The sequence below is a fragment of the Gobio gobio genome (assembly GCF_949357685.1).
Source record: "Gobio gobio genome assembly, chromosome: 19".
Taxonomy (NCBI): Eukaryota; Metazoa; Chordata; class Actinopteri; order Cypriniformes; family Gobionidae; genus Gobio; species Gobio gobio.
The window spans coordinates 30923850-31212207 of NC_137112.1; the positions used below are offsets into that span (position 1 = coordinate 30923850).

Genomic DNA, 288358 nt, shown 5'->3' on the forward strand with positions numbered 1-288358 from the left:
CTAATATAGTTGTCTTTATCTAGTCCCAGACTAAAACGCATATTTGTTTTAACAAAGCAGCTAGCACTGGTTTCATATCTTAAAGGGCCCCTATTATGCTATTTTAAAGTTTCCTAATTTTGTTTTGGAGGTCTCCTACAACATGTTTGCATGCATCAAAGGTCAAAAAACACTTTCATTATCTCATAATATACATTGCACATCACCTCTCGTTGGATGAATCAGTCTCTCGAAATCCCTCCTTTCAACAAGCTACTCTGCTCTGATTGTCCAGATGGCCCATTCTGTTACGATTGGTCTACCACTTACAGCACGTGTAGGAAGCTAAACGCCCATCACCATAACTGAACTTCAGCCCCAGAGGCTTCCTCATGGTGCGTTCACACCAGACACGAATTAAGCGCGAGTGATTTACATGTTAAGTCAATGCAAAGACGCAAATAGACATTCGGCGGCACGAATGGCTCGGTTGGAATCGCTCAAGTTGAAAAATCGGAACTTTGGCGGATATTCGCGGCACGTTAACCAATCAGGACCTTGCTCTAATAGTGACAACAATGAGAACAAAATCATATGTGGATACCCAGAGCTGTACGATACATCTTCGTACTTTATAGAAACAGGAATAAAAAGGATCTTGCTTGGAAGAAAGTGAGGTCGGACAATCTGGTAAATTGTAAAAAAAACGCTCTTTACTCAATTTGATATACACCTATACATAGGGTGATTTCAGGGTGATTTGGGCACTTTTTGCCATTGAGATGACTTGGAAAAACTGTCCCAATCACCCTGAATTCACCCTATTGATTCACCAAATTGAGCTTATTCGCCGTATTTTAAAGCAACGAGACGAGCCAGCTGGCAGAAGCCCCTCCCATGACGCGAATTTGCATCTGTTGTGAAGTGAATGTCACGTGCAAAGGAAGCGAGTAAACTCAAAATGTTCAAGCGTCCAACTACACGTCTGGTGTGAACGCACAGTCAGTCCTCAGCGATTGTACACACTATAAAGATAGTAACAATGACGTCAATTTTACCATATCAATCCGAGCGAACTAGAACTAGTTATTCAACCCAAACCTCCATCGTAAGGACGACATGAGCAGGACGTTTCTCAGTGATGCGCTACTCATTTTGAGGAACATTATGAGAAGTTGCAACTGTAATTCCTCACCATCAGAATTAACAAGAGTATGTCCATCAACAAAACAACCAATGTGTATATTTCTAATTTATTGCAGTGCACATGCAGAAACTGTATCAATAACGCATACGTTAGCCCAGCACTAATGGGAATGACTGATGTAAAATTAAAGTTTGCAAAACAAACCTTGCTTCAACCTTTATCTTTACTTAAAGTCCCTGTAAAGTCAAAACTAAACATGTTTTCTGAGTTCCTCACACCACAGATAAATGTGTTATTAACCACCCAGCCATAGTGGCCGACAGCTGCTTAGCAGAAGTATTTCAGTAAGACAGTACTAACTTGAGTTAGCTGGTTAGCAAGAAACGTACACAATATAAAACACTAAACTACGTATTTTGAACACCCGGCAGAAAATATATAAAATCAATAATTATTCATACTTACAGGTTGTGATTCTGAGGAGCAAGCTGGTCCAAATAAATTGGGTACTGACCCATCTTTCAAGAGCAAGCATTTTGTTAATCCCGCGTTGAACTGCTAGATTTGAGAAGCAGTCGTCAGTAAAATTACGTGTTTGTGGGACAATGTACAACATAGGCGGGCATTATGCAAATATCTAGTGGCGTAGAACCGTCAAGCCGTGGGATTCGAAACACAAACGAGCAGATTCTTTCTTTTGGGAGACAATAACTTTATTTATTGTGCACTTTCGACTTTACAACTCCATGGAGTGGACTTGTTCAGCACATCCCACAAGCGCTCGATTGGATTGAGATCTGGGGAATTCAACACCTCAAACTCCTGAACCATTGCTTTGTGGCAGGGCGCATTATCCTGCTGAAAGAGGCCACAGCCACCAGGGAATACCGTTTCAATGAAAGGGTGTTCATGGTCTGCAACAATGCTTAGGTAGGTGGTTACGTGTCAAAGTAACATCCACACGGATGGCAGGACCCAAGGTTTCCCAGCAGAACATTGCCCAAAGCATCACACTGCCTCTGCCGGCTTGCCTTCTTCCCATAGTGCAGAGGTAAGTGATGCACACGCACTCTGCCATCCACGTGAAGAATAAACCATGATTCATCAGACCAGGCCACCTTCTTCCATTGCTCCGTGGTCCAGTTCTGATGCTCACAGGGGTCTGCGGCTATGCAGCCCCATACGCAACAAACTGTGATGCACTGTGTATTCTGACACCTTTCTATCAGAATCAGCATTAACTTCTTGAGCAATTTTAGCTACAGTAGCTTGTCTGTTTGAACGGATCACACGGGCCAGCCTTCGCTCCCCACGTGCATCAATGAGCCTTGGCCGCATGACCCTGTCGCCGGTTCATCACTGTTTCTTCCTTGGACCACTTTTGATAGATACTGACCACTGCAGACCAGGAACACCACACAAGAGCTGCAGTTTTGGAGATGCTCTGACCCAGTCATCTAGCCATCACAATTTGGCCCTTGTCAAACTCGCTCAAATCCTTACACTTGCCCATTTTTCTTGCTTCTAACACATCAACTTTGAGGACAAAATGTTCACTTGCTGCCTGATATATCCCACCCTCTAACAGGTGCCGTGATGAAGAGATAAGTGTTATTTTCTTCAGTGTAAATGTCCTAATTGAACTTAGGCCTAAGCCTGGCTTAATCTAAGCCCTGTTCGTGAAATCAGTGGCCAGTTGCATGCTGCTTAGACTAGTCTTAAAAGTTAGTCATCCCGTTTATTTCTTCTAGACTGCTCATAACTTTTTTAAGTCATTTACCCCAAAAGGTAGATTGGTTTAATTTGACTTGGAACGGTAAGACTGATTACCCCTTGGTTGACTGCTAGTTGGTCAAACTAGTTCTTAAAGGTAGGGTAGGCAATTTTCGAAGAGGCTAGCTATAGCGAGCTAGCTTTGAAAGCATAAGATCCCACCCTCCCTTCAGAGCATCTCCAAACCACACCTCCTTCAAAACACATGACAGCAGGGAGCAAACAAAAGCGTTAAACTACCTCATGTCTTAAAGCACATAACATTACAATAATAATGAACATAAACAACCTAAAGAGCACTGACCTGTACCACCTGACTGCTGCAGATTCACTTCGCAGATGATAGTGTTGACATTGAAACTCATAAATTCGAGTCACAAACAGCTCAGAGTACGTCACAGGTTTCCATCTCTTCTAAATTACAGTAGTTATGGTGTGAGCGCAGCATAAACTCTTTGTTTTGGTTCAGGAGGAACTGTAAAAGGTGGCTGCCGTTTCATTTGCGGTGCTTGGTGACTGACGACTAACTAACTCTGCATAGTATGAAACGCGCTGATGATGTGTGATGTATGCGCAAAGGTATTAGAAATACATCCGTTGACATGCAGGTAGGACATTGTATCACTGCTTTAGGACCGAATGCAATGATTGGACGAACATTTATGGTCCTATGCCTTGCACAGACAATATATATAAATATAAATACATTTAGATCACTTAACTTAGTGATTGCTATCAGGATGTGAAGAGACTTTCAACCAGCATAACAAAAATGTTTCTGGAACAAATCGCCTACCCTTCCTTTAAGACACAGACTTAACTAGTGGCTAAGTTTATGCACTTTACACAGGCCATCTTCGTAGTGGGCTCTTTTGTTTTTGCCAATAAGGAGCCAACTTGCAACCCACCAGCCAATGCCCTAGTAGCCACAGCAACGTTAAACAGTGTGGCGGCAACTTTCTCACTCACATCTTCAGAAAACATGTAGTTTGATTTAATACCCAAAAAGCAACTTTATTATGGTCCATAACTTACGCTATTATCCACATTGCTGAGTCCAGTATTAAAAGGAATGGTATTAGCATCTATATTCCATCACTCCTCTCTAAAATAACCGGAGCGTTTCCTCTTTAATTGAGCAAATACAGGTGAAAGCAAATACGGGCGAGAGAGAGCAGCTGCTGAGGTGGGTCTCATAAATTGAAACTGACGTAGCTCAAATAAACACATGCACAAAGAGAATGGAACATAATCGCGCTCAGCACGTCTAACAGTGACTCCAAAGCAAGCTGCTGACACAAGCAATCTTACATCACAGAGCCGACTACAACATTCATACTGAACACAAGGCTGGACCCGGATATGATAAAACGATGCTGTGCTGACCCCGGTTTGTACACCAATTAATTGACAACTTCGATTTTTATGGCATCGAGATGTCTGTAGCGCATACGATCATATGTCGGATGAAATGCCACAGCAGGGGTCTTTGTAACAGTAAGATTTGGGCTTCCTAACAGCGTCGGGATAATAGTCGGGTTACAACTGCTCCACCCAATCAAACCCAAAGTCTGTGTGATTTTTCGTCTGCCAGCCGCTGTTTACACAGAACATTCTGTGAGAAGTAGCTAGGCAACCAGTCAGCCTCTGCCATCTCTCTTTCTTTCTCTTGAGAGGGAGCTTATGTGGGCTTAGCTCTAGAGGAACAGTGGCCCTTTGCAGCGAAGAAGGGAATTACCATGGAAAACACTGGATTGCGCCCGCACACAAAGGGCAAAAAAGGGAGGCTGACATGGCAGAGTGATTCTGCAGTGCGGGATAGACCGGCATCATTACGCGTAGTCAATTCTGTCATGAGTCGTTAAATCTACAGGATAAAGTACAAAGTGGTTCGGCATACGCAAGCGAGCCATCAGGGCAGACTTTTGACCTTTGCTTGAACGTGCATAGCTTTAGATTTCCAACATTTTTGCAGTCTTATTATGTGATCACTGATCATTCTTTCTTTGGAAGGTGCTAGGCGACAGAATGAGCTACTTGCAGCCTAGAAGCATTAACTCAACCAAAGCCGTCTTGCCTTGCCAACTGCCGTGAGTTTAACTCTTAAACCTATGTATATCCAGGAGGGATAACAGTGACTGTAACTGGCAGAGTTTGAAAACCTAAGCCTAACTCTGAAGTGTTTAATCTATCCCTAGTGCTCAGAACGACAGGAAAGAAAACGAGTCCAAAATGTAGCTTCTCCAAACAGCTCATAAACAGAGACTGAAAAGCCAGTAACTGGCTAGAGTCATATTAAACAAGTCAAAAAACGCCCCTTTAAATGCAGGAACGCCTGAATTGTCTTTTATGTGTAATTATATTAGATTTTCAGCAACAAACTATCATTTATTTCTAGCAGCATGCTACTGTTTAAATCAACGTCACAATGAACACAGGTCTACAGTGCCATCTAGTGTACAACAAGGGAACAACAATTTGATTTGCTCTTTACTAACAAACGGTTCTTTTGAACCGGTTCATTTAATCACTTGTTTGAACCGATTCGGAAAGCGTTTGTAAATCACTCGCCTTTGAGGTAGGTTGACCACGATATATATAATCAAACAGAAAACCCGTTTTGAGTGATAAACGTTATATCTGAATTAAACTTTCACTACAACACATAAAATGGTGAGCAAGGGAACATTGTATGAGCGATGATGCAAACAAATCAGGAGTCATGTATCTGAATCCTATATTAGTAAACGGTCTAAATGAACCCGTTTGCTTTAAATGAATATAGCAATTAGGAATTCTTATAGCATTACTTGTTATAATATAAAACCACACCACCAAAGATTTTATAGAAACTTTGTCCACTTTTATTTCTTAAAACATCTTTATAAAAACACAAATATAAAATGAATGGGTAGTTCCACTGTGAATTCTTTTTTTACATAGGTAATTTGCACATTACAAAGCCACCTTCTATGAAAAACATATGATATATAATTGCAATTTTCTTTTAACACAATTTAAAGAGTAAAATCCAAAAGGGGCAGAGAGCTAAAAACAAGGCAAAATAAAAGATTTAAAAGAAAACAGAGAATGAAACAGAAGAGCACAAATCAGCTCAAGAAAGCAAAGGAAAATGTATCACTGTATGTGTGAGTATGTGAGACAGTGACAGAAAGCGAGAAAAAGAAAGACGAAAAGGGAATGACAAAGAGAATGATAATAACAGTAAAAAAGACAGAAAGAATGAGGGTGCGAGCCCTAAAGACTGAAATGAGGAAAGGGCGTGGGCTATCTGCTATTTGAGAAGGGCTCGGTAGAGCAGTTGCGAGTGGCTGGTGCTTCTCTCGTTCTCTAGACAGAAGAGCAGATCCCTGAGGTTTACACGCGTGATGCGCTGGCGAGTGAACTGCCTCGACGCTCCTGCATTTAAGCCCCCGGATGCACTTGTGCACAAACCTGAGCCCTGTCAACATACACACAAACTTTGACACCAGTGCTAAACTGTTTGAACCAACATCTTTTTAAACTGATATTGATAAATAAATAAAAAATAATACGAGTAATTCAATAGTTACAGTTCTACAAAAAATATTTTTCTGTGAATAATATATGGTAATATAATTTAAATGCAATATAAAATAAACATAAATAAACAAATAAAAATACAGAATTCAATTTTTCAAGTATTTTTAAAATTGTGAATTTTTCTCTTTAATTTTTTTTTTAATTAAATATCATAAAAATATAATATAATTACTATAACACTATAATATAATATTCTGAGGAAAAATATTCAGAATATTCAGAATTCTGACGTTTTGAGGAAAAAAAGAGAAGTTTAGGTGAGAATGAAATGTACAAAAAAATTACAAAATATATTCCATACATCAAAACTAGTCAAATGTGACTTAGAATATAGAGTAATAAATATTAAACAAATATTGATAAACTAAAATCAAATAAAAATAACATGACACAGAATTCTATTTTTAAAATTGTGATTTGTTTTCTCTGAAAAATGTAATTAATGTAATATAAGTAGCATGATACAGGAATATATTTTTTTTAATTGAGTAAAAATTAGCTGAAAATGACTGTTACTATGCCTTTAGACTGTCCCATCTGCCATTTGTGACAATCTGAGACCCTTGAAGCACAACCTGACACCTCAAACCTGCCCAACAGGAGCTAAATGATTTAAAGAGGGCACAGAGGGGGACAGAAGGAGAAGAAGGAGCAGACTGCCGTGGTGAGGGAGAGATATTTCGTACCTCTGCATCAGTCCCAAATGAAGGAGAATCCAGTTTTCTTTTCTTTCTGGGTCCGATAGCCGCCAACGCCGTTAAGTTGGCGTCTCTCTGTCGAATCTGAGCCAATTCCTGCTGCTGCATCTGTAGCCACACGCACACATACATCAGCTCTGACCCATAATCAAACACAATGGTCCTCTGACAAGATAAACATTTCAAGTGTGCCATCTTACCTCTTTGGCCTTCTGTTTCAGCCGCAGCTGCTCGGGGTCCTCTTGTCGCGAGCGTGACTGCAAAATATAAATAGCAATTAGAGGATCAACAGTCAAAACACACAGACACATCTGCTGGGATCAAATGAATATGTAAAAAATTAAGGCTGTCAATCAATTCAAATATGTAATTGTGAATAATCTCCGAAATTTTTCACTGTCAATGCATTAATGCATACAGTTCCTGTCTACGGAATAAAAAGATTATGCAATTTGTGTGGAAGAAATATATAAATAACCGCATGTCTATATAAATACAGTGGACAAAGGTAAAGTTATGCAACAGCATCTAGTATGCTGATTTGGAGTTCAAGAAATATGTCTTATTATTATCAATGTTGAACACAGTTGTGCTGCTTAACATTTTGTGAAAACATATACATTATATAGGATAGGATTCTTTGATGAATAGAACATTTTTTTTGAAATAGAAATCTTTTGTAAGTATTAATTTCTCAAAAAAAAAATCTTACTGACCACAAACATTTAATGGTAGTGTACATGTATAAAGATGTTGTTTTTTCAGTTAGTCTGCATTCCTCTGCATTAAAATGTTTATGTTTACATTAACTTTTCTATTAATGGGTGGTATTATAGATGTGGGTGATATTTACTGCGAGTATGATTTTTAAATTTGTAATGAAAACAGTTATTTTACTTCTGTCTACTTGTCTAATGATACAGCTTTAATACTCCAGGTATCAGTTTTGTTTTGTTTTATTATGCGTGTTCATTCATATAATTTCATACATTCAAGTTCATAAAGAAGCAGAGCGTATAAATCAGCATCAACTCTGAAACTCAGTGCACCCAGAGAAGCTTCTGGACAAAAGTGAAGTGAAACACAGAGTCTTTCTCACGTTTTGCACACAATGTCATATTGGAATCCATATATTATACTGTGATGCATTGAATCAGTACAGTGCATCCGGAAAGTATTCACAGGGAATTTTTTCCTCAATTCTACAAACAATACCCCATAATGACAACGTGAAAGAAGTGTGTTTGAAATCTTTGCAAGTGTATTAAAAATAACAAAGGGGGGGGGGGGGGCATGTACATGTACAGTACAGTACATGTTTGTAGAATTTAGGAAAAAAAATACGATTTTAATCCATTTTGGTTTATGGCTGTGACATAAAATGTGGGAAAAGTGAAGCGTTGTGAATACATTCTGGATGCACTGTATCTTGTTTGAAAATAAAAGAATGCCATTAATCATAGATAATGAATCGCAAGCATCAACAAAATCAAATCCATTGTGGTGTGAGAAAAAAAAATTACCACTGAGTTTTGGAAGACTGCGTGTGTGTGTGTGTGTGCGTGTGTGAGTGAGTTAGTATGCTGGAGGTGCTTTACTAACCTTAGCTGCCTTCATTAAAATTTCTCTCTCCTGTTCCTCTTTCTTTTGTTTCTCCAACTGGTCAAGTTGCTCAAAGAACTTCAGCTGAGAGCGAACATCCTCCACCTGCTCATACCGACTATCCTCCTGCACACACACACATCATTAACATTACACACAGCCTTGAGGCTCAAAACGAAAGCTGTCACCCAAAGGATGGAGTGTCTCGCTTTTGAGACCAAAATCCACAACGGCCCCTGGATTCCAAGCCTGACATAAAAGAGACCTATCCAGGGCTCAACAAAGTGTTTCTGGTAAAGAAATATAAAAATGTTACTAAAAATACAAGCTAAAATATTGCAAAAGCAAGTACAATCCCCACTACTAGCACAACTGGGTCTGCAGACTTACCTTGTAAGTCATGTTCTTTTGCTGGGCGATCAATGAGACTTTCTCTAGAAGGTTTTGCAGTCTCTGTTGAGTGGCATGAGAGACGATGTTCACAACCTCGGGACCCAGCTCTGTCACTCCAAACCTTTGGCCTGACAACATACAGGGCAACAACTATCAGCTATGGTAAAACAGCAAATACAAGATTTTGACATAACTAGAAATCTCACCTATCTCTAGTATCTTGTGCTGTAGCATACTGGCGGAGAGGAAAGCTTCATCCTTACAAGACCGCGTGACCGCGCCGACCAGCTCAGAGTTGGTGGCCAGGATACGGGCACTCTCCTCCGAAAGATTAACGCCAGCCATTGAGGCCACGTCATTAATGTCGTCATCATCCCTGTACAGATTTAGGCAGTTTTTGTTGAGTTGAGTTTGTTTCTCCAATTGTACAAATGCTACAAAACTATGACTTCAAAATACTTGTAATAAACATGCCCTTGCTAAAATCTGACATCGCATAACTGCTCTGATGCCAAAGATTAACGCTGATTCTTGGAGACCCTACACACACTAAGGGCCCTATCATACACCCGGCGCAAAGCAAGTGTTTTTAGCCCGATGCAGTTATCATTTTCACATCCAGCACCACATTATTTAAATATCAAATGCACTCGTGCCCATCTGTACATTCTGCTTATTACACACACAGGGACGAGCAGCACACAAACATTTTTAAATATTAAAAATAAAAGGATTGCTCTCTGGAGAAGCATTCAGTCTTTCCGACAAACACAGACAATATTTCAGGCATGTTGATAATATACTTGTAAAAACAAATGTGACCCGTGCTGGCAAAATGAGACGAAATGCACATGGGCTAATTACGAGCTAAAGGCAAAACAAGTGAAAAATGTCACAGAATGTTTCACAAAAATTAGTTCATAAAGCCCTTGCACAGCGATCCCAATGCTCCAAATAGTAATTAAACATCTAAAATTATATTTATTTGTAAATTTTCTGAGAGGAATCCCTTTCCTTTGTTTTGATAATTATGGAAAAATTGCTGTTTTTCTCTACTCGCTTCTCGACGACTAGTGCTTCCCCTCAGCACAAGTATCGTTGTAAAGCACAGCTTTGTGAATATTCTTTGTGAGTCTGAACCAGTGAAATGTGATTTTCACACTCATGCTGATGTAAGCGATCTTACCCGAGCTGACTGACACATCCGAAGCGTGCGCATAAAGACGCCTCTCAGACAGCGCGTAACCCGGATATACACGGAATTACAGTATTTCAAAATATCTGTTCTGGAGAGTATTCACACAAACATCATCTATCAACTTCAAATAGATGTAGTCTTTTTTGTCTCTATATACACACACATATACAGTCAAACCAAAAATTATTCAGACACCAGATATCATTTTTTACTGGTGGGTGGAAGCCACTATAGTTCATTTATGTAAGTGAGGATAGCAAAATAAAGTAAACATTATACCCAAAAATTCTTCATACAGTGGACTAACAGAAAAATGTATAAAAATGTGGGATGTATAAAAGTGTTTGAAAATTATTCAGACACTTTGACCTGACCATGTTTTGCTTAAGTTTTTTTTTTTTACTTGCTAATGCGACATTTTACACCACAGACTGAACAAAATTAAGCATTGCTTGGTAATTGGTTGACCTAAATTGGTATTATCTAATTGTGTACTTAAAGAGCACCTATCATGGCATTTAAAATGTTCCAAATATTGTTTTAGAAGTCCCCAACAACAGTTTTGCATGCATGCAATGACAAAAAAGACTTTAGTTTTCTTATAATATGCATTTATTTTTACCTGTTTTGACAGCGATTCTCAAATGATTCCTTTAGTGATTCACTTTTCAAAACCCCGCCTTTACGTGATGCTAATCTGCGGTGATTGGTCCGATGACCCAGTCAGTTGTGATTGGTATAGTCTGTGCAGATATTTTCGGAAACGGAACGCCCATCAAAGTCTTATAGTGACAGTAATTTGTTAATATGTGTCAGGAGTTATGATTGTGAAAACCGCGTCTGTACCGTTTGATTGTAATATGAGCCTCAGCTGATCTCATTCATAAAAAAACTCCTCTATTCTCCTCACGAAGACTCGCGACAAATCAACATCCCTCAGGGCTTTTAGTTCAAAAGTGTGCAGATGAGGAGACATATTGATAGATTATCATATGTCTGTGTCAAATTTCTAAACAGAGGAGTATTTTTTATTCAATACTTTCTCAAAATGCGCAGATATAGCCTACCGGTAATCATGAGCGATTGAGTCTCTTATGTGTTGTTTTCAATTCATCCTGGCAGCCGGAGGGCGCTCTGTGCACATGTAGTCCATATATGGTACAGACAGACGAAGAAGATACCATGTGCCATAATAAAAGTCCATAATAAAAGCTTCCTGAGATCGCGAAACATACATTTGACGACTTATAAACACTCAATCGCGACGATGTATGGTTTTTCTTCAAGCCACTTAGTCTTCAAATGCTCATCCTTGGGCAGATGAAAAAAGTTGCTTTTGAGTAGCACTTCAGAACACAGCGTCTCGTCGCCATGATGTTTTCTAGTTTTCACTGGCGTCTTGGAGCGCAATAAGTGGGCGTATCGTATTCAAATAACTTGACAAGTTGACGTCATCTAGTCAGAGAAAAAGCTTCGGTCTTCTAACGATTCTTAAAAATGACTCGGAGTCGACTCTTACTTTTGAAAGAAAATAACTATATATACGGTGCCCTGTCATATTTCAAACTATGCAGGATGTTTTCGTTCACTTAGATCTATGTTACACACTACATGAAAGGTACATTTCAAAATTCCATGATAGGTGCTCTTTAAATGTAACAGCTGATTGGTTGATTGTAATCCATTACATACCTTTCTATCAAAGTTATCTGACATTTATCAATATGAATTTGTCCTGACACAGTTTAACTTGAGTTCTTGTCATATTTTATTATCATTTTCTAAACTATAGCAAATGAACTGTGATAATGTGAGAAAATGTTGAAGGTATCTGAATACATTTTGGTTTGACTGTATAATGTTCAGTACAGAGTTGTTATTGTTAGCTAAAACTATTATAATAAGTTCTTGTCAATGGAAATAAAGCTAAAATATAAATATTAGATGAAAAAACTTAAATGAAAACGTTGCCTTGAAAACTAAATGACATAAGTTAGTTGTTAAGACAACATTTTTCAAGACAACATGAAGTAATAAAATTACAAAAACTGAAATAAAATAAAGCTAAATAGAGATATTAAAAACTAATAAAACTGACAAAAGCACTGCAAAATTACTAAAACCTGAAATGAATAGCGAAAATACACAAATAAAAGCTCATTCAAAATATTAAAAGGTTAGTTCACCCAAAAATTAAAATTCTGTCATTAATAACTTACCCTCATGTCGTTCGACACCAGTAAGACCTCCGTTCATCTTCGGAACAGAAATTAAGATATTTTAGTTGAAATCTGATGGCTCTGAAAGGCCTCCATTGGCACAATGCACGGTCCACTCTCAAGACCCTTAAAAGGTACTAAAGACGTCGTTACAAAGTCCATCTCACTACAGTGGTTCTAAAATAACTTTATGAATCGGCGAGAATAGTTTTTGTGCGCAAAAAAACCCTAAATAACGACTTACATAGTGATGACGATTTCAAAACACGGCCTCATGAAGCTTCGAAGCGTTATGAATCAGTGAGTCGAATCATGATTCGGATCGCGTGTCAAACCGGCAAACTGCTGAAATTTGGCGATCCAAACTGCTGATTCGACTCGCTGATTCATAAAGCTTCGAATCTTCATGTGGCCGTGTTTTGAAATCGTCATCACTATACAAGTCGTTATTTAGGGGTTTTTTGCGCACAAAAACTATTCTCGCCGATTCATAAAGTTATTTTAGAACCACTGTAGTGAGATGGACTTTGTAACGACGTCTTTTGTACCTTTTAAGGGTCTTGAGAGTGGACCGTGCATTGTGCCAATGGAAGCCTTTCAGAGCCATCAGATTTCAACTAAAATATCTTCATTTCTGTTCCGAAGATGAACGGAGGTCTTACGGGTGTCGAACAACATGAGATTAAGTAATTAATGACAGAATTTTCATTTTTGGGGGAACTAACCCTTTAATAAATACTATAATTGTACATAATATATGTATAAAAATGTATATTACACACTATGTGACCTGTGGTCTTGATAATGGCACTTTCATATTTCATGCAGAAACTACTTTCTGAGATGAGTTAAATCAAATGAAAACGCACTTATCACTTTTAACACACGTTGTGTAGTACTCATGTTTTGCACAATGCCTCGTGGGTACTCTATTCTCTACTTCCTGTTAAGTTTGATGCACAACTGTTGCATATATGCTGTTAGCAGTGCCATTCGGACCAAACTAATATGCCCTCTGTGATTTGAAATCTCACTTAAGATGGCCATGACCCTATGTAAACCACTATTGGGCTGCTGGAACTTGCATACTTGCATTTCACATTGTCTCATACAAGATCATTCAAAAGTTGAATAAACAACAATACAAACCTGAAAGTTCCTCCAACACCATCCTTGGCTTTATGCTTCTGAGCTATCGCTACAGACACAGAGCCGGGACCCAGTTTAGTGCCGCTCACCACACCCTGCTTCATTGCCACTGAAAGAGAGAAAGGTTACATTTTCTGTCACTGTATTATGAAAAACGAATCAGACAGTGATGGATCTGACAGACACCCTCACCTGTCTGGATCTGTTTGAGCTGCACCTGAGGCTGACCCACCACTATGTGGCTGTGGGGCTGACCCCTGAGCGTTACCATAGGAGTGGTTGTCAGGGTAACCTGAGGGGGCTTCACTATTGCCCCCTGCTGTGGAGGCTGCAACACCTAAACAAAGACATTGAATGTAATTCTATAATTACAAACATATGGAGAAGATTTTACTGGTGCGGCTCAACAATAAAGATGGATTGCAGAGAGTTTTGGGACAGCTGATAGAACCGTCATTTGCCCTGTTGGGCCAATGCTGCATAATATATACATCTCATATTTATTGATCATGTACATTTGTTTTTAAATACTTTTTTAATGTATAAATAATTATTTATTCATTATTATTGATCATGTATAGATTTAACTATTTGTTTATATATAAATAATAATAACAATAATAATAGTTATAATTGTTATGCTTTAATATGAGAAAAGGGACTCTAATTTAAACTGTTTTTACAAATACCACTTTTACTACTGATACTTTTCATAAAATATTTTAATGTTTTTATTAACGCATTCAACCGTAAATCACTTGCATATGCGACCAAATTTCACACTAGGTGACTAAAAATATCTTTAATTAGCCAATGGCAAGCAAATTGTACGATTTTCACTTGCCTGTGATTGAGTTAGAGGGGAAAAATAAGATATAGCCATAATCTCACTGTCTGTTGAGCTTCGCGCACCGCCTATGGCTGAGACACTCAACGTGAGAAAGGAGAGGCTTTTACACATGCCATGTAAAGAGAATTTACTGTCACTGTCCCGGTCAGGCCAGTGCTGTATCGTCATAAAAGTTCACCATTTGCATTTTTTTAGCCTTGCCTATTTAAAAATTCAAGCACAAGAAGATGAGAAAGATAGCTCTTGCACGTCTGACAGAAAGCCTAGAAAGTATACTGAATTGCAGTCTTTCACATCTTCTTGCGCTTGAACGGACAATTTCATTCAAAATTGTCAAAATGCCCATCTTGGAAAGTATCCTAGTAAACATAGTCAGTTATATTGAAACATGTGTACAGTTTCTGTATATTGCATCGGTGTATTGTGTCTTAAACTGACAGCAGACTAATATTCCTGTTGCTGTTGTCTCTGTTTTTAATGTTAATCAAACAAAAAAACTCACAGCAACAGCAAAAAAAAAATCACTCACTGCTCTTGACTGAATAACTTTAATTAGGATTCATCTATATTTAATTGATAAACTTTTTTCTATTGTGCTTATTTGTGCTATTTCTTGTAGTTTGATATTATTTTTATATAGAACTTTTTCATTTGCATCTTGCACTGCATGTAAAAAGACTGGCGAGTAAAATAAAATGTACTAGCCAATGGTGACTTTCAGTGTCTGTAGAGGGTTGATCTACTTCAACAAAACTCAGTCCTGAATGTGTATATAAAAATTGTTATATGAACAAGAATGTTATACTGATTTAAGTCTCATCATTCTTAAGTACACATAAACCATAAACAAGTGATTCAAAACTGTGTTGTAGCATTTTCGAATGATGTTCAGCCCACTTTGGTTAACAATGCAGACATTCAAAAAACATTAACAAATCCATGTCATAAAATCATTTAGTCCCTTTTTTTAATGGAACCGTTTCTGAATAAGAACCAGTTCACAATCTCAACCCTCATCCATTGTCAGGTCCAGAAATTTACTGCCAACAGTCAATATTCTGCACCAGTGTGTAAGAAACACCAGCTAATTATAATGATATGCATATGATGTTTACCTTTGTATTAAATGACACAGCTCAGAATGATTTTATACTTTGCCACAAGGCAAATACAGGCAGGCATTACCCTTCAACATCATTTAAACTATGTACTAAAGCAATTAAAACTCCAATCATTAAGCCCAGTGTAAATTAAGACTAAACACCTAATTTTACCTGCAATATGCTGTTAGTATTAATTATCCCAATAGTGTCCTTGCCCTCACTAAAAAACACATGAGGTGAATTATGCATGTAGATGTCTTTACCAGAGAGGCGGTCTGGCTGGAGTTGCTGAGGGCAGGTTGGATGAGCGTGCGAGGGGCTGTGGCGGTGGCTCCAGCAGTGTTGGGGCTGGTAAGCACCACAGCGGATGCCTGGAGGGCCTGGCTCTGCTGGATGAAGGCTGTGGAGTCAGGAGTAAGCTGTCGCAGAGCTGGAAGACTCCTCTGAGGAAATGCATTGAAGAGGAAAGATTAATTGTGGGCAATAGGACTGTCCCAATTATGAAGTTTTTATACAATCATACAAGCAATTGCAAATAATGATTTAATGCAACTCCATATCCTCCTACGCTTCAGCTAAGTAATATGCGGCTTGTGCAGGCAGCGTGAATGCTGCAACGTGTTAAAACCACCTCCCAAATAAACATGCTGTTTACATGTGCATTGTGAAAAAGGCCTCACTAAAAATGATTTTTCCCTCCAATTAGTGGACTTTAAACCACTTAGGATAATTGTCTATTTGATAAAAGGTAATTATGGTTCCTGTATCTGTAATACAACTATTCATTCAAACTGAATTGAGTTACAGTTTCTAAGTAATTTACCTTAAGGAAAGGCACTAGATAAGGCTGAGGAGACGAGTTGAGCTCTTTGTAGAGCCTGCTGGTGAACTCCTCTGCTTCAATCGCCCCTTCCTGAGGGGAAAAAAAGCAAAAACAACTCACATATAGGGACATTTTAGTATATTTAGAGGTTCATGTGCCCCAGGACCAATACAGGGGGGTCCAGAGAGCACATAAAAATAGAGTTCATTTAAAATAAACATTTTATCATTTTTTTATATGTTAAACAAAGAAATGTTATGATGTAAAATGAATAAGAAATATATAAGATTTGTTACTATTTCTATATAACTAAGCACATTTTTGAACATACAGTACGGTATGTGAACACCTTTGTACAAAAAGTCATGATCATCAGGTTTTAAACAAAACTCAAGAGTTGGTGTCATTGAAAGTCAAATCATATACTAAAACATTCAAGATGTTAAATTCATTTTTCAATTAAACTTGAAAATATGCTGATAATATAATTTGCAATGACCAATTTTCAATCCAATTGTATATAGTAGTTGCCAAATGTGATGTCCAGATGAGGACTGGTTTAGGAATTTGTTTTAATGACACTACAAGTTCGATTAAACCATCAAAATATGAGGTTTAATAAAACCATTTTATATTTTAAATATGAGGAAAGAACAAAACAGTAAACATGGTTAAGGTCTTTATCCGACAAAATTATTTGGCAAAGTACAGGTTTTATTTTACTATGCAAAAAGCTCACAGAAGAAATCATATATTATTGACTATAACCAAATCAGTTACTAATATTTTATTGGTTCTCTTTTGTTTTGCATGTGTTCAAAATTTCTTTGTATGAAAGCCTGACCAAAAACAGATTTTTATTAATATTTGAATAAAGGGTGAAGATGTAAAATGTCCTAAGCCGGACATGACTTTTGGACACTACTGTATATATATAATTAAATTCTTACAATTATATCAGGTCAGTACTTTTTTTTATCTTCAAAGAAATTAATACTTTTATTCAGTATTGTATTGATCAAAAGTGACAGTAAAGCTGTTTACATTGTTACAAGATTTTTTTTTTTTAAACCTTCTATTCATTAAAAAATCATGAATAATAATAATAATAATATTAAACAGTTTTCAATAATAATAAATAATGTTTCTTGAGCACCAAATCAGCATTTTATTATAAATTTACCATCACATGAATAAATTACATTTTAAAATAGAAAAGTTTTTCAATTGTAATCATATTTTACAATACTACTAATTTTACTGCATTTTGATCTAATAAACCTCAAAAATGGTCACTAAAAGAGAATCAGTTCAATTCAGCTTTTACGTATTGTCATTTTAAAATCTAAAAAAAAAATCTTTAATAATGACTCACAAAATGTCAATGTTTTTTCCACAGAATCAAAAACATGCAAACATACTCAACCTCTGAGACTCACCAGCAGGTTCCTGACCAGCTCTTTAACATTGGCGACAGTCTCTGATGACTGCTTACCGCTAGTGGCCAGCTTTATCAGCGTGGACAAGAAGTTCCTACATTTCTTTACATTCTCCATTGTCTCCTATAAAAAAGAAAAGCGATTGCATTAGCACAAAGCAGTTTTACTCCTCCTGCAGTAGCTTAAGGTTATCTTGCAACTGTCCCTTTGACGCATATAAATGTTCAGGTTCAGATTTAACAGCATGAGCCTTGCGTCAAATTGGGATATCAGGGGATTCCCACTCTGAGAAAACAGTTTCTCATTTAGGTTTACACTTGGAAATTTTTTAACAACTCTTAAAACATATATGATCGGGTCAGTTTACAGACCCTTCAAGAAGCCTTTAAGCATGAAGCTAAATGTTCAGCACCGTGTCTTCATTTGTGAACCAGCGTGTCTTTGTGTGACTGCAAAGTTAACGCAGCCTCTCACCGTTGCCGAGGAGACGGTGGTCCCCGTGGCAGCAGTCACAGTCCTCTGGGCAGTTCCTGCCTGCACTGACAACACTGCACCCACAGAGGAGGCCTGCTGACACACGAGAGAGAGTGAGTATGAAGAGAGAAGATGATAGCCAACTGAAAAATACAATTCACAGTGCAGACTGAATCTGTCATTTCTAATGGGCTGTTTCGTCATAATGTGCCTTCTGTACCTGTACAGGTGGTCTCTGGAGTGTGGTAGTGGCCGTACTGCTGGGTGTAGGAGAGCCCTGCTTTATGATGGTGGTAGGGGTAACCTGTCGGGCCATTAGAGGAGTTCCAGGTGCCTGCAGAAATCAGACAGACATCAATGAGGAGAGAGTCCTTCAAATACCAACTAGTTCTCAAACATCATCTCAGGGTTCAACAATAGAGATGGCCTGATGTCCCAGAGCCAGCGTGAGAGATTTCTGGGCTAGTTGGGAAAAACTGCCACTTACCCTATTGGACCTGTGCTGTGTTGTCACAAAATGATCTAATGAACACAGGTGTCAAATCATGCTGATGTAATCTCAAAGTTACACTATCTGGCCTAGATGAGCCACAAAACTACATGCTATAGCCTTGGAAGCATAAGTTAGAAAGGGTAGAATTTATAATAAGTAATATTTCACATTATATGCTATAGTTTCCTATAAAAGTGTGTTTATGAGTTACACTACTGTTCAAAAGCTTGGGTTCTGCACATTTTTTATGGTTATGAAAGAAGTTTATATTATGCTCACCAAGACTGCATTTATTTGACCAAAAATATAATACTGTTAAATATTATTACAATTTAAAATAGCCGTTTTATTTTAAAATATTAGAAATTTTATTTGAACAATTGTATGCATCCTTGCATAATAAAAGTTTATTTTATTTATTTTTTTTTATGTTACTGGCCCCAAACTTTTGAACGGTAGTGTATATTATTGACATTTTTGTTAAATAGACGCATGTTCAACAAAAGATATATACATATTTATGTAGCTTAAAACAGCTGTTTATCATATTTGTGGTGGGGTGAGAACTACTGGCTAAGTAGTTCAGTTTTTTACCTGCCTTGCCTAAATTGTCACTGGCCCCACCACAAATATGATAAATAACTATTCAGCACAGCAGAACATTCTCAGCCGATACCGATAGCTGAGTATTCAGAATGATATCTGTCGATATGCTTTGATTTTCTTAATTAAAAAAAATCTCTCCCAACTAATGCTGAGAAACCTCTTTTTTTGGTACATTGCAATAATATTAGAGGTTAAAATTAAAAACAGAGCCCAAACTATATTTTCAGATATAATAATTACACTTAAATAAAAACTGAAATGCTTGTATACCACTCAGTTGCACATAAGGTAGATTTCATAAGCACTTGTTTACATGTAAACAAACTCCAGCTGGTCCAAAACGCAGCAGCTCGAGTTTTTAGAACCAGGAAGTATGACCATATTAGCCCGGTTCTGTCAACACTGCACTGGCTTACTATTAAACATGATTGCATACATTTTAAAATCTTGCTTATTACTTACAAAGCACTAAATGGTTTAGCTCCCCAGTACTTGAGCGAGCTCTTAACGCATTATACTCCACCACGTCTATTGCGGTCTCAATTCTGGCCAGTTGATAATACCTAGAATATCAAAATCAACTGCAGGCGGTCGATCCTTTTCCTATTTAGCACCTAAACTCTGGAACAGGCTTCCTAGCATTGTTTGGGAAGCAAACACACTCTGTCAGTTTAAATCTAGACTAAAAACACATCTCTTTACAATGGCATACACATAAAACATTTTTTTTTCTTCAATTAAATGATTGTTAGGCTGCATTAACTAGGTCAGCCAGAACCGGGAACACTTCCCATAACACCTGATGTACTCGTTACATCATAAAAAGAATGGCATCTACACTAATGTTAGTCTCTTTGTTTATCCCGAGGTTTACTGCAGTCAGCCGGATCCAGGTCGTATGTCAGATGGTGGACCTGCGCCCAGACATGACCAACGCAATCCTGAAGTGTCTGCAGAGACCGTGTCAATTAGACTCCCCCTGAAAATGCCTCATCGATGCGGCATCCTCAATAAACCCATCTCCGGCATGATGACTCCGATCTTTTGAATATTCCTATTTAATAATTGTTTAATCGACACGTCATCCTTAATAAACCTGTCTCCGGTGTGAAGCCTCCGATCTTTCGAATATTTCAATCTAATATGACCTCTGACCTGTAAAGTTGCCAGATTATACACTGTTTGTTAATTGGCCAGAGGAGAACTGGCACCCCGACTGAGCCTTGTTTCTCCCTTTCTTTTTCTCCATTAGGACACCTGATGAAGTTTTGGTTCCTTGCCACTGTCGCCTTTGGCTTGGCTTGCTCAGTTGGCGACACTAAATTTTCAACTAAATATCCAAATAAATTTAAATACTAAACTAAATTAAATACATCAACTAAATTACTGATCTGCCCACATTGTCACTGTATGATAATTGAAAGGATCACCATTTTCTCCAGAGCGGCTGTACAGCCAAATCAAACTCTGTTGCATTATTTTCCTGTTTAACTCTGTGAAGCTGCTTTGAAACAATCTGCATTGTAAAAAGCACTATATAAATAAAGTTGACTTAAAAAAATGTAAACATGCATATATAATTAACCCTCTGGGGTGACGTTTGAGGGGGGTTTTAGGACCTGGAGATGTTTTGACATGCCCTGAAATTTGTGTTTATTCCTGTTACTTATATCCCCGGTTTCACAGACAAGGCTTAACCTAGTCCAAGACTAAAATGTATGTTTGAGCTGTTTTAACTGAAAGCGACTTGCACTGATATATCTTAAAATACGTCAGTGTCATTGTTTTGTCTCAAGATGCACACCAGTAATGTTTTTTCTAAGGCATGCTCATAAATCTACTTAAATGCCCTGATTGAACTAAGGCCTAATCCTGGCTTAGTCTAAGATCGCTCTTCACTTCACTTCAGCATGTGTGTGTAGTAGTCTGTCTTTTTGAGAAAATGACATTTTAACCTGGTTAGTGAAAAAAAACACATGGACGATTACTGTATGAATAGCCTGTGCTGCGCATAGGTGTAGTCACATTACAGATAATGAGCTCAGATGCGAAAGATTGCACCTCTCGATGGTTTAATACAGATTACATAATCAGAGAATATTTGTTTTTGATTTTAATTTGTTAATTTAAAAGTAGACATTCCAAGCGTTCTATAGATTTCATAACGACATTCACAGAGACTGAGACGGTAGAAAGCACACCCTGTTTGCTTTCTTTATTTTACAAAAGCAAGGCGTTTTGTTGTTATTATGACTGTACACAAATAAAAAAAGACAATGTCTTACTCTTATCTGTATGACCAATAATGAGTATTAAATTTATTTTTTATTAATAATATATTAATTTTATTAATAAAGTTCTTTTCGCTGTAATCAGGAAAAAATGCCCCAGAAAGCGCTGACATTGGATGGCTTTGTGCACAAATAATGTTTAGTGTTAGGAATAACCGTGAACCTGCCAACCCTGGCATGAACTACGGGTGATTCATAGGGTCAAATAGAGCCTGCTTTAAAGGGATAATTCACCCAAAAATTATGTGGCTGAAAAATGATGGGCCCCACTGACTTCCATTTTATGGAAAACAAATACTATGGAAGTCATTGGGGGCCATCAATTGTTTGGTTACCAATATTCTTCAAAATATCTTGTTTTGTGTTCAGTAGAAGAAAGAAATTCATACCGGTTTGGAATAGTTTGAGGGCGAGTAAATGCTGACAGAATTTTTATTTTTGGGTGAACTATCCTTTGAACATCGCTATTTTCTTAACTGTTATTATTGTCATGTTAAATTCAACACAAATGTATCCTTAAAATGAAAACAAAATACATTTTATTTAGCAGTCTAAAAGTTTTTCTGCAAGAGATGCACAATATATGAGCCACCATATAATGTCACCATTGGCCACCATCTCAATATAATGAGAACATTATTTTAATAAAACGTTGTGAATTCTTTGTGTTTAGTTGCCACAAAGTTGTTTAGTTATTTTAGTTGTTTAACTGTGTTTGTGTTAGCGTTGTTATGGGAAGAGCGCAAACCACGACAAAGGTTACACATGCTGACTAGCACATTAATCTCATATAGGATGTGTTTGGTTGAGTTAATTAACCCGCTAACAAAGTGCTTCAGTTTCCCGGTGTTCATTAAACTCTTCAGGTTCTGCTCATGCAGCTCAAACAGCAATGCTGTAATTTGAAACAGTAATAATAATTTTAGATTAAAAAAAATTATAATTGTCGTCCATGCAGAGGCTATTCCATTTTGTTTATCAATGGCACATACATTTTGATTCTTTATACACAAATAATGTTGTCCACTGACTTGTTTGCATTATTTAGGCATTGTTTTATTTATTTGTAAGGCAATCGATTTTTATATATATATATATATATATATATAAATAAAGAAAGCTGGCCATAGGAGTGTAAAAATAATTTTAAAACTTACACTGGTTCAAACTAAACTACTGTACTGTACAGTGCTTGGGACTAGTGTTGTCAAAAGTATCGACCGCGATACCAAGTAGGTACTGACATTTTAAAAATGTGACGCTTTGAGCACTGTAGAGCTGGAATCATAAACACCTCTGACTGGCCATTGTGCTCATGCGCTCATCGGATGTGTCTGTGATAGGCTACAATGATCAACGCACGTAGGCTGATTAGGTAGCAGCTTACGGGCTAACATTCACTGAGCAGTTATAGCACGTAGGCTGGTAGGCTGATAGGCGCCTGCATTCAAACGTTCCCGTGTGTATCTGTGAAAAACGTCATTGATGTATATTTACAACATGTTTTTGAAGAGCTGGTCATTGTAGCCAATCACAGACATATTTGATGAGCGCGTGAGCACAATGGCCAGTCAGAGGTATTTACGATTCTGCTCAACAGTGCTCAAAGAACATTTTTTAAATTTCAGTATCGACTTGTTATCGCGGTCGTTACTTTTGACAACACTACTTGGGACATGGCTTTTAATGGTGAGACTTTTGTTTTTTGTAATCAGGCTCATCCAAATTTTTATATAATTTTACAGGGTTCCCACTCTTTTCCAGCAACCATTTTCCAGTACTTTTCCAGGACATTTTCAATTTTACTACGGCGGGAATAAAAGACAAGGATCATGCCAAATATTGCTTTCTAAGGGCGCTTTCACACACACCTAGTTTGGTCTGGATTTTCGGACTTTTCAGTTTGGTCTGAATCAAAATGACAGGTGTGAAACCTCCCCTGACCACGGTCCAGACCAAACAGACGAAATTTGGTCCAACGAAAAGAGGTTGTCTCGGTCCAGATCAAACTGAACAAAGGTTCGGTTCGTTTCTAGAGTGAAAGAATTTTCTGTATGGTTCAGACTCTCAGAGCATTTACAGGAAGTTCCTGTTTATGTTTAAAAATGATAATGTTATTTTTAAATTTCATCTAGACTACATGGATTATGACAAGTGAAAAGATGCGCAATATGTCAGAAGACAGAAGGTCAGAAATGATTTTGAAAGAAATTTTGTATGATTTTGCTTAGAAAGCCTTTCTTTAATGTGAATTTCGTTTTGTATAAATTGTATCTTACTTTTAATCAACGTTTAATCAGATAATTGCCTGGATTTATTAAATAAGAAGCAAATAGTCTATAGCAGACAATAATCGCGGGAGCGATCACATGCTTTGCACATGAACTGGAGTCTCAAATAAACCCAAACTCAGGAACTACTCGTCTCATAAACATGAGAAATATATGTATATAAAGCTTGAAATGTCCACTTTTAAACGTAACGAAAAGAAAATAGTCCAGCAATGCCAGTGTTCAATAGTGGCAACGATATGCATCCGTTCATTCACTCTTGTCAAAGACACACGTCCGTTTACAAACCAATCAATGTCCAGATGCCGCCCACATAGATGACGACGAGTGGACGCAAGCGTGTCATGTGCAGTTGTTTAGTGCGCTCGCATGATTGCAATTTGAAACCAAACCAAAACTAACCGATTGTATAAAATGTATCAAAACATGAACTTCGGTTCGGACCTTGGTGCGGACTTTCAGGTGTGAAAACACCCTAAGTCTTTAAAAGCCGTACAGTTTATTGCCATGACTTAACAATCCAGCATTTTTCAACATGAGCTCTTAATCATACATTATGACTATGGAAGCTTGTTTACACCACAGAATAGAAAGAAAAGGTAATTGGGACTTTTCATCTCGCTATTCTGACTTTCTCGCAATTGCGAGTTTACATATTTGTGATATAAACGCGAAAATTGTCGCAGTTCTTTTTTCCTCAGAATTGGACTTTATAACTTGCAATTGCAGTTTAGATCTCACAATTCTGAGAAAAGAAGTCAGAATTGCAAGATATAAACTCACGGGTGCGCAAAAAAGTCAATTGTGAAGAAAAGACTTGCGAGTTTATATCACGCAATTCTGACTATATCTTGCAATTCTGACTTTATAACACACAAATTTGACTTTATATCAAAATGATGTGATTAGGTAGCAGCTTACGGGCTAACATTCACTGAGCAGTTATAGCATTAGCTAACGGCTGAGAGTGGCAACACAAGACTAAACATCATTATTCAAAAATACTACTCACACGCATCAAACTCAGCATTCCTGAACATGTGCTTTCTGCAACTAGCGCTAATTGTTTGGGCCAGCGATAAACTCTTTATACTCGGCTAAAGAAATTACTTTTTTAAAAAGAATTTTCCCAGACAACAACAAGATTTTCCAGGACATTTTACATTTTCTCCAATTTTTCATCTGTTTTCCAGGACTGGAAAATTTGTCATAAATTTTCCAAGTTTTCCAGGACGAGTGGGAACCCTGTTTTATATTAGATTTATCAGCCAAAATATTGGTTATCGGCTTTCAAAGATAAAATCATATCGGTGCATCCCTAATCTAATAACATATTAGAACACAAGAAATCTACATAACTACAAATGTATTTCATAGCCCCATTCATTATGAAATGTGTACTGTTGATGTTAAATCAATTGAGGGTGGTCAGGTGGCATTACCTGTGCAGAGGCGATCTGCCCAGGGGTGGTGCTGGTGGGGGCAGCAGGGCGGGCGGCCTGAGACTGGGCCTGCATCTGTGCCAACATCTGCTGAGGGATCATCAGCAACTGACCACTGTCACTACGCACCAACACCATACCTGGAAACACAAACAGACACATATAGAATGGCTGACATCACTTCCCATGTAAATTGTTATTCATTAGTGAGCTTTTCCTATTGATCTGACTGGAGTCAAGTCTGGCAACCGTGCTCTGCTTAGAGGCATGAAGAATAAAGCACACAGTTGGTGGCCTATATTTGCACAGCACACTGAGAACCCTACACAGTCCATCTCCCGTTACCGTGTGAACCAACGGATGTGCTCTGAACAGAAACTGTTGGTTGGAAAATCCAGATGGCCTCTTGTAGAAAAATCTGTCAAGGATTCTGTCCAGCCAGACAACAGGCTTGTCAGAATGACCAGAGCATACAGTCAAAAAGAAAATCATTAGGAAGAGAATAACCAGATTTGCATTTTCTGAAGAAAATACCAGTGCTTGTGGGAAAGTAAAAGACAGGACGTCTCACTACACTATTCATTCCATCTATATGCATGTGAATGATTAAAACCGGAAACGCAAGCTTATACAATGAAGTTTTGCATTTTGCTAGTTTGGTAAACTCTGACCTGTGAATTCGTATCACGCGAAGACGTGTGACCAATAGAAGATTGTTTCATCACAGCGTGACCTCTTGAATGAAAAGAACACAAACTTTAAAAGTGCAGGTTTGTAGCATTGCAGGAAGGTGGAGTAAATCATGTATTTTTACATTTTGGTATTTTTACATCATGCTGCAGAGCATGGCATCATATCACGACCGTTGCAGTGTCCAAAGAAATTGTGTGTGCTCAAAGTCATGTGTAACTGCCTCTTAAAAGAGAAGGTAGAGGAATGAGAGAGGATGGAAACAAGTATATTAGCACATTATTAATATGAAAAGAGTTAGATTTCAAAACTTTTAGCAATAAAAAAGTGAATGGGAGGATCTAATCTCAAAGAATCTCAAATCAAAGGAACTGAATTGAATTGAAAGGAAAAAACTAAATTAGAAGATGCATAATAATTTGACATCATGCAAGGTTAAAGAATGTATACCCAAAGATCCCCCAACCAAAAATAAATAAATACAATTCTGCCATCATATACTCATCCTCATGTTGGTCCAAACCTGTAAAAACTTTCTTCTGAACACAAAAGCAAATGTTTAGCGGAATGATTTTCTTTTTCCCATACAATGAAAGTGAAGGTTGACTGAACCAGTCATTCCGTCTGACAAGAATGAAAGTTATGCATATCTAAAGGATGTATAAACAATAATTGACTATAATTGAATGATTGAAACTATAATTGCTTTTGTTATTGTATGCACTTTTACTGTGTTTCCAGTTTAGGGCGCGCAATCACAACAAACTTCACACGAGATCATAGATGGGTGTTAAAACAATCTCTTCAACTTCCTCTATTGAACAGATTTACATAATTAGACACACATTTAAGAGCTACTGTGAGTTACGGTACCTGGAGGTAGCTGGATGTTTTGGATGTTCTGGCCCGGGTTACTCTGAGGGAGTCGGGGCGCTAACACCTGTGGCGCAATGGCCCTGATGGCAGGGCTGGATGCTGCTGCTGCTGCTGCAACAGTTGCCGGAGCTGCTGTTCTCGCAACCCCCTGCAAAACAGCCCCCTTGGCCACTCCAGGACCGAGCGTCATGCCGCCGGCGGACTGGATGATAGTTTTAGGGGACTCGGACTTGTTCGCGGAGACAGAGGCAGGAGTCTGGTTCATTAAAAGAGGTGTCGTTGTAGTAGAAGTTGTAGTAGTAGAAGTAATCATCCCCGGGGTCGCTACATTGGCTACAGTCGCCAAAACGGTGGTATTATTATTACTCCCGTTAATAGTTAAACCTGTTCCAGCAGTTTGCATAGATGGCCTGACAACCGTCACTGAGGGTCCTGCACTGGATGCTGCGGATGCTGGAGGATTCCCGTAAGAAGACTGTATCACTGTGTTTGGGCTTGGGGCGACAGTGACGTTTCCGTGTCCTTTCGCCACCCCGGGCCCGTTATTAACAACTGGTACAGAAGTTGAAGCCTCGTCTGGTGGTGATGATGATGATGATGATGGGCCACTGGACACTGGAGTGCCGCTTTCAGTGTGCGAATCCATTGCATTGCCTCCGTTCAAAGTTTGCACTGTGGACGTCCCGATCAAAGTAGTTACCATAGCATTAAGAAACGCCGGATCGCCTTAGCTGTCTTCCATATGTGCCTCTGGCACACATCAGTTCAGGAAGTTTGGGTTTTCATCCGCTTTTCCCTCCAGTTGCTGCTTTTCGAAGGAACAAGCGTGAGTGAAGGGGAGTCTCGTGTCACAATGTCAATTTGACAAGTGCCCGTGTCACCTTAAGTCCACTAGTAACAATGCTCTTGGGAGAAATAATAATCTAACACACTTGAAGAGTAGCTGCTTTCATTATGTTCATATGTACAAGAGCTCGCAGAATGTCAACATTAGCTAGTTGAATTGCCTCTTTTCCCGGAGTCAGCGGGGTGATTTTCCGGCTGCCTGGGCGCTTACCTCAAACTTATTGTGACAAGATGTGGAAACTTCTAATCTAATACAACCTGAAGTGTCGGTAAAAAGTTTCTTTCCCACTCTTTTAATACAGAAATCCTTATATAGCAGGTCAAAGCCTGCCGCCATCTTCGATGTGAACAGTGAGGAGCTTTGGACAAAATGACATTGCGCATGCGCGCAGAAGCGGAAACGTCATTACGCTAGAGTTTTACGGAATCCTCATTGGTTGTCTCCCTGCGTGGAGGCGGGACATGAGAAACGTCAGTTGATTCTGGCGGAGCGCGGTCAGAGTCGGTCTGTCATCGAGAAAAGGGCCCTGTGAAGTTGAAAAACAGCCGTTGATTTATACGCGTATTGCTCTTGGGTATATCTAGAGGCACTCTTAGCTTGTTATGTGTTGATTATAAAGCGTGTAGCGACTATTCTGTGAACTTCACAGCGGGCTGTCTTCCCCCAAGATGGCCCCGTGTTTTGAAGCGTCTGTGTTGAAAGCGTGAAAAGGCGCCACACCTCTGCCAGCGTGACTGGCCATAGAGGGCACGCGTGCTACTGCATCTTACTGCACAGGGTCCCTGCTTAAACCTCATTTGACTTACAGTATCCTCACGTTTACTTCGTTCATTTGCATGCTATAGTGTTGATATTTGTTTATTTGGATGCTCATTAGCCACTAAGTTACCTAGGGGCAGCGGCTACTTTTCCTGAGTTTGATATCGAGTTTAATTCTTCAAGTTTGATATCGAGTTTAAATATTTATTGCACAAACGTTACCTCAGGGTAAAAACTATTTTGCAAGCACATTATGCATATAATATAGCAATACGATAGTCAATGAAGGGATGACTTTGAATGAACCAATAAAAAGCTTTTTCTTAGAGACTGTCTAGTGGTCATCATTTTAGTATATAGTAGCATTTTTTCTTAATTGGCATAAGAGGCTGTAGCCTACATTTGTCCTTAAAAGTTCTCCCCAAAGCTTTATTCATCAAAAAAATTGTTGGTGAGGAAATTTGTTTAATGTTGTATATAAGTTACGTGTAGTCTATGGTATTATAACACATTTCTTAAATTAAAAAAATAATAATAATGTAAACTTCTTGATTACTTTTAGATTACTTTTGACCTAATGTTTACCACATTGATTATTGTACCATATTGATATAAAAATACAAAGAGAAAGAAAATACATTCCATTATTTGTTATCAAAAACATGAAGTAGGCTACATTAAATATAATATTACATTACTTCAGGGTTTCCCAGAAACGGGTTTAATGATAATCTATTAAGTAGGCTAATTAAATCATAAAAATAAAAAACATAATCCACATTAAAAAAAGTTGGTTTTTTTTTTTTTTTTTTACCTACATGCAACAATTAACCAACATCAGAGAACCATGAATTTTATTTTATTAATATTTGTTATTATTATTGACTGAATTCTATATTTACATTAATCTCATGGGATACTTCAAGTAAATATATTAGGTCGAAGAGGTTCAGCTGACAACAAAGTTGAAAATATGAAAAGACATTTACCCTTTAATGTGTTTGAAAGACAAAAGCCTTCAAAAGACAGTAACATGTTAAATGACCCACTGCGTGACAATTCAAATATTAGTGATAAATCAGATAATTAGATATGCAATGTTTGAGAAAACACTTGTTAAAAGTTAAATGATTTTTGCAAAACCAGTGATCAAAAACTGTGGGTATCAGTTTTCAGATAGGCACATGACTAGTGGCCGGTCTGTGTGTGCAATTCCACAAACCCGGAAGACCTTTACACATATATATAAGCAGTAGTCTTTTTTTTAACAAAGCAAAACTTAAAAGATAAGTTACGAGAATCAATTACTGCCATTGTGAGAATAACATGGAATCAACTGTCTGATTTCGAGTATTTTAAAATGTATAATCTAATTACAAGTAGTTATGTTTTGGAATCTGTTTACATAATCTAGATTGCATATAATCAGTAACTACCCAGCACTGTGTGGGTGTATTCTTTTCCTTTCATTTCTGGTTTGAAAAGGGTATGCAAACTTGTTTGAATGGTAACATCACCAGAGGTATGTCAAGATTAAATTAAAAGAATTAGTGCTCGTTCTGGAAAAGTCTGCTCTTTTTCTAACTGAGGAGGAAAATGTATACAATATACTAACTGTATACAATATACTAACTGTATTCATTCCTGCTTGGTTGAGATTAAAATATGAAGATGAGGAAAAGCATGTATGGTGCTATAAATGTCTCCAATGACTATGCAAACAGTCATATAATGACAGAGTATAAACAGCTGGTTATAATGTTGTGAAAACAAATACAGTGTTGAATTTCATCATAAGATCCTTAGCTGTTTATAAGCACCAATTAATGAGCACATTGCTCTTCAAATCTGATGTATCTTAAGGAACTCCAGCAGGGAGGAGAAGCACATGATTATTTGAATGACAATGAGGTCCACTTTGAAATGGCGAGCACATTTAAAGATGGAAATGAAGAAACTGAAAGTGAATGTATACACAACAAAATGACTGATTACAACAGCAGTAGTTGCATCAGGCAATGCAAACAAGGTATGACACTTTATTTGTATAATGTGGATATATTCTTCAAAAGTTTTTTTTACTTAAAAATTAGTAAATTATAATATTATTAGACATTATATATTATAATCTATAACATTGTCCTTCAAGTAAATATGCCTGCCATCTTTTGCTGTAAAAAAAATATTTAAATGTGGCAAAATATTAACTGTAACATTAATAGACTTACAATGGAAAAAGATCAGATTATAATATTGAATTTAACAAGTGTGAGGGTTACAATCACCCCCTAAATGAATGGTTGGGACTATAGATGCACTGATACTAAATTTCTAAACCAAAACAGATAGCCGATTATTCAGAATGATATCTGCCGATACCGATAACGATAGTTTGATTTTCTTAAGAAAAAAAATCTTTACCAACTAATGCTATAAACTATACAGGGAACCCTCTTGTTTGGTATTACTATAATATATTAGAGGTTAAACTATTTATTTAACTGCAATTTATTATTACACTGCGAATTTGTGCGCAGGCGATGAGGATGAAGATGATGATGAGAATGAGTGATAATATTTGGATTTGGACAACTCTTGCCTGCTGTCTGAACGTAAGTTGTACAGCATCTTTCAATATACCTTCTGATGTTCATGCATGTTTTTTTTCATGCTATACTTGTATTAAAGAGAAAAAAAGACACACACTCCGCGCTGCCGCTTTAACTGAGGCGCTACAGCTTTGTTTGAATTTGAATGCTGAGACTGTTTCTTATCAGAAGTAACAAAGCACAAAGCTTTTTGTGATTATTGGATTGGGGGTGCGCTACAAATAATTTTTGGTAAAAAATGCGGACCTGGCAACCCTGGCTTGAACTGCTGGTGATTCATAAGGTCAAATAGAACCTGCCTTGACGTCACACACAGTATGAGTTGCAGTCTGACACATTTTCTTCCCCCTTTTGATTGACAGGATATAATCGGCCCTGATCATCATAGTGAAAATTGCTTTTATCAGCCGATATCGTTTTTTGGCCGATACATCCCTAGTTGTAACACTTGAAAAACAAGTTTTAGTCAGCAGAAAAACAACTGAAATTCAAAGGTGTCAGTCACACCTTTAATCACACCTTTTCTCTACTGTGTTATCCACATTTACATTTACATTTAGTCATTTAGCAGACGCTTTTATCCAAAGCGACTTACAAATGAGAAAGCGACTTACAAATGAGTTTGAGTCCACATGCTTGTTGATATATTAAACTGGTATTACTATCATATTCTTTTAATGCCTTACCCTAAACCTAGCGGCTATGAATCGGAAATCTCACATCCACGGACAACAATAGCTTACTTCCGCATTGCAAAAAAAGGTGGATAATTGCCCCCGATTTTCACTACTCATTTAATCACAGTTGTGCTTTGACAAGTTGTTAATAAAATAGATTTAAATGATTGTTTTTGCATCACAGGTGTTGCTCTCCTTCTGCATGTGCAGCTCCGTGAGTTCCAGATTCAAATTTCTGATTCAAAGTTCAGTATTGATAGGCTACTCTATCAGTGCTTTTTTATTTACATTCAGTGTTAATAATACAAGGAAGGGCAACTATTTATTATTATTTTGTACTGTTCTCACACAGGAAAAAAAAAATGTTTGCTGCTTGTTCAAATGTGCACTATGTAAAAATTTTTCAGTAAAATATCAAAAAACCACTAGGCCAGTGTTATATATTTTGTTCAGTTAAGTACTTACAATATTCCAAATGTTCCCAACTATTTGTAAATCGTGAGAAAATTCCTATTTTAACCAAGGAACCAGGACTTGTTAGGGAGTCGCCTGTCGATGGCGTCATATCTGCGTTACCCTCGGTTTCCTTTTATTTTGCAGAAACGCTTTACTCTTACTGCAGTGTGCAACAAGTGTCATAGCAGCCGCCGAGTGAACGCACAGTAACGTCATAACATAATTTTCAACACACTCAGATGTATCTATATGATAAACAGAGCTGCGTTACCTCATACTCATGGCCGGAAAAGCGGAAATGGCGCCGGCGACTGTGGCATAATAAAAGTCCCACCGGCGACTATGTCATAATAAAGGTCCCGCTGCTCGTGAGGCTTGTGTTGCGCTCTTCTTATTAACAATCGCTGCTGCTTGTGCTTCATTCTACAGTAAAGTTAATAATCGCATCCATGAACATGATTTCTGCCCGAGTCCTATCCCGATTCTTTTCCACCGGCTGTGAGGTGGAGACCACATGTCCCAAGATTCTGCGCTCAAACTTGGCGTCATCAAACTGCGCCTTTGTTTTGAATAGGCGGCCTCTAGTGGACGGAAAAGTTACATAGTGCACCTTTAATTAAAATGAGCTAAAGCAACACAATTGCTATACATTTTGTCTTAACTTAATTTGATTGTGTTCAATCCACTTAAATATATGTAAAAATCAAAGTTTACTTAATCCGTTTGGGTTGGGGTTACATTACAATGATTTGTGTTGCATTAGTTGAAACTGGGTGGTGCTTGTTAGTTCCCAGCATGCTTTGCATATGGCTGAATCAAGAGAGAGTAAATGTTGAAATTAAGTGTTATTTTATGTGTTTTTGAGCAAGATGAGAAAAGGGGGAGACTTGATAGTGTGTAATAGTGTTTACTGTTCAATTATGTTGGAATTAGAACCATTTAAATTACAGTGGGTTACCAGAGAAGAGTGGAGCATTTGCTTAGGCTGTGGACTGATACAGCTAATCCCGTAACTGCTGTCCTGAAGGAGCATTTAATGCTTAGCATTTAAAATGCTAATGTGTGTTATCGCTAGTTAAAAGTTTGTTAACTAGCTAGTACAGTTGTTTGACATTAACATATATGACATTGAACTGGATGAATGAATTTATGAAATTGGGCAATTTGACTTAATTGGGTCACTTAAAATGACTTCATTCCATGATGTTGAAGTTACGTGAACAAATTATGTTTGTTTAACTTAATTGATTCATGTGGGACCGATGTACAAGATGAATTCATATAAATCCAACACACTTGTTTTTCAGTGGATATATGATGCCTGTTTTTTTCTTCAAAATAAACAGCAGTCTGAAGACCCTTCTGGCATTTGATGGATTATATTGTACCCACCAAACACTTTAGAAAACAAATGACACTTTTGTTCTCTCGTTGACGTCTTATGCAACAGAATATTTGACAAAATAAATGAAGAATGTTTTATGACAATGTACTTTAGGTCAGGCTACCTCATATCTGTTGCTTCCTGACAATCGGAGCGACTCAGGCATGGGATTCTTCACAGATGGTTCCCTGTGCAAACAACAGCCAGAGTGTTTGGGTTGGCTATGACAACATCAAGACCTTCCTGGGCACGTAAAGCACCATCACTCTAATAGCTTCCATTATATACTTTCATTAGCTAATAAAATATCAGTAAATGCTGCTTTCAGAGGTACAGTAGTCATCCGTTTTCCTGCTGTCGGTACTTTCTGTGTACAAACAAATCAGTAGATACGAGAGGTTAGGTCCTTCAGGTCTTGGACAGAGAGGTAAATCTGTTTTTCTGGAAACTTTACGTATTCAGTGGGTGATAAAATGTAATTTTGGAGGTGCTATGGCATGGACAGTGGACATTGATGATGGGCTGGGATAATAGACCTTTATATAAAAATGCTGGAAAGAACAAGCAAAATGCAGAATCTGTATTGTCTGAGTGTAATGTCAAAAATGATTGTTCTATTTCACATAGATGGTAATATTTCCTGGAGAAAAAAAATATGGATGTGAACATTTGGCAATATACTGTTTCCTGAGAATATATCACTTATTTGGAAAAACTCTGATCTAGAAAATGATTATTAAATCATAATGTTCTGCATTATGCAAGTACTTCTAACAACAGAGAGTACCTGAAACCCATAATTGAGTAAAAGTACAGATACCTTATAGCGAAAATGACTCCATAACAAGTTACAAATCATCATTTCCAATAGAACTCAAATAGAGTATCTGGTTTTACTTATGTATTTGACTCATACTCAATGCAGGCTCAAAGATGCACACTCCTCAACACCCAAGAGACATGCCAGTGAAAAACAAGAAACAGTTGATTTGTGAAGAGAGCAATCACGTTTATTTTCTAAAATTGAAATAAAACTGAACACCTCAGTATTGCAATGAATCGAGGTCACCACAACAGCCTTTTAAACATCTACAAACACTCAAGTCTCAGTTAAGCTCAAGTGCTCAAAAAGGGCACAAGTAAACCAATAACCTTCATAACCTATGAAACACCTGTGATTCACAACTACCTGCTAATGCACTTGCATTCGTATAAAGCAGCCTTGTTGACAAGTTTGGGTGAGAAAGGGCAAAAAGCACAAGATAAAGGCTGAATCTGAAATCGCCCCCTAAACCCTCAATCAATATTCCCAAGTCCATTAATACAGTTCACAGATTGAATGAAAACAAGGGAGTGAATTCAGACAGCTGTTGAGCGTATATCGGCTGTACACTCGTAATTGCGGTGCAATATGGGATAGAATGAGTGCACTCAACGTACACTATGTTTCAGGCACCACTACATATGGCTGTCCCTTCAAATAATGCTCTATTTGAGTGTATAGGGGGAGATCTTGGACAAAGCCATCAAATATCACTTCTTTTGTATCAGAAATAAAGTGCTGCAGAAAAAGTTAGGTGCCATGCAAAATGTAACAAGTACAAGTAGCCTACTTATTCAAAACTATAGTCAAGTAGAGAGTAAAAGATGCTAATATTTTTGATATACACAAAGTAGCCAATAAATATATTTACTGTAATACTTTACACCACTGATTAACAATATGCATCATATGTACTTCATACATTTTCTTACCCCCTTTTTGTGATAGAAATGTTTGCAATATAAGATGTAGGATCTTTCAGTTTATTGTTTGGTAATTACACCCATATTGATTTGTTTATATATATATATATATATATATATATATATATATATATATATATATATATATATATATATATATATATATATATATATATATATATATATATATATATATATATATATAAATGTATTAAATATGAATATTTATTTCATTGATATTAATAAATATGAATATTACCTTTCAATTTGGACATTAAAAACATAAATATTATATTTTCCAATAAGAGCACCTAAAAAGATAAATGTAAACATACAAACTTCTCATAAAGAAAAAAAAAAGAAAAAACTTCTCATAAAAAATAAAATCCTAAAATACAATTCAATCAAACAAAGGGATTCAAATTATACAAATTAAAACATTGAATTGTTCATTAAACTATGGAGAATAGTGTTACATATGTATATATGTACAACCGTTATGCTTATGTTAAACATTTTTTACAACCTAGTAGTGAAATTATTTGAGATTACAAATATATTTGGATCAGGTCCGTCTCTCGTACCGTAGCGCTCTCCTCTGTGACACTCCAAGTAAGGACCCCAGTCCTCTGTGGGTGAACAGGCTGTTTTGATACGCTGTATGACAAAAATCCAAAAGATCATAATGAATAGGGCATAACTAAAGAATAAAATGCACCACTGATGTACTATGCAAATGTGAGCATTCTGCTTTACCTGCCAGGGGCCTCCGCTAGCTTTGTACACTTTCCAGATTGCAAGAATAGGGATCCAAATGAGGCAAAATGCAGTCATACACCATCCCAGGGAAATGCCCCAATCTGGGTATGCAACCGAGCCATATGTGGGTGATGTAAAAGTATACAAAGACCATATAAGAATAATCTGCATAAAAAAAACATCATCATTAGGTACAATTTATATAAAGATTTGTATGTTTAAAAATCTTATACATACAGAAAGAACCACTGGGGTGATAAAAAACCAGCACGCTCTCCACCATAACCAGAAGAGGGAGCTCTTGCCCCCGATCATCATTTCAATGTCCTTGATGAAACGATTTCCACCTGGAATTGTACATCATGCATTTTAAAAAAGAACAGAACAATAATTGAAGATAGCATATCATTATCACATATTGCTAATATATACTAACCGTAAAGTATGGATAAACCTAAAACCTCCAGTAATCCAGCAACCAGGAGAATCCATCCAGCACAAAATGTGTCAATTAAATTCACCCAGTATATTCCTGCCTTTCGAAACATAATCGAAAACATTTCAAATGTACAATTGGGTTCATTTTGTAATGGTGAGAATTGGTCTCTCTGAAAAAAAATGTGAACCTATATTACTAATCAGCACTATTCAGAATGGTTTGCCTACCCGAGTGACACACGGCAAGCCGAGCAGAAAGAGAACAATGCAGACCGCTGTCGTAACAAGTCCCCGTTTGGACTTCAGAATTTTGGGATAGGCATCCTGAAGGCAAGTGGTGATAACCTCTGTAGACAGATCATGTTTCAAAATCAAATCAAATATTTGAGTACTGATTTTCTTGTAATTATTTATTATAAATCTTTTCTTTACCTATTCCTGCAAACTGGGAGTCCAAGCCAAGGGTAATAAGCATAATGAAGAACAGGATTGACCACAGGGGTGATATGGGCAGCTTAGAGAGAGCATCAGGGTATGCTATGAAGGCCAATCCAAAACCTAAAACACAAATTGCAGCTTAGCTTCTTGCTAATAAGGTAAATTAATCTTTCATCCAAAGATGATGATAATTTTTACTCTTTCTCATGCATGTTATTCTAAACCTGTACACTCCTAAAAATAAAGGTTCCGAAAGGGGGTTTTCACAGCGATGCTGACTATCTTTGGTTCCGTAAAGAACCTTTCTATGGGAACTTGTTTCCGCCAAGGAATAAAAAATTTAAAAGGTAATTGCGACTTTTTTGCTTATAATACAGAGTTTTTTTTCTCGCAATTGCAAGATATAAACTTGCAATTGTGAGAAAATATCAGAATTGTGAGCTGACTTTTTTTTTCTCAGAATTGGACTTTATGACTAACAAAAGCAAGTTTATATCTCACATGACTTTATAGTTTGCAATTATGCATTTATATCTCTCAATTTTGACTTTTTCTCACAATTGCCACTTTATTTCTCACAATTGCAAGTTTATGGGCCATATCATACACCTGGCACAATGCGACGGCAGGCGAGACGCAAGTGTTTTTTGCTAGTTTCAGCCCAACGCAGTTATCATTTTCACGTCCCATGGGCGTGCTGGTCTGAAAACGAGGTGTGTTCAGGCGCATTGTTGGCGTGTTGCTATTTTGAGGTAACTGAAAACGACTGCACCTTTGACCAAGTATTGAAGTATATTTTGTATTATTTAAAGGGTGCGTTAGTAATATGCGCCTATTCCTCTCTGGAGAAGCGTTCAGTCCTTCTGTTCGCAAATTCCGCCATGTAAATAACGAATACACTATGGTGTAAGCGCAACTGGGAATGGGAGAGGAGACTTTGATTGACTTTGAGACACAATTCTAACTTTATAACTCACAATTGTCAGTTTATATGTAAACACGCAACTGCAAAAGAAAAAGTCAGAATTGTGAGATAAAGTCGCAATTACCTTTTGTATTTTTTATTGATTATTATATTAATCTTTCAGTCAACAGTTCTTAAGAGAACCATTTTTTTAGTGTGTAGAACATTTTATAAGCTAAAGAAACTTTTTGTAACCTATAAAGAACATTTTGTGCATTGAAAATGTTCCATGGATGTTAATGATTCTTAACGGAACCATAGATGCCAATAAAGAAACTTTATTTTTAAGAGGTGATGTTTTTTAACTGTTGTTGTTTAACTGTTGTTATTTTTTTCTGTGAAACAACATGAGTAAATCATGCTAGAATTTTAGAAAGAAAAATTGCTTAAACTATGGCTTTCATGACCACATTACTAATTTTATTATTTGCTTTGTATTAAAATAATTAAATTGTTTAGCAAATACACACTTTTGATTACTTGTTTTTGATTTCTGAAAAATGTAAAGCAACACATTTCAAATCTTACCTGCTTTTGCGACTTCTGACACTGGTCTTTGATAGACATGCGCCATGTGTCCGAGGATAGAAAAGATGGCGAAGCCGGCAAAGACACTGGTGCCACAGTTTGTAACGCACACAATAATGGAGTCTTTGTAGCAGTTGTTGTAAAACTTGTTGTAAGAGGACAGAGCCATCAAACCACCCCAGGCGATTGAGAGAGAAAAGAAGATCTGAGTAGCTGCATCCTTCCAAACCTACGATAAAAACATGCTACATTAGCTGTCTGATTTACAGTATGTGTATTCTGGTACGGTTAGACCATTGTGTTTAGATCTTTACAGACCTCAGCATCAGCCAGTTTGGTGAGGTTGGACTTCGAACCGATGTAGAACTCAATGCCGTCTTTCGCTCCCTCCAGAGTTGCACCACGAATTAGCAAGATAAAAAGGACGAGGTAAGGGAAAGTAGCTGTGAAATACACCACCTGAAACATATTAGTTATGTTAAATTGATTCCAAAATGCTCATGCCATCTCAATACGATTTATTGTACAGAAACAACTTAATGTTTCTGGGGTGAAGCACTAACCTTCCCAGAGGACTTGATTCCTTTGAAGAGAGCTGCTCCGACTAGTATCCAGGCGAGCAGCAGGCAGAGGGCCAGTTGCCATACCACCGGCCCGGTCTCATTCATACTGCTAGTGCGCTGAAGAGCAACCTCACTGAAGACAAATTATTCAGTCAGAAAATGTTCAATACAAAAACATAAAAGGAAAAACACAAAAAACATAAATAAAAAAAAAGCAGAGAAAAAAACCCAGTTGCATACAATGCATGAATGAGCACTGAATGTACTGTGTCTTGTACTCAGAGATCAGGGTTGTTTGGCACGGGGTTATTTTCTACATGTAACATCTGAAAGTTTGCCCTTGTGACATGAACCCATTGAATCATTCAAGACTGATGATTAAAACATGGTGCAGATATATATATATATATATATATATATATATATATATATATATATATATATATATATATATATATATATATATATATATATATATATATATATATATATATATATATATATATATATATATATCTCTTTTTAATCTGAATAGTTTTTTTTAAACGTACTGTATATTTGAGTTATTTCAATGTTAGTTACTAGATATCTTTATGGTCTGTAAAATGTTTAAAAAAATTGAAAGAAGTCTCTCATGCTCACCAAGGATGCATTTATTTGTATTAAACAGTAGTATTGTGAAATATTTTTCAACAAAAACTTAAATTAAAATACTAAAATATCTCTTTCCCACTTGAATACATTTTAAAATGTATTTTTAAAGTTAAATTTTCAGCAGCGGTCACTCCAGTCTTCACATGATCCTCCAGAAATCATTCTGATTTGGTGCTCAGGAAACATTTCTTATTATTATCAAAGTTATCAAAACAGCTGTGCTGTTTTTTTTGTGGAAACAATGGGCTTCTTTGAAAAAAATTTTTTTTTTATAGAAATCTTTCGTAATGTTATAAATGTCTTCACTGCATCCTTGCTGAAAAAAAGTATTACTATCTTTAACATTTGAACAGTGGCTTAAAAAGGTAAGTTATCATTATACAATTATTAAAATACTATAAATGATTTTAAGATCTGTTGAGTGGGTTTAAAACAAACATTTTACACATTTTTATGTTTTGTGTTTGTTGCTTCCATCTTAAAGCCACTGCCTTGTAAACATCAAAAGGCAAGATAAAACACCTAAACTTCCCGTTTTAACAGTAAATACTTCTTACTTCCTAAGAACAGGAAACAACAAGAAAAACCTCCTTCTCCCCCAAAACCTGACACAATCCAAAACAATAATTTAGTCACAAACTTAGAATATACTTTGCGATAGTAAACATGTCTGTGTTTTATCCAAGAACTTGGGAAGAACTGAAAACCGTGCCAACAAACTCTGGTTTCACTGACAAGCAGGTATTGTATAAAAACAAAAGTCAACTTACTCCCAGAATTTCTCGCTGAGGCTCTGGCCTGCTGAGAAATCACTCTGGCAGGTTTGATTCTCAGCAGTCCCATTCAGTGCTGCAACAGAAACATTGTACGCTGCTGAAATTACATAATGTCTAAACATCAATTTACTGCACTATTATTCTTTTGTACAGTATCTTGATAAATAGATACTTTGAATATGCAAAACAGGAGTTAGATTTAAGTAGTTATAGTTATAAACTCTTATCATTAAAGGCGTAGTTCACTTTAAAAGGAAAATTACCGCATGATTTGCTCACCTTCAAGGTGTATACACTCTAAAAAAAAAAAAGGTTCTATATTGCACCAAAAGTGGTTCTTGGCTCGTAATCATAGGGGAACCTTTTTTAGTGCTATATAGCACCAATTTTGGTGCTTCAGTGGTTCTTCAGCGGTTCTTCAGAGGTTCTTTAGCGGTTCTTCAGAGGTTCTTCACCGGTTCTTTGACTAAGGTGCTATATAGCACCTCTGAAGAACCGCTGAAGAACCACTGAAGCACCAAAATTGATGCTATATAGCACTAAAAAAGGTTCCCCTATGATTACGAGCCTTTTTTTTTTTTGAGTGTATGACTCTTTATAATGGCAGTGATGGGGTCCATTGAGTTTGAAGCTCAAAAAAGTACATCCATCCATCCACCCACCGGGGGCTTAATAAAGGCCTTCTGAAGCGAATCGATGGGGTTTTGTAAAAAAAAAAAAATTATAAAACTTCATAAAGTAAATTATCTAGCTTCTGCCAGTCCGCCTTCTGTATTCAACTTAAGACGAAAGTGTAACGCCCCTCGCAGTTTAAATCTCTTACGCTACGTTCTAGAGATACGTCATGCCAGTTATGCTTTTTCCGTAAGTTGAATACGGAAGGTGATCTGGTGGAAGCTAGATATTTTACTTTATAAAGTTTTAAATATGGATCATTTACTTACAAAACCCCATCGGGTGGAGTAAGTTTGGATGATGATCGATGCACTTTTTTGAGCTTCAAACTCAATGGACCCCATCACATTATAAAGCTGGGAAGCATCAGGATATTTATTCATATAACTCTAATTGTGTTATAAAGAAAGTCATATACACCTAGGATGGCTTGAGGGTGAGTAAATCATGGGGTAATTTTCATTTTAAAGGGAACTAATCCTTTAAGCACAGAGCTGTAGGGAAGTTCCCATCAGAGAAATGTGTGTGAAAAGAAAATTTTCCTCAAAAAGCCAGTTCATCTGGAAAAATCCAAATACTTGCATTATCTGAGCAAAAAGTCTTGGTATGTCTGACACAGCAACATGGGTCTCTTTAGAAGAGAAGCAGTCTACACAACAGACCTGTTGAGCTGCAGCTCCCGACACTCCAGGGGAGAGGATTTTGAAAAGATGAAAAAAGGTAGTAGATACTGTATGCAATGATCACATTATAGTAGATTGCCACAAAAGTGCTAACCAGCATCATTGTGATCCCAACACCTACAAAAGATAACATAATAAGATACATTTAAGGTATTAATGACACAATTGAATCCATTTGTTTAAATAAGCATGAACTTGATTTGCACAACCTCCTTAAACATTAATATAAAGGTTCTGAGGGTATATGTAAGTATGCAATCTGCATGTTAACTGTGTCTGCAAAGTATTTGTCCTTTGCATGTCTCAAGGTTGGTTTAATACATGTACAAATTAGCCTTGAGGCATTTACCACATTAGTGGACCTAAAATATGGTAAAAGTCAACCTGAATCCTTGGTGTATTTCTAAGAAACCACCTCTGCAGCTTCTGGATCTTCCAACTTTAAAGGGATAGTTCACCCAAAAATGAAAGTTCTGTCATCATTTAGAAGATATTTTGAAGAATATGGGTAACAATTGATGACACCATTGACTTCCATAGTATGGGGAACAAATATTACTGACATTCTTCTAAATATCTTCTTTTGTGTTCAGCATAAGAAAGAAACTCATACAGATTTGGAACACCTTGAGAGTGAGTAAATGATGACAGAATTTTCATTTTTGGGTGAACTATCCCTTTATGTTTGAATTTAAAATGCTCATATGTTACCTTGCAGTATAGGCACAGCTTTCCACACATTGATGGGTCCTTGGCTGCAGAATTGTCCAAAAGAGCTCTCCATGAAGAACAAGGGAATGCCAGCAACAGCTAACATGATGGTGTATGGGATGAGGAAAGCCCCTAGAAATGTAAAGGAGATGCAGTATTCAAAACAGAGAGAAATGTTCTTAAAAATTATTTTGTGCTCATGTAATAAATGCTCCTGGGCAGGTAGATTTGTAGTAGTCTGTGAGTTATGAAGGAAATGTAAAATATACAATTATCTTGCTTAGTTTTACATTTTGCCCCTCTATTATGCAGTACTTAAGACATTTAATTTAATTTATCATGCACTGATTATGAAAAATCATCTCAAAAGTCATCTTTACCTCCCCCATGTTTGTAAGCCAAGTAGGGAAATCTCCATACATTTCCAAGACCGACTGCATAGCCGATCATAGACAGCATGTACTCCCGTTTGCTACTCCAATTACCCCTGTCAGTGTTCTCATCTTCCTGCCCAACATGAGGATCTGAGTTGTCGGATCCATCTTTATCCTGCAAATAAATAAATAAAAACTCATTACTCAAAAATCTTCAGTTGGTCTTGCTTTAGAATTTTTGTCTAAAAAACCCTTTTTACAATTTGTAATCGTTATCAAAACATGCCAATAAATACGTGAATAACTTGTTTGCTTCTTACCTTCTCAACTGCAACTGAGTTTTTGAAAAGTGCTCCTGTAATGTTGTTCAAGCCGTATTTCCTCATTCTTCAGCACAGTCTCAAGAGCGAAAGTGATGGATACACCTGACCGAGTGAACTTGAGGAAAAACTGTACATGGTAGTCTTATATAGGTGACATACACCCCTCCCCAATCCCTTTTTACATGACAAAACATCACATTTGGTGTGTTCAGCACAGTTCAGTACACATTACTGATTATAATCTCATCTGATGGAAACATTGAACTTTAAATCAATATTTTACATTTTACCTTGATTTATTCATAGAAAGTTGTTTGGAAGAGTTAAATATGCTTGAGTGTGTAAATATAGAGTAATATTATACAGTGTGGTTTTTTTTCATAGGAAGAACTGGACTAATTTTAGTGATGACTAGGTATCAGTCATTTGATAAATTTCCAAGTGTTAAGCAAGTGTCAGAATAAACTACTATTCACTGTAAACCAAGGCCCCTGGTAAACTACACTTACTCCCTCAGAAAGGGTGTTTCACAGTCCCCCTCTGTCATAACAGCATGAATGTCACCTGTTCATGATTCAACAAGAAAATAAAAAACCCACAAGGTTTAGATACGCATGACATTCATATTTATTCAGCGAGTATCCCTTTTCAATGAAATTTTATTGGTAAACATTTAGGCGAGGCTGAGCTATTCAGGGAATGTCAGGGAAGCAAAATTGTCGTTATTAATATAAAACATGTTTTATATGAAGTTCAGATTTTGCTGTGGTTTTACACAGCAATAGTTATTATATATTTCAACACCACAGACAAATACAGCCATCAAAGTTTGATTGTGTTTTGATTGTTTCCCAATCCTTAAATTTATAATAAGGAAATGTATCATAAGAAGGCACAAGAAAAGATTCCAGGAATTAAATGAATCCACTTCCCTGTTTTTTTGTCTCCCAAAGCATGTTAAAGCGCAGATTCTAAAACCATTATTGACATTCCACAGACCCTCAATGGCTGGACAACTGAGGGATGGAGAGCAAACATAAGATCTTTGTATCAAGCACAGCCCTGAAATAATCAGGCAACTTATTAACTCGAAACCCTCAACATTTACAGGTTTGAACATCTCACCACCTGCATTTAACCAACTGTCATTTTGTTAAGCGTCAGATTATAGTATGATTTGTGAGATAGGTCATGCGTTGTCTGCCGCAGCCTGATGTTATTGCCCAGAAGTGTTTTGACTGCCATTAAAGTGCTTATCAGGTAATTACAGGTAAAAGAAACAAACACCCCCTTAAAGACTGTGCCTGTTTCAGAGGAACCATGTTATTAAGAGTTCAAATAAAGTGACTGGAATAAGAGTGAGCACCTACAAAAAGTGCTTGTGGTCAGAAGGGCATTTAGTATTAAAAATCAGTTCATTTGACAAAAGTGTTTAGTGAGCCATGGAAGGTATATCTTCATGTTTTTTTGAGTTTACTATATGTCATTGGTTGTCAAAGTTAGACAGTATCTTGCTGGTGAGTTTCTAATGCGAAGAGACTTTGATAAAAAAAGAAAGTAAGCTGTACTCTAAAAATAGTTTGCATTCAGGGTGTTTTGATCATGGTCTTGGGATCACAAAATATTACAAATAGATTGTAATGGACTACTCCCTATTACACTTACTAAAGTCACAATATGATGTCATTGTCCTATTGTCACAAACACATGGTGACTCAAACGAAACAACATCATTAACCTCAAAACATTCTCAAATCTGTGTAATGTGACAATAATTCCCAATGACCTGCAGGCTAGTAACACAGGACTTGCAAATTGAATGACATTAATAGGTAACACTTTACAATAACAGTACATGAATAATCATGTAGCCTATTAATACATGAATTAATAGTTAATTAAACATTAACTCATGATTAGTGAAGATATGAACTAATCATGAACAAATGAGGAGCTATCATGAACTAAGACAGGAGTCATAAGGATTCATGCATGAATAACAGCAGCATTAATACATGTTAGTACATGTTTGATAATTAATGCATTAATTAACATGTATGGGTAAACTAAATCAAACAGGCTCCTTAAGAATAAATAAGAAGTACTCTGACTTTGAATTAAACATGTGATTTAATACTGTCATAATTTAAACTGTAATAGCCTATTATAATCTGCCATCTGCAGCTTTGTGATTTTTAGCCATTTTTGTGAGCCATTAATTACACACATTTATCTAATCAAACGTGGAAAATAGACTAATAACTATCACTAATCATTTTAATTTGATATAAACCGTTTTTAGATTTTTTATAGTTCAATTAGGCTACGTTTAGTCAAAGCTAGTTTTCTTCCCGGAACTACAGTATGTAGGGTTTGTTTCTGGTGGGACACTCATTAGTGGCGCTCTCGGTGCTCCCAGCGCGTTAATGGGCTCTAAAATAAATGCTTTTTATCTTTGTTTTTGTACCAAGGGTGTAAAGGAATAAGGATTCTTAGTGTATATGTTTATTCATTTTGTAATGAATGAATTGTTAGTCCATCATTGTGTCATGACTTTACTTCAGGGGGCACAGCATTACAATCTCATGGTTAACTTACCATACACTAACATCAATGGCTTGTTACTGTATGACTATGTCATGACTTTACTTGAGGGGGCACATCATGATTAATTCACTGTTAACTACTTATCAAATTCAGCTCATGATTTATCATAAACTTACTATCGAATACACATGTAACTAACTAGTATAACTAGTATTCAGCCCAGTTAAGAGAATGGAGGTACAGTATCATCACAGCCTGTGTCTGGGTGGAGAGAGAACTGTACAGATCCCAGCAGACGATCCCTCACTTCCTGACTTTACTGCATGTTTCCTGTTTGGTTATTTTTTGGGAACTGATTTCTCAGGAACTGTTATAAGTCACAGTAGGTTTAGTTTGATGGGAAAGAGAATATCACAAAACAGACTGAGACCTTTTGAGATAAAATATAGCAGATTAAGAATTTTCTATGTTTGATAAGGGTGATCAGTGAAAGTAATGAAAAACTATTCCTGTGGCTTTCAGTAATATTTATGATGAAGCTTCTGATAAATTTTTTTTTTAATTATTACAATAATACATTTTAAAATGTATTTCAAAGTCAAAATATTTGTTATTCATTCTTAGAAAGCCTGTTTGATTTAGTTTACCCATACATGTTAATTAATGCATTAATTATCAAACATGTACTAACATGTATTAATGCTGCTGTTATTCATGCATGAATCCTTATGACGCCTGCCTCATTTGTTCATGATTAGTTCATATCTTCACTAATCATGAGTTCATGTTGAATTAATCATTAATTCATGTATTAATACACGATTATTCATGTACTGTTATTGTAAAGTGTTACCCATTAATATGTGACTGATTCATGGCATAAAGCACAAAAGCCACATTCTCCTAACTGTCAGTTTTCTTTGAAGGTTACTTCCTTGATTCGGGCCTAAATCTGTCTAAATGTTCAGCATGCAGGAATACTTCATCAACATTTCAAAGATGTGTCAATATACAATTAAGTTTAATAGCAATAAATTGACATTTAAAAATTAATAAGTATAAAATCTACTAAAGGGTTAGTACACCCAAAAATGAAAATTAGCCCATGATTTACTCACCCTCAAGTCATCCTAGGTGTGTGTATGACATTCTTTTTTCAGACGAATAAAATCAGAGTTATATTAAAAAAGTCCTGGCTAATCCAAGCATTATAATAGAAGTAATAGTTGCTCTGTTGTTGAAGTCCATAAAAAATGCTGTCCGTCAAATAACGTGCTCCACGCTCTGGGGTGTTAAAGGTCCCATGGCATGGCATTTTTCTATTATTTTATAGTGTTTTCTGAGGTGTACTTATATTATTAGTATGATTTTTACATCATAAAATGTCATAATTTAGAAATAAAAGGCATTTTTTCTATACTGCTGTTTGCCCTGTGGCTGAATGCCCTGCTTCAAGAGGCGTGTCTGCTGTGAGACTTCAGTAAAAACGCCCACTGTTGTGATTGGCTGACATCTTTGCATTTTAAATGAGCGGAGGGGGCGTGGTTTAACGAGGCACGAGCAGGCACGAGTCTGCCAGAGAGACGGATGGACCTGAGTTCACTTCTCATCAGTTCTCAGCACGTCTCAGTTCAGGGTGAACTGTTACAGCATATACTTCAGGTTATTAGTTTATTTCTAGTCGGAGGGGCTGTCACTCATGTCAGAAAGTTAGTAACTTTAGTAAATTATGGATCAGCGCTGACTCGAGACGCGAACCGTTTAGAACGATTCAGTCCGATTTGGTGAACTGGTTCGGTTCACTAAAAAGAACCGATTCAAAAGAATGATTCGTTCGTGAACCGGACATCACCGAGACGAAGCGATTGCTAACAAAGTTATTTATAGTAACTTACTGAATTATGAGAGCGCTGTCAGTCAGCGCGAGTTTATTGTGTTTGTATCTGAGAGTTCTGAATAAACACGAGTCCCAGTCACACCGAGTCCTCTTCATCATTATTCTACCAACTTTGTAACACATGCAATGTACCATTACAGCGAGATGAACGAGTTAGTAAGTGTTGAGTATAGCATTATTTCTAGATATGTTCCAATCATATAAATAGCGTCAGTGACGCGCATTGAGTAACGTTACACAGCGCAAACAAAGACACAACAGCAGTAATCGAATGTTATCCAGTTTATTGTGGGGAAAGCTGGCTAGCCTAGCCCAGATATGCTCACGCTTACCCTCCTTCTGCTTAATCTCACGCCGCGTTTGGTGCCTCCGCTGTGGGCCAGATGCAGTACTGGGGGTCGGGGATGTTGGAGGCCGAGCTTCGGCGTGTGTGAAGTTTATCTCTAAAGATGTGACTGCTGATGTTAAACAGAAAAGACTGTATGCACATTTTAGAACAGATAGATGCGACAAGGACGTACAAAAACACTGACTCACAAGATAGAAAACACGAAAACACTGTTCTGTCGGGAGAGAGAGAAGCCGCTGCCTGTCCACAAATAATAAATAATGAGCTACACATAAGAAATCAATGATCACAGATCAGAAGGAACTGAAGAAAGACTTCTGTTTTCATTTGTACATCCAAACACTGAGAAACTGCCTGTGTTCACTCGTTCACAAATAACGTTAATGATCTCGAGTGTTTGCATGGGCGTGCCAGATTCTCTGGGCGGAGGAAAGGGTGGTAACCGTTCCTGCTTGGACGTCAAACCAGGAGACTTCAGGATTGGCTCGTCTGGCCTGTCATTTTCTCAAAGGCAGAGAAAGACAGCCAGAACTCGGTTTTACACCGATCAACATTTCTATCCACTTGGGGACAATATTCAGGCTAGGGGAACTCATATTAATGTTGAAATACCTCATAAAATGAAAATTTCATGCCATGGGACCTTTAATAAAGGCCTTCTGAAGCGAATCTAAGTAAAAAGTGCGATAAAGTAAAGTTTCGGCCGACCGCCTTACGTATTCAATTTACGGAAAAAGTGTTGAAAGTGCCTCTGCCGATCAAAGGCTTATGTTACCAGTTACGCTCGTCAGACGTCACGTACGCACCTTGAATTGCAAGAAGGCACTTTCAACACTTTTCCACGGAAGGCGATCGGCTGGAACTGTACTTTATAAAGTTTTAACTATGGATATTTTTCTTACACAAACGCTTCAGAAGGCCTTTATTAACCCCCCGGAGCCGTGTGGAGCATGTTATTCGATGGACAGGTGCAGAATTTTTATATTTATTCGTCTGAAAGAAAAATGGCATATAGGCTACACCTAGGATGACTTGAGGGTGAGTAAATCATGGGCTGATTTTCATTTTTGGGTGATCTATCTCTTTAAATGAGTGTTGAACTTGAATGGTGTCTTAAGGATAACATAATACTAAGGGCCCTATTTTAACGTTCTAAGTGCATGGTCTGAAGCCCATGGCGCAAGTTCAATTAAGGCATGTCCAAATCCACATTTGCTAGATTAATGACGGAAAAAACAGTCGGCGTGTCAGGCACATGGTCTAAAAGGGTTGTACCTAGTCTCTTAATGAGTCATGGGTGTGTTTTGGGCATAACGTAAACCAATCTCAAATAGTCCCATTCCCTTTAAAAGCCAATTGTGCTTGCACCATGGCATATTTGTTATTTGGAATTTGCGAACGGAAAGACTGAATGCTTCTCCAAAGAGGATTCTTTTTATTTTTAATATTTAAAAATGTGTGTGTGCTGCTGCCCTGTGTGTGTAATAAGCAGAGTGTAAACGCGTTGTGCACCCGGCTATAGGTGCATATTACTAACGCGCCCTTTAAATAACACAAAAAATACTACGGCATTGACTTTCGACCAGGTTTTTGTTGGTCAATGGCGCAGTCGTTTTCAGTTGCCTCAAAATAGCAACACGCCAACAGTGCGCCTCGTTTTCAGACCAGCACGCCCATGGCCGAACAGATGGGCGTGAGTGCATTTGCTATTTAACCAACGTGCTGCAGGATGTGAAAATGAAAACTGCGTCAGGCTGTAGCTAGCAAAAAACACTTGCCTGGTGTCGCATTGCGTCGGGTGTATGATAGGGCCCTATGAGTGCTATAGTCTATGACATCAGTATCAGACTAAGTAAATTAGCAGTTTGTGTGCCGCGATTTATTCAACAGAAATGTGGTTTTACATTCATTTCAGGTTTGGACAGAGCATATTAGGCCAATATAGATATTAAGATATGAAAGTTGGTACAGAGAACTAATGAAATACGATTTGTTTGCATATGTATAATACTCACATAAAAGCATATAAAACATCATAATATGTTTTATTGAGTCACACGAAAGGTCTACAAGCATGTTTAAACACCAGGACCTCAGTCATTTTTTCATTTCACATGCAATATATTTAACAACAATTAAAGTTTTTTCTTTCCCCTCGTTCAGATGTGAACAGGGGAGAGATGAATGATTTAAAATGTTTTACTTTTCTTATGATTATATCATATCAGATAACACATTATAGAACAAGTTCGATGGATGTAGTCAAGTAAGATGTTTCTGTTCTCAGATCTGTTCTTCTGTCTCACATGTAGAATAAATACTCACAGCATTGTTCAAACTCCTTTCCTGAAGAGTGAATGAATCCAGGTTGCACAAACCTACATTAAATCAAATGCGCATCAAACAAAACAGCAAACTGTAATGTTGGTTTTGTGTCATCTAACCAACAGAAAAGCATATTCGAATGGCTATGTGGCTTTTGGCGTCACATACCTTTACAGAGGATCTCCATTTCCTATCTAAATCTCTCAATTTCCCTTTTTTTTCCCATCTGTATTTGTACTTCTCTCTAAAGACCACAGGAAATTAGATTCCTCTACAAAATCCCAAGGCACTATAAATTTCCCTATTATAAAAATGTACATCAATGCAAAGTTATGCCACTTTGAAATGATAATGTTGGAGGGGAACAAAAGAGCCCCCTGCTGATTGGTCAGTGCTATTACACGGCGATATCAGAGGCCAGGCGAAGGCACAGGGCAGCTTCAGAGGGCATGTCTCCAGCACTGATCTCATTTCCTTCCAGCCTCAGGACTCTCAGCTTGGAGAAGTTCATAACATCCACCACAGTGCAGAAACTGCCCAACGTAAACTCTGAAATGAATGGAAAAACACTCACGTTTTATATACAATTTCAACATTTCTGATATGGGAACAATGAAAAGCAATAGATGCTATGTACACCAAGTGCAAGTAGCAATAGACACAATATTTACACAAGTTAGATTATATTCATACTTATAAATAGTGGCAAATCCTATTTGCACCTCAGTGTTGTTGTACATTAAACAGTATGCAATAATAATAGTGTAATTGATTATGTTTGTAAAAATTATTAAATGAATGACGCCTTATTGGGATAATAAAGCACTCACTAAACCTACCTCTAACCGATAAACACACGTTAGACACTTTATTTCCACTTTTCGAATATTTTTTACATTTTTATTAAAACAAATGCCATTCCAAACTGAAATGTGATGGGAAAAAAAGATTATAGAGAGTTCGGCAAAAGGCGGATTCGAACCTCAGGTCTATTTGCTTCAAAATTTTCTGCCACATGTTTTACCCCTACACTACTACAACTGTACACAACCTTGTGTCTTCGTCGGTGGGTGGAGCAAGGCGGGCTATTTGCACTTCTGTTTCTCTGTCTTGCTTAGTTGTAGTTTAGTTTTCATAGTCTGTTTTGCATTGTAGGGTATGTTTTAGTTTATAAAGTTAGTAATATGGATATTTTTCTTACAAAAACCCACACTTTGCTTCAGAGGGCCTTTATTAACCCCCTGGATTTTGGATTATTTTTATGATGGGTGGATGCACTTTTTTGGACTTCAAATTCAGGAGCACCATTCACTACCATTATAAAGCTTGGAAGAGCAATGATATTTTTTAATATAACTCTCTGATTGTGTTCGGCTAAAGATAACCATATACACCTGGGATGGCTTGAGGGTGAGGAAATCATGGGATAATTTTCATTTTGGGGTGAACTATCCCATTAGCGTTACATGGATTATAGTGTTTTAGTTCCCAGTGTTGATTAAAAAATTATATCTCACGCATAACCTTTGGATTATCTACACAAAGGTTAGTCCAGTCATGAAATATGATCTAATTATATTTCACTAAAAAAATCTCAATATTAATTTGAACAAATAAGCCTGAAATAATTGCTTCTTATCAAGTATATTCACAAAAATCTCATGAAAGTGTTTACAGTTGATACCAATTTTTTGTTGAAAATAGTAGAAGGGCTGTACCTTTGATCTGATTGGCCTGAAGATAGAGATGTTGCAGACTGCTACTAACAACTGGAATTCTCTCCAACTTGTTGAAGGACAAATCCAGCTCCACCAGACCGCTGTTGTTAAAGGTGTTTTGGGGGATGCCTTTGTTTGTGAGCTCATTGTGAGCAATACGGACATACTGCAGGTTGGTAAACTGGCTGAAGAAGTTCGCTGGTACTGCTTCGATGGAGTTGGACTCTAGGTAGAGCTGGTGGAGCATCTCTGGAAGACCATCTGGAACCTTCTTGAGCTGGTTACTGCTCACATCCAGCAGAGTTAACGACTTCAGACCTTTCAGGCCACCACCAATATCCTGGATGTCATTGTTATGGAGCAAAAGTATGGTCAAATTCTCCATGCCCTCAAAAGCGTTGGGGGGCAACTTGGCAATTTTATTGTGATTAAGACGAAGGTCACGTAGTGAGCGAGGTAAGTTGGATGGGACCTCGGTTAGGTTGTTGCTGTTCAGGTACAGACGATCCAAGTTCGCCAGTTTAGCAAACGCTTGCTTGCCCACTGAGGTAATATGGTTCTCGTGCAACATAACCCACACGAGGTTGGTGGCATTTCCAAAAGCATTATCTGGGACAGAGGTGATCTGATTGTGCTGTAGGTAAACATACTTCATCCTGGATGGGATGTAAGGCATTTGTTTCATGTTGCGGTTGTCGCAGTACATGGCAATTGGGAAGGTTGGAGGACAGTCGCATTCCTCAGGACACTCTCCCCCAGTGTTGTCGGCCTGCAGAGAGGCATAACCACGGCTGTGCAGAGAAGAAAGCCACTGAAAGGGATCTCTCCCCTCAGACAATGTGAACTTCAGGAGTCCCAACAGCAAGAGAGCAACCAACCGCATTGTCACAGAAACAAGAGACTCGACAGCTGCAGAGAGAAAGAACATAATTTAACATTAATTAAAATGATTATATACTAAATTACTGGCAACCCTGTTGTAAAACCAGCCTCGGATGGATTGCTGGTCTTTGCTGGTTTTAGCTGGTCCGGCTGGCCACCCAGCCCAGATAAGATGATAGTCAGTCAGAGCTGGTCTTCAGCATATAGCCTGGCTAGTTTTAAAGGAGTTTTGGGCATTGTCTGACCAGCTAAACCAGCAAATAGACCAGCTGAATGCCATTTTGGACAGGATGAGTAACCAGTTTAAAATGGTTAAGACCATCTTAAACTGATTTAAGCCTTTTTTTTTCTCCAGCAGGGTGACTAGCTTGGCTTCCGGATTGTCAAGCTGACAAATGCAAAAAATCTAAAACCAGAAAAACAGATCAGGCTGGATGACCAAAACCCCTATAGCAGAAAATCAGTTTAAGCTTTAAAACTGTTTTGCAGCATGGAAAAAAAGTTCTAAGGTCAAAAAAGAACATGTAGATAAAAAGAAGATTATTGCACACCAGGCAAAATGGTTTCTTGTGCATGATAAACCTGAACAATAGTGGCTATACTATAGAAATTGTGGCAAAATAGTGTAGTCTGTAGTGAAGGGGGGGAAATGAAAACCCTAAGAACAACAAACTTGTAACCCTATTCCTGCAAAGAAAACTTTCAAGAACAAACAGCAACACACAACCTGCATTCAGCTACTGTGAACTTATTCCACTCATTACCAAATCCAAAGAGGAACATTTCAACAAGTCTCCATTGATGCAGAAATGCAAAATAAGACAAGAAAATAAATAAATCTTCCACTAACATGTTGGCAATAGCAAACGGCATCACACCTACCTGATCAACAAAGGCACTGCCTTCTCTTTGTCTCACTGTGAGTCCCTGTAGCAATATGGAGTGACTTTGGCAAAGATTGCAAATACCCCTTCTCCCCTACAAGCTTTTTTTGCCTCCACCCTCCGAAGCCCCCTCTCAAACCCTGTCCAATTACAGAAGACTAGCCTTTCTCCATCCCAAGTCTATTTTTTTCACCAGTTTTGAGTGGCTGATCTCGATCACTCCCAGCTGTGGAACATGTTAGCGACATCTGCTTCTGCATACATCAAGCTTTTCTCATTAAGGAGAATGCGGCCCTCACGGCAATACTGACCAAACTATCAACAATGCATGAGGGAGCTGTATACAACTCTACAGACTTTTCCTACCTCTGAGCCGCCCAAGAGGCACAACATACATTTTTGCTTCAGATTCAAAAAAAGAAACATATTCATCACATTTTCCTCAGATGCAGATTTACTGACTCAAGTCATTTACCAGACAAGAAGTGTCAATGCTAAAATTGCGGCGAATATTAAGTATCCGTCTGCCATTCGATCTCTTGTGTGTTTCATATCTTTTTGTTTCTCATATCTCCAGGCACTCATCTTGAGGAATGTCAGGTCCTCCATCTCCTGAGAGGCCTCTCTTTTTGTGGTCTTTGATGGTTGGTTGCTGCCAGCTGGTTTTTGGCAAGTAGATCTGTGGCGTGCTAGAGGTGCCTTGCTTTGGACCCAATGCAAGACACAAAGCCAGACAGCTTCATGTTCTGACAGCTCCAGGCCTGAATATACCATCACAACCACAGGTCTTGAGGGAGTCTACACTTTTATTTATTGTTTGGGATGGAGAACATGAAAAACCTTAGGTGTGAAAGTGTAGTAGTGGGAATTGTTAATGTTTTGGCTAGTTCAGAGATGGCTAGTTTGGTTTAATGTACCAATAAGTCAAAACATTTTCAGAATCATCGTCAACCTTCCAAATGCAGTATTAAAGTTGCTGGAGTAAGTGGTTGTAACTTAAGTTTATTTAATACTAATAAGCCATGATATTAATGTAACACTTTATGGTAACACTCTATTTGAAAGTGTCCTTGTTACAAGTTACATGTACTTACCATAGTAATAACAGTAAATTATGCATAATTACATGCAACTAACCCTCAACCAAACCCTAATCCTACCCTAACCCTATAGTAAGTACATGTACTTAATTTATATTAATCAGTACTTAAATATATAATTACACTGTAACAATGACACGTTAAAATAAAGTGTAACCCACTTTATTTGAACGTCGCTGTTACACATCTCACATGTACTAAAAATACTATAGTAATAACAGTAAATTATGCATAATTACAAGCAACCAACACTAAACCAAATCCCAACCCTAAATATATGAGTACATTGTTAATCAAAATGTACTTATTTGTATAATTATTAAAAATTCAGGTCTCCAATTGAACATTTTCTAGTGACCGATCACATCTACATTTTTCAGTAGGCCAAATTGAATTTCTGTGAATTGATGCAATTTAATTCAATTAAAATTCAAGAAATTAAATTTGGCCAACTGAAAATTTTAGATGTGATCGGTCACTAGAACATTTTCAATTGGAGCCCTGATTTGTTTTACAGTGTAACAAAGGCACCTTAAAATAGGGTAACCAGTGATTATTACTAAATTCATCATTCAATTAAATACATCTGTATACATGACATACCAGATTAAATTAGAGTATATGACATTAAAGTATATTTCATTTTCCATAATACTTGCCAATTCATTCAGCAGTGGACTTTTACAATATTTCAAAAGCTATAGAAGTAATTATACAATTACATATAAATAATACTTAAGTCCTACTTAGTGTGTCAAAAACAAATCCTTCAAAAACAATAATTGCATTTAATCTGGATTTATTTAATTGCAATTAACATACAAGTGCCCAAAAACATTACATTAGTTAGCCCTCAAGTATTATTTGTCTAAAAAGTACCCTTTTTTTAAGTATGCTAAAGTGTACTTCTTTTTCACAAGGATGGCAGTCTATTTCTGTAAATTTCTTAACTTAGGTCTGTTTAGTAAGTAGATCATCGAGCTAATCACCTATCAAACAACTTTAGCTAGCCAGTTTTAATATGAATTGCAACAGACAATTCACATTCTATACAATGAAACAGCAAGGGGTTCCTTACCCCCCCAAGTACACCTTCAGTCTGAACACTTGTTTGGATGCATGTACAGATGATTCGATCACTATAGCCCTCCATATAGTAATATATTATTCATACTTTAGCAGCACATAGCCTGATTGTCTCTAAAAAGCCTCAGGTCCAGAATGCACAGGGTCTGATCCCAGAGGGAGGTGAACTCAGCATCAGGAAACACTTTACATTCCTGCCATCCCTGTCCCTGCTCCTGCTGATCTCTCTCCAGCCGTGACTTAGCCTCTTTGAACTTTAAGCTGATATGTGATTTGTGTTTCAGCACAAAGAGGTCAGACTACAGAGGTGACCTGAATCACTCGGAGACGTGCTTTCTCGCATTATCTTGAGTGATGACCTCTGTGTGTAAATGAAGACTGAAACTATGGTCACACTTTATTTTGGGGAAGACATATTCACTAGGGATGAAACAATACACTATATTGACAAAAGTTTTGGGACGCCTGACTTTACATGCACATGAACTGTAATGACATCCCATTCTTAATCCATAGGGTTTAATATGGAGTTGGCCCACCCTTTGCAGCTATAACAGTTTCAACTTAGGAGTGTGTTTATGGGAATTTTAGACCATTCTTCTAGAAGCACATTTGTGAGGTCAGGCACTGATGTTGGACAAGAAAGCCTGCATTCTAATTCATCCCAAAGGTGTTCTGTCAGGTTGAGGTCAGTACTATGCAGGCCGGTCAAGTTCCTCCACACCAAACTCGCTCATCCATGTCTTTATGGACCTTACTTTGTGCACTGGTACGCAGTCATGTTGAAACAGGAAGGGGCCATCCCCAAACTGTTCCCACAAAGTTGGGAGCATGAGATTGTCCAAAATGTCTTGGTATGCTGAAGTATTAAGAGTTCCTTTCACTGGAACTAAGGGGCCAAGCCCAACCCCTGAAAAACAACCTCCCCCTCCACTAAACTTTACACTTGGCACTTTACACTTACACTTGGCAAGTACCGTTCTCCTGGCAACTGTCAAACCCAGACTCATCTATTGGATTGCCAGACAGAGAAGTGTGATTTGACACTCCGGAGAAGACGTTTCCACCAGTTGAGGAGCCAGGATTTTTTCATAGGGATGGCCGGGCAGGGGCCAGCAACCAGTCTGGGTGGCACAGAAATCTTCATTATTTCAACAACAAATTGTTTGACTATAATGTACTGGACTGGATAGTAGTGAATTAGATCAAGGAATACTGAGTGAATTTGACCTCACCTCCAGGCATATTTATAAAGGGGCTCACATTATAGCTAAAGTTCAACTTGCTCAGTCAGCTTGGTTCTGGTTCTTAAAAACCAATTAGTTTGTTCTTCATTGTTCCATCTTCAGGGATGAGACATGCAGACAACTAGGCTACATAGCCTTAATTATTCAATCTTCATTGAATTTTATATAATCAATGAACTCTTCAACAATTCTGAGTTAAACTGTAAGGACTGTTTCCAAAACTTGCAACCGAAAAAGTAAACACTGAATGTTTAACTTTCTATATAAATTGTCAAAACAAATAATTGCAACAGTTATGTCATAAATTAAACTATCATAAATTAAACCAGAGGTACAGTATGTGGCATCAAAAAACAGTGAATTAAGTTTGTCACTCACTCAAAACGGTCTTGCAACCCACCAGTTGAGAAACATTGACGTAGGCTATATGTTCGCCATTCACTGTTGTTCTGCTGAAGCTCATTCGGCACCTGTACATTTTCCGCAGTCATTTGACTTGCGCTTGATGTTTACATTTGTTGGAGTGCGCGTCTGAAAAGTCTCCCGTATTTGGTGGTCTTAAAGAGACGGCCACCCCTCTGCCCCTGGTCTCCACTGCTCTAGAGTCCAGTGGCTGCATTCGACGCTTTGCATTGCACTTGGTGATGTAAGGCTTGGATGCAGCTGCTTGGCCATGGAAACCCATTCCATGAAGCTCTCTATGCACTGTTCTTGAGCTAATCAGAGGTGGCCACCTATCACAACACCACAGTACCAATTCCCTGAGCTCCTGAGAGCAACCCATTCTTTCACAAATGTTTGTTGAAACAGTTTGCGTGCCTAGGTGTTTGATTTTATACACCTGTGGCCATGGAAGTGATTTGAACACCTGAATTCAATGATTTGGATGGATGTCCCAATACTTTTGGCAATATAGTGTATATCGTGTCACAATGTATCGCAATACAAAACTGCAACAATATGTATCATCGATATGTGACAATCTGTATTGTGTATAGTTCACCCAAAATGAAAATTACTGAGAATTTTTTTTTTTTTTAGTTTTAGTGTCACTACTACATTATATAATACTACCAACTATATATAATTGTATAATATAATGTATAATATTGCAATGGAGGAATTTTTGTGGGTTCTGATAATGGCAAATGTCTTGTAAAAAGTGGCCTACATTATTTTAAATGTATCTAATCAGTGAAAGAGTGCAAACATATTTGTCTAAAATAATTCTGTATTTTCAGGTTCAGAATCATGAATATTTTTATTCTGGTGTCACCGTTGTCTAATGTGTTACCAGCAACAAGTCCAAGCCTATTTAGCATTTTAATCAACAGTACATTTTTTGTTGACCTTTCACCATATGTTTTGGAGTATCGCAAAAATATTGTCTCGTGAGTTCATGGTATCGTATGAGGGTATCGTTACACCCCTAATATTCACTATTAACTACAACTTTTGCTTAAAAAAATCTACTAATTTACTGCTGATTTATAGTTAGTGAGGTAAGGTTGTGTCATCATTTAACCGTTCAACCATTTGTTGTTCCAAAACTGTATGACTGACTTTTTCCTGTGGAACATAAAGATGTTAAGACGCAAGTAAAAAATTTTCCTGTGTGTTTTTTTGTTTGTTTGTGTCCAGAGTTAAGCAAAGAAAGTAACGCATACAGGTTTGAAATCACATGAAGGAGATGACTTTTTCTTTATTTGGTCGACTCATTTTTGTTTTTTGATCATCATTTTTCCACCACATTTCAAATGATATAACGTGTTTACCAGCATTTTATGGCAGAAATGAACATTGGAAATTACATTTAAAACATTCATGGAATAAAATGGCCCTTTTTTTTTTGCTAAGGCAGATTTTTAGCAATTACAAATATTTTGAAAAAACAGCTGAATAGTAATGATGCACCATAAAATATTCTTCTCACAAACAATATGTACTGTGATTTGTCTTTGTTTTCTTCACAGGTCATATCTCACAGTCTTTGTGATCATTGTGACCTTCATTGGGGCAAAATTGTTCATTGTGATTTAAATTGCATCACATAATTAGTGTAAAAATGCATATTTTTACAGTATTTGTTTTACAAATACTTCATTACCTTCAGTAGAAATTTGGGTATCTATACTTTACTGGAGTAATTCTTTTTCAGCCGACTTTTTACTTCTACTCCTTACATTTTCATGCAATTATCTGTACTTTCTACTCATTACATTTTAAAAATAGCCTTGTTACGCCTATTTCATTTCGGCTTGTTTTTATTCCAGCTTGTCATCGTTCCCCAAAAAAAACCTATCCAGATAAATCGCACCATCCAGATAGAATGAATTTGATTCTGGTTGGATGAGAAGTATAAACATATACCATTCCAACACCCTGGTTTGTACGTGATCCATCGCAACTGCACATGACACAAAACACGTAATGCTCAGTAGTACACATTGGCCTATATGGTTCTTTAATGTATTTGCGTTGTACTAAAATGCGTTCATTTTCAATGGGCATATATGCGGCTGAAACAGGCAGCCTAGTGCATCCCAAATTTTTCACGATTAACATTTTAATATAACATTATAGTCATTATGGCGTGGAGTAGTGCACTATAGGGCCCTGTGGCACTGCCTGCTTCTGTCCTTATATCACTTCCTTACATTACTACATTACTTCCTTATATTACTTTTACACTTTAAGTAGTTTTGAAACCAGTACTTTTACTCTTTTACTTGAGTAAAAAGCTTGAGTTGATACTTCAACTTCTACAGAAGTCTTTTTAAACCCTAGCATCTATACTTCTACCCGAGTAATGAATGTGAATACTTTTGACACCTTTGAATAGCAACGATAAAGAATGACAGCTGTTTTAATGTTTTAAGCAGTTTTGATGTGAACTTTTCAGTTTTACTGCCACACAAATTTACACCTAAAGCTGTACTTTGGCATTGCTTTTATCAGAACTCACATTTGTATTATTAATTTTTAACAATTAAAGAAAAAATGATCATTCTGATGACCTTTGTGTAGTGATGATGCGTAGTTTGAGATATAGCACCCTCTAGCCATCACTTAAGGGAAAAGCATGTGATTCTGCAGCCAAGATATGAGTCATACTCTCAGGCAGATGATCTCAATAGGAAATAACTGAACATATCCATTCATATAGACTGGAATGAATCAACAGGCATGATCAAAGCTTTCAAAGTAACATATGAAACAAAGCTTAAATGAAAAACAGACTTCTTTACCATAGGCAGTACTCAAGCCTGGAAACCGCTTGTAAGGCATTTGTACTTGAATGCATTAGCTCTGAAATACAAAACAGAAATATCTTGTCCTGTGAACTGGTCGTCATACCCGCTCTGTGACATCTCCTCCAGCTTGCCTATCCTGTGCCCATGACTTTTCTGTGGCATGACTTTGCCACAGCAGTCTGCTAACCACAAAACAGTCACAAGGACCTCAGTCATAACGTGCCAAGAGAAAAACAGCACACACGACTGGAGCATGCTCATGAAAATGCAAACACAAATCGCAATGTGCACATGCAAGCAGTGTTTTGACGGGATGTAAGTATACACAGAATTTATGCTGACTGGAAGTTGTAATTAAACATGACGGATGGAAGATAGTACTAGAGATGACAGAGAACATGAGTATAAAGAATTATGGATGTATACTCTAAATATTGAAATAAGCACTTATAAGAAATTATAAGAAATGTGATAGCAAAACTATTTTGCTGTATCATGGATGCAAAGCATTTTTTTTTTCTTCTTGTGGTCAGGTTGCACTGCCTGCTGGGTTACAAAGTACAATTCCAAAAGGCATTGGAAGCTTCTTCATTTCCTTCTGTTTAAATGGAAAAGAAATTTGGCAGCCACTGGCAGACTACAGTGTTTCAAAGAACAGAATAACATTAACGCCCCCTTCAAAAACACTCCAGCTCAGGCTCAGAGCAATACTTACACAGTTAAGTCAGTGTTTTTCAAAAACTACCTGTCTAGCCTTTAAAGAGATTTCAAGGACCTTTTTACATAAGGGTCAGCGACACACCATCTTCATTTGGTTTCCTAAAAAAACTAGATAATAATTCAAAAAGATTTATTGAGAAATTTCAATTTATAAACTTTTCGGTCTTGTAACAGATCAGCCAAGTTTGATTGGAAACATTTTGTGAAACTGCAGAATAAACTAAACTATTACTAGCTTCCACCAGACCGTCTTCTGTATTCAACGCTTTTTTCGTAAGTTGAATACGGAATATAGCTAGATATTTTACTTTATAATGTGTTATATGGATATTTTTCTTACACAAACCCTTCAATTCACTTCAAGGCCTTTATTAATCCCCCGGAGCCGTGTGGATTACTTTTAAAATGGATGGATGCACTTTTTTGGTCTTCAAATTTTGAGCTGCCATTCACTGCCATTAAGCTTAAGAGCCAGGACATTTTTTTATATAACTCCGATTGTGTTCGTCTGAAAGAAGAATGTCATATACACCTGGGATAGCTGGGATGGGAGTGAATTATTTGATAATTTTCATTTTTGTGTGAACTATCCCTTTAAGCAGTTTATTAATTACATTTTTGTGAATGTCCATACAACATTTTTCATGACCTCGATTTTCATGATACTCGATAAATCATAAGTGAAATGTTTCAAAATATATATATTTTTTTTTAACAAATTTTAAAATATTCTACAGAATGTAACATTTGTTATATTGTGCTTTTAATATTTGTTTTTGCGCTTTAAATAAAAAGAGAGCTTTTAAAAATGTATTAAACCATGTTAAATGTTAACATTTTGGGGGGGTTGGGGGTTACAGTTAAAATTATATTTGAAAACCATAAAGAACAATAATAATATGATGTAATTAAAATATTAATCTAAAGCAATAAGTATAAATTAACAATAATCATAAGTATAAAATATCAAATAATAATATATCATAATAGTATCATGCAGAAGTCTTCCATTATATTTCTATAGGACAGGAGGTCATGCACAACCTTGCTTTTGTGATTGTCATGGTTGATTTGAGTGCTAGGGGGCACTCTGACTTTTCAGACGTTCATAAACCAAAACATTGTCTCATCCCTATGGAAGGGCTTTAAAGTGTTGGACTAAAGCTATCTTAACTAAACCACACTTTCTCTCCCTCTTTTCTTCTCTCCTGCTCTCTCATAGACGAACAGGGTCTGTTTGGCTCCCCAGGCCCCATCCAGCTGTCTGACTATAACCATTGCTCTCTGTGCTAGATGTTCCAGAGCTGACTGCTGTGCAGGGCATGTCTGCAAAGAGAAAATATACTGCCTTCAGACATACTCCTTTTTCTCACAGGCTCAATGACGTGATATTACAGTTCATCAGTCAGCGGGCTGAGGCTGTTTATGTAACAGTATATGGTTTGCATAAGCATTAACATATGATTCAACATCAGTTGTGCATTATACATCATCAAGCTTTGAAGAAATAAGTCACAATAAATCAACAACAGGATGTCCATCCACACATTATTGTGATATGTTAAGTCCAAAAGATTTTAAATCACAACAGCATTGTCTGTAAAGATTGCCCTTTCTATGCTGCCAGCACACATGTTTCTAACAAATGTTGTGCAGTGGTTAGACTCCAACCATAGGCTTCCGAGACAGGTTGGAAAAAAAGGAGTGAGAATAAGCTGTATGGAAGAAAAGGCCATCGCTGAGTGAAGAATGTTTCAGTAGCCGGGTAAAACTCTCCAGGTTGCCATTCAGTGTCCAGCGTAAACGTCTACAGGGATAGTCTCGACAAATCTACCTTTTCAGAGGCTTTCCTAACTAAAATTGGCTGGGGAAGAGAGGCGAAAGGTATGCACATTCCTCTCACATATGTAGATGCATGTGTTTGCAATGTGATGAAAGAGATTCTTTGGGAAGTAGCATTTTTAACCAGTTTAGTAACTTGCATATATTCAGTGAAACTCTTGAAAGTAGTTTATTAACTGTAGCTGATAATGAAATAGAGATTGTATAGACATTAAGTTAAACTCAACACATTATTATTATTAAGCAAGACTGCAATAAAGCTCTGCTGGGAATGGAATTGCTGCTGTAACTTACTCGAAAAGCTATTTTCTAGAGCTATCTGTCTCGAAACAGTATGTGTGTAAGCTTTTATTTATTGCTGCAAGGAGAAAAGAAGCTTCCTGGTTTGTTTGAATAATAAATTCTGTTAAGGGTTATTATAGACTGTTTGTGTTTCATCTAGGCAGGCGGAAAAATGGATATCAGATCAATTTTTTTGTTACTCTCTTTGGGTGGGCCGACTTGGGCCTTCACGCTGGACTTTGACTATGGAGGTGTACCACTCTGGATCAACCGTTTTTTGGGAGAGCCGAGTGTTTTGACTTTGAAAGATCGGATGGATCCGGGCTGGTTTCGTGCTGTGAACGGACAAAGTTGTCCTTTGGAGTGTGACTGCCCCATCCAGTGGCCAACAGCCCTTTATTGTGACCACAGGGGCCTTGACCAGCTTCCCTCTGGCCTTCCGTCCCGCACACAGTACCTGTTCATCCAAGGGAATAATATTACTTTCCTTAGATCCGGAGCATTCGCCAATGCCACCAACTTGCGCTGGTTAATCTTGGATCACAATCAACTACTGAGTGAGCAACCCGATAATGCGTTGTTCTCCAATCTGACCCACTTGGTAAATCTTTTCATAAACAATAATAACCTGACAAAGATACCATCCGGACTGCCAAGCGGACTCAAGCAACTGCGACTCGCATATAATCATATCGAAACGGTTTCTGCAGGTGTATTCCAAAATCTGGGCAATTTAACGGTACTTCTGTTACAAGGCAACCGTCTGAAGATAATTGAAGAGAGCAACTTAAAAGGTATGTACTGGCTTTTAAATATTATTTTAACACATCTTTCAAATGCTTAATGTAGAGATGCACTGTTTGCCTGGTACAAATAAGCTGATATTTATTTTAATATTATGGTCGATAAATGGCCGTTAAATTAAAATGGTATAAAACGGGTAGTTTCAGTCCTTGATTCTGATTGGTCAATAGCTGTGTTTTATTACGATAAAACATGGCTATGACCTCTTCACCCAATGGTTCTGTGTATCACTACACAACACCCTAAGGGCCCTATCATACACACGGGGCAATGTGGTGCCAGGCACGACGCAAGTGTTTTTGCTAGTTTCAGCCTGAAACAGGCTGTTTTCATTTTCACGTCCAGCTCACATTGTTGAAATAGCAAATGCCTTTGCGCCCATCTGTTCGGCCATGGGCGTGTTGGTCTGAAAATGAGGTGTGTTCAGGTGCATTGTTGGCCCGTTGCTATTTTGAGGCAACTGTAAACAACTGCGCCATTGACAAACAAAAACTAAACGCAACAAAAATGCAATTAATGGCGCAATATATATATATTTGTTATTTAAAGAGTGCGTAAGTAATATGAGCCTATAGGCGGGTGCAAAACTGGCATACACTGCTTATTACACACACAGGGACGTGCAGCAGCACACACATTTTTAAATAGGAAAAATTAAAGGATTAAAATGTAAAATATTACAGTGTACATAAATATAAAAATGTTTACATGCCATAATGGATAGTCATTGCATGTATCAGAATTAGCCTAACTATTTGCAGTAATGATGAGCAAGCAGGCATCATTGGAAGAGCAGATCCGTTTCTTCACTAGAGAAACATTTATCCGCTTGCAAATTCCGCCATGTAAATAGCGAATCCACCATAGTGCGAGCACAACTGGATTTTAAAGGGAATGGGAGATGAGACTGATTGTTTTATTGCACGTTACGCCCAAAACACACCCATGACTCATTAAGAGACTAGGTACAACCCTTTAGACCATTTTTTCCATCGTTTGCACCAGTGCCATGTGCTTCAGACCATGTACCACTCTTAGCAACGTAAACATATGTTTGTTCTCACTGATATTGTTCATTGAAGCTTGCTGTATTATGTAGAGTATTGTGAGAAAGAGATCGAGTGTGCGAGTGTATATAGCATTTTCCTTCAGGTCGGTCCGATGTTCATAATAAAAAAATCCTCAAAAAAAAATGTCCTCTATGATATCTTGTCCTTAAAGGGTTAGTTCACCCAAAAATAAAAATTATATCATTAATTACTTACCCTCATGTCGTTCGACACCTGTAAGACCTTCGGAACACAAATGAAGATATTTTAGTTGAAATCCGATGGCTCAGAAAGGCCTCCATTGGCACAATGCACTGTACACTCTCAGACCCATAAAATGTACTAAAGACGTCGTTACAAAGTCCATCTCACTACAGTGGTTCTACAATAACTTTATGAAGCGACGAGAATAGTTTTTGTGCGCAAAAAAAACCTAAATAACGACTTATATAGTGATGACCGATTTCAAAACACTGCATCATGAAGCTTCGAAGCGAGTCGAATCAGTAGGCCGATTCAGCGGTTTGGACCGCCAAAGTCACGTGATTTCACGTGATTAATGGGTTTCCCATAACCTGACACTGACAGCACTAATCAAAGCATTTGTCAGTTGCGTCTTTCTGCTCCGTGTGCACAACAAGATTCAGTCCTTTCAATATAAAAGTCTTTGCTACTGACTGACTCACCCAAGACAGTTTTGCCACCATCTAATGTTCTAATAATGTAACTACTTGCCGTTAACGGTCAGTAACTATTTTTTACAGTAACTAATGATTTTCCTTCATGAAAGTTGCATTGATACATACATTTTTTGCCTTTAATATTTGTATTGTGGTTACGTTTAGTGCTGTATCGTGAATATGATTTGCGACGTGCCCAACAACACCCTTCAGCTGTGATTTATTCATGATACAGCACAGCCTCTCTAAAAGCTGTCTAAATACTTTTTTTTTTTACTGAACACTTAAAAGAATTCTAAATACCACAAGTGAATGTAGGCATCACAACATCATAAATGTACAGAATAAAATGGATATTCATTTCAAAATTTGCTAAAGATTAAATTTAACATTAATTATATTTAAATTTTAAAGTTTTTGAGTGTTTGATGGCAAATGTAATCTAAATGTAAAAAATAGAGGAAATGACAATAATAAATAATAATAAAATACTTAATATACAACTCCAGATACTGATACAAAATGAATGAATTAATAAATTAAATAAATCTCTAATATCTGATATGAGACAAATAAATTGTGCATCCCCATAAATCATCAGGAAACATTGTATTAAAGTGAATCATTCTGTAAACTCAGCATTAACTCTATCTGTTATGTTCTTCATCAGGTCTTGGAGGCCTCAACCTCTTGGATCTCAGTCACAACCTCCTGGATACTTTCCCCAAACATCTGCCTCCATCCGTCCAGCAACTTTACCTCTCCAACAACTCTCTGACTGGCCTGACCGAAAACAGCCTTCATGGTTTTAATGGACTCCGTTACCTACGGCTCGGACACAACAAATTGAAGAATGAAGGGCTTGACCCTAGGGCCTTTAACCTTACATCTCTGGTAGAGCTGGACCTTTCGTATAACCAGCTGACAAAAATCCCAACAGTTCCCACCACCCTTCAGTACCTCTACCTTGAGGTTAACCATATCCAAGGTGAGTTGATGTAAGGCTCTTGTTATACACAAACAAAAACACTGAGGTTTATTCTTTAGCACTCCATTGAGAAAAATCACCTCTGCTGAATTTCAAAGTGACAAAGGAAATTTCTCAGCCCAAAAGAGTGTTTCATGCCAAGTGTATTGACAGGATAATTGTGAGACAAGACAGAGAACCTTATTTTTTAAGATATTGTCTTGCTAATGTTACATTGAAAAAGACTCAATAAATTGCTTTACCAGAAGAGAGAGCACAACACTTAAATCTTACAGCAGATTTTCAAGAGACAAGATGTTTATAGTGGAAATAAAGCAGTGCTGACAGACTTTAGGAAACAATGGATTGGTTTTAGTCTACAAAATTATTTCAATGTGGCAAACTACACAATTTCTGTCTCACTTGGGAATGTGTATTTGAATTGAATTGGCCACACTGGAATTTTGGAATTTGAAGTTTTAGTAAAGGAAGTTTGTAATTTACTGGATTATGAGAAATTCAACAGTAAAGGGTATTCTGGGAAATGAAGGGCCCTATTTTAACATCTGAGAGCATGGTCTGAAGAGCATGGCGCAGATGCATTTAGATACGAATCCACTTTTGCTAGTTTAACGACGGAAAAAAACGGTCGGCGGGTTTCGTCCAAAAGGGTTGTCCCTAGTCTCTGAATGAGCCATGTTTTGGCCGTAATATCTAATAAACCAATCAGAGTGTCATCTCCCATTCCCTTTAAAAGCCAGTTGTGCTTGCACCATATTTGCTATTTACATGATGGAATTTGCGAGCAGAAAGACTGAACGCTTTTATTTTTAATATTTAAAAATGTTTGTGTGCTGTAGGGATGGCTCGATACCACAATTTTGTCTTCGGTACGATACCACAATCTAATACTGAAGTACCGATATTAAATCTATACCATACAGGGTCTGAATTTTGATGCGGTATTGCGCATAATTTTACTCACTCTCGCAAGTTTTGGGTTTATTAAGTGGGAAATTACAGCAAATGTTTATTATTAAATTAATCAACAAAGATTGTCACATCAATCAGTCATTTGGAAACTTTTTTGTAAGTAATTTCAACATCAGCATTACTGCGCGTCTCCATTGCTTCTAGCTTGAAAAGACATCGCACCTGCACTATAAAAGCAATTTGCGCGCTCAGATTCAACACTTTCGCTTCCGTTGCGGGACAGCTGACGGAAATCACTGCCCACGTCTTTTTAAACCTCGCCAATTTGAACATGCAAGCGATTTTATAGCATTTCGTAATACATATGGGATGAGAGAGAGTTTTCTTTGCGCTCATGCCAACAACAAACACACACACACACACACACACACACACACACACACACACACACACACACACACACACACAAGCCTAAAGAGAGCTTGCGCATTCCAAATTAAGTTGTTTTTCCTCAGTCAAATACACACAAAATTATGTCAAAATTGTCAATCTTTAGTGAGTAGTTACATAAACACAGTTGGTTATGTCTTTCGCGGATGTAAATAGTGCAATAGTATGTGTGCAAATATTATGAGGTCTAAACGTCACTGGTTGAAACGAACGCTGGAGATTTCTTTATATTTAAACGATACGATCTTATGTATGTGCGTTAATCAGTGTTAAAAGAAAAATGTCTAAATTAGATCGTTAGAATTATGCACTCACCTGTCGATCTCTTAATGTCTTACAAGTCAGGAATTAAGTGACTGATGCTTGGCAAGGTTTGATGGTTCTTCAGCAGTTTTATAAGCAAAGTAATTCCAAATTTCACGTCTACTCTCTTTATTAATGAGTTTTGTGCGTGTTGAGTGTTGAGTGAGATTTAACTGCTGTATTCATTTTGTTCTGTTGCCACATTTGCCGGTTTCACGTCAGTTTGGGTAGCGCGCTGTCACCTAGCGGTAAACTTTGGAACAGCAGCATATACCGAAATGAGCAAAATCATGATATCGTACCGTTTGAAATAAAATATATACCGGTATTTTTCCATCCCTTTTTTCCATCCCTCTGTGTAAAATAATAAGAAGAGTGTACGCACGTTGTGCCTTTAAATAACACAAAAAATACTGCGCTATTGACTTTAGACAAGGTTTTTCTTGGTCAATGGCACAGTCGTTTTCAGTTTCAGTGCCTGAATACACCTCGTTTTCAGACCAGCACGCCCATGGGCGAACAGATGGGCGCAAGTGCATTTGCTATTTAAACAACGTGGCGCAGGACGTGAAATTGAGAAACTGCATTGGGCTGAAACTAGCAAAAAAACTGTGTATGTTCTTCTATGTTTACCCATACATTTATTGAATATAAATAAGTATTTACCTATGATTTTTTTTCTAAACTTAAAGCTTTGTCAAACTTTCAGTTCATTAAGAATACTTCAATTCTGCATGCTACAGTATTTTCAAAATCAAATTTAAGTCACATTCTAGAACTGTTGTGGAATTTGAAAAGCATTCTAAGTTCAATTTTGTACACAAATCTGTCGGGAAGGCTGTCCCTGACTTTGTAATGCCTGGCCTTGTAAACCCAGCTTCTATGTCGCTACAGTCTTAGTGCAGCCAAGTGCAGAAATTATTCTAAACACAAATCTGTATGCTTGACTGCTCAAATGTTTGTCCTGATCAACAGTCTTATGCAATGAGGCTATGTTCTAAGGCCTGATGAAATAATTTCTGGCACGAGAGAATCAACATTCAGAATCAGGCAGGCCATGGGAAAAAGACGGAAAATGTGACAGGATTTCAGAAGAGAAATAACAAACTTTCCCTCCTCTCTTGGTTTACTTTTCCCCCTTTCTCATTTGTCTAATGCGCTTTTCACAACGTGTTTGCAGACGGACACATCCTGGAGAGACACAAGGTGACTAGAAAAAGTAGGTTAGCTGCAAGAGAAGGAGGGAGAAAGGAAAAAAGGAAGGTTTGGGAACATCTGTGAATACTCCAAAAGGAATCCACATGTGCTAAAAGCACGGTCTGTTCTCTCCCCCTCCTCCTCAGAAGCACGCCGAGCTCAGTTACAAGAGCTGTGCCACTGGCGAAGGCAAAGACTTCAGCAGACCTTTTTTTTCAGGCATTGGCCATGATTCACTGTTTTGAACCAACAAAATATCATGCCATTAGTAGCAGTTTACCAGCTTGAAGTAAAGTATTCTATAATTCTATAATATTCTAATTACTACCAAGCCACTATTGTCAATTGATATATTATAATCTAGAAGTGCAGGTAAGGAAAAGGTTAAACAACCCATCAACCTGTCAGATTTATCCTTTAGAAAACAAATGGAAAGAATACAATAGAAAATGTATTGACAAGCCCAGTTTAAAAGGCTAAAGAATGAGGATGGAGACACTGTGAGCCTGTTTTTCACATATATATTTCCAGAAAATATGATCATAATATTATTATTATTGCTGGATTGATGGGTAGAGGTGTGGAAAAACAGAGATACAAAATATTTACACACAATGGGCCTTATCATACACTCGGCATGGGTAGAGGTGTGGAAAAACAGATACAAAATATTTACACACAATGGGCCCTATCATACACCCGGCGCAATGCGACACCAGGGGTGAAGCAAGTATCTTTTGTTAATTTCAGCCCGATGCACTTATCATTTTCATGTCCAGCCGCGTTGTTTAAATAGCAAATGCAGTCGCGCCCATCTGTTCGCCCATGTGTATTCAGGCGCATTGTTGGCATGTTGCTATTTTGAGGCAACTGAAAACGACTGCGCCATTGACCAACAAAAACCTGGTCTAAAGTCAATAGCACAGTATTTTCTGTGTTATTTAAAGGGCACGTTAGTAATATGCGCCAATAGACGGGTGCACAACGCGCATACACTCTGCTTATTACACACACAGGGACACGCAGCAGCACACAAATATTTTTAAATAATAAAAAAATAAAAGGATTAATCTCTGGAGAAGCGAGGCCATGTAAATAGCGAATCGCCATGGTTTAAGCTCAACTGGCTTTTAAAGGGAATGGGAGATTAGACTCTGATTGGTTTATTGCACGTTACGCCCAAAACACGCCCATGACTCATTAAGAGACTAGGTACAACCCCTTTAGACCATGTGCCTGACACACCGGCCAACTTTTCTGACGTTAAACTAGCAAAAGTGGATTCAGACATGCCCTAAGTGCACCTGCTCCATGCGCTCAGATCGTTAAAATAGGGCCCCTTAAGTGCTTTGTAAACGTATATTGATTCTCTGTACTGAGAATAGTCTCAATGCCACCAGAGATACCTCATGGTCTTTCAGTTCATGGATTTTCACTAAACTCCTAAACTACAAGCTAAGTATTAGCAGCTTGAGCTTAAATACATAACCATTATTCTACAATTACAATCAGTATCTAAAACAGGATGAAACAGATCATTGAAGAGGTGCCAATGCCAGCGCACCTGTAACTTATTTACACAGGAAGCATTGGGAAGCAGCTCCTGTTTACGAGGGCTGTAGTTTGACTGGTGTGTGATCTAGTGAAGGATTGATGTCTACTTCGAATTCTCTGAAACGGCACGTCACATTAATCGCTGAATATGTTGACCTCATTGTCTTGCTATTTCTGTCTACAGTAAACAGTGGAAGAGGTAATGCCGTACCATTTTTTTTTAAACAAACAGAAATATGAACAGTCTTAGCCTGCTAGATAAAGTAGTTACTATGAAAGTTAAGTGGGACAAATGTGAAAATATGTACAAATAAATTAATCAATAAATAAATACCCTTCTGGTAGTGATTATAATGCTGCCATACTGGTTAAGATAATAAATATCCTTTACAAATAATATCAAACAAATCTATTTTTATGTTTGATCATGTGGCATGAACATTAAAAAACACTACATGCCAACTAAATTACAACAACTAATCTGTTCTGCTATAACTTTCCTCTTGTGTTGTCCAGAGTTCAACGTGGGCAGTTTCTGCAGGACAGTAGGACCCACATCATATTCACGTATGAAGATCCTAAGGCTGGACGGTAATAAACTGGAGTATCACAAGCTGCCTCCTGATTGGGTGTTCTGCCTACGTGTCCTCCATAACATTTATATTTGATCTAATAGAAGTCATTGCCTTAAGTAGCTCTACATTTTAAAGACTTTAAAATAGCATGCAATAATATTTTATATTATAACATAATATGTATATTTAGTCTGCACTAGAAAGCATGACAGCAGAATTAATTGCTCAGTGTTCAAGGTGCTAATGTTTTTAATAAGCATGTTGTAAATGGTCTTATAATGTTTTAATATGATTTTACTCTGGATGTACTGTATATGGGCAGCCATATTTTGTTTTGATGTACAGTGCAAGCCTTGAGGCTTGTCCTAGTCTTTACTTCAAATGTTCTAAGAATATAATGAAATCTAGTCTAACTGTTAAACATGTGAAAATACACTAACATTCAAAAGTTTGGGGTCAGGTTTTCGGTAACACTTTAGTGTGGGGAACACATATTCACTATTAACTACGACTTTTGCCTCAATAAACCCCTAACTTACTGCTTATTAATCATTAAGGTAGTTTTTGTAGCATTTAAGTATTGGGTAGGATTAAGGGATGTTGAATATGGTCATGCAGAATAAGGCATTTATATGTCCTTTATAAGTACTAATAAACCGCTAATATCCTCATAATAAGCAACTAGTTAATAGCAAGAATTAAACCCTAAAATAAAGTGTTACCGTTTTTTCAATACTTTTATTTAGCAAGGAATATGATTAAGTAAATTGATGAAAAGTGACAGTAAAGGCTTTCACACTGTTACAAAAAAAACTATTTAGAATACATACACTGTTCTTTTGAACACTATTCACTATTCTTGACAAATCAGCATAATAGAATGATTTCTGAAGAATCATGTGAAAGCAATGATGCTGAAAAGTCAGCTTTTCCATCACAGGAATAGTATTATTTTAAATTGTAATAATATTTCACAATATTATTGTTTTTACAGTTTTTTTAATCAAATAAACGTAGCCTTATGACCATATAAGAGACCATAACATTACAAAATCTTACCAACCCCAAACTTTTGAAGGATAGTGTAAGGCTTTTTGTTACGTATAGTCTAGAAAGTTAATATTCCATCGTTGCGGCACCTCTCTGTAACATTACAATGTATTTTATTCCAAACGCTTGTACTGAAAACGAAGTTCTAAGATTCCAATTAAATTAAACCCCTTGATGTCAAATTATATTGACAGTGTTGTTATATTCATCTGCGTTCCACAGTAATTTAGTTGATTCGTCTGTTGATTTGAATTATGCTAAATGCAGAAAATATTGAACATGGTAAAATCAAGCAGCATTAATTCTCATATCTTATGATAACAGCACAACCCTGCTGCATGTTTTGGCCTGGTCATTTTGTAATGAAAAAAAAAAAAAAGTTATTCACAACATTTGCAATACACTGCAATGCTGTATCTGCCAAGTTTAAAAAACTAAGTTATTACTTTATCTTTCTGAATTACTCAAAGAGTATAAGACATTGTCTATGACAAAGATAATGGATTTTGTGACAAGCACTTCTGAAACTGATCTTTGGATATAAACACATTCCATTGTGTGACAAAGAACGATCGCATGTCCCTCAGCGAGTATTCATAAACAAAATTAGTTTAGCCAAAACAAAAAGTGTCCACTAAAAGAAATGTTGCCATGATAAAGAATGAGATGTATTGGGTTCTTTTGTTTCTTGTACAATGTTTCTTATTAAATACAGTGGATATGGATAAAAGTTCCATATTTGGTTGGCTGGGATTCTGCTTACTCAGGCTAACACAGTGTCCCAACAAAACACATGGTGACAAGCAAATAAATCACTTCCAAGTTAATCCTACTTTCTGTCCTACTATATTTTTTCAGTCACTTGAATCTCTTTAGGCAGCATCAGTCCAAGATGCTCACTGAACCGAAATTCTGTTAAAACTCATAAATGACAAATCACAATATCACAAATCATCGACACAACAACAACAACAACAAAAAATCACAAAAGAGATGTGATCTGTAGAAGCATAGCAGTAATACAAGTTAAGTGTTTTTCTTAGAGGTCTACGTTCATTAATTCTAATGGCTTGTTTTCCCCCATGGCATATGGCGAATATGACGGTTTTGTGGGCGTTCCCAGTAATGCCGACCAAGTCTATTCGATGCAGCATTTTTGCTTTCAATGTGGACAGGCAAAAGACTTAAAGGGATAGTTCACCCAAAAACGAAATTTTTATGTTTATCTGCTTACCCCCAGGGCATCCAAGATGTAGGGGTCTTTGTTTCTTCAGTAGAACACAAATGAAGATTTTTAACTCCAACCGTTGCAGTGTGAAAGACGTATAATGCATGTCATATAATGCATGGGATATTTTAGAGTATGAGAGCAATGAGAGTAAAAACACATAGACATACGAATCCATATTAAACCATGCAGCTCGTGGCGACACATTGATGTCTTAAGACACGAAACGATCGGTTTCTGCGAGAAACCGAACAGTATTTATGTTATTCTTTCTTTTACCACTTATCAGACGAATGTCATCTAGTATTCCCAGCGCCATAACTTCCGGGGAATAAGGTATATATATATATATATATATATATATATATATATATATATATATATATATATATACGTATATATACGTAGATGCCTCATTCGATCCGATCCACGCAGACACTAATGAGGAATCTATGTATATATCTATAATCGCGCCAGTATTTTGCATGTATTTAGACCTTATTCGCCGGAAGTGATGGCGCGGGGATGGCTGAATGCAGAGCCATAGAAAAAAATTAAATAAATATGGATATTTTTCTTTCACAAAAGCACCGATTCGCTTCAAAAGGTCTTTATTAACACCACAGAGCCGCGTGGAGCACGTTATTTGACGGACAGATGCATTTTTTATGGACTTCAAAAACAGAGCAACTATTACTTCTATAATAATACTTCGATTAGCCAGAACATTTTTAATATAACTCAGATTTTATTCGTCTGAAAGAAGAATGTCATATACACCTCAGATGACTTGAGGGTGAGTAAATCATGGGCTAATTTTCATTTTTGGGTGAACTATCCCTTTAAGACACGGTAGACATATAAGAGAGCGAAGTCAACCACAGCATCTTCAAGAGAAGAGCTCCTTCTCACCAGTCCAAAGGAATGAAAAGAAAATAATACATCATGCTTGAACTAAACTCTCATTTCGTACAATAGTCCTGTCACAAGTCTGACTTGTGTTGGAACAAAAACATTTCCTGAAAAAAATGTTTGATCAATAAGACCAAATAAATGACTCCTTCATATCCCATATAGATGTGAGTTAATGGACCATGTGTTCAAGATGCCATAACTCTCTCTGGGACCTTTTTTTAAAACTGCAGAGCAGCCTTTGGACTTCACATTCCCCATTAGCAGAGCCATGACAACAGAAAGAGCCTGAAAATTGTACTTTTTAAAACAAAAGATGGATTAACCAGGAGGACTACAGTCAGATAATTCACCTCAAACTCATCACATACACATCATATTGATGCTCTTTCTATTTTTAAATCTTACCTAAATACTTATTTTAATATACACTCATAATTATAAAATGTACAGCCTTTGTCACATAGCTGGAAGGTTGAGAAAATACATAAACCAGCCTAAACATAGCGTGGCAGTCATGGGAAATGGAATAATATAGAGCAGTGTTGTGGTAAAGTCATTAGTGAGGCAAAAGGCAGATTGATATCACCTCTGAAAGATGATATGGTCCCACAACAGACCTCAGAAATAGGGGTCCTACTGGTGCATATTGTAGCAGTGATTAAATAGAAAGCGATTTTTGATAGCAATTAAATAGTACTGAGTGCTATACAAGCATTTCTTTAGATACCCATTTAAAGGTAGGATAGGCAATTTTTTCTTAAACACCTTTTGTTATTCTGGTTGAAACTTTTCTGGTACTTTTTTAGATAATTACAAATTGAAAAAAAACACTTACCCATACGGAAATGTAATATACAGTATGTGTATATGAAATATCAATATATGCGATATATAAAGTAAAAACATATATGAAACCTATTAGAAATTGTAACAATTCCATATATTGACATATACATTTATCCCATATATTATATATGTGTAATAGATATTTTGACATATATGTCTCATATACTGTATGACATATCCTAATATGCTCATATAGAGTGAAAACATAAAAGCACATCAATGCGCAGGAAATTCCATATCTTGACATATATCTCTATTCCACATATTATATATGTTTAAATGATATATGTGACAAATCACTATCACTGACAAAAGTCGTAGAGTCTTAGTATAAATTTTATGTATAAAACAAATGACATTTAAAATTTAAAATATTTCTAATGTTACTTATTGTCAGGTGAGACAAGGGATGAAGGACTCAAGGAAGGTTCCAGGTTGTAGAAAGTTAATTACTTTCTTTAAAGTGAATTTCGTTTTATATAAATTGTATCTTAATTTGAATGACTTATTATTTAATTTAATTTTTTGCGAGATGTATTGCAGCCCTCAATCAGACACAATATCCTCAGGGATGTCATAGTACCGGAAGACGAGATTGAAAAGAAGTTCTGCAGTGATCATATCTGTGAGGAAACCTTTCAAGGTGATCAAACGACAGGATTTAGAGAATCGATCAACAATAATTAATATGCAGGTGTTACCATAAGAAGGAGGCAGGTCTGTGGCGAAATCTACTCCTAGGTGTGACCAGGGGCATTGTGGAACAGGCAACGATAGGAGCTTGCCGGATGGATGACGACATGGACTCTTGGAGAAGGACCCAGAATTAAGGAGGGCGGATACTGACAGTGAGACATAGGAGGCAGTAATTATTACTTTGGTAGTGAGTGGTTTCATATTTACTGATGCTGAATGGATGACACTCACCATGGTGCGTGGTGGACGAATGGGACAGGCAGATATAGCTGCTCACCGACTGAGAAATCTCCATCTGGAACTCCAAACACATTGCGGAAGTGAAGGGTGAAATTCTTTAGAGTTTGAGTGACGCTGCCATTTTGGTTCCAGATTGTTTCGGGCCGAGTGAAGCGCTCGCCCCGTCAGCAGGGAGATAATGAAGGCAACCTCGACTGCATCTCCATGGCCAGCGAACACTGCAGGAGGAATCCTTCACAATCCTCCACCGAACAAGAGTAGGGCGCTGGGTGGGCCATGGGACTGGAGGCCACTGGCGGTGAAGAAACGGAGGTGACGGGTGATGCGTAAGTGGTGCTAGACAGTGCACGCTTGACCGCATCCACGACCTCCTGGAACGGATCCGGCACACTCATTTTCCCTGTGTTGGTCTGGTCTTCTGTAATGGAACAGAGACTCACAACCAGGAATAATGTTAATATAAAAGAGTTTATCAACAGCAGAAGGGTGTGGAGATGATAAGGTACGCATTTCAGATATGATGAATGGAGCATGGGAATACTGACAGTCTCTATGGTTGTAGCTGGATGAGGAGGTCGTGGATGGCGATGATGCAAAATCCAGAGCACACACCTCGATGAAGGGAAGGAAGCACGGGAATGGAGAAGGAGACGAGGAACAGACACGGAGGACCAGGAAGACGATGGAGACACGCTGGAACAGGAGATACAAGGGAGGTAGGTAATCTTCATTGAATACAGGTAGGTGATAACAGGTAGGTGAGTCCTTACTCTTGAACAAGACCAGACAATGTGACTGTGTGAGGTGTATGCTTAAATAGGTCAGTGCTGATGGGGAGATGAGGTGCAGGTGCGGGTGATTATAACTCGGGAGACATAGAATGCTGTGATTGGGTGATGGTGGAGCCTGGCTGATCTCTGACACTGTCAGTGAGTTTCATATTTTTGATATACACTACATTCCAAATTACATAAATTATGTCTTCGTAGAGTATTTGTAATGAAAATACAGACTGCACACTGCAAGTGTAACATCAAACAACGTTTTGCAATGAAGCCCGCAAATGTTCTTGTAATTCGCTTCAACCTTTCCAAACTTCTTGAAAGATTATTTCATGGAAGGTTCAAGTGGTGTATGTGTGTGAGGAATTGGAAGCAAGACGAATATGGGTATTTCTAAAGTACTATCGCACTTCTGGTTAAAAAAATAAGCTCAGAATCCAGAATCGTTGGAGAGAATCGCGATGCAGTAGGGTTGTCAAATAAAAATTTGAATTTCGAATATTCGTCGAATTTACAAAAAAACTGCACATTCGAATGCAAAAACCGTGCATACAATTTTTTGGTAGAGGCACGTGAGACATGATGATGACGTAACTGATGCGGATTGTTTATCCAGTACAGCGCGGTGTGGCTGAAAAAATGTCTAAAAAAAGAGTGAGGATTCGGAGTCAGAGAGAAAATGGGCAACCTGTTCGATGGCGTATACAGTCAGACAGTGCAGAAGAAGGCAATCAGGGATGTGGAGCATGAGATAATAAACATTAAAGAGAAGATACGATACCTGCTGACGAAAATCCTCTCAGTTGGTGGCAAAAATCATGCTGTATATATATATATATCCGCATATTGCATAGCTGGCAAAGACATACTTGACCATACCTCAGCAAAAAACGCTCAGCACTCGCTGCAGGTCAAGTTGTTTATGAATGTCAGTTTGCTATTTTGTGTTTACATTACGTTGTCTGTCGAATCGTGTTTTATCAGGCCGGTTTCACACTGCACACTTTAGCAGAGCGTAAGCAGCGCATATTTTTTCCGGCGCCCATGTTAACAGATTAGAGCATTCACACCGCATGCAGAGGCGGCGCGGCAGCACGTCACAGGAGCAGGGCAGAAGCTGCAGTACCGCGAGTCTATTTTTGCCACGCTGCTTACGCTGAATTAAAGCCACATTGTTTCAAAATGTATCTGATTAACATGATAAATAACAAATTTCACCATTAAAATCATGTAGTGAAATGTTCCGTGTGTTTCACAATCAAAAGAAGAAAAAAAAACAATACACGAAAACACAACACTGCCAGAAGTTTTTGCCCAAACTTCAAAGGCCCGTTTAAATGATTAAAACTAGAGGTTTATCTTAACTTTAAGGTAGGGCTGCTCGATTATGGAAAAAATCATAATCACGATTATTTTGGTCAATATTGAAATCACGATTATGTAACACGATTATTTCACATGACTTTGGGAATGTGTTGTATTTATTAAAAATACACTTTTCAACAATTCAATTGAAATCGTAACATTTGTTGTACTTTTTGAACTATTAAAATAAATAATATAACATATTCAAATCAAAGTATAAAAGTATTCACGTAGAAATGATAACCACAAATAAATAAGATCAACAATATGGTTCGGCTATGCTTTTCATGTACGTCTAACATTAGTTTTCAAGTACAGAAATGTATCAAATGTAAAATAACACTGCATATTTGAGTGCATAAATTAAAGATTAATCCTATTAAACTTACAAAAGCTATTCAATCAAGAGCGGTGAGTGATGTCCTTGTCTTTTGTTGTTTGACATTAAACAGACAGCAGTAAAGGCTACTGCCCCTTTAAGACCTCGCGTCTTCTTTATCGACTGTATAAAGTTCACTTAAGACATATACAGACTATGTCTGCTAGAATACTCATCAAGATGGACATGTTGACATACTTTTTGTGTGAGTTTGTCCGTTTAAGAGCAAGACTTGAAAGAGAACTCAATATTTGCGCGCTGAGAGACGTGTGCGCGCTCTCGGATGAACGCACAGAGACACATTTTCTCACAGCGCGCGCGGCTTCTCATTCTAAACCTAAACCCTAAAGCACTAAACCCGGGTGATGACGGTGAAAACAAGGGTTATAGTCATAACCCGAGACGTTCCCCTTTGAGGGAACTCGAACTGCGTCATCGTGATGACACTTTGGGGAACGAGTACCAACTATCCCGCACCAATCATATCCAACCCAGTGTGAAGCTGGAACCCAGGCACAACTAGGGGGCGAGCACTCTAGCGCCAGGCGTCTCAGGGAGATGCAGACTGTAGTAACGAATGAAGGTGTGAGGGGTGGCCCACCCAGCCGCCTTGCAGATCTCTTGCATAGAGGCTCCAGAAAGGAGGGCCACAGAGGAGGCCATGCTCCTGGTAGAATGGGCCCTCATGGCTAACGGTGAAGGCAAGTTGCGCACCTGATAAGCCGTTGCTATAGCCTAGACAATCCAATTACTGATTGTCTGCTTTGACGCAGAGCCCCTTCTTGGGTGAACCAAAACACACCGACAGCTGGTCTGACTTTCTCCACTGAGAAGACTTCTCCAAGTAAATCCTCAATGCCCGCACGGGGCAGAGGAGGTGAGGTCTGCTCTCTTCCGCCGTCACGTGAGGTGGAGGATGGAATGCCTGGAGAACCACTGACCGTGCCGCATTAGATGGCACCTTGGGCACGTAGCCCTGACTGGGATGCAAGATGGCCCTTACCATGCCAGGGGCAAACTCCAGGCAAGTCGGCATGATAGCCAAGGCCTGGAGGTCCCCCACTCTCCTCAGAGAAGTGATGGCAAGGAGAAAGGCCACCTTGAAGGTCAGTATTCTCGCCTCAGCCGACTCCGGCGGCTCAAAGGGGGCCTCAGCCAAACCCTCGAGCACCACCGCCAGGTCCCAGGTTGGGACCCTGGAATGAGCCGCAGGGCTCATCCTCCGAGCCCCACGGAGGAATCATACAACCAGATGGTGCCTTCCCAACGGCCCATCACTTAAAGGTGCGTGGAAAGCCCCAATGGCAGCCACATACGCCTTAAGTGTGGACTGGGAAAGACTGACGGAGAAGCGGTCTTGAAGGAACTCCAGCACTGAAGCCACCGGGCAGATAACTGGGTTCACCTCCCGCTCTCTACGCCAAGTGGAAAATACATTCCACTTCAGGCTGTACAACCTCCTGGTGGAAGGAGCTCTGGAGCTGAGTAGGGTCTCTACGACACCCGCGTACAAAAGCGTACAGACGTAGCCTCGGCCACATCTGTGCCATGGCATCCAGCCCCAGCAGAACGCACAGAGACACATTTTCTCACAGCGCGCGCGGCTTCTCATTCTAAACCTAAACCCTAAAGCACTAAACCCGGGTGATGACGGTGAAAACGACTGGTCATATTCGAAAATATGGCAGCACTCGCAATCTCGCATGCATTGAACAAAGTTTACAAAGAGAGAATTATTTGAAAAATATGAAGGAAAAAAAGGACGTTTACACGGCTCCCCTGCTCTCGTCAGTTTTTGTTTCTTTATTAGATTGTCATAGGTCACTCTGTTTAATTTTCAAGTGGTTAAACAAATTCGTGGTGTTCCCTTGCGTTGCAGCCACTACCATGTAGCAAATCTTAGCATGTTTCTGCTCGTCGTCTGATTCCTCGAAGCCAAACTGTTCCCAGACAACGGAGTTGGTTTTGCCTTTTTTGCTCACCAAACGCTGCTGTAACTGCCCTCCTTCTGCCATCTTTACTCGCGCCGAGTTTTTAAATTCCAGCGGATGATATGCACACGAGACTCACGACCTGAGAGAGATTTGTGGGTTCGGGAGGGGCGGATGTGCGCGTGCGCGTTTCATTCAGAACGCAAGGCAAAATAATCGTTTTTTCTCGATTGTACTATTTTGGTGATCGTTGGGAGGCAAAATCGAAATCGAAATTCGATTAATTGCACAGCCCTACTTTAAGGTTACTTTTATCATGTAAACTACCTATATACACACACATATATACATATATATACATATCTATGCCTATACAGCATGTTATATGCATATGTGTTTTGGACAGAGGGGGACACGGTCGCATCGTAAATCAAAACACAAGACAGACAGGGGTCGGGGGAGAACACCGGGAAAGGTGACACAATGGACGATATTCATCTGTTTGCAATACACAAGCCACGCGCTGGTCCCGCTCTCCATACGCACTGCTTCTGCGCTGCCAATGCACTGCTTGCGCGTGCAGTGTTAAGCCGGCGTCAGGTTACTGATGCACTTGCCGTTTTATGTACTTATTTAATAACAATTGTTTGAAAACTTAATGCACTTTAAAAAGTGTATGTCATTTCATTTCAATAAAAGATGCGATGCTTGATTTGGTTTACATTTGCTTGTTGCGCTCGCTTGTGGGGATATACAGTGGAGACAATACAGTACTTTTTCCCTATAACTTTAAGTATTGCCATTAGAATTTGAATGAAATTCAAATTTTGCTAATATTTAAGAAATAATTTTGAATTTAGCTTTTCAGCCATTTTGACAGCTCTATTATGCAGAGTTGTAGACAGTCACAGAGCGCCGCAAACAAACAGCAGCCACCTTTTACAGTTCCTCCTAAACCAAAACAACAAGCTTATGGTGTGTTCACACCATGTCGTAACCGTAATTACAAGATGGCAACCCGTGACATTCTACCGGAGCTGTTCACGTCCTCAGACTCTGAGGAACAGTTAAGTAAATCTGCAGCACCTGACGTGCTACTAGTCCAAACTCTGTAAGTTGTTTATGTTTATTATTATTGTAATGATATGTGCTTTGAGACATGTGGTATCTCTTGTGATGCAGAATTTTCTCTGGCTGTGCACGTTCTTGTGTTTTAAAGGAGGCATGACTTTGGAGAGAGAGCTCTAAAAGAAAGGGTGGAATCTAATGCTGTCAAACGTCTCGGGTTATGACTATAACCCTTGTTCCCCGAGAAGGGAATGAGACACTGCGTCATCGTGATGACACTTTCGGGTAACGCCCCTCGCGTAAAGCGTCTGAAGAAACAGTAGAATCAGCCCAATCCGATTGGTGTTGCGTGATGATGTAGTATGTGACGACATACCCGGAAGATACAAAGAGACGTCTGAACGCAACAGAGATAGCTTTCTTTGCTCTTCAGCGTGCGCTCTGATGATTGGGTGGACACGAGACGCAGTGTCTCGTTCCCTTCTCGGGGAACAAGGGTTATAGTCATAACCCGAGACGTTCCCCTTTGAGGGAACTCGAACTGCGTCATCGTGATGACACTTTGGGGAACGAGTACCAACTATCCCGCACCAATCATATCCAACCCAGTGTGAAGCTGGAACCCAGGCACAACTAGGGGGCGAGCACTCTAGCGCCAGGCGTCTCAGGGAGATGCAGACTGTAGTAACGAATGAAGGTGTGAGGGGTGGCCCACCCAGCCGCCTTGCAGATCTCTTGCATAGAGGCTCCAGAAAGGAGGGCCACAGAGGAGGCCATGCTCCTGGTAGAATGGGCCCTCATGGCTAACGGTGAAGGCAAGTTGCGCACCTGATAAGCCGTTGCTATAGCCTAGACAATCCAATTACTGATTGTCTGCTTTGACGCAGAGCCCCTTCTTGGGTGAACCAAAACACACCGACAGCTGGTCTGACTTTCTCCACTGAGAAGACTTCTCCAAGTAAATCCTCAATGCCCGCACGGGGCAGAGGAGGTGAGGTCTGCTCTCTTCCGCCGTCACGTGAGGTGGAGGATGGAATGCCTGGAGAACCACTGACCGTGCCGCATTAGATGGCACCTTGGGCACGTAGCCCTGACTGGGATGCAAGATGGCCCTTACCATGCCAGGGGCAAACTCCAGGCAAGTCGGCATGATAGCCAAGGCCTGGAGGTCCCCCACTCTCCTCAGAGAAGTGATGGCAAGGAGAAAGGCCACCTTGAAGGTCAGTATTCTCGCCTCAGCCGACTCCGGCGGCTCAAAGGGGGCCTCAGCCAAACCCTCGAGCACCACCGCCAGGTCCCAGGTTGGGACCCTGGAATGAGCCGCAGGGCTCATCCTCCGAGCCCCACGGAGGAATCATACAACCAGATGGTGCCTTCCCAACGGCCCATCACTTAAAGGTGCGTGGAAAGCCCCAATGGCAGCCACATACGCCTTAAGTGTGGACTGGGAAAGACTGACGGAGAAGCGGTCTTGAAGGAACTCCAGCACTGAAGCCACCGGGCAGATAACTGGGTTCACCTCCCGCTCTCTACGCCAAGTGGAAAATACATTCCACTTCAGGCTGTACAACCTCCTGGTGGAAGGAGCTCTGGAGCTGAGTAGGGTCTCTACGACACCCGCGTACAAAAGCGTACAGACGTAGCCTCGGCCACATCTGTGCCATGGCATCCAGCCCCAGCAGGGCCGGATGAGTGAGGGAGAACCACAGCGGGCAGTGGGACATCTCTTGAGACGCGAATAGATCCACTTCCACCGGGCCCAACCGCTCGCACATAGCCTCCACCACCTCGGGGTGGAGTCGCCATTCCCCGGGCCTCAGCCCCTGCCTCGACAGGATGTCTGCTCCCTAGTTATGGTCCCCGGGGATGTACATCGCCCTGAGGGATGACAACCTCCCCTGGGACCACAGGAGAACCTGATGTGCCAGTCTGCAAAGAGGGCGTGACCTCAGGCCCCCCTGGTGGTTTAGATCCGATACTGCCGAAACATGTTGTCGGATCGTATCAGGACATGGTGGCCGTGGAGGTCCGGGAAAAAGCTCCTCAGAGCTTTGTAGACCGCCAGAATTTCCAGGCAGTTGATGTGCCAGGAAGAACGCCGGGTCTCCCACAGACCTCTGGAAAAGCGGCCTTCCATGACCGTGTCCCAACCAGTTAGGGATGCGTCTGTTGAAACGGTTTCCCGGCAACATGATGCTCCCAGCACTGGCCCCCGGGACAGGAACCAAGGTCTCTTCCATATGACGAGGGAACGAAGGCATCTCCGCGTTACCCTGATCATACAGAATGGTCTTCCCCTCAAGGAAAACCTTCCTGGTTCCCAGCCACCACTGTAGGGGTCTCGTGCAGCAGGCCAAGGGAAATTCTGTTGGACGCAGCTGCCGCAAGTCCCAGCAGTCCTAAACTGCTACACAGTGATGCCCGAATGGAGGAACCTGATAATGATACGCTTCGCCCCCGAAAGCGAACCTCAGGAATCCCCCGTGACACAGAGGGATGGAACATGGAAGTATGCGTCCTCTTTATATACACCGTGACAGACCAGTCCTCAGACTGGATCTGAATCACGACACTCAAGCATCTTGAATCTGAATCTCCTTAGAGAACGACCCAAGTACTCCGATCTAAAGTTGGACGCAACTGGCCATCCTTCTTAGGAACTATGAAGTACTGGCTGTAGAACCCGGACTCCCTGACTGGCGGAGGAATACGTTCAAAGCCTCCTTAACCAACAGGGAGTGTACTTCCTGTTCCATTACCCGCACCTGCTCTGGGCCGACCACAATCCAGACCACCCCGTTAGACTTCGGGGGAGGGAACTGAACTGCGGCCTGTAACCCCGTTCTACAGTACGCAGGGCCCATGCAGATATATTCGGAGGCATAACCATGCGCCGAGATAATCTGCTAAGGGAACCAGCCTCTCGAGGCCAGCCTCGGGTTTCAACCGAGCCTCCTCCCCGACCCCCTGAAGCGGCTAACCAGCAGGGCGAATTCGAGGAAGATTTTCGGTGTGCGTACGCGTTTGCTGGACCGCCGCAGGTCTTGCTAGAGGCGGCTGGTGCAGCGCGCGTGCGCTGAGAAACGATGTGGCCCGAAGCGTACTAGACGGCGGGAGCACAACATCGATTCCCAAAAGCTCCACAGGGGAGGCAACCTCGATCTCTCCAACCCGGGAGAGGGGGCCGGCCAGCAGGGGCCTCATCTAAGGGAGCAGCTCGACAGGGCCGCAACCTCCAATCTTAGATGGATATCCAGACAAGTCAAACACGCTTGGGCGACAGACTGATTAAAGTATCTAACTTAACAAAGCCAGATAACATGACACTCAATTCCTAAGAATTAAATGTCATCATAATCACCCAACCCGTGCAACCTGGTCTGAATGATAGGCTGAGTAAAAAATACATCTAACTCCTCAAAGTCAGATAATATTTTAATTTAATTCCTCGGAATTAAATGCAGCCATAGTAAGGTGAAACATGGTCTAAATGATAGGCTGAATATCTAACTCCTCAAAGTCAGATTTTATTTAATTCCTCAGAATTAAATGCAGCCATAATCATCAGACGTTACTGTTTTATTGTATTATATACGGCTCGAAAATCACACGTTGCCTCAGCAACGTGGCTCAAGCCGTTATAATACAATTGGCTTTCATCACTCGAGAAGAAAGCCAAACAGTATCACATTTCACAAATACGGTAAAACATGGTCTGAATGATAGGCTGAATGTCTATCTGCTCAAAGTCAGATCATATTTCATTTAATTCCTCAGAATTAAATGCAGCCACAATCATCAGACGATACTGTTGTATTGTATTTAAACGGACTCATAAACCACACGTTGCCTCAGCAACGTGGTTCAAGCCATTATAATACAACTGGCTTTCATCCCTCGAGAGAAAAAGCCAAACAGGCGTGAGGCTGAAACACCCGATAGGCGCACGGCAGTACGCGTCGAGATATTTCTCAATGAAAACAGCCCGCCCCCTCAGGAGCTGACTGCATGCCTCGCACCCACAGTATCCCTTCTCACCGTGTCATGTTGTATCACTCTAATAGCAGACCCAAACCTGCGCGCCGCCTCGGCAACGCGAGGTTGAATCTGCATTAGGAAAGGCGAGCCTCGATACGGAGCCCATCTAATTCCTCAGAATCACACAGCTCACGCATCGGGTCCTCCACCCCGGGGGAAGAAGCCGCAGAGCGGGCTTCCACACGGGGAAGGAGAACAATGGAGCTGTCACCGGGAAGGAGAAGATGCTTAAGCACTCTCAAGTTCCCTTGACAGACCCATCTGCGAGTCCATGATAGATCAACCGTGCTGCCTCAACAGCATGGGACCGGCCATGGAATTCGCGAGCCCTGCATGCTTGTGAAAACAACGTTGGTAGATAACAACACCAAATACTCTCAGACTGGAAACACAGAGCGCTAACGCTGAAGAGCAAAAAAGTTCAGACGTCTCTTTGTATCTTCCGAGTACGCCGTCACATACTACGTCATCACGCAACACCAATCGGATTGGGCTGATTCTACTGTTTCTTCAGACGCTTTACGCGAGGGGCGTTCCCCGAAAGTGTCATCACGATGACGCAGTTCGAGTTCCCTCGAAGGGGAACCTAGCTTGCTATTGCTAGCCTCTCCAAAATTGCCTACCCTATCGTTAACAAGAAATCCACTTACTAACAATACATTAATAGAGCAAATACACATCAAATACACATAACTGTGTATAAATATCAATCACAGACACTTTAAGCACAAAAGGGTCTAAAACATTTGGCAAAAATATCCATCAAGTCACTTCAAAAGTTAATCTGGCTCAAAGAATATCAAGAAAAGGGTACATCAACAAAATCAGTCTTAAGTCAATATTCAATTAACCAACAAACAAACAAAGGCCAGCGTTTCAAATGAACTATTCAAAATGTTTGAATGTGTTTGTTTGATTTTTAGGGAGTTGTGACAAAGATAGTTGTAAGCAATGCATTTGCAACACAGAGATATTGAAGCGTCCTTCCAAATACAAGGGAAATAACTCCCAGAAAAGTCCAGAACCAAACACACACACACACACACACAAAAAAATGACTCAAGATTTACCGTTTACCTTTTTAGCTTTGTTTGCTCATTGTTCTCCACTTATATTCATTTTGATTGATTGATATGATTTTCAGACCAGCAGCACAATTACAAGTGTTTTTCTATTTTATGCAACAGTCCAATAAACAAGAGGTAAATATAGAGTAACTTACATTTAAGACAGTATTGTGTCTGTTTTTGTGTCTATTTTCTTCGCAAAGAAAATAGTTTCAAACAAAGCCACAGTAGACTCAAATGCTGCATGTTTCCAAGCAAGACATGGAAGTGATCTTCCTGAATGAATAAATTTTTTTAATTTGCATTATATTTCTGGAAAAAAAATCGTCATTTTTGTGTCATCTGAGGATTTTTTGTCCAGAGGCTAAAAACTACAGCCAGTAGAAGGAGCTAGTTCCGTATGTTATCAACCCGCCCATAGGGGTGGGATCTCACTCACAGAATCTAAATGCGCACGGCCGTTTGGATTGGGCATTAAAAACGGAGCGGTGCGGAGCAAAGTGAGTGTTTCAACTTTTCATTGAATTCCTATGAAAGTTTAGCTTCCATATGCATGATCTGAAAACGCGCCAGACTGGACACGCACTGAGAATGACTGCCGCTCTTACCTTAGCTCTGCTCAGCTCTTACTTCGCTCTCGTAATGAATGAAATCGGACTCCTGCTGCGTTTGTGCCGTGACTTTCGTTCGGCTCACTCACACTTTATTGAAAAGGCACGTTCTGAACAAAATTATTGTATTATTATGAAGATCAAAACGGCAGTGTAGGGAGTGACGTCGTAGGGCAGCGAAACAAGTGCATTCTGGGAGTTGTTGTCTTTCATCCACATGAGACAAAAATACATTTTCTGTCTTTTCTCAGTCTAGAAGGCACCAAATTCAAAAATAATTTCACATTTCTACTACATAAATGACCCAGTTTAAATACACATTCATCTTCCCAGCACTGAAGTACCCCTTTAAGACAGTCACGTTTTGTTTCTGAATGAATCAGTGTGTTTGAACAAATCAATTGAGTGGATGATTCATTGACTCACTCATGAACATTTCTTTCCTGTATGAATTAATGGGTGCTTCTCAATCAGAAGGCTGTATCCTAGTATGGCTGCATATCTTGACTGCCACGTCACTGAGTCTCAATTTAAAGGATCCTTTAAAGGCATCCTTTGTTTTGATTCCTTCACTCTGCCTGTTTTGAAGGATGCATCAAGTGTATCAACCATAATCCTTTGCACACATTCCAATTCACAAAAAAGAAGAGAATTAGTAGAAAGACAAAAAAGTATTTTGGAGATAAAGGTATTATGTTTTCTTGTTTTTGTTAATAATCAAATAATGCTAAAAATGCTTAATGTAAACCACTGGGAGACCATAGATGGTTGTCATTCCCTGTACTGCATTATTAGAAAGGCAGTTCATATAAAGGTTTGTAGTATAAAGTTATTGTTGTTTTTTTGTTTTTTATTTTTTAATTATAATTATGCACACTTACTAGACCGTCTCATTCTAGCTTAATGCTGAATGCAGTGATTCACACATAAAGATAGAGTTTTGGTGCAATGATATAAGCTACAGAAACAAAGTACAAACAAAGAAAGATTATTATTATTATATTATTATTATTATAAAAGAGCCAGACTTTCTGCCTAACAGACTTTCTGCGCTTCTGGCTGGACTCCCCTCTTGTGCGATCCAAACACTTTGAATGATCCAGAATGCAGCGGCACATCTGGTCTTCAACGAGCCCAAAAGGACCCACGTCACACCACTCTTCGTCTCTCTGCACTGGCTACCACTCACTGCTCGCATCAAGTTTAAGGCGCCGACGCTTTACAGAGCCACCACGCGCTCAGCTCCTGCATACTTTGAATCGATTCTACAACTCCACACCCCCACCAGAAGCCTTCGTTCAGCCAAGGAGCGAAGGCTTGTAGTACCATCACAGAGAGGCAAAAAATCCCTTTCCAGAACATTTTCATTCAACGTTCCCAGCTGGTGGAACAATCTTCCCACCGCCATCCGAAACGCTGATTCGTTGACAACATTCAAAAGTCAACTAAAAACTCATCTCTTCCATGAGCACTTAACCTCATTAAAAAAATAATAATAATAAAAAAAACTTTCCTTTCCTCTTTCTCCTCCTCTTTCCCTCCCTACTCTAGCCTGTGCTACACTGAGAAATGTACACGGACTAAGTATTTCAGGCACTTGTTGCGCTCACTCGACTCTTCACGACCAATCGCTTATTGTACCCCCAAGTTGTAAGTCGCTTTGGATAAAAGCGTCTGCTAAATGCATAAATGTAAATGTAACAGGGGCAGAATATATGTACACCAATCTGTTGAAATATTATCTATAATACATCATGTTAGAAAAAAAATGCTTCACATTACAACCTGCTTTGACACAATAATTGCTGTATGATAATCTATACATTTAATTTCCCCTTTATAACATACGGCAAATCTGCATGCCTTGACCCTGCTGCGTTTTCACACATCCTGCTATGATTGAAGGTAGGTAATGAGCTCAAGCTTTATTTACTTGGACTAATTCCCAGAAAAACTGATATTTCTCTGATATTTTGTGGAGTTCGCATACTGTACTCTACCCTGAGGCTTTGGCAAGCTGTGGTGGTTATTGATGTCATACCCTCTGGGTAGGAGAAAGAGCTTGTTAAGCAAAGATCTTAATGAGTCTCAGTCTGATTACATCAACCAGACCTCCACCATAGACATCATCAAAATGCTTATGGTGGCCACAACTGCATTACAAGTCTGGCACTTCATTAATTCAAACACAGAGGAAAAGGCTGGGTGGTGAAGCATCTGCTTCTGATGCAAAACTCACAATTTTGTTGTAGCTTGGTTGGTGGTTTGTTAAGCATGATGTAATGTAATTAATAATTCTATGCAAATCTGATGTCAATATAGGGAGCAAGACTACACTCCAATGATTGTGAGGTTCACACATACTATGCGTCTGAGAATGCACATCTGTCAATCATTTGTGTCTGTCTGTGAATGTGTGTAAGCACACACAATAAAAACTAACCCAGATGGCAAAACTGCACACATCAGATGCACACAATCATCTGTCAAGCACATGCCGAAAGAAATCCGTCACACCTTAGCAAATACTAGAAGTACAACAAGGTAAATCTGCCTTCAGATGCTCAGGGTCAGTTCAACCCTGCATCATCTGTATGACTACCTTCATTGTTTTCTCTCTGTGCCAAACCATTAAGCTCTTGGCAATAAATCTTAAAGCATGAAATTAAGCTTGATATGGAAATAAATTTAAGTTGTAAGAGGAAGGAAAGACATTTCCTTGCCAAAAGGGTATTGCAGTTACACCCTTTCCAGCCTTTTACTTTTAATTAACAACAAACTTTAGATGTGCCTCAGATGACAATGATACTGCATTAAATAATATAGTCTTGGCTAAGATGTATTGTCTTGCCATACATAATATTTGACCTAAATTATCTCAGAGTAAATGTCACAATGACTCACTTACAGTACCGAGCAAGACCCATTACATTACACACACAAAATCACACCCACTATAACAGTGATGTAATGATGTTTGATACAGACCAGTCTGCACCTGAATAGTGAGATCAATCTATACAGTATTTATAATTTTAAGAACTGAGAGAGTGAGTTTCAAGATTTAAATGAAAAGTGGAGTGGAGTCCCTTAAAAAGGATCTCACAGCGTACAAAAGTGATCTTCCTAAAAACAAAAATGGACCAGCACCAGAAACACTTCTTCACATTAACAGATTATCAACAATGTGGACAAAGAAAGCCACAAAATCAAAGCAATCCAATGCAGCCCAGTGTGTTTATTGAGAAAGCGAACTGAAAAACTATGATTTCAATACAAGTGTCCTGTTTCTTGACCATCACATCAAATTAGATAATAGATCTAAATGCCTTTAAGATTAAAAAAAATATCTTTATATCTATAGCAATTGCGACTTTTTTTCACCATAATAGTGACATTATTTCTCACAGTATGACTTTATATCTCTCAATTGACATTTTTCTCACTTCTCCATTTTATACCTCACAATTGTGATTATTCATACAGTAATTGTGATTTACTGTTATGTGACTATACATCAGTTTTGTGAAGTACCTTTGTGCGCTTACGCTACCTTACAAGTCATTGCCTGATAAGGCAGCGAGGCAACAAGTCAGTCAGCTGCCTAGGTTTTCGGATGCAGCCTATATTTGCCTGAGTTCTTGTTCATTGTTTGTTACCATGGTCTCTAGTTAGTGGTGTTCCCAATTTCTTTAATGATCATTCCCTGTGTATTTAATCCCGCTGTTTCTTTAGTTCATTGTTCTGTGTCATCAATATTTAATGTGTAGTTCTTTTTAATTATAAGTATCTTTATCATTTGTTTTGTGTCACGCATCTCGTTTTTGGAGTAATACTACATAGCCATCGTGACAGAACGCAGAATCCTTCAAAGCTAGTAACAAGAAACAGAAAAAAGAAAAATGGATATACCTTGTGTTCGCCTCCTCCTGCTAGAACAGGGAGATTGCTTCCTCAATGATCACACAAGGGATTTTCTCAATCTGGCATGCCTCAACCATTACCTGACTGCTCGCTCTGCATATTCTAGAACACCAGCCTCAATGAACGGTCTAAGGCACGTCTGCCTGTGGAAGGTCCTTGATGGAGCTATGCTGCATTCGTAGAGTGGGTGCTGGTTCAAAGTTACTCTCTGTTCACTGTCTACCTCATGGATGAGTACAACTCTGGACCCAGAGCCCAGCCAGCCTTCATCCATGTTTTCATGTTCCATGTTTGTTCAGCCACTGTTCAGAAGCCAGAGTCCACCGTAGACTCGGAGCTTGAGCCCAAGAGTGTTTGCCAGAGGCCAATTTCATCCCGCAGCCTGAGCACATGGCAGAGTCTGACCAGGTGCATGAGCCAGCAACAGAGCTGTCCATAGAGGGAATATTAGTGTAGTTTGATGGGATGGATTGGAGCCTCATCAATTATTACTTGATGAACTGGAAGATTACATTTTGCAAGATCTCCAGTCCTGTTTGATCCTCAATTGATCTTGTCTTCCTCCCCATTGGTTCAGTCCAGTCCCAAGTCGTCTTCCTCGCAGCTGGTTCAGTTCAGTCCCAAGTTGCCGTCTTTGCAGCTGGTTCAGTCCAGTTCCAAGTCATCTTCATCTCTGCTGGTTCAGTCCAGTCCCAAGTTGTCTTCCTCACCACTGGTTCAGTCCAATTCCAAGTCATCTTTGTCTCTGCTAATTCAGCCCAGTCCCAAGTTGTCTTTCTCACTGCTGGTTCAACCCAACCTCAAGTTGTCCTCATCGCAGCTGATTCAGCCCAGTCTCATTTCATTTTCGTCTCTGCTGGTTCAGCCCAATCACAAGTTGCCTTTGTTGCCGCTGGTTAGGCAGAACCAAGTGTCCTTCATCACCATTGTCTCTACCCAACTCTAAGTCTCCTTCATTGTAGATCGTCCCGCCCAGCCTTTCTCTCTGTCCTCCTCTACCAAAACCACCGTGTTCCTCAGCTTCACCTCCACTGTCTCCCTTCAGCCCCTTGGCTTTTCTTAGCTGCTTGGACCTGCCTTGGGTTGTCCAGTCATCTGCTCTGCTTTGGTCTAACAATCCCCTAGTTCCACCTCAGCTCTCCAACCCATTGGATCCAAGTTGGCCAACAATCCCTCTGCTCCACCATGATCTACTGTCCCTCAGGCTCTGCAGGGCTCTCTTGTCCCTCTGGCTCCACCTTGGTCTATCATTGCTCTGGCTCTGCTTTAGACTTACGGATCTCCAGCTGCATCTTAACCCTCCACCCCTCTGACTCTGCCAGGCTCCTCCTTCCCTCTGGTTCCGTCATTGTCCACATCTCCACCTTGGTCACCTGTGCCTATGGCTCTGTGCCTATGGCTCTATCTGCTCTGGGTCATCCTCTGGTTCCTCCCTCTATCGCATCCTCCCTGGTCTTCACCGTAGTGTTTCCCTCTGCCAACTCCTGGGTCTCATCAGTCTTTGACTGCTTCTCGTCCTCCTTCAGAACCCCTTCCTTCCACCTCTTTGGACTTTTTACGACGTAATAGGTAATTCTGGCGTTTTTTTTTGTGTTTAATTAAAAGTATCTTTATTATTAATTTTGCGTCAAGAATCTCGTATTTGAAGTAATATACACAGCCACTGTGACATCATTTTCATCATAATTGTGACTTTACTTTATAATGTCACTTTATATCTAACAATTGTGGGGGGGTTTTCATCACAGTTGTGACTATTTCATTGGAACATTCATAATTTCTCACAATGTAACTTTGTATTTCTCAACTGCAACTTTGTTTAGACATAACTGCGACAAATGAGACTATACTTTGTGATTGCAATTTTAATTCTCATAAATTGAAACTTAATATTATAACTATTATAGCATATTATTATGTGCATGAGATAGCTGATATAGGGGGGATTATTTGTTGTGGGTTGTGATGGGCCGGTAGGGTTTTAGGCTCCTAGGCTGTTTTAGAGCTCCAGTCAATCCCTGAATGAAGCTGGCCATAATTACCGCCCACAATTGCATGATTCTCATTTAGCACAAATGTGCAAATCTGGGACATCGCCAGAGATCTCAGAGGAAGACAACACTGAACACTCCCTTTAAAACAGGCAACTGTCTAAATGTTGGAACTCTTCAGACTTGCAATTCTGAAACACTATACATCACAGATGTTGTTACTCCAGATGTTGAAGTTCTCTAGGGTTTATAATATAAGGGTGGGTCTGCCTTTATGGTGTGAATGTGCAAATATGTGTGAGGAAGAAAAAAAGTGTTTCATTGGGATTAAAACATATGAATTGTATATCTCGTCACCACTGCTTTGCAGCTGCAGCTTACTGCACAAAGCACAAACACTCATGGGCCTGAAATCACAGGAAAGAGAGAAAAGGGAGGTGTGAGAGAAATTACCTAAAAACCTAAAACACTTAAAGTCAGACAATCCAAATAAGGGAGTTTACACAATAATTTTTTTAACCTTTTAAAAAAAATAGGAAGCTGTAAAGTACTCTGTAGTTCTAAACTAAATAAAAAGCACATGATTTTGATGAAGTATCCCAAGGATCCGCGTGACTGGGCAGGCAATGGTGCTGGAAAGAATGTTGACCCCACGCTTTCTGCATCGATCTCCACCCCATCCCACTGGCCCTGTAGTCCTTGATAAACACCCATTCACATGCATCAAGTGCGTACAGCAGGGTAGAAAAGATCCTGGTGTTAAGGGATGGACGTTTCAATTTAATTTGAGGCACTTTCCCTGAAGGCGGGGCAGGGAGACAGAATTGTTGACCTTCAGAAGGAAAAGAGGGAACGACCCAATAGGCAGCCTGCTTAGCAGAGGAGAACAGGGGAAGTACGGAGGAAAGAGGGGGAAAGAAACTGAGTGAGAGAGGAGGAGAAAGCAAGGTGGGAGAGCAAAACTCTGTGAGAGTAAGTGACAGCCAGAGGATTCATCAAACAAGGGCAGGAACCAGCAACAGGTAAGAAATGCTTTGTTTCTTCAAAATAGTCACAAATCAGTCTCAAAGGAGACAAGCAACATATAGACATACTGATCAGAAAATCTGTGAATACTGGCACGAAATGGAACATAAATTTAGGAGTTAATTTAGTCCTAAAGTCTATTTTCTTTAGCCAAGTTTCATTTATTTACTTAAATAATTGCATGATTACTTTGGCTGTTTGCTCACTACCTTTCCCAGTACTCTTGCGCATATTTCTTAGGGCTTAATTAATGTCCAGGTTTTTCACATGAACACCTCTGAGTACAATGCTAAAACAGGTAGATGTTTCCTTGCAAGCTTTCTGTTCTCAGTGTTAATACCTTTTAGATGTTAAAGTTTCCTTGAATGTAATATAATAAGAATATTAAAATATAAGACAAGATATTATATATAAAACAATATCAAACATATATAAATATAATTTATAACAAAATAAATTAAAAAAATTATACGTGGTTTAAATTTCTTTTGACCTGTCCAGGTATATCCTCCACCCTGATCTGTTAAAATCTTGTTGCTGTGTACATTTAAGATGTCAGAAACCAGTCAAAAGGATAATAAAAAAAATACACAACAGTGTATAGCAGAGCCTGGTTATAGTGATTCCATTAGCATCTGTTACATCCATCAAACTGAGCCATCCTACACTTGATATGTCAGGGGAAGCTTTTTCATTGATTTACTCCGACATTGTCATTAATCATATTAACTGCTTTGGTAGCAGACCTGTAATGCTTTTAGTTTGATCCATTTCTAGGCAAAACTATTACTCTCTTGATTCAGAAATGAGATATCCAAGAGACCTCTTTTGTCTTTTTTGACCACTAACCAAATCTAAAACACATCAGTTCCCTCCCATTTTGAGTCCTGCCAGCACTGACTCATAACATGTTTTTGTTATTATGAGTTTGTGTTATGCCTAGTAATGACCCAAATCTCCTTATATGGTCACAAATATTATTTAGCCTTTTAATTTTTTTCTGATTAAAATATACATTTCCCTCAAAGGCCAGATAGAATGGCAATCTCATTTGCACCCCACCTAAAGCAGGCATGCAGAAGAGAACTAAACAAATCAACATTTTCCCAGGTCTCCTTTTTCCCAAGGCCCGAGCCCTGCTGCTTGGTCTCCATGACCATGCAACTGACACCCAGCCAGACACTTTGAGCCAAACATCTGATTGCGATCATCCATCAGACCCGCTGCACTGCTCCTTGTTTTGTGCCTGGTTGTGAGTCTCTGCATAGGATTCATAAAACATTAATTTCTCTAGTGAAACGATTCCTTTAGGCTAAACAATGGAGTTGAACAGACAAGTTTTTAAGGTTTGACCTATCTAATCAAATAAAATGTAATATTATCTAATAGTAACCTAGTGTAAAAAAATATTTACATATATTTTAGACATGCTATTATCTACTAAGTTTATTAACCAAATTATATTAACACTGCTCAATATAATATATATATATATATATAAAAACTACCAAAGAAAATTACTGAAGGGAGAAAGATTTTTAAATTTATCAGTCTGTTTATTTTGCAAAGCATTTTTTTCCCCACTGAACCATAGTAAGAACAATAATCTTCGACCTGAGATCACTTCCCAGCAGCCAACCTGCCAAACTATTTCAGTGGTTTCAAATCTTTTATTAAGTCACAAGGACCCTGAAAAACATCCAAATGGCTGAACTGCAACTAAAACTTGAACATTCTGCTTTGTATTCAGAACATTCCAAAAGTGAACATCTGGACACTTAAAAATGGAAACTGAAGCACAGTTAGGTAACACAGCAAGATAGTGATCTAAAAGACACGAGACTCCACAGTAGAAAGGCCAAAAAAAAGCAAAATTAACATATTTGAATGTTGTCTAGTCAAGACCCAAAAGAGATGTGGCCAAAAATGAGCAGTTCTTGCTTTAAAACATGTTTCAAAGGGGATTGGGTTAAAGGTCCAGCAAAGTTAAAGCAAGACTAATATTGAATTACTGAAGCTTTGGTAGCATTCATTGTTATTAAATAGGAGTTAAGAAAAAGATGAAGAACCTTTGATAAGAGTGTTTGGCCTGATGAAGATGCTTTATTTACGTATATATATTATATTATATTATATATAATTTTTCTATTTTAAAATATATTATTCATTAATGTTGGCCTTCAATTACACAGATATGCAATAACATTTATTATAAACATGAAATCATATGCAATTATTAAAATACAATATAATAATTATAAAAAAATGTTCAACTGTTTTAAACCTCCATTAAAAAAAATAGTCTTTAATATAATGTGAAAGAAATCAAGTAACATTGCTCATCTCTGTAGTTTGTACTGCGTGTGAACTCCAACTGAATTATAAACTAAAGACAAACATCTTGAAAAACACTTTTGGCTGAGTACAGCAGGTTGGCTACTCAGTATGATCTAGATTTATTTAATCATCCAAGTAATGATGTAATGTTTTTGGTGTTCCACCAATCAGCAATTCAACTCCAAGTGGTGCAGATAGCATAGCAACACTACGACTGCTCTAGCAAGCATTGGTTTCCTCCAAGATCCCAGGGGTGTTTAGCCTGCTTCCCTCATTAAGACTCACTCTTTCCTAGGTCTTGCATTGCACAATAGATTCTTTATCGTAGCCCTGTGCAGAAAACCTGTAAATCCAGAGCTGTTTTTTTTTTCTTCCAGAGTCTGTAAAAGTCATAATAATCCAGCCTAACTGGAAGCATACATGACTGCATGCTTTAACAAAGACGACATCAAAAAAAGGGGGAAAAAACAACACTTTACAGTCTATGGCTCTGTCATCCCATACCCTGATCAAGATATCTAAAAAAAAAAAAAAAAAAAAGATGCATATTTAATATCTCAGTTGTTTCTTCTCTCCTTTTTATGTTTCTTTACCCCAAAAAAGACCCAAGAGAGCCCAGAAACCTTACACAAGTCTCTTTTAGAGTTTCAAAAAAGATCTCAGCGTTTCAAACTGTGACCTTGATTTTTCAAGATAGCAAAGTATGCAAATATGATAATATGACAAAAATGACAATGTTTCCTTGCTGCATCTCTTTTTAGGACCATGAAAGCTGGGCTTGCATACTGCTCTCTTCTTGTCCTTCTTCTGATCACGGATGTCTGTGGCCAGCGAAAACCAAAACCAAAGCCTGTCCGCCCATCTACCACCAGGAAACCTCCTGCCCCCAAGAAACCATCCTCTCCTGCCCCAAAATCTAAGCCCGAACCCCAGGAACCCACAGATTTCCCCCCTCCGATCCTAGGCCCTCCCTCTGAATTTCCAGACTGCCCAAGAGAGTGTTTTTGCCCACCATCTTACCCAAATGCCCTATATTGTGAAAACCGCAACCTCCGGAAGGTCCCAATCATCCCATTCCGAACCCACTACCTGTATCTACAGAACAACTACATTGATCAAGTAACCGCAGACTCCTTTAACAACTGCACTGAGCTTAAGTGGGTAAATCTTGGAAACAACCGCATCCGCTCAGTTGAGAAACAAGTGTTTGAGAAGCTGCCAAGCCTCCTTTACCTTTACATGCAGAGGAACGAGTTAAAGGAGGTGCCCGACGACCTGCCGGTCGGTCTAGAACAGCTTAGACTCAGCCGCAACCAGATCTCAAAGATCCCTCCTGGAGCATTCAGCAAAATGAAACATCTTGCGCTTCTAGATCTGCATCACAACAGGATCAGTGACAGCAGCTTGGGCAAGAACATTTTCAAAGATCTGAAGAACTTGATTCAGCTAAATTTGGCCCACAACATCCTACGGAAGATGCCTGCTAATATACCCAACAGCCTCTTCCAATTGTTCTTGGACAGAAATAACATCGAGGAGATTCCACAGGACTACTTCAAGGATTTTGCAAACCTGGCCTTTGTGAGACTTAACTACAACCAGCTTAGTGACAAAGGTCTGCCAAAGATGGTGTTCAACGTGAGCTCACTTTTGGATTTGCATTTGGCCCATAACAAGCTGAGCACTGTTCCCCTGTTCAACTCCGAACTGGAGCAACTTCACCTCAACAACAATAGCATCGAGAGTATGTACTTCGTTTCAATTTTTGTATTGTGCCACAGAATATGTTCCCAAAATAACACATTCACTTGTCTTTGCAGGTCTAAACGGCACTGAGATCTGCCCCACTAACTCTGACAACATGCACGATGAAAATGGAGCACCCAAATTGAGATACCTCCGTCTGGACGGCAATCACTTGAGTCCTCCTGTGCCCTTTGATGTCATAATGTGCTTCAGGCACCTCCATGCTATAGTAATATAAGATGTTATGAGTGATGAACAGATTTATGCTTGCCTGTGCACAACCAGGCCTTCCTGTCTACTTGACAGTACTGATTGAATCAAACAGTACCAGAGAAAACAAGTAAGGAGTTAAGAACAAATGGCAATGCATTTTTTTAATGTTCAGGAATGTTTCAGTGTGTAACCTAAAAACCTTCGATGCATCATATTTATTGAATTTTCTGTCTTAAATACAAATGAGCATGCATTAAACGTTTCTATGTGATTATACAGAACAGAAGCAGCAATGGCTGTGGTTGGAATTAATTAAACCCTAAAAATAAAGGTACATTAACTGACGTACAGTGCTACAGATAACAAGTGTAGTTACAATGAATAAAACAGCAAGAAGTAGTCTATAGGGGTAGACTAGAGATACGATGAATGATAAACAGGGGAATAATGTAACTACTGTGTAGTTGAAAATGTCCTTAATGTGCCTGTGTTTTTAAAGTACTGTGTGTAGCCCTGCCTTCATCTCGTGTCAATATTTCCATATAAATAAATACATATAGAAAAAAAAATCTATTAGAACATACTTGTTTTACAGTAATAAAAAAACATCATATTGGCACTAAAAGGGTATTTCACTTATTTCACTTAGGGTTTTTTTTTTTATTATTATTAATAGGCTCATTTAACCATTACATTTATATGGTTTTATATTGGTCATATGCCATTGTAGTGTGACATATGCTATCTAAAAGTAGGCTCTTGTCACTGCAAATGTAGAATGCACCTGCTATATTCCACACTTCACATAACACAAAAATACAATACAACAATAATAAATGGAGCAATTCCAATAGGATCCTTGCATCATTGGTGCTTGGGCCCTAATAAAACCAGACAAGATGTAATTTACATATACTCATACACATACACGCTTTTCCAAAGCTAAGTGTACCCAGAACAAAAATTGTGTCTATAGCGACATCTTGTGGAAACTATTATCATGTACAGTACATTATATTGAGCAAATTAATCTCTAAATGCTTTATTCAAATATATATATATATAGATTTATGATTCAAACACTTTCATTTAGATCAAGAAAACATATATTGCACCAAATACTATTAGCATCTCTAAATATTAAAAATTTTCTTTTAACAATTTATATTACATTCAATATGATATGGCTGTTTTCAGGCTGCACTAATGTTTATTGTTTAATACAGAAGTGGCAAAAAGTGATAAGATACAGGTTTTATTTTACTATGCAAAAAAAGCTCACAGGAAAAAAAAAATTATGAATTCAAGTAGTCAAGTAGCCCATTTACAGCAGATTTAGTACACGAACAACTGACTAAATATGATGAATAAATCCTAAAATATGTTAGTAACTACCTTTTCACACCTTCAGTCACGTGCACACTCGAGCTCTGAGGATCCCATTCTTGGGTCATTTTGAATCTGACTTGTGAATTCAGTGAATTGTTAAAAAGAGACTTGCTCTGACCGGATCAAAGATTGAAACAGTGAGTTGCTGACTCGAGAACAGATGCAACTGAATCGATCCAATTAACAAATGCATTGTTCAGTGTGATTTGTGAACCGATTAAGCAGGTTCCTTAAAAAATTAAACAAATCGTACACCGCTATCACGTCTCGGAGCGGGTGACGAAAGTAAGAGTTTCTCTAAATAAAAATACTCAGATAAAGTAGAGATAGGCTACTTGAAATATTTACTTAAGTACTACAGCAACAAAGTAAAACACTTTGTTACTGTCCACCACGGTGTCCTATAAAGAGTCAGCACTTCTTTGAATGAGTGTAAACCAAGTGTGCCACGAGTCCTGAAAAGTGAAGCCATCAAGCCAAAGCGTCGCGTTTGCCCCCAGGTGGTTGGATAAAGGTCATAAACCCCGCCCTCACCATGAAATGTAATGGGACATAAACAAACTAAACAATCAAATTACACTTCAAATACATTTTTTTCACTCTGAAGTGTTCGTTTTTTAAACAAGTTTGGTTTTAGTAATGATTGACAGCTGAGATTGACAACTTCTCTGAGCAAGGTAGTCAATGAGACACTAAAGGACATTGTTCGGGAACTTCAGGAGGAGATTTAATTTCATTCCATTAAAATGTGAACGGTACCCAACCCTACCTGTATCCCACCTCAATATCAGCAAAAGTGTTTTGCAATACAATATGAACACAATAAGTAGCCTACATTGTGTTTATTTTTTGATGTAAGTACATAGTAGTTAAGGCCACCTAATATAAAGTGGGACCAATGTCTTTACTACCTTTCTGGACCTTGAAAGTGGTAGTTAAATTGTGGTCTATGGAGGGGTCAGAGAGCTCTCCAATTTCATCAAAAATATATTAATTTGTGATCAAAGATGAGCGAAGATTTTATGGGTTTGAAATGACATGAGGGTGAGTAATTAATGACAGAATTGTAATTTTTTGGTGAACTAACCCATTTAAACCTTTTAAGGAAGAATAATGTATATAAAAGTTAACCACTGAAATTATGTTTCAGATGTCCACATGTTAGTGTTGAGTGACATAAAATAATACAGCCAGGAACTTTTTCATATCCAGTAACAAAATGATTACATTGTTTTAATTCTCTTCCTGCTCACTGATTGCAAATGAATTTAGTGTTTGAACATCTTCATATTTTAAACGACAAATTAAACAAGTTTTTCTCGTATTTGTTTCCTTGCTCTGCAAGGAATTCTTACGACAGACAGTTACCTGTATTTCAGAGACAGGTTTATTAGCAAACATTCAGAGTAACTATTGTTAGGAAGGACAAAAAGAAAACAAACTGCCTGCAGCATCAGGAAACAGAGCAAGGAAGATCTGAACTTATTTCCTGCCAATGCCAACAGTACCAGAAATAATGAAAGAAAAGCATTCTTCTGGACCATGGTGTGTACTTTCAAAAGTCAATCAATTCTGGTCAATTGATTATGAAATTACCAGTAAACAAACATTGTCATATAACACAACAATGTCGGGAAGAAATTTGCTGTCATGTTCAAAACCTATATGAAACTCTGACGTAACTGTCAGCCTTTATCAGATGAAATGAACACGTGCAATGATGTATAGATGGTGGTAGGGACAATATGTTCGCTCTGAGCTGTTGAACGAAACATCCTACGGTCAGATTTTGGAATCGATATGAATTGAACCGTTATTACTTGACAAGCCCCTGATACCCAAGGCGGCCGCAGGGGGACTGTCCCTGTGGCAAGTGTACAGTAAGCTGCCTTAACAGATCTGCAAAAAAAAAAAAGAATAACCAAATGATGAGATAAAAGTAGTGTGGTCTTTCTTCCTCATTACTAAATTAAATAGCGGTATAAATGGAGGATCATGTGACACTGAAGATATTTACAAACTGTCAGCTTTGCCATCACATTACTGTATTTTTGATAAAACAAATACACCAATGCGCATTAGAGCATTAGAAGGCTTCTTTCAAAAACATTACAAAATCTTACCAACCCCAATATTACCAATTCCTCAACTACATAGTACAACAGGTATTGTACAGGTATTGTACTACAGGTATTGTATAACATTATGTACGTCAGTCATTATTTGAACAGAAGTCCTTCCATGTTAATTCCCATAGTGATTAATTAAAAATCATTCACTTCCTCTTACTGTAATGGGAGGTAGAAGAAAATCAAGGAATACCTGTCAAAATTCCCCTCGTGTCCCACTATAAGAGCACCTGCCCTCAACATGCAGAGGTGCACATCATTCTATGAAGAAAACACTCCTCGGACCTCACTAGGTAACACCACATAACACATAGCATATATATTTATGTTATATATGTATTATTATTATTATTATTTATTATTATATTTTATCCTAGAACAGACTGATACAGCTCATACAAATATAATACTATGTAGCACATACAAGGTTGTGTTTGACTGTCTTTTCTTCATTTCCCAGGTTGAATTGTCAGACGTATAATGAAGGACTTGATTATCATAAATAGCATGTTTGTATGCATCATGCTGTGTGGTCTATGGGACACAGCACAGGGTCGGAGGCTTCACTTGGGCAGGTGTAAAGTGAACATTCACACCCATGAACTCAGGCACCACTTCCAGCACATTCGTCAAGGCATGGTAAGCACGCTTACAGTCTAGCTTAGTCATGTGTTAGTTTCAGCATTTTCTTGTTAAAATAGCTGGTAGCGTTTTGATGCGAGCTAAACATGTATAAATAGTGCCAAGTCAATTCCCACCATAACAATAACGTCACCGATGATGTCAATGGGATTTCTTGACATGTCAACCAACCGGTTGCTGATTTATTTTAACTATTTAATTCTTGACTCTGCGTGTCTAAATCAAAAGAACAGCATGTGGAAAGACATGCTTTTATGTTTCAGTTTTGAGTTTAAAATGCCAATGACTTCTAAGCATGACAAAGGAAAAATTAACAAAATGAATACAGTGACCCCGTGGAAATTCCTGGCAATGTGTTCAGCTCTTCGTCAGGCTGAAGAATCATATCCCTGGCAAAAAATTAGTGGCCTAATTTTTATTGCGTCAGTGGTTTGAGGTTATGTAGTGATTACAATGGTAAACGCAATCTGATAAAATCTTTTGTTTTGACAGATTTCAGCAGATGATCAAAAGGGAATCAGATTACTTAGAAAAGACGTAATGAACAGTTTACAGGTAACAAGTTTTTTTGTGGCACCTATAGCATCATAACCTTAGTAGAATCAACTGATCAATTAAAATGTGCCATATATTACTAAGACTGTCCAAAATCAGTGATTTATGTGTCTTCCCCGTTATTAGGCTACAGAAAGCTGCTGTTTCCTCAGGCAGCTCCTACACTTTTACATGGATAAGGTCTTTATCACCTACACCAGCAGTCATTCTCTACATCGCAGAACCACCAGCGTCCTGGCCAACTCCTTCCTCAGTATCACCAAGGACCTGCGAGTGTGTGTAAGTACAGACAAGTTAAAAAATGTTTTTTTTTTCAAACTGTAGCAATTGTAAGACTGGAAAAAAATGGGAAAAGTCCTGCATACTGTCGTAACTCACAAATATTTTTACAAAGGTCAAGGCCAAAGACCTTCTTTGGGCTCTTGATGACATCGGAAATCCCTAAGGAAGGTCTTTGAGTAAAACATTGCTTAGTATTAAAAATGTGTATGCTACAACATTTTGTGGGACTTTTCTTCTTCTTTTTTTGTCATTGTACCAATTGTAAGTCTTGGAAATCTTTTAGCATACTAACTTAACCATGTGATGTTTTCTGTCTATCCAAAAGCATGCTAATGCACACTGTGAGTGCAGTGAAGATGCCAGACTAAAATTCACAGGCATTCAAACCATGTATGACAAGGTAAGAGACATTATTCACTGAAAGGACACATAATAACTAGGCCTGCAAAGTTCCTCAGACTTTTTACACCTATCATGCATGCAACACTTATAATCTTAGCTCAGTTAAACATATTTTAACATATTTAAATACTTTCCACCAAATTTAATAACTTTTCCCCCACAATCAGCACAGTAAATGAAAGAAAAAATAACTTTCTTTTTGTCTCTCAGCTTGATCAGGCAGCAGGACCCGTGAAGGCTATCGGAGAGCTGGATTCACTACTTGAATGGCTTGAAAGTTTCCAACAACACTGATAATAGACCAAGACCAAACTTAAGTGAAAATGGATATTTATTATATTTATAAAGCTGCATAGATTCAAGAATAAAGAATCTTTACTACTTGATGTTTAAAAACATGCCTTGAAATATAACGGGTGCGGATTACTTTTTCAGTATTTGTTTCCTTATTGTTTATGTGAGAATAATTTATGTAATTAACTACATTTTGGGCCATATTTCTAAGCATATTTGCATGATGTATAAATGTCATGCTGCAAAGTAGACCTTTAAGGTCAGTTTTCAATGTACTTGTTTTTATTGTATTTATGCCTTCATAAAAATGTATAAAATATAAAATAAAGAAATATTTAAACTATTGTGCATCACCTGTTTTACCACAAAATCTATTCTGATTAATTGAGGCACATCATAAGAAATCGTTTAAGAACTTATCTTTCATATGTGGAGTTTCACCTCATCAGAGTAAACATAAGTATACCATACGTTTGTCATGTTTATGCTAAAGCGAAACACCCTGATGCTAAAAAGCTGCAGTGTGAAGTTTTAGCACGTCATCACTCAGTGTTTTCTGACAGACCTCTTTATCAAGTGTCTACAAAAATACAAACAGCATTTATCACTGAGTTTCAATTAAGGTAACAGGTTCACAGCTATTCATATAAGACAAGATATTAAGGTCATACCACATCCAATTCTGACTTAATTCTTACTAGAGAGTCTTCACAGCACAAACAGTGGTAAGAAAGGGGAAAAAATTATCACACTTCTTATAACACTTCTGTTAAATGTCGTTGTACGGCTGATTTCGGAATAGCATTCAACCATACTAAGAAATAGCAGAAGAAAATAGTAAGGGTATTTACTATTAGTCATGTGCCTGAAGCCAAATACCTTATACGGAAAAGCACGGGTAATAAATGAATAAAGAATTCAAACAAATAATAGGAAAAATACTCGGCATAAAAAGCAGTTGCAAATGTACAAAATACACATAGCCAACTCATCTTTGCACAAATAAAATGTGCAACACTACGTTTTACTATACCAAATTATATGTAATCTAATTCATTTAACTTACAGTGGAACGTTTTCCTCGACATCTTGCGATTTCGGGGCACACAAGTTCCTGAACATAATGAATGATGGGATATGCTTGGCTTCGAATGCCGCTCTGAAGCAGTATTCGAGATAGTGTGTGCTTAGTGTGCATTAAGGGCCCTGCACTTTAGCAATTTTAAGACATGGGACAGTCCCACAAGACAGCAAGTGTGGGTATTTGGACAGGGCATTTGGCTCTGCTGCACACCCCTACTTACTATGCTATTCCTAATTCAGTCTAGCATCTTAAAGGATCATGAAACCCCCCTTCTGCAGCTTTTTTTCACACCTTCGATTTGAAAAGGCTTCCAAAAAGGGGCATGGTCGACTGCGAAAAGGTGGGATGGGTATTGTGTGGAAAGAGGGAATGGTTTGCATAAATAGGGGAGTGTCATTAGGCGCATTAAAATTAGCTAATTTGCAAACCGGCGGCAATGCACAAACACAGGTGACATGGATAGCGATACCGACAGCAGCAGTTACAGCGTTTCTGAGACATGTTCTTGGTTCACACGTTGGCAATGTTTACAACAGAGAGATGAGGGATGAAGGATGAGTACAGCGAATGAGAGAGCTCTGAGATCAGAAGTGACGTGCAGCAGGAAGAACAGACAGAGATCGCTCTGAATGTCATTCAGCTCTTCAGATCAGCATAATTCAGTGAGAAATGAAAAGAAATGTTATTCTGTATGACGAAATATTTTGCAAACATGTGATAATAAATCTATATTAGTCCAAATATGCACACTGTTTGGCAAGATGAACAACGCGCCCACGAACACAGTCTCTACATGCTTGCGATGCGATAGAGGAGTGGGGGTCCCACGGAGATGTACTCGGCGGGGAAGCCTCACTGTAATCCTCAGGTCACCCAGGCTTATCAGCCAAAGTAGCCCCTTTTCTGGTGCACAAGAAAAGAAACTAGATCGGGGTGTAAGCGAAGGGACTCAACCCCGTAAGAGGTTTCACTGACCGTGCATCTGAAGTGCAGAGCGGCGCGCGCTAGGTTGCCGTGACAACCCGTGCTGTCCCAGCAGCTAGAATAAATCTATATTTGTCCAAATATGCACACTGTTTCACTAAGAGCCCGAACACATGCGGTTTAGTGCATGTCTGTGACCACAAATAAAACGGAGAAGACGTGGCTTTTGATTCTTGTTGATATTTCATTCAAAATATTGTTAATTACAGATCGGTTATTTTGCACTCCTGACATAAATTAAGAAATTAATGTCAATGCTTGTAGGTTTGCCATGCGATTCCTCAAGTTAATTTTACTTTACCGAACCTTCTTAGCAATGGCTTCCACAGACGGCGTCCCGGTTACAGCTCGCTCAGCGCCCTTCGTATCAGCGCAACCATCCGCCTCGGCTGTTCCACCGTAGATTATCGTCTTTACCCACACGAAAGTAATCCAGGGAGCACCTTCACGACTGACTCAATGATTCAATGCTGAAAACAACACCTCACTTTCCTCCTTGACTTTTCTGCACGCTGCTTGCTAAACTTCCCCACCATGTCTCAACAATAATGATGGAAGATGAACCTGACAGAAGTGACTGATGCATAATAACTAAATAAAATTTTATGCATACTACAGCGCAGTGATTGGATTGAATGAGCTTTATGTCATGAATATATGTAGAGAATCACTCGAAACGGTCAACGTCAGCATGTTCAAGCAGCCCAATACTTGGGCCAAAAGTACACGCTGACGTCAGCTTTTGTGACGTTGCTCCGACTCAGCTTTTCAAACCGGAAGACAGAAATCGCTCTGAAAAATGCAAAAATAACTATTTTTCACATATGAATAACATTAATGAGTACCTTTAGTGTTTTCAATGATGTGCAGCCTATACATATCTGTTTACATCTCAAAAAAAGTGTTTTGGGGTTTCATGACCCTTTAAATACTTTCACAGGTCTCCTTAGTGACTTCTATTGGCCAATTATGGTATTCACGTTTTAAGAGCAGTTTTACTGGTATAGTATATGAGATATTTAGAGTAAAGAATATCTTTACATGAGAGGATGAAGATAGAGAAAAGCCTATTTTTTAATTTTTACTGAATAAATTGAATATTTAAAATGTAAAATTAAATTTCTGATAAATCTAACAGGAAGTGCCAATCAGGTCTGTATACTTGACCTTCAGATATGAAATGCAAACTGTTTTTTTTTTTACAACCCCAAATCAGAAAAAGTTGGGACAGTATGGAAAACGCAAAAAAAAAAAAAAAAGAAGTGATTTTTAAATTTACTTTGACTTGTATTTCATTGCAGACAATATGAACATAAAATATTTCATGTTTTGTCCGGTCAACTTCATGTCATTTGTAAATATGCATCCTTTCCAGGTCATTCAGACCTGCAACACATTTCAAAAAAAGTTGGGACAGGAGCAATTTAGGGCTAGTAATGAGGTAAAATGGTTAAATAATGATGTGATTTGAAACAGGTGATGTCAACAGGTGATTGTAATTATGATTTGGTACAAAAGCAGCATCCAAGAAAGGTCTAATCCTTTAGGAGCAAAGATGGGCCGAGGATCGCCAGTTTGCCAACAAATACGTGAGAAAATTATTGAAATGTTTAAAAACAATGTTCCTCAAAGAAAGATAGGAAGAGATTTGGATATTTCACATTCAACAGTGCATAACATAATTAAAAGATTCAAGGAATCTGGAGGAATTTCAGTGCGTAAAGGACAAGGGCGCAAGCCTAAGCTGAACAACCGTGATCTCCGATCCCTCAGGCGGCACTGCATCAAGAATCGTCATTCATCTATAAACGATATCACCACATGGGCTCAGGACTACTTTGGCAAACCTTTGTCAAGTACCACAATACGTAGTTACATCCACAAATGCCAGTTGAAACTGTACTGTGCCAAAAGAAAGCCCTATGTTAACAGTGTCCAGAAGCGCCGTCGACTTCTCTGGGCTCTGAGGCATCTGGGATGGACCATCACACAGTGGAAACGTGTACTGTGGTCGGATGAATCAGTATTTCAGGTATATTTTGGGAGGAATGGACGCCGTGTGCTCTGGACCAAAGAAGAAAAGGATCATTCAGACTGTTACCAGCAAAAAGTCCAAAAGCCAGGGTCTGTCATGGTATGCGGTTGTGTCAGTGCCCTTGGCAAAGGTAACTTGCACTTCTGTGAAGGCACCATTAGTGCTGAAAAGTACATAGAGATTTTGGAGCATAATATGCTGCCTTCAAGAAGACATCTTTTCCAGGGACGTCCATGCATATTTCAACAAGACAATGCAAAACCACATTCTGCACACATTACAAAGTCCTGGCTGCGGAGGAAGAGGGTACGGGTACTTCACTGGCCTGCCTGCAGTCCCGACCTGTCTCCAATAGAGAATGTGTGGCGCATTTTGAAGCGCAAAATGCGACAACGAAGACCCCGTACTGGTGCCCACCTTAAGACTTGTTTGCAGGAAGAATGGGACAAAATTACACCTGAAACACTTCATCACTTGGTGTCTTCAGTCCCTAAACGTCTTTTAAGTGTTGTGAAAAGGAATAGCAACATTACAAAGTGGTAAATGCTTTACTGTCCCAACTTTTTTTGAAATGTGTTGCAGGTCTGAATGACAGGAAAGGATGCATATTTACAAATGACATGAAGTTGACCAGACAAAACATGAAATATTTTGTGTTCATATTGTCTGCGATGAAATACAAGTCAAAGTAAATTTAGAAATCACTTCTTTTTTTCTTTTTTTTGCGTTTTCCATACTGTCCCAACTTTTTCTGATTTGGGGTTGTACTAATAGTTATATATATATTTATATGGTTTAACCCTTGTATGGTGATACACAAATGAGAGTAAACTTTATGAATGAAAGCGCAGCGTGACCGCTAAAGGCCCGGGTATACTTCGGCCGTCCACGTTCGTGCACCACCTGCATGGCGTAATTTTCGTCATGCGGAGGGCTCGCGGCCGGCCGTACACCCTGTCCACGCGCAGCCCAAATTTTGAGACCGCGCGGACGGTCCGCGTGCAACAGCGCATGCGTCAACAGTATAGAAGAGTCCACTAGGTGGCAATACGCACAGTATTGAGCACAGTATTGAGCACAGTGTTCCGCCGTCGAAGAAGAGTGTGCAAAGACCGGTTTAAAAACAACACGCTTGAAAAAAAAGAGAGAATTTTTGATTCTTCAGTGTTTCTTCCAAACTATGTTGCAATGGTGGATGCACTACAGTTCTTTTCCGATCATGCCCAGCGAATGTCCCGTTGATGACAGGACTCAGTGCTGCCCTCCGATGTCTGGTGGAGCATAGACACTTTTTTCCTGCGCATGTGTCGAACGCGATCATCTGCGCGCATCCGTGGTGTAGTATACTTTGAAAGACGCGCGGACAGGGCTGCGCGCGTGACGCGTCCGGGCGCGGTGAGTGAAGTATCACCGGGGCTTTATAGCCACCTTTCCGTCTCTGTGTGCCTCTCAGAAAGCAAAACTTTGTCAAGAGTTATAATATCAACTGAGATACTGAATCATACACATTTTCTTTTATCTGATATTTCTATTTAAAGGTTTTAAACCTTGTACGATAGGAAGCAAAGAAGAGGAAGCAAAGAAGCGGAAGTGAGAGCTTGGGTCGGGAATTTTGAAGCAGCGCGAAGAAAGCCAGGTGGAAAAACGAGGCCGTTGTTTCAGCGGGTCGTGAAGGTGCTCTATGGGATTACTTTTCATGTGGAGTCCGAAGATCTGCGCTGTTTGGTCAACTATAATGAAATGGAAGAATCGCAAGTCTGAACCTGCAAGTGTTAATCCCTTCTGCGAGGCTTTTCTGTTTTCCATTTTAAAGGTGTCATGAACTGGCTTTTTTAAAAATGTTATCCTGTTGTCTGAGGTCTACTTGGAAGTAAACGCCCACTGCTATGATTGGATAAGCTTTGCATATTTAATGAGCTTCGGCTCCATCATAAGTACACATGAGGCATTGTTTTGAAAGCGTGTGGGGAAACGGCAACCGGAATGATTCGTCCCTCAGGGCTCGCAAAATGTCTTTATCAAACAAACACAATGATTTATCTCTAATCCACCCGCAATTAATTGGAATGTTATTTTTTATCACTTGGCCCCCTGGATCGGTGGATATAACCACGAACCGTGCATCACACACACACACACACACACACATGTAAGGTGGGGCCGATCAGTCTGGGCAGAGAGATGTCGTTCAGTCTGGACAGAGAAACCTTGGTTTCCCGGAAACAAAGGACTTTTGCAAAGATTAACATTTGAACACTTCCCCGCATACACAACAGCCCCACCCGAGACACACACACCTCACAATTCACACTCTGCACATCACCCTCTGTATAACTCACTGTCACCCACACTGAAAACTCATTCAAAATCTATGCAACGTTAAATGTGTACAATGTGTAACTATGCATGTTTAGTATCATTTGAAACGTGTCAGTGCGTCTGGTAAAATGGTCTCGTTCTCCTAATCATAATGCAAACCTCCAAGAAGTTATACAAGTTGATAAAAATACCATATCACCAAAAGGTGACCTCCCATAGATCATACCTCCTGTATGTAAATAAGTGCCTTTAAGTAATAAGAATAAGAACAAAAATAATAAGAATTAATAACAAGTTCAATCACTCACAAAATTGAGAAAATAAATAAACTATTCTTTACACTGAATTTTCCTCTGCATTTTCACACAGACCAACAAAGTTCAACAATAGGCCTTTTGAAACCAAAAAATATAAGTAAATATATAATGAAAACAAAATTAAATCAAACAATATATTCTGTATGTAACATCCTGTATGTAAATAAGTGCCCTCCTTTACAGATGTCTAGAACCCATTCAAACACAAATTCTGATTGCCCATTTGTGACCCCCCTGAATGAGGGACCAAAGTCTAATTATAATCTCAAACACCACCATTTGTGGACTTACTGAATTATCTGGGTATTTAAGAGAAGGTGATACAAGAATCGGGGAGTCTATATTGAGATTTCCCACACTGCTTGTGTGTAGTTTTTCACGACCAGGTAAAGATTTCTAGAATCCTTGATTCTTGAATTATTGTTTTTGTATATGATTGATTGATGCTTTTTACTCTTTGAGTTGAATTTTGATTTATGTTTCTTACCTGGTTAATAAATTGTTATGTTTAAACTTACTGCAACGCATTTTGTGTTATTAACTCAGTATATCATGTTGTAACCATAACATTACGGATATATGCTCAGGTAAGTTTAACACGGACTGAGATACGGTTTTGGTGAAGCTTAAAGAGCACACCAGACTGATGCTTCAGAGCTCCGACTAACACATTGGCACTAGGTACGTATACTTGGACTGTAGAGGTTGATAGGCTAAACAAGTCTTTCCGTTTAGAACAATAATAAATTGTTAGACCAATCTAAATAGGGCAACCTCAATTCCTGATTATTGTAATATTGTTCTAATTAACGTATACGTGGGAAACCACGGCATGATTACAGAAAGTTATCATTAGAGTTAGCAAGGTGGTCGCTTGATTCTGTGATAATGGTCATGGCCTCTGATTAGAAGCAGTTTTGCATTAATTAAGTGAATTCAGATCTAAGGGAACTGAATAAAACTATTCTGGAATGATCAACGTATTGCACGGCCATCCAGAATATCAGTGTGTCGCCTCTGCCTCGATGACCAAGACTGACGAGTCCGTAAAAGAGATCGTAAACCCGACTGGTGCGAAACTCTAAAACGTTATTGGAATCTTGAATACTGAGTATAACATAAGATAAGCGATTTAAATTGAAAGATAACATATAAATCTAAAGTTAATGGTTAACAAAATCATTTAACACCTTTTCATTAATGGAGTCAGATGAAACAACGAGGTAAATATATATAAAGAAATGTGTTTAAATTAAACTGTTTTGTTGTGTAAAAGGAAAGACAGTGGTACGCAGAAACACCTTCTCCCTGCCATTGGACGCCGAGAATTGGACCAGTGGGCGGGTTTTACACACATGTGCGCGCCAAGTACGTAGCAGACAGCATGATCAAAACTTCTGTGATTGTATTTTTCCTTCAAACATCAAGTCAAGAGAGTGAACAACGCACATCAAGAAAGGAATATTATTTCACTATTTAAGATGATACGTATTGGTAGCCCTTCTGGAAAACACATAGCCCCAGGACCTTGGGCTTTGCGAGCCCTGTGACAGTGGTAAGTTATGTTTAGTTAGACATGTACACAATGTAACATTGTATTTGATCCGTCACAATGCAATACTATCACATATAAAAACATGTTTTACTCACATAAGTGAGTTGCTTCATTCATTCAAGTAATCTCATCCTGTCTGCAAATCCATTTTCTTGTTTACAAATGAATCCGTGGTGAAATGAACATACGTGCAATGTCTTCCCCACATGAGCTGGATATTCATTAAAAATAAAGTTCAACCACACATTTTCAGTATTAGAATCCGAAGGAAGTTTATGCAGCGACTGTGTTCTTCCACAACCAGGCACAGCGCAATATCTTGGTATCTTCGGCCTGTTTATTGCTTGGTAGCGCGATCAGTTTAGCTCCACGAGTTGGTGGGCGGGGCTACAGAATCAGGCGTACTATTGAGGCAGCGTTTGATGTCACAGCCTGGCACATTCTGAGATCTCTCGTTTACTGGGCCTGGTGTCAATAAAAGCTTTTTTTTACTAACAAGGAAGTTTGCAGCTCTGAAACTTACAGGATATTCTTTTATCACGATTAACTTTTATATATCAAAAGCTGAATGAAAGGTTGATTTCTCAATTCATGACCCCTTTAAATATTTTCCTCAAACCCTTTCAAATTCAAACGGCCCCACACAAAACTATTATTATTCTCTCTATCTGACACAGAATATATTGTTTGATTTAATTTTGTTTTCATTATATATTTACTTATATTTTGGACAATTTTTTGGTTTCAAAAGGCCTATTGTTGAACTTTGTTGGTCTGTGTGAAAATGCAGAGGAAAATCCAGTGTAAAGAATAGTTTATTTATTTTCTCAATTTTGTGAGTGATTGAACTTATTATTAATTCTTATGATTTTTGTGGGTGAACGGCCTTAATGAAATTACTAAAACTTATGTTGTGACTTTTACTGTTTCTTTTTGACATAAGGGTGGTTATCGAAAAAAAAATTTTTTTGTCAGTTTATTTAAACTGTCTGCCGCCCAACCTGAACAATTAAAAAATTGGGTAAACCACCGTTACCGAGTGGGGCCCGATTGGGGCTATAGATGAACTTTAACTGAACTATAAATTTAAAAGGACATTGACGGGAGTGAAATCAACAAAAAAATGTACATGTAATCTTTACTCACTTCACTGATTTTTAGATCACTTAAAGTGTGGTTATGAGTGTATCAGATGACCCCTCCCCCCTTTTTATACGGGACACCAGCTAAGAATACTTAATCTTAGCAAAATAAGAACACTCCCAAAAGAGCTGTTCAGTAATTCAGAATTAATGTAAATTAGAGGGAGTTGGTCAGCTGATTTATCTGAAGGATTTAGAGTCTTGACAATTAGTAGAGTCTTTGATCATGAACACAATGAAGGCACAGTGTAATAAAATGAATGATATTCATCAACAATAGATATGCAAGAGTAAATACTTCAACGATTAATAATTCTAGTAATGAATATGCACTTCTAAATGGTAGTAAACTAATAACCAAAAAGAAAACCATATGCTGCATGTATAAACTAATTTATCCCTTTCTGATGAGGAGATTGAAATCCAGCGCCTTTCCGATCCTGGAGTGGGATTGGGCACTGGTGTCCAAAGCAGCCACGATGTTGCCCACCCTAGTGTGGAATTCATTTGCGTAGCATAAAGTGGCGTGTTAAAACAGTGTCTCAATGTTTTACCCATGCATTATTTCTTTCCCAAACATATTTTAAAATATAAAAAGGCATTGTATGGAACAGATAGAGACCAAACATGATAAGAAAAGTTTAAGTCATCATCCATGCATTCTTTTATTTGTTAATGGATCTTTCCCATGAACTGTTGTGTTGCAGTTAAAATAAATTTAAGGCCTCCAAACATGTGTATGAATGGATTTAGATAGATCTCTGTGGCCTCTCTTTTTTACAGCTGCATCCAGGATGGCAGTCTGAATAAACAGGATAAGGTTTTAAATGATTTAATTAAGCAAGTACAAATAAGTAGGTTTCATGTGAAGTCAAATATGAACAAACTTGCAGAACAAACAGAGCAAAGTTTACGAAACCTACAAAGGGTAGTGACTTCCAACAAGGACAAACATGACAGTGAGATGGATACAACAATGAAAGCAATCAAAACTGTAGTGTCAGAGGAAGTAGACAGAATGAAAGATTACCTGGTGTCTGACCTTGGTTTTATGGTGGATCAGTTGCAAATTGAAGTTCAGTGGGACTTAAAAGATATCCAGAAAGCTGTGCAAGAAAAACACACTGACAAGCCGCATTTCCGAGTTCCCCTCAGCATTAAAGAGCTTGTCTACAAAAGTGAATGAAATGAGTGGAAAACTTAATGCACTTTAGGTGGTTCACAGTAGTAAAATGGAAGATGAAGAGAAAGAATCAACCAATCTCGAGTGGTGCAATGAAGTACAGTACAAAAAGTAGCAAGATGATCAGTGTCAGATAAGGGGTGCAAAGCAAGGAAATCTTGACACTTTGATAAGTACAGTAGTGGATCAGGATCATCTCCTGGCCTCCCATATTTTGGAAAGACTAATTTAATATGATTCGTTTTGGGAACAAAAGTAAGAGCAGAAGTAGTCTAAACAAATAAATGTCGCTGACCAGGGGCCTGTACCATGAAGGTAGTTGCACAAACTCAGGGTTACAGGATTGGTTTTGAGTTGACAAAACCAAACCGATGCAATCAAGCATTATTGGTACCAATAATGGTACCAAAGCTCATCAACTTTCTCTGTCAACTCAGGCTTTGATCCTGAGTTTAGGATTTTAGCTGTGACATCAGTACTGAACAGCCAATCACACGCTGTGGATCAGTGAAACTGACATCTACTTCTCGCGAGAAGCAGCGAAATTGATTTCTCTCTTCTGCAGAATATTACATGATTGAAAATATTAAGAATTTAAACAAATGTACACAGGAAGAAGAAAAGAGCTGTCTATGAAAGCTGTCAACTTTAAGAAAAATCTTACTTAATCAGTACAAGTAAAAGTTATGAAGTTAGTTTAGTTGATATATAGAGAGAATTGAACATTTAAACTTGCATGTAGTCATTTCTATAGCTTTATTTATTGATTTTAAAGCTTATTTGTATGACCTTTATATAGGCTATTTATATTAATTTTAACTATGTGCCTATAAATGATTGATTAACTAAAATGATACATGTGTAAGTGATTAAGGGTATAATAATTACTTAAATGATATCTAAGTCATTCAAAATTATTATTATAATAAATAAGAATTGTTAAAAGCCAGACACTTTAGTCTTTTAAAACCATTTGCTATGTAGTGACCTTTAATTTGGAGTAGAAACAGGGGGAGTGACTTCATTGCATCAGAGGTGTGTCATTTTGCTCGCAGCTGATTGGTCTAATTTCAGTTTGAGATTTCTTATCCAGAACATAACCTGCCCTGGAGCAGGTTAGCCGTGGAGCTTCAAACAAAAACCTTACCCCATGTCTTCTGTAAAACAGACCATAGAGAAAGAGCAGCTCAAAGAGATGTTGTCTGCAGGTATCATCGAACCCTCGCGTTCTGGGTGGCCCTCCCTGGTGGTGCTGGTACCTATAAAAGATGGTGGACAAAGATTTTCTGTGGATTACAGAAAACTCGATTCACTCACAGAAAGTGATGCCTATCCTCTTCCATCCATCACAGAGATTCTGGAGTCCCTCTCTGGTTCAACCAGTTTTTTTCTACTATCGACTTAAATAGTGGATGCTGGCAAGTGGAGATGGCCCTGAAAGTAAGTTCATGACTCCCTTCACAACTTTAATCAGGCCTCTACCACTTTAATGTAATGCCTTTCGGGCTTAAAAATGCACCCGTCACATTCAAGAGGTTAATGGAGTTGGTCCTGGGAGACTTATGTGGTCAGTGTTGTACAAGAACGTACAAGGTACGTTCCATTTAGCAGTATCCTTTACCGAAGAACCTCAAGGAGGTTCAAAGATTTTTTAGGAATGTCTGGATGGTACCACAGGTTCGTTCCTGGCTTCTCAAAAATGTATGAACCTTTGAATAACTTGAAAAGAAAAGGACAGCCTTTTATCTGGTCTCCTGAGTGTCAACATGCCTTTGATCAATTCAAATCCTATTTGACCTCTTCTCCAGTTTTAGGGCATCCCAAGCCAGATCTTCCATTTATGGTATACAGACCCAAGTGAAACTGGTCTTGGTGCAGTCCTTACACAAAAAATAAGAGCAGATTTAGTTATAGCGTATGCCAGCAGGACATTGACCAAGTCTGAAGTAAACAGAAAAGGAGTGCCTTGTGGTGGTATGAGCCCTAGAGAAATGGTATACTATCTAGAACCAAAAGTATTCACAATAGTCACTAATCATTCTGCCTTACAGTGGGTTCTAACTTCTAACAATTTCACAAACCGTCTACTGAAGTGGGCTTTAAGATTGCAGAAGTTTGATTTCATAGTAGAGTTCAGGAGAGGCAAGCTGGAATATACTCCTGGAAGACAAAGTGTATAGGAAAACACAGGTTTCTGATAACCAAACTCATTACCGGATTTATATTCCTTCTTCGCTAAAATCTCGAATATTGCAGGCTTATTACGAGAACCCTCTATGTGGACATCTAGGCATATTCAAAACCTACAAAAGGCTTAATGCAGTTGCATTCTGGCCTAAGATGTGGTCAGAAGTAAAACACTAGAGTACAAGAAACTACAGGACTGACACTGGCCGAACTTCAAGTATGCAGGAAGCTCCAGAGTCCTATGGACCGAATTCTTCAGTCATCAATCCCTGTTCTGCCAGATACACCACTTTATGAAACTATTCAGTTGCATAGCATCTGTGCATGCAGGGTATGCACGTGCATATGGGCCCGGGCCAATACAGGGCCCGCCCATGGGGAACTTTTAAATAAAACGAGGGAATACATTTTTAATTTGTGGCCACAATAAATATATAAAGTATTTGTATTCATGTCATGTGTAGTAATTTCTTGTTTCTCCGTAATGTCTAATTTCTCCGTCATTTCTTGTGTGCGTTTATTATATTTTGCATCCCGCGACTGCAGTAGAACTAGTAGGCTACTCTGTCAGTTTAATATATGACGCTGCATCGCCGCTCCAAAAACACATTGTGAGAGGTTATAGCGGCTAGACATCATAATTTCCCAGCTGAGTCTGCGATTTTCAGCTTTGCGACCAGTTGCCGATTTGTTCAGAGTGGTGCAGCCACACGTATACTTGCAACTGAGGAGAAGAACGCGATATACGAAAGGGAACAGAAATTAGTGGAGATATATAACAAAGACTTGTCTGCAGCCCTTCCACACCAATTGATCGCATTCCGTGCAGCCTTTCAAAGACAAATCACTGGGATGACAACAGTTCAAGATCTGACCAGTTTTTTGTTTGTTGAGAACAGTGTTGGGAATAACGGCGTTATAGATAAACGGCGTTACTAACGGAATTACTTTTTTCAGTAACGAGTAATCAAACGAATTACTGTTTCTTCCGTTACAACGCCGTTAGCGTTACTGAGGAAAAAAATGCGGCGTTACTATAATTTAGCTCATTGAAGCGGTTTTCATCCGAACAGGCTCTCCGTCAGTCGGACCTGCACCACGCGCGTGTGTGTGTGTGTGTGTGTGCGCGCGCGCTAGCCATGCGTGTTGGGTTGGGTTGGGTGGTACACATAACTGATGATGATTGGTGGGTGGGAGACAAGGTTGAAGTTGATAGGTTGAGTTCACACGCACACACACCTTTGACGCACACGCATATGCACAGTCAGCGATGGCAGTCCAACGACTTCAAAGGTAGCTTTCGCAAACTGGAAGTAAGCGCTACTTTTCCCTCGTTGAGATGAACGGTAAGAATGTTTATAAACATATAAACATTACATAAATGTAACGTGAAGCTGATGCCCAGGGAGAAAGAGTCTATCCACGTCGGTGGCAAGTAATTCTATTTCTAATCTAATGAAGCCTCACGTCATCACAGCCACAATATTAGTGGCTAAAAACCCAGGTGATAACGTGAGCTCCACTACCAGAGGAGTAGTAAAGAAGTACTGATACTATTTACACAATATTTACACTATAGTAGGTCTACTGATAATATTTACAATAATATATTGAATTTGATAGGTGTCTCTCACATTGTCCCACAGCAACATTACAATAGTGTACATTAATGTACAATGTTTTATAATAATAATTTATTCTATTTAGTGTCCAATTCATTCATTTAACATATTTAATATTGGGGGCATCCACGTTATTTGACATATTTAAACATAAAAAAAAAAAAGTAACACATTAGTTACTTTCCCTGGTAATTAGTTACTTTTATAATGATGTAACTCAGTTACTAACTCAGTTACTATTTGTAAGAAGTAACTAGTAACTATAACTAATTACTTTTTTAAAGTAACGTGCCCAACACTGGTTGAGAACACCACATAGCTTCAGTGACGTGCACCTATTTTATTATCTTTTTAATACCATCCCTGTTACAGTTGCATCGGCGGAGCGCTCATTTTCAAAACTGAAGCTAATAAAACATTATTTGCGGAGCACCACGTCGCAAAACTACGGTGACGGAGGCTATTGCTGCCACATATATTATATTTTTCGACTGAATTATGTCGTTTTAACAGTATCTTTTCTCAAAATAACGAAATGTTATTGATGATGATATTTTCTCCTGGACATGTCGTGTAGTGATGTGTACAAAACATGCATTTATGTGCATATTTATTTAGAACATAGTTAATTACCGTCCCCTGTCGCGTTGGGAGAGAAGGGCGAAATGTTTGAATTGGTGGTAGCTCAAATGTTTTTTTGTTTTTTTTTACCACTTCGTTATTTTTCCTTGGAATTTCGTTTGTTGGATATATGAACTAAATTTAGAAATGTGTTTAAAAATGTAAAACTTTACATTTAATAAACAAAATAGGCTACCTTTTTTAAATGAAGACAGCGTTTGGAGTGAATGCAAAATAATCTGTTCCCTTATTGTGAGTGTACACACAAATAAAAGTAGACAGTTTATAGTTTATAATTATGTCTTGAATTTATCTGTATGGCTAAAAATGACGGAGGCTATTGGGAGTTATTTGTGACTTGTTTTCATGAAGGAAAAAATGCACTGGTGCCTTCGTCGGAAAGAAGTCGGTTAAAGAAAACGTAGCCTATTTAGTTTCATAGTTAGGCTATGTTTAAATATTAGCCTATGAGATATATTTATATATACAGTTTTTTTTTTGTTATTATTATTATTATGAAAAGTGAGCAGCATGAGTAAGCTTCATTATACGTTGCGCATTATCTCTGGAGACATGGTCATGGTCAGACATGATTTTGACAATTGAGTTTTGTATAAATTGTATTTTAATTTTGAACTATATTTCATCAAGTAATTGCTTATATATTTAATAAATAAGAAGCAAACCAAGATCGTCGGGGATGGATTGACGTGCGGCCTGTTGAAATTATAGCGTCTTTCTGTTTTTAATACATTCCTTGAATATATGTCTTAATTACAGTGGGCCTATAGTTATGATATTTGTGGCTGCACCGGGGTCCGTCATTAGCTACTAGGTTAAAGTTACGACACTGAGGCGAATCATGAGCAGTCCATAAATATCTATAAATATGTCTTCCATGTAGCCTACTTGGGGGGCGGGGTTAGGGGCCCGTACAATTTATTTTGCATATGGGCCCGGGACTGACTTGCTACGCCACTGAAACTATTGATAAACTCAATCAACTTCACGCTAAGGCAGATGCCAGTTCGAAAAAAAAGCTAATTTCAGGCAATTAAGAAACTATAATAAAAAAAACGGAAGAGAAGTGGCTGACCAGTTTCAAGACCGAATGTGGGTAAGACATTTTCCCAAATCAAGTGCCCCACATCAATTTACAGCCAAGCTTGGTAAGAAATGGAAAGGTCCTTACCGGATAGCCTGTTTGTTACAAATGTGTGTAGTGCAGCAGGGAAGAGAAGATTCAGAGCTTCCACAAAAGATGAGTTTAATAACTCAAGAGACAAAGCGAACACCATACACACTTAAACATAACAACAACATAAGAACGGATAAGGAGTACTGGGAGTGAGTTCAATATAAAGGGAGTGCTAATGACAAAGACCAGGTGAATCCGGGGAGAGCGGGAGAGACAATGAGGAAGTGAGTTCGGGTGTGAGACAGGGAGGATTCTGGGAAATGGAATCCGGGACAGGCGTGGATTGTAACGCCGGCAGCTGGGGCCAATAAATTATCAAGTTGTCCTGGAAAGCACTGGTGAAGATGTTAGAAATATAAATGTTTGTAAACTGAAACCATGTTATCCCACAGCTCAAGAGGTGAAAAACTAAAAATTCTGGAAATATTTCAGGACTCATGAAATGAAGAAGAATTCTTAAGATTCCAGGAGTAGAACAACCATGGGTTGACTTTCCAATGGGGGTAGGATGTAGCGGTTCGCTGCCACTTAGAACAAAAGAAACAAAAAACACTTGTACCTATGTATGTAGTTGTTGTTGTTGTTTTTTCTTTTCCCCTTTTTTATTTCTTGTGTTTTTGTTTATAATAAAAAGGTCATAAAAAGGTCAACATGTATGCAAGGCAATACTTAATACTCTAATCTTCTTTTGCTCCGGGACTAAATTATATGTTTGGAAAAGTGCATAATTAGCACGCTGTATCTCTGTTTTTGAGACATTATAAGTGTGTCTCTTGCATTTAAATGTCAGAAAAGTTTGCCTCCAATGTAAACTGACAAATGTGCAAAATCTTTATGATAAAAAAAGTTTTTAAAAAAATTAACTAATAACCATATTGAATAATACCAAATGGAAGTATTCCCAATTTCATAATAGTTATTAAAATTTGTACAAACGAAAAACTAAATATGGTAACAAAAAGAGGTGTGGTTTGGCTGATTGCGTGAGGAAAAGGAAAGAGGGAAAATAGGAAGCAAAGAAACAGAAGTGAGAGCCTGGGTTGGAAATTTTGAAGTAGCGTGAAGAAAGCCAGGGGGGAAAACGAGACTGATGTATAAGAGGGTCGTGAAGGTGCTCTATGGGATTACTTTTCATGTGGAGTCCGAAGGTCTGCGCTGTGGAATGATGGAGGACGGACGTGCTTGAATGAAGTAAGAGTGACTGAACGAGCTGAAACCGGGACGCTGCCTGTGAAAAACGACGCTTTAAAGGGTTTGGTCAACTATAATGAAATTGAAAAATCGCAAGTCTGAACCTGCAAGTGTTAATCCCTTCTGCGAGGCTCTCCAAGGGATCCCCCGCGCTCTCCAAGCTTCCTGACTTTAAATATTTTCCTAAAATTCAAATGGCCCCTCACAAAACGAGTATTATTCTCTCTATCTGACACAGAATATATTGTTTGATTTAATTCATTTGTTTTCATTATATATTTACTTATTTTTTGGACTTTTTTGTTGGTTTCAAAAGGCCTATTGTTGAACTTTGTTGGTCTGTGTGAAAACGCACGGGAAAATCCAGTGTAAAGAATTATTGATTTATTTTCTCAATTTTGAGGGCCTATTGGTGATTGAGTGATTGAACGTATTATTATTGTGATTTATGGGGTCTGTCACAGGGTGTTTTGGTGTTGGTTCATGTTAATGTTTCATGTTTTCATTTTATCATGTTCACTGTTATGTTTCTGAGCGTCATGTTCACTGTCTTGTCATGTGATTCCCATGCCCTCATGTGATCTTGTCGTGTTCTGTCATTGGTTCATTGTTTAATCACTGTTCACAGGTGTCACTTGTCTTGTCATAAATCTGTGTATTTAAGCCCTCATGTTTGCCTGTTATTGAATGTGTAACCCGCTGTGTTGGTGAGTCTTTGTTTTGATTTATGTTGAATAAAGAGACTGCACTTGGGTTCTGAAACTTGCCTCCAGTGGGATCATATGTTACAGTGACCTTCAGATATGAAATGCAACTGTTAGTATAGTATATCTGTGTAACAAAAAATAAAACAAAACAACAAAAAAAGAGGTTTAGATTCTTTAAAGTCAATACATTTGCGCTGGACTATAATTTAGTAGATTTACTATTCATAGAGCATCATTTAAAAATAAATACCTCATTCATAACCTGTTGATACTGTAATCTCTTATGCTAGGGTAAGTAAATTATACTGTGTTAGGGTAAATGATACAAAAGTCTTGACAAATTAAGAGATGTACTTTGTAGTAGAGGAGAAATCTTAATGTCATGGAGAAAGTCTTACATGCAGAACATTCAAATATTTCAAAGCCTTCCAGTGACAGTGAAACAATGAATGATTCCATACTGATGACGGTCCTAAAAACGTGCGATACATAGCTGACTTGGCATGAATATTATGATTCACTCATGACAGCTTAAAAAAAAATTATTCGTGAATTTACTGTAACCACATCAGCATAACAGGAAATTTCTTGCCATTTAGTTCTTGCTGATCAATTAACACATAAAATTATACAAAAAAAAATAAAGGCAAGCAAAGCACGCTAGGCAAAACACTGCAGACAGTACGATCAGCATGTCATTTACAATATTAAACCCACAGTCAGGGTCATCCAAAACACAAAATGTAAAACTATTCAACATTGTTTAAAATTTCTAAGGTTTCAAAACATCAGTTTTGCATGGTCAAAACTAAATGTTCGAAGTACAGTAGGTCACTCTCAACCAAATGGGAAAGAACATACGCAGTACACTTAACACACTTCCTCTAAAACTTCCCAGGACTACAAGCAAAGTTGCATGATAAGCACCTGTGGTAGTTCACAAATTATTTGCAGCACTAAATCTAATGACCTTTCAAACCCAGAATAGTACCCTACTCTCTGCTATACTATTTGTCAGAGACAATGTCATGCTTCTTGACACAGCATGGCATGATATACAAGCAAATGTACACATGATATGGCACACATCTCTGATGCCTGATTATACCACTTCCTTAAAATCAAGCCCAAGCCCTGTCATGAAAAAACGTTTTAGTTAAATGACTAGCAGTTATGAACAAAACTCAAACTAGCAGTTTCAGCTAACATATTTACATATTGAAATGCACAGAGTGCACAACTATGTGATTATTTGGATAAACCCACATGGTCTGTTATAGAAGCGGTTCTTCAGGACCCAGATTTTACTTCAAAACTTGCTCAAACTGCGACCCAATACAGCACCAAAATTCTTTATTGTACAAAAATATCCTTGAAATAAAACATTAAAATGAAACAACACCATGAACCACATGTGCTGATCTTGCTCCTGCCCCTTTCTTTTTGCCTAAAAGATGTTACTAAAGATTTAAAAAAAATAATAATATTATCAACTCCAAAATAAATTAATTAATTTAGGTTCTTGTATATTTTAAAACATTACTTTGGGCGAGGAGTTAAATTTGTAAACAAATCAATAAATCCAATCAATCTTGTTTGCTTATGAAGTTGTTGCGAGATGGATCTGCATTTTACATGTTCATTGCAATTGCAATTTACTATAGCCTATGCTAAAAACTTTTCAAAATGGATATTCAATGTCTTTAAAATGTCAACTTACTGCAAAGCGATCTGAATCTAATGAAAAACAGCCAGAGGTAAATTAGATATTGTGTGTGCTGATCCGCTACACAGCATCTAAAAGAAAAGACTCTGTACATTCATCCCCCAAAGCAAGATGCTGTATATTTGTATCTTTGTGTGTACATTTGGTACACATTGAGTGATAGCCTACAACCGTGGGCTTGCGGTTTGCGGGGTTTGCACTATGCCACTGTACGTGTAATGCAGTGATGGGAGAAACAAAGCTTTTCAAAGATTCAAATATACTGAAATATAGCATGCACTATGCATACAACGCAAAGAAAAAGCCTGCCGTGCCAACAGACTCTGGACCTCTTTTACTGTGATCGAAGAGGTGAAGAAAAAAAGAATGCTTTCACTTCCATTCACACGTTTTGATCGTATGTTCTTGTGAATGAAGTTAGGCACACACATTACAACAAATCATTATCCATATTCCAGTATATTTCTATTAATTTTCTACTAAATTATGCCTCTGTCACTGTCTTCAGGTATAGATTCTGAGTTACAGAATCCCCACCCCCACCCCTAGCTCAAATGTCAAGCTACACCTGTGATGAACCTGTTACGATCTCTGAAAGGAAGGACCCAAATGCAGAAAAATGCTCAACTTTACTTTATTACAAAAACAGTGCGAGCCTCTGGGCTCCGAACCAACTCTGGACAAAGGACAAAGGGAAAGTCAAACAGGCTGTGGTTGAAATCCAGGTCAGTCCGTCATGATATAATATCCAATCATGAGGCGAGAGTCGAGGTCAGACAAGCAGAGAGATCAAATAATGGGCAGACAGCATCAGAGAAAGCTCACAGTTTAGATCAGGCTGATAATCAGAACAGCAAGACAATACAAGCAGTGTTCTGAGAGAGATTCCAGACTGGAATTCCAGATTCAGATGGTCAAAACCACGAGAGCTGTCCAAGACCGAAAAGTGCTGGGGGCCAAACAGGCAACCAAAACACAACTGGGCAGAAGCGAAAACTTAACAAAATAGTGGGGAAGGAGGCTGGAAATGCAAAACAAACTGGCAGAGAATAGAGGGAAACAAATGATATTACATATATAGCAGAGAAATCAAGAAACAAAGAGAAACAGGTGAGCGATAACGAGTGGCTGCTCTGATTGCTGAGTGCAGTCGGATGTGTAAGAGACAAAAACAAAACAAGAGAAAAGAAAACAAATGGAGCAATCAAACCCGAGGCTGATAGGACCCCACAATATGCAAAATTAATGAGATTTTAGTTTCAAAAGGCCTCTATTTTGATGATTTCCTGCTTTCGGCAGCCAACAACTGACCTCACAAAGCTCTTTGTGGTTGGACAAACCACATTTATCCACATTGGGAACGTATTTAATGACTAAATTGTTCAAAAGTGAAAGAAAAGACATTTATAATGTTAATAAACATTTCTATAATAAATACTGTTCTTTTCAACTTTCTATTCATCAAAGAATCCTAAATATTAAGCAGCACAAGAAAAGTTATTTTAAATTGTAATATCTCTCAACATTACTGTATTTTTGATTGAAAAATAAAGCCATGTTGAGCTTAAGAGACTTCTTTCATAAACATTTGAAAAGATCTTACCAAAAACTCACACCATGTCTACACCGGACATTGATGGGTCACATCGCATCGCGCTGCAACTGGACGTAACAAAAAGCGACCGCTGCAAATCTATTTGTCCTTCGTATGAGAAGTATTGCAAGTGCTTGGGGTACATCATAAATATAACGAGGCATCGGTTTACTGTCTGGGATTTGTTGTCGTGTTGTGTCACGCCGCATCCAGTGTAGACAACATCACTGATTATAATGGGTTATATTGTCTTTTGTCGCGTTGCATCGTGCTGCTTGCGTCCGGTGTAGACACTGTGTTAATGTATGTGGTTATTTTATTATTTGCACTTTATTAATGCATTTTGTACCAATCATAACAAACATGTGACCCAGCATACTAAGATTTAAGATTGCATGATGTTGGCGCTTGAAAACAAATCATGCACACATCGTGTTCTAGCGACAGGAAGGGAGGAGATTTTATGCAGCAAAACATCCATAGGTACGCTTCAGCAGACTCATACTGTTTTGTTTTGGAACCAAGCCTCAGTCATGTGGGTTACAGCGCCCGCAAAGGCACGAGCCATAACGGCTTCATCCTACATAGGCTACTGCCCGCTGTGCCTCGTAGCAAGCGCTCTCATGTGCGTCACTGCAAAACGCCCATGAGAACAGCGGCTTTGACACCTTAGCTTAAACAGTTAAACTAAAGCAAAAATTGTGAAACTGAAACTGCTGCAGGATGATGTGGTGAGCCCTTACTGTTTGAGAAAAGGATTTCCTCTAAAGACAAGACGCTGTGTTCGGTCTTAGTGGGGCAAGGGTTTGGCAGTGACCCCCTGCGAACAAAGAGCGACTTCACAAGTTTTATTTGCAGATTAAAAACAGATTAAAACTCAGTCTAATATAAATATTTTTAGTAACAAAATGGCCAGAAAAAAAAATTATTATTGTTTCCATGATGGAAGATGGATGATTAATAAGGAAGTATGGAATAAGTACATCAACACAATCTTATGATCAATTAAATCATGTGAATAAAAATAAATGTCATCCCTTAAATTAACCCTTTAAACCGAAGTCTACCGCCGGAGGTACACCCCCCCCCCCCCCCCAAAAAAAAACATAATAAAATATCTAAGCAACCACTGATTGTAATATCACAAAATGAGTATCACAAAATGGTTATCAATCTCGGTCTATGGTTTTCAATGCATCTATCCATTTTGATCAACTCTTAACGAGCACTGAGTTACTCTAAAACTGAGTGTACCGGCGGCGGGCGCCACCTAGCTGCGAAAAAAATTCATTGTCATATTTTTCAAGACTACTGCATTGATCAACACAAAATAGGTGTCATTTGAAAGCTTAGAGTCTAAACCTTACAATGAAGTAGTGTATCTCTAAAGTAGTGCTGAGTTATTTGCTGATAAAATGAAAAAAATACATATTTTTCACTATTTTTGGGGGGGGGGGTTACTATGTACTGCAATACAGCTCAGATAATCATGTGTTATATGTCATTTGAAAGGTCTCATTGAGTAGAACACAACAAGACTAATTGTTTTTGACTAAACTAAACTTTTGTAAGTTAAGCCCTGCAAGACCCATTTGTAAATAATATACTGATGCGGAATTCACGTGGCGTTTTTCACTCGTAACTTCATAAAACATGGAAAATGGCACATTTGTTATTTACAGCAGATTCTCGCGATTAAAAAGAGCCCAAAGTCACCATCATCTGTCTTTTAGTTCTGAAGAAATTCCTCATTGAGGTATACACACACAAAAAAAGCACAGATGCACATGAGCGGAGTAAAAAAATTAAAGTTAGACTTGCCGTTTTCGCTGGTAACTTCATTGATCGTTAAAAATGGCACGTCCTTATTTACAGCAGACTCTCACGGTTAAAAAGAGACCACAATACGTCACTTCAATCTAAAGATCATCTAAAGATATCCTTCATAGTTATAACACATATAACCTCACAGGCGCACATAAGCTAAGTAAACAAACGTAGCTTTAAGTGGCGTTTATGCTTGTAACTTGGACTGAACAAAAAGGCTACCTTTGTTCCAAATGCTGTAACTTTTTATTACTTTATGCTATCACCACAAAATTTTATCCAGTTGCAGACCACGTATACGGGAACATCACCAAAAAAGATGAGTTATTCCTGAGTTATTGCATGTCAAATAAGGCAGATTTGTACAAATATTTTTTTAAAAATTGTCTTTTATCAGCAGTTTCTCAGCATTAGAATGTCAAAGATCTAATACAATTTATATTTTCTAAAAAGTGGGCTAATGAGTCTTTAATTGTGTGTATGTCACTCAGACAACTCTAAAAATGCCTTCAGGGCTTAAGTGGTTAACAGTCTTCTTAACTTCCCAACATTACAAGGTCATGATATAGTCAATGAGTCGATATGTGGTGGGTAAATTTAGCTGAATTGGGCTCAGACAGGCATGACCACCGAAACTGCCTATTGCTTAATAGAAACTCTCTTAGCCATGCAATTTGGGACTTCACATCAAATAGAAATGCTAAATTTAACTTATGTAAAACTTATGTAACTAATGTAAAATGAAAGTAGAGGTTCAATAATATGGTACTCTGTGGTGCTCCTTACGAAGATGCATGTCTTAAAATAAAATAAAAACTGTTTAATGTTGTAAATTTGCATGAATGTTGAAATTAGACAAAAAATCAATCTGCAAAACAAATCTGAATGTTGTATATTGAGAATAATAGCTGTCAAATCTAACTCAGGACTCTAGATATTATACTGGAAGAACCTTTAAATTGGTGATTTATAACTAATATCAATTGTCTGCTTAGAAGCTTACATTCATTAGCCAGTTTCATTTCTGTTGATGCAGAGTAGTTTCATGTTTAATGTCTCAGAACATGAATCTTCCCATATGCAAATAATTTAAATTGTGAATTAGGAAAAGAAAGAAATAAAGAAAAAAAAACACCTGTATGAATAATAATATATGTTCTCAATGAGGGGCATTTTGGGATGTTTACCTCATAAGTCCCTTTTTAGCTTTCCCCTCAAAGCTTCTAACCTCAGCCCGCAATTCATCACAAATTCAAACCTGTAGAACTGTCAGAGTTGTGCAGCCGGATCTTCAACTCCCTGTTTTTCTTGACTTTCCTGTAAAAAGCCAAAAAAGCCCATCAATACATTAAAAAATAATAATAATTATCCTGCAGAACACAAAATATTATATTTAGAAGAACGTGTGAACAGAAAATGTTGTTAACCAAACATTTTTGGTGACAATTGACAAACAATATTGAAAAATTATCTTTAATTTTTATCTAAATTTTATAATTTTAATTATCTATCTTCCACAGAAGACAGTAAATAACAGTATTTTCAATTAGCTATCCCTTTAATAATAGCACGTCTTCCTTTTTTCTTTATGCAATATAGCCATATTTAGCCTAATTTAAAAAATATTGAAATTAGCTGAAACATAAACCAGTTACAAACAATAATCAAAACAGGCCAATTATATTGATCATCCAAATAAGTCATAACATGCTTTCTTGGAGATATTTTAATGTTCAAGACATGGTGGTACAGGAATGAATCACCTTTGAGCAAATATTATATCAATAGATAGTAAGTTCTTACGTCCTCATAATGTAGGTCAAACCACTGCACAGTCACACACACACACACACACACACACACACACACACTCACACAATTTATAAGGATTGGTGATCTGAGGGCATAATGGTTAAATATCTTGTGGATTCAGTCTTTCCAAAAGATTAATGTTTTACTCAAATGTGTTCAAATGTGTACAAGCAGTTCCTCTGCTTTTTTATTCAAAGGCCCTCCATTACGTTCACTAACTTTCAGTAATCTGTTAGGCTCATGTGTAGGGCTTTTACCTCAATCACGCTAGAGAGAAAAAAAGACTTGTTTTGCATCATGGGTTGAGCCTACCCCGCTACTCACTCTAAAACATGATGTGAGGTCACCCAGAAATGCATGCACAGATGGCGTAGTAGTAAGTCATGGAAAGAGGTTAGTTCATTCATGCTTACATTACTCAGTTAATGACAACTAATGAAATTCCATAGTGCTCAATTGTTTCTTGTAATAAGCATGAGGTAAAATTGAAGAAATATGGAGAAATATTTATAACCATAACAAAGATGACTAGAACTACATTAACAAAGCAATGTCTAAAAATCTTATTTCATACTTCAAAGATTAATTTAGTCCACTGTATGAGCTGTATAGCGGCATGTAAAAAAAACAACAAAAAAAAATACTACTTTATACTAAAAGATTGCTAATTGCCCTTGAGATTTCATATAATTGGGTTACATCAAATATGTCTTTATATATTTTGTTCTATTTGAGCTACTATATACTTTTCAATGGGAAATAATTTACAAAACGAAGTTTAGCTGATTGTGGGTTTTTCCGAGATTTAAATGTGGCCAGCCTGTGGTCAGCTGTATAAGTGTTTTGGTGAAATAACTTTGAGTGGCACTTAATTTCATGAGACATTCAGGGAGGAGGAAACTTGACCTAATAAAGCATTTATATTCTATATTCTATAAATATAGCATATAGAAAATGAGTGCCCCATGTGGCCAGTTTACACAGCTCGATTTTGATTGAAAAAATATTTTTTAAATATAAATAATTTTTTATCAAAGCATCCATGTTCACATACCACTGTTAATTTTAACAGAAAAGCATACTGTATGTGGGATTTGGCATGGCAGAAAGTGCGCAAAGAGCGCTCCCTTTATAATCACTAAAAAGATGTCAGTCATCTTAGTTCGCAATCTCACAAAGTTTCATTATAATCAATGAAGCTGACTGCACAATGAATCTGTTATTTACATCATTTATAATGAGAGGATTTGCGAGTGTGTTTTTGTTCAGGCTACATTCCTCAACACAGCAAAAACACGGAGTAAAAAGAAGCCTTTGACGTTCTCCAAAACGCAAACACAGATATGCACCAGATCTTTGCCAAATATGTTTTGCCAATTCGCCATTATTATGAAGAAAGCTGATCCTTCCTAGACCAGCAGATATGGCCAGATTTTCCATTTAAAAGCAATGAGGAGCAGCAGACAGTGATTTGAGAGAGAAAATTCTTAAAAAAGTCTTAAGTCCGTAGTCAGGGGAAGGTTAAGCCTTGCACAGCCTTACACACGCTCCACCTACGAGTATTGCAGTGTTGTTTATCAGGTTGATAGGTTATCTTGTTGATCTTAGTGAAAGTTTTAAGATAAGATAACAATTACAACTCAAATCAATATTTCATTATTTATTCATATTTATTTAAGTAGCTGTGTAACAGATAGATAGATAGATAAGATAGATAGATAGATAGATAGATAGATAGATAGATAGATAGATAGATAGATAGATAGATAGATAGATAGATAGATAGATAGATAGATAGATAGATAGATAGATAGATAGATAGATAGATAGATAGATAGATAGATAGATAGATAGATAGATAGATAGATAGATAGATAGATAGATAGATAGATAGATAGATAGATAGATAGATAGAATTTTCCTAGCGATTTTTAAACTTCTGCAAATCGTTGTGAAGGTGATGACACAGAGTAAGAGAAATATGATTGCCAGTAAGTCACCCCCACCCCCACCACCACAGGAAGCTAGGAATTGTCTATAAAATAACGGCACCCCAAAGCTCATCTGTACATCTCTCTTGTTGGCTGAATATCAAGAAAGGATCAAGAACAAAGAAAGAGAACTGAAGAATGATTTTCTCTGGGGTCATCCTTTCTGCTCTGCTCATGTTTCTGCTTTCTGAAAGTGCTCAGTGCAGAAAAGTCGACTGCAAGTCTGAGTGTTGCTCATTTGTGGAGGGCTTTCCTGTGAGGCTGAAGGAGCTCCGTTCTGCTTACAGAGAAATACAGAGGTTTTATGTAAGTATATTTAGAATGGTTATATATATTACATATACAAGTGTATTTAGACTCATTGCAAGAAGTCTGAGCTTTGCAAATCCAAATCTGCAAGGCATTTCTGCTTTGTGTTATATTGAGATTTGAGGTTCTCTAATTAATTTGTTTACATTTGTTCTGCTCAGGAGTCCAATGATGACTTTGAACCATTACTAAACGAGAACGTGCAACAGAACATCAATGTAAGTGCCAAGCTCCATACATTTACTCCAACAGCACCATACCAGCAATTATTCAAATTTAAAATTAGCAACAGAAGTAATAATCATACTGAAACTGAAGGTTTTGTGCAAGACGTCTGCAAACCAAATCTAAAATCTTGCATCTGCACATTGCTGTGGCGGTAGCAAAGTGTGATAACTGTGGGTGCCTGAAACAGCTCATAAAGGATCAATCTCATATATTTGATCCATAGAGTCCTTATGGATGTCACGTCATGAACGTGATCCTGCGCTTCTACTTGGAGACCATTCTACCAACAGCTGTCCAGAAGCACCACTCCAAAACACCCATCGACTCCATTGGAAGTATATTTCAAGATCTTAAGCGGGACATGGTGAAATGTGTAAGTCCACCTTTTAGTCATTAACATATGAAAGTAGTTTGATAGATTTGATCTCATTGATGTAATTACTTGCACATTCAGAGGAAATCTGTCCATCCTGGTGACAAACACATCTAAAACCAGCCACAACCCCTAAAAACTTCTGATTGACCAGCCAATCAGTTTAGACTGATTTGAAGATGTTTTCTCTTGATGTCACTAAAGTTAGGATGTGGTCTGAGGTGACCATTATTTTTTGAAAAACGTAGTTCAGGCATATTCAGGATGTCGTAATAGGGCACATATGAAGAAAGCCTATGTGGATTTTCAATGGCAAGAGCTGTTGCAAGTGAACCAAAATACATAGTGCTTGTTGCAAAATGTTATGGTGAGGCAAAGAAGGTGCCTTTAACATTGCAAACTACATGAAATAACACACACGTCTCTTTATGTTACAGAAGAACTACTTTTCTTGCCAAAATCCCTTTGAGTTCGCCAGCATAAAGAACTCATATGAGAAGGTAAGTCTTAAACAGCAATTTAATGCTAAAAAGAGAAGCATGTTACATAATCCAAAATACCTTCAACTATAAAATGGCTTGAACGATCAAATTGTGTTCGAAAGCTATCCCAAAGGCTGACAACATCTTTTTCTCTTTAGATGCAGGACAGGGGTGTTTCTAAAGCAATGGGAGAGCTTGATATGCTCTTTAAGTACATCGAACAGTTTCTGGCATCAAAGAGAGTCAAGCACTCGTAGGATGTTGCTGTGGATTTGATGGTGGCCATGATGACTTGAATCAAGTCTGAATTCTCTGAAAACAAAGAAAGGACAATGGACAGATCAACCACATACTATAGGATATGGCACAAACCGACTTCATCCTTTAACTTATTGCTTGCACATCATCATTCCATCACACTACTTCCTGATGCACTGCAATGACAACCTCTTTACCTTTAGTTTCTGGTGTTCTGGAAAATGTCTCAATGTTTTACACTGAACTAAAACCATAAAAAGTCACATTGACCATGATTATTTAAAAAAAAATGAGTTGATTTTTGCCAACTTGTTGAAGTAACTTGAAAGTATACTGATATTTATGTCTTTTCTAAACTTTATTTATTTTTTATATTTTATGAGCTTGAAAGTTAATTTAACTGTATTGTGCATATGTCTGATGCTTATATTTAATTTAATAAATAAATTATTGCAACTGAATCATGCAAACATTTCCTTTTTTGGTTAATGTGGTGGAGTTGTCTTCCTCACGGTGCAATGAGTTCATACCGATCTGTTCTGTTTACTTTCAAGACTACATGTCAAGTTTTGGGGGAACAAGTACTAAAATGACAAAGCATTTAAATAGGGCTCCTTGTGACTTATCGTTTAACACTATCATTTACAGGGTGTGTCAAAGTGAGTGAGTAAGGGTTAAAACATGACTGTTCTGTAACCTCAGAACTGACCTAAATAGAGCAGTTACCAGCAACACACCAGTCAGCCCTTTACTGTAATTGCAGCGATGCATGTCTCACCCTAATGAGATGCTAACAGATGCTGAACAGCTAACGTTGGCCGTGGAGCTTTAATCCTGCAGCCGTGGCGCGAGCTACTGAGTAGGCAAAAAACAGTATGGGAACAAGACGCTAGTTTCAGTTGTGACAGAGCGCAAAGCAAGGCTTGGGGTGGTTAGCTGGATGGTGTCGCAGTGGAAATTGAAAACCTTTGCACAACAACAGAGGACAGTGATACATTTGTGCATTTTCTAACACCATAGTATGTGTATGAAACCTTGCAGGGTTTTTGTATGAAGGTACCTCCGAAGGAAACTGCTTGCAAAATCTTCCAAAGCCCCAAAACATCACGTGTTCTAGTCTAGAACAGATTCAAGTGAGATTTAGTGATAAAGCAAATATGTAGTGACTGCAAGTGCAATGCTTATTTCTCAAATATGGAATTGGGAGTTGTTTTCCTTTCCATCAACAAACTGCACACACAGAATTGTGGGATACCATAGGCATCTTGCTGCATTCAAAAAACTGATAAAAAACTTTCTACTTCTGCATGCTGGCTGCAAAGTCAGCATTTTTCAGGTTTAGATGCGTCATGCAACAAAATGCAAAACATTGCTACATACATGCTAGGTGATTCAATGCGATTACTGTACGGAAAACAAAACAGCGGATTAGGCAAATACAACACTGTATTGATTGCCTACATAAAAAAATCCAGATTAAAGTTAGCTGACCATAGTTCCAATTTGAACTACTGAAGTCATTTTCAGCCCTAGAAAAAGCTGATATGGCAAAAAAGTATCCATTGACATTAAACAGCCAATACACAGTACAGTCAAGTTAAGTTTAGGTTGTCTACAAACTCGAAGGTGGGTGGTTCTATCCCCTGTTCCACCTGACCAAGTGCCGAGGTGTCCATGAGCAAGACACCTAACCCCAGCTGCTCCCGACGAGCTGGATGGCGCCTTGCATGGCTGACACCGCCGTCGGTGTGTGAATGGGTGAATGTGAAGCAAAAATGTAAAGCGCTTTAGGTCTGTTAAAAGCGCTATATAAATGCAGTCCAATTACCATTTACCATTATCATTGTCAGGGAAACACCGGCAGCAGGAAGTGCGAAAATCTGTGTGACTAAGTTATTCTTGAGTCTTGCTATCTTCAAACTGATGCTTCTGAATCTCTTCCCAGAAACTAGTAGTGAAAAAGGGGCGAGTGCTGTACTGTGCAATTTTGCTTTTCATTCTGCACTACTTTGTTTCTATCCATAACATGGGAAAACCAAATCTGCTGTTTCCGCAACAAGCAGCCACCAAACCACAGTGTGATCTTGCCATTGAGGATGGGGATGGTCATGTTACCATTGATTCATAAGTAGAGGTGGACAGTAGTGAAGTATTTTTAAATTCTACTCAAGTATATATCCTTTTTGGGGTTTTTTTGGAAAACCTTTACTTCACTACATTCCAAAGCATGATAGCATTTCATAAATTAAATTTAAAAAAAAAAAAATGTAATACTTAATTACATAAAAAATGTTGTACTTTCTTGTCCTTAAGTACAAGTCTTGTCCTTGTCCTTTTGTTGTCCTTAAGTAAAACTTTGAATTACCTTTACTTGAGTACTTTTACTACATTTTTAATGTAAATAAGTATTTAATGATATTCAATATGAAACGTAGTGCAGTAAAAATTACAATATTATATTTTGGAATGCTGTGAAGTAAAAGTTTTCCAAAGAAGAACACTGATAAAGTACATTGAAAAATAAAATTACTTGAAAAGTAAAAATACTTCACTACTAGGGATGCAACAATACAGTTAGTCCACGGTTCAATACATACCTCGGTTTTTACCCACGGTTTTCGGTTCGGTTCTGATGGCTTGTCACATACATTTTTTGTTATTCTATTCTTAGGCGACAGGAACCGCAAGAGGTTAAAGAGAAAATTATTTTTTATTGCAATACTCTTTCTTTATTTTACTTAAAAGAATTGAAAAACCTTACTTAAACTTAAAACTTTACTTAAAAACCCTTGTACACATTCCTAGTGTATTGGATAATATAAAATAAATATATATAAAGATTTACACTGGCAGCTCAGAGCTGTACAGCAGCATTTAAGTATGAAATTGAATGAATGAATGTAAAAATAAAACACTACATAGACTTCACTATAAAATATACACTGATTCTTAGCTACTGTATTAGTTTTTCAGTCAAGAGCAGTGAGTGATTTTCTCTCTTTTGTTGTTGTATTAACATTAAAGGGATATTTCACTCAAAACTGAAAATTCTGTCATCGAGAAATGAATACAGGTTTGAAACAATATTAGAGTGAGTAAATAATGGCATAATTTTATAGGTGAACTGTCCCTTTCACCGCATGTTCACTGGCTGCGCTGCTGTCAGTTTAAGACCTCTACACATCTAATATACAGACACGATTGCGATTCGCGTTGTTCAGTATTGGGATGGAGGCAAATTATAGAATTTGTAGAAAAATAATTAATTAAATGTGAAACCGAAAAAACCGCAATTCACAAGCGCTTATTGAACCGTGAAGGCCGTACCGAACGGTTCAATATTATATTGAGAATTGTGGCATCCCTATTCACTACTGTCCGCCTCTGTTCATAAGGGAGAGTAAGACCTGGTGCTCTGTGTGTAGTACACCCATATCTTCTGTTTGACAGATAAAACATTTGGTCTTGATGCAGCATTACACATTACAATCACAATTAGAAATGCTACTTGAGGATAGAGTGCTTGAAGTGTCAAATCATAGTCCAAACTGTATATCCAGAGAACTGAAACGTTTTATACTAAACAGAAGAAAGTAAAAAGTCTAAGAAAATGTGTCACAGCTGCTGTATTGATCTGGACAATTTAGTGCAAGTGCCGAACACAGAGCGATAATGATAGTCATATTCTGAAACAGTGGCATGACCTTGTTCAAGTTTCTTGTTTGGTAGGCTAGCAGTCATTTCCTCTCAATTGGCCATATGCCTGCTATGTTTGACGTACACACAAAAAAAAAAAGAAAGAAAAAAAAAACATTTTGAGCTAGTTTACCAACAATGAAACTACATTTAAGACAAAATGGTTTCAAATGCCATTTGCCCAGGGAGATAATAATCAACACTATCACCCACATCTTAAACTGTTCCACTGAAAGAAGGTGCACTTTCTCTGTATTTGTAAGCAAGATACTGTGGATCAATTCATTGGTGGGGTATTGTTCTAAGAAAAGGTTATGGGTTCAATTCCCAAAGAATGAACATAATGGCAATATGTGCATACCTTAAATGCATTGCCAGGGTCGGCGCCAGGACATACGGAACGAGGGGGCCTCGATGTGTCATTGAGGGGGGCCTACCTCTCCCACTCTCAATAATAATAATAATAATAATAATAATAATAATAATAATAATAAACCCATTTTTAATAAAACACCAACAACCACCATGCCATCATCAGCGTTGGGAGCACAGCAAAATATCCAGTGTTGTTTAGAGTTGTTTTTATGGTGTTAATTTATCAGAGTTGAAAAGTGTTGATTCTGGTGTTGATTTAAATGGCATCAACACTTGCAGTGTAAATCAGTGGTCGGAGTCGGTGTAATTACAGTGAGTTAACACAATTTACACTGGTGATTAGTTGATCCAATTTCCGGTCCTTGCACATTACTTCCTTTTTGATTAATGGCGGACGACCACGAGGAGAGCAGTGTTCAAACAGGTATAATATTTTAAATGTATAATATTCAAATGTACCATTTGTTATGTTTTTTTATTTTATTTTATTTAAATTATTTTTTCATTTGAATGTGAGCAAGTTACCAGTACCAGGTTTAATCCATTTATCATTTCATGTTATAACTATTTCATGTTATAACTGTTCATTTTTCAGAACATCATACGTTTAAAGTACAGAGATGCTGTGAGTTGGCTGGACATTTAAATCCAGGCCTTTTGATCTGCAGTGTTTATATGGGTTAGGTGATGAATGCATTGTACCTACTGTGTTGAAAATAACACTATTTAAAGTGTTAGTTTAACTCTATTTAGTGTGGACCTATATAAACCCCGAAAAAGTGTTATTTTTCACACTGTGAGGGTTAATTTAACACTTTCAAATTTGCTGTGAGCAACGCGCGGCTCTTTTTTGTGAAAAATTAACACTTGCAGACAATAAGCTCAAATAGGCCCTAGCCCGGCCCGTGTCCGACAGCTTATCAAAATTCTGTCTGACTGGAGCCAGTGTTTTTTTTTTGTTTTTTTGTCCTCCCTAACACTGTTTCCATGTAAAGCGATTTGGTGGCCATGGGTCTGTTGAAAGCGCTATATAAATGCAGTCCATTTACCATAAGTTGAGGCTGGCTGATGCTGGGCTACACAATCTAAACAAATAAAAACATGTTAAAAAATGCAGGTTGTCTCTCTCCGCAAAATGTATAAAAATCTGATCTTCAAATCCCGTGCTATATGCACATTTAACGGAGTTCACGTCAACGAAAGCAACAGATTGGAGCTGCATTTTATTCATCAGCTCATTTCAAGATCAAAGACCGCAATATGAGAAAGCGACCTAAGCACTGGTAAGATCATTTAGTCTCATTAGTTTTAATGAAGATGATTGTGTTTGAGTATCTGAGACTTACTTCACTTGCGGAAGTTTGCGTGTTGGCTTGCTACTCATTTGCGGCCATGCATGTTGCAGTAGCGCCGTAATATCTGGCTACATGTCATATATAGCCTATAACACGCACGTTTATTTTTTAACAATTTGCGAGGAGTGAAATTTACATATGTGGTTTAAACAACCAGATGCATTTACACTTGTCCAGTTTCGCCTGAAATGCTGAATGAAAAATTATGTTTATTGTGTTTGACTTTTCAGTACTGTTCATATTTACATTTAAAAAAGCAGACATAAAAGTAACTTAAAAGTAGTAACTAATTACTTTTGATATACAGTAATTGGTAAAGGAAGTAACGTTAACTAGTAACTGTAACTAATTACTCATTTTCAGTAACTTGCCCAACACTGGCCATCATATACCCGACGCGACGATACAGAGCAAAGCTACAGCATTCTCATAAACAAAAATAAGCAGTTTCTCTAAATAACGCTGTTTAGCTGTGTTATTTAGTCTCTCCCGGTAGAGAACCTTTCCTTTTCTTTCCCCCTTCTCCATTACTTCCAAGAGACTGCGGCGTATCGCAAAAATTCAAACAAATCTCAAGCTGCTCTCTCTGTCAAAGTAACCATGGCAAAGGATAGCATATCCCTCTAATATGGCGGAACCTTCCCGAAATGAAAACATTGTGACATAACTCCTCATTCTCTACAAGAGGGCAGCACATTTGTAGCGTGCATGTTGCTGAGTCCCAGCAGCTGAAATTGCATTTCGAGGCAGGGTGGTGTGCTGACCAGAGGCGAGGTGGCTGGGCCAGGCCCCCTGGGGCCCCCTCCTGGCGCTGACCATGTGCATTGCACATTCATTTCCCATGCCTAAAACCAGATTGTGAATGAGAGTCAAAACAAGGACTGGTGGGACGTTGTCCTGGCCTGCTCCACTTCACAGACGATGAGTGGAAAGTGATTTTTAGAATGACAGGACACTCATTTATGACACTTAATTCAACAGGAAGAACAGCTCGTTCCGCGCATCATACGACATTATACTATTTCTATGTCACTGCACATGCGCAGTACTCTCCAATTTCGGTTTTAAATCTGATCAAGTGTTTACATGCCCTCTTGATCGGATTACAAAAGGAATAAACCACCCCTTACAATCCGAATGAAATTGTAATCAGACCTGGCCAATTAATTCCGATTGACGTGGTTACATATGTGCTACTAGTATTTTTCTCAGTCACATTCTAGAGTTACACTAGCTGACAGTATTTTAAAATGTTTGTTCTGCCTCTGGATATTTAGTCCAATCAGTGTTTTTCACTCTAGCCGAGAATCATCCAGACAGTTTTAGACCTCCATACTATATACATACATACATACTCAAACTGCAGGCACTGCAATGCATTCTCTATGGGTTCTGGGAGTATAAATAGCCTACAAGCCTTTGTGCATGTAAACAAAGCTATTGAGAAAACCGTGTCTAAAGCCTCTATTTCCTCAGTGCTAGTAGCTTTTAAAGGTCCCATGGCATGGCATTTTTCTATTATTTTATAATGTTTCCTGAGGTGTACTTATATTGTTAGTATGATTTTTACATCATAAAATGTCATAATTTAGAAATAAAAGGCATTTTTTCTATACTGCTGTTTGCCCTGTGGCTGAATGTCCTGCTTCAAGAGGCGTGTCTGCTGTGAGACTTCAGTAAAAACGGCCACTGTTGTGATTGGCTGACATCTTTGCATTTGATATGAGCGGAGGGGGCGTGGTTTAATGAGGTCTACGACGCACGAGCTGCTGCCAGAGACGGATGGACCTGAGTTCACTTCTCATCAGTTCTCAGCACGTCTCAGTTCAGTGAACTGTTGTAGTTACTAGCATATCCTTCAGGTTATTAGTTTATTTCTAGTCGGAGGGACTGTCACTCATGTCAGAAAGTTAGTAACTTTATTAAATTATGGATCAGCGCTGACTGGAGACGCGAACCGTTTAGAATGATTCAGTCCGATTTGGTGAACTGATTCGGTTCACTAAAAAGAACCGGTTCAAAAGAATGATTAGTTTGCGAACCGGACATCACTAATGTAGCAGAGACGGAGCGATTGCTAACAAAGTTATTTATAGTAACTACTGAGTTATGAGAGAGCTGTCAGCGCGAGTTTATTGTGTTTGTATCTGAGAGTTCTGAATAAACACGAGTCCCAGTCACACCGAGTCCGTCTTCATCCTTATTACCAACTTTGTAACACACACAATGTACAATTACAGCTTTCGAGATGAACAAGTTACGAGTAAGTGTTGATTATAGCATTATTTTTAGATATGTTCCTATCATATGAAAAGTGTCAGTGACGCGCATTGAGTACACAGCGCAAACAAAGATACAACAGCAGTAATCGAATGTAATCCAGTTTATTGTGTGGGGCTAGGCTGGCTAGCCCGGATATGCTCACACTTACCCCCCTATTATTGTGGGGCTAGCTGGCTAGCCTAGCCCGGAGACCCTCACGCTTCTGCTTAATCTCGCGCCGCGTTTGGTGCCTCCGCTGTGGGCCAGATGCAGTACTGGGGGTCGGTGATGTTGAAGGCCGACCGGCCAGTGCAGCCCGAGCTTCGGGGTGTGCGTGAAGTTTATCTCTAAAGATGTGACTCTGCCGATATTGAGCAGAAACTCACAACTGTATGCACAGTATGCACATTTTAGAACAGATAGACGCGACGAGGACGTACAAAAACACTGACTCACAAGATAGAAAACACCGTTCTGTCGGGAGAGAGAGAAGCCGCAGTGTGTGCACGAATAATAAATAATTAGCTACACATCAGAAATCACTGATCACAGATCAGAAGGAACTGAAAAAAACACTTCTGTTTTCATTTGTACATCCAAACACTGAGAAACTGCCAGCATTTACTCGTTCACAAGTCATGATCTCTCGAGGACAAACAAATATAGCGTTTGCATGGGCGTGCCAGATTCTCTGGGCGAGGAAAGGGAGGTAACCGTTCCTGTTTTTACGTCATAACAGGAGACTTCAGGATTGGCTAGTCTGACCTGTCATTTTCTCAAAGGCAGAGAGAGACAGCCAGAACTCTGTTTACCCCGATCAAAATTTCTAGCCACTTGGGGACAATATTCAGGCTAGGGGAACTCATATTAATGTTAAAAAACCTAATAAAATGAAAATTTCATGCCATGGGACCTTTAACCCTGTGCACGTAGCTTTTGTTAAAGGGTAACTAAACCCCTGCTCAGAGCTTAACTCCACCCACTGGCAAATTTTGAATGCTGGAAAAGTGGGCAGAGCCCAGCGGAGACAGAGGGGACGAACCGAGGGCGGGACTGAGCGGAGGGCGTGCACCTGAGACCCGTAGTGACGGATTGATTGACAGCTGTCAGACTCGCGAGTCGCAAAGATGGAGAATGACTGGAGTGACGCCAGCTTTGCAACAGAGCGGTCATTCTCCTACCTTCACCTGAAGTGGAGGAGGGTGGATTGTCTGTAGACACAAACCCGGAGCCTTATCAATGCGAGCCGCTGCTCAAACTGCGTTAACTCCCGATGCAGACGATGCTAGTGAAGCAGCCGCGCAAAAGAACTGACCTAATCTATCTGCGTATCTACCACTTGCGTGTCAGGGTTTGAAAGCGCGTCTCATGTATGAAAATTATCTGTACACATGACGGGCGGCAATAATATCGCAAGAAAAGCCTGACGTGTACTGACAACTGCATTATTTAACCGTATTTTCTTCAATACAATGTTAAAGCAAGTGTCAAGTCAGTTTCATTCATAATGTTTCTACTTCATGTAATATGACAGTTCATACTGGAGTGAAGCCGTTCTCATCGTGTGATTGGGGGAAACATTTCTGAGGGCGTGGTGAGCTCGTGCCAGGGGCGCGGATAGTGAGCCGTTGGAGGTACCATCCTACGTCACGATGTACCACAACGTCTAATAGGAAAATTCAACTGCAGTAGCCACCGTTCAACCTTAAGAGGGCAGCACTTTGGCGGTTTTACACCATATTTTATAGAATTAAAACACTTTATACTTAAATGTCAAAACATTTACTCAAATCAATGAACAGCATTAATAAAGCCCCAGTATTACAGATCATTAACTAAAAAAAAGTTGGTTTAGTTACCCTTTAAATCAGTCTTAATATATTGAAGCTACTTTATATACCATAAACATAGCCATCCTTAATCACCCAAAACTGCCAAATGGAATTGGTGGGTTAAATATGCATAGTCTGTTAATATATTGATGAAACAAAATGTTGTTAGTTGATGAACACTAATGCATTAACTAATGTTAACAAATGGTAGCTTATTGTGAAGTGTTACCTTGTGCCTTGTTTTTAGGTTATAGAAAAACACACACACAGGGTGACGGAAATTTTTGAATTTTTGTTTAAACTATGCCTTTTAACAAAATGTTTTTTTTTCTTCTTCAGTCATTAATTTTTAGCATACATTTCCAGCGTCTGTTTATGGGGTGACATGGGTGTGTAAATCAGAAAGGGTGATTACCCTTTAGGTGTGGTGGTAACAGTCAGGCTACTAAGAACATGAAGATGAATAATTTCCTTATACATTAGCATGACTCAGATAGCAAGTGGGCTTAACACGTTTCACCACGTTTACAAAATGGTACTAATGCTGCCTTCACATGCTATCGGAAATTTCCTAATTCCCACTTTAGAAGTCGTGATTACGAGCTTGTTGCATTCAAGTGCTTTGTTGTCGGAGTGAACAGGAATCATGGTGGACACCAGGTTATTCTTGCCTATTTATTGGGAAAATCGTATTTAAAACCAACATCATATGTAGTGTCCCAATACGCTTCATATGATTACTCTTACATGTAAATATGTACTATGTCAAGACAAGACGACCTAGCTGTTTTGGGGAAAAAAAACAATAAAACCACACTTGACACAGCAGTAGTTTTCCCCGCCACCATGTTTAAAGTTTATGACACGCCCATCTCGGGAATTGGGGTATCAAAAAATTATTTCCGAACTTCCCGGTGGCAAACACGACATCAGAGGGCGTTCATGTGCAATTTTTACCTAGGAAACTTGTATTTACGATAATTCCGATAGCACGTGAAGGCAGCATTATATCAACTCACATAAGATGTGTTGTCAAATTTAGAGAGGTTATGCTGCCTTCACGTGCTATCGGAAATTTGGTCATTCCGACTTCTGAAGTCGTGATTACGAGCTCATTGCATTCAAGTTTCAAAATGTGAGGGCGTTCATGTGCAATTTTTACCTAGGAAACTCGTATTTACGATATTTCCGAGAGCACGTGAAGGCAGCATTAAACTTTAAAGACCCAAACATGTCAAGTAAATTTGTTAACTTGATCCATGCTAAGCTTAAAGCTAGCATTTTTAAACAAAGTAGCACTAACATTACACTACAGTTTGCTAAATTTAAGGCACTTCATCTTATGTGATTATTAACAGTAAGCTGTAATATGTTCAAAATGTTAAGACATCTTCATAAGGCATAAAAAACATAACGTTAGCCGTTTGCTGTGGATAACTTTAACGTTACGTGTTTTACCTCACCGCATACTAAGACAAAACACCTGTAACGTTAGCCTACCAGGAACATGACCGATTAAGCATCTCCAAGCTACAAACAGTAACTTTTACACAAAACCCCTTAAAACTCTCAAAAAAAAATTGTTTTGAGGTGCAGCTATTTATATTAGTCAATATACATTAATTATTTCACTTACTTAGCAGTAAACCTGTTGACACCTCACCTTAATGTGTTTCATGTCTTCGACGTGGTGATTTATCTTTGGCTTTATCTTCGGACTACAGTACAGATTAAAAAACATACGAATACTTTTTTCTGTTAATCTCAAACCACTTCTGACTCATGGGAGAACTGGTGAAAAAGCAGACAGTATCGTACAACTCAAATGCGCGCGAAAACTTCTATGTGTGCCGTTTGGAAAAGCGGTCTTGAATAACGTTGATCCGATCGTTCAGACCGGTTCGACTGATTCAAAAAGAGTCATTTATTCCCAAGCATGTTTGAATTGTAGACGTCTTTATAATTGAGCTATTGACAATTAAGTGTCAGAAATGTAAAATATAAAAGAGCTTCGGAACATAATTGTAGTAGGCTAATAGTGATGCAAGGGGAGAGCGGGGTGAAAATAGCCTACCATTTTTTCAGAAAAACTGCTTTTTTACGATAAAAGATAAAGACTTTATCGATATATATTGTGGTCAGTAACTCACAAGCGTGGTCTATCAATAACAGGTGCTATTTTGTACAAATGTAGAATGACTACAGACAGTATAATTTCACTTTGAGGTGGGTCAAAAGTAACAAAACAATACAAGCTTTTTTTGTGTTACTCTTGTTTTTATTAAATATACCGGAGTCCTGACTATGGGTTGTGGCTAGAACTGAAATATAACATATTCTGCGCTTTATCTTTAAAAAAAATTATTAAATTACATTTTTATTTTAAATTCCAGTTTCATCAAATGTAGGCAATGTCAATTTTTTTCAACAGTATGAACAATATGACATTTTAATTAAATGAGCATAATATGCATAATATACAGGCATAACATTATAGACAGGTGAAGTGAATAACACTGATTATCTCTTCATCACGGCACCTGTTAGTGGGTGGGATATAATAGGCAGCAGGTGAACATTTTGTCCTCATAGTTGATGTGTTAGAAGCAAGACAAATGGGCAAGCGTAAGAATTTGAGCGAGTTTGACCAGGGCCAAATTGTGGTGGCTAGATGATTGGGTCAAAGCATCTCAAAAACTGCAGCTCTTGTGGGATGTTCCCGGTCTGCAGTGGTCAGTTTCAAAAGTGGTCCAAAGAAGGAACAGTGGTGAACCGGCGACAGGGTCATTGGTGGCCAAGGCTCATTGATGCACGTGGGGAGCGAAGGCTAGCCTGTGTGGTCCGATCATTGCTCAAGTTAATGCTGGTTCTGATAGAAAGGTGTCAGAATACACGGTGCATCGCAGTTTGTTGCGTATGGGGCTGCATAGCCGCAGACCAGTCAGGGTGCCCATGCTGACCTGTCCACTGCCGAAGGCGCCAACAGTGGGCACGTGAGCATCAGAACTGGACCACAGCGCAATGGAAGAAGGTGGCCTGGTCGGATGAATCACATTTTCTTTTACATCACGTGGATGGCCGGGTGCGTGTGTGTCGCTTAATTACCTGGGGAACACATGGCACCAGGATGCACTGGTGAAGAAGGCAAGCCGGCAGAGGCAGTGTGATGCTTTGGGCAATTTTCTGCTGGGAAACCTTGGGTCCATGTGGATGTTACTTTGACGCGTACCTCCTACTTAAGCATTGTTGCAGACCATGTACACCCTTTCATGGAAACGGTATTCCCTGGTGGCTGTGGCCTCTTTCAGCAGAATAATGCACCCTGCCAAAAGCAAAACTGGTTCAGGAATAGTTTGAGGAGCACAACAATGAGTTTGAGGTGTTAACTTGGCCTCCAAATTCCCCAGATCTCAATCCAATCAAGCATCTGTGGGATGTGCTGAACAAACAAGTCCAATCTATGGAGGCCCCGCCTCACAACTTACTTAAAGGATCTGCTTCTAACATCTTGGTGCCAGATACCACATCACACTTTCAGGGTTCTAGTGGAGTCCATGCCTCTACGGGTCAGGGCTGTTTTGGCAGCAGAAGGGGGACCAACACAATATTAGGAAGGTGCATGTTATGCCTGATCAGTGTATAGCAGGACAATGTTACTTTCATCCAGACAGGAAGTCCTGACATTTAAACACGATTTACTTTTATACTGAAAAACTCTAACAAGACAACCCTTCAGAATAACCCATAGATTGATCATTACTGTGATACATGAAACGAGGAACACAACTCGAAATCATGTGATATTTGACACATCAAGGGTTGCATGCTGAATGTGCTGTCATATCTTGGAATACAAATGTAGTCAGGGCTCTGAGAAAAATTGCTTTTTTTCTACTTTCATCCCGGTTTGGCACATTGCTATGATGCTGCGTTCCAGGCAGGTTTTTGAGCCAGTAAATTACGACTTCAAACCACGACTCACAACTTTGTAGCATTCCAGGCAATCTGCCTGAGGGAAAGGAATTGTAGTAGCTACACTGTAAAAAAAATATTGTTGGTTTAACTTAAACAATTAAGTAACTTGGTTGCCTAAAATTTTGAGTTCATTGAAATTAAAAATTTTAGTTAATACAATGAAGGAAATTGGTTTAATAAATAGAAACTCGAAATATTATTGTATCTGAACCACATAAATAAATAAAAAAGTTGTGATAAATCATGAAAATAGCACAATTTGGCATGTTTCACTGCATTATTACAAAAAAACAATTACGCAATATGCTTACAAAATCTTTTAATAATATTTCATTAGAGGGTAATGTCGATTTTCAAATGTTCATTGTATTAACTCAATTTTTTTATTTCATTGAACTCAAAATTTGAAGGCAACCAGGTAACTTACTTTTTTTTTTAAATTTACAGTGTAGATGTAAACAAAGCATGGCGGACCGTACGGGGCTTATGCTCATTTACAATATACATTTACATTTCTATCGCCAAAGGTGCTTACTCCTTGCTTATTTGGGGGAAACAGAGGAGAGAAAAAAATGCTGTTATACCTTTTATTTTTACCTTATTTGTATATTTGTTTCATAAACACCGCAAAAGGGGGAAAAGGAGAACCAAAGTTCCAGCGAAAATTCAATGAGCTGAAATTGAAGAGGCCACAAATATAATCATAATTAAATACGAATAGAATATGAAGTGTTAGAAAAATAATAATTCCATTATCAGAAAGATAATGGAAGTGCACTTAAATTGCGAGATGTGATTAGTGGAGTTAACAGCAAGACCAGTTTTCTGAAAGAGCTACACAAGATGTCAGCCTTTCACACAACCTAGATTCAGAAGCATAGCATGGTCAAGAATGAAAGGGGAGAACAAGCCTAACGTGGCTGTTCCCCTTAGCTTAAAGGGTTAGCTCAACCAAAAATGAAAATTCTATCATCATTTGCTCACCCTCAAGTTGTTCCAAACCTGTACAAATTTCTTATTTCTTTTATTTTTTTCCCACATAGTATGGGGAAAAAATTCTATGGAAGTCAATGGGGCCCCATCAACTGTTTGGTTACACTTATTCTTCAAAATATCTTATCTTGTGTTGTGATGAAATTCATACATGTTTGACTCAACACAAGGTTGAGTAAATGACAGAATTTTCATTTTTGGGTTTACTATCAGGAAAGGTTAACAGAGGATGGGAAAAAAGTGAAATCAGTTATGAATGATGATTAAATCTCATAAAATATCTGCATTTTATTCATTGTTTTGGGGCGATGAGAATGATTACATGATCAATGTCAAAGTTAATGAGAGGTTTTAAGAGGTAAGTTAGTATGAATTTTTTTTTTTTAATCCACAAAGACTTGTGAAAATATAGAAGAGAAAGGATTGGTGGTCTTAAAATAACCTACGTTTCAATGAGACACAGGCATTTGGTGAGATTTTTGGTGTTTTAATCCAAAGTTGAAGCAGACCAAGACATACGCACAGCAGTCAGATACTAAAACTACACGTATATCGCCGTTTCCCTGTTAGTATAACATGTGGGGAATTCTAGCCGGTTTTTCAACTCGTCTAATATTGTAGTCTTCGCTTTGAGAAAATCAATGCATAAGAGATGGGAAAGATCTTACAACAAAGTGGCAATATCAAAGAAAATTCAAACATCAAGTTTCCAGACTGACTAAAAAGATGCATTATTTGCAAGAGGGGCACTGACATCGTTTGGGAGATATCTGCAGTTTGAGAGTGTCCTCTACATGTTCAACATTGTGAGCATTAAATCATGTCCTTAGAAAGATGATTAGTCACATGACAAATATGAATTATACAGTAAAAAAAAAAAAAACGATATAGGAAAAAACAAGACACAACCCTTTCAGAATACATCAATCAGTGCAGCTCAGTTCATTGGATGCGCAGGATTCCCTTAAACATTTCCAGAACACGAGGCCTCAAGTTATAGGAGGCATTTCTTTGTTCCTTTATCAAACACCTGGTACCTAGAAGCTGCTCTCATTCAAACACTTACTGCATGGTAGGCATGGAAAGTACACAAAACACAAACAAAAATGCACTGGCATAACGAAGAGTACAGTCGACGGTTATCACATACAATATGTCCATTCCAGAGCCATCTTAATCCCCTTAACAAAGATCCCGTTTCATAATTCATTCATTATACACTTTTTAAAAAAATACAAACGGGCTTTGCGGTTCAGGGTGGTGACTAAGTCTACTGATTATTTTAGTAGGTATATGTGAAATGAAATGCCAGAGTATAGGTTAACATTCTTTACAAATCTCTAATGAAAAACTAGCTGGAAACAAATATATGCATAGAATCGATTCAAGGCAAATCAAAGCAAAGCAGTGTGCACCCAAAGCAGTGTGCAATAAGCGTATCGCCGAGCATGAATTAAGTGGAGGGCTGAAAAATGTGCTGGACTGGCTTTCCGTGATAAGCTTGATCAAATACCAATGTGAAAGCAGAGCAATATGATTTTTTCCCCTCCCAATCTGATGACCAACATAAGGCTAATTGGATCTAAAGCTCAAAAAAGATCTCGTTTTATACTTGACAGGACCCTGAACAATACTGACAGACAATTTCACAGTAAAGAACAGAGTGCATCTACATTCAAAGAGTCATTTCAGAAATACATTTTCATCTGGACACCAGTACTGACAGCGTCTCTTGGAACTAGTCTTACCGTAAAAGAGCATTCAAGTGCAGAAATGAATGACAAATGTAATGAAGAACGAACAGGAAAGCTAGCATTATGCATAGGCTCCTCGGAACATGAGCAGAACAAAGGAAACTGAATAATCATGCTATTACAGGGCAACTTATTTTACAAGCCGTCCCGGACGTAACTCAGAATGGAACATCTTTAAAACAAACAGTGGTAAATGCGTGTATAACTCATGAACTCATGTACCAATGGCTTTTGATAAAAAATAAAAAAAAGAAAGAGAGAGAGAGAGAGAAAATGAAAAAATAAAATGCTAAAGAAAGGTAACTAAATTAGCATTCTGATTACCCCACTAAACACAATGTGAAAAACAGTACTCGTGAACACTTTAAGGAGCAAATCAGTGGATGTCGGCTGCTTCACAACTCCAAAATGTATAGTTTTGTATCAATTGTACAGCCCCTCTTTTGGTAGCAAAGTGGTGTATTAGTTACAGATGTTGAGTGATTAAAAAGAAATATAAAAAAAACTCTTGTTTTAACTTTTTTGTTGAGTTATTGCTTCCTTAAATCAAACTTTTCAACTAATATACGAGTGTAAAATGTGTGTGCGCATGTGCAACAGAGTGAAAATGTCCTTAGCAAGCAGGCGTCTTGTTTTCAGGAGCTATATTGTTGGCTTTCTTTCTCCTCTTCATCAGCAGCGGATTGGATGAGTCTTCAATCGTCTTGATTTTGATTTGCTCATAGTCGACTCTCATTGTTGCCAAGGCACTAGTCATTTCCTCCTGTGGAATACAGACATAATAACATGAATTAAGATGTGGATCTGAAGTGCAGGGATTGCAAAAACATCCAGAGGATGTTCTGAAAAGTCTTTTGTGTTGGGGGAATCCTCACTTTGACATCCTCCCATGTGTCTTTCTCTTCTTTCAGAACACGGCTGGTGTGTAGCGGCGTCTGTGGTACCTCCATTGATTGCTATAGCCACACAAAGAACCATATAACATAGTAAGCCAAATATAATGTATAAAGAAAACCCATTTGTCAAGATCAACCCAGCGTCTATAAAATAATGCAAATATTCACTCACATTGATCCAGGGGTGGTTCATGAACTCTGTAATGGTCATCCTCTGCGTTGGCTCAGTTTTCAGTAATGTTCTGATGAGCTGTTTAGCTAAAAATAGGAAGACTGAGTCACTCAAATCTATAATCATTCTTAGAAATGTGCAAAACAAATGACTTGAAGATAACAGCATTCTAGGAACGGTTTGTCAAGTCGCTTTCACAAAACAGGAACTTGATAGATACCTTCCTCTGACACTTCCGACCACTCAGGATTTGGAAACTCGTACTGTCCCATTCGAATTCGTTTCTTCATACCAGGGGATATAGCCAATCCATGGTTGGAATAGAAGGGTGGGTAACCACATAGCCTGGAAGTTGAATAAAGTGAGAATTGTACTATATCAGACTCACTTTAAAAGGTCAGGAGTGACAAAACATTTAAATAGAGGCCTAGACAGAGAAAAATGGTGTATGCACAACATACGAGACAGATTCACTTACAGAATATACATGATGACACCCAAAGACCACATGTCACAGGACTTGTCATACTTTTCTGGACCAAGAACCTCTGGGGCTATAACATGAAAAGGATGAAAAAATGGAAATGTTTCACGAGTGGGGAACAAATCTATTTAATGACATCTAAGTATTGATTATGATCCCCTTACCAACATAATAAGGGGTATAGCAAGGGGTCGCCAGAGAGTTGTGTGTGGTCGTCTCCTTTGCAAACCCAAAGTCTGTCAGTTTGAGAAGGGCATTGGGCCTTTTAGAGGTATATAAGAGGTTCTCTGGCTGCAAAGTGGATTTACAGGCATATTCAGTTAAGAAAATAAGGAAGGCAAACCATTTTCCATCATTTCAGTAGTGGTCATTATAAGACTCTTACCTTGACATCTCGGTGTGCGATGTTTATCGCATGTAAATACTGAATGGCCTCTCCTATACTCTTCATGATATCAGAAGCCTCTGAAAAGACAACAGAATAAGAAATCAGACACAATTGTGGAAAAAGGCCTAATTACAATTTCAGCATTTTTAAACATGTTTATATAAATGTATATGCTTTGCAAAATAAGAGAGTAGACAACTTGCCTCTCTCAGTGAATGCCTGGTCCCCTCTGTCCTGAATCCGACTGAACAGCTCACCTCCATCCATGCTTCAAAACACATAAGCAGTACAAATTAGCTGGCATATATCGCAAAACACAAGTAACTTCATATTGGTGATGGCAAGGAAGTAAACAGATGACAACGCTGTTCTGCAAACCAGTCTGTTAAATGCTCATTCATACTTAACGTTATCCGACGAACACCTAACGTTACAAACACTAACGTTAAAATCTCAACAGCGAACCTGACATTAGTGTAAATGATTCTTTGATTAGAGCTTTTATGTATTGTTTATCTACAGGCATGCTAAACATGGTTCTGTGTGTGATTTGGCTAACTTACTAGTTAAAGCCAGTGCTCAGTGTTTGTTTTGGGTTAGTTCTTGCGACAGATATTTGGCTATAATCGTTCTAAAAATACAAAAGTTAAAGTGCCATTCAGTAGCGATCATTATAGATCCGCAGTCTTTACTCTTGAGGACTGAACAGGTTCTGCTCGATCATCTTCACTCAAATGTTCTGGGTCTGATTCGGGCTCATATGGTTTTATTGACGCCGTTGTTTCTAACACTGACCAAAGCACAGCCTCCGGTAAGGGGCGTGACGTTGCCAGCTAACCAATCAGAGCCCACTGCGTATTTTTGAGGGACTGGCTTCATACAACCCGGAAAGCATCAGACCGTTTTACAAGGAGGGACAGAGCAGTGTTGAATAAAGGTCAAATATATGAAAAATAAGGCAATTTTTTTTTAAATGAAGCATGAACACATGTTACAGTGCACCCCACAAACACAGTCAAGCCTTCAAAAGAATGTGTTTTACCACCCCTTTAAATGAAAAGACTAATATATATATATATATATATTTAGGGGCCAAGCACAGAAGGTGCTTAGGCACCTATTTTTTCTTATTATTATTATTAAAAACAACATTTTAAATTTAAGTATCAGTACATTCAGCCAAACCACAGTGGATTTGAAACAGAAATTGTGAAATAAATGAGCAGTGGCAATGTTTCTTCTAAAGAGAAATTTCTGATTGTAGACTGCCAGACATACACGTGCTGACCTCGCATACAAATTACTTTGAACAAATACATATAAAACCACATGAAGGGGGGATCTTTTCACCTTTGTCCCCATATAATCATTGTGGTTATCATTTCCGATACAAGCAAACCACTGCTGGGTGTGCAAGTCGGGTGAGCTCCATTTCTTGAAAATGTGCCAGTTGCGAGAAATTGTGTCAGTGGGCTTAGAAAGAGTTTCTCTCATCCGAAAAAGAGAGGAAGATGGGGGGAGAGAGAAAAGGGATACAAAGGAGAGGGATCAGCTTAAGACTGCATGGTTATGATTTTGTTAATGGGACAATGATTTAGAAACCTGTGTTTAGTCTACTTGACGTGGTGCTTGCACATCCATTATTGTAATAAAACATGGTAACTAATTTGAAAGGAGTACACGCTGTGCTGCTGATAATGTGTATCGGTGCAAATACGAAGAATCATGGTGTTCTCACATCTCCACTATGGGCCACGGCGTGCAAGACGAGTTTCATTTCTACACCTCACCTAGAACTGCAGTCAGTTTCACGTGAAATCATCAAACGCCTGACAGAGATAGAAAACGCACTATGAGTTTGACTGAGAGAGCTCACTGTGAGAAGGGGTTCTGAACAACCACAACACGTTTCACCACTTTCAGTCTCGCTAATTACCAGACGCTTTGTGTCCCAGACAAGCGATATATACACTATAGCTGAAAGGATTAAAAAAAAGTGTTAAGCATGAATATTGAAAGGCATGCGATTTATGGTACAAACCACTAAAGCCCCACTGTAAGGTTGGGTTGCACCATAATTTCTGTGCGCAATTATTCTTAGAAAAGTCATATTTGAAGCTGAACAACAGTGTTGGCATTTTCCATTTCCATCACCTGCCGCACACTCAGTTCTGATGACCTGTAGATTCTGCTTCCTGTGAGCTGAGTAGCTGGATGCCTCTAAAGCCTGACTTCTTGTAATCTATTCATGATTTTTGCAGTTTACGATATACCTTCAGCCAGCGTATCTTAATATTTGTACTATGACTAACAGCAGTGATATATTGATGATTCTATACAATGGTAATGATGATACCCCATGAGCCACAAATACCACACCATCACTCATGTCTGGAAGCTACTCACTCACTCATTTCTGTCATGCAATCAGGGAAATAATCAACGGTTTCTAAAGAAAACTATACTTCCTTATGAGTCTCTTACATCAAAACGATGCATGAAATCTTGCATCATCAATGAAACAATATTGCTCTTAATAAGACAGCATGTTGATTTTATTATTGTATCTTTTAAATAAAGAGCATTTTTGACATTTAAAAATTAAAAAGCAAGTCAGGAATGAACATACGATTTAATTGTGAAGAAATGTAAACCAGGGAGAGGTCAAGTAAAAACAGAACTGCCTCCTCGTGTTCATTTAGATGAAGACACCTCGTAAACATTTCTGGGGAACACAAGGGTGTGACCAACCTCCAGACTACACACATAGGTTACCTTCCACAAAACTGTTCTGCTAAAAACCCTCTAAATACGCTAAATATCTGTAACCTTTTTATTACACAAAATTAGTCCTCACATAAGAGATGCTCTATGATCTGTCAGTCATCAGAAGCCATTTGTCATACTGCACTGTTCCACATCATAAAGACTGTCTCTCCACAAGAAAAAAGAATAAACTCACTAATAAACCTGTAGAGTATGTATCATAGAAGTAATATTACTTACAGTATTATGAGTTAATAGCATGCAAGCATCATTCAAAATACTTTTGACAGCTTTGTATTCCCTGGCCAGTGGCCACGGAGGTGTGTGTTAAAGTTTTTGGCAAAAGGGAACACCACAGCCCCATTGACATCTACGTTTTCTCTAGTAATGTAGCAAATAAAAAACACACATATTTCTACTCCATAGAAAGCCAAGTTTTATAAAAAGCTCATCAGCAGTAAACTGCAACTTTAATAAATCAAACTTCAGACACTGACAGACAGCGTATTTATAGTGCTGAAAACACAGCTCAAACACAGCTCTACAACACTCTGAGGAATTTCTGTTGCCTTTTATTAGAAAACGACCGCTAAGACAGGACGCCCATTCTAGTAAAGATTATCAGGGCTCACCCCTCTCTGCATCATCTCCAATGAGTAAAACAATATAAAACACACATAAATATTTTTAATCTCTAAAAACTTTCCCAAAAAGCCTACAAATTTACATACACACACACACACACACACACACACACACACACATCTGCTATTGAACAGTGGTGATAACTGCAGTTTTTGACTTCCTACAAAACAGGCAGTAAAGAAAACTTGCTAGTCAGCGCATATGTGACACCAAAAGAATAAAAAAATGGAAACTGGGAGGTGTGATTTCTGATTCAATAAATGTGTGCGAGTTCAAGGCCATGCGCATCACTTTGATGTGAAAGCATGCAATCAGCTAGTTAAATCATGTCGAAACTAGATGGTGTCATGAATTAACATATGAGAAGAGAATAATCAGCATAAAAGCAATACTAAATAATTCTCCACCATGCAAATATTATGCATTTAGGGCAAGGTCTGGTTGCATATTTAATTTTGGCCGATATGGTCAAAATCTTATATTACTAAAATTGAATGTCACAAATTTGCATGTTTTGACGTTAGACTGCTTTTTATGCCAATCACATTAACCTTGTACAAACAGTATAATAAAAACTTGTACTGTTTTTTTTACATTTAAACAGGTATACTCCTTATTCACACAATGAGGTAGAGGGCAATATAAAACTAAACTACATGATGAATATTGCAATGATTTTAAAGTACTTATAGTATTTATAATTACATTGTGTCAGACTAGTTTTGAGAACATAAAGTTGTTTTAATAGCGCCTTGAGTTTAAATTTCATAGTTGGTACATTTCTGTAACTGTTTCAGCAGTATTCCCTTCAAATCACCAAGACTCCCGCAGTTTCATAATGAACCAAAATATTTTAAATTTTTTGATGTTGTTTTGCGGCAAAGCATCTGTCAAACAAACCAACCAAAAGCGTGATATGGATTAATGTCCTTTTGAACATCACAAAAGGCTATGAATTATTGAAATAAGTTGTTGCGTCGCGTGTTTCAAAGCGAAGCGTGCACTTTGCTTACGCAATCAGCTCATGATCCGGTGTCATCGGTGTATCGGAGCAGCTCAGTTCACACTCAGTCAATGCAGCAAACTCCATCTCTGCGTGTGCTGTGAGTTTAACATGCATTTGGAAACGCAACGGGAACAAGTTACACATTATTGGCACATTCACATAATTTCCAACATTTTTGAGGACAGATAATTGCAGCATCTCACCTGATTTGTAATGCATTTATAAACCTGTTTTTACTGAAACTGCAGGTTTCCACCAAAACAGCTCAAGGGTTTAACTTTAAGACAAATGTATTATAATTTTCTTATTGTAAACTAAAATAATATAGCGTACTTATAAAATATTCATGCTTCATTTAAATTTATTTTTCAGTGCAGTTGTATTTTTTAAAAAGTATTAGTCTACTTAGGTCTTAGGGAAACTGCGACTGCTAATAATAATAATAATAATAATAATAAAAATATGAAATAAAAGAATAATAATAATTTTTATTTAGTGGTGTCAACAATAATCGATTCAGCGATGCATTGCAATGCGGGGCATGCACGATTCAGCATCGATGCGGCAAAGTGCCATAATCGATTATGTCACCGTTTATTTTCTGGCCTTGAGTTGGACAATAAAGTTGTGAAGTTTCAATTACTTGGGGTCATAACAACAACAACAATCAAGATGGCTGAGGCGGAGGGAGATGACCGCAATAGACGGGTAATTAAAAACGCACCCAAAGCTTGGAAAGCGGACATCTGGGCACATTTCTGATTCTACGAAGTTGATGGGAAACTAGACAAGACTTACGCAGTGTGTAAAACCTGCCACACTAAAATCAAGCACGTTGGCAATACAACTAACTTCACGAACCATGTTGAGAGAAACATTTCTCATTCAAAGCACTGAAGCAGTGATTTATGTTCTCTTATATTTTATTTTATTTAATGACATTTATGTCAAAGATACAGGAGAGTGATAATACACACATAGCAACCAATAAAATCTGTTGTTCAATATCATACTGCTTGTATTGCCTCATGACTGATTAAAAATGTGCCTTGTTGTGTGCAGTAGAATTTTGATGCATCGCAATGCATCGTAGAATCTAATTGAATCTAATTGTTACCTGGTGAATCGTAATCGAATCGAATTGTGAGGGCAGTGCCAATGCACACCCCTATTAATATTAGTATCGTAATGGTTTGGCTTCCTAAAACACTAGTGTAAATGTAATGTAGACTGAGACAATATCAGAACTAAAAGAATTTTAGAGTTCTATTTAAAGTCCAGGCCAATGCAAATACTTCTTATTCCCTTGTGTAATTTGAACACTGAAAATGGGTTGGATATCTTAATTTTGAACTTTCAAAGAACACCAGATTGATACATTTAATTTTAAAATGTACAATATTTTCTACCAGTGTTTATGCATGCTGAGGTCCACCCATATAGTAAGTCTCACAAAATCCTGTGGGAAAAACTGTTCAGTTAAATGATTCAAAACTCTGACTAAATGATAGATCTATAAATAAACAGGTCTGTACCCAAAGAATTTACTAAAACACTTTCCACTTTAACAGCAGTACACTCTTTCTTCCCTGAACTCTTCTAAATAATCAAATCAGTAGTTTGTAATTTAAGTAACCTATTGCAGACTTAACCAAAACATTATTATTTTGTGTCATTATATGAGAACTTGCATCCATACGACTTGCATTTTGATTACAGCAGGGACCGTCCCAATGAAGCAACCTGGGTTCAACTGCCTTGTTGAGGCGAGGAGCACACAAGGGTGGTAGGCAGAGAAGATGGGTACCAGCTAGCATACATGTTGAGAGTGTGGGAAACAACAGCATCTGGTTATGCAACTTAAAGTCTATATGAAGCAGAGGTCCCCAACTAAAGAGGTACGTCATCAGACAGGGGACTTTTCAATACACTCAAATATGAAAGGGGCACATAGGTGTATGAGTGTTTACCGTAAGTAACCTCCAAACACCTGCTGGTAAACTATTTACACAGATGAGGCAACGAAACCTTGACAGAACATTACAAATGAGTTAAGGGGCTGTGTAACAGAGTAACTGAATGAATCAAGGTTTTCATGACAATGCAATTCAGGACATACAGACACAACACTCAGTGCAAATGTCAAGTCATTATATTGCTCATGAAATATCTACTCAAACTGTGATTGGCCGATAAACAACGTTACCGATAAAACAGCAAGGTGATTTGACGTTCTGTTCCCATAATAATGACTGTACTGGTATATAAAAACTCAAACATAATTAAACTTGTATTTATGGCAGAAACAAATGCCTGATGATTTTATTCATAGGTTTTACAGCCGGATTGTTAGGGATAAGGGCCACAAAAGCAAAGGATGCTGGTTTAATACCAAGTTGCCTGATCCTAGTTCTGATCAGCATTTACCATGGAGCAAATAACCTTAACTAGGGTTGCTCTAGATGAACCGTTTGTGAATGGAACATTCATATTCACAGAATTGTAAATTGCTTATGAATGGAAAGTTGATCAAAAAGGAAGTGAAAAATGGAAATGACCACAAAAAAAACAGGGCATTGATATTTATACTGAAGACAGCAGAAGATGATGATGATGACTCACCACTCCATTACAATAAGAAGGCACTTCCTGTTTTGGTAGAGATTCTCATAGACGTCAACAATTCTGACGATATGGGTACAGGATGAAGCCCGCCAGTGCATCTCCACCTCTCGTCTAGCTTTTGGACAGTCATGAAGCATCTACAAGAGAGGATGAAAAAGAGACAATTCAAAACTAAATTTTGTGAAAAAACATTTACTATTAATAATAATAATAAAAATAAAGCACAAAATAAATGACATATGGAAGAGAAAAAAAAAATTACATATACATCTCATATATATATATATATATATTTTTTTTTTTCCTTTTTTTTTTCTCTTCCATATGTCATTTACACACACACACACATACATACACACACGCACACACACAGAGATTAGGCATAACATTATGACCACTGACTGGTGAAGTGAATAACCCTGATTAGCTCTTCATCACGGCACGTTCTTGTGGGGTGTTCCCGGTCTGCAGAGGTCAGTTTCAAAAGTGGTCCAAAGAAAGGAACAGTGGTGAACCGGCGACAGGGTCATGGGCAGCCAAGGCTCATTGATGCACGTGGGGAGCTACGGCTAGCCCGTGTGGTCCGATCAAACAGGCGAGCTACTGTAGCTAAACCTGGCATCCATGTGGATGTTACTTTGACGCGTACCTCCTACCCAAGCATTGTTGCAGACCACGTACACTATTTCATGGAAACGGTATTCCCTGGTGGCTGTGGCCTCTTTCAGCTGGATAATGCGCCCTGCCACGAAGCAAAAATGGTTCAGGAATGATTTGAGGAGCACAACGAGTTTGAGGTGTTGACTTGGCCTCCAAATTCCCCAGATCTCAATCCAATCAAGCATATGTGAGATGTGCTGAACAAACAAGTCCAATCCATGGAGGCCACACCTCGCAACTTACAGGACTTAAAGGATCTGCTGCTAACATCTTGGTGCCAGATACCACAGCACACCTTCAGGGGTCTCAAAGGGTCAGGGCAGTTTTGGCAGCAAAATGGGGACCAACACAATAATGTCATAATGTTATGCCTGATCTGTGTATATACACAATATAAGCTATTATATGGGCTAAATTTCAAGTGTCCCAGAAAAGGGTATGGATACTTAATAATTACTTAACCTAATTAATATTAAAAAAATTAATTCATTTTTATTAGCTCAAAAATATTATTAGCAGTTTTTTGTTTTGTCATTATGGTGTATAGCGTGTAGATTAATTTGAGAAAAAAAAAGTTATTTAAAGTAGTTTAACATAAGGAAGCAACAAAATGTGGAAAAAAGAAGGGGTTATATATATATATATATATATATATATATATATATATATATATATATATATATATATATATATATATATATATATATATATAAAATATAATATAATTAATATAATTAATATAATATATACACACACACACACACACACACATACATACATACGCACACAAACAGTGGCTTTCAAGTGCAGAACAACCACATTTGAAAAGGTGCTGTTGGTGACAATTTCTGGAGTATTGCCTCCCTCTAGAGGTAACAAGCTGTTAATACATCAAGATCTAGGTATTATGCCTTTGCCGATAAGTAAGATTATATGAGTGACTCGATGATCAAAAAGTGATAAATCCTGACAAAACAGATTCTAGTCCACTGATCCGATTCTAGTCCACTCTGTATCTTGTGAGATTGTGCCCATTTCATAGATGATTATCCTCTAAGGAAATGGGATTTAAATAATCGCTTTGTAGTACTGAATTCAGTTCAGGGTTGCACTAAAAAGATGCAGCGCTACTCTTTTAAATGGATTTTAAGAGTGACCTCATAAATCCTGTCACAATTTTTTTTTCCAAAACACAGGAAAGTAAGTTACTGCAGTCAACAAACCCAGGGTCTTGCCCAAATGTAAAGACACTGAGCAGAGATAAATGCCCTTATACTTTTTACAATGTTCTGTATAAAGAGAACAGCCACTTTCACTCACAACTTGCATTTCAGAGCCCTGTAAAATTGAGCAGTTTTTTATGAATGCTAAGAACAATTACATGATTGAAAATGTCAAATATAGACTCTCAATCCCAAGACCTGAGTGAAACGTCACTGACACCCGAATGTGGTCCAGTCGTAAAGGTAACTGAGGTTAAAAATAGCCCTCTTTCAACTCATTGAAAGAGACATTTGGATCGCTAAGCACAGATTTACAGACTCTTGTTTCTGCTATTTTTCCTTTTAGGATAATAGGTAGTTTTAAATTCTCAAATGAATATTAGATCTCTATAGCCAAGTTCCATCCCCTCTGTTTTGTTATCGACAAAGTGAATATGCGTATAAACAATAAAAATAGCAAAATTTTCCGTCTCCAGTCTGTTTCCAACTCACTTTTACCAATAAAATGGTGTGCATAATGACGTCACTAGGGCTGTCAAAATTGCTCAAAAATGACGTTCGAATATTCCCTCTAAAAAAAGCACGAATATTCGAACTATTCGAACATCTGGTTGCGCATTTTATCAATGACGCGCATTACGTCAATAACAGGACAAATGAATACAAAGAGACATAACTACTTATATAGGTAGTCTATTTAAGTTTAAACATATTTGACAACGTATTACCTACACAAAAACAAGTAAATCAACTAATGCCTAAGACCGCAGACCTCACTCTCTCTCTCGCCCTCACGCTCTCTGCGCATAACGGTTTAAATGAACAAACACATTTTGAGAGCTGATCAAGAGTTTTGTGCAAGCAATTTAAGGTCGTGACTCTTGTCCCAAATATAGCAGGCTTCATTCAGTGATTGAAACAAATATTAATATAAGTTTTACAGCATATTATTGAACGCTCAGAGCGTGCTGTGCTGTGGTAAACATGGAACTTTTCCTTGACATGAAAGTGAAACGGTAAATAATCAAACCAGTGGAAGCAGTGCATTTATCCTTTATTCATGCAATATCTATTCAGTCAGTACCTCGGTTCCATTGCTTGACAGAACTCCAGCCTGCCCCATCCATGACACTGATCGCTCTCACGTCCTTACAAATGAACAAAATTAATTTCTCCGTTATGGCCTCCTTCTTGTCGTGTTGCAGACAGAGAGCTTGTGGCGGGCGATGCAAAGTAAGGGTGGTCCAGTTTGCACATACAAATTAGTTGCTTATATTTACAAAACGAGCCTACAAAAGCATAAAAAAGCCCGTTTAATAAAGAAAAGTTCACGAAACTAAGTGAAAACTCACTAAAGTGTTTAGTGAAATTAGGAAACATTTAGATATCATAAATTGAGTTGTATAAGTTAACTTATACATTTCTACATACATTTTGTTCTCATGTCACAAGTAATATCAAGGTTTATTTTGATCTGTTTTACATGATTCTTTTGTGGTGTGGTTTTCGGTGAAGTGTACTAAAATAAATATCGTCACCTGTGTACATTAGCCCACTTCTTCTCGACGCTTTTTCCTGATAGTTTATAGAACAATTACTCCGAGTCGCCATCTGTCGTTTCAAAGAAAAGCACAACGGCGAGCGCGTCAAGTATAAACACGTCGTCCGTTTGGGGAGGAGCGCGCGCAGTCAGCGGGGGCTCGCGCAGCGGAGACAGGCAATAGCAGAGACAGGCCAAAGTACACAAGGCTTCAGAGACAGCCACGCCTCTACTACCGCGGGCGTTTTTCCCCCCACATTTTTTTATTTATTCGAATATTAATTTTCACCTTCAAAATTCATTTTTTAAAAACTATTCGAATATATATTCGAATTTAGAATATTCGTTGACAGCCCTAGACGTCACCCCTTAAAACACACAGGGGTTTTTTGTATCGCTAAAAAAGTCTGACCTTGAGCCATTTCCATATATAATTTCACGTATATCGCACATTATATTGCATCTTTCGCATCCCAAATATTTGTAAAGTGCAGAGAGTAGTGAGACAATTGAAATTCGCCATATGATGGAGGAGCACAGGATGCTTACTATCATGAAGGAAACTCTTGAAAGATATTCTTGTCAATTCACATAAAAGCACTTGAGTGAATTAGTTTAAATGGAAAGCACAAAGAAAAGAACATGACATTGACCACAAAAAAAAAATTAAACATAAAATAGATTTTGAATCTCAGGTTTATTCCCTCATTAAAGCAGATAGCCACTATTACGGCATGTTGTACTGCACCGGTTATGTATGACAAGCAGTGGAAAGAATCCCTCGGGGGCATTCCCTCTTGTCCAGATCGCCAGCTTAGAGGTCTCAGGATTCCTCTTTTTGCACACCACCCACATCAGGCCTGTGAAACGAGCCTATTTGGCAGAGCTTTTAAGAACCTTTATTTGCTTCATGCCAACCAAGTATACAGGTGTGATTCAGACCTACCTGACTAATATGAGAAGATGGGTATCACAAAGGTAAACAACGATGGAAATATTAACGATATGTAGCATGTTAACTCAATTGTGAAAATGCAGACAACTCTGATGTCACCCACACACTGCACAACAGACAACAGCAGTCACAAAGCCTCTCTCTCACCAAAGCCATCTCTTCTCAAGCACAGACATGGCTTTAATTTCAAAGTGGCATTTCACTAATGCTTAGCAGAACAAGTTTTTTGTTCATCTTGATAAAATATCACAGATGGGATAACCTCTCATTTTTTTCCTCAAATAAACTCAATATAGAGTATATCAAGGTCCAGATTCACTGTAGTAGCTGATCTGGTGTAAGAGGGCAGACAACATGAAAATCAAAATCAAAATCAATTTGATTGGCTTAAAACCATTGAAAAAAGTAACAGGCTTGTACAATACATTTTAACAGGCATAATTAAGCATGAAAATAACTGAAGGAAATCAATGAATATGTTGATTTATTGTTGGGTGAAACGGAGTTCTCATAAAGGAGTTGAGAAGATAACTTATCTGATAGCAAAATGATCCGAAAAAAAAAAAAAAAGGTTCTATATGGCACCAAAATTGGTTCTTCGTCGTAATCATAGAGGAACCACTTTTGGTGCTATATAGCACCATATCTTAACATGTTCCGTATATGGTAGCGGTGCTATATAGCACCTTAGTTAGCGGTGCTATATAGCACCTTAATCAAAGAACCTCTGAAGAACCGCTGAAGAACCAAAATTGGTGTTATATGGCACTTAAAAAAGTTCCTCTATGATTACGAGCCAAGAACAATTTTTGGTGCCGTATAAATCCTTTTTTTTTTTTTTTTGAGTGTATGCTTCCTTTAAGTTTCATTGAGGGAGAAAAAAAAACTGTAAGAAACTTTACTTAGCACACCGTTATCTGTGCCCCTGCAATGTCTGTCGGTGGAGCACATTTTCTCTGCACACGGCCTTATTGTCATCAGACTGAGGAACCAAGTTTGACCAGAGCAAGTGGATATCCTTTTTTTCTCAACAAGAACATGTGAAACAATATAAACACGATAACCATATTCTGACTCGAGTGTACATGCCAGTGTATACGTTCTGCACGATAACTGGCGCATTCTGCTTTAATATCTTATTCCATTCACTCTGCTTCAGATTAAATGTTTTGTTCTGTATATTTTTTGTTTACACACATTGTTTGATGTTTTCAACAAAGAAAAAAAAATTGAGATATAAATGTGAGCTTATGTATATTTCCCAATCATAAGCTTGTGTAATGATTAAAATAACGTCTATGTTAAACTTCATTTAAATAAACAAATATTTGAATATTCATTTATGAGCCCAAATATTCTAATACAATCCCCATCCCTAAACACTATACTATAGTATACCATTTAATAGTTTGAGGTATCAAGGTTTCACACAAAAATATTAAGCAGCAAAAACCTTGGTGAGCATATAAAACAAAGCAAAAATCCTAATGATTCCAAACTTTTTATCTTCGACCCATCTGAAAAATCACTACATGTGGCTCTTTTTAAAGTGTCATGAATGCATTTAAAAAAAAAAAAAAGTAACCCTAGATAAAATGACTAACTCCAGAGAACAAAGGAGAAACGCAGAAGAACATTTAAATCAGGGCTCTACGCTAACATTTTTCTTGAGGAGCACTTGTGCTCCTAATTGAAAAAAATTAGGAGCACAGTCAAAAATTTAGGAGCACTTTCTGATCAATAACACATATTCCAATTATAACTTTCCCATTACAGGATGATCTTTGTCCCTTTAAATTAATGTCCAGGGGCATTTTTACCATTATAAGAGCAATGTTTTCTACTCTTATTAAATGTATGCATCATCTTTTGTCAATTTCTTCATTTAAAATAGAAAAGTTTTTTTTTTAAATGTTAATTTAAACAATACATTCATTTAGAGCAATAAGACACAACCAGACTGTTACCAATCCAATTAAATCCGCATCAAAAGTAGAAGTGGCACAGAAGCTCTATCTGAAGTGGTGTTTAGATACATTTACATGCAGCTCATGGGTAAATAATGTTGTATAAATGTTTTAAATATAAGTTTTTGAATTTAGAAATAGGCTATGTACAAGTTAAACTTAAAAAAAGTTAAAATATTTATATTTTAAATAAAAAGTCCATGCAAAGTATAAATATGAAAATAAAACAGCCAGTAGGGGGCGTCAAGTCTATGTGGGAGTGATTCATTCAGTCGTTCAAACGCAGATTCATTCGATCGAACCGCTTGGAGATGCACAACTGGTTGTTTTGATTTTCACGAAATAAACAGTTTTGTGGCCAAAACGTTGTTACTTAATATCAACTTGTCTATTGGACTTTTGTACAAGATCAGTATCACATTTGCAATCATGCCAATACTCGGAGCAATAGCTGTCCGTAACTTTAGGCGCTCTGGCGCTAATAAACAGAACTGCGTGCATCTCGCGGAAGAACACTGCAGCCGGATCTACTTCTCTCTGTTTATGTCTATGGCGAGTCACGCAGGGACTGTGCTCCTCCGCAGCGCTCGACCCGAACTGGAATGGTCAGAAAAGAAACACTTATTATATGTGTACCGTAGTGATTCAGGGTAAGATAAAAACACGGTTTGGAAAATGGATTCATGATGTACTCACTCATATGGATCTAGTCATTTTTAAACACAATAAATGTTATGGACTGCAGCTGATAATGATTAAATCAAGAACTCATACAGGAGCGTTTTTTAATTATTTTTTATTAATTCATTTTTGGTGGCATTTTTGGCCCAAACCCCTGTTAATTTCCGACCTTGTTTATGATAATCAAAATGTGATATTTCTAGTTAAGTTTGGCTGCAAACATGGCTGCAAAGAAACATCAGCGCGAGGCGTCTGGTAAGTGCGCGTGGCCGCATCACACCCGTTTCACCCATAGACCGTGGTTTCACCTTTTAAACTATCTCCGTCGCACACGTTTTTTGCACATGCTCCGCTGACAGAAGGCATGAAAAGCAGTTGATTGCAGCACGAAACGTAACAGTTGCTCAGTCAGTCAGTGTTTGTAGTTTTTATTCCGATTGTATTATACATCTATTCATGAGAAGCGATCGGGTCACTCGCACCTGTGCGCCTAAATATTTTTTCGCAGTCGCACGCAGTAATTTTCAGGCGCAAATGCGCCCAAAATGGTTGCTATGTAGAGCCCTGTAAATGGTCTAATAATATTTTCATTACATATACGAGCACTACAGTCTCTCATCAAATGACACATGTCAGTTTAACAGAAAAAATAAAGGCATAGTAACTTTTTTTAACCATTGTTCTTTGAAGTTTCAGTCCACATCATTGTCTTCTGTGCAATGGTCCCTCTAAGCTGCGTGCGTGCGCGGCCGTGCAGAGAGAATAAAATGCCGCTCCGATGGCAGACACAGACGCAAAATGAGAGAAGAAATCCATTTGATTGTAGTTTAAATGAGAAATAATTGCAGTGCTCTGTTCAACCGCTACAGATTATATGAAACAGGTCCATAAAAACTTGAAACATGCTTACATGCATCTGCTCTGCGAGCGTTGTTAAACACAATGCTGCGTTCCCCACATAAACCGCACTCATGTTGTTACATACTACTATATATTGTTAGAATCATATTTTCCATGTGATAGTAGTCCAGCTCTGAAAGCATCTTTGGGAAGATTAAACAACGCTGAACAGGTAAAGGTGAATGAACAGGCTGAAATAGTCTTTCGTGGTGTTTGAATTCTCCGCTGGGTCTGTTGCGATAATTAAAAAAATGTCTGATCACGGTTATTTGATCTAACTGCGGTTGTTTCATTCAACCTCGATTATTATGCTATTTTATAGGCCTAAGGCACAAGGGGGAGATAGAGAAAATGGAATGTTATGTGTGGAACATTGTTGGGTGAAACGGAGTTCTCATTAAAAAAAAAGACAGGCAAGCACCAATTAAGTTTTCCGTGCACTATATTCAAAGTCATCTGAAACCAGTCCATAGCTTATGTGAGTGACAGAAAAATATTTACATTGTTAAATTAAAGTTGACAGAAACTTGTCTTCCCTCCGCTGCGGCTGTCAATCATTCTCTGTTCACCATTTAAATTTAAATCTATATATATTATGGCTTCTTCTCCGACCCCAGTACGTCTCGTGCTTTGATTTATTATGGGCAGCATATATATGCTGCAAATGCGACCGGGTTCCCCTCTGTCCCAAACACATGCAGAATATAGGTAGTTTACATGATTAAAGTAACATTAAAGTTAAGATATGCCTCTAGTTTTAATAATTTAAATGTGGCTTTGAAGTTTGGGCAAAAACTTCTGGCAGCTTTAGTCGTTGGTTATGCACATGTATATTTTTAAAATGGACGACTAGTTATACATTAACACTATGCTGAAAGCTCCTGTATGTGAACCTTTTGCAGATAAATACAAGTGCATATTCATTTACTACTATCGACACAAATCTATAAGTAAATCATACTCAACTATTATAGTAAACAAAATTTCCTAATTAGGCCTACTCTGTATACATTTTATGATGAATAGTATCATTAGTTATACATAATGTTTAAAATGCTTCTTGTGTTCATACATTATAAAATGGCTTAAGTACACTACCCTTCCTGAAATACAATTAATATTGTCATCATTCATTGATTTCATGTTAAAATAATATACAAATTCACTACCCTCTTTGAAATACAATAATCAGTAAAAAAGAATCATCAAATTAATCGTTAGATTAGTCGACTAATCGGAAAAATAACCGTTAGATTGGTCGACAGAAAACATAATATATATATATATATATATATAGTAGTGCTGTCAGTTAAACGCGTTATTAACGACGTTAACGCAAACCTATTTTAACGGCGTCAATTTTTTTATCGCGAGATTAACGTTCTTTTTGGTCTAACAAACTTTGTAGTTTTTTCACATGCTGTTGCAACAACTAGTAACGTTAGAAAAACTACAACACCACTCCGGATGTAGCTAGACCGGAAACAAAACATCAGGCACGCTGCGGCTGCCCACACTTGTTTGGGCCATTAAAAGAGTAGACGTGGATGGCAAGCGTGAGACGCCGAAATGAGAAACGTATTAAGCCATGGTTTAACTCAGGGGTCTTCAACTAAAAGTGCTTGTCTTGAGCGCTGCTTTCTGCTCTGACACCAGACGCGAATGAAGCGTTTTGCGCGAGTGATTTAAGTCAATGCAAAGACGCAAATAGACATTCTGCGGCGCGGATTAAGCGGCGTGCATGTCGCGTCATTCGCGTCCGGTGTGAACGCACCATCAGTCTCTTCTTCACTGCATGCTTGACCGCGCGTTTGGGTCTGAACGTAGTAACTGAGCATTGCAACGTTAACTGTTTCATTACGTCAAAAGGCTTCGCGGTCCGGATTCGGACCGGAGTCCGCTAGTTGGCGACCCCTGGTTTAACTGCACTATAGGCGGAGTCCTAGTTTACCTTGCATGTGCACTTTGTAATTTTATTTTGTATCACCCTGTTTTGATCCCTTAGAAAGGGCTGTTGAAGGGGCTGTTTGTGCAACAAAGTATTTGTTTCACCCTTTTATTGATGGGCAGTGTTACATTGTGTGAGATTATTTGCTCCAAGTGAGAATGTTGGTGTGAAATCGAACACTAAAGTATGCCAATGTTGTTTTCAATAAAACAAACATTTGAACAAAGCAAGCCGATCCACTTTTCTATGTTGATAAGAGCATTAAAATAAGAAAAAATAATGGGACAAAAAGAAATCAAGGGACATTTAGAATAAATAAAAATGTGCGATTAATTGTGATTAATTGTGAGTTAACTATGACATTAATGCGATTAATCGCGATTAAATATTTTAATCGTTTGACAGCACTAATATATAGTAAGTACTTAAGTAAGTAAAAAAGTAAATATAAAAATTATTTACATTCATATATAAATAGTAAAATAAACTGTTGAACCATACATGGATCTATTTTATAATACAAATAGTAATTTATCATATTAATACAATAATTAAAAAGGTGTTAACTGTAATCATACGCCAAAAAAATATAATTTACAAAGGATTAAATTTATCATGTGCTGCTGTCACTTTAAGATCGGCTGCTGCTGAACATGACGCGGATCTGAAGCGCTGTCACGTGCATCTCATTTTCTCACAAGTTCATTCAAGACGTTATTTATCTCATTTAAGACTCCCATTATGAGAATACTCGACACAACTGGCATTTTGGTAAAACTCTCTGTGGTGTTGTTCTTATTGTTTGTTCGAGAGCAAAAGAGAACTCGATGAGTGAGACTGACACAAGTCTGTCTGTGCGTCAAGTGTGTGTCAGGGTGTCCCTCAATGAGCTGACATGAGACACAGCCACACAAAAAGCAATTATGTAAAACTGCTGTACCGATCCCGAACCTAACAGTGACTTCAAAACCGAGGTACGTACCGAACCGTCAGTTTTGTGTACCGTCACACACACACATATTAATAAGATGACAAGTAACTGTGCCAGGTCTGCGAAAGACACGCTGAGTATTGTATCTAGATCTGAAATAAAGCTCAGTCTGGTAAGTTGAGACACCTCATTGTTCAAGAGACATGTAATTATATGCCGAGCTGACGAACGGAAAGTGTTGCCAAGCCAACATAGACCAATTATTGCCGTCACTGGTCTAATGCCTGCTTTTTGTTAAGACCAAGAAAAAAAGCTTGAAACACATCCCTCAGAAACAAAGCACAAGGTTTGATCTCTCTCAAACGCCATATGTTTCAGAGTGGAGGCAATTTGCAAAGCATATCTGCTCAAAAGACAATTTGTATTTTTGGGCAAATATGCACCAAACTGAAATTTCTTCTCCAAAATCAAGTGCCATTACTGTTTTCATTTAATTGGCACCAACTTTTGCATAAAAATACAATTATATAATGTTGACAACTTAAATGACTTTAATTCTAGAAATTAAAGAAAAACACCCTTTTGCTAACAAAATTGAATGAAAACTACTTTAATTTGCTGTCTGAATGCTAAATCATTTTTGTTACAGCATAACTTTGGATTGCACTGTCATTCTGAGTAAGGTTAAAGAGTATGCATGCTGTGACTGTGTAAATAAGGGAACGCTGAAAGAAACTGCGTCATAAAGGGTCTGAAGGTGGATATAGGTGGATGTAGCTTGCGTCACCGGATCAGAGATTTGAAGGGCAGCCACCTGTCTGCCTGGATTCAACTGAACCAACTTTATTAGACAGTGGTGTCTTTAAGATATTAAATGTCATTAACAAATCTGGCATGGATCATTGTGAGTGACAGGGAGGAAAGGACATATGGCAGGTGGCACAAGCTTTGTTTTGCATGTGAAGGGGGATATGAAAGAAGGGGTGGTGTCATGTGTGGTGTCTTGTGAGGGGGGAGGGTGATGGTTTTCTCCAATGAAACATGTGGTGGTGCTGACAGTGCTCCGATTTCACTGCCAAACCCCAAAGCAGCCTTGATATCCTGCTAATATCCTGACAACAAACAACAACTAGCTAAGACTTCAACATACAAACAAAGGAGACACTAACAGTGGCATATGGGTACAATGTTTAGGAAAAACAAAGTCATCATAGTATTTTACAATAACAGCAATCAAAAGTTATTTTCAAATCCATTCAAGTTCAGTTTTTTTATTCACATGAACGCCTACAGTGCGCTGTATGCTTACTAAGAACGTTTACATGCACAGTTATAACCAAGAAACAGCTTTTTTTTCATCTGTTTCTCCAAGTACAACAACAGGGGCAAATACAAGTTATCTCTGTCTTTCAGAGCAAAGTGCACAACTCTGAGGTCAACTGTAATCCAATTCATGTAAACCTGCTGGACAAAACCAAACTACAGTCGCAAACTACCATCTAGGTCTGTTAGTCCAACTACGTAAAAACCAGGCTTAAGATATTAGGCCTCCTAAAAAGACTAAATTTGCTTTAGACAAGTGGATCTCAACCTTTTTGACTTCAAGTCTCCATTGCCCATTAAAATATTGAATTGACCTATCGGTAAGCCCCTCCCATCGAACGCCGATGAGCCAATGGCAGTTGAGTATCAGTTGCGCTGGGACCGGAACTCGGACATCTTTAGGTTTCAGCGCCATAGAGAAACATTGGAAAATCCGAAGCTGTCATCGGTTTGATGGTGTTTATGCTATAAAAATGATAAACGTCGTGCCTGAGGTACTGCAAAACTGATTCCAGGGATCCTGAGAGGATTTTCTGGTTGTCATTCTCTCATTAAGTTACTTTTAAAGTTAGTAATTCCCTGCTAACGTACAAACCGACTAACTATAACTAACTGTTCTCATGCAACGGTGTAGGTCAGAAACACGAAGGTCAACATTTCAGTGCATCTCTCCATATTAAACTGATTAAATGTGAATTTATGTAATCTTACCCTGCTACATGAACAGTGTTGATCCTGGATGTTATCATCTGCAGTCGTAACAAGAGGCTTCTCCCGTTTGCATTGAGATCTGTAAACCATCGCTTCCAAATTAATCTCTCACCATATTTATTTTATTCCCATTTTATTTCTGAGTTTAGATATGTTTAAGGTCTGCATTATCTGTCTTATAAGGAGGACTCCTATTTTGATGGGTATTATAGTTTCCGGGTAGTGAAAGGGAGAGCTCGCACGCAGTTTATCAGAGTTGTTTTGCAGATAACGTTACAAAGTTCACCAGTTAACTGCACCCCCGAAAAGGCATAAGCAGGGTTTCTGCAGGTTTCACCAAGTCAAATTTAAGACTTTTTAAAACCTTTTTAAGACCATTAGGGATTATATTTAAGTCCTATATCACGCAATAAAAAAAACGTACAAAGGAAATGCAGAATCACAAAATTACTTGCAAAGCAAATTAATTTATTCAAATTGAACAAAGTATTAGTAAACTTGCATTTCCTCATAGCTCAATCTCAGGATTCCACTATATATATATATATTATATATATATATATATATATATATATATATATATGTGTATGTATGTGTGTGTGTATGTGTGTGTGTATGTGTGTGTGTATGTGTGTGTGTGTGTGTGTGTGTGTGTGTGTGTGTGTGTGTGTGTGTGTGTGTGTGTGTGTGTGTGTGTGTGTGTGTGTGTGTGTGTGTGTGTGTGTGTGTGTGTGTGTGTGTGTGTGTGTGTGTGTGTGTGTGTGTGTGTGTGTGTGTGTGTGTGTGTGTGTGTGTGTGTGTATGTATGTATGTATGTATATATATATATATATATATATATACACATATATATATACACATATATATATACACATATATATACACATATATATATACACATATATATATACACATATATATATATACACACTATATATATATACACTATATATATACACTATATATATATACGCGGAAACCCTGATAAGGTCTGTGTATATGTTTGTTTACTGTGAGTGTTTTTGTGTAATTTGCTGTGTATGTTAATGGTAATTCCATGGAGAGAGGGCTTGAGAGAGAGAGTTTGTGAATGAGACGTTAATGCGCACTTGTGCTTTGTTTGTTTGTTTGTTCAGCGCTTACGATGATTTTTTCAGTGAAAAACGATGTAATAAACTTCATAAACCATCAGTAAAGTTTGGCCATCATTCGGATGGGGTATACGCTACATTCTGTGTCCAAAAACATCTTGGGATAAGGTTTTCACACTGACAGCTGTACATTGTAAGATATAGCAACGCCGTTTGTTTGTCCGAGCTAGCAACAGTAACTAAGGGGGGCGGGGCTTACCGATAGGTCAATTAGTTTACTCTCCAGACTAAGCATGTGCCGGTATTAATCATGTATTTTTCATGTTGCGATTCATTGCTGAAGCTTTTATCACGGTATACGGTATTATCGCGGTATTGAAATTTGTTGCAAAAAAGTGTTGTCATACTATAACAGGTTTAATAACTTTCTTATAACAAAAAGAACCAAACATTTAAATACAATAAAGCAATACATAAAAAATGTATAAAGTAAACAAATATTTAAAACAGATTAAAGTGCAAAAGAATTATAAAGAACAACACGGTAACACTTTACAATGTCGTCTCACTAGTTAATGCATTAACATCAACAAAGAGCGAATAACTACATTTTTACAGTTATTATTCTTTGATAATGTTAGTTAAAAAAGCAACTGTTAGTCAGTGTTAGCTCAGGTCCATTAAATAATACGGTTACAACTTTTGATATTAATAATGTGTTATTAAATGCTGAAATTTACATTTAACTAAGATTAATACACGTTTTTGAAGTATTTTTCATTGTCAGTTTGTTAATGAATGAACTAATGTTAAATAATAGAGCCTTATTGTAAAGTGTGTGACTGAATAACAATCAGAACATATTCAAACAATATCTAGGGCATGTCATTTAGTCCAGATTAAAATATAAAATGTTTACATTTGAAAATGAATAGCCTTAAGTCTTTAAGTATAAAGTATTTGGTTTTGTTTACGAGAATTACAGAGGAAACGGTTGCATCCAAAGCGGTATATCGTATTACCGTTTACCGGCACATGTCTACTATAGACTGATATACTATTTTACTTATATTAGTGCTATCAAATCGATTAATCGCGATTAACCACATCCAAAATAAAAGTTTGTGTTTACATAATGTGTGTGTACAATTATATAAATACACACACATGCATATTTATATATAAAATATTTAAAAGAAAGAATAAAATGCCGCGCAGACGATAGACACAGACGCGAAATGTGGGGAGAAATCCATTTGATTGCAGTTTAAATGAGAAATAATTGCAGTGCTCTGTTCTACCGCTATAGAGTTAATAACGCTATGGTATTAGAACCGGTGGATGCGGTCTACAGGTTTCATATAAAGATAATGTCACGTGTGAGCATGCAGCAGTGAGTCGTGTTTGCGGTCCAAATAGCTCAAAATGAGAGGCAACGAGAAACGCAAACACATGGAATAAAACCTCATGTTTTGTGGTGGAAATAACAGATGATGGACACAGCACGGTAACAAAACAGACATTTACGGTTACACCCACCACAAGCGTAGCGTGCAAACTCTAAACACCAAAGTAGCCTAACACACATCAGTTTAAATAGATGCGTTTGTGGTTTGGGTTTCAGTGATGTTTAGATAACTATAAAACAGTTCACATTTTAATAGTATGTATAATATACTATCAGTTTAAATACTTTCATTAGTTTTTATTTTATATTATAGGCTATTATAATTGTATTATAGTGTAAGCCTAATAAAGAATTGATCTCACAAGGGGATTGTTTAGGGATCCTTGCCATTAAAACATTTGAAAACCCCTGATATAGAAAATCTTGGAAATTCAGAAGCAATAAACAAACATTTAATATAGATGGTTTAATGCTGCCTGTCGCCAATAAATGACTGTACAAAAACACTTTAAGAACCATCTCAGTGTAACCGCTTAATTTTTTTTCATATTATACTATATTATAAAGAATTTAACTGTCCTGGGGGAGAATTTAATAGTATTCTTGGTAAAGAAGACTACAGTTAACAGCACTGTAAAATGTGCTTAATTTAGTGACTTCAGAATCAATGGTTAAAATAAAATAGAAATGGCATATTAAAGTTAAAAGTTATAACTGCATGATGAAACCACTTTTTTGTGTGTGTATTTACATATGCTGTACAGGTAAAGAATGTTTTTGCTCAGGTGACCAAAATGTCTGCCAAATAGAGAAAAGTTTTGCTCAGCGAGAAAAGAAATTAGAGGGAATTAGAGGAGTCTTCCCTAAGGGCCCCGGTCCTGGAACGAGATTTCTACTGGCCCTCCCACCACCCACAACCGACCCCTCACTTCGCAATAATGCAACGGCCAATACAGGGAGCCCAGTTTACCTTGAAACACCATTCATTGTCAATACTGTGGATAATCATTTTTTTATACTCTAAACAGGCAACGTGAATGGGAGTTATAACTCATAAAATCAAAACTACATCAACTATTTTAAAAAATCCTTTGGATAGGTTTTACTTAAGTCCAGATGAAATATAATAAGTGACTAGGGCTGCACGATTTGGGGAAAATATCTAATTGCGCTAATTCTGGTTAAAATTGCGATTTAAAATATAACCCTTGTGTATATAACCATTTGTGTTTATACATTAATATGACTAATAATAATAATAATTATTATAATTATTATTATTGCTAAAAATATTTAACAATAAGAACTATTACTATTACAACAACATTTTTCATTTAAGGATTTATTGTAAAAAAAAATATTGTACAAATCTGTTTTTTATCTGTGATATCAATTTCTTAAAGTCTTTGTCTTTATGAATATATATTATATATATTTATGTCTATATGAAATATGAGCCTCTTGTGCATCCACTGTGGGGGGAAAAAAAACGCTTTGATTAAAAATGACGACGACAAACACGACTGCAGCAAGATATGGTGTATTTGAGTTCTTCATGCCTTCTCAGGTATTTTCATAATAATAAAGTATATTATAATGCAGTGCTGATTGACAAGACTTTATGACTGTATAGAATACTATAAAACAATGCATTGTCTGCCTCATTCTGTGATAAGAAGCCACATCAGCTCACAAACACTCAACTGACGATATGAAGTGAGTTAAAACGTGTTATTAAACGGTGTATTTTGTTGAACAGGTTTATGAACACTTTGCATTACTAATTTGTGAAGATGTTTGACGCATGTTTTTTCAAACGCACGTTATAAGCGACTCAAACTCGCAGTGCTTTCAGACGGAGCAGCGTTTACTACTGATCACAGAGACGCTCTTCACCAACACACTGTGCATATATTCATTTAATTAAAATCGCAGCCTTTACGCTTTCATAAACGCACATAACCCAAATCGCGATTTCGATTCATCGTGCAGCCCTAGAAGTGAAATGATTTTTTGCTGATCATTTTACAGTCATGCCTGTTTAAGGGTTAAAAGCCAGTGCTATTATACGGTTTTCATTATACTGTCACATGACATGCGGGAATTTCCTGCATAAGCGCGAGACCTGCGTGAATTATTAAAATCATGCGCAACACCCGCAATTTCGTGCCAAAATTCGAACCCTGGTAGCCAATTTTCAATTTCACATTTAAATTCAACACATAAAAATACAAAATACTCCAACTATACTATCTAGCTATCTTTAATACCAGTATATGTGTAGGAAAATCAGGTCCATCTGTTATCAGTGTTTCGCCTTTTACCCGCTCAGTGGGAGCATAGCAGATGTGGCCCATTCACCTTCCTGAGGCCTAGTACAAAAGATCCCCTCTGCAACGCACACAAAAGAACGGGGTGATGGTGGAGGATGGGAAGGGAGGGCTGGAGGTGGAGGGCTACGATCTTCCACCTGCTTCTGTTTAGGAGCTGAGGAAACAACAGCCAGTAAGCTCCTTACGATCTTACTTTAGTATTAAATGCTCTTTGTCCCTAAGGATGTGTTTGGGGAATGTGCATGAGTGTTTGTGTGTGATGACAGACTATTGCTCATTGTGATGACTGGCCCTCCACATGTCAGAGTAAACATGTTTGTGTCAAAGTGTCTTGATCTGATTAAAGACATCTGCCAGCTACCCCTCGGACTTAACTCAAAAGGAGCTTTGTCTATGACATTTAATAACAAAGACACATCACAAATTACATCCTCTTATTTGTTCAGAACTGATACACTGTTATCATATGTTCATTCACATCCCATTCCAGAACATGTCCACCAGCTTGTAACGCTTACGGTCACCGCAGCTCTCTAATGTGGTACACCTTTCCTTGTCTTCCTGTGACGGAGTTTAGGGCCAGACACTTTTGGGCTTGTGCTCACATGAAGAGCTGGGGAAAGGGAATGTGTCTAGAGTTCACTCCCTTGCTGCCAAAACAATATGTCATCTGGTAACCCACAACAGCACTTATGGTCACCACAGGCTAGAAAAGAACTGTATCTGAAATTACTTATTCACAAGATTGTCACAAGGTTTTGAGAGTGGCATCTGTATCGGAGTGCACTAATCCTCTAAAATAAGGTATGCCAAGGTTTTCTGTAATTGACACTGTAGGTCAAGGGCCAGATTGAACTAAGTGTCATTATACACGGACCAATAACTTTATTAGTTAATAAAAAAACATGCATAACATATGCTCTTCTGGTGCCTGTTATGTTAAGTCAGGAATTAACTTTATACAGCTGTAATAAGCAAAACTGTAGTAAAATAAAAGGAATCATTTTCATTCAGTACTTTGACATTCACTAATTGGATCAATCAGATTTCAGATTATAATTATTTTTTTTTCTTACATAAACCCTAAACCAGGGCTCGTCATTAACGGTGGATTTTTTGAAGGGGCAAGAGAAAGAGAAATTTACTTGCCCAACCCAAAAATAAATTGGGGAAAAGCAAGAATGATTCTGCATTAATTTAGTGTAAGTGGCGATTGATAGTGAAATCAATATATAATGTACTGACCAGGGCTCCAGAGTGCGGCTAAATGGTCGCATTTTGCGACTAAAATTTGAGAGTGTGCGACTGAATTTTATATCCAGTCGCACATGTGCGACCAGTAAATTTGCCTGCTGTCGGTACTGGAGAAATTAAGAAAATACACTTACTAATTATAATTGATAGACGTTATGTCTGGCAAATTCTATCTTTGCCAGCCGTTTCTATATGAGGGAATATTAAACCATTTGTCCGTGATGCATTTTTGCCATTCGCAATCCAGAAGAGAGAGAAAGCGAGCAAGCTCTCTCACGTGGAGCTACAGCGAACACAACACCACAGTCAGCTTAATGAGGGAGGATGGCCAAGAGAACTACACAAAAGTTTAGTCTGCTTAAACTTTAGGGATGTGCTGTGATATTAATCTAATTTTATTTTCGATTTTGGCTTCCAAGAATTATAAAAAGATGGTATGAGGTAAAACTATTCCTATAGCCGTCTTCAGTCGAGCTCATCCTTCCCTTCAAAGCCTTGCGCTGTCATTTCTCCCTAAACTAAATGTCAGATTCAATGATTGTTGTAAACTGCAGTCTCTACTGTTGCTAAACTGTGGGATGTGTTTGATATTAAAGAGCTATTAAATGCACAATAATCCACGCAAGAGACGCCGTTTCCAACTTCAAGGCGGCGTGTGTGCTGCGAAATGGACCGACTTGCACTTAATATTTTAGGCTTCGTGTGCGCGTCTAAACCATCAAATAAACAACAAATAGCCGGTGTCAAAATGACCGGATTGGAGAGTAGTTATTTTAACAGCTAATATCTTAAATGGGCGTAAATAGTTTGGAGAAATAGGAGAATATGATATTTAGGGGTGCACCGATCCGACTTTTTCAGTCCCGATACCGATACCGATGCCTGGGCTTTGTGTATCTGTCGATACCCGATACCGATCCGATATATTGTTGAATTAATAATAAACTGTATATCTTCCACCTTATACCTTCCTTGAAGAGACTAAAGGCACCAGACTTTACTAACTAAACATAACTAAGACAAAATAACAGATGTATGTAAGGTGTTGAATTCTTATTTATTTAAAAAACAATTGTGCATTCAAATCTAAAATAGAATGTAATCTAACTTCTTTAAATAAATAAAATGTAGCAGTGGAAACAAAAAACAGTGTATTGGTCAAACATACAATAGTAATCTGACAGTTACCAAACATTTTTTACACTACAGATAATTGTTTTGGTATATAATCATATCAATATTAAAAAGTAGCATTACAAATTAACAAATAGTCTAATTTTCTACCATATGCAATTTAATAAAAATTTTCAGCTAGCTAATAACAACTTTGTTCTGGTTTCACCTCACTCCAGATTAAATGATTGTAGGCTAGGCCTATTTATTTTACTACACATTGTCAACAGAAATAAGATGAAATACTGTTGATAATTAAAAATAATTCTTACTACCCACTCTTGCTAAAATGGGTAAGCACACTTGTGTTCTCATTTCAGTTGCGTTCTGAGTAAATTAATAAACTGAGTTCATGAGTTCAGTGTTGGACAGATCAGTTGTTCTGGCCAGTCGTTAAAATGATTCGGTTCAAAGGAGTCTTTAGGTCACGAATCGGACATTAGCAGACGCGTTGTGTGCGAATCCCGTCTGTTAGAATATCGCGAAAGATGTCTACACACAGAAAACACTTCATAACTGGATATAATTTGTCTCCCGCTTATTGAAAGTATGCTTTATGTCAGCTGGTCAGAGAAGAGTCAATGTTTTTTGAGCGCAATTCACACCCAGTGATAATTCAAGGACAAAATTGTCCGAATGTGTCACGTGCAACATGGTTTCGGTCTTCCGAGCTTTTGATTTGGATTAATATGTGAAATATGAGAGCGAACACTGATTATTTTGAAGACCCAGAGAGCGCGCGCGGGGGAGGAGCTCTCAGATCGGTCTCTCTACTCAGTCACAAGCGCAGCATCTGTTCTACATCACTCGTAAATCACAATAACTCATCAAATTAGGCTTTGGCCGTCAAAAAAATGTCAATGCAGGAAAGACCCTGACTTTGCAGTAATACCCTCGAAACGGCGACGAACTAGTTGGCGTGGCAAGCGTGAAATATCTCCTCCACACAGCCGACTCTCTGGCTCGCTCCCTTCTAGCATGCGACACACGTGAAGCTGACGAATGACGTAGGTTCTGCTGCTACGGAAAAAAACACCTGGATCGGCTTGTGGATCTGTTAATTTTTCCGATCCCCGATCCAGCTATTTTGTCAGTATCGCGGCCGATATCCGATCCTAATATCGGATCGGTGCACCCCTAATGATATTATTAGTTCTACATTTGATCGGTCTTAAAGGGCAGCGTCTAATAAACCTGCTGACGATTGAGCAATTAATTCGAATCGAACAAGGCAAATAGAAAATATACACATCTCTTGAATTAATAACTTTAGCTTTTATAAGCATTAATCTATCAATTTATACAGTGAAAACTATGCAGTGTTATTTTACATTTCATTACTTTATTAGATTTCTTTGTAGGTTTGTTCTTTACTGTAATATTAATGTTAGCAGACCTTCCGAATGCCTGCACACTGGTCCATTTACAAATAGATGTTTTATATTTTTGTTCAAACTTTGCGGTTTCTTTTGCTATAGATATTTTACTTTTCAGATTATAAAGCCATGTTAATTATGTTCTTAAATTATGTTTTTTTTTTTTATAAAATAAATAAATAAAGTATAAATAAAAAGAACCGGTAAGAATACTGTTAAAGTACCGGATCGATAAGCAGTATCGGTAAGAGTAGTAATACCATTAAAACCTTAACGATACCGATCCCTATTAGTAATACAGTGGAAATGAGTAGATTTGGTTAGCATGTTGATTTACGGTGTGCGCCCCTAAAATTTCTGGTTGTGCCCCTAAAATTTTCATTTGGGGGCCACTGTGCTCCTAGTGAAAAAAGTTAGTCTGGAGCCCTGCTGACGGTAACAAGGTTGTGCTGTTGAAGCTCTCGCAGCCTCATGAGGAGAAATGGAAACAAATGAGCGCAGCTCACACAAAGAAACTGAAAAAATATGAAGTTTATATATTTATAACATACGATACAGTTAAGCATCACGCGACTAAGAGTGCTGAATAACATCACGATTGAAAATGTGACACTGATTTCATATGACAGCTCAATAAACAATTAATATCAAGTCACTTACATTTTAGACACAATATTGACAAACAAAGCAGAACAATAACGCATCTCACAGCAACACTTGACCGTGTTTTCATTATTGAATGATTCAGGATTTTGAACAAATCAATTGAGTCAAAGATTCAATGACCATTTAATGAACAACTACCTCATTCTTAAACGAATCAGCCGTTTGAACGAATCGTTTCAATAAATGACTAGGGCCCTATGAAATCCGTTTTATTTTTTCCCAAATTCCGTTTAAATTTTTGCTAATTCCTTTTTTTTCCGTTTTAATTTTTGGGAATTCAGTTTTTTTTACCCTTAACTGTTATTTTAGTCATAAAAAGAGTGTGTTTTTAATGTTGATATAATAGAACATAAAACATAAAATAGGAATGACCTTAAATTTATTGAGGTAACAAACATCACATTTACTTTTCAGGACAAATACTGCATGATGCAACCTAACACTGCATTCCAAGTACTTCAAGTCACAGCAAAATTGTGTTGTGAATTGATAATTTAAAAAAACGAATTAATCGCATTTTTTCTGTAATTAATCATGATTAATTGCAAATAAAAACATTGGAGTTTTTAATATTTTGATAGTAATAGTTTCAGTTACTCACCAAATTAGTTCAGAAACAATTTAAAGACAGCATATTTTAAATGTGTGTTGTAATGGTATCTTTTTATGAATGAAGGCCAGTATCACTGATATTAATGTCTATATGAAACATTGATGACGTTACATAACAGTATAACTGAAAGCTACCAATTTCAACATTTATTAGGCTTTAAAAAATAACAACTTTTAATTTAATTGAACTTAAAACAATCTTTACATAAACCCATTATTATAAATGTTATATTTACCTGTGGCCTTTCCTGTCAGACATGGTCTACACAGAAATGTAATAAAGTAATCAACATCTTTCTTAACAGCATAAATAATAAGTGAAATATAGATGAATCATCATTAAAGCTACAATCTTCTCTGTTCCCGTTAATGTTAATTTAACAGACATTATCAGTGCTACTGTCACTTTAAGATCTACCTCTGCTGAACATGATGGGAATCAGACGCGCTGTCCCGCTCATCTCATTTTCTCTCAAGTTCAAGTCTAGAGACCTGCACTACCGCGGGACTCAGTGCCTAGAGTGCCGCGCGGGACTAGATTTGATGGCCGCGTGCGGGCGGTAAGGTACTCGCGGTTGCATGAGAATAAAACTATTTGCGGGACTCCCGTAAAATAGAAACATCTAAAAGTAAAACATCTAGCAACAAATAAATTGTTATTCATCTATTGCACAAAAGCAACAAGAACAACTAAAACTAAATAAAAACGATTTATAGGCGCAAACATTTTCTGTTTATAACTTGTTTTTGCTGCATTGTGCAATGTAGCCAATATGTGTTTATTTCTAGAACGCAATGGCCTAATCCTCTGATTATAACAAATAAAGTGTAGACATGGAAGATTCATTGTGCAGTCATTTCATTAATAATGAAGCTTTGTGAGATCGCGATGAACTAAGATGATAGCCTTTTAGGAATTATGAAGGGAGCACACTTTGCGCACATTCTGCCACGCCAAACCATATACGCTTTTGCTTTTACGCTAAATTACTTGAAACAAAAAATCTATTTATACGTTTATGCGGGCGGGAGCTGGACAAAACATGAATGTTGCGAGTGAGAAGGTAACATATATTTTTGCGGGAGCGGACTGAAAAATCATGTGGCCAGAATCATAAAGAATGTGGCCAAAGCATGGCAGGAAACATGGCAATGAAATGTTAGGTCTCAGTTCAGGGAAGTACCTTTAAACAGTAGCACTTTCTATTTTGAAATGTTTTATTTTGCTTTAAATATTTTAGTTTGGCAGCTCAGTGAAGCAATTTATTTTATTTTAAATACAGTATAATTGTGCTTCAAATAAAAAAGTATTTACCTACACCTTATTCTTGTTTAAAATGGTTTACATAATATAAGCTATATTTATGTATATGGAGCGTGATAAAAAGGTGACGTTTAAAATTGACGATTTTGTGCAGGTGCACCTAAATAAAAAAAGTTAGGCACACCAGTGCAATCAAGGAAAAAAGTTCGTCTGGAGCCCTGTTTTACTTGGACAAGTGAATGACTGATTTACTTGTCTGAAGGACAAGCACATGAAAAGTCTTAATGTCGAGCCTAAACAATTCTATCCAATTCCAAACCAAATTTTAGCACATGCAAAGGGCCAATCACCACGTTCAGAACTAGAGAAAGGAACCGTGATATACTAAACTTTAATAAACCAATAAATTATTTGGATGCATGTAGACATAGCTACTGTCCAGAGGGCTTTCAGTGTTTCCCCTACAATGTATTCACAGCGGCGCAGCGCCGCTGCTGGATTTTCAGCGCCACTGCAAAATCTTCACATGATCAGTAATATCACGACATTCACTTACACACTGTAAAGGAGAGAGAAAGAGATTGACGATGGCCAGAGAACTAAACAAAAATGTAGTCTGCTTACACTTTCACAATATCACAGGGCTGTGATATTAATCTTTTTTTCGCTTCCAAGGATTAAAAAAAAGAAGATTTAAGGTAAAACTATTATAAACTATGCTCGCGCATCGTCTAGCACAACTTCCTTCCCTTCACAGCGCGCGCTGTCATTTCTCCTCAAACATGCATTTAACGTCAGATTCAGCACAATCCGTGATTGTTGGCAAATGCACTCTCCACTTTGGCTAAATTGCAGAACGTGTTTGATTAAATGAAAAGCACAATAATCCGCGCAATAGACGCTGTTTCCAAGTTCAAGGCAGGCATGTGTGTGTGTGTACGCACGCTGCGAAACGGACCGAATTGCACATATGCTTCGTGTGCGCGACTAAACCATCAAATACACAACAAAATAGCCTATATGTCAAAATGACAGGCTTGGAGAGTATTCACTTAAACACAGTTTAGCTTAAATGGGCGTAAAAGGGAGAATGATTTTAGATCTGCGTCTTAAAGGGGCAGCATCTAATAAACTTGGTGACGATTGAGCCATAATGTGAATCAAAACAACAATATATTTGATTAATAAAAACTTAAGGTAAAAAAAAAAAACATCATGTAATAATATTTCCCAATATTAGGCTACTGTTTTTTCTGGTATTTTTGATTAAATAAATGCAGGCTTGATAAGCATGAGACTTTTTGCAAAAACATAAAATAGTATCCAAACACTATGGGGTTTTTTGTTGGGTTTTTTTACATATTGCCCCTTTCTTACATTTGAGCCCTTGCCCCTTAGGAACTTTCTGCACGTCCCTGCAGGTTATTGAAGTAAAATAGGCTATAAGATAGTCACCTTTTAAACTAATGAAAAGCTTAATTTGGATTTTAATGTTCAAAATGTCTATTTCTATCCACAAAACTTGCCAGAAGTCATGGTTTATTTTAATTTTTTATTTATTCCGGAGGTGCATGCCCCCGGACCCCCCCGACGAGCGGCTTGGTAACAACCTCCGGCACGTAACAGCACCGCTGCTAGAAAAAATTCTAGGGGAAACACTGGCTTTAAATTACATTTAAAAATAAAAAAAGTAATTAAGGAATATAAAAATCAGACAACACTGGGATGAACCAACAACACCACTCCATAATAAGCCATATAAAAGTTGTATATTAACACAAAGTTAAAGAGCAGTCACAATAGAGCACTCCATTCACTTCCATTTTCACACATACAAACACTAGAGACCGGAAGCAAAAGCACATGAGAGGAAGTTTCATCTTCCACTTTGCATTTAGATCGGGGAACTCTGACTTTAAAAGTTTGAAAAATTGAGAATTTAAAACTGACCTTTCGGTTTAATTAAAATTACAATAAGATCATTAAGATCAATGCATTTAGAAAAACTTTAAGTTTTTCTTTAAGCTTTAAGTAAGTACAGCATACAATTGCTCATATCTTAAATAGGGATATGAAGGGAACAGGGAGCAATTTCAGAAACAGCTAATGAGGAAGACCCATAGTTTACAGTCAAGTTGTAATGAAATGCCCTAATTTGCACAAAGGAAGACAAATATATCTTTGAAGTGCCATTGTCTTCACACTACAAACTTTCTCCACCAGGTGTCCTTACATGTAAAAGAATAAATACGACAGTTAGAAGTTTCACTTCTACAAGTCCGCCAAACATCCTGCCCCCACTTCCTCCAGTTAACTGTGCAGTTGAGACATTAAAGCTCACTATACTGACCCATTTGAGTCCCACTTCTCATAAATGCAATCTAAAAAAACTGCCAACAAATCTGTCACTCTGCCTGATGTAATTTCCCTGTTATCAGATGACATTTCAATGTAAATCACCATCACTGAGCTAATGATAATGATCCTTTCAGCAGACTCTCTATTTGGCTAAGTCATCTGTTTTCCCTTTGGGGTTTTCCACCTGTCTCACTGGTTGAGAGATGGGAAACTCCTTAGTGGATGTGGTCAATTAACTGCCATGGAAATGGAGGGAGAGCCACAAAGGGATTTGTCCTGTCCAAGTCTAATAAGCTGATTTCATATTCATTAAGCTGGGTTGATAGCTTCCAGAATAAAAACCCAGCATCTTTACAAAAGCGTTTTCTTTTTATTTTAGTATAGTAAGGCTGGTCTGGTGTCTGTGGGACATGTGAGATCTCATGGGTAGAGAGGTGAGATCTTTCTTATCTAAATAGAAAGGCTACAAAACACAAAATGTCACTTTAATCAGGGTGTCTACTGAATTATGGGAGTAACGGTTTCCCTTACCACAAAAAAAAGGTCCAAATATTAAAAAATGAGCACGGTCATGACATTTGGTCATACCACAAGAGTTTCTAATTCATGCCATGTTCCAACCTAAAATTATTACATAATCTTAGTAGGGCTGGCCGTTATGACGTTATACGTATATGGGATGTCACAAGTACCGGTACTTCGGAAACCAAGTCGGTACCACACACACACACACACACACACACACACACGTGTGGTATCGTGAAATCCCTAGTTACCATGGTATAAAATGCCTATTGTTAGATATTTTGCTATATCTTGTATATCATGTTACGTATACTAAATATATAACACTAGCCATTTCAGAGTCATGAAATGCTTAAGAATATAAAGAGTGGGATGTGCTTGATGTAAAAAAAAATTATAAGCGCTATATATCCTGAAAAGGTACTCGGTGCGGTGCTCAGAAGGTGATCACAAATTTTAAAAAGTGTCAAGCGCAATAAGCAGTGAAAATGTACACAATGCAGCGCATGCGCTGATTGACACACTACACCGCCAGCGCAACTGCTGCTCTGTCTCATCAATGTGAATCAAACAAAGAGAGAAAATAACTTACTGCTCTTGACTGAATAACTTTTTTTTTGCTTTAATAAGAATACATTTATATTTAATTCCTACAGTGAAGACTATGCAATAATTTATTTTTACATTTATCTACTAATTCTAACTACATGTTAAATAAACCTATTGTACCCGAAAAACTGGTTTAATTCATATTTTTGTTGTACTGTATTTGCCTATTGTTTGTAATGATCTTTTTTTCCTTATTTTTAATAACAGAAATGAGATAAAATAACAAAATAACTAATAAAATACAATATCAATATAATAAAATATTGTGAAATAAGAAATGGGTCATATCGCCCACCCCTAAATCTTAGCATATTACACATCTGTCAGCAGCAAGCACAACACACACAACTGAATAAGCAAGATGGATCCACCCAAATATAAGCAAAACAATTTATAATTAGTCACTACGTTCAAAATTTAAACCATTTATTTTCCAGTTTGCCCAGAGGTGTGGTTCTTGGGTTGGTTTACTAGTACTACTAGAAAAAAATAACCTCTAACACTAACAGTCAAAATTTCATAGAGACCGAGAGGAAGTCCAGACATTTGTAACAATGTCAGTCACAGCCACTTTCATACATAGAGACCAAAAGGCAAAATACCAGGTGTCTCTTCCACAAACTACTTTAAGCTAGCAACCCTCACCAAAGCCACAATACGGATGTGCGAACGCTCTGCCTGGGCAGACTGATGTGACATGCCTATTTTTACATGCCCAGAACAGTTGATGTATGATTATTGCTTCTCAGATATTAAAAATAAAATAATTAGGGCTCTCATGACTATGACATTTTGGTTGACGATGAATTGCGATACAAATATTTGTGATTAACAACTTAAGTGTTGTAAACATGCACATGCTTTAAGAGTTGCACAATTTTACATCAAATGGAGAATCACAACTATGAAGAAAAGTATATTTCAGTGATTTACAAAACCTGTACATTAGGCTACACAACTCACTAGATTCTGACCAAATGTTCTTTGATTTGGTCTACTTCAGTTCACTGTTCAACTGGATAAACCACCCCTTAGATTATTAGCTGAGATCTTCTAATAAATCTAGTCACCCATTATCAATCAGAGCTGCACCTTTAAGTACATACTCTGATAGCTCACACATTTTGTTTTTCATAATCAACAGAGACATGGTTATTTCCTCTTCTTTCCAACATGCAAAAAAGACTGCCTGTTATAAACATAAATCATGAATGAGCATAAAGCTCTTTAATGGCACACACAGGGGTTAACAGAAGAGCTGGAAAAAAAGATTGATCTTTTACTAATAGCTGCTCAGCAGTCAATGGGCTAAATTATAATATACAATAATGGACAGACGTTTTTTTATTGAAGATGAACGCCAATCCAATAAATGCAGTTAATGGATCATACAAGAGGCAAGGGGAATTCATTTCAGACACAGCCTTCAACGAGGGTGAATCACATGACTTCCTTGTTTAAGAGGTTGTAAAGGACACCAAATCATTGCCTTTTTGATAGATTACGTATTCGGTTTCAGAATCAAATTTAGCCATGTTCTTCTGATCAGTGCTTTGAACAGCTTGTGTAAACAAGCAAACATGTACATTCCCCTTTGGTAACATTGTTGAAGTGCAAGCTAAAGCGGACTTCACTGGCCTAAACCTGACCTGACTGTGGTTATGGTACAAAAAGCAAGTGAGATGGAATAAGATTTCTAGATGGAATAAATTGTAAACAACTGTATGTTCAACACTTTAATAGTGACAGAGTGGGAAATAATGAAACAAAGTACAAAAAAGCAGCTCAAGAGAAAATAAATAAATAAAAGGGGACATATCATGAACTTTTTCCATGTTTAAGTGTTAAAAATCACCTAATCGGGTCCCCGGTGCATCTACAAACCCAAAAAATGTGAAAAGGGACAACCCAGTAACTTTGTTTTGGTAAGCCTTTCTCTGAAAGCACGTGAAAAATTAGCTGCTCAAATTTCTCCCCTTCTGACGTAGGAAGGGGATCTTATTTTAATATTACCGCCCAATAATCTGCATGTTTCCACCCACGGTGCCGCTATTTTGTTTTTGCTAGAGACAACGGTGAACAATACCCATGTGTGTATTTGAAAACATTTGTGTAAACACAACAAAGAAATTTGAAAAGTTACTCACAAGACTTGACGTCTGACAGCCAGTTGTCTGTGTGCGTGTGCTTCAGATATAGCCTGACAAGCCAGACCGACATCAAGATGTTGGGTGAGGGAAGTCACCATTGGCAGGGCTCAATACGAGGGGCGGGATAAACGGTTGTCTTTCAAATTCCCTCTGCACGCAATAGGATAGCGCTACAACCAACCAGAGCAACGAAGAAAGTGAAGCGGAGCTAGTTGATAGATTAAACTTTCCCCGTATCCGGTCGGCAAAACTCTGAACACATTTTCCTTTCTTAAGAATGACTTCAGTGCCGTTCTTTGTTCTTTCCTCAAAGAAAAGCTTAACTCCAAGTCTTCCAGAGTCGCGCCCAAAGACCGCTGTTCGCCAGCTTCTTGGTTTACAAGTAGAAAGCGGAACTGCGGCAACTCTGCCGTCATTATGTTAAGCCCGCCCACCGACTCCCGCTAGGGTGCATCTAGATTTCTAGACTACTTCAGATAAGTGCGCTCAGAAAATAATCCATTAGAAGTTTGAACTAATATAGCTTTAAAACGCGTGGAAAAATACACTTTAATCATGAAAGAAGAACTATGCTATCCATGAGAGTAATTGCAATATAGATGATAATCAAAACTAAGCAGATGTCTTGTGTGATTTGGCGTTGAATCCAATTGAGGCAGGAACTGTGTAGAGAGGGGGCAGCTCATTTTCATTTAAAGGCACATGCAAGAAAATAGCCTGTTCTTGACTGTTGTCAGAAATGGGTATTTACAACATGGATTTATAAATAATCTGTGAGGTATTTAAAGCTGAAACTTCACAGACACATTCTGGGGACACCTTGGGCATTATAGGTCCCCTTTAAATGGTCATGAAACCACCTGTATCAGCAGCAGTCAGTTTTGAAAAATGCTATAAAAATGGGCGTGGTTTAGCGGCAGAGTGGAGGGGAGACTGACAGCACATCAACGGCTTTTGATTCAGACAATTTTATTTCGCTCTCATTAAAAGCATCAAAGCTTCCCACAAATGCATGCTGCAAATGACCATTAAGTTACACGCAACACAATAAAGACATTAGGGATGGGCATTTTTGTCAATTTCTCATTTCGATCATCGATAGGTCTCAAAAACGAGTACTCGAGTACTCGGGGGCGGGGCATGTGCAGGGGGCGGGGCATGTCCATCATTGAGATAATGAAAATACTGTTATGAAAATGGTTGTTGACAAATACAAACGTTACATGAAAACAGGTATATGAAAACATGAACATATAAAACAAAAAATAACTGCTAGATTATGATGCATAAATGTCTTTGAAAAAGAAACATTTTTATAAAATGACCGTCTCAAATAACCAAGTCAGTAATATCGAGCATTGCATTTGAGCTGAAACTGTGAAATAACACCACCCTGCAGAGCTTGCTAGCTGGTTAATAAACTCAACCAAACGCACCCTATATCAGATTAATATGATTAATCTGATAATCTGATAATAAGATTATTATGAACCTATTACGACATAAATCAACACAAAAGGACGTGAATGCGCACGTGAACTTCAGCGTGCTAGATTTTACAGGCTATGGTTTGAAATGGAACATTTTGAATGCGCTCTTCCCTTAACAACGCTGATACACGGACAACGAAAGCACACAGAAACAACATTTTATTAAAATCGTGTTGGTCGGTTAAATGGCCGTGTTTGTGTGAAGACTCAGGATCTATTGAAGAGAACGTAGGCACACAGAAACTCATATAAAAGCGGAAAAAACACTTGTTTTTGATCCATTAATGCATCTCTCACTTATTGTGTCCGATCTCACTGTTTGAAGCGCCAGTCAGAGGAAATGCCTATCAACGCGTGCTGTCATGAATTAAGCAACGAGTCGTCTCATAGGACAAAGACACGCAGTCTCATGAATAATAATGAGACACAGATGAGTCATCGCCGTACTATAGTACGAGCAGAGCCATAGAGAGAGAGAGTTGCGACAAAGGAAGTTCAAAACGCTTGATGGTCACGTGATTCATGTAGACCTCGAATAGTTCCAGGAAGTGCTTTGACGGGCAATTCAAATTGATAGTCACAGTGACAGAACTGCGATTTTTGGTAATTAATAGTCAATACAGGGCTCTACATAGCGACCATTTTGGGCGCATTTGCGCCTGAAAATTACTGCGTGGGACCGCGAAAAAATATTTAGGCGCACTGGTGCGAGTGACCCGATCGCTTCTCATGAATAGATGTATAATACAATCGGAATAAAAACTACAAAAACTGACTGAGCAACTGTTACGTTTCGTGCTGCAATCAACTGCTTTTCATGCAAAAAATGTGTGTGACGGAGATAATTTAAAAGGTGAAACCACGGTCTATGGGTGAAACGGGTGTGATGCGGCCACGCGCACTTACCAGACGCCTCGCGCTGATGTTTCTTTGCAGCCAAAATTAGGCTAACTAGAAAAACCACATTTGGATTATCATAAACAAGGTAGGAAATTAACAGGGGCTTGGGGCAAAAATGCCACCAAAAATGAATTAATAAAAAAATAATTTAAAAGCTCATGAGTTCTTGATTTAATCTTTATCAGCTGCAGTCCATAAAATTTATTGTGTTTAAAAATGACTAGATGCATATGAGTGAGTACATCATGAATCCATTTTCCAAACCGTGTTTTTATCTTACCCTGAATCACTACGGTACACATATAATAAGTGTTTAGACTATTCAATTCCAGTTCGGGTCGCAGCGATGCGGAGGAGCACAGTCCCTGCGTGACTCGCCATAGACATAAACAGAGAGAAGTAGATCCGGCTGCAGTGTTCTTCCGCGAGACGCGTGCAGTTCTGCTTATTAGCGCCAGAGCGCCTAAAGTTACGGACAACTATTGCTCCGAGTATTGGCATGATTGCAAATCTGATACTGATATTGTAAAAAAAAGTCCAATAGACAAGTTGATATTAAGTAATAACGTTTTTTTAGCCACAATAGCCTATTGTTTATTTAGTGAAAATCAAAACTACACCATTTGTGCATCTCCAAGCAATTTGATCGAATGAATCTGCGTTTGAACGACTGAATGAATCACTCCCACATAGACTTGACGCCCCCTACTGGCTGTTTTATTTTCATATTTATACTTTGCATGGACTTTTTATTTAAAATATAAATATTTTAACTAAGTTTAACTTGTACATAGCCTATTTCTAAATTCAAAAACTTATATTTAAAACATTTATACAACATTATTTACCCATGAGCTGCATGTAAATGTATCTAAACACCACTTCAGATAGAGCTTCTGTGCCACTTCTACTTTTGATGCTGATTTAATTTGATTGGTAACAGTCTGGTTGTGTCGTATTGCTCTAAATGAATTTATTGTTTAAATTAACATTTTAAAAACATCTTTTTCTATTTTAATTTAAGAAATTGACAAAAGATGATGCATACATTTAATAAGAGTAGAAAACATTGCTCTTATAATGGTAAAAATGCCCCTGGACATTAATTTAAAGGGACAAAGATCATCCTGTAATGGGAAAGTTATAATTGGAATACGTGTTATTGATCAGAAAATGCTCCTAAATTTTTGACTGTGCTCCTAATTTTTTTTAATTAGGAGCACAAGTGCTCCTCAAGAAAAATGTTAGCGTAGAGCCCTGCAATAAATGCATTGATTTTTAATAATTGTATTACACATTGACATGTGTATGTAACATGAGTATGTAGTTACAGCGATGTTGTTTTTAAAATATATATTTTTTTAATGATGAATAATCTACACAAGCAGGCTTTAATGTACAAGTTATTTTGATTAAGATGTGCTGATCATTTAAAATCTTACTGATTAAACGTCTTACCTTTTAAAAGTGCATCACAAACGGTCTGTTCTACTGTAAGTCTATGGCGCGGTTGCTAATTCCGGGAACTATTGAGTCTCCACGAGCCGCCATTGCTGTAAAAAAAACCGTTCCATTGGAGTCTATGGAGTTGTCGCAACTCGCTCTCTCTCTGGCTCTGAGTACGAGAAAACGTCACATCCGATGACGTTGACATGAAGACAAATTTAAACCAGGAAGTTGAAAATAGAGCAAACAGGTTTCAAATTAACCAGTTTTCTCCCACATTCAAAACTAAGAGATGGTCACATTGTCTTCCATGATGTTCAACACACATACTTCTGTTAAAATCTTAATTTGAACATCATTGTTACATAATTGCAAGATATGATAACTTAAAGTCCCTGTAAAGGCAATTCTGAGATTTGTTTCTAAACACATTATAAATGTTAGAAATGTATTGCTGAAACACATTACAAAGACTGAACCATGTAGTACTGAATTCAGAAGTTAGACCGCTAAACAGTTTTTCACCGTTGCTGTGTTCAGGATTTTCTGGGCGGGGCTAAAACGGTGGCTCGATGACACACTGGAGCCACCGAGCCTGGCTCCTCCCCTAACACGATCACAACTAAGCACATTCGCGAGTTACTGTCAGTACTGTTAGTTACTATAGTCAACAACTTACAAAACAAAAACGATGATCAAGAAGAGGTGGATTAATTTTGTGAACAGCTGCCTTGATGGAGAGCTGAGGATCACCACTGACACCTGCCTCTAAAGTGACTTTACACCGGATAGTTCTACAAACTTTCACCGGAGACAACTGGGATTCAATGATAATCCGCTGCAGAAAAGGGCCGAACCGACTATCCCCCGCCCAGGCCTTCATCCTCCCGTCCCGCCGACATCTGGTGCGCCGTGATCATAGACGGCCGTGATCAGTACATGAGTGTTGTCTCGTGTGCTACTGCAGCTTTCCCGCGAGTGGGCGTGGTTTCGGCGCCGACAGCGGACACGCCGACAGCGGACACGCCCCCAGCGTTTGAGAGCAGAGTATGCTGCTCATTTTTTCAAGTTTTTGATAAGCTATTTTATGTACTTGCCGGATTTTTTTATGATTCAAATTTGGCTGGGTGGTTAGTAACACATTTATCTGTGGTGTGAGGAACTCAGAACACATGTTTAGTTTTGACTTTACAGGGACTTTAAGGTCACTAGCATTTATTTTTGAACCATTTACAATAAACTCCTTGATCAATTTTAGAAGTAAGATTCAGGGCATGTTGATGCAACTTTCTCAGAGGGCATGGCCTAGACAAAAGATAGAACCAAGTTAGGTTAAACACATAACTGGCCTCATCATAAGACCACACTAAAAATAAACTTGAATCATGACATTAGAACAGTAGGAAATTTGAAACAAAACAGGCTGTCATGTAAAAATGTAGGGATGTCCTCAACTAAAGATTTTACTAGTCGACTGTTAGTCATTCATTTAAGCCACAAGTTGCCATGCGTTTAGACATGACACGTGAAAGGACCCTAAAGTAAACCATAATAAAGAGCATTTAAAATATAAATTAACCACTTAACTACGGCTGGGCGATACGGCCCAAAATAACTATCACAATATAATTTTCCATATCAGTTGATATCGATAATTATCACAATAAATGTTAAATCTTTATTTCTTTAAAGTTTAAAGGCATATTTTTGCTCCTGAGTGAAAGATTTAGAAAACAGACAGTTAACTGTGGTTTTAAACTATCCTTTATTGTCAAAACATGACAAACACTTCCAAAACAGGTGAACAATTTATCAAAACTGAGGTAGATGTATTTATTACTAATAACATCAATATTAATAGATTAGAATATTAATATAAATAGAATATAAATAGAATATATAAATATATAACATCTAGAACAGTAATGATATAACATTTGCCTCTGCTGACTGTAAATGCAAAGTTAAAGTGCTTTAAAGATAATGTTGGTCAATAAACAATAAATAATTGTTAAAAATAATTAAAAAATAAAAATTAAAAAAAATTAAAAAAAAGGTCAGCATGCCAAACCTTTAACCAATGACATTGACAATATAAATAAAATAAATAAAAGAAAAATCTTAACTGTGGTCAGCCTTTTTTTACTTAACACTCTCTCTCTATATATATATATATATATATATATATATATATATTAATAATATAATTATATATATATATATATATATATATATATATATATATATATATTAATAATATAATTATATATACTTAAATAACTAAAATAATTGTGTAAGTAGTAAAACAATCGCAAACAGGCAAAAAATGCGTTTTAAGTTTAGAAACATTTCGAGTCCCCCCTCTCTTGCCTTACAGTGGATTGGTCCACCGTGCACCTCACCGACACACACCGACACACACACACCGACACACAACACAACACACACACACACACACACAAACACAAACACACACACACACACACACACACACACACACACACACACACACACACACACACACACACACACACACACACACACACACACACACACACACACACACACACACACACACACACACACACACACACACACACACACACACACACACACACACACACACACACACACACACACACACACACACACACACACACACACACACACACACACACACACACACACACACACACACACACACACACACACACACACACACACACACACACGGTGGGCTGGGAGAGAGTACAACGTTCAGTATTTGTGGAACTCCAGTAAGGGCTGTCAAGTCTATTTTATTCACTTTAAACATCGGATGTTTTATTCCAATGTTTTAGTGATTATAGTTTGGTAACGTTAGCTTGTTGTAAGTCCCCCACTACAACTAACAAGGCGATAAGCCTATGTGTGAACTGATATTAGGCTAATGTAGATTTACCACTGTGTTGGGCTCAATGCTATATGGAAGAACTTCGAAGAAGCAAGATAATTGAATAATTATATTACCATGTGGTGAACCTATGATAAGCAGTGCACGTCGCTCTGTTTTATGTCGGATTACAAATAGCTTGAATATCTCCAAACCACTCAAGTTGAGTGACCTTTCTTGTCAACGATATCGGTGTCCTCCGAGCTGGTCATGAGCGTTGAATTTTCTTCACTATCGCTCATTTTTCTTGCTTCACTCCACTCTAATCCCACAAGCCTGTCAGCCACTGTGACTGTCAATAACACCGCGTGCGGCACCCAGAAGCCCGGTCTGCAAAACGCATGTGCAGCATTACGAATAACGCGTAAGCATTACATCAAGCATTTATCAAACTGTTGTTATCGTTTTATCGAGGAAAATTTCGCCCATCCCTACACTTAACACATACAAATAACAGCCATATCTTTGAAGAAAAAGTTACAAAAATGTTTTTACAAATGTAGGACATAAATATAAATATATAAATGACAAACAAATTAATAAATAAATATAGGCTACAGCAAACTGAAACACTTAAAACAGAAATATCAGTACAAACATAATCAGGCTAACGGACAAGTAGGCTTAAAACTGAATGAAAACTCAGAGGTCCAAACACAAACAAAATAAATATACATTAAATAAATTAATTGCAGCAAACTGAAATCACATCGATAATATGGACAATTAGTGGTAGTGCAACAGATCACAACTCACAGATCAGATTAAAGTTTGAAATATTTTTCTTAATTTCAGCAAAAAGTTCAAACATTATTAAAAACTAGGGGTGTACAATACACTCATGTCACTATACAATATGGCAGGGGTTTTCAAACTGGGTCTGGGGACACCCAGGGGTCCTCCGGGAGGTTCTAAGGTTCTAACGTCCGGCTGTTTTTAGTGATTGAAATACTGCAGCAGGTGCTGTATATGGATCATAAGTGCACACAATGTGCATCTTGTTCACATATTTTTGTTTTACCAGACTCTCGTACATTTCAATTTTACAGAGCGTCTGGCCACTCTCCATTGACAAACATTCACTTCCTTGAAGGCAGGTACTCTGTTGAAGTTTAAAACTATTGGGTTTGTCCAGAGCCACTCTGGATCTGCCATAACCGATCGCTAACGTTTGGTCATGACGCATGTCATGCGTTCGTGTTAGCCAACTCCTTTACCACTAACGGAGCAAGCTGGAAAAATCTAACTTTTCCCGAACCCCGTGGGGAGGAGGGCCACAACATCATGGCCACCAACAAAACTCAGCAAAGATTGTTCTTGCTCCGGATATTTAACTTCTGGATATTCGGCAAAGTTGCCACAACGTACCGAATGGCTTCGCTCGCATCCTTCTCTGCCGCCATTACTGAACTACAACTCAAACTAGCGCACGATATCAACGTCATCGTTCTCAGCCACTCCCTCTGTTCGCTGAGTGGACCAGTTAAAATTTGGCCAGAGAAAACCAGCGAATATACCACAAACCCAGACGATGTACTGAAGGAAAAAATTGAGCGGAAGTACGTAGGTGGGCGGAGCCAGGCTAGCAGTTATGTGGAATACATCCTCATGCTGGTATTTTTCTTGATGAGGAAGAGCCTGGAATTAATTTACTATGGCAGAAAACAGCCTTTTCTCTTTCGCTGTGAAAACACTGATACACCTTGTGATCTCTGTGGCAATCGCCCTCGACGCCGTGAGTGGGGCTGAAACTCAGCGACAGTCACGTGACAGAAAACTATGAATTAGGTAGGTGATACTCAGATGTACCTCAGATATATTACTGATCCCACAGACAGGAAAAATGAAAGCCACAAACAAGAACCGACACCATGAGGCGTTTAATCCTCAACTTAATCAGCAAAATATATCAGAGGTTGCACCCTAGCAGGGTTTTTCCTGGGTCAAAAATGGTTCTGTGGTAGTTCACACACACACACCCTACCCACGTGATCTCCAAGCGCAATACTGACAATACATTTAAAAAATGCTAGTACTTTTGATCATCTTATTTTGATATCTCATATTATGTATGATCTCTTACATCGATGTTGGTTTCTTTTGTTCCTCATTTTTTACACTATTTACAGATAATTGTTTTGGTATATAATCATATCATCAGCTAGCTAATAACAACTTTGTTCTGGTTTCACCTCACTCCAGTCTAAATGATTGTAGGCTATTTATTTTACTACACATTGTCAACAGAAAGAAGCTGAAATGCTGTTGATAATTAAAAAATAATTCTTACTATCCACTCTTGCTAAATTGGGTAAGCACACTTGTGTTCTCATTTCAGATGCGTTCTGAGTACATTAATAAACTGATTTGTTAGTTCAGTGTTGGACAGATCAGTTGTTCTAACCCAGTGTTTTCCTTTTTTCAGTCATGGCACCCTTGTTTGCATCCTTTATGCTAGGGGTGTAACAGTACAGATTGCTCATGGTTCGGTTTGTATCACGGTTTCGGTATGGTTCAGTATTTGCTATGTTCAGGGAAAAAAGGACTACTGTCAAATAAAAATAAAGAAAATAATAAGAACAAATAATTTAAATACAAGCAGCAGCACAAATAAATACTATTGAGCAAAGATACTAATAAAATAAACTATGCTTTTCAGGTATGTCTAACATTAGTTTTCAGGTACAGAAATTGATCAAATGTAAAATAACATTGCATATTTGAGTGTATAAATTAAAGATTAATCCTATTAAACTTACAAAAGCATTTCAATCAAGAGCAGTGAGTGATGTCCTTGTCTTTTGTTGTTTGACATTAAACAGACAGCAGTAAAGGCTACTGCCCCTTTAAGACCTAATGCTCGGATATGCGTCGTCTTTCTGACTGTATAAAGTTTACTTAAGGCATAAACAGACTATGTCTGCTAGAATACTCATCAAGATGGACATGTTGACATACTTTTTGTGTGAGTTTGTCCGTTCAAGAGCTAGCCTTGAAAGAGAACTCAATATTTGCGCGCTGAGACGTGTGCGCGCTTTCGGGTGAGTGCACAGAGACATTTTCTCACAGCGCACGCGACTTCTCATTCGCGTCTTCTGGCACTGAGTCTGCACCCGGGTGATGACGGCGAAAATGACTGGTCATATTCGAACATACGGCAGCACTCGCATGCATTGAACAAAGTTTACAAAGAGAGAATTATTTGAAGGACTTTTACACGGCACCCCTGCTCTTGTCAGACGGCACCCCGGTTGGGAAACACTGTTTTAACCAGACTTTAAAATGATTCGGTTCAACAGAGTCATTAGGTCACGAATCGGACAGCGTTGTGTGCGAATACCATCGTGGAAGATGTCAACACACAGAAAACACTTAATAACTGAATATAATTTGTTTTAAAGACCGAATCCATGTTGCACGTGCCGCATTCGGACAATTTTTTCCTTGAATTCCCGCTGGGTGTGAACTGCGCTCAAAAAACATCGACTCTTCTCTGACCAGCTGACATAAACCATAGTTCAATAAACGGGAAAACATTATATTCAGTTATAAAGTGTATTCTGTATTGACAAATCTTTTGCAATGTTCTAACAGACGGGATTCGCACACAACGCGTCTGCTAATGTCCGATTCGCGAAACAATGACTCCTTTGAATCAAATCATTGTAGCGACTGGTTAGAACAACTGATCCGTCCAACACTGAATGAAAGAATCAGTTTATTCATTTAGCCTACTCAGAACACATCTGAGATGAGAACACAAGTGTGCTTACCCAATTTAGCAAGAGTGGATAGTAACAATTAGTTTAATCATCCACAGTCATTCAGCTTATTTATGTTGACAATGTGTAGTGAAATATAATTTAGTGTTGACTGGAGTGAGGTGAGACCAGAACAAAGTTGTTAGCTAGCTGGTAATTTTACAAAATTGTATATGGTAGAAAATTAGGCTATTTGTTAATTTTTTAATGCTACTTTTTAATATTGATATGATTATACCAAAACAATTATCAGTAAATAGTGTAAAAAAATGAGGATCAAAAGAAACAAACATCAAGGTAGAGATCATACATAATATCAGATGTCAAAATAAGATAAGCAAAAATTACAAATGATTTCTTTGCATTTATTTTAAATTTATTGTCAGTATAGCGCTCACAGATCACGTGGGTAGAGTACTTTTTTTACTGTGTGTGTGGATGACCATGTCTGTCAGACACCACCGAAGACCATTTTTGACCCAGGAAAAACCCTGCAACACTATCATCACTTACATGTATGTTATTGAACTAATGACATTGTAATCGGCTAAAACGCATGCGCTGGTTACTTTCTTCCAGAACAAGTGCGCACCCGAGTGTTGTTTGCACATTCACGTGAATCATGGCACAGCTCCGAGAGCAACCGAACTCCGGTTGTGTGTTCTCGGGTTCGGTACCTCAGTGCACACCAAGCTCTGTAGGTAAGCTTTCACATTAGCAATTTTTCATGCTAACCGTGCCCCATTCCGAACTAAAATGCCAGAGTAAAAACGCCCTGAGACAACAGAAGAATAACACATCGTCTCACGCGCACGCTGTAGACTTGTGGCATTTATCAGCTAACTTGGGGCGATGTCACATTACAGTCATATGTTTCAGCATGTTACAATAAATATATGGCTTGAGTTGATATAGCCTATTCCTTAATGAATTAAACAGTTTGTTATCCTACAGATTGAGAGCGTGAATGGTCTCTCTCCCTCTCTATGTTTATGTGTGTAGCCTTTACACGCGTGCATGCGGGGGAGGAGTTGCGATTTTCGAAAATCGAATAATTCCCAGCGATCTCCGAATATAATTTTTGCTTGAAATGCCCATCCCTAATTCAAATCCATCAAAAAAAAATCATTAAATGTGTTCAAAACAGAACTAGGGAATTCTCATGCCTCTCCATAGAGACCTCTAGTGATTACACACATGGTTGCATGATTTCTTAAATAATTCCAAAAGAGGGCGCTAATTTTCAATGGCAAAAATAGACCATAATTATTGCATAAAAAATACAATAAAATCATCTCAAAATACAAAATTAAAAAGAAAAAAATATTATTGAAGAAAAATAAATTGCATTGGTTTTACTGGGGTGGAGGAAGTTCAATTTTTAGGTGTCAACCAATGCAACCCCTAAACGAAGAGCACCAGAGGGTTAATAGGATTTTGCATTTTGAACAGAACTGCAGCTGGCTTTGATCGCAGACTTTATAGAAACTTCACAAGTTTATACCTGCACATTCATGAATTAAACATCACAGTGAAGCTTAAAAGGCATGAGTCCTCAAAGCTAAATATTCTTTGGCTTGAAATCAAGACAGTTCTTTTCTTCCTCATGCATCAAATTACACAAAATGATGTCACCTGTGGATCAAGCTGAACTTTTACATTCAGGAAATGTTCACACAGTTTCTCTTAGTAGGATTTAAACTGTGATTAAATGATATATAGAAAGGGATGGGGATGTAACGATTCGCTCGGAGCCGGTTGAAAATCGATACAAATGTGTAACGATTCAAGTCGGTTGAGATGTTGCGACGAATCATGATACACATTTTAAACAGCAGGGACGCTGAAACCATATACTGTGACCTCGCTTTACAGGCACGATAGCAACAAACAAGTTGTAGCTAGCGTTAGGGACTGTGCATGCACACTGGCATGAAGAACAGTGAAATCAGTGAATGTTTTCAGGTCATTCATGTGGAAGTTGAGCGCGAGCGCACCTGTGTGCACGCACCGTCAAACGGAAGCATGATGACGGCAAGCGCATAGTTTACGTTGACTCATTCAAGTCGGAGGTGTGGCGGCATTTTGACTTTCCAAAGACTAATAATCACCACAGTGAGAGGCTCCAGCCCAGTCACCTACGTCTGCATGTAAAAACAGGGCTCAACATTAACTCTTGTCCGGGACAAGTGGATTTTTTGAAGGGGCAAGTGAAAAACTATTTTACTTGCCCGACGGACAATTATCCAGAGTAAAACGTCAAAACAAAAAATAACTAGGGAATCACCAAAGTGCAATAATGATTCTGCATTCAGTTAGTGTAAGTGGCGATCGATAGTGGATAATAAAAAACGAACTGACGTTAACAAGGTTGTGCTGTTGAGGCTCGCGCAGCCTCTCAAGGAGAAAATCGAAAACAAATGAGCGCCGCTCACAAAGAATCTCAGTTAACACACACGGTTAAAATTGTGCAGTTTTTATATTTATAACATATGATACAGTTAAGCAACATTACACTAACAAGAGTGTTGTTTTCCTGAATACCATCACGACTGAAAATGACACTGATTTCATACGCCAGTTCCATAAACAATTAATTAACATTAAGTCACTTACATTTTAGAAGGAATATGGACTGTTTTGTTCTATTTCAGCAGCGAAAATAGTTCCAAACAAATATCACAGCAGAACCGTGACGCAACTCACAGCAACAGTGTGTGTTAGTGAATGATTCAGCGTTTTAATGAATCGGTTGAATCAAAGATTCAATGGCCTATTCGTAAACGACCGCCAAATTCTTGAATGATTCAACCGTTTCACTGAATCGACTCAATGACTCGCTCATTAACACGGTCACATGCTGCCACCTACTGGTGGTTTAGTTTAATCTTTCCAACATTTCTTATTTATTCAAAAATATTTAAAATAATCTCATAACATTATTTAATGCAATTGTAATTTTTCCAGTGTAAATGATTTAATTTGATTGGTAACAGCCTATAGTGTCTTATTCTAATTTAATGTATAGATCAAATTTAAGAATATAAAAGGAAAGCTGAAGCATATCCTATATTTAATAAGATTATGGAAAAATGCCCTTTATAAAAAGGTACAAATATGACAAATATGCATATATAAATATGTCAAAGCTGATTAAACACTGGTGAGAATATTGCTTCACAATAGATTATATTTACAAAAAAAATCTGGACAAGCAAATGTTTTACTTGGACAAGTGAATGACAGATTTACTTGTCCGAAGGACAAGCGTGTGAACAGGCTTAATGTCGAGCCCTGAAAAAGATAATAGGCCAAACCACACTGATGGCGGATTTGCAGCCCCACTCACAGCGTCGAGGGCGATTGCCACAGAGATCACAAGGTGTATCAGTGTTTTCACAGCGAAAGATACAAGGATGTTTTCTGCCATAGTAAATGCATTCCAGGCCCTTCCTCATCAAGAAAAATACCAGCATGAGGATGTATTCCACATACTGAAGGAGAACTCTATGCTGTTGCAGAACCAGTTGTTGAATTTATTTTACCATCTCTTTCTCTTAATGTGTACATGGATTTTCAATAATTTGTTGATTATTATGGCATATTTATCTAAATGTGTTCTGTTTTTCTAACTCTTGCAAGTGTAATGATACAAATTATAATTAAAATCTTGCCTTTATAACAATGTGAAACCCCAGTCACTGTTGTACTTGAATTTTACCATGTCTTTTTATTCCTCCTATTCATCAGTGCAGAATGGGAGGGTGAAACAACCTTCTCCCAAGTAAACACCATTTGAAGATCTCCTTGAAGGGGCTTTGAGGATTTGTTTTAAAATTTCAATTGATTTATTATTTGACATAAAATATTTATTTAAATTTTACAAATAAATATGCAAAATTTAGAGAAGAAATAAAAGGACACTTTCATTTTATAATTTGTCTTAAATTCCATTTTGTTAAAAAGAAAAAACGCGTGAGAAAATCGCATTGTGAAATTTGTATCGTGAATCGTATCGGATCATGAGTTGAGTGAATTGTTACATCCAGTCGATCAACAAACATTCCCATCACAATCGCTGGAGCGGTCTTGCTCGTGCGAGTTTATCAGTGACTTAGTTATCTATTAGGATCTCTTAGGAATCTATTATTTACATTGTGTTTGCACTGTTAGTTATGATGAAAGCATTCGTTAGTGTGCAGAAATCGAGTTGCAATGACGAGATCGGTGCATTCATGCGCTCAACATGTCTGTGATCGGCTACAATGCTCATCACTGCTCTGTCATTAATATGAATCAAACAAAAGGAAAAAAATAACACCGCTCGACTAAATAACTTAGCTTAAATAAGAATAAACTTTTATTTATTTCATACAGCGAAGACTATGCAAGATTTGATTTTATACATTTGATCATTACATTTCAGTACTAATTCTAACTACAACCTATTGTACCTGAAAAACTTAATTTCTTTAATACTTATTTTTGTTATATTGTATTTGTCATACTGTTTGTAATTTGCTTTTTCTTATTTTTAATAACAGACATTAGAGAAAATACAAAATAACTATATTGTGATACATATGGTTATTGTGAAATAAAATGTCTTGTATCATAAAAATAAGAATTTGGTCATATCGCCCAACCTTAAGGTCAGCTATAACTAAATTTTCCCCAAACATACAAATCAAAGGTAACTTGATGCACAAACACTAAATCACAATGAAGGGTGAATATCTGTGTTCATAACTCTGATCATAAATGGACTCTCCAAACTGCTATCAGTCGTTATATCTCATGCTTCACAGTCCCCCCCACTCTTTTTCTGCCTCCCACAAGTATGCAATGGTCTTTTGCTAAAAATAGTCAGGCCGTGTGTGGTGATGAATGTGGGGCTGAGCCAGATCAGTCACCGGAGAGCACAGAGATCATCCAGCACGATGACAGAAAGCCAGCCAGGGTGCTGACATCATCAGTGGCGCTGGAAGATCAACAGGGCTTTCCTTCAACAGATAATCACCCCATCCCACCAAGCTGAAGCAAAAAGTAAATGCTGGATCTTACAGTAGTGCCCTTCATGAAGAAGACTTGTTTCTATCTTTCTCTGTGATTGTGATGACAGCAACATTTTGGGGAGCATCAAAAAAACACTGTCAATTTCACTGTAATAATCAATGTCTCTAAAAAAAAAAACCTCAACCAAAAAAACGTTTTAGAGGTGAATGAACACCTCCGCATTTCTACTCTGCTAGACAGCGAGTGGGAAGAGGCTAACCACAGAAGTGGATTGTTTTGACCTTTGAGACATACATTTTTGCCCCAAGTCTTGTTGACTGTCTTTTAACTCAAAAACTGATGGATCCAAGTAGGATCACACCGATCAATCGTAATTGATTTCGATTTTGGCTTCCAACAATTATGAAAACAAGATAATCAAGGTAAAGCAATTATTGTGCACCTTTCATTCACAGCGGTGCACTTTCGTTCCTCCCTAAATGTCCAAACATAACATCCAAATCAGCCAAATAAGCGAGTGTTATAAAATGCAGTCTAATGCTGCTAAACTGCAGGATGTGTTTGATATCAAACAGTGTTATTAAAAGCACATTAAGCCACAAAAGAGACACTGTGTGCACGGAGCCGAACACGGATAAGCAAATGGGCTTCGGATACGCTCCTAAACGACGATTACACACAAAAACGTCAAAATGCCTGTATGGAGAGTATTCGCATGAAAACAGTGGGTTGTCTTAAGCAAAAGTACACAGAAAACGCTTGCGTAACAGTATATTGGATCCAAATCACTGACTGATCTTGACTGAATAACTTATGTAGCTTTAATAAGGATTAAAGTAGATTTACAGTAAGACTATGTAGTGTCATTTTACATTTGATTATTTGTTGTAGTTACTTATTACTTATCTGAAAACCACTGTTAATCCATTTCCCTCAAATACCATTTATTTAATTTGTTTCTTAGTTTGTTGTATTTATTTGTATAGTTTGTTCGTAATTAGTTTCTTTGTTCTTATTGTATTGCTGACTGTTTACTTGTCTTATGGAATTATTTTTAGGACCTTTTTCTTACATTAGTTATCCTATCAGTTTTTGCTAAAGTATTGATAATTGTGAAAGTTCACTGATATTTAAAATTACTCATATCGTGAAATAAGACTACCGATAATCATGTTAAATAATCATGATTTGAATATTGCCCAATCAAAATCATGATTATGATTTTTGCCATAATAGAGCAGACATAAGTCTAAGTGCAAATAGAATACAATGCAATGTCTTTAATGAGAAAATGCTTCCCTGCCATTGACGAGGCTTTCCATGTTTTCACTGTTATACAGTAGGGGGTGCTATTACACATCTCCTGAACAAGTACAGAATCTCTTGATCAAAACAGGCGAAGAAGAAGCAGAAACAAGCGATCTCATATGAGCAGATGCATATGTAAATAAAATAACGTGATCAACAACATTGAACAGCATATCAATCAAAAACAGCTGTTATTGAATGAAATGTCGACCCAGGACTGTGAAGCTCGGGGGGTGTTGATGACTCGATCTGTTACTCCATCTGTGTTTTCATCGTTCTGAATCCCATCTGTATGCAAGTTAGTCTTTGTTAAAAACGTGATATCCTCAGCTTTTTTTTCCTCAAAATGTTGCTTTTTTTCATGAAACATACCCACTTTCAAGTGTTGATCAAAAAGAATGTATGAAGTAGGGGTGGGAATCTTAAGGCACTTAACGATTCAATCCGATTCCGATTCCGATTCTGGGAGTAACGATCTGATTCCCAAAACGATTCTTAACATACATTTTTGGCAACTAATTATCCTGCTGTGCAAATACATGAACTTTACATTTTAACCAAAATTTAAGCTAATATGTGTTTTGTTTATAGTTAGAATATCTGTTTGACAGTATTGCCATATTAAAAAAGATTATGAAGATTTCTTTCATTACTTTTATTTTATTAATAAAGTTATATTCAAGATTAGCAAGCTCTAATGAAACATAGTAAGCCATACAATTGCAAAGAACAATCATTAAGAATAAACAGTTCTCAATTTACAACTAAGTGTGACAATTTTTCAGTTTCTTTAGAACATTTTAACAAAAAATGTCTTTAAAGCAAAAAGTTTACTTTGGTTAGAGCCACAAAAAAATCTTTAAAACATATGCTAATGCAGAAGAAAAACAACTTTAGTGCTCGCTGAGAAGCGAAATTCAGTGTGTGCGCATAACATTTCACATGAGAGAACTTGCCGAGCTACAACAGTCATGTTAGAGACATTTAACGAATCACTCACCAAAACGAAGTCTTTGTTCAGAATTTTCCATTCGTTTGAAACATTGTGCAGTAGTTTGGCAATATTCGATAAGTCATTCCAAAAAGTATGCCACGGATGTTGGTAGGTTTATGCCCCGGGTACCGCATCGGAGACATAGGAGTGTTATTAACCATTAATGGCAAGGAAAGCGCCTTAGAGCCTACTTGAGCACCACTTCATTATTTTGGCTTTGGCTCAGAATTTCGTTTGTTGGAAATATGAACTTAATTTAGAAATGCTTTTGAAATTAAAAACTTTGCAAAATAAATGTTTGAAATGGGGAGGCAGCTGCAGCGATTGCAGACAGAGCGACCAGAGAAACGGAGGAGCGAATGCTGTAAGGCGTTTGTGCAAAACTGCAGAAAAACTGCATAAAACTTGCGGGTGTTGAACCCTCTCACCGCCTGAGCAGGTCGTAGTTTGTCCATTTTATCTTAAACAAAGCCAATTCACCAGCATACGAACGTTCGCCTATCAACAGGTTTTTCTGTTTGGCCGGTGACCGACCGCGCGCGCACAGTGGTGAAGTGGCCATTTGAATTGAACACAGAATCGATTCGGAATTGAGAAAATCGATTCTGAATCGTTGGATAACGAATCGCGATGCATCGACCTTTTCTCCCACCCCTAGTATGAAGCTAGAATAAAACAGAGGCTGTGTTCTTTCTTTTGATATATTGCATGTTCAGATATTCACACAAGATATTCTGTGGGCCATGAAACTTGACCAAAATGCTGGCGGCAAATTTCATGTTTACGTTCACCTAAGACATAACCGACTATGTTTACGATGATACGCTACAAGACTGGCATTGACATCATTTTGTGTGAATATTCATGCACTGTGAGACGCGTAGGCACGTGTTTATATCTGTGGCATATCTGCGTCATATACACAGATGCAACTATATCTGTGACAGGCTCATATCGGCCGATAAAATTGGCAGACCGATAAATCGGTCAGGCTCTAGATACAAGTATATTTTATAATGATGTGAGGTTATGATGGGCCGAAATGTATTGTACATTACGTAGTTACTACTACAACTTATGTATTTGATGTTGATTCTATAATAATTAACAGCCATAACTGTTCAAAAAACAATTTATGTTTATTTAAATGTATATATACATATATTTGTAGATTTACCTTATATTAATAGGACAGTATATAGGAAATGGGAGTAGCAGCAATGGGAGGAAAAAGTGGAAAGCACCAAGCCGGCCTCAAACTCAGGTGCATCATATTTCAGAGCACTGACCACAAAGCCATGGCGACCTGGTGACAATTTTACCACATGCCCAAACATATGTACCCTAATGATACCTGATGAGTTTAAGTATGCAAGTAGTTAGTTACTAAGGCGTTTGTTTAAAACGTATGGGACTAAATAACTGAATCTGAGTCACCCAAATACAGTCCAGCGCTACACACCACAAAAAAAAAAATTCACCTGCCAACTCTATCAACATGCTACTGAGAGAACTGACACACCCATTCCAATCACCTGACCAAAACAAGATTCACCTTCCCGTTTTGCGTAACTAGGAGTGGATTTGCGTCAGTCTAAATGAAATAAATACTCCTCCTGATGGAGGTGGAACATCTTATGTCATGCTCTGCCCTCTCCTCCAAGCCATTCTGCCCAATACAGTCGTTAATATCAAAGGCCAGCTGGAACAGGAACCTGCCACCTGGTTCTTAATAAAACAGATGGCTTTCCAATTCCCATTGTACTCATAAAATGAATGATTAACTCACTCCCAAATCACGGTGCACCCTGGAAGAACACCTGTATAAAGCTGACTTTTACTTTTAAATCGATCAAACATAACTCACAAAGACAAATACAAATTAAGACAATGGTTTTATGAATGAGAGAGTGAACAGTTAGTCTTTTAAATAGCTAAAGAAAGATGCTGAGGTGTGTTTTACAACAAAAAATAGCCACATCTTAAACATGTTCATAGGGTTGAACAGCAGATTTATAAACGTCTCAATCTTACCTTTAAAGCATACTTTTCCCCACTCCTCTTGTGAAAGATCTCCAGAACCCTGCCATTGATGCCCAATCCTAGGACCTGACTAGTGACCTTGTAGTCGTCGATTATGGCATTTTTCTTGATCTGAAGTGAGCCTTTACCCAACATAAATTGGGCTGGATTCTGTTGTTGTTGCTGCTGCTGCTGCTGTTGCTGGTTTGGAAACTTCGGCGGACTGTTGGCGTTAGTCAACATCTCCCACCTCTTTTCTTCCTTTACTTAAACAACTAGCTACTTCTCCCGAACTTCAGTCCTTCTTTGGCAACACCCAAGGCGAAGATTTGCCTCCGAGAGCTCGACTCCAGGAACATAAAATATGTTTAAAAGCGATAAAACTGAGACACAAACCCTCTGACGCGCCGTTATTTCGGTTTCTTGGTGACTAGCTAAGCTAGCTAATATCCATGTCGAGGGTCAACCCACCAATTCAGGGCTGAGGGAGTTAAAAAGGCGACTTACATAAACTCACTTCAAGGTTAAACGGCGTCGAAATGTCACAGCCTATTTTAAAAAGCAGCCGAGCGAATTAAAAACACAAATGTTGAGTTAAAAAGTCGGGAAATAACATGCGTTCTAACACTAGTCCTCAGCAAGAAGCGCACTGGCCTTTCGCGACTTTCGGCCAGCGTCTTACAGCTCTGACGTCATGGCGGAGTTCGGAATGCCTGAGCTCTTAAAGGAGCCACCACCTTCTGAAACTGCAAATACAGTGAATTTTGAATTTTAAACTATTGACTATATATATATATGCTCTATACTGCAGCACTGCAGCAAAAAAGTGTTTCCTTTAGACATCATTCGAATGAAGTTTGTTATGAACAAATGTTAAAAGGACATAAATAACATAAGCATACAAAAAAACATCTATCCATCTATCCCATCCCTTAAATACATTAACTGATTGTTTCTATTTTTATTTAAAATTTGTAGATTATTATTGGTTAATTTTTAGGCCTATGTATTTGTAATTGTTTTGTTCACCTCCATGTATCTCTTTACCTTTGTTCTGTATATTATTTTACTTATATGGTTTGTAAATAGGCTGCTGTAAATGCCCGATCATGGCAGTAAAGTTGTGACTTTATGACTGTATTTCTGTAGGCTTAGGCTATGTGACATTAAATAAGCGGCTGTTTTTATTTTCAAATGTAGCCTATAGGCAGCATAAATAATTGTCCTTAGCCTATTAATAGGCTATGTTAAAAGAAGATTTAAGCTACAAAAGGTCAACTGTTTCTGTTTGGTTACCGACATTCTTCAAAATATCTTCTTTTGTGTTCAACAGAACAAAAACATACAGGTTTGGAAAAAAGGGAACAGGGAGAGAAGCCTAAATGATGACATAATTTTCATTTTTGGGTGAACTATCCCTTTAAATAAGTGGGCCTCTATAGGCCTACTTACAATAGTTATCATATAAGCTTAGCCAAAGTTTTGTAAATAATGTTCCTGACAGTCATGCCAATATAGCTTTGATTAGGCTATATATAATCAAATTATCATATAAGGTTATATATTTCAGCTAGTATTTAATAGGCTATAGGGTCGTATAATAATATTAATAATAATAATAATAATAGCCTAATATAGGCCTAAAATATCAAATAAAAAAGACATGATCAGTGAATGAATTTGAAAGGCTTTGGGATGGGTTGGATATAAATGTTTTCTTGTAAGCCTATATTATTTTATGTTTCAACATAATCTTTTAAAATATAATGATTATAACAAACTTCATTCGAATGCTGTCTAGACAACATTGCGTGCAATATAATATAATAGATAATATAGGTTAATATTGCTAATCATTTCTTAATTCAGCACTTTTTTGTCATTCTTATTTCAAAATAAAATATAAATGTCTGGCCTAATATCCATTTCTTATAATGCAGGTTGCTATACGGTCACACAGGTTTGTTAAAACATTAAACTATATATATATATATATATATATATATATATATATATATATATATATATATATATATATATATATATATATATATATATATATATATATATATATATATATATATATATATATATATATATATATATATTATTATTATTATTATTATTATTATTAATTTTTTTTTTTTTTTTTTTTTTTTTTTTTATCACGTCCATGTGAACCGAACAGGAGTTTTGGGCACTTGTTTCGGCTGACTTGACAAACCGGCCGAGGAGTAAGAGTAGCCTACCAGATTATTTTAACCAGCAAAGACCAAAAGGGCAGTTTAGACTGGTTTAAGATTAAAGCAGGATTCTCTACGTTTAGGCTTTGTACGGTTGCATTTTTGTTGCGTTGGCTTTTATTTTTAATTTTGCCAAATATCAATAGATGTCGCTGTTGTGTAAAAATTAAAGGGAAAGGTGAGGTGAAGAGGTATAGCCGCAAGAGGTCGGAGTCTGCAAGCGTTTCAAAGGTAGTTACCGGTACGCCTGTTTTTTTTGTTTTTTTGTTTTTTTTTTGCTTTTTTTAAGAATTACATTAAAATAAGTAATTTAAAATAAAACATTTTTATAACACACTCCTGATAATATTTATAATTTGTCCATTACTTTGCAAGAAAAATTAGCCCTATGTAAAACACATTATCAGAAAAGACGCAAGAGGGCGCTTTAGATTATTTCACCCTTTGAATACAGATTTGAAATGATTTCAACACTCTTGTTTTTGTATTATGAAATTGGCACAGAACAGATTTATAGATTGTATTTTGCAAAAGGATCTGAATCATTAACAAATAGTTTTAATAATCAGCTGGTATTATTGAGAAATGACTGAAATCCTCCTTATGTCATTTCTGGCATAAGAAATATTTGTGTTATGTGCTTATTTAGCAAGCAAAACAACTCAGTCATGTAAATTATTACAAACATTCTGTTTTTATGTGAATGCTTTTGTGGCATTTTTTATTTTTTAAAAGTGTTATTTTAAGTCACGTGTCTTTTGTTGACATATGAATAAACCGTTGTTTCACTTGAGTATGATCAAAAGTCAAACTGCAATAAAGACATTATTAAAATATGCTCACAAATAATCCGCATAAGCGACCTTTGGTGGTTGGCAAGCATACATGTTGTAAAACACACTTTCTGTTTCCGGGTGGAGATGTGGGAGTTATTTTGGCAAATATTTATTCAAACTTCACATGGTTCACTGAACACTTTTAAGGGGCCCTGTGGCTGTTATCAGTGTGTCATTCAGCAGTATTTCACACTTGCAGCCACTTTTTCTGATAGAGGTGGTGGCTTTAAAAGAGCATGGCACTAACTAGAAGTTTTCAAAGAATGAAAATAGACGGTAAATTGACCAAACTGTTGTTCTGACTTACATTGCCTTATGCAGTTTTTGTTAATGTTATGAAGTTTATTTGTTGAATTGATAGTTAGTCGGTTGTGAAAATGACAAATGTTGAGGCACATTTTATTTTATAATTTTTTAATTGTATTTAATGTGTCCTTGTTACATATACGTCACATGTACATTACTGTTGTAATAACAGTAAATTATGCATAATTACATGCAACTAACCCTAAACCAAACCATATATTATACTAATATTACTCAGTACTTAAATGTACAGTTTACACTGTAACAAGGAAAGCTGAAAATTGTGTAACCATTTTATTTTATATATTTTATTTTATTTTGCTGTTGTCCATAATTAAATGCACCAAAGGCCAACATTTTATTTTCTCCTTGCAGTCTAGCATATTACTCCCACTTCTAAAATCTATAGAAGATTCCCTACAATCTATATTGCATTTATTGAATTAGCAAATACGTTTATCCAAAGCAATTCTGAAATGAAAGAAATAAAAACAGATTTGTATTCTCATGTCTGGTCCTTTCACATGTGCAGGGAATTTTGCAGTCTAGAGCATATGAGCCAAGGCACATTGACGGAGTCTATTTATGGCAACCTGCTTCCAGTCATGCTTGCTTCCCAAAAGCTAAAAACAACCGAGCCCAGTGGAGAACTTTATATTGAGAGAAGGATTTGATTTCACACGTAGTCTGTTGAAAACGGACTTGGCTAGTTTGCGTGGACAGATGTGTGTGTGAACCCACTTTACCCAACCAATTCAACCAGTGTTTACCATATGTCATCCACCTCCTGCTAATGGCACGAGGCATTATAGGACTGGCTGACACACACAGATAAAGCTGCCATGGTACTGTGTTTTTCACCCCAGACATTTTAGCTTTGTTTGTGCATGGAAACAAGAAATTGCTTGTGCATTGAAAGTGTCATATGCTTACACAAGCTTCACCAATCAGAGCCCAGGTATAGTTAGCATGTCTTCCCCCTCCCGCCAGCCACAGAAGTCAGCTCGGCATGTTCCAATTTATCCAGAGACTGTGGAATTTAGGTGCTGTATCTTAAGAAACGGTGCTATATTAACATTAAGGCCAAACATATTAAGTAGGAACTTTAGAAATGCTACTGTCATAAAACTTTACACCATTAGCCAGCAGTAAAAAAAAAACTAAAAAAACATTAAGACTATGTAAAATGTTCATGATGTATAATTTGATCTCTTTCTTGGTCACTTTCCAATCTGCATGTGACATTGTCATTGCTAAAGTGCAATGTTTCTATGGTGATGCACCATCTCATGGAAAGTACAAGAGGGGAGCTTGCCATCATAGTTTATTCATTTTATTCATGAATTTTTCAAGAATATTTAAAGGGATAGTTCACCTAAAAATTAAAATGACCCCATGATTTACTCACCCTCAAGCCATGTGTATATGACATTTTTCTTTCAGATGGTTACAATCAGAGTTATATAAAAACTATCCCTGCTAATCCAAACTTTATAATGGCAGTGAATGGGAGTCCAAAATTTGAAGCCCAAAAAAGTGCATCCATCCATAATAAAAGTAATTCATACGGCTTCGGGGGGTTAATAAAGGCCTTCTGATGTGAGTCGATGGATTTTTGTAAGAAAAATATCCATATTTAAAACTGTATTTTTTTAAAAACACACAAAAATACCGTAACTGGCACGACGTGCGTTGGACGTAGCGTAAGCGTTTGGAACTGCGAGAGGCGTTAAACTTTCTTTGTAAATTGAATACAGAAGGCGGTCTGGTGGAAGCAAGAAATTTTACCCCGGAGCCGTGTGGATTACTTTTATAATGGATGGATGCATTTTTTTGGGCTTCAAATGTTGGGCTCCCATTCACTGCCATTATAAAGGTTGGATTAGCCAGGACATTTTTCGTGAGAAAATTATTGAAATGTTTAAAAACAATGTTGCTCAAAGAAAGAAAGGAAGAGATTTGGATATTTCACATTCAACAGTGCATAACATAATTAAAAGATTCAAGGAATCTGGAGGAATTTCAGTGCGTAAAGGACAAGGGTGCAAGCCTAAGCTGAACAACCGTGATCTCCGATCCCTCAGGCGGCACTGCATCAAGATAATTCATCTATAAGCGATATCACCACATGGGCTCAGGACTACTTTGGCAAACCTTTGTCAAGTACCACAATACGTAGTTACATCCACAAATGCCAGTTGAAACTGTACTGTGCCAAAAGGAAGCCCTATGTTAACAGTGTCCAGAAGCACCGTCGACTTCTCTGGGCTCGGAGGCATCTGGGATGGACCATCACACAGTGGAAATGTGTACTGTGGTCAGATGAATCAGTATTTCAGGTATTTTTTGGGAGGAATGGACGCCGTGTGCTCCGGACCAAAGAAGAAAAGGATCTTCCAGACTGTTACCAGCAACAAGTCCAAAAGCCAGGGTCTGTCATGGTATGGGGTTGTGTCAGTGCCCTTGGCAAAGGTAACTTGCACTTCTGTGAAGGCACCATTAGTGCTGAAAAGTACATAGAGATTTTGGAGCATAATATGCTGCCTTCAAGAAGACATCTTTTCCAGGGACGTCCATGCATATTTCAACAAGACAATGCAAAACCACATTCTGCACACATTACAAAGTCCTGGCTGCGGAGGAAGAGGGTACGGGTACTTGACTGGCCTGCCTGCAGTCCCGACCTGTCTCCAATAGAGAATGTGTGGTGCATTTTGAAGCGCAAAATGCGACAACGAAGACCCCGTACTGTTGCCCACCTTAAGACTTGTTTGCAGGAAGAATGGGACAAAGTTACACCTGAAACACTTCATCACTTGGTGTCTTCAGTCCCTAAACGTCTTTTAAGTTTTGTGAAAAGGAATGGCAACATTACAAAGTGGTAAATGATTTACTGTCCCAACTTTTTTTGAAATGTGTTGCAGGTCTGAATGACAGGAAAGGATGCATATTTACAAATGACATGAAGTTGACCAGACAAAACATGAAATATTTTGTGTAATGACATATTGTCTGCAATGAAATACAAGTCAAAGCAAAAAAACTTTTTTTCTTTTTTTTTTGCGTTTTCCATACTGCCCCAACTTTTTCTGATTTGGGGTTGTATAAATCTGATTGTGATCATCTGAAAGAAGAATGTCATGTACCCCTAGGATGGCTTGTGGGTGACTGAATCATGGGGTAATTAATTTTTGGGTGAACTATACTTTTAATGTATTGTTTAAGTCCAGAACCATAGTGGACATTTATTTATTACGTGACAACGTAAGCCATTAAAAGCAATGACTCATTCAGATGTAGTTCTATTATTCTGCATTTAATATACAGTAAGTGAGGCGAAAAGCATACTATTAAAATCATCAAGAATTGAGAAATCCAACATACACAGAGTAAACAGAGTAATAAGGAACTTCTACAGAGTTCCCTGGCCATAAAATTGCTGGGTACTGTTCTGGTAGGTCACATGATTCTGTGTGGAATTCCCCTTGTTCTGCAGAAAGTCACATACTCTTAAAGAACATTGAATAAAAGCATTGTCGAGAAAGGGAAGCGCATTGCACTCATGTTCACCAGTCATTTCAGCATGGCCTCATGCCTGAGCAAGAGATGATTGATGAGTAAGAGATAAGGAGGAAGGACTAGAAGAGAGGATGTCATCATTAAAATCAATATATATTATGATAATATAATATCTGATAGCAAACGAGTATAGTAAGTTCAGTCATTGTGCAACTGTGTCTGAACAGCAAGGCTTTTTTTGTTTGTTTGTTTCCATGTCATTGCATTCTAATAATCCCTTGAAACAATTTTAGATGTATAGCTTCCTTTGTTTAATTTAGATATAAACCAGTTTTCGGCTGAAATAAATGCATAATGGCAATATGTGGCCTAATGACTACACATTTTTTACTAAAGGTCTAAACTTATACAGAAAATGTTCTACTTTTGTTATTTTATTTTATTCTTCGTGAGAAAAGTTTAGAATGTTTTGCTATTTCAACAAAGCAATTCAATTCATAACCCAAAGTGTTTACAGAGATCTCTTTATGAGATGCACACAGCTTGTATTTTGATTGATTCAGAGTTACAGAACAAATTGAATGGTACTTCATGTCCTAAAACGGTTATGAAGTAAAAAAGAAAGAAAAAGAGAAAAAAGCTCATTTTGATAATATAAAGTTTAAAATATCACATTATGAGAAGTCACACTGAGAAACATACAGTTTGCAATTGCAAGAAGTCACATTGTGATATGAGTTGCAAAGTCACTGAGAGATATAAAGTCTATAAAATAAATAAAATAATACAATTTTACTCAGAAACATACTTCCATATTTTTTCACAAAGACAACAAACAAAGACAGTTTATTGATCTCATAAGTTGTTCATCCATCCATCCATCCATTCATTCTCCAAACCACTTATCCTCTGTGGGTTATGGACACAAGTTGTTCATTGAACCCTATTCCTATCTGAAGACTTGATGAATGCGAAACAATCAGATCCTTTGTGTTTTGGTGTTTGAAACTGTCCCACAATGATTTTATTGGTCTACAATTAAAGGGGCTAACAAAATGCCATGAAGGGCAGGTTAGTAGGGCACCACAGGGTCTGTGTGGACAGTTGCAGTGCTTGCATGTTTGAGTCACATGAAAATGCCTGTCGTCTCCCCCTTGTGTCATTTCCATAAACAACAAAGGGCCTGATGGTGGAAATTTGTTAGCCTACTTCTGGGTGCCAGGTTTCCTTGTGTCTCACTCAGCTAGAAAAACTGCCCCACTTTACACTTCACTTCTCAGTCACAGGAGCAAAGTGATGACACGGCTAAAATGCTCCAGTTGTCATGTACAACTGATTTGGGATTGTTTTTCCGAACAGGCCTCAGATAAACTTTCAAGCAAGTCTTCTTCTCTGTAGCTCCAGACCCAGTAACCCGCTACTCTCTGGGAACCAGCCAGGTTGGCACAGGCTACAAAATAGCGAACAGAATTAAACTTGACATCTCTTCAGTGGAGCAATCAACAATGACCTACATACTGAATCATCCAACATTTTTCTCAAATTTATTTCTATAGTGCTGTTTACAATAAATATTTTTTCCAAACTTAACAACAACAAAAAAACAATATATAGAGAGAGTCCGTAAAAATAGGGCACAATGTACTGTATAAATATGAAGGAATTTTCCGTATTGGTTTTTTTTACAGGTGTTTTACCTGTATTTTGATTTACACATTGCATTAGTTTGTGTTTTAAGGGTTAACGGAAATTTCCATAAATTTACTGGATAATGTACTGGCAGAAAATTACCAGTACATTTTCCGTTTTTACTTTTTACTGTGTATAGTTACACATAGTACAGTATAAATGGTTACACCAGTAGGTGGCAACAAGTGTCTTGATCATTTGAATCATTCACTCAACTGATTCATTCAAAAATACTGATTCATTCAGAAACAAAAGAAGTGACTGGCTGCATCTAAAATCACATAGGCCTACTCTCACTTCTACACTTGCAAGAAAAAGTATGTGTGAACACTGCTTGCAGCATCTGTGAAAATGTGAATAGTTTGAACAAAATAGGAGAGATCATACAAAATGCATATTATTATTTTTATTTAGTACCATCCTGAGTAAGATATTTTACATAAAATGTTTATATAGAGTCCACAAAACAAATAAAATTGCTGAATGTATTCGAATGACCCCGTTCAAACGTTTATGAACCATTAATTCTCAATACTGTGTGTCGTTCCCTGGATGATCCACGGCTGTTTTTTTGTTTTGTGATGGTTGTTCATGAGTCCCTTGTTGGTCTTGAGCAGTTAAACTGCCCAATGTTCTTCAGAACAATGAAATCCTTCAGGACCTGCACATTCTTCAGTTTTCCAGCATCTTTTGCATATTTGAACCCTCTCCAGCAGGGACTGTATGATTTTGAGATTCATCTTTTCACACTGAGGACAATTGAGGGACTCAAACACAACTATTAAAAAAGGTTGAAACAATCACTGATGCTCCAGAAGGAAACACGTAGCATTAAGAGTTGGGGGGTGAAAACCTACTGAATTTTAAGATCGAGGTAAGCCCACCGGCAACTATAGTTGCCGCAGTGTATAGTTGTAATTTCCCTTTGTAAGTATTTTTCTAGATGGTGTACATGTTTTATATCTCAATGACACGCAAGAAAACAACCAAATAAAGGATTTCAAGAGAAAAAAAAAAGGTATTAACTTCCTTCTTGTCACATGAGACTGCCAACTTCCTACCCCTACTTCCAGGAAGCATAACGAAGGCAAACCCTCTCAAACAAAGGTTTTTTTTTCATTTTACTAATAAGTATTTTTTGTTGACATATATATATCTACATAATCGTGAAGGTCTGTAGAATCATCCAAACAAAACAATTCTTACAAGAGATCTATAGTTTTTTGTATACTTAGTCAAAAGTCCAAGCGGCAACTATAGTTGACTACCCTTCATCCAGTTTGGAATGGATGCGTTTCATTCTAACGGTCAAGGACCCTAATTCTTTTTATGACTAGTAGCTTACGATTCCATTATAATGTGGAAATTCAGACAAGTAATGTGTTTACATTTACATTATTTTATGAAATCACCTACTACAGTCAGCCATTGAATACTATGGGACTATTTATTTATTTAAATAAATGTAAAAAAAAATTTTTATGTAAAATATCTAATTCAGGACAGTACTAAATAAAAAAAAAAAAAAGCATTTTGTATGATTTTGGTGAATAAACATTATTCACATTTTCACAGATTCTGCAAGCAGTTCACATACTTTATCTTGCAACTATAGCAGGCAAAAAAGTATGTGACAAAATAAGTATATCTGAATTCACAGTACTCATTAAAGAGTAGGCAAAAAAGTACCCGGATGACCTACTTCCGGTGAGATTCTGAAGTGTGCATACGACGGACACTTTACTATCCCATGAGGCCACTGCCTGTATGGGAGAGGATTTGTGAATGGCAGTGAAGCGACCTAAGCTGGTAGGTCACATGATAATGATAGAATGGCGAATGTAGTACGTCCAGATTACATTCATACTACACACATTCACACTATAGAATATACTTTTTTAGTGGTTGTGATGTAATTACTTCAAAATAAGTATCTACTAAAGAGAGTATATACGATTTTGGATGCAGCCACTGCCTTTATGAATTAGTCATAACCACTGTTGATCGCTGTTACAACGGTTCTGCTGTGGTTTTGTTTGGAACTATTTTTTGTGTCAGAGCAAAACAGACAAAGTAGCTACATATATTATTCATATAAATAATATAGCTTCATATATCATTGTCAAATTGAACATATTATCTATTACAGTATCACCTGCCATGCCACTGTTTTTGCTGCAGTAGCTTATACTTTGGCTTTCTGGCCTATTGGCAGTCTTTCCAATCTGTGAAGCACACGCTGACATACAAAAGATCCACACACCTGCTGTCGACTCTCTCTTCCCATACCCAGCTGATCTCTGATCAGTTCTGGCCAGCAGCAATAAGGAAATGTGAGCCACTTGCTTCATCTTACAGATCTATCGGTTCATGCATTAGGCCCTTGTGCTTCTGGGCACAGACGCCAAATCCGCCTAAACCTTCTGATCCTGCATTTAGATTACAAGAGCCACTTGTGTGCAAGATTACCCTGAAACATAAGTCATCCCTGTGCTACATTGTTTGTGGATGATCTATGTAACTTCAGGCAAGTATAAGTATAATTATAAAGTATTTCACAGATTTTGCAATCCAGAGCCATCCAAATTTAGGTTTTCCTATTAGCCATTCTTCACCAGTAGCGGCTTCAAAGTCTAAGCACTTATTTATTTCTGTTTCTTTACATTGACTGAGCCAATGTCAGTCCAGTGGCTCATTAATGCTTGACCTGTCTTGATCTCAGTCACGTTTCAACACTTGACACTCCGGCCTCCAAAAACACAGCCTACTGCCCTAGATAAAATATAAGGCATGGCTTTTTCCATATATTCAACTCTGGAATGAATCAGTGAATTAATAAATAAACAAAAATAAAAGAACAGTAGTAATAAAAACTAAAATTATACACATTCAAGTAAATAAAACACAATTACATAATTCATTAAATGAAATTAACTCTTGAAATGATAATGACATTCAAGTTTTGAGGGTGATGGCCACTGACTGAAGGTAAAACTGCAAATGTACTGTTACTTCATTGAATGGATTCAAAATAGATGATTATGCATTTTGAATGCTATCCACCTGGGCTACATTTAGTCCTCCTATCTGGCATGGTGTTCGCACCCTCAGACATACTGCACAGACCTGGTATGGGCGCTCCCACAGGCTCTGCTCATGCATACACAATATGGCCATCTTGGATTATTTGAACCAAAGGCCATCTGAGGTGTTTCCTTATCATTCTTGCATGAATGGTAACCGCTCTCTAAGCTAATACCACTCCGTGTCGTGCAGAGGAGAGAGTTATAAATAAACTGCCATGCCTCAGACATCTGCATGCGTATCACATTCTAATATTGCTGCAAATACGAGCCTCACGTTTCAGTGTAGATTTCACTAGCTAATAAGATTAACTGAATTACCCCTTGTAAGGCCTCTTGGCCAATTAGACTTCAACTCAAATAGTGTGCACAGATGTCTCCTGCACAAAGTTTTCCACGGCAGGCTGGTGGCCAGCAGGCTAACCTTGAACTATAGAATGCACTGGATTACACGTCAATTCAAATATTTGGTCAACAATGCAAAATGCTAATGCACACTGAGCTAAACTGTAGTCTGTTTCAGGAGAAGTCAAGGGAAAGTCACAAATTAACTTCCTCTCACAAGAGAATAAATGCAACCCTTTTTTTTTAGATCAATTTAATGGCTTCGTTTGAATTACATGACAATAATGTAAAGATACATAAAACGTTTTGAACTCTTTATTAAGGATAACTTATAAATCAGTGTATCAGGATGGCAAAGATGTAAGTGCAAGCTGCATTATTCACAAGATGGCTAAAAGCACACTTATAAGATTTGTGCTACAACATTATCAGCACTTACATAAAACTAGTTTAACTAGTGCATTCTTAATAGCAAAACCAAATGGCATTTATTTGAGATAACCAAAGAGCTGAATTATTTAGAGATCTCTCATACTGATGGCTCAGTGGTGTTTTACTCTGTTCTCTTTTACAGAGGCTTGCGCAGTTGTTTTCTGCGTTCTTTTATTGCAGAAGCTGAATAGAAATATGGAACCATGTACTGAATGTGATTTCACTCTCAGTGTCCATGATATCTGATCACATTTTGTGCAGCACAAGATAAAACAGACTACTATGAGGTTTATATGCAGAGTAATAAGAGTTTTTCTTATTATTATTATTATTCTCATACTGTATACATAAAATATTTTTTTACATACAAATTATTTTAGGTATACATTTAGATATATTACATTTCATTTTACAGCTGAACAAAATATTTCATAGTTGTTGTTATAGGCAACTATTTTTCTTTTTTTAGAGTTTATTGTAAGTAGGATAAATTTAATATAACTATATAATTAGCATTTTAAGAATTTAGGTTTGGTCTGGACTGAAATAAATATATTTTCAACTCACACTTATAATTGTGTTTATTATACTGTAACCATATGAGTTTAAATACTTTGTCTCACCAAAAAACTAAAATGTTTAACCGAAAACCTTTTGTTCAATTTTATTTGATCTTAAAACACACGTCACAGAGCACACTAAAGCAGTTTGGTGTTCGTTTGGCCTTCAGTCTGCTTGTGGCGGGTGTTTAATCCCTGATCAAGTGTCTGTAATTGCTATGGCTCTGATGGAGCGGATGAGCCGAACTCCCTCACTTACCTTGATCTGACAACTGCCTTGTTTCCTTTTAAACTGATCCATGATCAGCTGTGCTGACCCAATTAATTATTATATATATGGCGCAAAACTGACCTTGGACCAGTGGAAAAGGAGACTTGCGAACAGCATTCTGTCATGAGCAGACGGATATAGGGTCCTTCAAGGCCTCGCGTTGAGCCCAGTACTGCTGACATGGGAAAGCACTCAGCAGTCAGTGTGGAAGGAGAACAAAGCTGAGCTGCTCCTTCAGCATGCCAACAGCTGCTCGGCAGGAGGCCTGGCCATAGACAGCCTGGGCTTTTTTCACCATTTGGTCATATGCAACAAACAAAGAAAACAAACACAGACACTTGAACACAAGTGTCACACACACAATTTATCCCTTAGACAAATACACACACATATACAAATACAGTTATAGGAAAGAGTTTACATAAAAAGCCTTGCGTGAACACAACGATGGTGAATACAACATTTAGTGTTTTTTGCTAGTTTCAGACTGACGTAGTTATCATTTTCACATCCAGCAGCACATTGTTTAAATAGCAAATGCACACGTGCCCATCTGTTCGCCCATGGGCGTGCTGGTCTGTAAACGAGGTGTGTTGGCGCGTTGCTATTTTGAGGCAACTGAAAACGACTGCACCATTGACCAACAAAAACCTGGTCTAAAGTCAATAGCGCAATATTTTTCGTGTTATTTAAAGGGCACGTTAGTGATATACTAGAGGAGAGCGGGGCACAACCTAACACTTTTTGACTTTCTCAGTTTGTGTAAATCCACTTGGGGTTGAGAGTATTTATTTTTTTCCCATATTAATTGCACACATGTCTAGTACAATTATGTGGTTTTGTTTCATTAATACAGTGTATACTTTTTTCTTGATTTACCCCGAAAGAAATGTGACAACATGCCCCGTAGGTGGGGTACATTGTAACATGTGGTGGGGCACAATGTAACATGACCAAATGACAGCTTAAAATGTTACCTGATATAATCAAAAAAATATCTAAGACAAAACTAAAATATTTTGTCAACAAAATACAATAATTAACTTTTTAAAATAAAATAATGTCATTTTTTAATCATTAAAAATATACTCATTTTTGAGTTTGACAACAAACACATCGCTAAATACAGCTATACAGCATAGTTTAAAATATTATAATAATTAATCATTTCCGAACATTAACTCTCAGTTATTATTCACCCTTTTTTCATGGTTTCTCAAAAGAATTGATAAAAGTATAGAATATAATGGCATATTTCTAATAGGGGCTCATTGTAACGCAGTGTTACAACGCACCCCATCTGCGCAACTGGGATTTAAATCGCGGCTCGTGTCTTCTGCTGGTTAGATCAGCATTAAAGAACGATCTCAACTGTTAAATAACAGATATAAGATTAAAATAATATCAGATTTGTCTTATTTTAAATAAACACAAAAAACAGAGATGAAAACTAAACTTAAGTAAGAAATTTACTTTTGCTATGGTTAAATAAATGTTCAGTAATTGTTCAAAATTTTTATTTTTTCTCTAAATAATGTTGATATTGCAACTAGTAAATACACAAAGTTTCGTAATTCTGGCATGTGTGGAAAGGGTTAAAACATGCGTGTTACAACTAACCCCGTTAGGTTGTGCCCCGCACTCCCCTATCCATGACTCATTAAGAGACTAGGTACACCTCTTTTGGACCATGCGCCTGACATTTTTTTCATCATTAAACTAGCAAAAGTGGATTCGGACACATCCTAAGTGTACCTGCGCCTTGAGCTTCAGACCATGTGCTCAGATCGTTGACACTCAGGAGAATACGGGAAAAGAAATTAGAAACACTAACCATACCACATAAATGCAAGACAAAACACTGAGGAGAACTAACGGCTAAAATCCACAAGGAGAGGTAATAAGGAAACTAAATGAACAACAGGTGAACATAATCAGTAAACTTAAGGGAACAAACTGGCATACAGAACTAGGGCTGTGTTCGAAATCGCCTATTCCCTACATTACTCCACTAATATAGTCCACTTGAAGGTGTGTATGAAAACGAGTGAGTGAACTCGGATCCTGAGATTGCCTGAAGGGCTTCAGCTTTTGCAGTTTGTGCTTTCTGTTTAATAATCATTTGAAACTTAGCAAACTGGCAGCTCCAGTAGTAATGAAATAATTCTGTCATGGAAACTAGCATGCATAAACCTTAAAAAGGAATTTATACCTGTATGATATAGAGTGGTGCAGGGATGACGTCACTTTGTAGGCCAACTGGCAGTTAGCATCACACTGGTTTCCTCGACCAAAACCCAATTGGATTTTCCCATAGGCTTTTCAAAAAAAAAGTTCTGTGACCAACAAAAGTTTATGATACTTACACGTTTTGTCCATCAAGATCATTTTCGCAGATAAACACAACTTTTATGAATTCCCATTTTGAAGCCTAAATGCAGTCGCCAGAAGTAAAAAGCGAAAGGTAGGCTATAAATGAACTAGCTACACCATGGTCTATCGACTTCAACGTCACCATCACTATAAGCTTCCGACAACTTTTTCAGTTTTTATCTAAAAACATTTTCCCAGAACGTTTGAGTTAGACTAGTTTATAAGAGCACAATTAAGCATAATGAGGTTGTAAAAGCGGACTGAGTTTACCTGTTTGGTGTGATGACGTTTAAAGGGTTAGTTCACCCAAAAATGAAAATTATGTCATTAATTACTCACCCTTATGTCGTTCGACACCCGTAAGACCTCCGTTCATATTCGGAACACAAATGAAGATATTTTTGTTGAAAGCTGATGGCTGAGAAAGGCTTCAGTTAGGCCTCCATTGGCATTCAGTACACTTATACTCCCAAGACCGATAAAAGGCACTTAAAATGTCATTACAAAGTCCATCTCACCACAGTGACTCTACAATAATCTTACGATGCGACGACAATAGTTTTTGTGCGCAAAAAAAAATCAAAATAACACCTTTATCCAGCTTGTTATTGCCTTCCGCGTGTGCCTCCACGACGCATGCGCGAGAATATGACGTAGCGCCGGGGCTCGGGATTCCATGAAAAGCACACTCTAACCCCATTTTGAGCACTACGCCGAGACCTAAAGCACGATCAATGTAGAATCCAACAGCTGAGATATGCGCGTCTTCCTCTGATTGTAAACAAATCACTTCTGGGTCATCTGTCCGAACGCCGGATCTGCGTCATATTCTCGCGCATGCGTCGTGGAGGCACACGCGGAAGGCAGTAACAAGTTGGAAAAAGGTGTTATTTTGATTTTTTTTGCGCACAAAAACTATTGTCGTCGCATCGTAAGATTATTGTAGAGTCACTGTGGTGAGATGGACTTTGTAACATGTTTTGAGTGCCTTTTATCCGTCTTGGGAGTATAAGTGTACTGAATGCCAATGGAGGCCTTTCTCAGCCATCAGCTTTCAACAAAAATATCTTCATTTGTGTTCCGAATATGAACGGAGGTCTTACGGGTCTCGAACGACGTGAGGGTGAGTAATTAATGACAGAATTTTCATTTTTGGGTGAACTAACCCTTTAATCTCCTCGACAGCTTCTGTAGTCCCAATTAGCCATTTGTTAGCAACTGCCTTTTTCCTCAAGAAACATAACGGCTATAAAAAATCACGAGTGAGCTAATACAGATGTATTTTATGTTGTATAAAAAAGGTGAAAATGTCTTGAACTTGTGTTCAGCCATTTACCAAAATCCCATTAAAAAAACCCATTGACTTTAGGACGATGGAACCGAAAGTGCTAAAATGCTAACTCGTTTCTGTGTTTTGGCCTAAAAAGCAATGTCATACCTGCACCACTCCATTGCACTAGCCACATTGAACCAGCGGTTTGGAAAATGGATGGGTGGACGATTCAGTTGCAGGTGCCATCTTCTGGTCAGATGCAGAAATTCATTCGGCACGTGACTTTCACAGTGCATTATGGGTATTCTCTAGTCGTTGAGGGGACATCGGTTGTACACTGTTGTTGCAGTGCATTATGGGATTGAATGAGTGCACTCGATAACGTCCACTATGGTTTCGGAAACCACTACAAAAGGCTGTCCCCTCAAATTGGGCCCTATTTAAGGGTATAGGGTGATTTACAACAACAACTTACAACAACAGTGAACACAGACAAACAAGAAGCAGAGAAAACAGAACCAAAACACAATGAAAGTAAACAGAACAGAACATACATCTTTGGCAAATCTGGTCTGAGTATTCATTTATGAACAAAACATGCTGACATGTCTGTCAGTCTTTAACTTATTTAAAATATGTAATGCTTTTGTGTCTCATTTTTGTTATTCCATAAATCACATCTACACTACCGTTCAAAAATTTAGGGTCAGTAAGGTTTTATTTCTTTGAGAGAAATTATTCAGCAATTATGCATTACATTCATCAAAAATGACAGTATAGATTTCTATTTCAAACACAAATAAATGCTGTTCTAAACTTTCTATTCATCAAAAAATCCTGAAAAAAAGTCATGGTTTACACAAAAATGAAGCAGTACAACTGTTTTCAACATTGATAATAATAAGAAATGTTTCTTGAGCATCAAATCAGGATATTAGAATGAATTCTGAAGGATCGTGTGAGCAGCCTTGGTGATCATAAATGTTTTTTTCAAAAACATTACACATTTTTACCATCTCTAAACTTTTGAACTGTAGTGTATGAACAAGACTATAAATAGAGTTGATGACTTGAGTCATAAAATGCTTTTTATAACCACAAAGGTCATGTTATAGAAGGCTGAAGATGCAGACAAGCTACGTCATTGGTCCCTTTTGTAGCACACCTGACCTGATACATACTGAATCTGAATAAAGGTGAATTATATATTAACTTATTATATATTAACAATTATTGATACTTTTTGAGGGCCCCCTTATCACATGGCCCAGACGAACATTTCTGTTTTTGTCCCCACCTGTCAACAGCCCTGATCTCTTTAAAAGCATCCGGTTGCACTTAATTTTACAGTATGTGCACTTATGTGTACTTACAGTGTACTACCAAGAAAGTATTGGGAAATATAAGGTAACTACATGGGCTAAGGTTAGATCTAGGGGTAGGTTCAGGGTTAGTACCTAGTTATTACCCATGTTGTAATTACTATAATAAGTATAGTATGTACATTGGGAACAGGACTGTAAAATAAAGTGCTACAAGTATCCATTTAAAAGTTCAAACCTGCAGAAACCTGTAGAGACAATAGTAATGTAGCTAAGATCTGAATTATTATTCTTCATAAGAACAAATGTATTTGTGAACCATAGGGAGGATAACTCTTCAAACAAGGGAAATGCAGGAGAAAGTCACCTGTAATCTTGTCCTGGACGTTTTTTATGCATTGCAGCCTCCCAAATGAAACCTGACACTGGCTACAAATAACTTGTTTACCTAGCAACAGTGATGCTAAGCAACAAGCTTCCTGTGAAATGAGACAATGTCCATGCAAAATATGCTCTGGTGGTGAGTCTGATACTGCATATAAAGATGCACAATAATATAAAATAGAATACAAATTAAATTAAATAATAAATGTTGCTTTACAAAAAATGTTGCAGTCAGATCACTGCACTAGCCATCATTTAGCAATTATTCTATAATAATCAACAATTAATAAGTTAGCTATAAAACTAACATGAATCCACTGAAAAAAAAGTAGTTTGAAACAATTTTCACTCAGAAATTGACTAATAATTATAAAGAAACTTCAAGTGACATTGTATTAAACATAAAATGTTTAAGTTGAAAGTTAAAATTTTTTTTAATGTAATAATCTTTGTTTTATTTACCTGCAAAGTTTTAAATGTTATTGTGGAGATTTTTACCTCATTTATTTGTTTTGTGACATCTGGAATTAATTTTCTAGTGGTAACACTTTATTTTACAGTTTTCTTGTTACATATGTTACATGTACACTCTAAAAAAATATGGCACTAAAAGTGGTTCTTCGTCGTAATCATAGAGGAACCACTTTTGGTGCTATATAGCACCATATCTTAACATGTTCTGCATATGGTAGCGGTGCTATATAGCACCTTAGTCAGTGGTGCTATATAGCACCTTTGCAAAAGAACCACTGAAGCACCAAAATTGGTGCTATACTGCACTTAAAAAGGTTCCCCTATGATTACGAGCCAAGAACCAATTTTAGTGCCATATAGAACCTTTTTTTTCAGAGTGGCCTACTTACCATAATAATAACAACAGCCAAAACCAAACCCTAAACCTACCATTATCCTATAGTAAGTACATAGTAGTTAATTATTATTACATAGTACTTAAATATATAATTACACAGTAACAATGACACCTTAAAATAAAGTGTAACCCCACCGTGTAATTAATTATACATTTAAGTACTGAGAAATATTACTATAGGGTTAAGGTTATGATTTGGCTTTGGTTTAGGGTTAGTTGCATGTAATTATGCATAATTTATAGTTATATTACTAACACATCATGTAACAAGGACATGGTAAAAATAGTGTTACCATGTTTTGTATGTTGATGTCTGTTTGTATGGCACAGTTGAATCCTAAACTCCTAAAGTTTCTGCATATTACTGAGCTATAAAATGAGTCCTTCAGTTGACTGTTTTCAAGAAAACACCATAATTTGCAAGCAAACAGACAACTTTAGACTCATGAATATCACTGACAATATCCAACACTGTGCACTCCATTAAGTGTACTTTTCTTCAAAAGGAGAGTTTTATTGAATCAGGTTTGTGTGAAGGCCCAGCATAAATCGCATAAGACTCATACCCCAATTACATCTTTATGGAGCACACTCTGAACAATAAGGTTGCCCAGGGGGAAAGTAGGCCACTCACGTGATGCCAACAGCAATTGCTTTAGAGCAAAACCTTTCCTGAGAGAACAGGGGCTGCGATCCAAAGGCTCTTTCGCTTTTGTAAACAGCAGTATATATTGTAGTCACTAAGTCTACTTAGTGCATTAAAAAGTCAGACTTAATGCATTCCCAGTGCTGGTGTCAATATTCCCTTTTGTATAGGTCTGGTGTCCATCACTGTTACTTTTGTTATTTGGTTTGATGTTGCCCTATATAGGATAGACAAAATGTAGTAAGGATATAATTATTTAAAAACACTTCACATAAACATATCTGGGGTCAGTCTGTTGCCATGATAATAAAAAATGCCCTGTGAGTACGGAGTCAGTTGGTGTTGATGTGTTTTTCCTGGTTATTTAAAGATCAACGTTGTGATGGCCGGGTAAAGAGGGCTACTTGAGAGAGTTGCATCATATAGTGATGTTGGTTTCGTGACCTCTTTAAGGACTGTGCCAGGCAATACCATCAGAGAACAAAAAAACAGAAAAGAGGGAGGAAATTACTTCTGGGAGCCAGGAAGAGAGAAAAGTAAGAGCAGATGCTGTGAGTTTTTCTTTTTATGAGGGTATCCATAGCCGGCTGTTAAAATCCAGAATGAATTCAATGTTGGTCCAGGCTGGTTAGAGCTGGTACAGTGCTGGTGAACCAGCAGATTTATGCTGTTCTCAAGCAAAACTGAGCTGGTGTAGATGGTTCACCAGCACTCCCACTTCCTATGCTGGTCCAAGTATGCAAAACACACCTTATTCTAGTGATCAGCATTGCTAGATTTGTCAGTTAGGAAAGACACTTTTTTTTTTCTTCTCTCAGAAATAAATGGGGTACGAAAGGCAGATGCTCCTCAGATGGACGCTCCCAAAGAGGAACATGCTCTCATTTTCCAGCTCTCCAGGCAGACTGTGGGGTCATGCGCTATTTCAGTGCTGTCTGAGGCCTGCTGAGTTCAGCCATAAACAAATCAGCTAAAAACACATGACAGACGCAATGAGACAGAGCATACGAGTTATAGCGAAAAGAGATAAGAAAAAACAAAGGTAAGACACAGATGAATGAGGAAGTTCATCATGAAAAAACATTGAGAAGATTAAAGGATTAGTTCACTTCAAAATGAACATTTCCTGATCATTCATGTCTTTCTTTCTTCAGTCGAAAAGAAATTACGTTTTTGAGGATAACATTCCAGGATTTTTCTTCACATAATGGTTTTCAATTGGGTTTTCAAGGTCCAAATCAATGCAGTTTCAAAGCGTTTCGACGGGTTTCAGAGGCTCTGCGCGATCCCAGACGAGGAATAGGGTCTTATCTAGCGAAACGATTGGTCATTAAAAAAAAAACGAATATACTTTTTTACCTAAATTGCTCATCTTGCGCTGCTCTGCAACATGCTAGTGATTGCGTAATCGACAACGTTACACTAGACATTGGCAGAAGTACCGCCCCAAGCAAACGTGGGAGAACTAATACAAACTCCCTTTACCAAAAAACACTCCATCTTCAACTTCAAAATCATCTGACATCATTGTTTTACCTTTTTTTTGGCTAAAGGGCGTTTTCTTCGCATGTGCACTTTGTAAACACGGGGGCGGTACTTCTGCTTACGTCCAGCGTGACGTTTTCGATGTGATTGCGCAATCGTTAGCATGTCGCAGAGTAGCGCAAGATGAGCAATTTAGGTTAAAAAGTATATTCATTTTTATTTTATTTTTTAAATGACCAATCGTTTTGCTAGATAAGACCCTATTCCTCGTCTGGGATCGCGCAGAGCCTCTGAAGCCCATCGAATCACTTTGAAACTGCTTTGATTTGGACCTTCAACATTTTGGTTGCAATTGAAAACCATTATATGATGAAAAATCCTGGAATGTTTTCCTCAAAAAACGTATTTTCTTTTCGACTGATGAAAGAAAGAAAGACACGAACATCTTGGATGAGATGGGGGTTGAGTAAAATATCAGGACATTTTCATTTTGAAGTGAACTGATCCTTTAAAGACGGCCTGTACAAAAGCTTGTGCACAACATTGTTATTGTTGACTAAAACTTTACAATAAGGTCTCATTTGTTAACATTAGTTAATGTATTAACTAACATGAACTAACCATGAGCAATAAAGTACTGTGTTTGTTAATCTTTGTTAACATTCATTAAAGCTGCACTTTAACTTTTTTTGGTTAAAAATGATCCAAAATCAAATTTTGAGCAAGTACATAACCAGCCAGTGTTCAAAACTATTTTCTTTATCATAGCCGGTTCACAACGGTAAGCTTAATAATGTGATAATTTGGGTACAGGTGGATTTCCGTGGGAAATTCGAGCATGTCTTTGCGTCATTACATCACATCTGTATAAATAAAGAAGGAGTCCGGCTCCCATGTGAGGATGCTGCAGGTGGCGGATCATTTATAGTCTTTTCTCACAGCAGCTGGAATGATTAAACATATAATTTTGATGGTGGATTGTAATCCAGAAAGATCCAAATGACAATCATCAGTGACAACTGGAGATTCATACCCATAGTCAGAAGCTAAAGACTAGACTGTACAGAAATTGAAATCTACAGGTAATGCTAATTAGTGTTGGGGGTAACGCATTGCAAGTAACTTGAGTTACGTAATCAGATTACTTTTTCAAGTAACTAGTAAAGTAACGCATTACTTTAAAAATTTACAACAAAATATCTGTTACTTTTTCCAAAAAGTAAGGCAAGTTACTTCTTCACATTTATTTGGATCAGGATCCACCGGACCAGGACCAGCAGACTAAAGAACAGTTTTTTCCCCAGAGCTGTCTCTTTACTGAACTCAAACCCCCGTTGATCCACTTCCCTCATAAACTGCGAACTCTCCTACCTCACACCTACATTCACTTTATTTGCACTACCGACTGTTTATTACAGTAACAACTGTTTACTTATGCATTCTGCACCACCATACCGTAACTGGATTATGCTCATTTGCACTGCCGACTGTATTTACAGTAACAATGTTTACATTTGCATTTTGCACCGTACTTCTAACTGGAATATGCAACCACTTTCCACTGCACTTTTACACTTTCTTTCGGATAGCTCTGTCCATAATTTATTGTACTAACTTAATCCACTGCTATATTCCTCATATTAGCCTAACATATTATTGTATACCTCTAACTGTAAAATTCTGTTCAAGTAATAACCGTCTGTATATTTATTCATAGTACATAGTCACCTGTAAATTCTGTTTATAGTAATAGCCATCTGTATATTATATTCATAGTACATATTCACCTGTAAATTCTGTTTATAGTAATAGCCATCTGTATATTATATTCATAGTACATATTCACCTGTAAATTCTGTTTATAGTAATAGCCATCTGTATATTATATTCTAGTACATATTCACCTGTAAATTCTGTTTATAGTAATAGCCATCTGTATATTTATTCACTGTATATATTCATCTGTAAATTCAGTTCTACTTATAGTAATAACCATCTCTCTACTTATACATATTTATATATATTCAGAACATTTTTATGTCCTGCACTTACGCAACCATTGTATATCCTGCACTTGCTGCTATTGCACTTCTGGTTAGACCTAAACTGCATTTCGTTGCCTTGTACTTGTACTTGTGTAATGACAATAAAGTTGAATCTAATCTAATCTAATCTAATTTGACTGACAGCTCTCCATGTTGAGACAATTTGAGAGTAAGTGCAGATGCGTTGTGTGTAAACATGTTATTGTAGTTCTAGACTAAATATGAGCATTTATTCATCTCTTCTTGCACCACAAATATTCAGTACTCCTCAAAATGAATAAAAGCTGTCAAATGCAAAATCAGAATACTATGCAAACCTCCGATAATTAAATGTTAAATAAAACAAATATTTTAGGCATATAATCTACCTTTATTGACCAATGTCTTGCTGCTAACCTTCGTTGATTCAGTTAAACCACGAGCAAAAATTACTATATTTTTATTGGTAAAACTTTTTCTCCTGCGTTTCTATTCTTCCATTATCCAAAATGGCAGTAGCTGAAAGGTTTGTGTGAATTTGCATTTTTACCTCAGCCTGAGGCTTGTTATTTCAATTTTGGTATGAAGAGAAAAATTACATTTACACAAAAATAGAACTTTTTGTTATAAAAGCAAACAAGCAAAAAAACAAGCCCAGTCCAGGTGAGAAAGAGTAACGCAAAAGTAACGTAACATTACTTTTCTTAAAAAGTAACTAAATAACTCAATTAGTTACTTTTTAAGGGAGTAACGCAATATTGTAGTGCATTACTTTTCAAAGTAACTTTCCCCAACACTGATGCTAATACACACACATAGCCACGCAATGCTGATGTTGTTAACATTAACAATTTGAGAACAAAGTATAACAATAATAATAATTTGGTTTGATGGTTTGATGTGATATGAGCTAAGCGATCGTTACATTTAATAACCGTTGTTAACGTGATTTATTGTAATGCTTTTTTTTTCAATAGGTCAGAACAAAAGTGGCAGACATGTTATTTTCTCCAGAACGGCTATACGGCTGAATAAAAATTCTGTTGCATTATTTTTCAGTTTAACACTGTGAAGCTGCTTTGAAACAATCTGCATTGTTAAAAGCGCTATATAAATAAAGTTGACTTGACTTGACTTGACTTGACTTATTTGTTCAGATGACATTTTCCGGTGAAACTTATTATTTTGGTCGTACTTCCAAGACGTAGAATCTGTGATTCTGAAGTACAGTATCCACACCGGTAGAAAAAAATTAAAGCTAAATAGAAATATTAATAAAAGCAATAAAAGCATATAAAATAAAAATGACAACCTTAAACACCAATATATTGTTGCCTATGTTGGCTGGTAAAACGGTGGCCTTTGTGGAAGGTTGTTTATCTAGAATTAAGGCTGCACAACAGGCCTGGGAAGTTCTGGCTTAACGAGTGAAAATGATTCACGATTGACAAGAATGACTACAATTTTTTTGGTACATAACATTACAATTTTTTGTTTGGAGACTGACACTTAAGAGTGTTGTGATTCAGCAATTGTTCAGTGCATTTTGTTAGTATTTTTTGCACACAAATGTGACCCGGGACCACAAAGCCAGTCATAAGGGTAAATTTTGAGCTGAATAAATGAGCTTTCCATTGATGTATGGTTTTTTAGGATATTTGGTCTATTTGAAGATCTGAAGGTGCGAAAAAAAAATCTAAATATTGAGAACATCGCCTTTAAAGTTGTCCAAATGTCCAAAGAAATTTACAAATATGCGACTTATGACTTTTTTTGTGGTCCAGGGTCACAAATTAGGTTGTGATGCTAAAAATGGACTTCCTTTTCATTAAAATAATTTATTTCTTTTGATTGTTTGGGTGAATCATCTGACTTGTTGCTGAGGTAATATAAGTAGGCCTATGCACGTCTTCCATGTCTGTGTAGCAGTCATTGGCCCGTCCTGAACCAAGAGCAGTACTGCTGTTACTGAGGCTCTGGCTGCTGCGCTGGAATGTGGAATGTTCGGGTTGTGGGACAAATGTTCCTAAAATGCAGCCCCACCTTTCAAACTGCTTGCCACCACAGTTGTGGGGACCTGTGTGCGGCTTGTGCGGACATGTGTTAGACTGCAATTGCACGAGTGCTTTTGTGAGGGGGGATTTCTGCAAGATTTTCTGAGCTAAGTATCACCCCAACCCAATAGTGAAACTCAAAGCATTATCAGAATGGAAATAAAGACATGCAAAGAGGGCATGCATACGCAGATTCACACTTTAATTTTTTTTTGTACATACACATACCACAGATGAGTGATTCATGTTTAGCAAGCTTGTCAATCCTTTCACGGAAGAGTAAGCCAGAACTTCCCAGGCCTGTTGTGCAGCCTTAATTCTAGATAGATAAACAACCTTCCATAAAGGTCACAGTTTTACCAGCTAAAGTAGACCTGTGTGGTCAACACTCACAACAACTGTCACAATAATCACTGGGCCGTGTTTTATAGGAGCTTTTTTACAAGAAAGTAGTGTGTGAAAACTTTATGATGCATCAGTGACTCACTTCTCATTGACGCATTTCATTCAACTAAGATGAAAGACGTCAATATGACTGCTACTCATATCCAGGTGGGGATAGAGCAGTGGGGAGCTAGAAGTAGAGCTAGTCGTTCCATTTCAGCCCCGATCATCTAACAAGCGTATAAATTAACAAGCGTATAAATCCTCTGAACTAACTGTAGTGATGGGGGGCTTCAAAATGGGCTTTATAAATCTAGCTAGCATAAGCAAAATTACATTTGAGGGAAATAAATATTCCCCTTTTAAGTCCTTTATAAGAATAAAAGGAAGTCAATGGGTGTGACATTGAAACACTCCGTAGCAAAGCCAATAACATTCTCTAAAAACGGTGCATTCACTAAAAACTAAAGAGGCATGCAAAAGCACAAAGTGCTTGACGACAATATGAAAAAAACTAAAAGGATGTATTTCTTGAGTTCATTGTTTGTTGAACTGCCCTAAAGTCTCAGAATCATTACAGCTGAGCTGTTCTTTCATTGTGTGTTGGATGGTTTCATGAAATCTTTTTTATTATTATTATTATTATTTTAAACTCTGAATAACATGGAGTGTGCTACTTCTTTTCCTGAGAAAACCCACACAAATGTATCTGCATGAGCATACAAATGTGTTTTTCCATGAGTAATCAGAAATATTTTGTAACACATGCAAATTTACCACTTTTCCATTGTTGCCACGCAGGCAGAATTTGAAGGAATCATGAGACTCATAGGCTGTTCCAGAAGGTATGGACACATAGCTTTCACCAAACACATATATCCTTTTTGGGAAAGCGATCCTAGAAGGCAATTCAACAAATTCAGCAGAAAAAAAACAAAAACAAAAAAATAATAAAACATAATTTTTTTCTTTCTTTCAATATTGCAAAGAAAGGACGATACATCATGGTGTGACCTCTATTTAAAAGCGTCAGGTTTGCAGCATTGCAGGAAAGTGGAGTATGTTGTATATTTTTATTAAAGATTTTTTTGTCAAAGACTCAGGATTCAGAAATGATCAAAACATAGAAGAGTAGATCGAGTCCATCAACACCCCCAAAGCTTGCACGGTCCTATACCTCATCCTTGGTCAACATTTCATTCGGTAACATTAGGCAGTTTTATTTACATGTTTAATGTTTAGGACTCATGTTCATGGATGTGATTATTAACGTTACAGTAGTGTGAAGCAGAATGTTGTGGAGCTGAGCAAGGCCGCTGGAGCGATTGTTGATGAGAAGAGCGGCGGGACTTTTATTATGACAGTCTCCGGCCGGGACTTTTATTATGACAGAGGCGCCACTTCCGGTTTTCCGGTCATGAGTATGAGGTAACGCAGCTCTGTTTATCATATTAGATACATCTGAGTGTGTTGAAAATTATGTTATGACGTTACTCTGTGCGTTCGCTCGGCTGCTGCTATGACACTTGTTGCACACTGCAGTAAGAGTAAAGAGTTTCTGCAAAATAAAACCGACACCGAGGGTAACGCAGATATGATGCAATTGACAGGCGGCTCCCTCACACGTCCTGGTTCCTTGGTTAAAATAGCAATTTCTTACGATTTACAAATAGTTGGAAACGTTTGGGATATTGTAAGTACTCAACTGAACAAAATACATAACACTGGCCTAATGGTTTTTGGATATTTTACTACAAAAAATTACATAGTGCACCTTTAATAACGGGGAAGCGCCGTCTCACAAATGATGGAAATTTCCGTCAATGGCGGGGAGAGTTAAAAAAGACGCCACAGAGCATGATGTCATGTCACAACCATTGTAGTGCCTGAATACTTTTTTCTTTCTCAAAATCTAGTGTGTGTTCATGTTGCTTGTACATAAATCAGTTCAAAGTGCTTTAAAATGCTTATGTAGAGCATTCCAAAACACTCACTTACGGTTACAATTGAAAAGTCCAAAATGTTTTCCTGCTCAAAATGTTCTTGAAAAATGATACACTTGTTTCCCTCACAAAAAGCACACAGATCAGTTTAAGTGTCTTTTGAAAGTTTGAATGCATTTCCTCATCATACGCCTTTGTAACATTAATGAACGGTCACACACTCATCACAGCGGCTGGCCTACAATCCCCCATGAAGGCTCCATATGGCCGCAGGACTAAGTCTTCGTAAAACCCTCAGCTTGGAAGACTGTCCCTGACACAAAGGGTGAAGGGAGGGATGATGCGACTACTTGGACCATCCGCACTGTGCCTGGCCACTGATGAGTCCATATGGGTCATACGTTCAGTGTGTTGGATCCCTAATGAGATTGACTTAATCTGCTCTCCTCTAGCAGGACAGTTTTGTGAGGCTAAATCAACCATGTCATCCCAAAATCTCGATGAGATTAATGAGATACAAGTGGCTACCTTGACGCACTGTTGTTCTGAGCCTGTTTGGACATGTTAAAGACTGGTGAAGAGATGGTCATGACTTGCCTCAGACAGTCACACACCTGCTCTGATTAATCCCATAAGCACGTTGCGTGACTGAATTCATTGATGTCGTATAAACTATATACTAGGATATATACAATTTCAAAGGGTTGTATCATCTCAAATATAACACAAAGGTTTTATTTGTTTTTTTTAAGCATTCACGGTTTTCCAGCAGAGAAATCAATCATACACAGCATGTGTTGTTGTTAGCTTTAGCACTTTTTGTTAGCTTTAGCTCTTGAGATGAAAACATCATCCAGGCAATATCTCATTGATTTGTTTTAGCGTGAACACATTTCTATCACTCATTTTCCTACAAAATGGCAGATGTATGTAAAATGGGACACATCTCTGTACACTATGCATACCCTGAAAGCTATTTGTTAAACATTTGCATTGTTACCTGAAGACAAATAAACCAACTAATGGTTGCTAAATATTAGAACAACTTTCACTGTGAATGCAGGCTAGCTTAAGCCTCTTAACTGAACATAGCATAAGCTGAAATGAAAAGTTATTTGGTTTCATTTCAATGGATAAACAACAAAAGACATTTCCGCATTCGGGGGTAGAGCAAACAGCATGTTTTAAAACTCATTCAGAATTGAGTGGAAGGTAAAGGAGAAGGGTGAATTCAATTAAGTACTTTTGTCATCTTAAATTCCTAATGTCAAGTGTTTTGAGAAATATATTCCATATTTTTGGTCTTGAGTCTTGACACCTACACCAGCTAGGACAGCAGTGATCGAATTGATTTGGATATTTTTTATTAAAGCTACACTATGTAACTTTTACGTCCACTAGAGGTCGCCTGTTCAAAACAAAGGCGTAGTTTGATGACGCCACGTTTGAGCGCAGAATCTTGGGACATGTGGTCTTCACCTCACAGCCGGTGGAAAAGAGTCAGAATAGGACTCAGGCAGAAATCATGTTCATGGATGCGATTATTAACATTACTGTAGTATGAAGCAGAGCAGGGCCGAGTGTTGTGGAGCTGAGCAAGGCCGCAGGAGTGATTGAAGAGCGGGACTGTTATTATGGCATAGTCGCCGGCGGGACTTTTATTATGACACGGTCGCCGGCGCCACTTCCTCTTTTCCAGTCATGAGTATGAGGTAACGCAACTCTGTTTATCGTATTAGATATATCGGAGTGTGTTGAAAAGGAAGTTATGATGTTCGCTCGGCGGCTGCTATGACACTACAGCGTTTCTGCTAAATAAAACCGGAAACCGAGGGTAACGCAGATATGACGCAATCGACAGGCGACTTCCTCAAACGCATAGCTCACACATCCCGGTTCCTTGGTTAAAATAGCAATTTCTCACGATTTACAAATAGTTGGAAACATTTGGGATATTATAAGTACTCAACTGAAAAAAATATATAACACTGGCCTAGTGGTTTTTGGATATTTTACTGCAAAAATCTTACATAGTTCACCTTTAATTGGAATCACCAACTTCCCATTTTATATCATTACTTATTTGGATGTTGATACATAAAAAAGGGATTACATACGTTTTCATGTTGTTCCTTCATAGGACACATCCGCTTCTAACATGTAAATATTGTGGCAAGTGTATGACCTCATCATACGCAAATACACCAACCGACCGGTTTGCCTTCTCTGCTGCTGCCTTCAGGGGAGTTTCAGGGAGGCTAGAGATCACAGTCTAACAAAGACACATTCATGTGTTTTCTTATGGAGAAACGGTATAGAATTTTGACTATCTCCAGACCTCCTGTGACTGTTCTCACATCTTTTTGCCCTAATGAGGTACTCTTGTGTCTGGGACTTTCAAGTGTGAACATTCAACCAAGCCAATACTGCAATTTGGATCTATAACTGTAGATTTAGAAGAATGAAAAAGTGAATGAGAGGACAAGACAAAACATTAGCAGTCTTAGAGCTATTGAAAACAGTATAACCAATTCCACATGAACTAGATTAGTATTCAAGAGCTGCTTGTCTACTTTTCACTGATTTGATTTCACGTTCTGTGCATGTACTGTTCAGACATGCAGTCAGAAACCTATGTGATGCGCCCATCTGTTTACCCAGGCTATAAGGTGATCTGTTGTTTATGAACATCATAAATTGAAATGGGACCAGGCTCAGGTCTGACTTTAAGTGTATTAAAATTACAAGAGGCACAAACCACCGCTTGAATACTCTCTTCAAGACGGTTAGAACATCCACAGAAAGAGCAATTATGATTTCTAGAAGTTGTGCCCACTTGTGTAATGAATCATAACTTAAGTATGCAAATTCCAGTTATGTTTTAGTGCACATTCCTGCATAAAATATTGTATTTCATAGGTGTGGCCTGATGGTTTGTTGAATAAATGGAATAGCACTTGAACCTTATTGTTCTCCTTCAGTCATTTTAAATTGGAAGTTAAACGTGCCAAGACATGCTGAAACGTGACATTTTCCCATATTAATGACAAATCTGAGAGTAACAGATTACTGTATTAAAAAAAAATATATACACACATGGATGAATTATTCACAATAAGATCTATGACATGGATTTACAAAGAATGTTCTTTTCATGCCAACTTCAAGGGGATAGAACATTTACCAACAAAAGGGTCAATAAATGACAATTCTCAAACAAAACAATGGTAATTTTTTTATTTCTCTTTTTTAGAAAAAGAAACTAATACAAGCTCATTTGGTTACTTACACACGTTCTCATTATTTAAAACTTTTCATTTACTCGGGTTTCACTTTATCACTTATTTTCATGCGTTCTGTGATTATCATGCTTTGAACCACATGGCCAACAGTCAACAGACAAAGGTTATTGAAGGACAATTACATCATTACCTCTTTCACTTCTCTTTAAAACAAGTAAAAACTCTATAAAAGGGTGAGATAAAAGCAATACAAAAACCTGACCAGTAAAGCTGGAAGAGAAACATTAGTCGTCCCGTGCTGAGCCTTCATTATTTAGTCAAGTGTGTTCAGTTAAAGGCACAAGACTATAGAGTCCCCCGAACCAAGGGTTCACGCACTGAGAAGAACCACAGAGAGACAGCCATGTGAACGGGTGCTTTGGTGAAAAATTCATGATGACAAACAAGACAGAAATGCCGAAGCAAAGTAGAAAGATGTGGGGCGGGATGCTGTTATTGGTGTGGTGAGATCTCTTTAGAGCATAAAAGATGGATTTCACAAGTAAGAGGTAGAAAAACACTAAACCATTTTCGCAAGGATACTTTTCCCTGATGTATTCCAAAAAGAAACCCAAAATTTGAGGGAGACCACATATGAACTCAAAAAGGATTATGATTGGACAGAGACACTATAGAGGCCTGGGGTTTATAGTCTTAATTTGAGCACCAAACATCTCTTTTTTTATTTTATTAAATGCTAAATCATCTTTACACCCGCTAAATGTGTGGAATCATATATAAAATGTCCATTAAACCCTAAAAGAGTGTTAAAACCTGAGAAAGAGGTGTGAAAAGACATGTTGTTTTTCCAATTAAGGGGACTTTCGCGACTACTTGCCTGGATTCCTCTTGCCTTGGTCCAGGTAGCAAACTGATGCTTTACAAACTTAAAGGGCCAATGGGTTAAGCACCGTTCATTTTCACAGTCCTTTAGCAGATTAGTGTCTTACCTTAAAACAATTAGCTTCGAAGCATTCAGTGCTCAATTCACAGCTAGAAAGAGTGAGGCAGTGTCAATAAACATGCTTACATTAGATCAGTCAACGACCTTCAGAACAACCGAATGCATATATTGTTTGTCCTAACAGTGGGTTCACATGGACAAATACTCAAAGTGCAGACACTGAGCAGTGCCATTGTGGGGGGGGGGGGTGAACGTGCTGCGTGCTCTACTGTATAAAGAACAGGATTCTCCTGTAAACCCAAGAGTGGAAAGGGAACAAAATAGGTCACTATAAAGAGATATTCCAGACTACACAATCATCCAGAGCCACTGAAATGAACCGCACGTGTCCTAATGCTGAGCTGTGGGGGATGGGAAATACCCTGGCCTGCACTGTCTCTTTAGTCGTGTTATTTATTCTTCTCTCACACATATGAATAAGAATAGTTGCTGTAGTTGCAAACAAAACAAAAATGAAACGCTATATAAACTGCTGGACCAGCGTGAGGCTAATAAGGAAAAAAGAATGCATGTCATCAACCTTTTGTTATCTCGTAATTTGAACATGTTTATGAAGTTGGTATCTATCATCACTGAGTGCAAACAGCACAGTGTTATTGAAAATACTGCCAGCATGCAATTCCCTTCCCCCACAATCAGCTTCAGGGAAATACATACTGCTGTTTACAGGCATACACGTGATACTGCCTGTTGCCTTCGATTGAAACCTGACCAATATCTTTCAAAATAGCACTGATAAAAACACGCTCCTACAACACCTGTGAAAAAGTCTTTCCCAATACCTCCCAGGAATGGGCATGGCCATCAGACAACATTGTGACCGGCGTTACTCCACCACTTACAAACTCGCTTACATCTAGGTTAACATATCCAAAAGCAACAGCTTAAAAAAAAAAAAATCAACAGTTGTGGAAAGAAATGGCTGAGAGTTTGACCTCTCACTGGGATGCAAGTGACTAGGGAGGATACTGTTAAAATAGAACAAAATGAGAAATGTGCTGATCTAAATTAGATCAAGATAACATGGGCTTTAGAACACCAAACAGACATTAAGTTTTAACTGAAGATTAGAGCCAGATGCTTGACCTAAAACTGCAAATTCACTCTAAGCCCTTAAAAAGTATACTAAGATTCACACATATACACAAAACAGCCCTTTGAGATGTAAAAGTTGTACATTTGTCCAAGCAGAAGTAGTGTAAACTTCAGAAAAGACAGGATAAGGAGCGAGCAACAGCGTTCAAATTTCACCCACCTCAATCAACAGCACTGGATTCAAGACCAAGGTGTAAAAAACAGCCCTGATGTCAACTTTGAATTTCACACTCTGAAGGCCATTTGATAAAAACACAGTATAGTTGTATAAAATAGTTTTTGCTTGCTACACTTCATTAAAAATCGAAACGGTGAGCTTTGACACTCATTTAGAAAAGAAACCAACCAAACAAAGAAAGAAATTCACTTCTAAAACTGCTACAAATATGTCTTTATCCCTGAAAAGCTAAGGAATCTCTATGAAACAAGCTTCGGCAGCACTGTGCGAAAGGGTATACTTCCAGTGGAGTCACCCATCATGGTGGTCCGCAGTTTGTTGTTGGTTGAGCCTATGACCGGGGGTACCTTGGAGATGATAGTAGGGAAAGAGGTGCTGTGCTCTGGGATCCGTTTGGGCACCATGGATTTCTCGCCACCGGGTGCAGGCTTGGGCAGTCTCTTGTAGAGCCAGGGATGCCTTAAAGCCTGAACTGGTGTCATTCGAGTACTAGGGTCCCAATCCAAACACTTCTTCAGAAAGTCAATGAATGTGGGGTCATCACAGCCTTTGAGGGCCGTCACCCACTCCTTGCTTCCTGGGGGACTTCGCAATTTTCCTCTGCGAGACCGACTCCCGTTGAGGACTACGGTGCCGTTGCTAAGTGTGCTGACCGTGCAGTAGCGCGGGTGGCCTTTGGAGCTGATGAAGTTCTTGGCACGCTTGGCTTGTTCCAGCAGTTTCTGAGGTGGTATACCCAGAAGCTCCATCATGCAGGCCAGCTGGTCACCTTCATCTTCCCCAGGAAACAGAGGGTATCCCGTAAGCAGCTCTGCCAGAATGCAACCAAAGCTCCACATGTCTATAGGCATACCATATCGCGATCCCAAGATGACTTCAGGAGCACGGTAGAAGCGGGATTGGATGTACGTGTAGACACGCTGGTGATCGAAACAGCTGGAGCCAAAGTCAATGACCTTGATCCCACTTCTGCCCTGCTGCTTCAACAATATATTCTCTGGTTTCAGGTCACAGTGGATGATCTTATGGCGATGGAGAGCCTCCAGGCATTGGAGAATAGAGTGTGCAAACTTGCGTACCAGCGGGAGACTGAAACCCTGGAACTTGTTGCGTTTGATGAGCTCGTACAGGTTCATGCTGAGCAGCTCAAAAGTCATGCATATGTGGTTGCGGAAGGTGAAATTCTCCAACATGTGAACTACGTTCATGCTGCCCGTCTTGTCTTGCTTCTTCAGGTGCTCCAGAATTCGGATCTCCTCAGCAGCTTGCCGATGGAAGCGCTTCTCATTACGCACCATCTTCAAGGCAAGGTGCTGCTGTAACTTGTGGTCGTAAACCTTTGCCACTTGTCCAAAACTACCTTTGCCGATCACCTTGAGGAACTCGTAGCGATAGGCAAGGTGATCATGAGGTACGTGGATGTATCCTCCCTGGTCGTCGTCATAACCGCAGTTGTTAGTGCCCCCTGCTACTGCCGGCCTCTTCTTGGCATTTGGTCCCAGGAAGTAGATCTCAGGATAGCTGTGGATCTCCTGTTGCTCCAAGGTAGTCAGTTGCTGTCGGTGTTGCTTGATAGCTTGTTCTGGGCTCATTGTGCTGCCCAGCTTTGTGACTTTTGTTAAGCTCTCAGAGGATTTTACAGAGCTGTTGCTGTCCACGCTTCTCTCTTTGGAGACTGCAGGTTGGGACTTAACTGGTACTTGGCTGGAGCCATTGTGCTGGCTCACACCATTGAGTTTGCGGTTGTAGGTGTCCTCGTAAATATATTTCATCTTCATCTGACCTCCTCGGATTGCTTGGTGATCCTTCATTGTAGGCTTGTTGACACCCTTCAAAAGGAAAGAGATATTTCAACAATTTGTCAAAACTTTTAGAAGACAAAAAGCCAACACTATTTTCAGCTGAGGGGATGTTCACAATAAAAGGGAGGCTTCCTCTTATAGCTTCAGCAACTGTAAAATCAATGTACTGAAACTCAGAGGTTTTATCAGACCAGTGTTAAACAATCAATAGCACAAACGTGCCGAATTGATCATCTACCTAGTAACCCTGGGAAAGATATGGGACCAGTGGGGAGGTTTGATGCATGAGTGATAATTGCAGCGACAGAGAATGCCAGACACGGTCTCTGCCGTCTGACTGGAACGTGAACGGAAAACTGGTGAAACAGGATGTTACTTTCATACTCACAGGGGACCTGAAATCATGCAATTGCAAAGCACAGTAACGCAATTTATATAAAGAATCAACTACATTTCCGTAGACTGGGAAAACCAAGCAATGTGGAAATTCTTTTAGAAAGGGTGTATGACTTCACCATAAAAGTTTCTGGACAACGGAAAGAATTCTCGCCATGGTTGAGGAATTGCCACTAGACCTAACTATATAATTAAATATGCATTGAACTTTTGCCTTACAAAATAAGCATGTCATAAATAGCGGTAGTTCATGCCAGTCACAGTTGGCTTTCCTGAGTGAAGGGGAACAGAGGAACCATCTTTCACATTCAGGATGTTTAATGCACCATGACTGCTCCAAGTCCCATTCGCATTTAAGATTCCACTATCAAAGATTTATAGTGAAGCCCAAGCTATAGCCTGTTTGGTTCTGCATACAGAAAAAGGTAAAAAGAAGAAAGCAAAGGACCAAAAATTAGGTCACTTAGATAAAATTATAAAGTGCCAAATAAACTGTGCAAATTGTTTTGGAGGGGGAAGGGATGTGGAAGGGCAGCTCCAAAGGTGTGAGACAAAAATAGAAACCAGTGTGTTGGGAACTGAAGGATACTGTAGAGACTAGCCAAGTGCATCAGCTGTTCAATTACAACAACAAAAAGCTTGGTTGACTCAACAAGGAGTATGTGACCTAAATTAAATCAGCTGTGTGTGAAGCTAGCTAAAAGAACGAGTGGAACTACGGGGAACTAATACAATTGCTTATACCCCAAATGCCAGAAAGTCGTTTACAGTAGACAAATTACTAGTTAATTATTTGCAGAGGGTAATACTAATTATCTTAGAAGTGCAGTATAGTAGCATGAAAGAGTGATCTAGTCTTATCACAGAATTATTTATTACATAATAGTACAGTGGAGACTTATCGGATTATCATATCCTTTACCATCACCGGTCCCATGATGACGTATCATACTGTAAGCTACATGGACCTCACTGAAAGGCTTAATCTGTCCAGTTTGAACACATGATATAGTTTTAGTGCATTTGCTCACCATTAAAAACGGAAATTTAATTGTTATATTTTATTTATTAAAAGATTAAAAGCACTGGCTTTTCGTGCAATACACATGCTGTGAGGCACAACAAACAGACTTGGTGTGCTGCAGATGGAACTCGTACCACTATCAGAATGTGGGAGGAAGGCTTGTCTAAATATGCAACGTTCCAAGATGCACAAGTGGCAGCAGAACATGTGCTCAACTAAGAATGAACCACAGGGGTGAAAAACCATCTGAACATAGAGTTGGAGGAGCAGAGATTGAAAAACTGGCTAGACTTCATAGTAGTTCGGATTTTCAAGCTCACAGTACTTTAGAACTGACTAATTTTCTTTAGAACTGCGAGCACAAGGGAAACATTTTCACCTAGGGCGCACTGAAAGAATGCTATGAAAGAGGAGCCCAAGAAGGTCCTGGCACTTGGCCTGGGGAACAGGAAGTCAGGACTTACAGTGTGTTTTGGGAGAGGGGGCAGTCCAGAGGGACTCTGTCCATTCACATCAGCGTCCTGGTTCACAATGTGATCGGTGCGCATGTAGGAATCATACAGACCGTCCCCGTGGCGAGCTGTAGAGAAAACATGAAAATGGGTTAAGGAAAATATAAATACACTTGTCGCTTAATCATCATTTCTATTACAAAAACATAAGATTGCGTACACTATTCGTATTTATACGCACATTTGAACTTTTCACGAAAACGTTCTACCTAATTCACAACACGTGATGCGCACATTCATTTGTTCGTAAACAATGTTGATGAATTTGGAGTATTCTAAATGAGCAACCGCGTGCCTGAGGTAAATAATTTACATAAAACACACCCAAGCCATGTCCATATAAGGGTATTCCGTACCATCTTTTCTTTCGTCACTCTCAGCAAACATGACGCTCTCTACAGACGGATTCTTGACAAAGAGCACGCACAGCTAGATCCTCGAGCAATGCCAAGAGTGACATCCTCGAACCAAGTTCAAACACAATTAACACTTTATACAAACATTACAGAACTCTGATAAGCCAGCTGTACATATATGCACCTTTATGCAGAGCTATTATACAAGACCTATATCTATGTTTAAAATTTTCTCTTTACATGTTTATATGGACACCATGTGCGTGACTGTTGTGTATGGTTTTAGTTGTTCCAACATTTTTTCGTAAATTTACAATACATTTTAGAACGAAAGTTATTGATGCATCATGATTTGTTTGTGAAAACATTCATGCAGATTTCACGCAAATTCGTGAATGAGTTTAGTGAATGAGACCCACTGTTCCCGTCTGAGAAACACAAATCCCCTTAGGGAAGTATGTAACCAAGTTGCAGGTGCGTCAGACAGTTTCTTGAGCACATTACACAGCAGGTGGCTTCATATTAAACCTGGCTTCATGACTCATTTCAGTTTCAGCAGTTTCCACAACTCTGACCGATTATGTTATTAAAGCTTCTTAATGACCTAGGCCACTTTTGCCTCAAGGGATAATTTCATCCAAAAATGAGGGTGGGTAAATTATGACAGAATTTATTTTAATGTGCGTGACTTTAGTTCTTTTGTGGAACATACAAAAGAAAGTACAAAGTTGTTTTGGACACTATTGACTTTCATTGTACAAAAAACACTGGAACATCATGAGGGGGAGTAAATGACAATGTCAATTTGAATTTTTGTTTGAACTACCCATGACTCCAGTCGGCTGTGTTGCAACATGGTTGATGAAATGAGCACTAAAGCGTTTAAACGTGATCAAATAAAATCTTTTTTGGCATTTGACTATACAAACACTCACATGCTATGAACCTATTGAGCATTTAGACCCCATTTACTATCACTTACTGAGATGTCAATTCAATAAACTGATCATATGAAGATAATGTTGCCTGTAGGGGCCATTGTTTTCAGTGTTCATTTTCACAGCTGAAATAAACAGGATGTGTTTGCAAGCTTGTGACTTTTGCTTAATGAATTACATCAACGAAGAATTGTTAACTCCGGTAGTGGATTCATTTAACAATTAATTGGCTGTCTTCAAAATAGTCTACACTTGCCAAGTGAACCAAACTTACAGAGCAGGATTTTACATTTCATTTGCATATACTTACCTGCAGTTATGGGGCCATCTGGTTTTCTGCTCAATATCATCATAGTTGCGTGTAATCAACATCAAATATTTATTTTTCCTCTGAAAAATATCTTCACTGAAGCAAGATCCATCCAAAACAACAATGCAATGTCTTTCTAGCGAGACGACCAAAATATCAACAGTGTCTCATATCCGAAGAGGAAGCTTGTTAGATGTCCAGAGAGGCTAGAGAGACGACTTCACAGTGCTGCAGGCTTCAGGCATGATCCCCTTTAAGCTGTTTTTGAGGCTTATCAGTTTGACCACCTGTATTAGAAGCATGGAGAAGAAGTAATAGAGGTATCTATATTTTTCAGCACGACGAAGAGAGACACAAAGGTCCGAACCTGTAGCTAGACGAGCATAAATTTACAAATGCATCAGAAGAAACCAAATAATGGTTGGAGAGAAGCGGTCATCCTCGATGTTGATGAAGATTCAAAGTTGCAGGGGAAACGAATGCGTTTCCGTGACCACAAACGGTCTCCCTAAACCAGTCCAAAAATTCAACTGATGTCGACCACCTCCACTCTTCCCCTCTCCTGAATATCGTGTTGTTGATTTGAACAGAAGAGTCATCCCAGCCCGAGCACACGGTCCAGCGGGCAGCTAAAGCTCAGGCTAGTGTTTCCTCTTTTCCGGATAGCACAAGTCTAACTTGCTTTCATTATAAAAACAAGAAGACCAAATTAACTCATAATCTCAAACAAAGCGTCTCGTTAATCGTCGGAGTGTTTTTGGATGCGCCTTCCGTCCCGTATTCGTGCGCGTATAGATGTGTGGTTTAGCTTGTTGCTAAGAGCGTCTTCAGCTTCGCCCAGCTCGACGTCATCAAACAGAGCGTGTGAGGAGACTGTCTGGGGCGCGGCCAAAATTACGCCATTTTGGCTCAAACTTCCCGAGTATCAAGGTTGAACGACCTGAGATACAGGGAAGTGCTTATTGAGCCAAAATGGGGCTGTTTACCGTAGAGGGACTTTAAATCAAAACATTAACAAAATGAAACTGGAACGTTTCAAGTTGAAAATAGATGATGATCTTGATCATGTGATTTCTGTAGCGAGGAATGACAAGGAAATTATTATTATTATTATAATGCAAAAAAATATACAAAGATTTGTACATGCATGTACAACTCACAACAAGTAGAAATTTAATTATGTTTTATATATGGGCATATGTTTTAGACTGACATAGAAAACAACAGGATGAAATTAAATGTAGAATTACAATCAAGTAGTTCTGTCAAAACGATTCATCGTGATTAATCGCATCCAACATATAAGTTTGTGTTTACATAATGTGTATGTACTTTGTTTTATACATAAACACATTAATTTGTGTATATATTTAAGGAATATTTGCATGTATATACTGTTTATATATATATATATATATATATATATATATATATATATATATATATATATATATATATATATATATATATATATATATATATATATATATATATATATATATATATGCATATATATATATATATATATATATATATATATATATATATATATATATATATATATATATATATATATATATATATATATATATATGCATATATATATATGTATATATAATGATAAAATTATTTAAAAAAAATCTTAAATATATACAAAATCATATCAGAGACCATACATTTTTTTACAAGGACTTTGGTTATATAATTATATATTTTTAAATGACCATGGGGTAAAACAGGAAAAGGGTTTATTAATAATATTGGGGAGATTCTATACATTAAATAAAATTCTCACTCAAAACCATTTCTTTTTAAAGGAACACTCCACCGTTTTTAGAAATAGGGCTTATTCAACTTCTTTCCTACATTTAGATATGTGGGCAAATGCATTTTTGTCTCAGTGCATGCATTGTTTTAGTTTGGCAGGGTCACCGCTAGCTTAGCTTAGCATAATGAATGTAATCCTTTGTTGCCAGCTAGCATGTCCAGAGTAAAAGTGATAAAAAAATAAAAAAAAAAACCCACCTAATTACTTCTTGTGGCCTGCGTATTCACAACGAATACAAATAGCGATGCAGATTAAGACTAGGCGATTTCCTAGGCAGATTAAGACTTGGGACTATATTATGGGGAAGCACAGGCGAAGCACTGCTACTTGGGTGCAGGGATATCACGCAACACATGAAATCCCACAACTTCCGCCCACATATCGGCGTGAATTGTAGCTGGCTGTTTTTTAGACAGTACATGAATGGCGACGAACATGGCTGATTTTGTGAGAGACGAAGAGGGTTACTTCTTAGACAGTCAAGATCCAGAACCATACCTCTATGAACCAGAGTTTTCAGAAGAGGAGCTACGCCTGCGTGCTCAATAGCACGGTTGCGGTTGCGATCGCTCAATAGCCGGAGGACATTTCATGTGTTGCGTGATATCTCTGTGCCCAAGTAGCAGTGCTTCGCCTGTGCTTCCCCATAATATAGTCCCATGTCAATATCTGCCTAGGAAATCGCCTAGTCTTAATCTGCATCGCTATTTGTATTCTTTGTGAATACGCAGGCCACAAGAAGTAATTAGGTGGGGTTTTTTTTTTTTTTGGATCAATTTTACTCGGGACATGCTAGCTGGCAACATAGGATTCCATTCATTATGCTAAGCTAAGCTAGCGGTGACCCTGCCAAACTAAAACAATGCATGCACTGAGACAAAAATGCATTTTCCCACATATCTAAATGTAGGAAAGATGTTGAATAAGCCCTATTTCTAAAAACGGTGGAGTGTTCCTTTAAGTCAACTGTGTAAATTATAGCGGCATCTAGTGCAGAGGTTGCGTCCACCGCTCACCCCTCCCTTTTGAAGCACATAGATAAGCTACGGTGGCTGACACAGGACAAATATGTCATCGTATGAGACAGCAGAGAATAGGGCCCTGTCCCAAATGGCACCCTAAACCCTCACGGTCTTCCTCTGAGTCCACACTTTCACGTTGTAATGCCGCTTTGACTGCCGGGAAGAAATCCGCGGCATAACCCGCAGCAGTGTGGGCTCGGCAGAAGTGCGCATCGAGGGCTTATATAGACCGCAAAGGGGGCGCTCGTGAGCACCCTTCTGAGACCTAAAATGACAAACGGGACACCCTACGGTCTCATGGACTTAACACGCACGTGTACGCAACGGCTATTGTAAGTCCTCAAGACCGACATGAAGTGTGCCATTTGGGACAGGGCCTAGCTAGCGTTCTGTAGAGCAGTTTGTCCGTTTAGGGCTATTGTAGAAATGGCGACGCAAAATGGCGACTTAACTGTAAGGGGACCCACGGTGTATAAGGTATTTATAAACCACTGAAAACGTAGTTATGTATATTATAATGCATTTCTGTCAATAGATAATAAATACTACATGAACACTACACACTGCACCTTTAAACCGTAGCCTGTTTTGTATAGATGTAAAAGCAAAAAACATTTATTAGTGTGTGATATTATTAAATAAATGTTTTGCTGTTTATTTCACTATTTGCATAATTTAACCAGATATTTTGTAAAATGTTCATTATATATTATGGATTCTGCAAAAAATGCTTTTCTTACTTAGGATTTTTGTCTTGTTTTCAGTCCAAATATCTAAAAAATCTTACATTAAGAAGCATTTACTAGACAAGCAAAGGTTTTTGTCTTGTTTTGGGGGGAAATAACTCAAAAGTTTTTGCTTAAAATAAGCAAAATGATCTGCCAATGGGGTAAGCAAAATAATCTTGTTTTCTGTTTGAATTAAGATTAATTTGCTTACCCCATTGTCAGATTTTTTTTGCTTATTTTAAGCAAAAATTTCCTTAATTTTGAGTTATTTTCCCCCAAAACAAACTGTTGCTTGTCTAGTAAATGCTTTTTAATGTAGGATTTTTTAGATATTTGGACTGAAAACAAGACAAAAAGACTAAGTAAGAAAAGCATTTTTTTGCAGTGTACACATTTCTATTGGTTTTGCATATACAATCATAACTAGAAAACCAATTCCTTAAATGTAAGAAAGACGAGCTGTGATTCAGTATGCAAAAATTAAGATGTCATCATTGAATAGTGACCGTTCAAGCTACGTTAATTTTCTTTAAAAGTTTAAAGTTACGTCCACATGCCAAAAATAGAAAGCACTCTATTAACTAAAATGGCAATCTACTAAACAACGGTACAAGATTTATTGCAAGATAAATATGGAAAATATCCAAACACAAAGTATCCTATAGTGTTATCCTAAGCTGTGTTGCATATCTTAAATTGCCCTGGCAAGTCTGGTGTTGTTGTCAAACTCATTATAGCCCAGCTATAGATCAACACACAGGCAGAAGAGCACATGCAGGGGTGATAGGGGTGATATGGCGAGACATGTCAAGCTAAATTGGGTGTGCTTACAACAGGACCCTGGCCATAGTATGCTATTCTTAGCCACCAGTCTTAGGGGAAGCTGAGACCTGTCTATATTTGAGTCTTCAGATGACATATTGACATTGTTTTCAGGTTGACCTCTCAGTTGCAGACTGGACGGGTGTGCCCACCTTAACATCATGATGGACACTCACAACTGCTGACTTAAAAGGTTTCTGGGTGTCCTTAAAATATTGCCAGACTTTTCCAAGTATGGGCATGCTGTTGAACCTGTAGGCGGATTTTACCGAGTGTTTATTTAAAGTGTGGAGCCAGTTCAAACTAAGTTTACAATTAAAAGAACTTGTTTTTCTTGTAATAACAGACGTGCACAATGCATTACACGTACGCTATCTGACCCTTGACGCTGGTGTTTAATGTTTGCTGTTCTTATTTGTTCTAGACACATTGTAGTAGTTGTGACAACATAGTGCATTTCCTTGCTGTGTGTGTACTGCTAGCTACACGGTATCATATAAATACATATGTTAGTGTGCAGTGTATCTAACAAATCTAAACTACAGCAAGGGTTTCATTCAATTATAAATCATATTTGGACATCTTTTGCGAAGCAAACAGTGTTTGCATTTGAACTACATGATTAGGGTTCCCTCTGCTGGTTGTGAATGGCTTGTGCAACCATTAGAATACTGACGTAAAACTAGTTTATGTTCTGTGGATAAAATTATGAAATCAGTCACATAATACAGGACAGCAACAGTTGTATTTTGTGATGCAAAATGTAATATTGGCATTAAAATATTGCCATATTTTCCACTATTGTAGTACTCTATGTAAAACATTTATAGTAAAACCAGTTTAAACAGTTAACATTTTACAATAAGGTCTCATTTGTTAAGATTAGTTAATGTACTATTAACTAACAATTAGCATTAATCTTTGTTAATGTTAGTTCGTTGTTTGTTCATGTTACTTCACAGTGCATTAGCTAATGTTAACAAATAATAGCTAATAGAAGCTACGGTGGCCGACACAGGACATAAATGTCGTCTCCGGAGAGAGAGCAGAGAGTAGCTAGCGCTTTATAGAGAAGTTTGTCCGTTTAGGGCTACTGTAGAAACATGGCTGTGCAAAATGGTGGCTTGATGACACATAAATACTCCACAGCACCTTTAAACTACAGAACTGTTAATAACCCAAGGTATAGTTACCTCATTTATTGAATTGTAAATAAAAGACAAATTCATTGCCATGAAAGGGTGACCTTTTATTTAATTCTTGAGTATATTTACAGCTTTATAGACATTTTAAACATTTGATACTCTGAAACAACAAAGAAAAGATTGCCCGATAGTATTGATTTATCCACATATTCAAGTTTACACACACTGAGCCAAAAAATAAATTAAACAAACGCACACAAGCACACACACGCACACACACACACACACACTCTCTTTCTCTCTCTCTGACATTGAAAGCACCTGGCTACTGCCACTGAACGTGTGTGAAATCTCTCAACGTGGAGTTATAGGGCCAGACATCTAGAGCATATGTACAGTACACAGTCAAGATAAGCTACACGGAAACTAAAGGCACTGCCAGCAGGAATATGGCTCTCAGGGAGAAGCTGCCTGAGCAGACATACGAGACCCTGCCGCTTGCTTGAGGGTGGAAGTGATGCTTCCAGTCCATCAGGACGTGTACCCATACAAGATCAAAATATACAGGCCGAGCACATGGGCACAGTGATCCAAATGGAAACGTATGAGTCTAAAGTACCATCTCTACTAGCATACAGGTAAAAAAACGATAACCCCGTGGTTCTTTGAGAGATTGTGACTTAAATGTGCTTTTAAGGGAGAAGAGAAATGATTTATCAGTGCCTGGAAAATCAAATTGAAAGGTTTACAGTTATCCCAGACCAATATGGAATACCGCTTCAGTGCTTTAGAATGCTGTTCACAAATAATAAAATTCCCCCGGAGTTACAAACGCATTCAATTCACATGCACCTCCATAATTTCTCAGACCAAAGTATGCACATAAAAAAACAAACATGAAATGCAGATTATCAAAGCACAAAAAAAAGAAGGGAAATTGTTAAATCCATCTCATGTCCCCTATATAAAATAATATTGACTACATACTGGCTGACCACTCAATGGACTGGTGTGCAAATCACAGACATTCCTGCACTTTACATTAGCAGGAAGCTCTCTCTATTGCCTCGCAAAAGCTTTGTAATTACAATATGGGGAACTTTGGTGTAATACAGATTGAGATCCTTGTGGTTTGGATCCACAGAGCTTTTCAGAGCGCTGATCTAGGAGATGCCCTTTAATCTAACGTGACCTTGTGTATTATGTGCTTAAAGCTGAAGTGATTCAGAAACGCTTACCGGATAACCACAATCCTCACATCCACCGATGCTCCCTGCACATTAAGAACTGGCGGCACACTTGATTTGTCAGTGCTGAGTGTTTCTAAAAGATATCATGGGACACCTGAACGAAAGAGGGGCCATTCAGCCATTTCACATTTCTCGAGGAGCTCAAAATATCTGCGTCTGGGCAGGTTCAACACTTTTTTTTTTGTATAGATGCAGTGGGTTTTATCACGCGTTATCATAGAGATGCGCATCCATTTTGATCATTTAAATAGAAAGAGATATTTTGACTCTGTGAGGTGAAATGTTATCATTAATACAGTGCAACTGTAGTTATATTAAGAAAATCTCCAGTATAAAGAGTATAATTTATAATTTTTTTTTACAGTAGCATGTTATAATTGTTTATGAACTTTGTAATTTGATATATGGACAAGGTAACTATTTGTCCTCTGAAATCTTGCAGGCATCGGATTTACTATAACTTAAGTCTCCCTACTTCCTTTTGGACAGGAAGTGCTTTTTTTTTTTTACTTCCCTCTTTCATATAGATATTCCCTGATAGAGGACATGCGGTAGACACAAGCAGAGAGACCAAAGGGAAAGTCATGCTTTAAGTAACACTTGCAGTAGCAGCAATAGCAGCAGCATATAAAAAGACACAGACGGACGGGGTCAATGTAAAAACAACGAGAGAAACCGAAACGAAACCCATTCGAATATCAAAAAGCATGACTGCCAGAAACGGACTCCTGGGCTTTCAACAGTGTGCCATTTCCAGAGAGAAGGATTACTCTTGAAGTATTAATCTTTAGTTCCAACCTCCTCTTCGTCTGAGTCATGTCTCGATCCTTTCGCCCATCTTTGGGGGTTAAAGGTCACAGAGCCATGCTGAGAGCTTGTACAAAGTCCTGAGTGGAGGTTTTGTGAGTTTGTCTGTTGGGCTACTGGTCCTCCAGGCTGGCCCGGCGTTGGCTCAGTGGGGTGAAGGAGATTCTGTGTCCTACATTAGCCCGGTTTGCCCTCGACATGACATAGAGCCTGTAGCAACCTCTCCCTGTAGGCAGCGTAGCGCTGCTCCACCAGCCGCATGCGATCCTTCTCCTCCTTCTCCAGGATGATCAGGAAGTTCTGCAGCTCAGGGACTGAGAATGCATGCCACTGAAAAAGAGACAGAAGACGTTGTCTTAGTAAGACACAGGAAATAATAACCAGAAAAGTAATATACAAATTTGATTGTTATAAATAATAAAATAAAAATACATATAATGTATACATATGTTTTTTTATTTCTTTGTAGAGTTTCAATGAAATGACAACAAAAGATGAAAAAGGTTTTATATTCAAACAGAATACACTGATCAGGCATAACATTATGACCTAATATTGTGTCGGTCCCCATTTTGCTGCCAAAACAGGCCTGACCCATCGAGGCATGAACTCCACTAGACCCCTGAAGGTGTGCTGTGGTATCTGGCACCAAGATGTTAGCAGCAGATCCTTTAAGTCATGTAAGTTGAGAGGTTGGGCGTCCATGGATCGGACTTGTTTGTTCAGCACATCCCACAGAAATTTCGATCGGATTGAGATTTGGGGAATTTAGAGGCCAAGTTAACACCTCAAACTCGTTGTGCTCCTCAAATCATTCCTGAACCATTTTTGCTTTGTGGCAGGGCGCATTATTCAGCTGAGCCACCAGGGAATACCGTTTCCATGAAAAGCTGTACATGGTCTGCAACAATGCTTAGGTAGGAGGTACGCGTCAAAGTAACATCCACATGGATGGCAGGACCCAAGGTTTCCCAGCAGAAAATTGCCCAAAGCATCACCTCTGCCGGCTTGCCTTCTTCCCATAGTGCATCCTGATGCCATGTGTTCCCCAGGTAAGCGACACACGCACTCTGCCATCCGCGTAATGTAAAAGAAAATGTGATTCATCAGACCAGGCCACCTTCTTCCATTGCTCTGTGGTCCAGTTCTGATGCTCACGTGCCCAATGTTGGTGCTTTCGGCAGTGGACAGGTCAGCATGGGCCCCCTGACTGGTCTGCGGCTATGCAGCCCCATACGCAACAAACTGTGATGCACTGTGTATTCTGACACCTTTCTATCAGAACCAGCATTAACTTCTTGAGCAATCTGAGCTACAGTAGCTCGTCTGTTTGATCGGACCACACGGGGCCAGCCTTTGCTCCCCACGTGCATTAATGAGCCTTGGTCGCCGGTTCATCACAGTCCTTCCTTGGACCACTTTTGATAGATACTGACCACCGGAACACCCCACAAGAGCTGCAGTTTTGGAGATGCTCTGACCCAGTCGTCTAGCCATCACAATTTGGCCCTGGTCAAACTTGCTCAAATCCTTACGCTTGCCCATTTGTCCTGCTTTTAACACATCAACTATGAGGACAGAATGTTCACTTGCTGCCTAATATATCCCACCCACTAACAGATGCCGTGATGAAGAGATAATCAGTGGTATTCACGTCATAATGTTATGCCTGATCGGTGTATATATATTATTTGAATAAAACAATTATTTTATTTAAATAATGACAGAGCAGGCAAAATATATAAAGATGAAAATATTTACTAATATCAGTTCTCACTCTATGTCAGTAACATTTTTTTCATTTAATAATTCAATTATTTGATGATAATGTTTATTGTGTTGTGCAAAATAAGAGCGAATAGAAAATCTCACCTCCACTTCACCAGTCTCGTTTTCCTTGAGTACAAAAGTCAAGTTCTCTAAATCAGGCCCTGCTAACAGCCTCAAGTAGAGTGGGCAGTCTGATAATGGCAACTTCTGAAAAAGATCTGACAAAACAAGCAAACAACACTTTAGTATTCTATACGATAGCAGTATTATACATAGAGTATATGTCATCTTCATTTCAACGCTCACCCTGGCTGTCGCGACGGGTCTGGCTGTAGAGGGCAAACTTGCGTGGGTTATCCTGCACCATGAACTTCTTCAGCAGGCCCTGGATGACCTCCCTGACCGTGGTGGTACTGCTGATGTGTAGCTGCTTTACGGCATCGCTGGGCAGGTAGAAGGATGTGCGGTTATCTGAACTATCAGAAGAGGAACACGTTCCTAGTAACTTCCCGTCCACAGAAAGTACAGTCACGGGCCTGCGCAACTTCAAGTGAACCTTTATGAAACCAGTGTATGTGCCATCTGAGCTCTGGAGGATGACAAAACAACTTCAGTCAGGTCATTTCTCACAGTAAAATTCTCACATTACAACACTGTGAGGGCAAATGCTTTGTTGACAAATCAATACTCACTAATTTCATTCCATTCTCCGTCACTTTGGAGTTGTAGTCATCTATTTTTGCTTGAATTTCTTCTTCTGTGAGGGATGTTGGCTTGTCTTCCTCTTCCTCTTTTGTGACATTCTAAAACCAAGATAAAAATAGTGAGAGCAAGGTTAATGGGGAATCTCTATATCAAACACAGTAGAGGCCTTGTAAGGTATCAATGCGCTGTGGTAGAAAAGGCCATCAATGTCAACACTATCTATACAAAAGCTGACGTTGTCTCACGTAGCTTTAGACATTATGAGCATGTGCCATGGACTGACGTTGCGGTCTCAACTAGCTTTTTTTTTTTAGTTAACTTTGCTTGGCTAACAGAGAGTTCCTCTGAGGTAGTTCCTCTGTATTTTTTTCTTCTTTTTTGTATTGACTGCTGGTATTGAGTGTAGAGAAAGCAAAATATCTCTAAGGAAGGAAGGGAAGATTACTGCAGAGATTAGTGACACTTACGTGATCAAGATAACCAGTTATCTGCCCTTCACAAGAAGCTATTATGTGATACATGGTGCTTATATGACAGAGAAACTGCATTCTGCTGAATCTGTATTGAGCGAGGATTGGAGATCCTCCACACTATATTGAACTGTACATAATGAGTCTAATGAGATTAACTTGTAATATGAGATTAACTTGTCTGTCATCTATATGCTAGTACTCCTAAATGTTGACAAAATGAACATTTAGTGTTTGTATATTGATAATTAACAGTATTTCAAGAAAAATGGACAAAAAATATTGACTTGCATAGCATTATACAGTTGTCTGGCTATTACCAGACGAAGCTCAATCTTTTAAGATTGAACATTGGTCTGGGGAGTCTGCTCTGTATTTTCTACTGCACAAGAGGAGTGATCACAATTCAAATGACTCTGTACACAATTGGATAGTCCTTCAACCAATCAGACCACAAGAGGCATGATCAACGGGCATCGATCCATCGCTTCTCTATCTGTCATTGTGTTAAACCCGCCAATAGCGCGCCAGGTAGATAAGCCAGTATGTGATTGGTTCCCGCAAATGTGCAACAGAAGCAGGATAAATTATTGAACAGGTTTCCAGCCTGAGCTGCAGGGCGAAATCAAATCGCTGGCAGATCAGGCTGGGTTTTCCCAGTCTAATTATACAGGTTTTTGCCCAATCAAATGCTCTTTCAATGCTGTATCAATAGAAAATACAGCAGCTGCACAATTTGAGATTCTACATGTTCTTTGCAATGGAATGGTACAGGTCTAGTTATGTCACATGATCCTTCAGAAATCATTCTAATATGCTGCGTTGGTGCTCAAGAAACATGTCTTATTGTTATCAATGTTGAAAAAAGTTGTGCTAATTAATATTTTTGTGGAAACTGTGGTCATTTTTTTCAGGATTCTTTGATGACCCTTATTTAAATATTAGCAATATTATAATTGTCTTTACTTGCACTTTTTATCAATTAAATGCATCCTTGCTGAATAAAAGTATTACTTTCCCAAACTATTGAACAGTCAATACATTATAAATGTGTTGACATTTAGAAGTCTGAACATTACTGCTACTTTTGATCAAACTCCAGAGGGCACTCACTGAGAGTTACTACAAGACACCAGTCTCTGTGTGTGCGTGTGTGTGTGTGTGTGTGTACAGGATAACAGTTACAGTTTGAATGTCTCTTGAGACTTCTTTAAACAAATCCAGGCTGATTGAGACAAGACTAGAGTCTATACAAAGACAATTTTGGCCTCTGAGGAGTGTTTTACCGATCCATAGCGATCCATCAATAAAGAACAGGGAGAAACACCTTTCATTTAATGTTCTTGTGCGGCCAAATTCCAAAGAATGTGCTATTTCTTCCCCTCTTTTTTCATGAACTGAACTGTTTTCAACATTGATAATAATAACAAATGTTTAATTAATACTAAATCAGCATATTAGAATGATTTCTGAAGGATCATGTGACACTGAAGACTGGAGTAATGATAATAATAAATTTATACAAAGAATAGCCGTTTTAAATTGTTAGTAATATTTCACAATATTACTGTTTTACTGTGTTTGATATGACAAACCCTGGGTCATTGCACTGGATATGACAAACCCTTGGAAATAATGCAAAAAGAGTGATGACAAAGCATGTGACCTGGCTAAATACTCCCTCTTTTCCAGTGACAGAAAGAAATGTTCCTCATAAAGGGGTTTTCTAGAGGGAGTGACATCCAGTGCAGTTGCTGAGCAAGCCTTAGCAACAGATTCTGACCGAGATATTTTTAGCTACTGGCTGCATCCCCCCCGTAATACACGCAAAGTGAGTTTCTCTCTACTTTTTCTGGGACGAAAGAATAAGAATGAAAAAAGCTAGATCATTTATTCATGGTGATCCCTGGGGCGTCTGCATGGCAGCTCTCTGTCTCATTGAGCAGAAAGAGAACCACTCATACACACATGAACACACAAACATTAAGCCTGAGCAGAGAGGAAGAAGAATTTAGCAAACAAATTAACTTCTGCTAGGCCCACACACTGCCTGGCATGGACCAGTTTAATGGGCGGAAAAGTTCAGAAATCTTCTCAAATGAGACAGAAGAAGCAAGACATCTTGTTATGAAAGACGAAATTTGCAGACAGGAAATGTGCAATACAGCTGCACTTGTGTTGTTGCGTCTTGTGGTATGTGGTGGCACGAAAGAAACACGTCGCCAAATGAAGCAACAATATCTTCGGTGAGGGGGAAATTTGATTTACATTTACAAAGTAGGTAATATAGCTATTTTGGCCATATTTGTTTTATTATTTTTTTTTTATTATATACTGTAACACAATGTTTATGCATTTCATCAGATGTTCTTTTCCCAATATTTCAGCTATCGTTGCCAATTAGTATTAAAATGAATTAAAATACAGTGAAATCTTCTTAAAAAGAGGCATGTTTTTCCACAAAGTTTGTTTTGCTAAAGGAATAATGATATTCTATTACTTTAAAGGGGTCATGAAATGAGAAATCAACTTTCCCTTGAGCTTTTGATCTATAAAAGGTCATGGTAATATAAGGATATCCTGTAAGTTTCAGAGCTGAAAACTTCCCTGTTAGTCAAAGAAAAGCTTTTATTGACACCAGGCCCAGCAAACGCTCGATCTAGGAATGTGCCTCCCTGTGATGTCAGACTGTGGTGAAACTCCACCTTAACAGAAGAAGATGAACGCCTGATTCTGTAGCCCTGCCCACCGATTTGTGCATCACATGTTATAGATAAATAACACAGGCCTACGTGGAGCTAAACCGGATCGAACTTCCAAGCAATAAACATGCTGAATAAGCTTCATTCGGATTCCAATATTATGAATGCTCAGATGAACTGTATTCATGGGGGCAAGACATTGCGTGTTTTTTCCTTCATTTCACCACGGATTCATTTGTAAACAAGAGACTGGAATTGCAGACAGGATGGGATTACCTGAATGAATGAAGCAACACACTAATGTGAGTAAAAATATGTTTTTTATATGTGTGTGATATCTATTGATTATGTGTACATGTGTAACTGAACATAACTTAGCACGCTGTCACTAGCTGGAGAATCCTTTATTTGAGGTGTTGTTGGTTCATTGTCCTGTGATTCGTGATCAGACTCGAACATGTTTGGGCCAGGGCTTGCAAAGCCCAACATCCTGGGGCTATGTGTTTTCCAGATGGGCTACCAAAACGTATCACCGGCCTGCTGACGGACTATCTTAAATAGTGAAATAACATTCCTATCTTGATGTGTGTTGTTCACTCTCTTGACTTGATAAGTGAAGGAAAAATACAATCGTGGAAGTTTTGATTTTGATCATTTGTCTGACTCTGCTGTGAGGCTTGTGCGTGTGTGTGTTAGTGAGGCACAGTTCGCGGTTATATCCACCGATCGGGCGGACCAAGTAATACAAATTAATTGCGGGTGGATGAGAGATAAATCATTGTGTTTGTTTGATAAAGACATTTTGCGAACCCTGTGGGTGAATCCTTCCGGTTGCCTTTTTCCCACACGCTTTCAAAACAATCCCTCACGTGGGAGCAGAAGCTGATTATAATATGCAAAGCTTATCCAATCATAGCAGTGGGCGTTTACTTCCAAGACTTCAGTGCGGCACGCCCATAAAAACCGAGCGTTCCATGAGAGAGGCTCAAAACCAGGGTTACTTATTCATTATGTTTTTGAATGTAAAAACCACGCAAACGTCATAAGTTGACCTCAGACAACAATATACAAAAATTTTAAAAGCCTGTTCATTACTACCCCTTTAATGTATATGCACAAATATTAATGTACATGAAAAATGCCATTCAAGGATTGCAGTGACCATTTTTCAGTGATGACATGTACTGTTTGTTTGGAATTGATTCATTGAAATTCAGTCAACATTGGTTCATGGAAATGAAACAAATTGATTAAGTCTGAAGCACTTAACTACTTTTACTTTTAAATCAGAGATGCAATTAGAACATCCATTTTAACAAATCACATATACTTGCGATTTATGAGACGAGGAAGGATCAAAAATCTTAAAACAAAGAAAACAAACCACTCTCTCCCTCTCTCTGGCTATGAGAGCCACTGTGACATCCTAGTCAGAGATCTGTGAAGAAAAGCTTTCAGAATGAGCTCATGGCCTGTGTAATCACTCATGCAATTTACATCACACCCACTTTACCTGTTCTTTATTGTGCGGTCTAGATCAGAGACAACGTTCAGTTGTGTGAGATTGTGCAGAAACACATCTAGTATGTCATAGTTCAACCCCAGAATCAAAGGAAAAAATAGAAAATTATACTTTACATGCATGGTGTAATTATTTTATGTCAATTAAATGTAAGTGTATAATTTCTGTGCCTCTAGTGGCACCAAATGACATTGCAAAAATAATGACCATTTTCACCAACACTCTGGAAACAACAATCTACTATTGGTCAATCAACCAGAAAGTCTAGTCCCAAATTTACATTAAAAAAATAAATAAAAATCATACTTCGGCTTTAAGCATATTTTATATATGAAATATTATATACATAAGAAATTTCCTTCATAAATGAAATCTTTTCTGTATGCCAAATATACACCCCATTTCTTTTTATTTAGATTTTGGGGCGAAATATGTTCACATCCACTAAATCAGCCAATCTTGAGATCTGATCTTCTCTATTAATGTCGACAATCAAAGACAAAATGTAGATTTTTGTGGCATCCTTATTCTTCTCCCACTGACTTGAATCCCTTGGAGCACAGGACCAAAATCTCTCAGGAATTCCTGTATTTGTGACCAGAGGACTGTAAGCTGCTAAATATATCTTCCTCCCTCCCTTCCTCACATCCAAAGCAGAGAAAGTGGCCTTTTGGAACAATGGGGCAACACAATGGAGACCACTTTGAATGTTCGTTCTGCTCCTGATGGTTTTATTCAGGCATATTGGGTGTGTTTGACCGCACATACATCTGCACAACATCCAAGAGAAATCCAAGCCTGGCCATCATATCCCATCATCATTCTGAGTGTAAGTATATGAATGAGCTTTGATCTTCTCTTGAAACACTGGAGAGGGAAGAATCCTTATAGTAAAAATTAGAGAGTAAAGAAGTGTGCCTGTGGGTGTAGTCATGGTTTCTGCAGGAGAAAGTGTGTAAGAGTGTATGTGACAGTGAGCACTCATGAGTGTGGGAGTTGTAATTGGAATAAAGGGCATCATAAGCGTGGGTGGGTAATGTGTGGGATCTCTCCTGTCGATTCACTCAGCTCAAAGTATCTGCTGTCATTTCAAGAGCTGACCCATATCTGAGCTACACCTGCACCAGTAAACCGCCTCCCAGATACCTCATCACTAAAGGTAAAAGATAAACCCTGATCAGTTAGCTTGTAAAATTACACCACTCCGTCTTTATGCATCAATTTGCTTGTTTAAAAAAAAATCTATGTTATAAACTTCTTCAGCTGCAGACACATAATTTCCCTCCAGGTATGAGACAGCACCAAAGGAATCACACCATGTCAGATTTTAGCAGTGAGTGAGCAGAGGTGACATCAAATGCGACCCCGGATATCCTGTTAATGCATGAAAAGCGTTGTGCGGCAGACAACATATTTTTCTAGAACGGTCTTTGTGGTGAACCAAAAATGTCTGGCAAAATATTAAAATGTCAGCACATAAGTCAAAATATATGTCGAAAGTTTTTAAAGAAGTCTCTTATGCTCCCCGATGTTGCATTTATTTGATCAAAAATACATTAAATTTATAACAATCTACAACAACTGTTTTACATTTGAATACATTTACATTTTTGTTTATTCCAGTGATGGCAAAGCTGAATTTCTGCATATTATTCAGCATAATATAAATATATAATTCATATACAATCTAAAAGTCCTTTATATATTTGGTTTGTTTTTACTTTGTGAAACAGGGTTAGGAAACAACAGTTAAGCTTACTTTGAGCAATTAAACAGATAAAACCCACCTAACCTGTATAAGATCTTGTGAAGCACGTATGAACAATAGCTTTCCACTACTGAAGAATGACTTTCAGTTAAATGCTCTAGGCCTTTCTTTAACTCAAAAATGAGAGTTAAACAAACTCACGAAGGCCCAAGTGGAGGGTGTTACCATGCACATCAAAGGTGCCTTGGGTGAGCAAATATCAACTTACACAGTCTACATGGCACGAGAGAAAAGGGCACGGCTGTAAATGCTATCAGAGTGTCATCTCAAAGTCATCACTGCATGTCAAGCAGGTGTCCTTAAGAGCAGCACACGGCTACTCAGACTGATTAGTGAACACAATGCCCTTAGTGTCAGTTTCAGGCAACATGCAAGACATCTACGTCTGCACCTGCCGAATGGCCTCAAAACCAATAATCTAATTCTGTTGGGTGCTGCACGTTCTGGTTATCAGCGTGAGAATTGTACTAACACAAAATACAGGAAGTGAGAGTTGCAAGTGTTAGCCGACATCAGTTCAAGGGAAGCCTAATGTTCAAAAGAAGTCTCTTTACACAATGTTAGTCACTGCTAATGCATTGCTAATGTACTTTAATGCACTGGTTTCAGCTGCAGTAAAATCAGCCATAGTCAGACAGGTGAGCAATCAGGAGACTATATATAGAAAGCTAAAGGCTTCTCCTGCATGCATGATTTTTAACAGCTACAGCTGGTTGTTTTGGCTTTTACTTTAGTATATGTGTGTTGTATTAGCATTTTTGCCACAGGAAAGCAATTGCGAGTTCATTTTCGGTCATTTTTGCAGGAATGTATGAAGATTCTACAAAGGAACATTTATCTTCAGCAACACTATAAAAGTAAATAGCAGGCACAGCAATGCCGGTATAAACATAGATACTATCTATGGGTACAATATACGTCACATGACCAAACACGTCAGCATTTTTGAATATTTTTTACAGTCCACACTACATAGTGAACATGGCGTTTTCAAATGTATCTACTTGAGAGAGCTTTTTCAAAAAGCCCCGTCTACACTGACAAAAACGCCGTTATGAGTTTTAACGTAAACACAGTCGTAACCAGCTCACAGGAACAGTGTTTGGGATCCATGCATGCGTCAGGTCTTAAAGGGACAGAAGTTATTTATTATAACTACAAAAAGACAAACGATCACTTACGAGTACACATATAGACGAGTATATATATATATATATATATATATATATATATATATATATATATATATATATATATATATATATATATATATATATATATATATATATATATATATATATATATATATATATATATATACATTTACACATACATACATACATACATACATATACATATATATATATATATATATATATATATATATATATATATATATATATATATATATATATATATATATATATATATATATATATATATATATATATATATATATATATATATATATATATATATATAAATAAAATATAAAAGTATATACATTAACATTTTAGGTTTTAAATGTTTTTTTTGTTGATAAAATTAAAAAAAAAATTATATATAAAATATCTATATATTCTAAAATATTCCTTTCATATTCGTTAATCTCAAGTAATCCATTTACGTTGTATGACTACAATGGTAATCTGAATGCCCATCCCAAGTCCTCAGTGTTAATAGGTGTGAGACTGCATTTGTTAGCATGCTTTCAAAGATTTATATGCCTCGAATTGATCTTTCTTGTCTCTCTATTTCTGCCGTTTCTGCCGCAGTGTAGGAATGATGCCTTGCGATCTGCTCCCTCCCACACATTGCATATGTGTACTCATTCTCTCCCTCTCTCTCATTACTGGGTCAAGTGTGCAGTAGGAGATCTCCCCTCCGTCTCTGCAGCCTTGCACAAATGCAAAGCCCATCCTCTACATGCCTGAATAAACAGCCTAGATCATCAGAGCCCACAACACCAGTAAACACCTCAAGCGCTATGCTATCAATCCACACATGCACATATAAATTCCTTTGATAATGAAGGTCTTAATTATCTGTGCATTGTGCTTGGGTTTGTTTTTATGCATCATTTCCTCATTGCATCCCTATAGCAATTTGATTTATGTGGTTTTAAACAGCCATTCATACAAGCAGCTATTATAATGTTAAGGAGGAAGCTTGACTCATTCTGCTGTAGATATAGTAGAAGTGGAGAGCCGTTTGCCAAAATGGAACCACAGCTGCAACATCCACCAGATTTGAGCCACAGCAAAACCCAGAGCAAACGGACTGATATTTGCATGACTTTCTCTGTTCAAATGTTAACGTCTCCCTGGCTGCCCTTGAAGAGGAAGCTATATCGTTTTGTTCCCTTCACTTATAGCTCTCATTTAGGTCTAAAATCTACAGAAAAATAAGGAGGTTTTCCTTGTGCAGAGTTCCCGGAATAATTATCGAACACAGAATAGGCAGCATTTATCAAGGCACTATTATTCAGTGCTCTCGTTTTAAAATCCTTAAGTCTATTTTAACACAGCGAGGTAAATAGGAAATGTATTATTGATCCATAAAGCAATATTAATCCCATAACTCAGGAATGGCAAACACTCAGAGACATTCAAGAAGAATGTGCAGACTACAGTAAGAACGTAAGCTAATCTCCCATTTATCCATCCCTGGGGTTCTTCTAAGAGATGCTAAGAAGAATTAGGACAAGCTAACTTCACCTTCTGTGTGCTTATAACTGCCCATTCAAACTGCACTTGCTTTTGGAAAACGGTAAAAGGAAAACAATGTACAAATGGTCTTATAATCCAAAATAATAACCAATGGAGATCTTATCTCAGTTTGGGATATAAATCCAACGTCTGTCACCCAATAGCTGAGATTACAACGCCCTGCACCTAGCAACATAATACACAAACAATCTACCATATCAACCCTGCTGGAAACACTAGGTTGGACTAGCATGAACTTTATTGTTGTGGCTAGGTTGGTTTACTCTGGTGGTGGTCTAGAGCACAAAAAAATGTTCCAGGAAGATGCTGACCAAAACATTCTGGCAGTTTAAGAAGCTTGGTATAAGGACATCAGCATTTATAATGACAAAATATTTCTATTTCAAATAAATACTGTTCTTTTTGGGGGGTGGGTGGTAAAACAAAAATCATAAGCAGCACAACTGTTTTCATCTGTGAAAATAAATAAAAAATCTGTCCTGAGCACCAAATCAGCATATTAAAATAATTTCTGAAGAATCATGTGACACTGAAGACTGGAGTAATGGCGGCTGAAAATTCAGCTTGGCCATCACAGAAATAAATATAGAAATAGAAAGTTATTTTAAATTGTAATAATGATTCATAATAATAATTCCGTTTTTACTGTATTTTTGATCAAATAAAGGTAACCTTGGTAACAATAAGAGACATTGGGCCAGATTTACTAACAGCTTGCGTCAGCGCAAACCCTCTTTTTGCGTAAACTAGTCAGACACGCAGTGAAAAATTTGCGCTGAAAAGGCGTGGACGCTTATTTTTTTGTTATACATTTTTTGGAGTTTCCTTACAAATGTAAGACACAAAATTTATGGGAGGAGAGTCTAAATGAATCGTTCAAAGTGATTTACTAAGGTTTCTGCTAGTCAATTCACTGGTATTTGCGCCATTATTTACCGCCCAAAAAAGCATGTCTTAAACCACATGCTACTTTGCGTGCTCTCTGTAGATTGTGTAAGTCATTATGGAAACGATCCAGCTGTGTCCGTGTTCATTCATTTGCGCTGAAATGTCCACTCCCACTTGGGCTTTTATTGCTTTGCACTCTCATGCTAATTTGCCCTGTTTAGTAAATCTAGCCCTTAATTCGAAAAACGTTAAAATCTTACCAACCCTAAACTTTTGAACAATTGTGTATGCAATATGGCAACAGAATAATAAACACATAAAAACCAAACAATGTAAACTGGTGGCCATTGAATGCCCTCAACTGGCAGCTCCCATTGTGTCCAGACAGAGAAGAGAACAGGATGAATAATTCATATCCTGAGGAGCTCTTTCCAAACCTGATACTGCAGAAAGTGATGTAAGGCTGGTCAGCTCAGGTATGGGAGTGAAGTTTGAAGTGTTTTTTAGGCCATGAAATGTTATTTCCGCTTCGGTGCCGTTTACAATACAGCTGCACTCGCAGAAAAAAAAGGTACAAATGCTGTCACTGGGGTGATGCCTTTTCAAAAGGTACACTTTTGTTCCTTTTAGTTACCAATAAGCACCCTTTAGGTACAAAAGTGTACCTTTTGAAAAGGTACCACCTCAGTGACTGCTTTTGTACTTTTTTTCTGATAGTGTGCATTTGCAAGCTAAAGCCGCAGTCACACTACACTTTTGAGCATGCAAAATCTCTTCAGACACTGCAACGGTCGTGTTACGATGTCAAGCTCTGCAGTGTCTTTTTAAAAACATAAATTCAACACATGACAAATAATAATAAATCCAAAACGTTAAATTATACAAGCAACTACACTTTCCTGCAATGCTGCACTTTTAAATGCATGTTGTTTTAATTGAGCTACGAGGTCACGTTGTGACTTATCGGTCTGGCTTCATGCAATACGAATTTGCAGGTTAGAGTTCCCCAAACCTGAACTTTGGAACGTAGCGAAATGCGAAACGTCTTCGCATGAGCTTGCGTTTCCGCTCTCCCGCATTTACATGCGAATGAATGGAAGTCAATGGAATGAAAAGAATAGTGTGACCACCCCTTAACTCACAATTTACATCCTGATTGACTTATCGGTCACTAAACAACTGCACCTCAAGTCTAAGATAGGGAGGTATATTGTAACAGGAAGTCAGTGTAAAAGCTATGGGGTCTTGTAAAATAACACATTCTCTGATTCAGGGAAGGATAGGCCTTTCTGGCACAATCAGCAGTCATTTCCTTCCCCTCACAGCATTAGAGAGCTTTGAGGGTGTGAGAGTGCACTCTATGTGCACTGCCATGTTTAAAAGAGTCTATAATGAAGGTCAAGATATGCAGGTAATGAGATAAAGTAAAGGCAATTTGCATTAATGTTTTCGGTGGATGGTATTAATGCAAATATATGAACCTTACAGTAAACGAAACTTAAATAACCTAAGTACATTCAGTAATTCAGCTCTATTGTGAAATACTTATTAAATTAGTGTGGAACAGACACTTAAAATGGTAGTAATCTTCTATAAGTTTTTTTTATCATTGTAAGTTTGATTAACCTCAATACAACAGTTCAATCTCTACCTCCTAACCCCCTTTCGATAGTCACCCTAACAGACGCTTTAATCCAAAGCAATTTACTTTACAGGGCATTCAAGGTATAAAATGTTTTATCTGTCCATGCGTTCCCTGGGAATCAAACTCACGGCCTTGACGTTGCTAGTGCAATGCTCTCCCAGAAATCGTGGCCTTCATTTTATCTGCTCATTTCAAGATTGGTAAACACAGTGTCTAAATTATGACTTTGGTTGGAGTGCCAAAACGGCTGCTATAAATATCATATTAATTGAAAGGAATAGCAATGGATAAGAGACTCCTTAAGAAACTCTTCATTTGAATCAAGAGAGTTTGCAGTCGGTCTAAACAGTGACGGTTTCTACCGACAGTGTTTCCATTGTAAAACCTTATTCTACATCTCATTTAACTTTAAGAACCTCAACAGTGTTGAACAAAATGCAAGAAAACCCAAAACAGAGTTATGGCAGGGTATGTTGTCACTCAAAACATATTAGGTCATAAACCTGTTTTTGAATGCATCCGAAACACCTTCCTTACAATTCAACATCATGCGAGAAATATGCATTCACTTCCGTGTACACGCTTCCATGCAAAACTTCTCATTTTTTGTATTAGGTTCAAATGCGCTCGGCCAATCTTCACAATCCCATTAGCCTCGTGTTCATACGCTACCTTGACTACTGGCTTTGCCTTCGGCTGCCTGAAGAAGGAGGTCTTGGCGGTGAAGAATGTGAAGTCATCGCTCTCCTCGTCCAGGCTGCAGTACCCACTGCTCATGCTATTGCTGCCGGTCATTTGCGGGGATGGATCCAGTTTGGGGGACTCCCTACACGGGTCTTCGGGGGACCAAACGCACCATTCCAGGCTCCAGGGGTGGGAAGGGGAGGATAGGCTGGGAGCGGGGGACCACAGGTTCAGGTGAAGGGCCAGATCTCCACGTGCCACCGGAAACGAGCACTGAAACTTGCAAGCTGACGCTCAGCGACCGCTGCGGCCGGTATCTGATGTCCAGTTCCTGTTTCCACAGGTCACAAACAGGCAGTTGTAGAGAAGTAGCTTCTCCTGCTCTTTTCAGCTGACAGCTTGGTGCTTTAAACCCACGACACGCGTTTGAGATGAGAAAATTAGACCAGGGTGGAGGAAAGCATGTCACTGCACACAAATTGCTTGCATTGGCATCCACTAACTCACATACAGTCACACAGTCTTGATGTAAACAGGCTCTTGAGCATTACAGGTGCGAGAACGTTGCACGGACATTGTGTTGAATATCCCTTCAGCTGGCTGAGGTGGATGCAGAAGTCTCCGGTCCACAGTGAGGCTGCGACAGCTGCTAGAAAGACGGCAGAAAATCAACCTGCCTTACAGAGACTGAGTGAGCTGAGAACTGACGTACTGCACCTCCCTCCCTTCCTCCTTCTCTCACACCAATGCGCACGCTCTCTCTCTCTCTCTCTCTCTCTCTCTCTCTCTCGCTCTTTCTCACTCGCTCTACCATCTGTGGCTGGAGTCTGTTATCTGCCTACAAGCTTACGCAAACACCCTCCTTTTTTCCCCTCCCTCCTCAACTATCACTCTTCCTGCATGCAACTGCTCTTTGCTCAACTCAAGAGAAAGAGAAAAAAGAAAAAAAGAAAGAGAAAAATATACTTGAAGAGCGAGAGAAGGAGGGAGGGGAAGAAAGAGACAGCTCTCTGCATGTGGTCTTTTAGAGGCTATTTTACATAGTACCTGATATGCAAAATGATGGCAGGCAGCATGAATCCAGAGTATTGTTAAAAGGCACTGCGACATTAATACAGGCAGGACTGAAAATAACCTTCATATTTCCTTTTATTTGGAAAAAGTAGTGGACAATGTATAATGAGCTGCAAAATAAAGGTGATTGGGTGGTTTATTTTGCAATAACTGTGACTGACTGTATATTAGCTCACTTCAAAATCAATAAGTTATGTCCATCTATTTACTTATCCGAGTTTAAATTAATTGATAATGGGAGGAATAAAAAGACAAGTAAGCAATTGGCGGCCAATTAAACGGTCAATTATACATTTTAACCCTCATCATAAAAAAATATCTCAATGCAGGAGGACCAATCAGAATCACATACTCCAAATAAATTACAAACATTTGGTAGGCTATTTATGAGTAAATACATAAACTAAACTTTTTTATATTTAAAAAATATCTGAAAGCAGAATCAGAATTCAGTCTCTTTCTCTTTATTCCTGTATTTCATTTCTGCTTTAGCTTCTGTCCTTTATTTCTGTACTAGTTTAGCATACAGTGCCAGTCAAAAGTTTGGAAACATTAAGATTTTGTATGTTTCTGAAAGAAGTCTCTTCTGCTCGCCAAGGCTGCATTTATTTGATCAAAAAATACAGTAAACGCTATTATATTGTGAAACATTATTACAATTTAAAATAACTTTTTTCTGTTTGAATATGTTTTAAAATGTAATAATTTCTATGACGTAAAGCTGAATTTCCAGCATCATTACTCCAGTCTTCAGTGTCACATGAAAAGAAATCCTTCTAATAGCGCTGATCTGCTGCTCAAAAAACATTTCTAATTATTATCAATATTGAAAACAGTTGTGCTACTTAATATTTTTTCTTTTTTTGTGGAAACCATGATGCACTACCATTCGTATATGAATATATAATAATAATAATACCTTTATTCAGCAATTATGCATTAACTTGATCAAAAGAGATTACAAAAGATTTCTTAATAATAAATGCTGTTCTTTTTTTTACCTGTCTATTCATCAATGAATCTAGCAAAAAAATTCTCATGGTTTCCACAAAAATATTAAGCATGCAAAAATGGTTTTCAACATAAAATAAGAACCATTATTAATAATTGAGCACCAATAATAATTGATATTAAGCACATTTAAGCACAAAATCTGCATTTTACTATGATTTCTGAAGCGACATTGAAGACTGGAGTAATGATGCTGAAAATTCAGCTTTGACATCACAGAAATACAATACATTTTAAATTATATTAAAACAGAAAACAGCTATTTTAGTGTAATAATATTTCACAATATAACAAAATTTAGATCAAATAAATCCAGCCTTGGTGAGCAGAAGAGACATTTAAAAATCTTTGTTTCCAAATGTTTCCAAAATTTTGACCGGTTCTGTATATATAAAATGTGCTTCTGTATAGTGTAAACTGTTGGTTATAATGATAAATCATTTGTGATGTTATTCATTTTACATGAATAAATGTAAATGTAAGTGTTCGAGAAAGCCTTTAAAAGCCACAGGTAGAATTCAAAGTCCATAACTGAACATCATTACTGTTGCACATTCTATTAATAATTCATCACATTGTAATGTCCCACTGCATTTCCACGGCATGAACCATCTACCATTAACAGAAATACAATGAGAGAGAAATCTCTAGTGCTTTTTACAGGGAACCTTTAACTCTTTCCCCGCCAGAGTATTATTTTTATGTTGCCAGCCAGTGGCAGCTTTAAAAAAAATTATAATTCCTATTCACAAATCTTTCATGGCCCCCAGAATATTTTGTTGTATGAATATGCAAACAAAGAAAGAACAGAGCCTCTTCTTTTAAACAAATGTTAATAGATTTCCTAATGGACAGGATAATAATAAAACTGTATCTAAAACAAAAAGAATGGACACAAATTAAAGCTGAACACACCAACACTATAGGAAATCCTTAGAAGAGTGTCACAACATTAAATGTACAAAGGTCAAAATTACAGCTACATCTGATCTCTCCTTGCACCCATCAGGGCTGTTGGTCTTAACCTTTGACCCTGACCTTGAGGGCATTAGACACAAAGTCCAGCTGGAGCACCAGAATACGTTAAATTTGAGTACAAGATAAGAAGGAGGATATAAAACCACTGTCACATCAGCTCATCAACTAGGGATGGGTCACAATGGTCAACTAATCAATGGAATGGTTAACTAGTTGTTACACCACTAACTAGGTTGACTACTTTAACTGTAGTAAGCAGCAGTTATTCTGCATTGTAAAACCCTCTTGGAAAAGTTGCGTCTTTAAATTAATTTCCTTTAAAACATGGTCGCTACATTTATACTTTTAAAAAAATGCATATTATGTAAGAAAGGTGTCTGATTGGAGTCAGGTGAACCCAAAACCAGACTAATTATACAGGTCTTCCTTAATAGTTCACTCAAAACCAAAATTCTGTCATTTTGTGCCATTCCAAACTTTTAAGACTTTCTTTCTTCACAAAAGTAAATATTTAGAATTTTTTTTTGATGTCCATAAAATGAATGTCAGTGGGGTTGAATATTGTTACTCAAAATATTGTCTCTAGTGAAATATTATGTTTTTCACATCCCTATACCATCAACTAAATAAAAACCGTCTACTTTCAATCCTTTAGTGACTAAATGCTATGCAATTCCACACAATGTTACAATGGCAAAACCCTGGCAATATGTCAGCATGAAATGAGATCATTCATCACTTCTTTTTTTACTGCTGCTTTCCCCAGCCCGGTTTCTTAAGCAGGGAGACGATTCCTCATAAAGGGGGATAAAAGACAAGAAGAAAACATTTGCCACTATAAATGAGGGGAGGTTGAAAGCCACTTTGGTTTCCCCTCATCAGGTTTATTAGATTCTCATTGAACAGTATAGTGGGCCACATTTCTGTCATCTTCTTTCACTATAGCAGATGCTACTCATGTCCTGCACTATATATTGAGTCCATATCCATAAACTCTATGGACATAAAAACATCATCACTAGCAGCTTATGACAAATTACCTGAAGTGGTGGCCTTGGGTCACATTATCATAATCAATGAGCTGGATCTCAAGGAAGGACAGAAGGGCTGAACACATTCGATATCTAAACCCCCTGGGAAGAAGAAAGGCCCTCTTTTGGCTACTGTCAATACACCCCAATTAATTCTTACTAGAACTCAATCATTTCTCTCCAAAAAGATTGCAAGGGGGTTTATGCAATTGCCCAGAAAAACATAATCAATACCGTGGATGGATGGATGGATGGATGGATGGGGTGTGCAAAACCACCCAGACTAAAAGCGACACACTGAAACCGCGAGGGGTCCAAAATGGAGTGTGGTACCTCCTGCTAGAAACGTGAGTCAATACAGGCTGTAAAGTTGTCTCACTGCTGTATGAAGTATGGAGTGAAGAGGGCCATTCAAGTGTGTATAGAGAGCTGGATGCATTGTGGATAATCAATGTGCCTGACAATGATAATCCATCTCAAACAATCCGTAACACAGGCACTTTTCTCTACAGGGAAGCGGAAGGCTTTGTATTCTCCCTACATTTTTGTCCTAAACTCTCCTTCCTGTAATCGCTCTGGTATTGTGCTGGCAACACGTTCTGTGAGGAGTAACTGGAGGCTTGGACAGATCATGACCACTGGACTCATCTCTTGTTTCACAGTGGTGTTAAGTGCCGTTAGGACGCTCCATGTGATATGTTTCTGATCCTGCTATAACACCTCTCTCCCTCCCTATTGTACTTAGTTAAATAATGCAGATGGTTTCTGATTTCCAAACTTGGTGATGAGCAAACTGTAGAAGAGAAACAGCCTTGGCTCTGTTTGCAACAATGGTATATTTTTAACCTGTCATCATTCTTTACTTACTGAATCTATCGTTCCTACATTTTCAGACCTACAGATCTCTGAACAGAGGCTGAAAGGATCGAAGCTGGAGGAACTGCATTGGAGGTGAGTAAATGTAGTGGCTATATCTAGCACAGCACTTCCTGTGTTTATCACAAACATCACCAATGTGGTAATATCAGAGTTGTGATCTTTAAAAAAATAACTCGAAGTTTCAAGGTTTATAGGGCCTTACAGATAGATAGATAGATAGATAGATAGATAGATAGATAGATAGATAGATAGATAGATAGATAGATAGATAGATAGATAGATAGATAGATAGATAGATAGATAGATAGATAGATAGACAGACAGACAGACAGACAGACAGACAGACAGACAGACAGACAGACAGACAGACAGACAGACAGACAGACAGACAGACAGACAGACAGACAGACAGACAGACAGACAGACAGACAGACAGACAGACAGACAGACAGACAGACAGACAGACAGACAGACAGACAGACAGACAGACAGACAGACAGACAGACAGATAGAAGATAGATAGAAGATAGATAGAAGATAGATAGATTAAGATTAAAATTAAGTTATCATATAGTCATCCTGGTGTTGTTCTAATGCCACATACCCTTCTTTCTTTTTTGGACCACAAAAGGCGATTAACCCCCCCAAAAAATAATAATTCACATTGTCTGCAATTGTCCATGTAATGGCAGTGAATAGCGACCAGCATCAAGCTTGTTAACCCTTAAATGCATACCTCGGGTCTTTCACCCGAGACGTCATTCACTACCCTCCTCATTATTTTTTTAAAGTTAGACATCAACCTTCTTAGTATTCCTCAATCAATCCATTTTAAACAATATAACAAGAAAAAAAATAATAAAGTTATAATTTAATTAAATATTAGTGTCACTGTCAATTGATAATGGATCTGGTGAAGGAAGCTGTCAGTGATCAAAATATTTATTTTGAAGACATTGAAAATGAGTTTTGAGGATATGCGTGAGATCGCGAATATGAGCCAGATGCTGAATGTACTGGGAAATGAGTTCTGACGAGGACAGTGATGATGTTATAAAACATCTGCTCAAACTGAACCCTTCCAAGCACCAAGAGGTAACGAAATAGGTTTCATTTTATTCTTCTGTAATTGTTGCTCTAATATCAGGAGTTGTTTGTATTATCGCGACAGGTATAGATCTATCCATGTTAGAAATAGATCCGGGTCGCTAAAGACCCGAATATGTAAGAATGTTTGGCGAAACAGTCATGCATTTAAGGGTTAAAAAAGACGCAAAGGTATTGCAGAATGATCCCATGTGTTCTGGTGGTATACGGTAGTAGAGTTTGGCAATAAACCGAAATTTAGGCTAATGTATTATTTAACAAGAATCCTGACCTTGGCCATTGGTCTTCTGTGCACGGCTACGCAACATGAACGTTCGTGAGACTCTATTGGTGCCGCAGATCACTGATACAATCCATGTACTGTCTTCTCTGAGGTGAAAATATATCTGTTGTGTTCATCATAACGAGAAGTTATCGCATTCACATCTGTAGTCATCATTTCAGAAGTGAGGGGTAAGTGTAAAACCAGTTTATTCTGACATTTTGTAACAACTGAGCCTGACTCCCATTCAGCCATCCACCAGAGGGAGCCCTCTCCCGAGTACTGATCATGGACCGTGCAGGCATACGGCATCAGGGTGAGTAAATTATGACAAGGTCATCATCCGAACACGCATATTTCCCTACTTTATAGCAGGCGTAAAACAGTATGTGACAAAAGAAGTATGTCCAAACTCACAGTATTGATAAAAGAGTAGGCAAAAACGATCCGGATGACCTACTTCTTCTGGTGAGATTCTGAAGTGTGCATACGATGGACACTTTACTATCCCATGAAGCCACGGGAGAGGATTTGTGAATGGTGGTGATGGGATTCAACTGACGCTGGTAGGTCATGTGATAAGGGCAACATGGCGAATGTATGTCCAGATTACATTCATACTACACACATATATAGAGTGTACTTTGTTAGAGGCTGAGGAGTAATTACTAGGGGTGTGCACGGATATTTTCGAATATTCGATCTGTAATTAATATTAGAAAAATAAAAACACTATTCAAATTCTACTACATTGCTTTGCTGGCCATAAATGCAGTGAATCCATGATAAATCCCTCTAAAACTCGCCGATATAACTAAATCCATTGGGTGGCGATGTGGAGCCTGTTAATAAGTTGATTGTATGCGATCACAATGTCGTCGACTGCCTCGCAATGTTTTCTAATTACTTAGATGAAAATTGAAAATTATCTTGCAAAATGGAGTTACTTTTGATAAAACGAATTATAGTTATATCAAGACCCCAATGAGAAATCACATGAAAAACCAGGCGAATGAGTAAAGACGGCTGTCCATCACTGCGTTCATATTCCGACTTGAGTGTATAGGCTATGTAAGTTCTGCATGATAACTGGCGCGCTCTGCTTTGTTTGTGTTTTTTTCCGCTCACGCTGCTTGAGCTTAATGCTTTTGTTCTTTAGGCCTGTATTTTTTGTTTACACATATTGTTTAATGTTTTAAATGGAAAGAAACCCTTAAGATATGACATAAGCTTGTTCAGAAATGGTGACAAAAACTTGATGAATAAAAAAAAAAACGGTCTCTCTCATTTAAAAAAAAAAAAAAACGTCATTTAAATAAACGAATATTCGATTTTTATGAGCCCGAATATTCAAATACAATATTTTGGGAAAATGCCCATCCCTAGTAATTACTTATTCAAAAAAGATAGGTACCAACTCAGACGCAGCCTTAATTTTCATTTTAGATGAACTATCCCTTTAACATGACAACAATGTGGATCCTATTTTAATTTGTTAGTTTGTTTCACTCTGGAACACATCACATTACTGAAGTGAAATCAACCCGGATGCGGTTTCACGTGGACTTTAAACAGCTCATCCCTAGGAACAGCCTCTCACTTCCTGCGTTCTTCAGGTTGTCTTATAGTACCACAGAGCCAAGACATTACATAGATTCTGTTTTTGGAATCCTCAGTACAAAAATGCACTGAGAAATCCCACGCAGATCAAAAATGCGCTTTACTACAGCTCTCTACACAAATTATGAAAACAGCCCACGCACATACAACATCCCAGAATCTCTGGTTTTCAGGAATCAAAATCAAGATGCTTAAATCAAACAGCTTATAATCAAGCTGAAAGAGAGAAATATAATGCAAAAGACAGAAAGACAGTTTTTAAGGACACTGAAACAGCACAAACATGCACATGGCAGCGAACTGTCACGCTAGTTACTCCACAGGAAATGCTACGGTGAGATGACAAACCTGATTAAAACTAAAATCTGAAAATGGCACATGCAAATAGAAAGTCGTATACTTTTTCTACTGAACTGCACTTGATATCTCCAGCTGTGGTTTGAGGGGGCCGCAGTGCATGTGACACATAAAGAGTATGTTTGCTGTGTGTGTCTGTGTATGTGTACACACCCGAGGACAGGAAAAGGAAGTGTATGAGAGATGACAACAGCCTATCTGCACTGCTATACAAGAGTCAAAGCCGATGAAATACCTCCAGCAGCTGGGGACACAAACCCTCAGCACACGGTCTACAGCACTTTCACAGCCAATAAATGGCAAGAAAAAAAAGAAAAAAAACACTCTAAACTTGCAAATGTATTCTTGTTTGTGCCTGATGTTGCACAGAGGCTTACCAAATAGAGACCTTTAGGGGCTTTCAGATCAAATCAGCTATATTTTATGCTAAAACTGAAGGGATAAACAAGACCTCAGGATGGAACACTTAATGTTACTGAGGGGCAGTGAGGCTACAAAAACCGAAAGATTTTCCAGGGCTAACTGTGAGTTAGCGCTAATGTTTTGAGTCCACAGGGGACATGAGGGTTAGCGCACTGTGCCTGCATGATAACAGTATGAGGGATATTAGGGTAATGTGCATGAAGAACATTTTGTATTCTCATGAAACAAAGAAAACAAGACAGACAGAGACAGAGAGACAGCAGTTACAAGTTTGTGTAATAAGGATAACAGGGGAAGTGTGAAATATGTCAAAGTGTGTGTAGAATATTCTACAGTTTTTTTTTTATTAAGAATGGAGATGATTCACCCCACTGAATAATACTATCTCCTTCCATAACAAATACTGTAAATAAGAATCTACATCCAGAAGAAAATTACACTTAAAGATGTCTCTTTCAACTCTTCAGAAAGGAGGGAAACAAATGGCCACAACAAATTTAAATATATAAATTTTTCTTTTACTTTTTCTTCTCCATCAAATTTTCACCAAACCCTAAAATCCCACAGCTCTATTGTGAGATAAGTACTTTTATTCAGCAAATAATTATTACTTTTATTCAGGAAAGATGCATAAATTGATCAAAAGGGACAGTAAACATTACATTTACATTTACATTTATGCATTTGGCAGACGCTTTTATCCAAAGCGACTTACATTGCATTCAAGGTACACATCTTACATTTTGTCAATTCTTGCTTTCCCTGGGAATCGAACCCATGACCTTAGCGTTGCTAGCGCCATGCTCTACTGTTTGAGCTACAGGAAAGTAAAAACATCTATAATGTCATTTATTATTTCTATTTCAAATAAATGCTGTTCTTTTGAACTTTCTATTCAACAAAGAATCCTGAATGTTTCCATAAAAAATATTAAGCAGCACAACTATTTCCAACATTGATAATTATTAAATTATTAAATGTTTCTTGTGCATCAAATCTGCATATTAGGATGATTTCTGAAGGATATGTGACAAAATAATGGCTGCTAAAATGCAGCTTTGCCATCACAGGAAGAAATTACATTTTAAAATATATTAAAATAGTTATTTTATATTGCAATAATATTTCACAATATCCCTGTTTTTACAGTACTTTGTATCAAATAAATGCAGAATAATAGACTTCCTTCAAAAACATTTGTAAAAAACACTTTACACTTTATTTGACGGTGTCATTGTTATAGTGTAATTATATATTTAAGTACTGAGTAATATTAATGAACTACATTAACTTACTATAGGGTTAGGGTAGGATTCAAGTTTGTTTGAGGGTTAGTTGCATGTAATTATGCATCATTTAAAATAAAGTGTTACCAAAGAATCTTACCCAACCCAAATTTTTTATTGTAATGTACTTTATTTTATTAATGTGTAGAAGACTCAATGTAACAACAAAAGTGCTTGCCAAGCCTAAGAGTTTTCCTAGCAAATGCCCTTGAGATCCACAGACACACACACACAGACTCCCTCATATCTCTGTGATTCATCTACATAAGGTCAATGGTCCTCCCCCCGGTCCCCTGGCGCTGGTGTGGCTGTGAAAAAGCCCTGTTCAAATAAATGCTTCTGGCTGTAAAATCCCAGAAGTCTGTGAGGGGGGTGTCTAGATGCTGTTTTGACTGTAATTAAGTTGTGAGGCTGTCTTTATGGGCTATCTACGTTTCCTGTGCATGTCTAATGCCTGCTGAACGGTACGTCCATCTGGTGTGTTTGAATGGCAGTAAAGACAACTACACAATGGATGCCAGTGTGACGGACATATGGACCAACAAAGGCTTTTATATGTACAAATTAATTAACTTCCTTGTTTAAGCTATGTCTCATGGGTTTTGTTGCAAGAGATACTCATTTAGGCTTTGTAATGGAGGCATTTACAAGCAAATTACACTGCATAAGATCCTCAAATCATTCTGCATAATATATCTGCCCCGTGTGGTGAAGTTTGGAATGACAACATCCTATTATAAATGGTTTTTATCCATATCCAGCCTTATCTCTTATTCTATGAAGCTGCATCAAATCAGTGATACAATCTGCAGTTCATAAGACCAAAGCCCTGCCCTGTATGAGGAGACTAATGTGAAATTCATTTCCGTTGAGAAATAACCATAATGCCCTCTGTTGACAGCTCTCCATTCAACAGCTCTCAATCTCTCTGACAGCACAGGCCAGCTGGGTTTGCTCTTTTCCTGATTTAGAGGAGATAGGAACAGACAGGAGGGGTCTCGTAAATATGATGGATACACGAAGACTACAAGGGACGGAAAAGCTTTTTTTTTTTCAGTAATGACTATTCTGACAAAATAAATGGTCTGGGGAGAAATAGGTTTTTGGATATTGTCTTCCAAATTCAATATGTCTGATTGGGCTGTAGGCCATAATGTTTCGGGTCAGGCTCACCTAACAACTTGGGCAAAAGTAAGTGTAAGCCTTTGTGAGTGTTACTGAGGACAGTGTGCCCCAGGCAGGCCCCTGCTGTTCATCCTCAGTCCCAACTGTGCTGTCACTTCCTGTGTACCTGGGACTAAGCACACTGCCAGTGTAAAACGCAGCCAAGCATCAGAGAGGCAGTTAAGCATGTGCTAATGTGTCCCAGCAAAGCGACCCAGGAAGGATCAGATTCAGTTTCCGCTTTTTTTTTGCTCTCTTTCTGAATTTGAAAAGCTTTCTGCATGCTTTACTTACAAAAAGTATCCTTTACAAAAGTGCCACAAAAGTATCAATATATATTACTATATTCCAACATATTTTGTCGTCATCTACAATAGCGCTACCACTTTTTTTGTACATGTAGCAAAGTACTTCCACAGTATTTTTTGAAGAAGCATAGTAAATGTAGCATGGAATATTGTATAATTTTGTACCATGGTATATGTCAAAGTACCATAACTTTACTGTTATACAAGACCATTACTATGGAACTCTGTTTATGCTAGTGTAAAAGACAAAATAAAAAATAAAGTCCCGTTGTATTTGCAAATGTGAGAAATGAAGTCACATTGTAAGATATAAATTCCCAATAATGGGAAGCAAAGTCGCAATTATGAGATAAAAAGTCACATTGTGAGATATATATTCGCAATTAAGAGGAAAAACGGTCACAATTATGATATATAAAATTGACATTGTGAGATATCACGTGTAAGATGTGCAAATGCCAAGTCACATTTGCGAGAAACAAATGAGATATAAAGTATCATTATTATGATATACAAGGCTGCAATTATGAGAAATACAGGCATTATGAAATATAAAGTCACAATTAGGTCTACTGTTGAGCTAAAATATTTTTTTGAATACACGGCCCATAAAACATATTTGGAAGCCGTCCATTTATTTTGCTTTCCTAACTATACGTGACAATATTCTATCCGCGACCCCATTAAAACAGGCCTGTGACCCATTTTTGGGATGCATATTCGCTATCTGTTTTGCCCCCTTGTGTTCCTCTATAATGAGGACCTCCCTCTTTTAGTGTGCATAAAGCAATAATGGCTGAGTGAGTGAACTTACCGTCTCCTGAGGGTCTTTGGCACTGGGCCTCTGTGAAGTGGGAGTAGACCCGTCCTCAGTCCGCTGGTCTAGTTGGTTGCAGTCCAGCTGAACAAGCCCCTGACACTCCAAATGACACGTGTAGCTGCAGTCTGGAGGCCAGAGACAAACAGGACATACATAGTCACTAACAGCCATGAAGCACACAGACAAACAACACAGTTCAGAGAGCCAGTGAGGGCTGCCAACCCTCTTTCGGCTGCTTTAAGAGAAAAAGGTTTAAAAAGGCTGGAGGACTGGGTCATGTGTTTTATTCACTGTAAATGTCTGTGTCAGCAATGAGCACAGAAGTCTTAGGCTAGAGCTGGTGATGATAAACTGACAATCTGCATGCGTCTCAGACACATACACTCCACAAACTAAAGAAGGCAAATATGCTCCAGCGTTTGCAGACAGTGTCTCTTTTACATTAGACAGAATGTCTGGTGTATCCTACACATAAACATTAATTATGTGGAGGGTTTCATTCATGTGAGGTAATCACGGCTCTCTTAAACAGTGCCCTATTCATTCAATCTCAAATTATTTGACCCCACTATAGATGTCTATAGAAATCAGAAGAACTTATTTATTTTATTCAATGATATCTGTAGTAACTGTGACCTTTATAACAGTGATATCCATTGTAATTTTTGCAAAAGACGAGTGGCGCCATCTATTGGTTGTATGATATAAAATACTGCATTGTTTGCACAGGAGAAGCTTATCAAAAATGTGTAGTGAATCTTTAATATTTCTTGAAAGATTGTGCATTTCAATAATACATTTAAAAAAATATTAATCTTATAATATATATATATAGATGATAGGGAATCTTTTTCACTTACACTTTATTATTATTTTTGAACATTTCAATGATATTATACAATTATTATAATTAAAACTAAATGTATAAATTTATTAAATTGAATGTATTCAAATTATCATCGTAATTTAAAAATAGTATAATATTAACATACATATCACTATAATTAATACAAAATTTTATAATATTAAAAATATATATAATTAAAATGACCATGTAAAGCCTGATTGTAACAAAATCATGTTATGTTATGTAGAATTCTGTTTTGCTACCATCGGGCGTTACATGGTAACAGAGAAAAGGCTCAATCGCTAGATGGCACCAAAGTGTAACGTCATCAAAGGTTAACGGAGGCCAGTGAAATAAGGTTATTAAAAGGGCTGGAAATATAATTCCTGCCAAGAAACATTTAATTGACACTGAGTTCTTTTTTTTTTTTTCGTCATTTTTAAATTGCCCATCCAGGGCCCTTTTTCCACATATTTGCTTTGGAAAGTGGACAGGCCATCTTAGAAAACACTGGTGCAAGCTGCCCTCATCATCCTAAAATTCACATTAGCATCATAACAGAAAGAACAAAATGACCTCAGACCAGTGCAGCAAGAAAATTCAGCAGCTGAAAAGCCCTCTGTGCATTTATATTCATTGCTCACAGTCACACGGTAACCAAGGAAACGACACTGCACCACTGGATATTCTTGAGCACAGGCTGGCCATGATTTTACATGACATGGCGTCCTGCAGTGAGGCTGCAGTGTCATTTATATTGTATAAATGTCCTGTGGCCAACGACATGTAGTGTTTTAGTGATAATGACAAAGAAATGTTTTGTTTTAGCTACAGTCAAATGATAACAATGACTGAGGTGTCTGTCTCTACACAGTATCACAGTGGGAGTGACCGGAGTCAACAGCGAATGCTGATTGATTATCAGGGGATTGATTATCAGTGCCAAACACATTGCTACTGTCATTGAGGAAGAGCCGGGAGGTGCGGATCACTGTGAAAGGCGTTTGGGAATGCTAAGAGCCACTACACAACACTGATAACACATTTGGAAAATAGACGTCACTTTCGATGGTTTGTTGCCGCAACGCTGGCAAAATATAAATCTTCAGGGGAGTGTTGAGCGGGACTATGAGAAAGAGTGTCCAAACCAAACAGAATGACTGACTCAGAGTCAGGAAATGCATTATGGGAGGAGGTGAGACTTCCGTCCGGTACTGACTCTCACCTTCAACCTCAGGCTGATATCAACAGAGCTGTTTAATGCAACACCCTGATAAATCTCTGCAGAAAAAAAAAGAAAAACCTGACACGTCAGGTGATAATAGGTCATCTTACAAAATGTGTACCATCTCTCATATACTTTAGCAAACAATTACTAAGGATGAAAACTTTTACCATATATTTACTGTAGACATTTTTCAAAGCACATCAAGAATATTTTTTTTTAGATTTCAGTACGGTGACGCATTGCTGCCACATACATATTTTTTTCATTCAATTATGTCGTAATAACGAGATGTTATGTAGTTTTAACAACATCTTTTCTCGTAATAATGAAATCTTATGTCGTTAAAACGACATCTTTTCTTGTAATGACGAGATCTTATGTTGTAAAAACGACATAAGATCTCATTATTACGAGAAAATGATGTCGTTAAAACGACATTTTTCTCGTTAAAACAACATATATTTTCTCAGAATAAGGACATGTATTGTACAGTGATGTCTACAAAATATGCCTGTATCCACATTAGAGAATTCATATAGCCCATGTGCATTTGTCACACCATGTCTGAAAAGCAGAAGCGAGCTCAGAGTAAAATAGGCTCTTCCGCTGCCTGTATCAGTGGCAATGCCCACAGCACGAAAGCCTGCAGTTCATAACAGCCACGGGTCACAGGTGCCATGGACCGCTCATGTTCGCATCAGTGGCATAACTTTAACCTAGAAATTACGGACCCCGGTGCACAAACAGGCTATCATAACTATCTATAATAGGCCTACTGTAATATATTGTATGTTATACTGTAATACATATATTCTAGAAATGTATTAAAAAGAAAGGCGCTTTCAGCCTTACTCAAAGGCCGCGGAAACAGGCCAGTGGGTTCGTTACGCACGTCAATCCATTCCCGGCGTTCTTATTTGCTTCTTATGTATTAAATATACAGGCCATTAGTTTATGAAACCTTGATCAAAATTATAATACAATTTATAGAAAATGAAATTCACTTTAAAGAAATGATTTCTACAAAACAACACTCAATAAAAAGCATGTCTGACCCCACTCCATGTCTCCAGACATATTGCGCGTCTTATAGGCTATCTTACTCATGCTGCTCACTTTTCATCATCAACATATGAAATTAAAACAAGAATATAATAGGCTCATATTTAAACATATGAATCTAAATAGGCTACATTTTGCATGTAGCCAACTCCACTCCAAACGCTTCAAAAATGTATTTTGTTTATTAAACGCAAAGTTTTTAATTTCAAATTTAATTTCTAAATTCAGTTCATATTTCCAACAAACGAAATTCTGAGCCAAAATAACGAAGTGGTAAAAAAAAACACAGCAAAAATGATAAATATTAAAGAATTTGCGGGCGCTTTCGTCGGCATGAGTAGCCTATATAGGCTATGAAACACGCAATATGTCTGGAGACATTGAGTGGGGTCAGCCATGACTTTTATTGAGTGTTGTTTTGCAGAAATCATTTCTTTAAAGTGAATTTCAATAATTAAATTATCTAAACTATAAATTATATTTTAATTTTGATCAAGGTTTCATAAACGAATTGCCTGTATATTTAATAAATAAGAAGCAAAATAAGAACACAGGGAATGGATTGACGTGTGTAATGAACCCACTGGCCTGTTTCCACGGCCTTTGAGTAAGGCTGAAAGCGCCTTTCTTTTTAATACATTTCTTGAATGTCTTAATTACAGTAGGCCTATAGATAGTTATGATATTTGTGGCTGCTACACGCTAATCATGAGCGATCCATGGCACCTGCTACCCATGGTTGTTAAGAACTGTAGGCTACATCACTAAATTACAACAATTTCGTGCTATGGGCACTGCCACTGATACAGGCAGCGGATGAGCCTATTTTTCTGCTTTTCAAACAAGTGTGACAAAGGCATGGGCTAAATAAATTCTCTAATGTGGATACAGACATATATACACACACATCACTATACAACACGTCCTTATTAGGAGAAAATATATATTGTTTTAACGAGAAAAAATTCGTTTTAACGACATAAGATCTAGTTATTACGAGAAAATTATGTCGTTTTTATGACATAAGATCTCGTTATTACGAGAAAAGATGTCGTTAAAACGACATAACATATCGTTATTATGACATAATTGAGTGAAAACAATATGTATGTGGCAGCAATGCGTCACCGTAATAATGAATTATTAAAATAAATAATGACAACTTTGATGTGTTACTGTAGACATTTTACAAATCACATCAACATCGCCTTTGTTTTTCTTAAACGTCTTTAATTTTTACTTTAAAATAGGACTGATTAAAAATATTATAATTATTAAAAAAAAACATTTTGTCATTATTTTTATATTTTTAAATTAACTTTAATTACTGTATTATTAAAAATAAGTACTGCGTCAACCCTGTTAGCATCACTTTTAATAAACTATTACATTTAAAAAATGTCATAATGGCATACTTCTTTCAAGAAGACAACCCTTTAAGGACGAGTTCAAATTCTCCTCTTTTATCACTTATTAATGTTGTCAACCTTCTTACCATCTGAATAGTAAACATTAAAGAACTGATAACTGATCAGCTTTAACTCGCTTTTAAAAAAGCATCTTGTCATTTCATGGCTTGTAAAGCTAAATTAATCAGTACAATTTTCAACGCTGTTACCATCATCCCTTTTCTTTTACTTTTCTGAAGGTGCAAAGATGTCCGAACATATACTAACCTTTACTAATTTAGCTTGAGATGGCACAATGAAATGTATTCATAATTAAAAGTATTTTAAAGACAGGCATATTTAAAACACTACACTATTTTGCTTTTTAAAATCACTGGAAAGGCATTGGTTTCATAGGATGACCCTAATAGAAATATGGGTCAAAGAGTTTAAACTAAAGGTGTTAATGAGGTTTAATCAGCAAGTACTAACAAAATAGAAGGCAAAGAACTGACGGGTTCCAATAGTATCAGTTCATATAGTTTATTCCAGCCAAATCTAAATGGGACATAGTTAAATGTCCCAAACAAGATTGGAGGTTTACTACTAGAACCGATGTCTTTATCCTTTAAAACTGTGCATACCCCCCATCATCACGTGTCCTTACTGCAGAGGGGTCTGAACCCCGTAACCCTGATTAATCTGAGGAATGCGCCGCCAAGGGCTAATTACTGACCGTCAGCTTCTGGGGTTACAGACAGTAGTGCAGAAGATCAGCTGAGATTTAACGCGTCTTTAGACGTGCCCTCGGTGTGGAGGATAATACAATATGTATTATTTACCCACGATGGGCCAGACAGAATATGGCTGGCTGGTACTACCATCTGTCTGTGATGTAAAGTCAGTCCTATAAAAAACAGGCAATGCCCACATTTCCAGATTTAGTTGTTTATAGCAAAATAAGAAAAGATGAGAAAGGAAGGTATCAGGCATAAATGGAACAAAATATCTCAATGTTTCATAGATTCACACTCCAAGCAGTGTCAGTGCTGTCCTGCATACTATCTTATTATAATAATCTTTATTTAATTCAATAATTTATAAAGGTTATGACTGATTTATTGTACTTTCATATAATGCTTTATGGATGAATCATTTCTTACATATCTTAGTGTCTCTACATTTCTGAATGTAGTTTTGTAATCTTTTGTAGTTCTTATGACCTCATATTAATGTTTGTTAACCTCTTAACCGGATTGAGGGCGCATTCGTCCTTCAGCTTTATTTGTTTAAATTAGCTCAAATGACTGTCAGATGTAAGTAATTACAAGTGACAAAATATACATCATTTAAAAGA

General features: G+C 37.8%; 10 protein-coding genes across 17 annotated transcripts in view; 4 read left to right on the top strand and 6 right to left on the bottom strand.

Annotated features, from left to right (window-relative positions):
* Positions 1 to 5743: 5743 nt before the first annotated feature.
* On the bottom strand, positions 5744 to 28710 carry taf4a (TAF4A RNA polymerase II, TATA box binding protein (TBP)-associated factor). 4 transcript variants are annotated; one of them, XM_079844481.1, is made up of 15 exons: positions 27119 to 28710; positions 25556 to 25695; positions 18653 to 18766; positions 18433 to 18525; positions 17959 to 18081; positions 16520 to 16609; positions 15960 to 16139; positions 13936 to 14080; positions 13744 to 13852; positions 9384 to 9553; positions 9175 to 9305; positions 8785 to 8910; positions 7383 to 7439; positions 7171 to 7290; positions 5744 to 6362 (listed from the first exon to the last, which is right to left on the bottom strand). In XM_079844481.1, the coding sequence occupies exons 1-15, from the start codon at positions 27822 to 27824 to the stop codon at positions 6195 to 6197; spliced, it is 2472 nt and encodes an 823-aa protein (XP_079700607.1). In that variant the 5' UTR covers positions 27825 to 28710; the 3' UTR covers positions 5744 to 6194. The 4 variants fall into 4 exon arrangements, 2 of the variants coding, with proteins under 2 accessions (XP_079700607.1, XP_079700606.1); XR_013818569.1 differs by having other exon boundaries at positions 5745 to 6362; positions 8785 to 9074; positions 18433 to 18528; positions 27119 to 28684; XR_013818570.1 differs by having other exon boundaries at positions 5745 to 6362; positions 8785 to 9074; positions 27119 to 28320.
* Positions 28711 to 36118: 7408 nt separating this feature from the next.
* slc6a14 (solute carrier family 6 member 14) lies at positions 36119 to 43548 on the bottom strand (the record flags this gene model as incomplete). Its single annotated transcript, XM_079845352.1, has 14 exons — positions 36119 to 36256; positions 36356 to 36523; positions 36596 to 36705; positions 36795 to 36894; positions 37025 to 37143; positions 37229 to 37354; positions 38727 to 38955; positions 39045 to 39185; positions 39290 to 39422; positions 40714 to 40792; positions 42057 to 42194; positions 42789 to 42920; positions 43169 to 43337; positions 43483 to 43548. 14 exons carry the CDS (start codon positions 43546 to 43548, stop codon positions 36119 to 36121), a joined length of 1848 nt encoding a protein of 615 aa, XP_079701478.1.
* Positions 43549 to 50137: 6589 nt separating this feature from the next.
* fmoda (fibromodulin a) lies at positions 50138 to 129885 on the bottom strand. 3 transcript variants are annotated; one of them, XM_079844353.1, is made up of 5 exons: positions 129827 to 129885; positions 77097 to 77798; positions 76871 to 77011; positions 52322 to 53230; positions 50138 to 51152 (listed from the first exon to the last, which is right to left on the bottom strand). In XM_079844353.1, exons 2-5 carry the CDS (start codon positions 77176 to 77178, stop codon positions 51001 to 51003), a joined length of 1284 nt encoding a protein of 427 aa, XP_079700479.1. In that variant the 5' UTR covers positions 77179 to 77798; positions 129827 to 129885; the 3' UTR covers positions 50138 to 51000. The 3 variants fall into 3 exon arrangements, with proteins under 3 accessions (XP_079700479.1, XP_079700478.1, XP_079700480.1); XM_079844352.1 differs by having other exon boundaries at positions 129756 to 129885; XM_079844354.1 differs by lacking the exons at positions 76871 to 77011; positions 77097 to 77798; positions 129827 to 129885 and adding an exon at positions 54086 to 54185.
* Positions 63212 to 73364, top strand: LOC307143592 (lumican). The gene is made up of 4 exons (XM_079845319.1): positions 63212 to 63378; positions 63779 to 64412; positions 66822 to 67139; positions 72072 to 73364. The coding sequence occupies exons 2-4, from the start codon at positions 63791 to 63793 to the stop codon at positions 72221 to 72223; spliced, it is 1092 nt and encodes a 363-aa protein (XP_079701445.1). The 5' UTR covers positions 63212 to 63378; positions 63779 to 63790; the 3' UTR covers positions 72224 to 73364.
* prelp (proline/arginine-rich end leucine-rich repeat protein) lies at positions 94951 to 100858 on the top strand. Of its 2 annotated transcripts, XM_079844091.1 has the most exons (4): positions 94991 to 95283; positions 96398 to 96539; positions 98386 to 99368; positions 99445 to 100202. In XM_079844091.1, the coding sequence occupies exons 3-4, from the start codon at positions 98390 to 98392 to the stop codon at positions 99606 to 99608; spliced, it is 1143 nt and encodes a 380-aa protein (XP_079700217.1). In that variant the 5' UTR covers positions 94991 to 95283; positions 96398 to 96539; positions 98386 to 98389; the 3' UTR covers positions 99609 to 100202. The 2 variants fall into 2 exon arrangements, with proteins under 2 accessions (XP_079700216.1, XP_079700217.1); XM_079844090.1 differs by lacking the exon at positions 96398 to 96539 and having other exon boundaries at positions 94951 to 95283; positions 99445 to 100858.
* On the top strand, positions 103609 to 105276 carry il19l (interleukin 19 like; the record flags this gene model as incomplete). The annotated part of the gene is made up of 5 exons (XM_079843942.1): positions 103609 to 103740; positions 104236 to 104298; positions 104425 to 104577; positions 104906 to 104980; positions 105193 to 105276. 5 exons carry the CDS (start codon positions 103609 to 103611, stop codon positions 105274 to 105276), a joined length of 507 nt encoding a protein of 168 aa, XP_079700068.1.
* Positions 129886 to 132396: 2511 nt separating the features above from the next.
* Positions 132397 to 134487, top strand: il10 (interleukin 10). Its single transcript, XM_079843908.1, has 5 exons — positions 132397 to 132677; positions 132842 to 132898; positions 133132 to 133281; positions 133719 to 133781; positions 133922 to 134487. The coding sequence occupies exons 1-5, from the start codon at positions 132510 to 132512 to the stop codon at positions 134018 to 134020; spliced, it is 537 nt and encodes a 178-aa protein (XP_079700034.1). The 5' UTR covers positions 132397 to 132509; the 3' UTR covers positions 134021 to 134487.
* Positions 134488 to 147819: 13332 nt separating this feature from the next.
* mapkapk2a (MAPK activated protein kinase 2a) lies at positions 147820 to 209487 on the bottom strand. 2 transcript variants are annotated; one of them, XM_079844362.1, is made up of 10 exons: positions 208785 to 209487; positions 159243 to 159382; positions 152407 to 152471; positions 152201 to 152280; positions 151980 to 152106; positions 151810 to 151885; positions 151552 to 151676; positions 151332 to 151417; positions 151139 to 151219; positions 147820 to 151026 (listed from the first exon to the last, which is right to left on the bottom strand). In XM_079844362.1, the coding sequence occupies exons 1-10, from the start codon at positions 209013 to 209015 to the stop codon at positions 150877 to 150879; spliced, it is 1161 nt and encodes a 386-aa protein (XP_079700488.1). In that variant the 5' UTR covers positions 209016 to 209487; the 3' UTR covers positions 147820 to 150876. The 2 variants fall into 2 exon arrangements, with proteins under 2 accessions (XP_079700488.1, XP_079700489.1); XM_079844363.1 differs by lacking the exons at positions 159243 to 159382; positions 208785 to 209487 and adding an exon at positions 156628 to 156979.
* A 30550-nt stretch (positions 209488 to 240037) lies between these two features.
* dyrk3 (dual specificity tyrosine phosphorylation regulated kinase 3) lies at positions 240038 to 248537 on the bottom strand. Its single transcript, XM_079844361.1, has 3 exons — positions 247672 to 248537; positions 246020 to 246135; positions 240038 to 244162 (listed from the first exon to the last, which is right to left on the bottom strand). Exons 1-3 carry the CDS (start codon positions 247712 to 247714, stop codon positions 242573 to 242575), a joined length of 1749 nt encoding a protein of 582 aa, XP_079700487.1. The 5' UTR covers positions 247715 to 248537; the 3' UTR covers positions 240038 to 242572.
* A 4764-nt stretch (positions 248538 to 253301) lies between these two features.
* rassf5 (Ras association domain family member 5) overlaps positions 253302 to 288358 on the bottom strand; it is a 49829-nt gene continuing 14772 nt past the window's right edge. Inside the window, exons 2-6 of the mRNA XM_079844613.1 lie at positions 282471 to 282601; positions 257736 to 257846; positions 257350 to 257632; positions 257146 to 257261; positions 253302 to 255603 (exon numbers count right to left, since the gene is read on the bottom strand). Of these exons, the coding sequence (XP_079700739.1) occupies positions 255451 to 255603; positions 257146 to 257261; positions 257350 to 257632; positions 257736 to 257846; positions 282471 to 282601 (794 nt within the window). The 3' untranslated portion in view covers positions 253302 to 255450. The remainder of the gene's footprint in view (positions 255604 to 257145; positions 257262 to 257349; positions 257633 to 257735; positions 257847 to 282470; positions 282602 to 288358) is intronic.

What these genes read in the sequence shown, in the direction of transcription:
- taf4a (XM_079844480.1), bottom strand. Translation starts at nt 27,824, where the DNA reads ATGGTAACTACTTTGATCGGGACGTCCACAGTGCAAACTTTGAACGGA. An exon ending in AGCTGGTCAGGAACCTGCTG is followed by an intron (nt 16,610 to 17,958) that starts GTGAGTCTCAGA and finishes TTTTCCCCTCAG; the next exon opens with GAAGGGGCGATTGAAGCAGA. An exon ending in GCACAAGATACTAGAGATAG is followed by an intron (nt 9,306 to 9,383) that starts GTGAGATTTCTA and finishes GTATGTTGTCAG; the next exon opens with GCCAAAGGTTTGGAGTGACA.
- LOC307143592 (XM_079845319.1), top strand. Translation starts at nt 63,791, where the DNA reads ATGGATATCAGATCAATTTTTTTGTTACTCTCTTTGGGTGGGCCGACT. An exon ending in TGAAGAGAGCAACTTAAAAG is followed by an intron (nt 64,413 to 66,821) that starts GTATGTACTGGC and finishes GTTCTTCATCAG; the next exon opens with GTCTTGGAGGCCTCAACCTC. An exon ending in TGAGGTTAACCATATCCAAG is followed by an intron (nt 67,140 to 72,071) that starts GTGAGTTGATGT and finishes TGTGTTGTCCAG; the next exon opens with AGTTCAACGTGGGCAGTTTC.
- fmoda (XM_079844353.1), bottom strand. Translation starts at nt 77,178, where the DNA reads ATGTGTTTGGAGTTCCAGATGGAGATTTCTCAGTCGGTGAGCAGCTAT. An exon ending in TTCGTCCACCACGCACCATG is followed by an intron (nt 77,012 to 77,096) that starts GTGAGTGTCATC and finishes TCTCACTGTCAG; the next exon opens with TATCCGCCCTCCTTAATTCT. An exon ending in TCAGGCCAATCAGATCAAAG is followed by an intron (nt 51,153 to 52,321) that starts GTACAGCCCTTC and finishes CATTCATTTCAG; the next exon opens with AGTTTACGTTGGGCAGTTTC.
- prelp (XM_079844090.1), top strand. Translation starts at nt 98,390, where the DNA reads ATGAAAGCTGGGCTTGCATACTGCTCTCTTCTTGTCCTTCTTCTGATC. An exon ending in CAACAACAATAGCATCGAGA is followed by an intron (nt 99,369 to 99,444) that starts GTATGTACTTCG and finishes TTGTCTTTGCAG; the next exon opens with GTCTAAACGGCACTGAGATC.
- il10 (XM_079843908.1), top strand. Translation starts at nt 132,510, where the DNA reads ATGATTTTCTCTGGGGTCATCCTTTCTGCTCTGCTCATGTTTCTGCTT. An exon ending in AGCGGGACATGGTGAAATGT is followed by an intron (nt 133,282 to 133,718) that starts GTAAGTCCACCT and finishes TTTATGTTACAG; the next exon opens with AAGAACTACTTTTCTTGCCA. An exon ending in TAAAGAACTCATATGAGAAG is followed by an intron (nt 133,782 to 133,921) that starts GTAAGTCTTAAA and finishes TTTTCTCTTTAG; the next exon opens with ATGCAGGACAGGGGTGTTTC.
- mapkapk2a (XM_079844362.1), bottom strand. Translation starts at nt 209,015, where the DNA reads ATGTTGACTAACGCCAACAGTCCGCCGAAGTTTCCAAACCAGCAACAG. An exon ending in CCAGGCATTCACTGAGAGAG is followed by an intron (nt 152,281 to 152,406) that starts GCAAGTTGTCTA and finishes TTGTCTTTTCAG; the next exon opens with AGGCTTCTGATATCATGAAG. An exon ending in TGAACCACCCCTGGATCAAT is followed by an intron (nt 151,220 to 151,331) that starts GTGAGTGAATAT and finishes GTGTGGCTATAG; the next exon opens with CAATCAATGGAGGTACCACA.
- dyrk3 (XM_079844361.1), bottom strand. Translation starts at nt 247,714, where the DNA reads ATGATGATATTGAGCAGAAAACCAGATGGCCCCATAACTGCAG. An exon ending in AGATGGCCCCATAACTGCAG is followed by an intron (nt 246,136 to 247,671) that starts GTAAGTATATGC and finishes TTTTCTCTACAG; the next exon opens with CTCGCCACGGGGACGGTCTG. An exon ending in CCCCTCTCCCAAAACACACT is followed by an intron (nt 244,163 to 246,019) that starts GTAAGTCCTGAC and finishes TTCCTTTTGAAG; the next exon opens with GGTGTCAACAAGCCTACAAT.